Genomic DNA, 288,358 nt, shown 5'->3' with positions numbered 1-288,358 from the left:
ACTAAATCACAGTTGAAAATACACTAAGACATAATTTACTAACACAGTTCTGTCAACTCTTAGCATTGGGATAAGCTTTGTATTTTTATGTTGTGCTGTATGTGAGAAGTATCTCAAACCAACCAATAGAATCATAGAATCATTTAGGTTGAAAAAGACCTTTAAGATCATCTATATCGCTAACATAAGTCTTTTCTTTCTATGACCCCTTAAGTTACATTTTTGTTCTAAACTCATTTAAAACAGTTTTATACATCTTAGTGGAATTAAGAAAGTCTTATCCTTGATGCACCGCGGAAGTTCAGATGTGTTCTTCCACAAATTTCTTCCACGTGTCTGATCCTTGGGAATCCAAGGTGTGTTTCAGGTAGAACCAAATCTCCTTGCTTTTGCTTGTGAAATTAAAACATACCATTCCATATACCAAAATCCAAGTTCACGAACTGCAGTCATGGTTGAAAGGAGAAGTATTTGTCCTTTTTGCTGACTAATTTTGCAAGTTCAAAGAATTAAGTCAATAGTATCATCACAAAAAAAGGTCTCTGTGTAACAGCCAAGCAACAGTTGCACATGTCATTGTTCTGGCAGTGATCCACAGGATTATTCTTTGCTACCGTGTTACCTATAAAAGAAGAGGAAAGAGTTACCTACACAGAACTGATCAAACAAGGATGACAGCATGTGCTTTGTTACTGCAAAGGAACTGTACACATGAATACATCATGAAGGAACTTACCACAGCTATACCTACATACCTTGCACATAAACAGAATCTATATGCAAATGTTAATTACACTGTTATTCAGTAGTATAAGGGAGATTTGCAGATTAAAAAAATGGTCATTTACTACTAGATTTGCTACCCGCATCTCATGGAAATCATCTTCTGCTTTGTTTTGCTTAGCATCATTTTCAACACCAATGCCTGCAGCACAAGTGTACGACTTAGAGCCCAAAGGACCATTCATGCAAGCTGCTACCCATTCCCAGTGGTCCATCCTATGGGAGGGAACTGGGGATCAGGCAGAGCATGGTCTGCAGAGAGGATGAATTGCTCCTGAAGAAGCAGCCACTCCCAGATAGCACTTCATCCAAGGGACTCGGTGGTCTCTTCCTCTCACAACCGTATGCACGCTCAGCCCGGTGCTTCAGGGGATGTATGTGCAAGCCCTAACGCACAGGTACAGTGCACAAACCCAGCGGGTCTGGCTACATGGTGAGGAGGGGTCCTGTCAGATTTCCCATCCTGGAAATGGATGAGAATAGGCAGCCTGCAAGGAGGAAAGCCTTGTCAGCCCTGATCTGTAGTGCCCAGATGTGTTACAAAACTAAACAGACACTCAGCATAAAGAAGTTTTTATTTCCTTCCCTGAGATAACTGATGTAAGATATGAGCTCTTCAGCTTTTCACATTTTAACTGTCCCACTCAGCTACTAACTATTCATCTAAATATAGAGTAGCATCAGGAGTCTCCTGTGCTTCCTACTCTTCAAGTTACTTTAATATTTTCACAATATAGAGGACTTAATATTTATTAAATGGCATTTCCTCTTTCTGTATATAATTAACCTGTGGAAGTCATTGTCCCAACTAGCGCTGATCCCAAGGTCTTAGAAAGCTTTAAAAATTGATTAGAAATTTAAATGGTAATGAGATCATCTTTGCTACATAATATAGAAAAAAAACTGTAATAGGGAATAGATCTCAACTCTCGTACTTCTGACATAAGCTAACTATGAAATTGAAAGAATTTCATGTATGTGTAGATTTTTCTATAATTGTCCACAAGGGTTTTGCTTTGTCTTTCTGATTTAAGCATCCCAGCACTGAGACACACAGGCTGCTCTATGGTTTGGACTACTGGTCTGACAATTCATACAGTCCTCTTTGTGTAAAGTTTTAATAATGCATTTAATATATATTTTGTTGATTGAGTTGAGTTTGAAAAAAATCTTTCCTTCATTTTTAAAATAAAAAAAAAAGTTCTATCATACTTTCCTTTTCCCTATAACAAGGACAATTTTCTTTTCATTCTATTTTTGTTCCAGTTCAATATTGCCCGTGCCACAAGCTTTTATTCAGAATCTAGAGTTACCATTACTCATTATATTTGTGCAACTATATCTTGGTAGACAGAGAAGGCAACCCACAAGACAGGCAAAATACCTACAGCGGAAATATATGTTCCAGACAGATTCTGTAGCACAGCTTTTGCTGTCTAGCAAGCAGACATCTACGTAGAAGCCTGTCATCCAGGGCTTCCTTAAGGTGTGGTAGAAAGAAAGAAGTACTTGTGTGAACACTTTTATGGATGGGCACAGTCATGCTGTGAGTTCACTCATTTCTGTGCACATGACTTTGGAGAATCTTAACTCAGCTTGGATGGACACATGCCTGCAGCTGGGCACTATGAATCTCACCCACAAAACCTTGGACAAATCATGTCCTTTCTTACTCGGACCAATAAAGAAGATAAACTTCATGATTTCAGACTGATTCTCAAAAGGTACAATACTAAAAGCTAACTACAGAAGTACAACAACTTGGTGATAGTATGACAAGTCCTCACCTTCTGGAAATGCCACTACTACTGAGGATATAGTTATGTTAAATCTCAGTCTCCAAAAGTAACTCTCCAGAGTTCACTTACTAACAACACAGGTAAATGCATGGAAAAAGCTTTTATGGGTCAAAACCAAACTCTTTAAAAGCATGAAAGTAATTATTTCCTTGAAGTACCCACACATAAAACACATACAGCAAATAATGGAAGAATTTCTAGCAGAGAGTAATAAAAAAGGGAGAGACTGCAACACCTTTTTAAGGGATCTGCCCTTTGAGAAAGTCTGCCTGTTCCCTTCTCTAACATGGCCAGTCCCTAGTGAAAGGTTAGGACTCTCTCGTGTCATTTCTGTGTAATGTTTAACCACTAACTTTGTGATTCATATCTACATTTATATTGTTGCAGTGCTGCAAGACCCCAATCAGAATCAGCATCTCCCTCATGCTGTTGCTAACCACATGCACAAGAAAACACAGTCCTACCTTAACATGCTCAAACCTAAAACAACACAGGGCAGCAAAAGGAAAACACAACCATGCAAGGAATAGGAACGGTTCTCCTATCACTAATACCGTTGAATGATTCACATCTACGCACAAGTGCCAGTGGTTTGCTTATCTTTTCAATTAAATGCCCCTCAAAGAAATCTCCTATGGTGATAAAAATCAATGCAAAATGCATTACTCCACATCCCAGCAAAGTAGAGGAAGAATTTAATGAAACAACATTTGCACTCATATTTCTACACTCTGCCCTCTGTTAGACCCACACAAACTCACGGGAGTTGACGAATTTGCACAGGTCTAATTGCAAGCAGGATAATTTGTCCCACTCTAGCTGTATAAAAACATCCCTAAACTCATCAGAAGGCATTACCATATTCTGTAGTTTGTTGGTTGCAATATTTGTCATGGATAATAAAACAAACGATCCATGCCAAATTTGACCTTCTATTAGTAAACTCCCACTGACTCGGGCTGCTTCTTTTCCCTGTTCGAGAGCAGGAGTCAGGAACACAGGCTGTATGACTCAGGTGGTCAGTTGACCTCAATGAATAGGAAGGAAGAGACAGATGCATAAATGAGAGTTTGACGCCTCAGGCCTTCAGTGATCAACGCCAACATAAAGTTATTTCTTCTACCCTTCAGCCCTCTAGTACCTATTGAAGACATCAGGGATATTTAACCCTGGTTTACTCTTTGGCAATAAGGTCCTTTTGGTATAAATTGCCAGCTCTTCTGGTATGCCCAGAGACAAAGTTGTCTTATTCAGTATCTAGAACTCCTGCTTCGCCAGTCGCACCCTTCAGTGTGATGCTACAACACTACCTCTTATCTAGATACGAGTAGTTAAAATTCAGTGCCTGTGAAAAAAAATAAAGGCTAACAGTAATCTATATCTTGCAATAACTGACTTACAGTTACTCATACTGATTCTGGCATGTGCAGGTCAACTTTTGGGTGTAGTATTCTTCACAGGAGACCAGCAGGACCTAGGCACACTATAGACTACAACTTTGGCATTTGATAAATAACGTTGATTTGCAACAACTCCTCTGAGCTTAAAAACAAGAATAGAATATTTCAGACTGGTTGGTTCGATCAGATTTTTCCAGCAAATCTGCCACCGTGCAATGTCTGTAGACCACCAGTATCACACCACAGCTACCCAACCATCTACTTTTCTCTCTTTCATCCAGAAATTAATACAGTTTTCACTCCTTAGAACAGTCATTATTAAATAACATTTGGTGTCAGTATTTGCTTAACCTAATCAAAAACATTCGTTCTCAACTAGAAGAGGCTGTAAAGGGAAAAGCTAAGCACATGTCTTTCCTTGTTATTACCTGCTAAAGACTCCTGTTTTATGATATATTGAGATATACAGTTTGCTATAACTTATTGAACTTCAATGCACTGAATTCATTTTTGATTTTTAAGCAGACAGAGGACACGATATTTTCTCTCTGCTGGCCATTAGTTAAGAAATAGGATGGCACAGCAAAGTGGTTCTTTTTCTTTTAAAAAGCAGGCCATCTACAAGATGGCTTGTAATTAGAAATTATCTGAACCAGTCTGTTTCCAGTGGTGCTCAGTGTCCCACAGTTCCCACTGACATCAGTGCATATTCTCAACAACTCCCAAAACAGGCTGGTACTTTCAAAAGCTAAAAGGGCTTTTCCATAGCACAGGAATCTAAATTTAAGTGACACTGGTAAAGACCTTGGGTTCATGTACTCAGTCTGCAAACTGAAGAATTGATCCTGGAACATGATTATCCCTCTAGCACTGGTGACAACTGAATAGTTTCTTTGCTCACTAAAGACAGAAGCAGGGCCTTCTTCGGTTTGACTCGAGCACTCAATAACTTGACTAGGCCAGCAGTGAAGGGGCACTTCTGACCCAACATTTCCCTCTCTGAGAACAATTGCATTAATCACCGCTCTCCAAATCACCGAAGAGTCCTGTACTGGCGCTTACACCTGCAGATGCAGGGCAATAAGCAAGTGCTATCAGCAGACTGCCACCTTTAAATATAGGCGATCTCTGTACTTGCCTTTGTGGTTTTGACTTTATTTCCACTGCTGCAAGACCAACCTGAATAGTCTGGTAGTACTTTACAGTCCTCTCCATCCAAACAGGGGTTCATATGACACCACCACTTCTGTAGGACAATGGAAGCTAGAAAAAGAAATAGGAAAGAGAAACAAAATACAATCTTTTCTTTATTACTGTTGGGTTTATTAGGGAGGTTGTCTGCACAATATTCAATTGTTTGATTTCAAACGGTAGCATCAATAGTTACTGTTCTAATAGTTAATCACACTGATTATGTTTGAGCTAAAAATGTGGCTAAAAAACTTCCCCAGCACACAGAAGGGTGAAAGTCACATGCAAATGGTGAAGACAGGCAAGCACTGCCAGAGACTGACTCCAATGTTTGAACTGACCTCTGGAAGTGCCTTTCCATCTCTGCTGACTGCGAAGATGACTTGCCTCCTTCATTTACATGCTTCAGCCAAATAACTGCTATAAGGCAGAATGAAACTAAGGGTTTTTCTTTAACAAGGATATGCATATGCGAGACTGGACAGAGAAATGCCAGTTTCTCCCTTCACTGGCTGAGAAAATAGAATTGCACAGAGATTTAAGCATGTGAGGTCTGTCAGCAAATACTGCAGATAAGGATGTGGAAACCGTTGGAAAGCATTAGATTATTAACTAAAAATCTACTTGCAGTTACACTGCCAGGTTTGCAGAATGTTTTGGAAGACTGCAGTAGCACACCTTAACTGTGTGAATTTATTAATTTTCTACTCTTAAGGCCATTTTCATTAATAAGACCATGCCTGTTATTTTTACAAATGTAGTCATGACTTTATAATACTGCTGTTAACAGACATACTTTCTCACAAACAGCTGCAAACATCTGCATGCATTTCTCAGTTTTGCACTGTTCATGGGATGCATCAAATCAAGAAATTATTATGAAATATATCAGTTCACAATCTTACATAATCTAAATTGGATTTCAAAATAAAATATGGTTTAAAATGTTAATTTAGCTTGTCTGTATTATGTTACTATGTGCACAACATATTGAATTGCATGCTTTAAAAGATACCACATCCAAGAGATGAACAAAAATAATTTAGCCTACATCTTGTAAAGCACTTTTTTTCTTTTTAATTTCAAGGTAGATTCGTATTTCTGCAGCCTTCAAATTAAGGTGACACACAGGGAAGCTGACATCAGGATATTGCTGAAACGTTCATTCAATTACTTTTGTTTTGCGCTTTCATTCTAAGTCTATGTGAAAAGCACTATCAAAAATATACTTCTAGAACATCAGTTTGGCTTTTATAAACTATTCTTTCAATCTCATAGAATTGTAAAATAAACGTGTGATTCCTTTCAACAGTCATTTGGATCCTAGCTCATTTGCATTAATGCTGATTGATTATTAACAAAACAGATCAGACTTCTTTGCTCTTCCTAGGAGGTGAGGGATCATTTGCACTCCAGATGTATGGTCCAGTCATCTATTTTATATCTCTGCTACTTTCTAAATTTGTTTTGATTTCTATATCACATTCTGTTCAGGTGAACATAAGCAAGTCCAGAAGGCCAGATTTAAGAAGACTGAGGGCATGTGCAGAGGTCCTTAAGCAAGCAGGAGATCCTGGTAGCAAGCTAGCTGTGTCTTCAGAGCAGAGATCTGCTTCAAAGCCAGCGAGTCCTCCTGGGGGGCCTGGCTACTGCATTACACAGCTCTGCACAGTGCTATTGTGAGTGCAGATGTGGTGACATGCTGAGACTTCACCTCCACTCTGATGTGTGAATATGCTTGCATGTACTTAATACTACCCTAAAAACGTAGTTCAGCTTCAGACCTTGAAAATCACCTGTCTCCTGCAGATATCTAGAATCCCTTGTGCCTCAGTTACTCTAACACCTCCTTAGATCCAACCTTTTTTATTTGGTTTGGCTGCAATGTGTTTCGAGACCACAGAAAATGCACCAAACATGGCACTTTTTATTTATCTTTACAACCTGCACCAATCTGCTCCTAACACCTGATTAAAAAAAAAATGCATTAGTTGACGGGCCAAAAGTGCAGCATGGGAGTGGGTTAACGCAGCCTTCTTGACCAACTGTGCCCATGAAACTTCCTGATCCATGTGGACCTGAAGATAGTAAACTGGCCCATTATCTTCAGAAGCACCATCTTCCATTAAAGCAAGCATAGATGTGAACGGGAAACATTGTTGAGTCAACCTGTAACTCAAACAAGATCTACAAGCTCTTCAATAGACTGCATATTTCACCTTCTATTCACCACTTGTTTAGATACTTTCACAGAAAGTGACTCCCACCCTTCTGTTGACTGATTTCTATTCTGTGCAGACACCTCTCCTCCAAGTAATGGCAACACTTTGAAATACTTAATACAGATCTCATTTCATCAGCTTCCAGCAAATCCCCAATTCTTTGCTGCAGCAATCCACTAATTCTTACATCCATTTTATGTCAAATTTCTTTATAGTTGTAATGTCCGCTCTGCTGTTCTATATGTCCTAACTGGCTGCAGCTGCTTGTGTCAAACACACCCTTGAGCTTAGTCCGTTTCAATTCTCCATCAGAGCCTTAGGCTCATCTTCATAGCTAAGAGTTCTTTAACTGGCATCATATTCTTGAAGAGGTTTCAAAAGATGACTTTTCTAAGAAATGAGAGCAGCTATGTCACTGTCATACACAACCACCATCGTGATGGCAAAGACGACTGCTTTAGTTTGACATTAGCCAGCTGATTTGCTGGAAATCAGCCAGAAACCTGTCAGAAACCCTGCCAGAAGTAAATCTTCTGCTGACATTGCTCCCTAGATAACGACTCCGTGGAAACAGTAGGTTCGTAGAGAATAAAGACAAAAGGTGTCAATACATCATTTCGTCTCGCCTCACGCAATTCACTGTGTTGTTCCCCCAGTTGTGTTTGGCTACACAGTGTCTTCTAAGCCAACTTGGAATAAGTGAAGAAAGAAACTTCTCCCATTGTCATTTTTTTCTGACAGTCAATCTCAGCATGAAACACACAGCCTTCGTTTTCTTCCTCTTCCCACTTCCTCCATTTTGCTTTCTTCTCCTACTTTACAGCACCTGTTAGCAATCATCATTTTCTCCCTATGGAGATATTGAACATGCTGTAATTCAGTAACTTTTCAATCTTCTGCCTGATAAACTGAGCTGATTGAACTTCTCCAGTTTTGCACCACAATGCATCTGTCTTTATTAACATCGTTTCTTCAAACAGGTTCAGTTTCCTCTGAGTAAGATTCTGCCATGTGACTGCCTTGGGCTTGTCATTAATTACTCCTTTGCCCCACCGGATGAAACCCATACGTGTTTTTGTCAGGAGATATTCAAACAAAAGATGTTTGCTTTCTGGTCACTGCTGAAAATGTTGCAGAGTGTCACGTGTAAAGCTGAGCACTGTGAAATCCCGGTAGGTATGTGCCATTTGACTACCACTTCCTACTGATGACTCTACGGAGAAATGTGTTTTTGAGGTGTGCTAGGTAACTGACACTGAGCAGTGCACACAATGGCATACGGTACAAAATCAAATAGCTCACAAAAAGTGAGACTTAAATCCTCAAATGTATTTAGTAACCAAATCTTTAGTTGAATAAATTATACATTATCTTCCAAGGTAACTTGGAAAACCTGGACTTACATAGATTAAACCCAGAAACTATCTGTATTAGTTTTGAAAACCCTGGAAATGAAGTTGGTAGTGTCTGGCAAATCTCTTTTCAGAAAGCCACATAAACTCTTGTGATACATACTCCAGGAGTTCCTTGCTAATTGGATATCGTATCAGCTTCTCAGTTATTCAAACAGGATTGAGATCAGTCTCAATTGTCCCTAAGTATCTAGACCATGCTATCTACCCTCTCAAAATTGGCAGAATACTAGTGCTCTTCCAGAATACCCCAAGTATTTTGAAATACATTTTGAACTACAACAGCTGAGTAGAGATATATTAGTCAGTTTGTTAGGACTCTGAACTACCCAGGATCAGAATTAAAAAACAAAACAAACAAAAAAAAGTTTATCCCAGTAGATGTTGGTTAGCACCTTCTGTAGTTAATAGTAAGTTAGAAAGTACGTCCCCACCCTGTCACTTACCAAAAAGAGAACTGCGATACTGATCTCCTCAGCATTAACAATGTCAATATTTCACACATTATGGGCCAAGACTTTTTCTTTTTAAGCATTTCTGTATGTACTATGTGAACAAGCAAATTCATATTGTCTTTAGTCTGGACAAATACAAATGTCTTTCCTACTCCACTGGATGAAGCTTTCTTCCATATAAATTTTCAGTACACTATTCATTCTACTGTATATTTCCTTTTTTTCTTTGAATACTGACACAGCATTAGCATCCTTTTGAATTCTGAAGTATTCTGAAATCCATTCAAAAACAGTGGGAGGAAAATCTTCTCAGCTATTTCTTCTTTTATCTATTTCTTATGTATTGATTTTTTGTTTTCTTGTTTCTGCGTGCTCTCTTCCCTTCAGTCTGGAATCCAGGTGGGCTCTCAGTCAAACTTGTCCTTTTTTTTCATTGCAGCTTTTTGGCCCTACAGAAAATTCTTAAACAATTCTTTTTCCAATCTGAGTGTTTCCTCCTCCTCATAAACTCTAGGACTAATAGAATTGCCTGGATGGAAGATGATTTGGCTAGTGATGATTTACTTAGAGGCATTTAATGCACTTAGCTAAGATCGCTATTTTACAGACAAAAGTTATTAATGTTTTATCTTCTTGGCAGTAGCTGTTAGACGAGCTGGAGGTGCTTACTCAAGAATGTTTATTTCCATAAAGAAAATGGGTATAAACAAAATCTCATGACTACTTTAAATGTAATTTAGTCGTTGACAGAAGAACGAGTTGACCTTTGCTAAGCAAAATTTTCTACAGCTGCAATCAAGTAGTATAGCCACAACTCAAGGCAGGGTATACAAGCTGCGTGGTATGTCCTCTATGAATATTTAAATACTTTCTTTCATATGCTCTGCTGTTTTCTGAGTTTAGTGGCTCGATTATCTACAGCAACATTTCTCAAAGTATCAGACGAGCCTGTGCTAGGAAGTGCAAAGGACCCCAGGAAAATGAGGTGTGCCTGTGCACAGAAGAATGAGGCTCACTTTTTTTGTTTGCCAATGCTTGTCAATAGCTTTTGCAGCTAAGTTCAAACACACAAATGGGAATTTCTTGTTTGATGCATCCAAAATGCAATTATCTAAGTAAGTGTGTTATCACGGGCAAAGGATAAAAAATATCCTGACCCAAAGAGTTCTTGCCCTGTACTCCCATCTGACGACTGATTTTACTGTGCTTGTAAAAATGCTAGGAAGATCTCCGTCTGTAACAAACATAGATTTTTACCTTCATATCCTTCTTTTTAAATGAAGTACTTTGACTTCTCCTCCTACCAATATTTAAAGTTTCAGAGATGCAAAGCACTCTATAAGTGTCAGTTAGGCCCCATCACACAGTATTACTGCACAACATGAAAAAAGACTGATTTGTAGCAATCAAGGCACTTAAGACTCACTTTATATATTTACAAGATTTAACTAACTTTTACTTTTCTTTCTGCACCACTACAACATCTTTTCCTTGGAACTCACCTGGCTATGATTTTTTCTGTAATACAAGTACTTAGTTTCCTCCTTAGCACATATCATGAGAAAAAATGTCCCTTCTATGTGTAGGTGTGTGCCTGAAGGCAATTACGCCAACATCCATTACGACTTGGCTCAAATGGGAGGCCTTCCTGAAACGTTGGCAGCTGTGAGTAACGGTACAAGCATTCGCTATCTCTTTGAGCAGCCCTTAGCCTTAACATGTAGTGCTGCTCCAATAAACTGCTGCTTTGAATCTGACCTTGTGTAAAATTCTTTAGTATCTGTCAACCTATTTCAAAATGTAAATATCCAGCTGGTCTATGACTGTATCCTAAAAAAAAACATGATGATGGGCTTTATAAGCCTGTTTCATGGCCTATACATACAAAAGGGCACAATGCCCAATTACTCATCAACAAAAAGCTCTGTTTCATGAACTAGGCTTTAACCCCACCCAAATTAACAAACAAGCTGTCACTGAAACCCAGTGGGATCTAGGTCAGCAAACTCTTATGCTGCAAGACTGAGAAAACTAAGGAATAACATCAAGCTAAATTAAAAACTTGTAAAATACTAAAACCAGATGTATAAATTTCAAATGAGAAAGGCTTCTTTTAATTTACTTACAATTTACCAGGGAAAAAAAAGATGCGAATGACAGAGCAGAAAGCTGCTCAATGTCAAGTTCAAAACAGAATGGTAAGTATAGTTTGTGTAGACTTTGCTAAAGTCCCAGACCTTTGCAGTCTTCCATATTCTGTGAGAATCTATTTCTTGCAGTAGTCTTAATTTCTCATGGAGCACCTACAATCTATGATCAGTGATAGACTTGCCTGGCCTAAAGGAAAGCTAGAATCAACTCATCATTTCCTGGGTTGTTAACACTAAAAGGGAAATCAGACCTTCACTTAAAAATAGCAAAAAGAAGAAGGCTTCTGTAAAATCACCATGCAGATCTCGACAAAATTAGTTGTAATTATTTAACTATATAACCATCCATTTGTTTGGTCAAGAAAGGAAAACATAATTACATTCCAATAGCTTTATAAAGGTTGCTACGCTGCATAGAACATGAAATACGATCCCATCTACTCTGCTCCAATGGTCTTTTTGGTGCTGCCCAAGAGCAGCTGAGACATGCAAACCCTGAAAAACAGCCAATGTCAACATGAGAGAGACTGATTTCATCCCATTTACTATTGGTTTCCAGTATGACTGGTACAGAGTTATTTTTATTTGAGAGTATATAGAAGAAGCTAAAATCTAAACAGAACATACTTTCTAAATGCAAATAGAATATACTTAACCCTATCTGCTATAAAAAACTACTAAGCACTAAGCTACTGTTACTAAGACTTGCAATAGGTAAAAGCATCACTCTGTGTATGACTAAAAATTGTGTAGTCTGACACAACAGGTGAGTAGTACTTTCTAGACTCACACTCATTAATGGGAACCATGTTGTTTTCTTATTTTGTCCAGACATAGTTTAGCACATAAATAATTTGAGAGTGCTCAGTCACTGGAACAGCCTCCCCAGGGAAGTGGTCAGGGCATGAAGTTCAAGGAACGTCTGGGCAACAGTCGTAGTCAGATGATTTAGTTTTAGGTAGCCCTATGAGGAGCAGGGAGTTGGATTCAATGATCCTTATAGGTCTCTTCCAACTTGAGATATTCCATGACTCAATGATTTGCGACAGGAACTACAGCTACCAACTACCATGTGCATGTTGTGCATGACCAACAAAACAGAGACAATTGCTGACCTAATCTAAATGATAACTACTACTGGATAAGGTCTGAAGTTCAAAAAAAAAATACTTTAAGACTACTTCAAGCCAATTGCTCTATAAAATCTTTTCTTTTGGTTAGAAAAGTAACTGTGTGCTTTGGGCATGTCTTTCCCTTTAAGCTCAGGGCAAAATACAGGCAAATTAAACAGTCCTGCATTCAGTAAAAAAGTACTGGAAAAGAAATTAAATATCTGTATCAGATTAAAATATGCAAATCCAAGACAAACTGTTTCTGGCTTCCACAGTGTTGAAGTCTTCTGAAGGATACATTCAGAGTGGGAGAAAACACATCTAATCCTGAGGCTAAGGAAAGATAGTTATAGTTTCCATGCTACAGCAACTGAATAACACTGACTGTAGTCCCAGATGCTTGTAAAAATAAGTATGTTAAAGTACTGCCCTAAGGGGTGAGGATGAATCAAAGCTTCCACTTTAGAAACCAAAATCTTACATTCATAATATTTTGTTGTATTTAATTTCAACTATACTTGAAGAAAAAACAGCTACCAAATTCTTTCAGCAACTATTTGCACTGACAAACTGAATTAAGCTTCTATAGTATTGTGCATTTATTTATTTCTGTAATGGAAAAACAGTGTCACCTTTACAATCCTTAAGTGAGTTTAAAACAATGTCTGACTCTTATTCTCTGTTGTATGTAAAAGTATTTCTGCTGTTTGATGTACCTAAAAATACAGAAGGTACTTCTGATTTGACAAGAAAACTACTTAACAAATTGCACAGTGTTCCTGAATTACAAGGCATGAAAAGACTAAGCATCTAAATACAAAACAACAACAAAGAAATCTTTCTTAAATAAGAGGTTCTCTAAACACTTAATAGGTTAAAAATACCAGACGTGACATACATTTAGAGTTTTCTGTTTAAAACTAAATATCTCCCAATGTTAGATTAAAAATTGGATTTTGAAGCTTTTGTTTTATATTTAACTTGTAATGGTTGCGATTTTGTGTGAAAATGAAGGAAAACAGAAGGGTCTTGCTTATGAATTAATGAAATGGGGCATCTGGTAACTTCTAGACTTCTTAAAAAAAAAAAAATCTGTTTTAGAGTTAATTGTTTACTCAGTTAACGACTAGAGCACCAGCCTCTCCAGGGAACAGACTCTGCTGGTGGGAAGAGAAAGAAGGGTAATCCACAATTTCTGAACTGCTAGTAAGACAGAGAGGAAAATGGAGGGAGTGAGATGCAGAGTGAACTCCAGGGAGGCAAGTTTTATATAGTTCCCGAATACCTGGTCAACATTACAATCATAATTTTAGCTTTAGTATATATAACAATTTAATTTCAAATGAGTTATATTGCTAAAAGTGTAAGGATGACAATGTTGAGCTCTGTGAGGATTTCAATACCTAGCCTGGAAGGTGATGGATTAAGGTAACTGTACCACATTTTTCCTTCACCAGATAGGTGCCCTAGCTCAGACACTGGGTCCTGTGCAGCAGTATGCTTGCTCTGCTCTCCAAACTCTAACATATTTGGAGTTACAACACACAAAACTGAATAGACATGTGGCATCATTATAGCACTGGTGTCCAGCATAGGAGACCATTAGGCACGTAAAACAGTGAAACATTCATCTAGAGAACAGTTCTCAAAATCAGATGTCCCAGCGCTCTCTGCATGCCCAATCTTAGGGCTGCATTTATTACCCAGTGAATTTTCAGTCAAGCTGTTAAGTCTAAAGACAACTGGAAGGGTTAATATCATAAGCTTGAATTTCTTGGCTTATGCTGTTTTCAGACTAGTTTCAAAGGAGATTTCTTGTATGAAAAAAAAGTTTTATTGGCACAGACATGAAATGGACGAGTACATATATTAAGAGGATTAATTACACCCAGATTTATGCACAGACTCATTATCATCAATGCACAGAGATGTTTCCAAAATTAACAAAAGGAAGGATTATGCTTTTGAGGTAGTAGGAAGTCAAACAATCAAGGAGACTAAACTTCTCAAACAATCTTAATGAACCATGAGAGAGCAGGAGACTGCTTACCTTCCACGCATGAGGGCTGAGCCCTCGTCGTACCAGCCACCTGCCCCGGGAAGCAGGAACACTTGACTGTTTGCGATCGTTCTTCAATACGGTTCTTATTGCAGCAACGATGCACTGCCACGACTTCGCACGTCCCTTGCTTGACTTGGTGCTGGCCTAATAATTGCAGAGATAAGTGATGGAGAGCAAAACGGAACATCAGCGCACAAAGAAAAAGCAAGTTCGTACAGTATTACGAGATACCGAACCTCTCAAACACGAGTTTAAACCCCAGGAAGATGAAACAGCAAAGCACCTTGTAGGATTTCGCTTATTCCCTGAGTTTATCCTATTCTTAATGATAACGACCAGTTCATCATAACAAGTCAACTTTTCTATCTGTCTTCCCTAGCCCTTACAAAGCTGTAAGGAGAAAAGGAAACAGAGCACACTCCTTCTTCCTTTGGCTTCCTGTCTTGCATTAGGTTTTATATTTAATTCTTCTCCTTCATAAATGGACACAAGGGACAGGATAATACTTAATGCAAGAGAGACTTATCTTAAATAGTAGAGAAACTTTCTAACATAACAACATGTAAGCACTGCTTGCTATGCCTATCATTGCAGGTAGGCTAAGAACAAAGTAGTCTGAAAAGCTGTCATAGATAGTCAACTTTTATCAAAAAAAGCAACACAAACCAAAACCAAACACTATATGGATTTCTTGAGTTCACTCTCAGACCATTTTGAAGAAACCTGTGATAAATATTTTATCTTATTGCTTTCTTCTCAAGTGCCTTTCCTCACAATTCACTGTCTCCTATTTCTGAGTATATTTTCCCCTTCCTCTCCTTTCCTTGCTCCTGCCTTCACATCTTAGCTCCACTGCTCCTTGCACCTGACAATTTTCCTCCACTGCCAAACTTATTCTCTGCCCTGCCTAAAACCCTTTCTCAGAAACCCACTTCACAAAAACCCTTCTCCTCTTTGCATAAGTCATTTCCAAGTCCTGGCATTCCTGAACAGCCTTCAAGTGCTTCATCTTGCATTTGTCTCGTCTTATTTATAGTAGAGCCTTGGATGACTCTTATCTATGTTTGTAAAGCACCTTGTAAATTAACAGCACTACAGAACAGGGTGGGTTTTTTAATAAGTGAGCTAGACAGAGACAACACTGAGAATAATAAAAATATTCACCATCAAAGCAGTACAGGCTCCTTACATAAGAAGAGAATACGCAACAGATATTGGTGCAGGTGTGTGCAATAGCAAAGGTACGGCACAATAAAGAAAGGAAGGTGAAGGGGAGAGCACTCTTCAGAAACAGACAGTCCTCTGTGGCAAGCCTGGAGGACTGTCCTGTTTCCTACTCACTACATGCTTGCCTTGGTCTTTTGTTGGGCTTTTTTTACAGTATCTGTTACTAATTAATACCAGACATAGGATTTTGAGATAATGAACACCTTGATCTGATGCAGTTCAGCGAGGCTTACATCCTTATAGATGGAATCTGACTGAGTGACTAAGATCACTGTGCTTTTGGGATAGAAACTTTTATGAGTTGATTTAGGGGGAAATCTTAACCTCCAAAAGAGTTAGCAGTGCAATTTAGGCTTCTAAGAGGGTTTTCCAAAAAAAGAAGAGTATCCAAATATACATATATATACACATATATAACTTTTTAAAAGGTTAGTTGGCATGTTGCTTTGCTGTGTGTGTTTTGGCTTCACAAGGATTTCCAGTACAGCTAAAGTGCTGCCTGACTTTCGTTGCTAAATTTTTATTCATAACAACCTCAACGGACAGGAAACTATGTCTATGCAATCCTGGAAAGGAAATTTAGTCTTCTATTTGCACACTCAACATGTAAAAAGAAATTATATATACAGAGATGGTTTAGGTTTTTTTTCTGAGGAAAAAGCTACACAGTACTTTTAAGCAAAATATGCTACAGCAGAAAAATTCATAATATGTTTTACAGAAAGTTGGAAAATTGTTGAAGACAGCATAAAAGTATCTTACATAGCTACTGTAATATGTTTATTGGCAGACTGTGAATTTTCATGCAGACACCTAATACCCATATCATAATAGACATGAAAAAAATGACACCAGCTACCAGCTTGTAGGATAGTAGCTTCCCTGTAAGTCAATATGGAAAATAAATACACAAATAGAGAAATTAAATTGGATATGTCACTTCATTTCAAAGTATTGTTCTACGAAACACCTCTCATGACAATGTTTGGAGATAATAAGCAGATGGCCAGGGGTTTCGACAGAAAAGATTTTTGTAAAATAAGGTTGTTTATTTAAAAGAGTATATTTTTATTTACTGATTAGATCTACAGCCTGAGTCAAAAACCTTTTGGAGTAAACAGGGAAAATTTCCATTGGTTTCCTACAGTGTTTGCACTGGTGGTCCTGCATTCACTGAAGTCAACAACAAAATTTCTATTGACTTCTGCAGAGCGAGGTCACAGTCTGGATTGTCTCTTAAGATGATTTTATAATGGAGGGGAAAAAAAAGGAAAACTTTGCAACTGCTCAGGCCACATATTTGAGTTTTCCATGTATCTCATCTGAAAGACCAAGCAGCCAGGTCTTCTTTTTAATTAAAGTCATTATTCATCAGACATCAGATGCCAAGATAACAGTAGAAGCCATTTTTTCAGAAAGTACATCATAAGGATGGACTAGATCCAGCTCCAACGATCAATACATAGCTGAAAGAATCTCTATTTTCAAGCCCAAATCCTGCTTCCTTTAGGTGAACAGTCCTGTTAAGTCAATACCAAAATAAATCAAACAGGTTGGCCCTGAGCATGCAGCCCAAAAAACACGAGGCTCACTTTCAATTATCCTGTTTGGATTTTAAAGCAGTGACAGTGCTCCCCTGAAATGCCAGGAGTCAACAGGCACACAGATGTTTGCAGAAGGCAAAATTTAGTTACCTCGTGAATGCATCCTTTGAGTTAGTAGCTGTTTTACTGTACACTTACTCATGCTTCGCATGCTTGCATGCATACCCACTCACGCTGCATGCTTGCAGCTACACAAGTGGGTAAGAGAAGGTGTCCCCTCCTCGACTGCTGGCAGGGGTAGGATGCCGAGGTTTGAAAGTACTCTCCTACCTTGACCCTGGTGCTCAGCTCTTACGGAGTATAATGGTGAAAGCTACTAAAAAGCCAAAGACACCTGCATGCATCATTTGCATTAATTGGATTGCCCTTGTAATAGTCTTTCCCCTCCTACATATTCACATCGATACTTCCTCCTGCTTGTTCACGCACATCTTAGCACTTTTTGTTCTGCTGAACACCATACGCATTTCTTCTTAATGTTCAGACACATCTGTGAACAAATGCTGAGTGTTAACATGCTATCTTTCTGTCCCATCTTTGTCAGTGTTCAGCGATCCAGAGGACAAGCGCTCAGTCTGCAGAGCAGCTGGCAGATTTAAGAAAACTCCCAGAATATCTTAAAAACTAACCATCAACTCAGTCTATTCTCTACCCAGATCTACTGAAACCTGTTGCATCTACATTCAGGTGCCCAAAGGCAGAAAAAAGAAAGAATATAATACTCTCCTGCACATTTTAATCTCTATCTGCGCTAGATAAACCTTCATCTCAGGTTTAAAATACATTTAAGGTACAGCTGAGAGCATAATGACAGAAAAAACTCAAAAACAGCCTTAAAATATTTTATAATCAATGGATTCTCAGGAAGCCAAGGCATTAGAGAAGCAGGGACTGAAGAATTTTTCAAGTGTAAAGATCACAGTAAGTGAATTCTACTTTAGACACACCAGGAAAGCCATTCGGGAGAGCTGCAATGAGAGATAGGGAGAAAGCCAGGCTCTGGAGAGCAAAGCCCCTTTGGGCTCACTTATAAAGAGCCCATAAATTCATAGCTCTTCACCTGTAAACCTATTCAGATCTGCAACCTAAGGGGTGTCAATATTTGCAGTTGAAATTCAGTTACATCTTCACATTTAAATAAGAAAACTCTCCAAAGAAAGATACATTTTATCAGCAACAGTACCAGAGAAAGGTTCCTGCCGTAGAACACCTTCTGCATACCAAAGAGGGGATGTCTGCCAGCCAGGCACTGCGAGGACAGAGGATGAATGTCAAAAACTATGGGGCTCCAGGTTACCTCTGATCAGGAGTCTGGCACATGCATTGGTCTCCATATCCCAATTTCTTTACCACTTAGCTTCCCTAAAAATACAAACGCTACTCAAGTTCACTAAGGACACCTTCCCTATCTCTCCATTTAGGGCACAGACACAACGCGATAGGGCTCACTAATTGAAGCAACCTCCAGGACACTCCCTATGATTGTACCTATCTCATCATAATGAGATACCTACAGATAACAACAGCCTTCAGGTGCCCACATCCAGAATGCCTCCTAACGACCTCATGGACTGGCCACACAACAAAGAAACAGTCACAGCGCCTTTATCTGTGGGCTTTCCAGACCAGAAGATGGCAGACTGTGTAGAGCTGCTAAGCAGCTTTCACAGTTTTCAAAGAAGGTAGTCATCTCTGAAGAACAAGAAAGTGCGAACTAGAAAGTTATTAAGCTTGCACATTACAAGCCAGCACAAATGTTGTGAGTAGAGTTGACTGAATAATCACCATTGAACTATTTATTCTCAGTTTAATACATTTTTTTAACTAACTTACTTGACAAGACCTTATTTTCACGTTCTTCATAGAAGTCAGAGGGCAGATATGCAATTAATGCTTCTAAAACTCTTTGAAATCCTCAAATGAAAAGAGGGAAATACAATTATTGTTAATAAAATATCAAACATCACAGCGATGTACTTCAAACTACAAGGAAAATATCAAAGAAAGAGGAAGGCTTTCAGAAGGTTGCTAGCCGATTCTGTCCACATCCATTTCGTCTTTGTGACTAATTCCAATCACTCCCAAGAAGTACTCTTTCAATGCAATATACATGCAGGCAGCATGCCTTTATCAGAAATCCTGAATAACCTCCTCTTTTTCTAATTTCTTAGCTAAGAAATATATAGAAAAGGCATATTTAAAGCGATTTTGTGTGTCTGTCTCATAAGCTGCCCTCTTTGATGAAGAAAGCATCTAGTACTGTGGAAAGCAACACATGTAGACAGCACGACAACATGACCCTAGCTCAGCACATTCTTCAATAAGCCTCAAAGCCAGCAAGCTTGATCCGCACAAAATCAACTGCATCATTTATTTAAAGAGTAAGAGGATATCTGTCAATAGGGAGATGAATGGCTGTGGAACCTAATATTGCAGGCAACAGTAAGGGAAAGAAGTGAGTTTAGAAGTCAGCACTGATGGTGTTTGGAAGAGGAAAGCACTCTAAAATCCTTGGTGCCAGTTCATCATCTCTTCCACCTTCACCTCACGCTGGCTTTTTCTTACAAATATATGAACACACAGAAGCACACACCAAGAGGCAAATATTCTTAGAAAAACAAATATATTAAAGGAAATAATATTTGCTATTTTTCACATTTTTCTTACCAGACATATTTATGAGAACCTCTCCAGCTCATGGGGTGTTTTGGAGGGGGGGGGGCGGGGGGAGGGAGAAGGGGTGTTTTTAAAGATGATGCCTCTTCTCATGAGAAGAATCCATCACTTGGAATGTAAAGTCATTGGAATGTAAAATTAACACACCATCTTCCAGGCTGTGACTGTCAGCACTGCTTTTTTCTACTGCCATTCCTTCAGCCACTGGATTTTTTCGTAATAATTTCACATTCATGTCAAGGTCCTGACTTAGATGCTCTCCTTCCTCAAGAATATACAATATTTATAGATATACTTTCTCATAAATTGTCTCTGCATATACAATTCAGTCCAGTTTCACTTGTAAAGTTTTACCTTGCACTTGTTGGCACTAAGGGACTGTTCAGATACAGTCCAGAACTGCCACAAAAAGCCAGTTCAATGGCTCTACGGATAAACAGACAAGAAATGTCTTTCCATAATCACCTGCCCATGATAACAGGCAAAGTAAAATGTAGCGCACACACACACACCCAAAAAAAACCATAATGGGGCAAGGAATCCAATTTGTTATCCATTACTCTCACATTCCTCAAATACATAGTGGTAAGTGCAAGCAAGCAAAGATACAGTGATCTCCCAGATGAAGGAATTGAGGCTGATGCTCACACAATGTGCTGGTTTCCAACCAAAGAGTTTCTCACAGCCCATAAAGCTACAGTCTTTGTTCCAGTCAAGACATTTGTGCTTCATCAGTTGTGGAAGCCAGTAAAATGGCGTGTTCAAAATCACAATCAGCATTTCAACTGGATAACCAGGAACCAGCACTGAGCCACTCTAACTTGTTTTGGGCAAGAAGTAACACCCGAGGAAAACAACTCTCAAAACAAGCAACCAATTTGAGAGGAACCCTAAGGGTACTGTAGATCTAGATGTGTATTGGAAAAGAAAAAAAAAAGGTGAGTGACTTCAACCCTGATAATGAGACCCAAAAAGTTAATGAAATCAAAAGCATAACCTTTCAGTGCAGGCGGAGGAACATGCTGACACAGCTGGAGTGAATCATGTAATACAGTGAATTCTTTGGCAAGTGTCAGAGGTCACATCCATATGGAGATTAAAGTCCTCTGGAATAAGTAGCATAGGTGACCTTAGATCAGACACAAGCACTGAGACTTCTCCAAGGAACAAAGCATTACATCTGAGTGGTCGATAAATCAAAACAGCCGAGACCAAGGCAGGTGCTGCAAATTGGGGAGGGAGGAGGAAAAAGCTGCTGCAAATGAACAGAAAGGTGGATGAAGGGTGACCTGGAAGGAAAAACAAATTAAGACGTGAGCCTCTCTACCTGCTGGGGTGCTACACTGAAGTTAGTCAATAACGACTCCCTTTCAGCCAGGCAGTAATACTCGTCCTAGTTCAAGCACACATATCACTTGTACAAATGAAATCTAAAAGCGTAAAACTTCGTGAAGTACCTTGGAGTAACGTGGTGCTAAGTATAGGCCAGGCTTATGGTTATTCACTAGTTTGTATGCAAAATTAAATTTTCTGCCCCAATCATGAGGGCTCATGGCCCTCTTGCCATAGAATCATAGAATGGTTTGGGTTGGAAGGGACCTCAAAGATCATCTAGTTCCAACCCCCCTGCCATGGGCAGGGACACCCTCCACTACACCAGGTTGCCCAAAGCCTCATCCAACCTGGCCTTGAACTTCCAGGGATGGGGCATCTACAGCTTCTCTGGGCAATCTAGGAAAGCAAAAGTAGCATACCTGGGACCACAAACTGGGAAGGACTATCCCATCCACATCCATAACTAGCTCTTCATGGATGGCAGAAGCCATCCTGATCGAGATGTCATTAAGGCAGCCCTAGCAGGCACTGCGACCCAGGTGAGCTCGCTGTCGCCAGCAGCTTGCTGCCATCAGCAGCTGCTCACCAGACCCAAACTCAGTACTATAATTATACAGCTTATTACTTCACATCTATGGCATGCCAGAAGTTCCTTTAATATTATGATAAACTTTAAGAAAGAAAAAAAGAAAAGCCCTTAAGTTTGTCTCATGTATGCAACAAAATAAATTCTGAGGATTAGGCTTTGTGCCATTCCAAGCATTCCTCCATCACCTGAAATATCAAATGATGATTTTAGACTTAGCTGTGTAAAACGAATGTTTGTAATCTACTAAATAGGAGAGATATTTTTAACTCAGTTCAAGGTCATTCATCAGACTAGAATGATATTTGTTTAGAGACTATGAAACAGCGATTGTCATCTAAGTCATTGGGCTCTGCAGATTAAGTATACGGCAGTTGCCAGAAAACAAAGTAGATATTTGGGAAAGAACAATATTCTTCATTTCAAGTGAAACTGAATCTTTATTCTCATGTCCAATTATAGTGGGAAAAACTGAGGAGGCTAAACAGGAAACTTGTATTCTTCGTACTTGAACTTCGTACTTGTTCCATTTCAGTACTCAAATCAGCTCAAATTTACAAGGTACAAAGAACTTCTGCTTTTCTAGTTTTTATTTTTTAAATGCAAAAGTGCATTTCCCTCCTTAAATGAAATTACTTTTATCGGACTGTAAAGTAACAGGGCTGTGACTGAATTGGGCAATTAGAAGTACGCAAGTGAATAATTATTTATTAATTAACCCTCATTTGAGAATCTATTCAAGAAAGATCCAGACATAACTGTTGTCGTTAAATGTTACAGTTTATAAAAGTTTTTCTGATTGTCCTGTTGACAGTTTTCATTTAAAAGACTGACTTTTGGCCGGAATGTCTCTTTTTCAATAATTGTTCTGTGTTTATTAAAATCATACAACAGTATTGTTTGTTACTAGAAGAATTTGCAAAAAACAAGACCCATGGATAATTTGCAAATTTGAATGATACATTTCATTGCTGAAGTGAGATGAAATTTTCATGCAATAGGCAAATCAGGCAAATGGAATTTCGAGGAACATTACAAGCAATCAGATCGGTTAATGCACTGGGCACCAGGCCATCAGCTCCTCAGCTGGTCTTTAATCCCTGGAAAAGCCCCTATGTCTTGATCACCACTGATTAATTATTTTCAGAGTTTGCCTCATTTTATATCAGGTTTTATATAGCTGTAATGGTTATCTTGGGTTTATTCCGATGGAATGGACAAGGAAAGCATCGCAGCAGTCCAAGTACAAGATCCAGCTGCCAGTTAAGCAATAACAGGCCATAAAACTAAATTGCACAAATGCATTTTTAATTCCGAGTGGCATGAGAACTTTTAAATGGTTTCAGCCTGTGTAGACTGTATCCAACCTGGCTGAACAGCTAATTGAACTTAAGCTACTGTAACTATTATATCCATAAGCACAAAGCATAAGTGAGGTTTCCAGAATGCCAATAGACTTTTTTTAGTCAGTATTATTGAATGATTTTTTTTTTATTATTATATGGAAAAAAAATAACCCTGCAGACTGCCCACCCTTTTATGCTACACTGTAACAGTGAGAGAGACAACAATAAACTATAGTCACAATGAAATAAAATGAGAATCAGAACCTGATAACAATCTCCCATAGGCCCACATTATAATTCATGACCCTGACTTATACAGCCAACAATAAAATAGCAATTAAAAAGAAGGTCAGAATTCAGAAGTTGTGAGGGTCTATATATTTCCTATGTCATACTGATGACTCTTTTTCAAAGCTTCATCATTAATACTTTTTTTTCTTTTCAAGGTTCTGCAGATCTCTTGAGCCTCTCAACTTTCACCTTTTAATATTCTTTACCTAAGGATAAAGGTGCAAATCTAAAATTTTGACATGTCAGTTGCAGGCTGTAGCCCAATAAAATCCCAGAGAGGTGCAGTTTGGAAAGCCTGGATCTCTACGTTCAATAACCAGGTGCATGCACAAATGGGTGCTGCCACAACACATCCTACACCGATCTTTCACCTTATTTCCTCCATGTTATTTATATTATTAACGCTATGATCTTATGCAGCAAAAGGCCTTTTTACAGTCAGTATACTTCTTGTTCTAGCCAAATTTGGCTTTTTTCATTTGGCAAGTAGCAACAATAAAGACATTTGACCCACGCTTACAATGTGAGTCGCTATGAAAAAGCTGTATGAATCAGAAGAAACACGGTGTTAATAGACCCTTCTCTAGAAATGGAAAAACTAGAGGTTAAGACATTCTTTTCCTGTTTCACAGATCCTCTTCCAAGCACCTGAGAACCCAACCCTTCTTCCACTCTTATCAAAACGGACGGTCCTTTAAAATGATTAAGTAGATTTTCCGTTTAATTAAACCATTCAGCTTAAAGTTAAAAATTAAAATGCAACTTCAAAATGGCACAGAAGCCACTGTATCTTGTAACTTGTACAACAGGAACAGACTGGAGAATAACTTCAAAAGTCTCCTTCCACACCATGTCTTGGCTTTGACAGAAAGAGACTATAACTCTGGGGAAAAGTCCACCAGTTTAATCCCTGAACCATATTCAAGCCTCACTGTCATCACTCAAAGAACTAAGAAGGCTCTTGACTCTCACAGACTTTTATTTGGAAGCAGTTTTTCTGTCCTGAGATGGAAATTGCTCCCTGATAACTGATAGCATTTATTTTGTGATGTAGCAGCTGCAGTGACAGCACTTTCCTACACCTGTACGTAGCAAAACAGTCACTGGCTTAGTCCTAGGCCACTTGACAAAGCATGTTTGGATCGGAGGCTCAAAGGGACGTAGAGTTGAACGAGAAGTGTCAGATTCCCAAGGGCTTTAGATCTCCAGTTCTTATGTTGGCAAGGAAACCTATTTGAAAACAATGGAAATGAGGTGCTTAAAGAGCAGGAGGACACTCTGATATCTTTCTAGATCTTGGTCAAAAAAATCCCAAGTCAGCCAGAAAGCGGATGTCATTCACCACAGAAGAGAGGGATTGCCCTTTTCAGCCAGAACACTTGTCACAACTGGGCAAGCTGCAGAAACAACTTGGTGAAATTGTCTTTCTAAAGTATCCCAGCCAGCCTGTCAGATTTGACAAACTTTTATTCTTACCAGAAAACAACAGGCTTCCTCACGCGGTGAATTTTCCCTTGGCCCTAATGAGACTATCAGCAAATACAGGGATGAATTAGAACAGTCATTAAGAAGGCAGACCATAAAAAATGAGCCACACGAAAGGTCAGAGCAACAAGGGTGAACGAAGAAGAGCATGTGCCCTGTCAAAACCACTGCAGATGTGAAGGAAACAACCAGGGGAGAGAAGCAGATGTTCCTGTTAAACCTGTGCAAATTTGATGGCTGCTTTCAAGGATAATAGAGCAGCCATAGGTAGCAGGAGAGGACATGCCGCTAACGTATACAATGCTGGTTAGACTCCCCCAAGAGCCATTGACTTTAACAGCAATGCTCCACCATCTCTCCTGCCTGAATAAGATTAAAGGTGACCCGGTACAGTTGTCATTAGATCCACTGTCTTTCCACAAAGACGGTACTCTAATTAAAACAGTTGGGGTTTTCCTCTTGCAGTGTGCACATTACAAAGGGGAAACTTTTAATATGTTTTTTTCAATCATATTCTCAACAACAAAAAATTAAATCAACAGTTACACTGCTTATTTCTCTTACCTTTAAAAACTATATTGACTTTAACCCATTACAAAACAGTTTCTGCTCATGTGGTTGGCTTTTCTTGATCTTAAAAGATGCATTACACATTCATTGGCAAGATAAATTGTCAGAATGGTAACTAACTTGAAAGTCTGTGGACTCATCAGATTATGTATAATGTCCTTCTGGTACTTCCTTTAACTCAGTGTCCCACCAAGGACAGAGTGGGAAGGAACAACTAGCATTGCTCATGATAGCTGTTCTACGTAATGGCTTCAGAAAGGCAGATCCCTCTGCAAGATCCCTCCTTGCTTGAATGTCCTGGGAACCCAAGAAAAGGTGAGTTTAACCTGTGGTGAATCACCACAGCAGAGGTCAGCAACAACTGCGTTAGTGTCACTGTCATTAATGAACTGTGAAACCCTTTGTAGCCTTTACAGCAAGCTTGCACACTGGCTGAATCAGTCATGGAAAAAGACTTCTCTTCTGCTCGCACCTGTTTAACTCCTGTTATTTTCAGAGCTTTCCAGGACACCGTGTGTGGCTGGAGTGCCTCCCTCACACTGTTCTTTGACTAGCCTCCCCCTTTTAACATGAACTACTCTACTACCTCCTTCTGTTGACATCCTCCGGTGCCCACACCAGAGGACTCAAGCCTGACAGCATCATCACTGCTCAGCAGGTAGCTCTCAGCAGCAGTGAAACTGGCCAGAATCGCATTAATATTACCAGTCGACTCAATACACTGAAACAGCAGAAATTCTGTCTCCTATCTAGATAGGGGCGAAGGAGACAGCCAGAAAGAAAACTACAGCCACAGCAATTTTTCTCAGGTGGATATGTACTTTGCTAACAACACTGAGATCTCCAACTAATTCCCCGCTAACCACCTGTCTGATGGCACTTCCAAACACTACCAAGAAGATCTGGATTAGAAACAATGACCTTGAGGCAAAAGGCTCTGTCTCTCATTACTAATCCATTGAGGCTTCCTGTTCTCATGTGATTACATCTGTAATTATTTACAAGTGCCACTTTCAAGCACAAGAAATTGCAAGTTTTTCTTTATAGTGACTATACACCTTTGGAGTATGCAAACCTGACCACTGGGGACTAAGCAACATAATAACATATTTGTTTCTGCACTACCACTTCCATGAAGAGAACTCAACCGTCAGCAAACTGACAGTCCTGGCTAGTCCAGTTTAATTTTACCTTGGCAAACGGAACATTTAAGGAAAATAATTCACACACCTGGAGTGGCTTGCTGTAACTTTTTTAGTGAAATAGTCTGAATTTTGTAATATAAGAATACCCACATTTCTCCAATAATAAAAATATGAGTTTTGCTTTAAAAATATTCCCAAATTTTATTCTTGGGCAACAGGTATGGCATTATTTAGCATAAAAATGCTGACAAAGAAATGGTTTTTCAAAAGTCTTTTTGTCACTTCATATACGATTTGTTGCCCACAAGCTTCCTGTTTAAATACTTCTAACCCAGTCGTTCACATTTTACTCATGTATTAGATAGGAAATGAGGAAATTTTAACTGAGGTCTCGAAGAAGTTGCGCCTGAGAACGTAAAAATGGCAATACAGAAGTTAAGACAAAATTGCCTTTAATTTTTGTGCAAAGGTTAAGGGAGAGGCAAGAGAGGAGAAAGATTTAAAAAATTCTTGTACAAGTATAAAATAGTTATTGGGTTGAAAACAATAAAATACAGTGAAAGATACATTCTGCTGTGAATCACTAGTTGTAATAAGGAAGGATGCATCTAGGATGAATATTTTATTCATTCTGAAATTGGTGGCAGATGGCCTGAGTTTATCATAAATATGTACACTTTGGAAGTGGTCTTAGCCTAGAAGATATCTGTCTTCAGCAACATAACCCCAAAAGAGTTCACCCACAAACAAGAAAGGCAGGTTTTCGACTATCAAGTTCCAAGCATCCTGTGCTCTGAGAAGTAGAAAATAGTGATCCATCTCTAATCACAAACCTCAAAGCTACATGGCAGGCATGACGGTCAACACGATCAAAATTTAGTTTTGTGATGTCTAGCATATCCCTAACTCCAAGTCACACAGTGACTCAGCTTTGCAGATATAGCCTTCACAAACATCTGACACTTCGCATAAAATATCCTATACTTACTGAAGGAAATTTGCCATGCAAGTTCACTAAAAAAGCAAGGAAGCACCAAAACATACATCCATTCCTAGTACTTACAGTTCCTAGACATGAGGTAGCTAAATGATACGTTTCGGGATCACCTTTTCCTCAGGGACTACTTTTAACACATCCTAGGGACAAAGCCTGAACAATCAACCATCATAATGATGTAGACAAACGTGATTCCCCCAAGTACCGTGACAGCTCCAAGGAAGATAACATCCACAAAGAGGAGTCCCTGAACCATGTGTTCTGCATCGGTCAGGGAGGGGACACTCAAAGAAAAGTGTAATAGTTCTCACAAGGACTTCTCTGCTGCCTCTCCACAGAGCCCACTCAAGCCATAGCACTCTGAGTTTTGATGATCCCGGACGGCAGATGATTCCCCAGCAGAAAATCTGGGCAAAGTTTTCAAGTATGGCTTCCAAACTGACTGCAACAGTTAGGCACCTGAAGGACTAAATCACTGTATCTAATTAAATTTCACTCCCTTCCTAAGCTTTAGGTACAAGTACCTTAAATATCAATAGGAAAAATCTCAGACCACCAACGCCCTCGTTGTTAGCTACAAAGGCTGCCCTTTCCCTCCTCCTGAAATCTATTCAGACTGCGAGCTGGGGTGGATTCGTTGCCAAGGTGCCCTGGCTTCACATTCATTCTTTAACACAGGTGAGGCATTGAGAGCACTGAATGGCCACCTGTAGGTATCTTTTACAATAAAAGGAGCAACGGGGTGTGTCAAAAGAAGAACTCAGCTACCCTCCTACTGAGAACTATTCCATTTTTCAGTTTGTACTCATTAAATTTTGCTAACTATTAGACATGAAATCAGACATGTTATTGGGCAACAAACTTGACAGTTACTTTCAATGGACTAGAAAAAACTGCATCATTTATCTCCTGCAGGAATGCATTTTGCACTCTGAAATTAAAAGGTGCAGTCACTCTGAAATTATAACTTGTTTCTTTTTTTTCATTATTTTAAATCATGGATATTTATGAGAAACTTTGATAATACATAGGGGTTTTTAAAAAAAAAAAACCAACACAAACAAAAAAAATCAACACTGAAATTGAGTAAGAGAGAATAGATTTCTATTTCTTTGAATGTTCCTGTAAGTTTAAACCAGAGGGATTTTTTTTTTAAACTAAGTTTTTACACGTACATCAAATTTCAGTAAAAATTTCAGTAGAAATTCCAGTAGAGGAAAAGTCTGTTAATCTAGACCACATAAAGCATGAAAATACCACAGGGAAAAACCAGACATATTTGTGCATGAAGTATCTTGGCAAAATTGGGACTACCATCCTTAAAAGAATTTCTCACACATCCTTCCTAATATTAGCAAGAACAGTGTTCTGACTGATCATGATTCACTGCTTAAAGAACAGGTACGATTCAGATGAGAGGTGGATGGCAATTACTGGGATGAATAGAGCCTAGATTAGAGATTCAACATGCTGCCAGTCCAACACATTTTCCTTTGTCAGCTTTTAAGTAATTTTAAGCATTTGGATAGAGGTGGATTATTAGATAATTTATGTTTCAAGGCACGCAGACAATATATGGAGGCTTACTGTTAGAAGTGGAAAACATCTTTGTTTGCAGCATTCTGTAAATGGCTTGCCCAGATACCTTCACACTAGAAAGTTGGCGCTTTTACTGAAGCTGAACAGACTCTTTCTCTCAGCTGCCACCTCAGACCATGGAACAACACGGAAAGTGCTGAATTAAAATCTTTAAAGAAGAGTCTGTAGCAAGGAGCGACCAGTTTCCAGCTACAGGCAGAGAGAAAACACAGTCTTTTTTAGTAAGCAATCACTCCTTGGGTGTAAAAGTAAATACTATGTGGCTTATGTCTTACCTTCACCAGTACTGAACCAAGACAGGCAATTAGGCAAAATGAGAAGGGACTCAGTGAAAGAATTTGTTATTTGTTTACTATACAGTATCATCTAATAGAGGCCCCACAGAAACAAAATCCCTTCCTGGAGGTCTTTGCTTTGCTCATAATTCATCACCCTAGAGGCAAGAGACATCACTGATGCTATTTTAATCCACTAAGTTGCCTTTGCTTAGCTACATGGCAAGTCTTATAAAACTCTGCTATGTACAAAGCAAAACCTTCTCTCTCCTGGCAAGACGACCTTGAACTTGAAGGTTTGACTCTATAGCAAGTCAGGCTATGGCAAAATGACTAGTCATAATAGAAGTGCAGCATAATGCCTTATATTTTCAAATTTTAGGTTTTGCTGTGCTGTATTAGTGCACCTCCAGCAGCCCTTGTCACCAATAATTACTATTCCACAGCAACTACACAAAAATACTCGCCAATTAACTAATTTCATTTTGACAGTTTTGGAAACAGAAGAGGAGAAATATTGACATCTCCAAACCACAGTCAGCAGCTGACACGTGTCTTCTTTCTACCTGAAGGAGCTGCTGTCAAATGAATTGCTTAAAAAGGTATTTGAGGCGGTTCTAAAGAATACAGCAAGGAAGCATTGCAGAGCCTTCTGCAAGTATTAATTCCTGGGGTACTATTAAACCAGCACAGATTAAAAAATACTCTTCGGTGGCAAGAAATGACAACTTGAGAAAAGTACTATTTATAGATGGCCAGTATTTTAAGGGCTAAAAGAATTTTGAGAATAGCAATTGCCTCTAAAAAATAAAGCAAATCTTGACTTTTTCAGCAATATGCACTAAATATTTAATAAGGGATCCTGGAGCTCAGAAAGGTTTAAGACACTGTGTTAGGATATTGAACTAATAAGCTCCTCCAGTAAGCCTCTAAATACGTATAGTTAACACTACCTAGTTTATTTTAATTATTTAACACAGAGACTGAAGGAGGTTAATGTGACCCAGCGGACTTGTTTATGTTGAAAACTATTGCCTCTCCTTACTCAAAAATCTGCATGCTGAGCTGCATCATAGCACGGAGTTACAAGGGAACAATAAGGAATAGAGGTTTACAGCTGCTTGCTAACGTCCAAATGACAGCATTTATACCAGGGCAGTGACTGCATGAAGGCACAGGTAATAAAATAGTCAGGCCCATTGACTGTGTTGACATCACTGGAAAAAACTAATGCATGTAAGTTAGGCACATAGTCGAGAACACCCTTGATGATGGGGGATTTTGCTAGTTTCCAAAATTTAGTTTTACAAAAATAAAAATCCCCATCATTTACCATTCAGCTCACAAATCATAACTGCTAACTGTCCTTCTGTCTTTTCAGACCATAGATGACATGCCACTGAGCTTCAGCCTTTTTCTCCGTCTAGGATGGTAGAGAAAGCAGCCTTCACTAAACCACTAAAAAGAATGAAAAAACCCAAACCACTTCAAAAAACACAAAGTTACTAAACAACAGGTAGAGAAAAATCACTTTTTCCTCCACAATCTAACCAGATTGGATTGCAATCCTCCACATTCAACCAGAAACAGAAAAATGAAGGAAAGGTAACCATTCGTGGCCCCACCAGGGGAGAGAGGAATAATCCAGTTTTAAGCAATACCATCTAAGGCCCAGTGTTTTCACCTGAGTACGTCTTCCTTAGAAAGACTAAAAGCTAGTGTCGCATAAGTAAAAATGGGCTGGAATTTCATTTTTAACTGAGTATCTGGTTTATCAAAAGAAATCTTGTTCAAAAGCATTTATTTTCATTTGTCCTCAGGAATGCAAGCACAAGACAAGGCTTATGTTCCTTCTCATACATGGAATGCAAAACCATTAAGTCTCATGCGCAGCATGATGAGGTAATGAAAAACCTGGTTTAGTTCTGCAGCATCTGACTCCTTCAGAGCAACATTCAGAGTCATCATGTTGATTCTCCAAACTAGTATTTATACAACTAATGTTAAAGACTAAGCAAAAAGCCACTGAGAGCAGAAGTCGTGGGACTCTTAGCTGGCAAAAGAAAGGCTCTGGAGCTCACTGTGCTGGTGGTGGTAAATGCATTCAGAAGGGAACAAATAATGGAAATTTTGCATATGCGTTTCCTAGAAACAAAGAATCGGCTGTGCTAGAGCAAATCTATCAGCAGATCCATGCACGAACACAGCTTTGCATTGCTCTGTCATTGGAAATCTACTGACCTAAAACTGCAGAATCCTGCTCAAAGGCACAATAAACACTGTTATTCAGCTTCTCGAGAGACCAGCACTGCAGCCTTGACCCTTTGCCATTCAGTCTCTCACCACCACCATCACCTTCTTTACAGTCATAAACAAGGACAACCATGACCGTGCTTTGTTTGTAACTCAGTGCTCGGCCTGACTGAAAGGTGTGGCCTTTTTGAACATTTCCTGAGATCCAGGTACCTAAATTCTACAGCTATAGGATTTCTAAGATTTAAGTAAGTTAGGTTATGTGTTTTGGTGCTTTGCCTTCTAGAAAAACAAAACTTCACAAAAATTACTGATCTCACAGTAAAAACAACCTGATTATCAAAGTTGGAGTAAAACAATTTGAAAACCTCCAAATAAGATCAACATCATCTTCAATCACCTCAAATCAGTGGGGCAGAAACAAAGAGGGAAGCTCATCTGTATGAAAAGAACGTTGAAAAATAATTAGTGATTCAAACGTTTTATCTGAGAATGAACCCAGGAGGTACCAGAGTCTGTTTTACCCCCAGTCCTGAATAAAAATAGCACACTTAAGTCTTAATTTTGTTGGCTTATTTTTCCTTTTCTGCAGGATTTTCATTACTGCTTTTCTTTAAAGCTCTCCCAAGACTCAGTTATGTGCCCGGAGAGCTTTTAGAGGAAAAGAGCTTACTTGCCTGGCATCTCTTCCCAGTTTCTCTTAGCTCTAATTACAAGGTAAAGATTAAAAAGACAAATGAGTTTTATCATTGCATCTTTGGCCTTTTGGAAACAAAAAAAACCCAACACAACAAAACCCAAAACAAAACAAAAATCAGTGGAGCTTCCAACCTCAGGTAAAATGTTGAAGTCAGCAGCTTGTAGTGGGAGGGCGGGAAAGAAAGGATGAAATCCAATTTACAAAAAAAAAAAAAGTCACTACAAAGCTCACATGCCTTGTGGCAGTCTTGCTTGAGTACAAAGTTGTGCAGCATGCAGGTGACATAATTAGGTCACTGGGGGCAAGGCTTCTTAGAACTATCACATAAAGAAATCCATAAAATTTCTCAAATTAGACTTCCTCCAGGTTAGGAGGAGGTTCAAAACAGCAACTCTGCAAGCAACCTGGAGTAAGTCCTTCCTGGCAACACATAGCGTTGCAGTTATATGATCTGGCTAACTAAACAGTTACTTTCCATCATTATTCCATTCTCAGCTTGCAATTATTTACAGGATTTTGCTAACTACATTTTATAACTTCGGCACTGAACGTGAAACAAGATTAAAGAGATGCAATAGGCAAGCTGACATTGATGTTTCCCTGTCATTTGAGAATGAAGAATGACACTGCCCATATAATAAAAGTGGCTAATAAGAGTCAGACTTTGCAAGCAGGATTTTCAGAAGTGCCTAAAAGGTCACCCAGGGCCACTGAAAACAATGATCTTTCCCACTCAGCATTTGTTGCCTCTACTCAAATGTACGATACCTAATAATCAGAATCTACTGGAACAGAAATCGAGTGTGAGTTGGACGCTCATATGTGAGAGTGGCAATGGTTGTGCTGGGAGGGATGGACCTCAGTGTTGGGATCACAGTCCACACTGACACAACAGCTACAGCTCGCAGTCATAAGCAGCTGCCCATGCGTGCATTTACTGGAGTCTTCAAGCTATGCAATACCGGCTCCTGCTCCTCTGTCACTGCAGGACAGATGGAATTGCCCAGAGATAATCTTACATCTGGCCCATTTCACGGTAGCAATGCCATGAAAACCAGCACTCAAACCCTCACCATCTTCTCGAATCAAAAGAAACCAATTTTTCTGACATTAAACAAACCAAATCCCATTTAAGAGGTGACCATCTCTTCTTGAGGTGACTGCAAGAAACAATCCCTCATTGATTGTGTTGTTCCACTAAGTTGCATCCGTGACATGTCTGTTTTCTGTCCCCATCCTACATCACTGCGAGGCTTCCATTTTCATCCACGTCACAGTGCTCAGGCATCTTCTGTGCCCCTTAGCAACAACAAGGCAAGAGCTAGTTCCAGCTTAGGGATGTATTAATCAGCAAGCTGCCAGCACACACAGGACAGGTAACCCTCACAATTACACTACAGCTTTTTCTTACTGGGGGCAATAATGTACCTCACTGTTGGTTTTGTTCAAATTCTGAGAAACCCTACCATGTTTAAGATCGTCATTTGGTTGGATTTGGCCCAGAAACTTCAAAAAAAATTATTGAGGAGTCAGTGACTGTTAGAGGGACTATAAATTATGTATGTCTTGCTCCTTTAGGAACTTTTAGTCCTTCAGGGTTAAGAGGTGTTTGAAATGCAAGATGTACACATGGTTCTCATTTTGGAAAGCACTGTGAATTAAACAGTCTCACTAAACACAGTAAGACTCAGCCATCTCTTGTTCTCTGCAACGGTCTCAGTTCCATTTACTCTGAAGTAATTCCATTTCATAATTAATTCAGAACGTGCTGGACTATTGGACTGACAAGTATCACAATACACAAGAGCAAACTGAAACAGAACAGACTAACTAGAGAGAAGGAAGAAACAACTTGCTCAGGACAAAAACCAAAGCATTGTTCTTGTCACCTGTAGCTTATCCCGATACTTGGAACAAGACACCAACATTGGGATCTACTTAACAGCAGCATTTTTACACAACTATTACCAACTACATAATCATCTCGATTGTACTGTATCATTTCTTAATGACTGTACAGGAGAGAATCCCAGTACACGTCTATGCTGTGCCCTTAAATTCCCAAATTCCCCTTAAACTCCCCAATTTCATATAGATTATTTCATGTGTCTGCCAGCTAGAGCTATTCTGTCCTCTCCGTGGATCTTCCATCATCCGTCACCTGGGGCATACACAGCACCACTCCCAAAAGGTCAACCACAGAACTAGATTAATAATGCTAACCAGTTACTTTCTCTGAATGACACAATGAACCCTAATTAAGAGATCTCTTTATTGCTAAAAAATTCTCCTTCAAGCGATTTTTCCTTTAGGCTTTTAAGCCAACCAGGTAAATCCAATAGCTGGGACAGTCTCATAAGTCAAACCGTCCCAATTTCCATAGTGTAACATCAGATAACACATTCAGCCAGTGCACATGGCTTGTGTTGATAAGTTTCAAACAGGTTTGTGTCATTATATCTGCAAGCAAGTTCAGAAGGAGGTGAACAAGTTGCCAAAATCTTGTTTCATCCCAAGATTAAGGGCCATTACAGAGGTCACGCCTGTACCAGCTCCAAGCTTGAATTTTTCCCCACATCATAATTTTCTGTACTTTATTATCTCCACATTCTTGCCTAGCACCATCACTAGGACCTGTGGCTGGGATTAAGTCTCTTCCACATATCCAGAAGGAACTACTGTTAACCATCTGTGAGTCTGTGTTAACAACTATGGAATTACTGTTAACAATCTAGTCACTGGGTGTCACTGCTATGGCATTTATAGGCTCTGCCACCCCAGGGAAATAGTCTGTGTTTTGATCTCTAATTTCCTGCTTGCAACAAACAGCACTATCTTTATTCTACCCACTTCAGATCATATTCGACCCCTAGTAAATACAAGTATTTCCTCTTAAACTTAGAACCACCTGCAAAGAAAGCAGGTGTGATATTTGCAGAAATACATCTTACTGTCATTTCAGCTACAGTATTTACTAAGTAGTTAAAAAATTTAAAAAAATATATATCAACATTTAGTTGCAAGACATCAGAAGTCAAAAAATAAAAAGCTCTAGTTCTGCAGATTGAGGTTCAGTCTCTACCTGGATACCCAAAAATGCCATCACCATTAGAATTTTAATTTTTGTGGGACTTTCTCATACTGCAGAGATAGCCTTAACTGTACAAATCTCTTTTACTGTACAGACTCAGCACACAAATAGCTAAAAATACAGCACCTACACTGAGGTGAACTGCCCACACTTCCATTCTAACGGATTGCTAGCCTCAGAGGTGAGCTGGATCCCATTTAAATGCTGGCACACAAATAAAGCATTGTAGGTCCAAGCTCTCAGCATAAAATCATGACATTTAGTTAAGAAACATGTTACGTTATAAAGGCACGATGCTACACAAAACGTTACAGACTCTAAGTAACATAATTTACATTTTAAATAGACTCAAAAATTCAGATACTACTCAAGTAACATGAGGAATGTGGGATTGCTCAAGGTCAAATCTAATTACAAAGCCTGCTAAGATGAGGATCATTTTTTAAGCAGTGGGAAATTAAATCATTTGTCCACGCTATCTGGCAGTAAATACCTGCCTGTTTTAATTGCTGTTGATATAGCCTAATAAAAATTGGAAGGGAAACGCTCATGCTCAGTTTCAGTTCCCTTTACAGGTAAAGTTCTAGGTGATGCTCAGCGAGCTGAGCTGGTCATCGCTGCAGTCTGACCCACACCAGGCACATCACCTACTCCCTGCCCGACTGCCGCCCGGCTCTTCAAAGATCTAGTACAGCAATACACATTCTTGGACATTGTGAGAAGAAGCAGCTGAAGACCAAGCTGTGCCTCTCCGGGAGATACAGGCAAACAACAGAAGATTATTAAGTAGGGAGAAAGTCACATGAAAGCTGGGAGGATATGTTCTAACTTGGACAGTCCCACTACTTATTGAGACAAAAAAAAAAAAGGACTGTATGGATGTGTTCTGCTGCTGCCATCCAGTGGGGAGGTTGAGTAGAAAGCGCTTGAGTGAAGATCGATGGCTAACAAGGGCTGAGTCTGAGTCACCGACAGATTGATTGCTTAGTCTGCACCTTGCTGTCAATGCCATCTGAGATAAAAGTTTTCAGAGAAAGTAAAATAAAACAGGTTGCTGAATAAGAAACCTTTGTAACAGTCCACACCTTCTGCGCAAGGACAAAAGAGGCACTCCGCTGCTCCGGCTCATTCCCGGTGCTGCCTGTGAAATCACTCTGTAGACTGGGTCTGCTTTGATTCTGCAGCTGTTAGCTGGTTAAGATGCTGGAGCTGACAGAGGGATGGTTACACAGAGCTGTGTAACATGCAAGATCTCAGCTTATACCATCACAAATTTCAAGTCTTCAAATCTACAAATTGCATTGCATACACACATTGAAAAATCCTACTGGCTGCTAATCCGCAGTGATAGATATCTAAAGATCTCGTTAAATCTGGCTTTAAAAGCCCTATCTGCCTTGTTTCTGTACTTGGGAGCTCAGAATATAGATGTGTAGAGCAAAATGAGACTCTGATACTCTGTTATCTACTTAGCATCCCCTCATAGATAACAGGGGGCCTCAGAATTGGTAAATGATAGCATAACATTTTCATTATCAACATCATTACTTGTGGATGATGAAGCAGAGGCAGTGGCAACAATTTAAAGCCAACTCAAATTGTCAGGGTACAGTCCACACTGCAATTTATGAAGAAGATAAATTTCTGTTGCTAATAGGACTCCACAGCAAGACATCAATAGGCAAGAACTCTTCCTGCAAATCAAGGAGAATGGGAGGGGAGCAGGGGAAGAGGACTGACTTCGAACTAGGAGAGAGGGAAAGACAACCTTTCCTCAGCAGTTCAGGTGCATAATCAGCACTCTGCTTTGTGAGATGCTGCTGAGACTGACTCTTCTTCCTCTATGTCCATATTTTCCATACCTTCATAACATTTCCTGTAAATTACTACAAGCACCATAAAATTATCATTTAATCCACAGCATCAAATCTCACTAGGCAGAACCCTCCCAAACAGCAGTAATGGTGTAGCAGCCAACAAAGAAGGGGATGAAGCTTTCTTTCTAGTGTATGGGGAGGAAGAAGGTGAACCGTGGCCCAATAAACACCATTCACCAGTACTGACATTCAACTACACCATCAGCAGATTGGGAGAATCATAATTCACATTTCACCTACCTATTTTGACTACTGAGGGCTTATCCACAGCAGCCCAACACTTTGATTGTCTTGGGATTTGTATAGCAGTTGGAAAGACTGATACGTGTTGTCCTCCCTGTACAGTTAACCTTCCTGGAAAGCAGCGATACAATCAGAACCCCTCTACCCTCCAGCAAGTACTGAGTGCTATAAATATTACACCAGAGTCACAGGCAAAACTCAGAGCTGCCCTGTGATTACTTACTATGCATTGCACCAAGCACCAAGTCAGCTTTCTACAGAGAATCTGCAACATATCTGCCCTTATTTTCTGCCGTATGTTCAGTTCAGCTCTGTCTGAACAAGGCGTCGAGCCCAGGACCCTCCCAGTGCTTAATTTCAGGAGATTAATTTAAGATAGTTATGTTTTCTCATTGAACAGCTATCCTTGATTCACCTCTATACTAGAAACACAAAATCCCCATTTACCTTTTAAAAAAATTAACTGTAGCATTAAAGCTCTGGTAATTTGCACACTCGTACAAACATTGCATAGACAACAGTTGCATAGCACATAACATGAAGAATAATCTCAGCTTTGCACATTTCTACCAGGTTACTGCTTAACCATGTTTCAAACTTTAATACTTGTTTGGATACAGGACAGCAGAATTAACTGAAAATGCATAATATACTCTTTAATCTCCAATTCTAGTCAAAAGGGTATGTAATCATTAGTGCAGATCTATTTATCTCCCTCTTATTTCATCATCCAGTAATTTAAATGTGATTTTTGAATTTCAATTGGCTTATCAAGCGCTCAACGACATCATGAGATCCTGTCTCCACTGAAAATGATTTCTGCCTTTCTTCTTCTTCAAGACTGTCATGTCCTGTTCACTCTATCAATCAGCCTGACATTATCTTTCTTTCACAGAGCAGATAGCTTAAGTCATCAGATTTATGCAAAAAATAACAAGTAGCTCTCCTTGCCCCAGAGAGCACTTTGCAATTGGATGTTATTCCTTATACACGTTTTTACTGAAGCGCAGTGTTTGTCCTTGTGTATTTCATACTGTCTTTTTATAGTCATCAATTCTTCGCTTAATGGTTTATTACAGTATGTTATAACGTCAATGACCTATTTAAAAAATACTACTTATTGATATTCAAAGAGATACAGAAAGAAGGTACAGAAGAAATGGAAAGACAGGGTATTTAAGAAACACATCAACATGAATGGAATTAAGATCTGAAATACATACTTATATGCTAGTGTAATTCATCTGCTAAAACACACCACAGCATCCAGGTAACTCCAGTGATCAGCATCTTCTTTTCGTTCTTCTTGTCCTGTCTGGTATCTCCAGTATGGATCAAAGTACCTTGCTTCCGTTTAAGCCTGTAATCTCATTCTTCAACTAAGCAGTCACTCCAGTTTTACAGGAAAAGAATGTGTTTCACCAGAAATTATTTACTGTTTTGCAGGAACCAGAATGTTACACAGCTTGATTCTCTCTTAGGACTTGATTGTATTTTTAAGGTTCCTTCCATCCTATTGATATGCAATGACTGTATTATCACCTCATCTGAACCAGAATGACCCCACTTCTCTCCCCCATCTCACAGGCAAGTGGCAAACCAGTTCTTAGCGAACCCACTAATATAAGAGCAGTGGCAATTAGCAATATCCATTGTGTCATTACAAACATCTGCTGAGGCTGCCACAAAAGAGACATCTTTCCATCCCTTGTCCCCTGACTGATCATTTCACAACATGTAGTTTTTCCTTGGTCAAGGAACAGCCTTGCTAATACTGTTTATTATCTAACAGATCTCAGACTGAAAGCCCATGTCATACTCCATGAAAAATATAGTGAGCAAAACTTAATAACAGTAAGAATAAAGTATTTAGCATTCAATGCAAACTGTAATAATTAAAAAATGTCATTTCTTTGCATGGCCTTTTGACCAACTCAGCTAATGGACTCTGGACTACGAAATATTGGGAATAAATTTGGGAAGAAGCTTACCAGTCGCTTGTCAGCTTTGATAGGTGTATACCTTCACCGTAGCTGGCCAGCACAGTGCAATGATGGTATTTAAGTAGTGCTCTGTGTTGTTTGCATAAACAGTAGCCCAGCCGCCAAGTCCCAGGCAAGGCAATCTAAATATAACCTCTGGCACCGTTCTGCAACTGAGTCAAATTTGTACCCAAGACCTGGAAGCATTCACCATGCACACGTGTGCTTCAGCCCCCCATCTGTTAAACAAGAATAATCACACTTCATTTGTAAAGCACGTCGTGTTCTACTGACAAACACCTTGTATTGCTTCGATTTCAGCGAGTCAGGCTGCCAGAGCAGAGTTACTCCAGCATAATCACTGTTTATTTAGGCTGAAGCACTCAGGGCAGAGACCCTTCTCTTTTGTTGAGAGGCAATACAGAGAGAAAATGCTGGATCACCTTTAGCCTTTGGTAAACTGGTCATTCTGCAGCCACAGTTCTTTTTAATGTTGTTTTAACGCAGTTTTTGCTACAGCTGAAAGAAAAATGGAAATTATTTTGCAAAAAAACCTACTCAGGCCTTGGTTCTGATCCAGAATTCAGTTAATCCAAATCCCTTGATACTGGGGAAGGGTCAGGAAAATGCTTCCCATAGTCACTTTTGGATTAGATTTGTTCCCCCAGAAGAGGACATGTTTTCAGAGTAAACTCTCTTTTCTCTCTAGCTTGGCACAAACTACCATGTGATACAGTCTGATAAAAGGATGTTTCTTTACATAGCATAGCAGACTTATTTGTCAGTTGTAGACTAATTATCTTGGCTCCTTGTTTGGGACTGTGGCATCCCTTGCAGTAAATTGCATATTGCTGGGGGCAGCAATTTTACTCCAATTTCTAAAGAATGTCAACACAAAGTTGTAGAGTTTTTATATTTCCAGTAAAAATAGTGTGTGGTGGGGGGAGAAAAATAGCACATCTGCTACAGTATTTCCAAATCAAATGTCAAACTTGTGTTTTTTACTTTGTAGTTCAAACAACAGAAAAAAACTGAGCATAGGTCTGATAGTAAAATCCACTATCTTGTTCCCTCCACATTTCTGAAACTTTGGATGTAGAACAACATCTGAAAATTAACTCAATGCAAGTAAATTATTAAATTCTATATGAGTGGGCACTCCCAAAACCAGACAACTCATTTGGACACACAGTCAAGCAAATGTCAGTCCTAAAAGGCAACTTCCACTGCAGTCAGGCTTCTTCTTTCTTTTAAAGCGAGATGCAATTAGAAACTCTGAAAATAAAAGTATCTGTTACATTATAGTACCTCGGTGACCCAACAGTGCTAAATCCAACAGTGTGCACCTAGAGAGCAGTGGGGTCCTCTTTCTATATTCAAACTGGTTTAGATGAAAAATTTCAGTTGATTTAGTCTGGGTTTTTGTTGGTTTGGTTTGGGGTTTTTTTTTTTTTCAGTTGGAGGAATATCAGCATCTGCTGAAAGAACTCAATAGACAAAAATCATTAGCATATCCACAATTTAGGCCAGACACTCATATTGCTAGGGTGATTTATGCCAACTGATGTAATTTGCACTTTTTTTCAAATTATACTGTGACTTGATTTTCATCCTTTCAGTAAATTATATTTCTAAAGACAATCTAAGAATACTTAGGAGTAGCAGCAAACATCAGGGACGATATACAGTCTAAGATCTTCTTGCTTGATCTCTTCTGAAGAGGGTATCTCCTCAAAATGGTAAGTCATAAGAGGACAGACACCAGCCTTCCGGTGACCAAACATTTATTGTGTCTCGTTTAAAAAGAAGAAAAAGGAGAGGAGGGTGCAGAATGTTTGTACAGTTACTGCCTTTTCATTGAATGCAATAATGTGGTTCCATAACTTCCAGTGCCTCAATATACTTTTTATTATGTCCCAAACTGTGCAAATGACATCACCGGGACAGAGAGAGGGAATGTGTTAGAGAGCCTTGATACTTCCAATTGTATGGCACATAAAATAGTATGAGAGAGATGTAAATATGTATTTATAGGGAAAATAGATATTTCCATGCTCTTTTTCAAAAGATTTTCTCTTTCATTGTGCTGTGCATCAGGTAAGGAAGAGCACTGGATCCAACCTGGCACTTACAAAGTCATAGCTAGGAATGAGGGAATTTCATGCTGTTCTTTCTCCTTTTGCCCTGTTTCCTGCTGAAAGACATGTGCTTAACCAAGTAGGCCAATGCCACCTTAAAGCCCTTGAACTCCATCATCTTCATGTCCTATCCACTGACAATCAGGGGCAGCACGAAGGAGGAAGGTCAGCATGCTGTCTATCAGCTTTTCTTTCCTGCTACATAGAAGGAAATCTCCCCAGATACAAGGGAGCTATAGAAGAAACGATATACAGAGCACAAGAGATACTCAAAGCTTTTTCACCCAACCTGAAACAAGACACACAGGAAGACTACCTTCATACATTTAAATATTTGCTTTACAATTGCTTATCATTTCATTTTTGCTATCAGGCATCAAGAGCCAACATGGAACTAAAATCAGCTGTATGCAACACCCTACAACACCTGTTACCACAATCATGATCTGTTCCACACAGATCCTGCCATTTCCACTTCAGAAGTGTAACACCAAGCACATTTACAACCATTTGTTTCTGTGAAAAAAGGACAGTAAAAGAAGTCTGTTTATTCCAAATATTCACTGCATCTTAGGATGCTACTTTAATGAAACACAGGTGTAAAACTAATGGAAGAACTGGTATCAGGAAGATACAAGCAGTAAATAATGCTAAGACAAATCCTGCTTCATACTTATCTGGTTATTATTTCTTAAAACAACGACATAAATCAAAGAATAGTGACCGTCACTGGACTACAAGGCATATGGATGACGTCAATCAGGGAAACAAAACTGGAAACAAAGACAGGAGCAGAAATAAATAAATAAAGGCAAGTCGAACACTAAGTAATAGAACTGTTGATCCTAGAATTTTCCACTCATACTCCTGTCATTTGCAGGGTGTCGTTAAAGATTGCCACCCTGGAAGATAATGAAAGTCAGGTGTAGCCTCCTCCTGTACTGATGGATAGCATCTCCAGTCTGATGAGGAGAGATTACCCTGGCTGAACCCTACAAGACATCTTTAATCTCCTGATTTAGAATCCATTGTCCTCTACCAGTTGTCACTCCTGAAGGAATGCAAAAATGCTGCCAAACACTGAAAACAGCTGCTGCAGCAAAGAGCTATTGGCAGCAATCTGGAGGTTCTTCACCAACAAAATACTTAAATGTTAATAAAACAAAAAAAAAAAATCCATCTCCAAGTTCTTCCATTATTAATTAAACATTTTCTGTTTTCAAGAAGAAATGCTTGCTCAACACATCCTTGAAACCTGACACATCAACACTGTAAACTTTCAAACTAACATGGAGGGGCAGCTTGTGGCAAGGGAAAATGCCATGCTCGGCCTGAGAGCAGAGCTGAGCACTTCGGCATGCAGTCGGAGTGGGACTAGGCATAGGTGGGGCATGTTCGATGCCACGGCCAGGCACGACAACCGATTTCCTGCTCTTAAACACAGGGTGAATATTTTGCACCCACCTATAGACAAAACCAGGGTAAATGGAAGCAGCATGGAGGGTCAGCATGTCCCAGCCTGCTTCTGAATCACCCTTACCTGGCACCACAGACATAAAGAGACACCGAGTCTAAATCACCAAATCAACAGAAACTGCTATTTCCATGGACTTCTGTTCAAGCCTGTGCAGTCACCCATTCGGGCTGAAACTCTCCAGTAGCACAAGGCCTTAGAATGGACATTAAAATCGGACTTTAAGTTTGGGACAGGCTCTGTGCTGCGATTACAATTAATGGAATTGTAAGGCTGTGGCAATGCAGCCCATGCAGTAAGCACAGACGTGTCGATCAATAGCAGAACAGGCCCTAAAGCAATTTCCATCCCTCAAAATGGCAGTGATTTGCAAAACATTGAGTGATGAATTCTGTAAGAATGGACTGGCTTAAGCGTTAATAAAATCATAACTATGAAGTCTCACTTTTCTGCTGGGACCAAAAACCATGACATATCCGGTAGCAGGCTGGAAACTAAATCACAGAAGATCACAAACTCCCCTTTCAGTGGGGTCAGGACTTCATCTTAGGCAGGTCTTTTAATCATTTCGGAGCAAGGAATTCAATGCAAGTCCTTTACATTTCAATCTATTGCCTCCATCATTCAAGCATCCATTCTCCCAAGGACTCAGCATGTTGACCTCCATGTAAACCCAGAGCAGAGCTCCTGAATAGAACATGTTCCACTTTTCATTGTATCACTTCACTCAAACAAACATTTAGGACAAGATGCTTTCCATCTATTGTGGATTTTCACTTATCCAACCATTTCTCTCTCCCCACATTAGCACAAGCCTACCTATTTGCAATATAATATTTTTTAATAATATAAGTTCTAAGTTTGGGAGAGTAGATTAAAAAAAGACAAAGTGCAAAGAAAGCTTCTTGGTTAGAATTTTAGTCAATGGAATGTAAAGATTATCATTTATTGCAGATTGCAGCCATATAAAAAATGATGGTGTCAATGTAAAATGAAGAAAATAAAGACAGTTTTTTCACAAGCCTTCCCAAATGGTTTTAAAATAAGGTCACTTTGCTGTTGCAGCAAAGAGCTTGGTTTCAGCCTCCTACTATACAGATTGATACACGGGACTTGGCCATTTGGGTGTTAAATGAGACTCCATCTTCTTTTTTCCCTCCCCTTTCAAAACACGATGAAATATGGTACGCAAAACCTACACATTCACCAGTTCATCTGTAATTTTTTCCCCTTGACTCCTGGAATACACAAATCTTTTCATATGCAATCACATTCCATGCAGCTTACGTGCACATTCATGGAAAACTATACAGAAGCTATGTTTTACCTTATAAAAGACTAATAAACACTGAATTGCTCTTTGCTGGTCACACAGCTATGCATCTAACTTGAAGTCATTGTCAAAATCTGTCAGATATATACCAAAAGTTCCCATTGTATTGTCGTAGTTTAACTCAGCTGGCAACCAAGCACCACACAGCTTGCTCACTCGCCCTCCCCAACTCCAGGGAGATGGGGAAGAGAATCGCAAGGGCAAAAAGGGAATGAGACTCACGGGTTAAGGTAAGAACAATTTCATAATTGAAAAAAAATAAAATAAAGTAATAATGAGTAAAATAATAATAAAAATAATAACAGAATATGCAAATGAGTGATGCATAGCACAATAGATCACCACCCATCCAGAAGAGAGAATGAGAACAAGAGCTTCCCGACCAACTCTCATCTATATACTGACCATGACGTTGCATGATGTGGAATATTCCATTGGCCAATTTGGGCCTTGATCCTAAACCTAAACTCAAATCCTAAACTAGGAGTTCTGGGTCTGTTGCTCCAGCTGTGCTCCCTCCCAGCTCATTGTGCACCTGCACACTGGCAAAGCATGGGAAGCTGAAAAGGTCCTTGATGTCTTAGCAACAACTATAAACATCAGGATGTTATCAACATTCTTCTCATACCAAATCCCATAACAACCTCATACTAGCTACTACGGAAGAAAAATAACTCTATCCCAGCCGAAACTAGGACAGTTATTTAAGGGGGGGGGGGGAGGAATAAGAAGTCTCTCTTCTTCTTTTTTTTTTCCCCTCAAAAATAAATACCAGCAAACTTCACACAGCAAACTCTGCTCCTTTTTGTCTTAAAGGGAATCTATTGCTCAACTGAATTGCTTTCCCTGCCTCATTACTTGAAGAGATTACAGCCAGGACTGTATATTGTAGCTACCCTATATTTAGAAGCCGGATAATAAAACACATAAATAACACACTGAATAAAACATTAAGACATAAAAGGAGTTAAATAGAACAAAAGGCTAAAGCTTATTGTGCACTAACCATGTCTGACCTGTCGAATACAAAAGGACTCATAATTCTAATTAGTAAAATGCACAGCTATGGTTTGAATCCCGAGGGAAGCGAGCGAGGTGCCTGGCTGCAGCTGTGCGCTGGGGCCCCTTTCGCAGCCTTGCAGGGCCCTCTGGTGGAACTGGGAACCGTGCCCCCGGCAACCCGACAGCATCGCTAAGAAGAATGACACTCCAACCCAAAAATAACGGAGAACAAGAAGCCTGGCTTTTTCCTTTTTCCCCTGAAAGCAGCAATATTTCTAATAGAAAGCTGTATTTTCAGACACACAGCCTTCACTTAAGTAGATGTAGTCTTGGAGCTGTGTAAGGGAGGAATTTTTCCTCTGACTCCAATGGGATGGGATTCTGTCCACAAAGTCCTTAAAGTTGTGAAATCCTACAATTGATGTGGAACAATCCAGTTTGCTATCAGGCCACCTGAAACAAAAGCATGATCAGGAGGTATTAACAGGTCTGAATTCCGGCTGACATTTCACATTTAGAGTTTAAAAAAGCAGACTTGGAGGGTCCTGCAGACCAAAGCTATGCCTGATACATACCTCAGCACACGAATTGCTATGGTGTGCATCAAGGAACAACCTTCTGCTGAGATGTTCCCACTGTCATTTATGACCACCTGCCACTCAGCTCCCACGAATTGCTATGGTGTGCATCAAGGAACAACCTTCTGCCGAGATGTTCCCACTGTCATTTATGACCACCTGCCACTCAGCTCCCAAGTCCAGCCCAGCAGCATCACTGAATCCCTTATTCATCCTTCAGATGAACTGATTGAACAGATGTTCATTTTGCCTCCACCCAATGCCTGCTTTACTGATACGCACCCCATGGTGACAACTCATCAAGATTTTCCCTATCATAGGCTGCTATCTTCTCTCGCCACCTAACAGAGGGCAATGGAGCATGTACTTTCCCAGTGTGTTAGAGTGGTCACTAGGTTTAGGGGGAATTCTTCCACTCCTCCAGTGTACTGACTTCTCTTTGCCGTTTGGGACACAGAAAAGAATTACGAAACACCTAGCACAACACATGTTGTCTGTACTGCCCTTCAGCTGGTCTTGCTCTCCATCAAGGGTAGGTCTCTGCCTCAGGTCCATGCACACACAATACTTGCCGTTACTAAATGACAGGGGGTCTGCTTCTGTGACAAACAAGTGACTCTGACCATCCCACTGATAGGTTAGACTAGCACCTCTTCAGAGAGAAACCAAAAAAGAGGAAAAAAAAAAAAGGAGACAGACACATTCAGAAAAAGACTGCTTTCCTTGAGCCATAGCAAGGGTAGAACGGGAGCAGCAGCAAGGAGAGCCTTTGTCTTCTGCGTCAAGCACACTGCTGTATGATTGAGTTATATTGCTCCTACATAAGCTGAGCCTTTCCATGCATATCTGTCTCCCTGTTCAAGCACGAATCAGAAGAAAACAAAGAACACTACTCATGGCATCCCAGAAAATTATCTCAGGTCCCAGTTCAGGCCCTGTTCAGCAGAGTCTACAAAAGCAGCTTGTCTTTCACAGGTAATGGAAATCACCAGTCCTCTGAAAAACAGCTAGGACAGCATTATGGTTGCTGGAAATCATATCTAAAATGTCAGGCCGCAAATTACAAATTTTCAGCTGGATTTCACTAAGCAAAGACGTAGAGTTTACAACAGCTCAGGCTGGTGGTAATTCCCTCCTGAATCCACTTCCCAATCTCCACAGTTACACTTATTTGCTTGTCACTGCCGTTTTTAACAAGACTTCATGCATTTAATCTCTGATAATCCCGTAAATCAAACTGTCAGCAGTGCAATGAGGAATAAACTCCATGAAAAGTTGTTGCTACTTATTGCTTCCATTGGCTAAAAGACCAAGCTGTCCCAGTGCACTCACACACAGCGATTTATCCCTGTGATCCTGCAAGTATGGTCAGCAAGCAAACCATTAGGGTTACCACTGAAGTCTTCACTTAAAATCACAAAGAAAAGAGAAAAACATGAATTGTGTAAGACAATTCAGAGACAAATTTAGCCCTGCTTTAAGCTACAGATGTTTATTAAATATATGGATTCTGGGCACGTTAATAATAACGGACTTTCCAAATATCTAGACCCTTTGGCCAGCAGAAGGAGGCTGGAAGCATTTCAGGTGAGCATTATCACATAAAAATAAAACACAGCAGCCTCAAAAAAGCCAAGCTGCACCAGTAATTCATGACAAAAACTGCTCAGCTGGCTATATCAATTAACAGTCTGCAAGTCCAGCCCCCACGTGAGGTGACCTGAAGAAGTGTCTTTTCAATGCTTCATCATTTGTGGATCCTGACTTATAGCAGTGATGTGAAAACAAATCTTATCTCGTGCTAAATGTATGTTGCTTCATTCAGCACAGCATGGAATTGATAGTTATATCGGTATCAGTTGGGTACTCCGGGAGCCTGAAATACTGCTTAATTTTAAATAGCCATAGTAAGGCTGGTGCTTGTGCTTCCCTCAGCTACTGTCAATGCAAAAGATGAACTCTTCAGCAAGGTAATTCAGAGCAACAAAGTCAGATGAATATTCTGAAGTGTCTTCTCTACATAAATGTACAGGGAGCCTGCTGAAATAATCTGCATAAACAGCACCTTTGGTGATCTAATGGTAATGAGACAGAGCATTTCTCCTCTACCTTTTGCCTAGTTAACTCTGCCAGTCAAAGCAATTACAGCGTTCGAATGAAAAACAGGCTGTGGCCTCCAAACTGGGCTCCAGATCCACAACGCTTCAAAGCACTGGCAGGACTAGCTTGCTAGATCGAACAGTCTCTTTCTCCACTAACAGCTATTTGATGGTGGTGAATATTTTGCAGAACAAAAGAAGAACCAGGTCTGTCTTACACTTTATTGCAGTGAAGAGGCCCTTTTTGTCCAAGAGATTGCTCGATGGCATTCTCTTCACTTTTCAGCAACAGGATGGTTATTGGGTCCTTAAAGATCTAGTCTTTGTTACTGTCTGAATATTGCAGACATAGCTGTCCAATGTCATTCTTTCAGGCACCATCTAACATGACCGAAGTCAATAATTGTCTTTTCCCAGATTAGGCTCTTTAAAAATGGCAGTATTTTGAAAAGAAAAAAAGAAAAAAGTCAATCACCACTTTTCACCTTAAATTCTATTGTCTGCTCTTTGTTAATAAACTTCCTCGGCTTTAACGAGTAAGAATTTTTTCAAAAGCAACTAATATGTCAATTAGATAGTGTGAAACACATTGATTTTCAGGAGCAGATACAGTATGTTCTCAAAAAACAGCTCCTCCTAAAGTATCCCAGGCTAGGCACCTCATGCATGTGTTCCCCACCTCAGTAACTACCTGTTAGGTTACAGCTGCTTGACCTGAGGGATGTAGGACAACGGCTTTACCAAACCCAACACTTGAATTCATCCTTCTAATATGCTTCAGGACGTTTTACTTTGAAAAATGTTAACATGGTCTATTGACTGCAAAAATTTTATCTCAATTGCCATCCAAGAACATGCTAATTTTTTATTAAGCAAATGAGGCTAATTATTTGCTTTCCACAAAACGGGCTACACTAAAAGCTCTGAATTACTTGCTTTCCTAATGAATAAGATGTTGTCTTGCTCACATATCAGATTCCATCACAGATCTGATCATTCATTAGAAGGTCGACCTAGGTGTTGTATCAAATAGCAAAGATAATATGAGACTGGGAAATGCAGACCCCTTGAGGATACCCCCCCAAGCCCTCTAAATGCTCTAGCATGCCATACATCAGACACGGGGAGCCAAGGAATCAAAAATGGGGTGATTGCTCCATCTGCTACATGGAATCATAAAGTGGGATGGGGTCACTTCAGAGTACACATAAGAGAAACTCATGCCTGAGGAAGAATATGGCACCATAACCTAAAAAGGTGAATGAAGGCTCCAGCTTCAAGGCCATCTATTTGAAAAAGAGTTTCATAATCTGACCAAACTGTTCATGAAGAGCAGAACCTTTCTTTAGCCTACCAGAGACAGCATGGTACACAAATCTGCTTAACAGTCTGGCAGCTTGATTGTGTTTTAACAGTACCTCTTTGATACAAGGGAAAGAATTCTTGGTGTCAGTTGCAAGTATGCAGTCAAGCGTTCTGAAATGTTATGTTAAAAAGACTCTCACAATTTACATAATACATAATGAGTGTTCATCATACAAGCCCACAACACAGGATCACTACTGCCTTGTTACAGGTATTTCCCTTAGGTACACATGCAAAGTACATCTCTAAAAGACAAGAATAACATTTACTTTTACAAGACTTTTCCCCGTACGACAAAAGCTGCAGAAGGGTGTTCTCCAGGTTTTGCTGCCTAGTCAGCTCTGAAATGCTCTGCTAAGCAGCAGTTGTTTACAGGAAAGGTCAAGAGGGCCTAATCAACTTGTCATTGTGCATAGACCCCCCCTTCTTCAATGAAGTGACTCAACCAGTTTCCATAACAGCTACCTGCGGAACAGTAATACAGATCGTTCTCCAACACTGTATTCACTGGAATCACTTTATGGGCTTTTTCTGTGACATGTCAGTTATTCTCCATAACCTGTGACTGCATTTTATGGCAAACACAGGAGTGGCTCAGAGCACCAGGGAGGACAGAGCTGGTGATGGGGTAAGGCAAAGGGGTGTTTTATGTAGCTCTTAGATATACGTACTGCTGATGTGCCATGAGCATGTAGATTGACACCGCAGGTATATGGAGGACACTGCCAGTCCTGCTTGCCAGGACTGAAAAGATTTTCACAAGCACATGAGGACCCTTCAGCTCCTACCTAGACAATCACCAGAAGCAGTCAGGAAAGAGATCAATAGGTTGTCTCATCTGGAGGATGGAGCCTTTCACAAACGCATCCCCACTTCCTAGTGCTGAGCTGAAGTGGATGCTATCATTAGACCCGGACCCACAAGAGTCTGGCTCAGAGCTAAGAACATCACATATGGATTTAAGGCATAAACCTAATTTAAGAATGAGACTACACCTCAAATAGCAACACTTGCAGAAATCCCCAAGCCAGCATGAAGCTAACTACGGTACCGAGAATGCAGTTATCTCATCACAGTGTTGCAGCCAGGCTTTGGACCTCTCCTAAAAAGCAGAGCTCACAGGCAGTATTTTGTTAACTTACCTCTCCCTCTTCTGAGATCAAAGGTGACACAGAGCTAACTCAGCTAACCAGTTTTAGGACTTGCACTGGTATCTTTGCATTAGCTTTAGTACATCTATATTTCTTTCTGCTTTCAAGCTGATGTGCCTGCACGATCCTAGCACAGAGATGCTAATTCGAAGATCCAGTCTAGTATCTCTTCGTAAGCCAACCCAGCTTGTTCTGAGCTATTTCTGTCATTTATAGTAAGATACTACATTGTGCCTGGTAGATATGCCCTGCTACAATAGTGCATCCTCTTAAATGCAATATCTTTCTGCTTGCCTCACTGTGCAGGTTATGAAAAGAAGGAGCATGCGACAAGCAGAACTAAATCACAGTTGAGTATTTGTGTTACTTAGTGAAAGAACTGGCTAACATAAGTCTGAGTGCTTTGATCTATTGCCCACCAAAGCCAACAATACCTTTGTAAAGTCTCTGATAACAACTGGATTAAGAGGGAGAAGATAAAGATACATTTCAGAGTATCTTTGGATAAGGATAAAACAAAAGGACACAATAAATCCCAAAGTCCTAGCAGTCATGAAGTCACTCCAAAACTGCCTGGTGAGCTTCACTACATTAAATTACTCGGGGGGGGGGGGGGGGGGGGGGAATCAAAATTTACAATAACTTTTTTTTTCTTGTTGTTGCATTTTTAACCCATTGCACTGGTTATAACATTCTGTCAACAGCCTCATCAATTATCCATTGCTAAAAAGTGGGCTCTAACATTCTGCGAGTGGTATTAATTGGTCTCAGTAGCACATAATGAGTTTAAAAGCTCCTACCTGTGTGCCCCCGGGGATGGTGGCTAGAGGCGGACAACAATTTACAGCAGACCATTAACACATAGACCAGAAACAGCCAGTCAGACAGAAGCATTGATTTGGCACAGAATCTCATCCTGGAGGCAGAAAAGGAAGCAGTTGAGTGAAAGAACAATGTGAGTAGGGAATAACATTCAAATGGTACGGGAAAGGAGAAGCTGTAAAGATGCTGAAGAATAACTAATATGGCTTATTACAAGGCAACACTGACAAAACCATATTCATGGTTTAGTTGGGATCGATTCTTTGTTGAGCACGTTTTATAATTAGCAGCAATGCAATGGCTGTCACACATCATTATTACCCACAAACACATATTTATAATAACACATTATAAGTGCAATACATCTCTACAAATCTGAGATACGGGGTTGGTTTGGGTTTTTTTTTTTGATTAAGATCCATCCACTTTCTAATTTAAATATACACATTTAATAAGTCATTGTTAAACTGCACCTGCCTCAAAATCATGGAAACATCACAGAAAAACGTTCTTTTTACTAAACGTTTCTCAGGACATATTTGCTAAAGCTACCAACCCCTATGTTGCCACACACATGAACTGGATAGATCTCCCAAGCACACAACATCTGCTGGCTTTCCTGGGGATCAGTAAGTTTGCAGAGGGTTGAACATTGATGAAAACAGCACCTCAGTCAAATACGCAAGGACTCGCTGCTCTGCCAGTGTGTTAGAAACTGCATTTCAGAAAACAGTTGTTCTAAAGAAGGCAGATGTTGTTAGTCTTACTCCTGTTAGTGTTAGAACTAAGACCACAAATCCTCAGTAATTTTGCTGCAAATATCTACAATTAAATCCCTCAATAGCTCATGTTATGCCATTCATCATATGGAAAGGTAATCTAATCATTTTCTTAAACTCAGTTATGATGATGTATACTTGTGTGATACATAAATGGGCATTATGCAGTTGAACCCTTAGATACAATGTTCCACACTTTCAGCAAATGCTGTAAGCAGGAATACATCAAATTAATTAAAGGCAATTTATAGATTTGCATAAATTGAACTAAATACCACTTCCATGGAAGTGACGTTAGTCTGCAGTTAATCGGCACGCTGGGATTTGGGCAAGCCTATCATAAGTGTGCTGCTTTGTGCCAAAAAGTCCTTCGGGAACTTCTTTCTTCTGCAGATTCCAGTTCTGATTCCTCCAAGTATTTTCTAAATAATTTGTTTATCTGTATATCTTTAGAACACCTGAGATTATTCAGCTAATCCAATATTCAAGTGCTGAATAGACTGATAGCTTAAAAAAAAAAAAATAACACCAAAAATCTCATGCCTTGGACAGCTCTACTGTCAAAGCCAGGTGAAATACTTGGATCCTGTTTCAAATTTGATAATCATCTACAAAGAAAACAAAACAGATGCCATGTTTTCCCATTTAAAAGTGCTTGCATAATTTTCCCTTTCATGCATCACAAAACAATTTTGATCTCTCATTGTGTATGAATGGCAATGTTGATAAAGCCCAAACAAATCACAAATGCACTTATTAATATCAAAAGTTAAGAGACCAAAAGCCTGTTGGATGTAAATACATTTTAGCAACAAACACTATTTTACACTTGAGAAAAAAAATACATTGGTGAAAAACCCAGCACCTTCAGCTGTCCTTGAAGACTTTACTCCAGTCTTACAAACATTTTAAAAAGCTACAGAAACATTGGTATAAAATAAGTCACCATGTCCACAGATTTAAATTAAAAAAAAAAAATTACATGTAAAGAAGCCACACTTTAAGGACTGATTTGGCAAAAAAAAAGGGATCTTTCCTTGCTTTAAGAAGGTGCTCTGTTTTATATATGTTGCTACCCTGAATGCAAATGGACCAGTACGGAAAAAAAAAACACATTAAGGCTCTTTTGCAGCAGCATATAGGAGGCTTCTGCAAGCATGAATCAAGCCCAGAAGATAAAGATGTCACTGGTCCTTTCCTTCCCTACAAGTAACCTCTTATGGAGCACTCCCAGGCTAATTCAGAGCAGCCACACTTCAGCTAATAAGCATGAACCTAATTCACCTCTTGCACCCAGCTGAACCACATAATGCTACTGCAGCTAATGGGATTGAGTCACTGTGAAACCAGCATAAATGTTATTATTGCTGTTGATCCAATATTAGTCTAAGGAAACTGTCCCGTAAGCTCTGAAATCAACCTACCATTTCAGATTTTAGTCACCCAAATCTTCCTCAGGTAACTGAACCTCATTTTCTTGAGGAGAGAGCTGAATTTAACCTTAGTTTTCTTCCTCTCTCTGTGAGAAACACACAGCTTACACCTCATGCACCAGTTACCACTAGATAGGAAATTATCATCTGCTCGTCTTGCAATATCATCACTCTTGCTCCATATGCAAACATAGGAATCTGACCCAAGTATCAGTGGAGACCCCTGCTCTGGTGTCACTCTGTAGTACCATAACGAAGAGAGAGACCTTCCTTCAGGTTTCCTGAGGTGTGACTGAAAGCAGGATTTAACCCTTGAAATTAAATACCACAGATCAGACATTTTGAGCTTGCCCTTTCTGGTGTGAGTTGATAGAAAGGACAGGTAATTAGTCCCAAATCATACACTGCATGCTCTACAGCTGCTATTTCAGCATGTAAGAGAACCCAGGTATTTCCACCATTCCCAGTGCAGGAACAAATCTAGTCTCAGTGGAAATGGTTGTGTGCTGACCTCATTTCAAAACCTTTCCCGGATTATTATGAGTTTGACTTTTTTGAAACCACAGCCCTGGTGTTAGACAGGGAATGCGAAACCAGGTTTCATCAGTTCAACAGGGTCACCTTACCCCTCTGCAAGTATATTCGAGTCCAGGAATAAGTGTATCACTACAAAGCATCAAGTTAGTTATATCCAAACTGAAAGGCTGCTAAAAGCATCCAGTACCATTGAAATGATACAATATTTGCAACATTAGTCTGCCTTGCAGGTAGACAGGACACAAGTCTTCAGCCTGCTAATATAAAGAAATACAAGAGCATCTTTCAAAAGGCAGGGAAAAAAATGAAATTTGGCAGACAGATGCAGCAAGGGGTGCTGAGCCCTTCAGCGTCAGTGGGCTGCCACTTTCAGAAATGTCAAGCCTTCATTCTCTGTTGGATTCAAGTGGATATTGTTGCTAACCAGAACAGCAAATCTTCAGTGTCATTTGAAAGATAAAAAGTGCTCTTACCTTGGGGACTTTGCAAGAATTTTGTTCCAGTCAAACACAATTATTTCAGTGTGTTTTTCATAGTTATTCCAGATTCCCATTTGCGGCAGCAAATAAGCCTTTCTGCATTTCAGAATTTTTCCTTCACTTTGGGGACCTAGAAAGAAAGCCATATTACACTGCAATTAACGTCTGGAATGGTGCTGTGAATAGATCTTTGTTACCAAAATCATTGTTTCACAGTGCCATCTACAGTACAATCCAAGGCAAAAGGCGGCAGCCATACATTGCTCTTTTCACTTGTTTCCAAGAGCACCAAGAATCTATGATAAGACAGCTCTGAAATATCACTATCTAACTAAAGGCAGAGTTAGATACAGTTCCCTACACTAGAAATTAAAAACATAATGTATACAGCTTGCTGTGTCCTATAAGCACGTGCTGCCCTCTCATCGCCCAGCTGCTGTGAAAGCTGCAAGGTCTGAGACACCACCGTAGTGCTAACAGATTTCCACACGCTTTCTTGAAACCTCCAACAATTTGAACCAGAGATTACTAAAGACAGGGGGAAAAAATCTTTTATCGTCTTCATAAAGATTTGACCAAGTCCCTTGGAGACTGGCTGCTTCAGGAGCAGAGGGTCTGTAGGGTCATATAGACATAGAATCGTGTCTGTGTGATCAATGCATTATAGCACCCTCGAACACTTTTGTCTCTACTTGCTTCCAGCATCACATCTCACACCCAGCCTACCTATACCCAGAAGCTACACTTTGAAGTCGGCTATATGGAGACACTTTTGCAGCAGCACTGACACACGTTCCACAGTATAATGAGCTCAAACACTCCATTTCATAGACATTCCAGTCTCTTTGCTTTTATTGTTTATATTTGCTCTCTCACTTCTATCCCTGGGCTCAACTTGACCTTCTGCTATTGAAAACACAACACAGTGCAATTTGTGAGAGTAATAATAATGCGGTCTTCATCCACGGAGCGATCACAATAACCTTTTCTCATCTTCTCCCACCACTCTTTTCATTTCACTCTTCTCTTGATCAATTAGAAATTTGCTTTTAAGAAATACAAAATTACACTACCACATTGGAGGGCAAAGCATCTCTGGGGTCATAAAAGCACATAGGCAGACACCTTTCAGAAGCTTAGGACAGGAAAGCCCCCGGCTCAATACACTCAGCTCCTTTTCTGTTCAGAATGCCATGAGAAAACAGAGTAATTGCTGAAATTAAAGAGGTACCAGGCCAGCAATCTATAATTAATCACATTTTACTCTATTTTTGCTTTCCAACGTAGAGAGTTTCGGAGTGAGCCAAAATCACAATGCAACAGTTATAATCAAAACAAAATGTGGGCAAAGAAAAGTCTTAAGACAAAGCACTACCATCCTGTACTAATCCTTTCTTCCACAAACACACATAAAGCAAAAAAAATCAGTGTGCCTCTAAAAACCTATTGAGAAAAAGCAAACAAAAGGGGTTTTCAATATAGTATTGAAGACTGAAATGGTTTTGCGGTATATTTTTACCCATTTCATAATAGGACAGATAGATAAATATATTCTTACAATGCTCTTGTAGAAATCAATATTGCAATACACTAACTCGGGTTTTAGTGCTTATCTGTTCCATAATTTTTATCAGAGAGGAAAAAAAAAACACAACTCTGTAGATGCATCTACAGGTAAATACTAACTTTAGTGTAACCTGTTTTGTAAACACATGTTAAACACTGGTAAAAGACAAGGAAGTATTGATTATTCTAACTCATTCCAGTTAAATGGATACAGCAAAAGTGCCAAATGATACAGCCACCAGCACATCTTGGGGCTTTCTGATGCCTTCCAGGCAGCAATATTTCTTATGAAAACAGAGTTGTGTGAGAGGGGTGTAAGGCAAACTCGTACAGTGCAATCTTAAGTCTGAGATTCAGCTGGTTTATGTCAATAAAGGAGGCAGATCAGAACAGAAGCAAGAAGCTCACCTGGCTAATAACAGTAACAGGAATTCCAGGCTTCCTGTAGGGAAACCAGGTTTTGTGCATATTTTGTGACCGGTGGTGTTAACGCTGGTGCCTGCCTCGTCTCAGGGCGCAGCGTTACTTCGGAAAGCAGAGCTCCTTATTTGCAGGCTGCACAAACAAGCAAATCACACTCCTGACCTCCTGTGCCAGGAGCGGTGCACGGGCAGCCTGGCCTGCCAAGGCAGCTGCTCGCACCAGCAGGCACCAGCCCTCCCCACTGTCCACCTGCGAGCAACCTGAGCACCGTTTAAACAAAACAAAAATCAGCATCACCTCCCAAGAGGTGCCAATACATCTGACAACAACTGGGATTACGTGGATGAAGTCCTCGACTTCAACGCAGAAGGGCTGATTTACACAAAAGGGATTTGAACAGAAGTTACTCGTTATGAAGAAAGGGGTGATTTTTATACAACAAGCTCTAGGGGAGGCAACTGAACCCCCACCTCCATCTCTAGCAAAGCTATAGTAAAGAAAAGAAGGAATGAGGAGAGGGGAAGGGCCTCGCTCTCAGCATTTACATGGCTGGCCATGGACAACTCCTGCTTTGCACATTAGCCATCCCAGACCCCACTTCAGGCCACACGACTGCCATGTCAGTATTTGGGGCACCCACAAGCTCGAACTGAGACTGTGGGTTCAGGTATCTAAAGGGAATGGCAATGGTCAGATCTGCTGCGCCTCAGTCCCAGCACAGTCTGTCTGTCTCTGTGCCTCTGCAGTTCTGTAAAATGGGTATAACTAGCAGTTCTCTGTGTCAGAAAAGCATTTCAAAAACAGCAACAATAAAGGTCTAAAGTTACTTGAAAATCATATAGGCACTGTATAATTCCTTTGACAGACAGAATAAGATAGCATTTTAAATTAGGTACTTTTCCCACCAATATTTACATGTTGTAAAATAATTCTTACAGCTACTTTCTGTGAAGAATAAATTACTAAACCATTTTATGCCATCTTTTATAATAAGCTGTTAAATAATTTAGAAAAATCTCCACCCATTAAATATTTAAAAGGCCCTAATTTCTCCATTCTCAATAATTCCTCACTTAAAACAAAGACAGTGCATCCCTTAAAAGACTCCTCTTCTGCAAAGCAACTGGTAAGAAGGAAGCGAGTACGGATAACCCCACTGCCGGCCCTTAAACCCCGTATGTCCCGCTGAGTAAAGCGCTGAGAGAACACAGAGCAGCAGGGAAATCGCCTTGTCCGAGCGGAGTAACTCTATTTTTGCCGGTGCCAAACGCGTTTGACGGGATCGGGGCCGCCCCGACGGCGGCGGGAGCGCACCGTGCCGGCCGTGCCGCTGCTGCCCTCTGGCGGCCGCGCCCCGCCATCGCCCCGCGGAGCTGCCGCCGGCCGCGGCCGCTGGCATCGCTCAGCGCCGAGCTGTTAAACGCTGCCGACTTTTGCCATCGCTCGAAAAATCCCATTAAATCGCATCCGTGCACCGCGCACGAACGGCTCTGCCGAACCCCTCGCATCGCTCCCCACTGGAGCCGCCCGGGCCCTCGGGGAGATCCCCTCGGAGGCCCCCGCCTGCTGCAAAGCCTCTAATTTCCAAGCACTCCTTTGTGCCAGGATGAACTGCCAGTGCGAGTTAAGTTTGGGCATTAATCATATTAAGACGCTGCTGTCACAGGACTCCTCCGCTCACACTCCTCTGGCGGAGCCGGACCGGTGCCTTCCCGCGCTGCCGCAGGCTGTGCCACGGCTCCTCAGGGCCCCCGTGAGCCCACAGAAACGGGCCAGCCAGAGGGAAACAATGCTGTTCGGATTCTGAATTTAGTCCCTCGGCTCTCACCCAGAAATCTCTGCATCGGGTCAGGTAACTTTAGCTCCATCCGAAGACTCCAAGTGGCAGTAAATTCCACCCAGCTAAGTTATTCCAACAGTTACGCAACTTCTCTTCAAATACTGCACCTGATTTCTAAACTGAATATGTCCAGCTTCTGCTTCTAGACATTGACCTCATCAGGCCTCTTGCTGGCAGATGAAAGCAACCTCCGCTCGCCGGTACCTCTGCCCACACCCGCTGCTCACAGTCCGCCGTCGAGTCCCTGGCTTTCACCTAAGTGGGATGGAGGGAGCCTCTCCTTGGAGGGCTTTGCACCATTAACTCCACCACAGAGCTCTTCTCTGTGTCACCACCAGCTTCTAAACATCAGGTATCTTAAAGTGAACCTCAGAAGACACGGTAACCAGAGATGATCTTTATCAATACCACAAACAGAGGTGACAAACCTTCCAGCTTGTACTTCGTGTCCCTGCTGATACATCCTGCTTGTCTACCCAGCTGGCGCACCGCACGGGGACAAGTAAGGTGCTTAAAGGTCTCAGTTCTGTTCTCACACTGAGTTACACCAGGTAGGAAGGCACTATGCAAACCAAAGAAGGACATGAAGTTATGCAGGTAGTAACATAAGACTATTCCCACAGTGCATGAAAGCAAAACTTTATTGAGCCCAGTTCCTCTATCCTTTTCTCCCAGGGTAAACATCAATCTTTCTGCTGTGTCTGCTTACCACAGGTATCACTGAGGGACACCTGATAACATCAAGCTCCATAAGGCAACTGAATTGAGAAGGCTCTTCAGACAGCAAGAAAATTAGCTAAATGAGGTGGCAGCAAATTGCAAGCGTGCTTCCTCATTTTAAGAAAGCCAGACATGCAGTAAAGAAATCACCGGGAGCCATGGCAGTTCCCAACACCTCTCAGACTCCAGCAGACTCCCAACACACTTCACCTGCAATTTTTGAAGTGCTTTTTTACGACATTACATCCCATTTGTGACACCAGTCTCTGCTGGTGGCAGCTCAGTCTGTCACCACTAGTCAGCCCTTTCCATAGGAGTATTTCAAAACCTCAGTTAACAGCCACTGGGGGAGGTGGGGAGGAAAAGAAAACAATGCCAATGAGAGCTAAAGGAAATAAAACCCACAACCTCCTAACAAGGGAGTAATGAACTGCTATTATATTCACATAGTATGAGGTATCGACCACACCAGCAGCCAGACCATCCACACACAGACAGACATCCTATGTGCCATGTGTTTTGAGGGAAATGTGTCTGTCTTCACCAGCATTTGGAGTTCTCTGGGGTGTATCTGTCTTCAGTGTCTCCTTTAGAGATGAAAACAAACCTCATCTCATAAATGAAATAGAATCTCATTTAGAAATGGAATTTTTAGGAAAACATTTTAGAACCTGTTCTCTCAACTCAAAGTGAGTCCTCATCCTTCCTCCAGGAAAAAGTTCACTAAGACCAACAGGACTGCTCAGAGAACAAAGTACAGCTATTCTAGCTGTAAAGTAGAGGCAGAACAGACCCTTTTCTCCATACAGCATTATTTATTATTCATCCTCATCTCACAAATAACCCTTCTGCCAAATTAAACTCCTGAAGAAGTAAATATTGCCATCAAGGTTTTACCTTTAAGGGTGCAGAGACTTTCCAACTTGGTCAGCCAACACAGGATATCTCCTCATTACAGCCCAGCGATTCAACTCTTTCAACTACGTTTATCAGAGAGAATTTTTCATTGGGATTATGCAAGTTCTTTCAGTCCTTTACTACAGCTCAAAATCTTCCCCACCCTCCGGTGTATGGGCTGCTGAAGAGATGGGCAGACTTGCAGACACTGTGTTCAAGGAAGCACAGAAATTGCTTCAACCCTGTTCAAAGAGGAGGCAGAGCGGAGACAGTTCCCACACCACTCCCAGCTGACCTCCCCTGAGCAGAGCAGGACTCACTTAAAGCGGGCAGCATACCACAAAAATGTGGAGAGAAACATCTTTGAAGGAAATCTCTTCAGCAGGATGTTTCAGACAAGGCAAATACGTGTTTTCCCCTACTGCAAAATTTGCCTGCAAGGTAGCAAAGCAGTAATGTTGTTGCACAGATTACCTCGAGCAGTAAGACACTGTTTTCCATACCCTGAATTGATGGAAGAATTTCATTTCTCCCGTGCAAGGAAAAGATAACTGACCCAGTAGTTATAGAGCAGGTCACTCACCTTTCTTCCCACTCACCAGGGACCCAGGCTAGCTGGTAGATTATTTTGCAGAGATTGCTTTGGGAAGAGAGGGAGGGAAGGGATGGAGGAGGGGGTCTCATGTCAGTTTGTGCCTCTGGATAATGCACTGGGAGGTCCCAGACCTGTTCTGGGTGCCTGGTGGGCAGGCCAGGGCTGACATGCAGGAAGCACATGACCACTGACTATGGGTGACCATTCAAATTAAGAACAAGAGGCAATACCAAGGAAGTAACATGAAAATTAAGAGTTTCAGCAAGTGTGAGCAGTAAAGAAAGGCTGAAGTCGCTGTGTTTGTTTAGTTGAGAAAAGACAGTTTATTTGAGACATGCTAACTGTCCCCTTGAAGAGGTTTGCTTTAAAGAAGGGCGTGATTTAAAGAAGAGGTTCTCTGTAGCTACTGCAAATAGCATAAAAATAAATAAAGTGTCCTGCAAAGACAATTTGGATGAGAAGAAACTTTCTGTATGTAAATGTGGCAACTAGTGGTACAAGCTGCTCAGAAAAACCTCATGGAGCCTGCTTCGATGGAGTTTTTTTAAAAGTTGGCTGAATCCCTATGGGATGGTCAAGGCTCCCTTTTCCATCCATAGGGTTAGATCACATGTTTGCTCAGGATCTGTAACAGGACTACATCTCCTTTATGCCTCGGACCTAAAAAAGCACTAGAATATAAATGCAAGGTAAATAGCTGCTATTCACAGTGTCATCGTCAGTACCCTGACCACAGACAGTCATCAAGTCAGAGGTTAGTGGAGGAAAATCGCAGCAGAAAGAAATTGAAAATACCTCCTACATATATTGATTTTTTTTCATGCAGACAGTGTCAGCTCATTTTATATTTAGATATCTTTTTAGTGGTTCTGAGGGTCCTTATGCAACCAAATTTGGTTCTTTCTGATTCTACTGCATTAGAATACTATATTATCTTGCTAGTCTCCAAAACATCTCATCCACAGCAGTTACAGCACGTCCAACTCATGCTTTCCTGAGCTGTATTTTGCCCTGACTGCAACAAGGTCTGTCCCTTTCTGAGTCACCAATGTGATCTGGTCTGCACTTTTGTTTCAATTAATGCAACACTCCAAGAGGAAAGCACAGAATAGTTTTGCTTTTAGAACACAAACTTGCTTTACGAGCAGTGAACGCACATTGGCTGATGAAGAATCCCAACTGTCTGGGTATATGGGATAATTGTTCCACTTGGGACTCATTAGCTAATTGTTACAAGATTCTAAGGAAAAGCATTTCATAAATACAGCACTAAATTTCCAGAAGTGTAATTATGGGCTGAACGTACATTTTCAGCACCTGTGTTATCAGCTACATAAGTCAATAGCAAAATGTCTCGTGGTGTGCTATCTCTGTTCTATCAGTATTGGGGTAGCACATAGGACAACTACTAACAAATTGAAAGGTAACATTTTTTATATTCCCATTTTTGTACAAAGATAATACAGTCAGCTTGGGATTGGTTGAAAATTCTGCCCCTAGCATATAGAATCTCTTGTGGCAATAGTGAAGAACAAAACTTGCATGCAAGGGGAGAGGCACAGACCAAAGATCTGTAACTCAGCTTCTTGATCTTGTTTTGTCACTTGACTTTCATGCCATGGGACAAGCTTTTTATCTGGTGTTAGAAAACATTGTTTGCTTATTGGAACCTGCTCGTCAAGTTATTTTAAAAAATCATTGCTCTACTGAATAGGAAAATTCCAGAACTGATTTCCTGACCCACCAATTCAGGAACTGGTACTAAAAAAACAAACATGTAATATCATTCCTCATTTTCTGTCATTGAATGACAAAGGCAAAATATCGCAAATAAGCTAGCAAGGCATTTGTATGGCACAAAGACTTGGAATTGGGTCAATAAACAATTGCACTTTAAAGGAGAACCCAATCTTGTTCCATCTTGATCCTAGTTAAAGGAACAAAAGCATATTCAGAACCAATCTGAGAGTTGCGTTTGCTTTTCTACGGTTTGGCAACATCATGCTGGATGGAAGCACTGACCATCACACGGAGTGCACTCGCACTGTACGCAGCACTGTCTGAGCCAGGGATAACTTCACTCCTATTCCAGCACTGACAGCACCGGTCTTGAGTCCTGAACTCTGGTCTCTTCTCAACATCGTACCATGGAACACGGCAGTCACAACCTGGGCATGGCACAGCTGGGTTTAGCTCTCATGGAGTTTGAGAGACCTGGGTGAGGCCGCAGGCGCACACTGTTTGTGTGTGCTCTTCAGGTGACAGGAGTCATGTAAGGTTTTCTAATTCCTGACAGCAGCCTGCTACTGAGTCAAGAAGAAAAATGAGCAGATAGATATATTTGTTAATTATCTCCTGAGACATTGGTCCTGTGGCCCTGGAATCAATATTACATTGCTAGAAGAAAAAGCAAATCTAAAAAGTGAACAGATCTCAAAAGATGTATCATTTGTGATGTGTAAGCAGCATGTCCTAGCTGGTTTAGCTACCCTGGCAGACCACTCACACGCACATAGAGTGACTCTCTCTCCTGCAGGCCCTCGTCTTTCTCTTTGTAACAAGAAAAATTCCAAATTCCGGTATGAATATGTTAAGGTAACACGCTCTCTCAGGTATTTGATTTCCAGCAGTACCAGTTACTGCATACCCTGATGCAAGAGAATTTCAGAACTCCCATAAATTACATTTTGTCTCCTCACCTCCAGAAAGGATTTCCTTCATCGTTTCATCTTCCAGCCCAATCCTTCAGGTCTCCTTCCCTGTCCCTTCTCAACCTTTTCTGTTTCTTGTTTACACAACATCTCTTCTTGCCTCCTCTGGGAAGCTCACCTACTTGGCAGCAAGCACATGTGTGAGCATCAAGAGGTCTGGTTTGCAGGAAGAGACCTCACCTGAGTTACACAGAGATCACTGGTGAAGAAAGATCTCCCTGTTCAGAGCAGGTCAATCATCTGCTGATGGCTGTTTTCATCCTTTCACAGGCATGAGGAAACCAGATAGACCTCTGGCTTTCTCTGCAATGAAAAAGGAGTAAACCTCAAAAGGTGCTGAGGGGTTAGTAAGAACAATAGTCCTAGAAACCTTCTTTTTGCTGCACTACCAAGACAGGACAGCAGCAGTCACACCAAGCTGGTAACTGCTCTCCAGAAACAGTAAGAGAAGGTGTTAGCATGTTTTTTCCCCCTCAAGCACCTGAATTGTCAGAGGGTCCTTCTTCCAGTAGCTGTCGCAGCTGAAGTACCATGTCTCCATAGCAGAGGCTCAATCAGTTACTCTGACTGAAGTAAGACAACAGCCTTTACATGAGTAACAGCATGTCTTCTTCATGGCTAAAGCTAGAAACTTTCTTCTCTATTTGTTTAAAAAAAAATAAAAAACAGAATTTTCTTTTTCACAAAGCTCAGAGAAGGCTGAACTTCAGGCTTTCGTTTCCCAGTCTGCTAGGATGGATTTTTATTTTTGTGTTGTACCTTCAGTCATGCACAAGCCACTTCATGATCACATAACCGTGTGCATGATTGATGGGAGGAGCTGGGGGGAGGTTAAGTGACATAATTTTGATTATGCTTTGAAATGGTCAGGACTGGAAATGAAGTATGACATCTCCCCACTTTCTCTGCCTCGCTTTAACGCAACTGTGATTGCCTTAAAGATGCAAGATCTGTTGAAAGTAATAAATTGTTGATTGTTTGTTTATTTTCAGGCTAGGCAACAAACAGCTTTTAATCAACTTTTCCTCACCACTAGAGAGCTATTAACTCTCTTAAAAATTATTAGAAAACAGAAAGTAAATGTATTTTTCTACTATTTTCATCCAGGAAACTGGGACTTTTTATGAAAAAAAAAAAAAATCTCAAGATTCACAGAAAAAAGGTTTACTTGGTGGTATATTTAGTCTACTCATTTGACAATGAGATGGTGTTTGCCAGAGAGGTGGGGAAGCAAAACATGAAAAACTGAACAATACTCATATCTTTCCACAAAGCTGAGTGCTGACTGACTCATACACCTCATCACAGCCAGCACGCCCTGCTCTTCCCCTTCCAAATCTCTCTCTGAAGGTTTTCTCTATCTTCTATTTCCTAGAGCGCTGTCCTTTTACCATGGCCTCCAGCTTTAGTCCCATGTTGGCTGTTGTTTCCTCTCACCTCCCCCAAATACAATTTGTCTACAGTTGCACTCGCCATGGCAGAGCTAAAGAAAATAACTGCCCTTTCCTTTTCTGTGGATTGTGCTTCCTGAGCTTAGATGATGTTGTAGATATTGGCATCTGAATAAGAACCAGTATTTTACTGTGTTCAGCTCTGGGGCCCCCAACACAAGAAGGACACAGAGCTGCTGGAGCGGGTCCAGAGGAGGGCCACAAAGATGATCCGAGGGCTGGAGCACCTCTGCTATGGAGACAGACTGAGAGAGTTGGGGTTGTTCAGCCTGGAGAAGAGAAGGCTCCGGGGAGACCTTCGAGCAGCCTTCCAGTACCTAAAGGTGCTACAAGCAAGCTGCAGAGAGACATTTTACAAGGGTCTGTAGCAATAGGACAAGGGGCAATGGCTTTAAACTGAAAGAGGGCAGATTCAGATTAGATCCAAGGAAGAAATTCTTCCCTCTGAGGGTGGTGAGTCACTGAAACAGGTTGACCCAGAGAAGTTGTGGATGCCCCATCCCTGGAAGTGTTCAAGGCCAGGTTAGATGATGCTTTGAGCAACCTGGTTTAGTGGAAGGTGTCCCTGTCCATAGCAGGGGAGTTGGAATTGGAGGAGACCTTAAAGGTCATCTAACTCAAACCATTCTATGATTTTCAGCCACCTTGGGTGGACATTCAGTTATTTCTGCTGAACTTTTTTTTTTTTTTTTTTTTTTAAGGAAACCGATTCCAGGAATCTGCCATTTCTCTGATCTCTGACTGTTCACAGAATCTTGTCTTTCAGATCCCCACAATACACATTTTTTTCCATTTTTGAGTAAATGAACTGTGAATACTGTCCTGGGGGAAAACAGTACTCCTTAACTACAATAAAACTTAACTACAATAAAGAGAGCAACCTCCAAATTTCAATCATGTTAGAATTAGCAACAGTGTGTGAGGGGCTGAGCTAATTAAGTACTCCCCCACCAGGCCCCCAGCGGTTGTATTTTTTTTTGTTATTTTATTTTTTCAGCTGCCCATTGGAGACGAATTGTGATTCGCTTTAAAAAGGGATTCTTCTTGTAAATCGATCAGTGTTAGACCCATTTGACCTACCGGTGTCTCTTTAAAGATTGATGAACTGGAACACAAAAGTGAAAAACTCTCAATTTAACTGTTCCCATCTGAGTTTCCTGCACTGTGAGATACATTTTTAAAGAGGCCTATGGAGCAGTTGCATCATTGATTCTAATTCCAGGGTTATGGCACAAAGCATTTCCATAGCCTGGCAAGAGAGTGACACAAGCTGAAAGAAGGCCATTAGCAAAGACAGTCACAGGACTGCTTTAGATTAAAAACCGTCGTTATTAAAAACGCACTGTATCTCAAGGACCAGAGCAGAAATTTGTTAGGCCTTTTACTTTAATACTGGTCATTAATTAAATGCAAAACAGCAACACTAATTAAAAAAAAAAAAAAAAAGAGGGAGGATATGAAAAAATCACCTACTGGATTTATATTTTCCTCTCTCCAAGTAAAACTCCTTCCGTGCAAACAACAAGCGTTTTGGCCAAGATCAACAAGAGAGGCTGCAGGTAACCGAACCTTCACTCACCAGAGGGTACCACTGATTCAAAAAAGAAAGATACAGACTATTAATTTAGAGCTGTGCCTCGCACTGTCTCAGGCAGACCCTACTTGTTTTCACATAGCTATCTACTGCCAATTTAGTCTAACACTTCGTTTTTCAACCAGGGGTGAAGTCCTGCCCACCTCTATTCTCCCTTAAAATTCAGACAATGGTCAAAATTCCCTTCTCTGCTCACAGATACTGTTTGGTGAGCACCCAAAGGACGTTTTTTGAGAGACTGCAGCCACCCTTATTTTACCCTCTTGGTGTTTTTTCTAAGCTGATGGCTTTGAGCAAATAGGATAAATACTTGGGTATTTATCTGTTCAGCTTCATTAAAATTGTACAATTTAGAGGAGGCATTTGTGAGTATGAAGCGGTTTATAGCATATATATGTCAGAGAGGGCATAACTCTCTTGTTACACCGACACTACTGTGTAAAACAGACTAAATGGCCAGTCAAGGGCATGGTTTATAATTTTAAATTATTTTTGCACTCCAGCCAAAGAGAGCTTGTTTCTTAAAACATGATTTTTGTCCTTTTTAATTTGACTGCTCAATTGTACAAGAATTCCTCACCACTTCTCTGCTTGCAATACCACCATTCAACTCATTACCTGAGAATAGCAGTATTGCATAAATAATCTATTGCCTTTTTAACCTGAAGATCTCAACATCTGGTCTTCAAGAATAGGAAAAATTTCTAATTTAATAATGAAATATTCCTATGACAGTCACCCTAAGTGCAAAGTATTACTTTCTGAAGCTTCTTGTTCTCCACTCAGGATTTAGGGTCAAATAGATCAGTCAATGACAGTGCATCCTCTTCCAGCAGAGACACGGAAGTGTGAGGAGAGATCCAGAGCAGGCTGGCTGCCCCTTGAAGAGCCAAGACCCACATGCTCTTTGTCAGCATTTGGGCTAGAAGCATGAGTGTTGCACTGGGGAGATGGCAGGCTGAGTTTTGGCATTGTCATTGCTGCTCTGTGCTCGGAGCTATGCTAAGATAGCAGGGCTCTCTGAATACCGTGCTCGAGCCTGGCTTAAGCTCCATTGCAACAGTCAGACATAGCTGTAGGTTATCTGAGACCCCTTGGAGCTTTCACCCACCAGAAACCTCTGGCCAGCCCGTCTCCAGACCCTCATATCCCAAAGCGCAGAACCACAGCCATATCCTATCTGTATGTTGTACAGCATTGAACAAAAATCCAGAGGTCGTTCCCCTGGCACAGAAGATCAGTAGCAGTATCTCCCCTGTGACTGGGTAAGTTTCAGCTGAATTCGCACAAGGAGCAGGATTTTTTTTTAAAAAAAAAAAACATCTCTAAGAAAGATCTGCTGAGCACCATGTAATAAAAATAAAGACAGACCAGACTTGACAAGTTTGCAATTAGTTTTCCTTGGCTGTTATTTACATCTTTGATTCTGGCAGTCTTCCTCTTCCAAATGAGAAACACTGGCTCCCATTTTTTACTCTTAACGTAGCAAAATCCATAACGTGGCAGGTGTTTGCTACTCATTTCATTGACACAAGTGTTATGTTTAATCAAAAGCTGAAGCAAGGCAAAATGACTAAAACAAGACAAAACAAAGTAAAGCCTGAAGCACCAGCCTACCCTCAATGCTTCGCAGTTTGGCAGGGTGTTGGTGTGTAGAACCTCAGAGAGTAAAATTTTTCTGCCCAAATCACACCCTGTATTGTCAAACTGACCCATGGAAGCTCTACAGAGACATTCTAACAGACTTCTCAGCACATGTCTTATCTACCAACCTATACCTTACCCAGAGATTTTATAAAGTCTCTCTCCAATCCCTTCCCGTTATAAATATGGCCTACTTACAACATACCCCTCTTTCCCATCACCCTATCGAATTATTTGGAATAGGGCAGCCATGAGTCTGGCATTAGAAGAAGGCAAAATCTGAAAGTCTTTGTGAACAAGCTGTTGTCTTACTCTAGAAAGCTAACAGAGATGTGTAGAAAAGACAGGAATAACTAACCTTCAAAACAACCATTGGACAATACATTTGCAAGAGAAAGGCAGTGACCCAAGGACCTGAAGCAGAAGCTCAGCCATGCTTGTCGAATGATGTATTTGTAGCCACACTGAGATTTCAGAAAACATATTCTGAAAAACAGGATCTTCAATCTTGAAAACCAACATGACTTAGGAGACACTTAGAATTTAAGCATGAGAATTGTGAAAGTCTTATTCAAGGCACAGTACTATACACAATTATTCCCACCAGGGAATCCATCAGTGGAACTTGTGTGGGTGCTTACTCCATTATGCAAGATAAAGAAAAACCAAAAGAGTTTGTGACACAGAGCAGCTCTTCCAGCAGAAGGCCATTTATCCACTCCTTTAGTAAGATCTACTAGCATCTCTTAATAGAGCAGCTCCTCCTCTACAGGGTGTACCCTGACAAGAGCTACACAATATCAAAAGCAACACTGGATGAAAGACAGAGGTCCCGAGATGTCTCTTTTTCATCATGTATAATTTGTAAAGCTAGTCGAAAAATAGCAGGCAATTTAGCCTGGAATCTTGCCAGCTCTGATATTCATAGCACATTTGATCAAAGAACAGAATTTGCCAGTCATTGGAAAAAACAATCAGGCTCATAACCTGACTTCCACCACAGAAGACAAAGCCCATAAACATTCCTATTGACCAGAGTGGAACTCTTTTCATCAGGCTGCATTGCACTGGACATTAAACGTCTGCAGAGCCAAGGCCCACATAAGCTGAAGTTGGGGCACATAGTTCCACGATTTTAACATTCTGAATACATGAGCAATTTTCAAAAGAAAAAGCAACTGAAGACACTATGAAATCACACTGAAAATTAAAGAAAAGGATATCATAAATGGATTTTATGTAATACTCCAGGTTACGTTACAACATATTGACATATACAACAAACTGAAACAACTAATTCATCTTGCTACCTTCCACTGATAATTTTTTAATTAAGTCACTTATCTTTATCTACATATTTAAGAAAGTAGATCTTTGATTTTCTTTAAGAGATGAATAATGAATGTTGTCCTGATTTGCTACAGTTCAAACAAGCAAGCAGTATTAGCTAAGATAAGAGCCTAATAGAAAAATAATTCATTCACTTTATTAACAAGCCCAAAGAAAATGCTATTGAGCACATTGTCATACTACTAGAAGTCTGAATTATGAACTAAAAGCTTAATGGTATTCTGTATGACTAAAATATACATAATGGATTTTTTTTAAAAAAAAAAAGCTTATAAATAGAAAAGGGAGAAAACTATTAAAAAATATTAAAACAGTTCAATGAAATATTTTAGAGAGTTCATCTCTAATACTGAACTATATTATAAAAACCACTACTGAAAAGTTTCGTAGTCTATAATGAATTAAGAGCCTGGAAGCTAATCTGTAGCACTGCTTAGATGCCAGTGTCTAAATGTCTATCCAGTATACAGTTTTAAAATATTTGCACATCAAAATAGACTCTGGTTTTACACTTGGGATTCTAAAGCCTTATAAAAGATACCGTGAAAAGAGTAAACTTTGAATCTCAATTTCTTGAGGAAGCGGACTTTTTCTAGTCATCTTAAGTGTCCTTTTCTTCTCAGGGTGACCTTAACTTTCAATTTGTAAAATGGTTTCCTCTTGTGTTCAACCCTACTGCGTAATAAATTTTAAAAATGACTATTTATCTTCTTTAATATAGTAGTCATATGTAGCAGGAGAGGCCTCTGTGGGAATTTTTGCTATCGAGTTTGCTCAAGCTTCAGTCGATGCTGATTTAGAAAATATAACTTACACTTAGCAGCAAACAATCATGATATATTTATTGGAATAACATCTTTCCATTCTCCTCCAGCAGCATGTTTAGTTTAACAGTTGCAATGCTATATATGGGTGTATATTTACAGTGACCAAGGCAATTTGAAAATAATGCTTTTGTGGTGCCCATCTTATTACACTTTTACAAGCCTGAATCACTGGCATTCGGAAAACAAATAGATCTGGTGGTTCTGAGAAATGTAAATGAGATGCAAATTAACCAGGCAGGTATAAGTTATATTTATTTCTGAAAAGTGAGAATCAGTGCATTGCTCAAAAACTGCCTGTTGCAAAAGTTAACATTTAAGCAAGTTTAAACATTTTTAGATTTTGTCTTACTAATCACGATCTCAGCTGCTTGCACCATGTAATGACAATAATGAATAAACATGCTGTGCTTATGAAGAACAAGAACCTAACAAGCTGATCAATTGTTAATTCTATAAAGTGACTAAAACGTGTCTTTACTATCAATAAGTAAATCAGCTTCTATTTGCAGGACTAATGCACCTTGTACATATCCTCCAGCTATCCTACCCTTCTCTATAATAATGTAATTATCAATTTGGTCATATTTAAGTACATCCTGAATGAGATTTGATATTATTTTTGTCTTGAGGGTGCAGAAATAGAAGGAAAAATTGTTTGGATATTTAAAGAGACACACTACATTTGTTTGGAGGATGCAGATTTTCCATTTGCCCTCCAATTAGTTATACACAATTATTCATTTGAAAACCAATTATTTCACAGTATTATTTTTAAATCTTACAGAGTATTATCAGACAGATATTCCAGAGACGGCAGACTTTTTATTATTAAAGCTCTCTTGCTCTAAGCCTCTGTAACAAAGAATTTAAACAAAAGACACAATGGTCATTAACCGTAACAGAAGATGTTACTGCTGTAGAAAAAGGCATTTAAAACAAGACCAGTTTGACTTTATTCAGTCTTTACTTTTCCTTCTAGACAAGAAAAACACAGAAAATGTATCAAGTTTTCACCCATAACACAACTATGTATATTCTAAGTAGGCTAATTACAAATAGCTACCACTCTCCACTACATTTCTAAACAAGATTTAACAGTAATAGTTTATTCAGTGCTTAAGATTCTGTTCCAGAGATGAATGTGTAACGCATGCAAAAATCAAGAGTTTTGCTGAAAAGATCTGATTTCCTGCTCATTCCTACAACCGTCTGCAAAGATGCTGGGTGAATGCAGCTACCTGTTCATCCACTCAACACAGCTCATCTCAGTCTGGGGTGCAACTAGAGAGCAAGCATAACCTGAAGCATGTGGTGGGTAAATGGTGCACACTGGCAGAATAAGTAACTGTATTTAAAGTTGCTGCACCTTTTTCAGAGTTACAAAGAGTAATTATCCTTAAAGGCTTAGGGCTTCTATGTCTATTCTGTTGTTAAACCTAAACATATATCACAAAAATACATTAGAAACATCTACAGAAAGGAAATGTTCTGGAGGGAAAGGCTATTAAGTATGTGGATAAGCTCAATATCAATTAATTTCTAACACTTAATGAACCAAATGAACCTATTCATTTCTCAGGTGGAAGGTTGTACTCATTCTGCCAGAAATTGTCCGGCTTCACCTCAGTTCCATCCCGCTGTGTCAATTTAAAGAGAATCAGTGCAGGTTTTTAAAAGTAACTAACAAAATTTTGTTCTTTTAATGGTCCCTGAACAGAAACAGATCTGTAATTAAACAAAAACAAAATGAATCATTTTACCAGAAAACCAAAAATATGGGGATAATTTAGTACTAAAATAATTATTTTTTGGTTTTCCCCCCTTCAACTCATGTTAAGCCTATACACCCAGTTAAACTGTTACTCCAGTAACACCTTTCAGCTAAACAAGCCACTGTCAAAATACTCTCTTACATCCTTCCAAATAATGAATATTAACTCCGAGGTTCAGAGACACTGCTTAACTAAGTAATATAACAGGTATACACACACATATGACAATCCTTCTGTATTCCACAAAATTATTAATCCTTTTCTCAGATTCAATGGCCTGTTTTATGTGCAAGTCCACCCACTGCTGTAGACGTGCTTTTGGCAAAAATTTTATAGCACTTGACTTCTTACCACGGTGCTTCACAGTCATTAAACTGCCAGTGCTCAGTACTAGCAGCCACGCAGTTGACACGAGCCCACCAGACAGGCAGGACCAGTCTTTCCCAGCTACCTGTGTTCATGCTGGGCCAATTCCAGCGAAATCCATAAAACATTCACGGAGTGAGGCACAGCTGCATGTATACAAAGAGGAAAAGGTTTAGCCCCACAAGAATGCCAACATTAACCTCACTTGCTGACTGCATCCCCGTTTTCCTTGGGGAGGAAGCAGTGCTGCGGCCCCAGAGCTGGGTTTTGGAGCAGAACAGCCACAACAACCTTCTCTCTACTCAACCGTATGAGCATGGCTGACAAGAATCCCCTTCCCCATGTGCTCAACAAGGCACGATCCAGGGAGTGTGCCCGGGCGGCGCGGGGGAAGGCTTCCTGGCTCCCTCGGGAGCTGGTGTATGTAGCACACAGGTGGCAGAGAAAGAGACTCATGGGGCATCACAAAGATTTCCTTCACACTCTGTTGTATTTTCTAGGAACAGGGCAACCAGATATCCTGAATATCCTGGCATTGCCACAGGCCCTGGCAATGTCCAGAAGAGGAGATAACAGGAAAGGGGAAGAGACGACTCTTCCTTCCTTCTTTCCTAGTAACCTTGTCGGCTGAGCATTTGCCAGGAAATTGGAAGGAAATCAGCAAGGAGCGTGGGCTGCCTGAACGCCCAGCAAAGGGATCATCACCAGCAACTACAGCTTCTCTATTTCCTTTTCAGAGTTACAGGGAACAAAAGAGTCTCAAAGACTCATTAAAGTAGGACGTATTAACCCCACGGCTTGTCTCCAAAAGCATGCTTCCATTAAAGACCTCATCTGTTCTCTAGATTAAACAAAACAAGAAGTTTCATTTAGGAGTCTAAGTTAAATGAATTTTGCTAGGAAATTATAATACGGATGTATTATATTCATTTCTGAAATTAGGCATTTCTCTTCCTGTTTCCAGCGTTATTAGCATGTTACAGTGGCTTAAATTAAAAAAGAAACATTTATTTTATTACTCTGATATCAGCTCACTGCAATGTAACATTTCTGAAACAGGGAAATATCGCAGCTTAGCATCATAAATTCAATACTGCAACAAGATAAATCCTTCCTATTAAAGTAAACTGCTGTACTTCACAATATATCTACACCTGCAATGCAATCCTATTTGCTGATCAAACTATCATAAACACATATAATTCTCATTGAATAATGGCAGCAGCAAAGAAATCTATGGGTAACTGTGTTCTCTAGACTAAAACTGCTACAGCCTGGTCCTTCAAACAGATTCACTCATCCTACTTGCAGACAACAACGTGAAATACCATCGTCCCCATAACTGGAATCTAGATAACACAGCAAATGACATCGAAGTATAGTCACTCCTTAATTACACATGTGCAGAATGTACGCTGGAAGTTTTATTAAACTTGCAGTATGTATAAATAAATATGTATAGATCCCAGAGATGCACATATAAAAGACTGAGTACCCTATAAATTAAGAATTTCCAAATTTCTCACTGAATACCTGAGGTGACACTGAAATGACTCAGAAAAAAAGCAGCTCATTTAATTTTGTTGAAAAGAAAAATCACTAACCATTCAATGCTGCCTACAACAACTAAATTTTCTCCTTTTCCCCTTAACACTGAGATTAACACTCTGAAACTTGCACCAAAAGGGAAATTGACACACAGTTTAGGGAATGCAAACACATGAACTAATAACCTGAATTATACAAATATGAACCTGAGATTTGCAATTGATTTGAAAAAGCTAAAAGAACTCATGTTAACTGGTTTATCCACGTCCAGGCATTACTCAAACGCTTCTGGTTTACTTGACGGTTTCTTTGCAGGCTGGGAAAAAAACCTATGAATGCTTTAAGAGCTAAAACATCAGAGTTCTGCTCTGTCCTTTGAAGGGGTTAGTTGCTTCCAGAAGCAGCAAATTCAGTCCAGTTATACCATGTCCTTCAGCTCAGAGATGAAATGTGTGATCGAGCCACGATTTGCAAGAGGCTGGTTGGAGAAAAGAAAGGGGCAAGAGCTCTGCATCGAGGGTTGGAGACTCCAGTCTTTAACCAGACTTTTACCATCACGTAACACCAAGGCTGAGATCGCTGCCCCTCGATATATTTATCCTTGCCTGTTGTATCTCGCAGCACTTATAACACATCTGTTATTTTAAAGGGAAGAGGGAGAAAATTTGTACTGATGCTGTGCAGAGGGAAATATCCTCCGAGGTGAAAAGCCTGACCCCACCAGAGTTTTTATTCCATAGATGTTCCCTGTAAAGTGTAACTGAAATTGAAACACAACAGAAGGGGCAATAAAAACAACAGGTCACCTTTTGAGTCACTGAGATACCTGATTCTACTTTCCTTCATTTGAGCTTTGCTCTGGCATAGTTGTACCAAGTCCGAGAAAATTAGCCTTTCAGCTCACAGCCTTTCCAAAATAATTGCTGGAAAACACAAAATAAAGTGAAACCAGTGAAATCCACAGTCCTTTCTTCCTCCTTACAAGCCTCTTTAGAACAGCACAGAGGTTTCAGTGACACAGACCAACAGAAATCCCCACAGCTTGCAAGTATTCAGGATGCTTTGCCACTGCAAAGCAGCTCAGATCACGCTGCCTAACCTCAGGTGAAAGTGTGCTGTGATCTTCCGATCTGCAGGTTGGCACTGGCTTCAAAACAACCACTTGCATGATGGTTATCAAATTTTTCAAAGGGAAAAAGAGATGTTGAAGGAGTTCTCCTAGACCTTGAGAAGCGGGGCAAGGAGTCCCAGAGCCATAAACTGTGAGCGTGAGATAAGAAAAATCCAGTAACTTGCATGAAAAGTGTATAGGAGAGCTCTTTATTCTGAATATGCTTCCAAAATCCAGGACAAAACAGTATCCTCAAGACTTTCCTCAGGAGACTGGAACGAGGCTTAGTGCTCCAAGGTATCTTGTTGCTCCGTATTCATATTGACAGTGAATTTAAAAGTATAAAATATTTGGTTTAGAGTCTTATTAAAGATTGATACTCCAAACAAAACAATTTTTTGCACCCACAAATTTAAGTTTAGCTCTAGACTAGGAGCTTAATTTTTTCATTGGCCAACACAGCTAGGTGGCATGGCAAGCACATGGTGATTTCAAGATTTCTTATAAACCTTATTTTATGTGAACCTGAGCATGAACTGCTTTCCATCAAATATTTTACTGTTTAAATCTTAAATGTACATTTTTTTCTAACACTTGAGGAGTACTGGCCAAATTCTGTCCTTTTCATTCAAAGCCCAGTCCTTAACTGGGCAGCTTGCCTGAGAGAGGACAGCAGGTGTTGGCCTTAGATTAATAAAAGGTTGGCATGGGGAGATCAGGAGCTGCTCCAGGTAAGTACCACCAACTGGTTGCCAGTTCAGATCTAATTCAGAGCAGTCACATCTAGAAGGCAATACCAGGTAATGTCTGCACGGTGAGATGCAAGACCAGGACAACTGGTGGATTTAATCTAATTCTTCAGAATTTATATAAAACTCAGTGAAGTTAACAGGAATCTTTTTACACAATTTCAATCATATCCTAGAATTATCAGAGCTGCAGCAGTCTTCTAGACAGCCGAGCAAAGAGTCCATGGAACAAGTGCAAGGACCCAGACTATCTCTGCACCATGGCAAGGCAGAAAGCTCTTCAGTATTGGACTGAAATCTATCACCAAGCCTCTTGTATCATTTTGCCTGTGTTTTTCCTCAATAATTAGGAGCTTTTAGCCATAGAGTACATCAAACCTGCACCTTTCACAAGCACTGAAGTCACTTGGAAAAATAATAGCAAACATCAATATGAAACTAGAAGGCAAAAAAAAAGAAAAAGATATCTGCTACAGCATCATCTAAACATAAGATAGTAAGTAATGCCATTAAAAAAATCTATTTCACACAGATGAAAATTATTGCAGTTCTCTGGAGACCCTCTCTCTCTCTGCAGTAACCCGTGTCATTTCCTAGCTAGTAAAAATGTGCCACAGGATATCAAAAGACGGTAACATTCTTCTAATTTTAATATTCCTCTAATCCAATAATGGCTTGTTTACTGCTTTCTAATTTAAAGGTAATTCATTAGATGGATCCTGTCACGTCTTATTGGCATCGAAGGCGCAAGAATCACGCGCACCTCTGAGGCATGTCAGTTGTGCTGCTAATATTCCGTGTGGTCCCCTCCATGTAAATGGCTATCGGTGTAAGGGTACTGATGAGGGAGCGTGTGCGTGTGTACATACATATAAATTACAAACAAAAATATTAAAAGACTTCAGGGGTGAACCCTAGACCGCAAAAATTTACGTTCAACACTAAGAACTCTAGCAAACAGAAAACAGTGAAGCTAACACAAGTGATTTGCGTGCAAATATTTGTGACAGTGACACAAAGGGTCTCACACAGCCTGCGGGGGAGCCCCCGACTGACCTGGGGGTGATTTGAATGAGTCTGCTGCAAAACGATGAAGGTTAAGGAAACGTTAGACGAGGCAGCCTGAACTCAGAAAGGCACGTTTCAGGAGCCAGACCATGCTTAGCAACATCTGTCGTGATTCTGCAAAAGCTACCCAAGATAGATGAATTTTTAAGTAACCCTACAGCAATGTAACAGGAACAGAAGCCAAGGGCTTCAAACCTGCTAGACCTTGGCAGTGCGGAGTCCGAGGTCCTGGGGTGAAGGCGAGAGCACAGCAGGAGCCATTAGCACATGGGGGGAACACGCACTTTCCTGCCTCACGAGCTCCAGCAGCATCCACCTGGCTGCACGGTTTCCTTCCTCGCTCCCCTGGCACAGAGTCTGTGCTTACCTCCACGTGAGCAGCTCTACTCCAAGCACTAAGGTAAAGGAGGCAATTTACTACAGGTAAATCCACTGTGGGCTCAAAACACATTGTCCAGACAGCCTTCTGGCCACAAAGGCTGAGAACTCTTTGGCTGTTTATATTCTGCCAGCAACCAGCTCAGTCACATCGTCCCTCTCTACAACAGTGAACTAATATGTCCATTTTCAACAACCTCTTCCCAAGAAGTGAAAACTTTGATCAACCAGACTAACCACCCTATTTAACGAGCGATGCCCTATCTCAGCAGGGGGGCACAAGACTGGGAAACACAATGAAACCGTGCTAGGAAACCACTCCGTTTGTCCAAACTTGTGTTATTCCTTAGGAGCACGGCAGGATCATCACACCGGTTTGGAAGACAGTTTGGGTCAGTACGTGTCCAAAACCACCACCTCATTGGCTGTCGATGATGTCATGCCCATGCATTAATCCCCAGTGACTGCAGGTTTAACATCACGCATATCGCCACATCACCTTACGATAATGAATGCGAGTCTTAGAGGGAATTACTGGAGCAGAGAATAAAGCAACTTGTTGAAACCGGGAAAGTAGCATCTCTTCAGGGATTATTTCCAGCTTTTTTTTTTTTTTTTTTTTGTGAAAGTGAAGTTGGAGGGGTCAGGAAATATCACATGCCTCACTGAAAGGGATGGGTGTTCTCATAACTCTATTTTAAAGAAAGTAAATCTTCAAGATTTCCCACTCAAAAGGGTAAAAGTGCCAGTAGTGAGAAATCAGCCGATCTGGGAAATGAAAGTATTTCAGGAGCTATAATATCGATAGGTAAAATTAAAAACATTTTTAAAAAGGGAAAAAAAAAAGTAAGAGTGATAACTACAAAGCAAGCTTGTCCGATTGCGAGTGACATCCCTATGGCTAGAGTAACTGCGGCAGTAAATTAATTACGTACACACGCGCCAGTACATACAGATATTTAACTACAGCACAAATACTTGAAGCGTTACAGACACTCACAGAGTCACATACCCAATGCCAGAGCTTGCCCAGCCCGAAGGGTTCCCTAAGGAGCTACTCAAAAACACGAACACCCCGGACACTTCCCAGCACGGGGGTCTGCCCGTTGCCTCCCGGCTGGGGCAGCCCGCCAGACCCAGACGGCCACTTCGGGAACAGAAATCACTATTATCCGCCTCGCTCCTGGTAACTGCACTCTAAATACAAGTTACATCGCCCATTAAACCCGCTTCTCCCAGGGCAGCTCCCAAACCCCCGGCGCCGATCGCTCCTCCAGCCCGCCCGGGACGCGCAGCGCCGAGCACCAGCCCGGGCAGCCGGAGGGAAGCCCCGGCTCGGCACCCCGACCCCCGCACTTCCCGGCTCCAGCTCCGCTTCCCCGGCTCCCTCTTACCTGGCCGCCGCCTCGTTCGAGGAGATGCTGCGCTGAAGCGCGACGGAGGCAGGAACACGCGTGTCGGGAAGGGGGGAATCACCCACGGGAGAGCGCGGAGCGCAGCCGGCTTTCAAGCTGCGAGGAGGGCGCTCCGCACAGAACGCATCGCCCGAAGTGGCTTTAGAGCTTCCCCTCCCGCTCCTCCTCTTCGGAGCCAGGGGGAGGAAGCAGAGTGTTACGGCTTCGCTTTCTCTCTGCTCCCTCCCTTCGCTGCCCCCCCCCCCAGTACCCGGCTCCACCGCGCACGTGAAGCGCGGAGCTAAAACCGCTGGGGCAGGGTGCCCTCTGCTCCCGCCGCTCCGGGCAGCCAGGATGATGCAGAGGAAGACCGCGCTGCCTTCCAGAGACAGAACCGCACCGGGCTCAGCCCGGGCTTTTAACCGCTTCGCAGAGCCCTGACCTTATTTCGGCATCCGAGTGGGCTCCGCTCCGCCGAGGGAAGAGACAGGAGACGGTTCTTCAGCTCGCAGCCGGGCTGGAGTTCGCAGCATCTTTTGGAGAGGGCTGCAACTTGAGAAGGGTGCAGAGGGTCAGGGACACAACCTGCTCCCCCCTCTTATCTCCTGTCTGATCACTGCTGCCCCGTACACCACGGCCCTACGAGTTATCAATAAATTATCACCTTCAAAAATTTAGTTTAAATGAAAAAGTGAAGGATGATGTTTCACTGACTACAAAAGCCGGGGTCACTTCCACAGGCATTCCAGCAGCCACTGGGAAGCAGATTCTGTTTCTTGCTCTGACACTGACTTGCTGTACAACCTTTACCAACTCACTTTACACCCTCACTTTCTCCTGTAGCTCTGGTGCTTGCTTAAACAGAAATATGCGTTCCAGTGGGAGTCAGGCATTTAAATATCTATAGATATGGGTCTCATTTCTGTGAGAGAGGGCAGTGTCTCACCATAAGTGACCGTAGAGCTCAGTGCAACAGTAGGCTGGATCTTGGCTACATTCCCTAAATGCTATTGTGAGACAAATCATCATCATCATCATCCTGGACAAAAATGCCTTAAATTGGATGAACCACTGAAAATACACCTTGTGGGACAGGGCGGGCTACTTTTATCGAAGGAAGTCACTCCTCAGCTGCTGATTTAGAATTGCATACTGCCTTTCAAGTTGTCCATGGGCAACTTTTCTAGTGCGCATGTGAAAAACAGTAAAAATCTCAGTAGCTTTCACACCACAGTTCACTGTAAATTAATAATACAGTAGCAGACTCTCACATCTTGGATAAATTCATTTAACCTGAAAGTGTCCAAACTCCCAGCCTTAGCTCTGCCTTACATTAGCATAACTTTGCTATACTCTTTTAATCAACAGGAGCCACAGTACAGTCAAAATAGGAGGGAACAAGCCCACAGTATCGGATCACATTTCTCCATCTCATTCCTTACACGTGGAGCTACCGCCTTCTTGCCTGCTGCTCCTGACACTTAACACTCCTCCAGACCTCCATGAAGCCTAGAAAAGGGGACAAAGAAAAGGCAGAAAAGGAAAGGAGCTCCAAGCTTGCACCAAGGATTGAGAGAAGTAGATCTGGAGAAAAAGGAGAGAACTGGATGTACTGGTAGGAAAGGGAAAGATTTAGAGGACAGGAGACACGAACCAGCAGGAAAAAGGTCTGGTCTTGCTGCCTAGGGAACAATTTGTTGAAAGCAGGCTAGCCAGGACATCAGACAGGGATTATGTAGGATCAACACCCCCTGGTACGCGTGGAAGGAGCCGTTCAACTGCCTTGGGTGCTCTTACAGCCGGGCTGCTGAGCTGCAGGACACAGGAGCTCACGACTCTCCCTGACCCTGTTCTGTCCTGCACTCACATCTCCCTCCCCAACCACCTCTGTCTCGGGCTCGTCTCTTAGACTCAGTTTTCCCATCCAGACAATGGAGACAGTCGCATTTCTTGCGCAGGGCTGCTGTCAAAATGAATTAAGTGATGTCCAAAGAGTACTTTGAAATGCAGATATTATGCTCGCTAGTTTTAATGCCTCCAAAGCGGTCTCCAGGTATCTCTAAATCCTCAAGATATCCCTGATCAATTCCTGTTTTACAGATGAGGAAGCCGAGCAGAGGGACAGATGCTTTAGTCCATCTCTTTTATGTCAGGTTTTGCGGGCCCCCCTGACCTTGCCATGGCTCAGGCTCCCGGTTGCTGTCCCACAGTGACCGAGTCACATCCAAAGCCACGCTTTGCTGATGACATACAGCAGGCATCAAACATGCAGTGTATCCACACCTGATTACTAACCCCCTGTAAAGCTATTTCCTTTGCCAAGGTAATGTCTAGGTTTGAGCTCCCATCCCCTCCTGAAACCTGGTGTTACACAGATATTTCTGGCATTCTCTGGGCACTGCAGGACTCCCCCATAAAGTGTGGGCAGTGTGGGGCTGGACTAAATCTCTCCCTGTATTTTCCTTGCCTTTGTAGGTGTGCTGGGAAGGAGCAGGACACAGGAGCTTCTAGTCCCCAGGCCTGTGATCAAATTATCTCTCCCTCTGTCACACATCCTAATCATCACAGCTGGCGGTCATGCCAACGATATTAACGCTGCTGAGTAGCTTTCAGTTTTGCAATTAGCAAGGTTTTCTGCTTCCCTCAAATAAAAAATAGGCTTGTACTACTTAACACTGCATAAATGATACAGATGCATTAAAGGCCCATGTTACTGTCTCGCTGAGCTCAACCGACATTGTAAGTGCTGCAGATATTTTGAATCTTTTGAAGATTACAATGGTTACAAAGCTCATTATTTCTAAACGTGTTTATCCTTCCTCTCTTTTTTTGTTTGCAAAATTAGGCAATGTGCAGTTTAAATAAACAACCATTGTACTATTAAACGTCGATTAAAGAAAAGGGTTCCATTTAAATTATTAAGTGGTAAGATAAAAAGCATCCCTTCTCTTTTGTGTGCTACTTTATTCAGAAGTCAAACTTCTGTAGTCTCACTGAATGCTAATGAATAGCATAATAATGCACAAGGGCAAGAAGGGGCTGAGTAATTAAAAACAGAGATCAGAAATCAAAGGGCTTGAAATATACTTACCAAAATAATTCAATTATACATTAGAAACCTAGGATAATCAAGACACATCCCACAGTTTCATTCATCATTATGCCCCAGTTTAATATCTATACTGGTTTGCTGCACACAGGAAGTAATAACTGGGACTTTCATGTGCAATGCTTCAGCTGAAGAGACAAAGGCAACGTGCACTCAGGTCCCATTCTCATCATGCCACACCTTGGAAAGAGCTTCACTTGACTGAGTATAGTCTCAGTTAAACTCATTTAGGGAACTATTTTTAGCCACAAGCTATTTCTGTATCGGTTGTATATTCCTTTTCTCCTTAGCTTTGCAATTAATTAACACAAATCTCCACACCCACCATTTTAGCTTCCCTATAAATCCTTCTTCCACATCTCTCCTTGGCTTCACCTTTTCTTGTGGCTTCAGGCTCTCCTGGTTATCCACAGAAACCTCTGCCAAGCAAAGCAGCAGGTAGGTTCATTCAGCAAACCACGCGTTTAGCTGGGATATGGCATCATGAGCCTCTGAGGTTCGCACACAACACCAGCTGGGTCAAAAAATTCTGATGTAGCTTTGCAGTGTCACCACTCTTACTGGCCAAGGAGTCCCAGTGCAGCTTCTAGCCTCCAGGATGGCAAAGCCAGGGGTGGGGGGACTGTGCATTTCAAGAATATTCCAGTGCCATATGATAAAACAAGGGAAAAAGCCAGTCTGATCTTGCTCAGTGGTTTTGGAGATGAGCAGAGGATTTACGTGATGTTGCTTTGTGCTTTCTTGATGCAATAAGCAATGATCAAACCCAGTTCCGTTACCACTGATAACAGCTTCACGGTGGAAACTCCAAGCAACGTATCATCAAGAACCATGGAAAAAATAAAAAAAGCAAAAAGAAATTTCCAGCTGACAAAGGATAGCTCTGCTGTTCTAAAAGTTTGCAGATGCACAAGTTGTTCCCTCCCTTCTGGCACATAATTAAGGCAACGACAGTGGAAAACTGTTGGAAACAACCAACTTCAGCAAAAATTCAGGAATTTCGGCAAAACCAATACGCAATTGCATATAAGCTTCCTGAGGAATCAGAGTCTGATTGTCTTATTAGAATTTTTAAAGGTTTTAGCATAGAGACTACTAGTTGTCTCTAATGAATGCAGAAGTCAAACAAAACACTGCTGTGCTTCGCAAGCTGGAAGGAGCCTGTAGGCCAGCGCAGGTGGCAACATTAAACGGTAAAAAAAGGGAAACAAGAATCTCGGGTCAAGTTTTCCAAAACTAAGGGTCTTAATTAAAATGAAGGTTATGACTTGAGCAGATGGGTGACGTTTATAGTCCCAGCTACTACCGAGATTTGCTGCATCTTCCATTTAGAACAAACCAAACCACTGCATGAGAAAGAGCAAGGGAGCTTCAGCCAGTTTATGGGAGCAGCCAATGCGGATGCCTCAAATTTTGCCCAGCCCTATCAGCTACATCTTCCTCAATCAGAAATAAAGCTCCTTTGGAGGTGACGCAGCTTCCCTACAAGAAGATGTACATTCACTTGTTAAAAAGGAGATCATTACGACAAGCAAACCAGCCTGTAACCTGAGCCGGAGCAGTGTTTGCCAGAGGGGGAGAGGGAAATGCACAAGTTAAGACAGATATAATTTCAACATACATTGAAGTAGAGAGCAAAATACCTTTTTTTTCCCCCACTTTTCTAAAGAGAAATTCATTTTTAGAAGAGAAGACGTTAATGTTGCTTGATTTTGCAGAGGGATTGACCGAGAGGGGGAAGCTACACGGGAGCCCCTCCACTCAATATTCATTTCCCAAGTTTGGTGATGAAATACTCTAATAGATATCGTAGTGACATCCTTTTCTGAGAAACAGTCTGGGGCAGTAATTCTAACAGGACAAGTCAGCTGTAATGAATCTCTTTCCTCGGCGCAGATGGGGCCCCACTTTACTCACATGCAGAGCTTCTTCCACTTCCTAAGACTATAAGGAGACAAGAGCAAGTAGCTCTGGCCTCTTATGCTTACCTGCCTTACACAATATAGTAGCAATCAATAAATGAACTTCATTTTTTTTTAAATATGCAATTACACGGAATAGATTATGGAAGTGACAAAACCCAGAACAACTCCACAAACACAGAGCTGGGCTCTGATTTCTATCGGTATGAGATCAAAGTAGTGTAGTTGCTCATTTACAGCTCAAAGCTGCACTATTTTCCCTAACTCAGGCTGTATTGCTAAGTCGACTGAACTCTGTAAAGCAGAAATATCAAGCCATCTTGATATTCCTTCCACAGTAAATAACGATTTACAAAGGAGGGGGGAAAATCTCCCTTCCCCTCCCTCTTTCAATTCATTAAGTTCAACTGTGATAACCAGTGAGGCATACAGGAAAGGGTTAGGTATCTCTGCCTCTGAATATTTAATTCAGGACTAAATGTAATGCACAGCATCCTTATACCCTTGGGAGTTCAACAGCCAATATGCCAATGAATATATCCTGACAATAGTGATATTTTCTGCACTTTGGAGGCATGAGTGACATTTGCTCACCACATATGTTACATCGGATGCTGAGGTCTACACTTGTGAGAAATTAATCAGAATCCATCTGTTTCCTTCTCATCCTGGACAATTTCATTACAACTTAACCAAAGATTATAGGATTCCCATGTCTGCGTCCCCAGCCCCCAGCCCAGTCTTGGTGTTTCCATACCAAATGATTAAAGCTGCTTAGTTTAAGCAAGGTCAGAAACAATCTTCCTTCCTGCAGAGAAAGGCATAATGCTCATGAGCAGGGTCCAAAAATCTGCTCTAAATTATGTGTAGGTAAATCCAGAATATCCCTCTTGAACCAAAGCGGGCTTAGATTTCTCGTGGAGCAGGATCTGGACTTCGATCATTCGATGCACGTTTCTGGTGGCTGGTTTTGCTTGGCATCAGGCTCGAGATGGCACAAAGTCAGTCACTCTGCAGGTCCTCTGCCAGGTCTTCATTTACCTGTCCAGGGGGTGAACAAAGGGATGGCTCAGCCTTCCTGCAGGGCCAGGAGATACTGTGTTACTGGTGGGAAAAGAAAGTGCTCTGTCTTAAAATACTCCCTCTACTTACACGTGCCACTTAACCAAATTCTTTGCTTATTTCTTATTTACTACATTAGTTTGATGTAATAGCAAGGGACAACTGGACATAAAGACTGCTTGGACTCAGATGATTTATAATACTAAATATTGCTGATGATGGATGTATTTGCTTAAAAGTGTTTTTTTCTAAGAATTCTTCAGATGAGGCACAAATGGCACCAAAAAAGACCCCAAAACATAAATACCAGTGGGAATCTGGTGCTCAATTGTTCGTTAACAGTTGCAGCCAAGCCTGCTAACACGAGGTTTCCTGAAAGACAGAGAAGCCAAAGCTATGGACCAAAAAGCGAGGTTTCTATTACAGAACCTATCAACAGAGAGACACCAAACGGGAGGCCTGGGAAAGCCCAGTAATGAGGGAAACGTGCTCCTGCCTTAAGGAGGGGCTGAGAGGCAGCTGTAGCACCCGGGCTGCACATGCCACAGACAGAAGTGGGGGCTGCACTGCTGACCCAGTGCAGGAGATGGCAAGTGACAGACCCTCTGGTAGGTCTCTTCTATTTAGAGGAGCAGGATCTCCTGTACCTGCAACCTAAAGCCTTTCAGTCACCCACGAGAGCTTTTGCTGCTCAGCCTGAGCGAAGGAGGATACTTGGAGACGTGAGATTTTCTACCAGCCTCGTCAGGACCACTCACCTCTTCCAGTCAGGGCTGGAAATGAAGTCTGCAGCTTGAGGTCCAGACCCTGGCCCGTGAGATGGCAGAAAGCAGGCACTGGTCCTGCTGAGCATCAAGCTGCTGGACAGGAGCAGCAGGACCCCGACAGTGTTAGGTTAATGTGGTTGCCCTAAATTAGGCAAACATCCCCGAGAACTGCAGCTACACAAGGACCAGCCCCAAAACCTGAGCATGCCAGCAGTGGAAGAGGAAGGAGACAAACAAGCAAAGTTGTGCAGGAGCAGCTAGAAAGAGCAGTCATAAGCAATAGGTTGTGGCAATGAGATTTGTCTGCAAGCAAAGAAATTCATCCAGCAGTGGGGAGGTGGAAGCTGAAGGCAGATGAGACCTGCAAAGCAAAACGCCAGCCCGAGACGGGAAACTGCACGAAGCTCCCTGACCCCGTTCGGAGCCGCGCTGCCTTCCCGCTTCTCACAGCTATTATTCCATCTGACTTGCAGATACCCGATAGTTATTTTTGAAATGAAGGTGCATTCGGATCAGGCTGTCACAGCCTGTCTTCTCAATCATGAGTTACTTGATCAGATGCTTTTTTGCTGTAACATAATCACATGATACCAGGCCTTTAAAGAGGAGCTATATTCTAGCTCCAGCGCTGGATACTTCCTTGCCAGAAAGATATTGACACATTGGGAGATAGCTATAACAGAAAAGAAAGATCTTGCATAAATTAACTTACGCTATTTATAGACATGGAGAGCAGTCTATCCATGGGACCATCTGCTAATCTATGTCCCGTGGCAATTAAAGTCAACATTTCACCATATCTTCTCCATCAAGGGCTGAGATTATGCGCTGTACTCTTTTTTTCGTATAACTCCGACCTTACATCTGTGCTGTTTAGTTTCTCTTTCCAACTTTCCATAACACTTCCCATATCCAGTCTCTGAGTGCCTGCTACAAGAAAGGAAAAAGTCAAACTGTTTATTTTTATTATCATGAGGTCAGGGGGCTAGTAGGTGACAAAGGCTCTATTTATTTCATTGATTCTGAATAACCTTTCTGTTTTGATAAAAAAGAAAGACATTCTACACTAAATTAATGAATTTATAGATTAGATACAGAGCAGATTTTATACAGTTAAATCTTTTCAGTGCTCCTTGTTATAAACATCCCACATACGTTTTCAGAAGCACTTTATGATTTTGGACACTGTTTTTAAGCGTCTAACCCAAGATGCTTTCCGAAACTATCAAAAACCTGTGAGAAGACCTCTCACCATCTCATTTTTTCAAGGAAAGCTGGAAGTCTAAGAAGTAAGACATCCAAACATTTTGCTTTAGAAAACACATAAAGACAAAACCCCACTGTAATTAATGTATAGCTTGCCCATATCATAGACACTAGGGAATTTTCTGAAGTAGCTTAAAAGCTCAAGTCCTACTGCCTTGTTCTGTATCTTTTTATACACAACACATTTTTATTACTCCATGTAATCTTAATAATTTACATTGGCACCATCATTTTAACAACTGCATTCACTACATTTAGCAACAGGAATTCCTATAAAAGCAAGGAAGAAAATACAGAAGATTCGATTAGCAGGAAGATTTGCCAGAAAGGCAGCCTTACAGCAGGACTGAAGGACTCTCGCTCAGGTGAAAGATATTATTTTACAGAAATGGAACTCAGGAATACAAGCTTCACAGGCATTAATACATTTGGTTAATTAAAAAAAAAAAGTTAAAGGCTTTCTTAGCTAGTTTGTTGATCAATGACATGAATAACATCTCAAGTGCTCCACCTCTGCCACAGCTGATATTCAAAAAAGCTTCCTTTTTCCAGATATGTGGAGTTGTGTGTGTGAGAGAGAGGAAAGAATTTGAAATGTTAAGCAGTGACACAACCAAATATTATCCATTTTGGTCTGAAATATATTACTGTCACAAGACAATTAAAAGTTATGTGAGCACAGAGATACCTGAAATTTTTGCTGCCTCAGCCACTCAGTATGGGAACGATCTGCTCCCAGATTTCCCTTCCCTTTCCAACCTCCCCAAAATTTTTCCCTCTCTGGCTTCCAGTTTCCAACACGGATACAAAAACTCAGAATGAAGGCGCTGAGGATCAGCTTTACAACCATGACTGTCTTTCTAAAGACAAAATTCTCTGCTGAAAACCTAAAGGTTGTTATGCAAAGTCCTAGAGGAGAAAAACTGGTGTAATACCTTCCCTCAGCATCTAAAAAGATGTTACAGACCATTACTGACTACGGATATAACATATACAAAGTATACCAGGGCATAAATGTAAGTATTTGTGGAGAGGTTTCAAAGCCATCGTTGTCCATTTTTGCACATTAAAACCCACAAATAACTTATTTAGAGCACTAGATCATTTCATTTCTCTCTGGCTAGATTTTTAACTATTAAAATATTCATCATGCACTCCAAGAACCTCTATGCCAAGTATTTATTTTATTTTTTATAACCTTTTAAATAGCTTCTTCAAAATACCTTCAGGTGTATGTATTGCTTTTTAAAACAAAACAAACCAAAACAAACAAACACAACACTGAAAATAAGAGCTTATTGTAAAACACCGAAGAGAGAAACAAGACATCAGGCACTGCTGAGACCAGAGATCTGCCCATCAGCAGTGGCTTCTGACTACAATACAACAAAGGAGTGGATTCCGTGAAATTCAGTGCTCAGGGTAAATAGCCCATTTTTTCAAAGTTGAAAGTTTTCAGAGTGAAAGTTTTTGGAGTTTCACATAAGCAGATGTAACTTTCTACTGCCAAGGAGGTTGAGCGCGGGGGGGGGAAAGTAAAGGGAATATTTGTGTCAAAACCTCCCTTTTAGATTTCCCTTCAGACAGACAATATTTTTGTAAGGTGGATGGTCAGCACTGAGAAGAATCACTATTTTCTGTTCAAAAACCTCCTCCTTATCTTGTTACCCTCTTTGACTGCCAGGGTACCGCTGGCCCTAAAACGATGCTCCATAGCCACCAGCCCTCTCGGCTTGCAGGCAGGGTGCTGGACAAAGTGCTGGGGCTGCCGCTCTGCCCCCCTGCACCACCCACCCTAAACCAAATCTGTGCCTCTGACTTCCTCCAGCACGACCAAGCGGAGAGCTGCACATAACTCCTGCTCTAGGTAGCCTAACGTGGTGGGTACCGAAGAGCCCAAGCTGCATTTGTCAGAGACAATTACAGAGCTGCCTCGTCCGAGGTGAGTGTCATATGGCGATGCATAAGGTGCCCTCCCCGCAGCCGGCTTGGTGCAGGGGGAGACACATGCCAGCAAAGGGGGTCTCTTACCCACAGCACCACGGGATGGAAGGCACAGATGCTGGAGTCATCGTGAGCAGTAATAGCTGGGTCTGTAGTTCACAAGCTCATCCCAGCACTGGCTTCCTGGCCAAAAGATCAGGAGCACCACGGAGTCTCAGCCCACCTCGTCCTGTAGCTTTCAAGTACAGAGGCAGATCATCTTCTGCCTGGAAAGACACTTTGGATGGAGCCTCTGACAGGGACCGAGGCCAGGGCTGGCTCGGATGCCTTCATACCCTGGTGACGTGGCTGCTCCTCACCCTGCAGCCTCCTCAGCTGGAGATGCCGAACGTGATCAAATACAATTTGGCAGCTGTAAAGCTTGGTTACAAACTGCCTAGGAAGAGATTACCTTTGGTTTCAAGAACATTTCTTTTAATCTGAAGAGAAGCAGAGACCTCCCCTCTCCTCCCTGCGAAGCCTCTGCTTTATGCTCAGAGCCAACCTCATCCTCAAATACCAGAATTTGAACCATTACGTTCCTCTCTATGTTCCTTCTTGTGATTTAACTTCTTCCACATGGAAAAAAATTATTTTAACTGACCTTCTTCCTGTTTCTTCTCATAGAGGAAGGGGTCAAAGAGTGAGGCACAAAATCGAAATTTTACTGACTGCTTTGGCATCTCCTCCAAGAGCTCTCTGGCCACCATGGCTCCTTGGAGGACAATGATTGGCAACATCTTCAGGCGATTTCATACAGAATTCATGCCATTGCTTCTCTATCCAAAGAGGTTTCATTCTGCATCCATATGAATGTAGAAAGCAGAAGAGGCTGTTTACCATTCACGGTCTCCAAGGAGTAAGAGATGCACTCCTACGTAGTTATCCCACCTTTTTTGTTTTCTCTCCTAGAGAGATTAATGAAAACAGGCAAGACAGACTGCATTTGCAGACACTGACCACATTATTACCGAACACAGAACGTCTGGGTCCTTTAAAAGGTGACATGCATTTGTGAGAAAATGCATTTAGTTTATTTATGGACAACTGAGAGACACACTGGATTCACTATGTCATAGGCTTTCCCGAGTGAAATGCTCCAGTCAAGGTAGAGTAAGTGAAGACATCTCGCAACTGAGGAGGAAGTTTGCTGTTTTTCAACAAATTGCGGGCTTTACGGCATATTAGGTATCATTAATGGACTAAATGACTTTTACTGAAACATGACCTGCTATTTCCACAAGCAAGTCTCTTACCTTTACCACATTTATTTCCTACAAACTCTTGGATTTTCATTTAATGTCTACCTAAAAGGCTAAAGACCCAGGCACTCTACTCAGTCGCACTGACATTATCTTTTAATTAGCAGAGGTCACTTAATGCTTTTAGTACCATCAACAGTTGCTTCCTTTCCGTGATCAACTGCAAGAGCATCACAGTTAATGCAGACCGATTAAAACCTGAAAAACCCTTAACGCAATAGTATCTCAGGACGAATACAATCAAGCCATGGCATGTAGATCGTTTTCCTTGACAGCTTTGATTGCCACTCCATTAGCGTGTGAATGATGATCACCGTGCAGCATTGTTTTCTAGAAAACGCCCTGATTTGCACAGCGCCATCAGGTCGCAGGAAGGACAGGTCAGGATCTGTGGGTAAAGGGCCTCTCTTCTTCTATCACGGGTCTCATAAGACGACTGACAAAGCTGCGGGTGAAATTAATCCCCAAGGCTATTTCTCGCTGCATGTGTTTGGCATCCCTTAAGCGCTTCCAAAACCTTGTCTCAGAAGAAGGAAAACTAAAATTAGGGTTCACACGTGATTGGTAAGTCGTAAGTAAAGCTCACCCTGGAGAGACATACACAACTAGCTGCTCAGCGTTGCCGCTGAATGCCCATATACAAGATGTGACCAACCGTATAACGTCTGGCAAGTATAAAGCACTTCCCCACACATAGACGAAGCTGGGATGCTTGCCTGATTTCAGCAGAGAAAGACCTATAAGTTGTTTGGTGGTGAGAGATTTGTCTAAAGTGAATGAGGTTTTTGGGAGTAGAGACCATGTTCAATTCAAGAGAGTGGCAGGTCTTCTCCCTCCAGTCACCTGCCCTTTTCAAAGATGGATTTTAAAAGCTAAAGGCAAACAGACGGGGCCACCGTCTCCAATTCCTAATAGTTTTGTTAATCCTTATCCTTTTGACCCATGCAAAAAGAAAATTATTCCAGGAAACCAATGGTAAGAACTCCTTTATAATCCCTGTATTATATTATATCTGCGACTGAGTTTGCAAAATCAGTAAAATGAGAAGAGCTCTTACTATGCCTGTTACAAATTAATGAAGGCTTCTTGGTCTTGGTAGCTTTTCATTGCTAGACAAGGAGCATATGTCAGAAAACATATGGCAAACAACAAAACCGGGATGAACCAGACCAAAAAAACCCAGAGCAAGCATTTCTATTTAAAAAACAATTACATAAAGCTCCCTTGGAACGGCCATATACACGCACAAACTAGCCCTTTTCATCCCCTGTGCTGCATTTAGGTTATGGAAGGATTTAGCTTCCCAAGAAAAGAATTTGAGACACAAGGAATGCAGGACAATTTTAAATTAAACAGCATGACTACGGTAACATCTGCAATAGATTGGGCGCCCTAAACACAGTACAAGAGATAACAGTCGTCTTATCTACGGTTTGGTAAATAATTTCTCCTACCTCAAGGGTCATTACATCTTCAGCTCTTTCTGTCATTTGTGATTCCACTGAGGGGCTGAAGAATAAAGTCTCTACAGGTGCTTATGGTGTGAGCGAGCAGCTATAAATAACTTCCTCGTGTTTGGCTGCGCAGGACAAAAAACCTCATTCGCATCCTGACGTCCCTTCATTAGACACCAACGTTCACCCTACAAGATCTCAGCATCTCCCCACATCGAATTTGGCAGGCAGTCACTAAGCAGCAATATGAGGCATTAGGGGAAAGGATTTCTGCTTTCCTACATCCCAAAAGCTCCATAATTCCCTTCTGAGAGAAACAGGGAGTTGGGGGGAAAATCCACCGAGTGACACGATCCCAAACCTGTGAAACAGCAGAAAAATCTTCCTCTCCAGTCCTAAAGTTTGAACCTATTAGGTGGGGGATATCATAACATCACCCGAGAGCAGATCCCCACTGCGGGGGTAACGCTCCCACACCTTCTCCCTCCAGCAAAGCGGAGCACGAGGCTCCCACCAGCCACGAGCCATCGGCCGGTCGCTGCCCTGGGAGCAGCACTACGGCTCTGTTGCAGACCGATGCGTGTCCAAATAAACCTGTCGGTCTGTGGCTGGAGATTGCGTTTCTATTACTGGGAAAAGATTTAAAAGCGGGGCCGGTGCAGTAGTGTTCTCCCCACCAGTCCCCGGACAGACGCGGGCTCGGCGCTGCCTGCACATGGCACTGGCACAAAGAGCAGTTTGAGCACCAGGCCATGGGGGAATAGTTTTGTGTTGGACAGTGCCAAAAAGAAGAGGGTCACCTTAACTAAAGAGAAGGTGGGGGGAAAAAAACCAGCGAGATTTAGTGTACGAAGGTATTAAAACTAAAAGCTGAGGAGAAGGTGAGGGGGCACTTAGATCAGGCAGGCAGGGCCAGACACGTAAGCGATGCACAGAGATCTCATGGGACAAGGTTAGGACAGAAGTGACAGCTGGTCTGAAGAAATAGCATTTTAAGATCCAAAACCCTGTCAGGAAAACCCAACTGTGCGGCCGATGGAGAAATTCAATAAAAATGGGCAGGCAGAAAAAGGACGCGAGGTACATAAATACATGCTTATTCAATAAAGCAAGAAATGGAACGGCAAAATTGAGCAAACAAGGCTGCCCGGTGATGGGAGACAGCCTGATTTATTTGCCTTGCTGAAACACGGTAGCGTGGAAAACACAGCAGGGAAACTGTGTTGTCTTGGTAGGAATTATTCAGCAAAAGAGGGTTAGGTCATGGCTAGAGCACCAGAAAGAGCCTCTGGAAGCCAAGTTTCCAAAGGAAGAAAAATCACACAGACGATGCATAATTGATGCAGATGTACCAGGGGTGTTGTACGGTTGGCTCCAGGGATAGAAAAGAAAATTAAAAAAAAAAAAAAAATCAACAAACAGTTAATAATAAAGCAGTAGTGACTTCTAATTACCTGTGTACAACTGATTACAGCCCATGCCGCAGTGACAAGCTGTTTCTTAGCAACTCAGAGGCGGCTTTTGGAAGGGCTTGTTCCAGGGACTGAAGTTTAGCAGCAAACTCTGCCTGGACCATTAGGTTTTAGGGGCTGCAGTACGTTGTAGTGAAGTAATTTATTCCCCATAATAAGAAGGAATAGATCACACTAAAAAAAAAAAAAAAAAAAAAAAGATTTGGGAACATGGACAGGAATTAAGCAGTCCTGTATATGAGGATATTCGAGACTTGGGTTTGGCATTGGAGGTGCCCAGGTGTTTCTGGCAGAAGAGGGGTACAGCATCACCTGAGCCAGCAGCAGAGGAAAGTGCAGATTATCAGGGCCAGATGGCTTCATCCAAAAGCTCTGCAAGGAGCGAGCAACTGAGCTGCGGGCACAGAGATCCCCTCTCAGTAATCTCAGGTGTCCCTCTCTTTTGGGAAATGCTGAAGACAAATCCATTTCCCAGTCATGATTTTTTTTTCCTTCCTTGCACAAAGTTGATTATTTTGAGAGGTCATTCAAAGTTACAACCACCTTGGTGGGCAATATATTTCTGTAGAGAAAAAAACTGCACCTTTATGCAAGTTAACCTGCAAAATAAGGGAAATAGATATAAATCGTATGATCTTGGGCAAATGCATTGGTAAGGGTCTGTTGATAAGGTGAAGTATCGAGGAGAGAGAGAGCATTGCCATGGCTTGAGAACTGGTTAAGAGACAGGTGTAGCTGGTTAATTTTTAAGAGGATCAAAGACCTGCATCATCACTGATGTTTAATAAATTAATGCGCTAGAAAAGCACATAAAGAATACATGTCAAGTACTAGAGAGAAGCTAGAAAAACTCCAAAGGTTCAGGAAATCTACATGAATAGACATATAGAAAAATAAACACACCCAGAGCACGGTGCGGCCCTGCTCCTTGGTAGACATGAGCCGTAATTCATTGAAAACTCGTTCCAGTAATAATTAATAGTGAAAAAACAAAATGAAACGGAGCTGCCCTGCCAACAGCCCTGCCAAAACTTTTATCTGTGAAGTGCTGGCTGGGGGAGTGGCTGCCAGGAGAACTGTCACCATGTAAAATGGCATCAGCCTCCACCTCTGATGCAATCTTAGTGTTGCTGAAGTCCCAGGAGGGTTCAGTTGTGGAGGGAGGGCAGTGCCAGCCTTCACCCTCTAGCTTGGACCTATGGCAGAAATCCAAATTAACAAAAAAAAAACCACCAGAAGAAGCAGTACGGGTCTCGTTAACTCCAAGAGGAGATGAGTAACAGAATACACTGGAGGTAAATTGACACCTGCCCAAGGAGAGACACTTGGGCATCTCTTCTTAGTAAAGAAGGGGGGAAAAAAAGGGAAAAAAAGAACTTGGATGACAGGAATTTAAAAAAATGATGGAAAAATATGCTCGGGAACAAAAAAGCTGCAAGGAATGCACTGTACTTACTTCACAACATGTCGATGTCCAGCAAGATTTTGCCCACAGCAGGATTTGCACAAGGATCTACGTGGGATCCGTAGTCGCATCCTTTTTATCCTTCTTCATTTAACTGTCCCAAGCACAAAATTTGACAAGCAAGTCGCTGTACCACTGCATTCAGGAGAAACCTTTCTCGTACAGCGGTGCTCTGACACAGCACTGCAATGCATATATTCTTGTTAAAGACGTTTTAATAAACTGCTCTGTTAAAAATAACCGGCCAGTAGAAGAGTATTGACTGTGTAAATGTGCTATTGGAGAGTTGTTGGAAAGTAAACATGAGAACAAGGAAACACTGGTTCATCAAGAGGGAACAAAACCCAGAAAGCCTTAGAACTCAGCAAAATTGTTTAGTATTTACAAAACATAAGGCAAAATGTTGTGAGTACAGAGTCAAGTGGGATCTGGGATGTCCTCAGCCAAGTCCCTTCTGCTGAGATCAAGCTTCTGCCATGCAGACAGTGTTTGTACTTTCTCCTCTGTCTCCAAAGTGACAACAGCATCCTCAATTGATGTCATTGCACGAAGCTAATAGTAAATGCTTTCAAATCTGATCAATAAAATACAATTTACATTAAATGACCAGAGAGCTGTCAATTTTGTTTTTTAATCCTAGACTTTCTCTTGAGTTCCTGACTCGAAAGGAAAACGTTACGGTTATTAGTAAAGATTGATACATATAATTTGGAAATATTTTCTTGGAAGCATGCATTAAAACATCATATATTCTCAACTTCTTCTTTGGATGGAATGTTAAAAACACTGAATAGATAATATCCAGGGCAGTTTTGTAACCGAAGGCATTAGAAGGAGGTTTGGAGTATCTGTGTTCCTCTTAATTTAATTAGCTTCCTTTATTTCAAAATAAAAAAATAAAAAAAAAAGGTTTAACGTTTTGCATTAAACTACCTACCTAGTTTTCTTTTGTTAGGAAAGGACAGTGCTATGAGCAACATGACGCCTTCCAGACTCCCCGTTCCCGGATGCAGACTGGCCGCCCAGACGTTACACAGAAACCAGGGGTGGGTGGGGGGGAGGGAACGGCACGTTTGGCAGCGACTGAAACACCGCACCCAGGGAGCAAACGGATTGCTCCCAAGAGTTCAAATCAAAGCATCGCTCAGGCTTCAAAACATACACATTTTCCAGTGGCTATTGCTCCCACAGACAGTCACCCAACTCGGTAATTAACAGCAAGGCAGGGAATACTTGGTACTCCAAGCGCACCTCCAGCAAAGGAACCCCCTGCATTTCACCAACGCCAACTCAGCTGCTGCTGCAGGACGGGATGTGCCGGGACTCCAGGTCCCAGTGGGAGCAGGGTTCTCATCCAGCTGGGCTGGCTACTGAGAGCCACGGTGCCCCATTGCCCCCACCCTACCCAAAGTGCCACGGAGCCACTTTCCCACTCAGAACAGCTCCCAGGCTTCGAAGCGACACACGTTCGAGCATCACTTGAGCGCATCCTGAAGCGCTCTGCCAGAGCTGTAGCACTGGAGATCTGGCTGCCCAGCTCCCTTGTCTGTGAAGCCCTCTGCTCCGCACCGAGGGGCAGAGCCAATGTGGGCATGGGACGCGAGGGCAGAGGGACCAGGGCACCCCACCCTGCCCCTTGCCCGCTGGAAAGCTGCTGACACAGGTACACAAGTAACCGCGAACGTTAAGCTGCTGGGGAGGAGGGAGTTCTGTAAAGCAGAACGCAGGCTGCTTAAATAATGAATTAAGAAGCGTCAAAGAAGGTATATGTAAAAGGACAGAGAGGGAAGGTCTGATATTTTAGACTATGCTAGACCACAATGAATAAATTATAAGAAAGACTGAATACTGTACTAAGTACAAAGATGTCTAGCAAAAGAAAAAGTTCCTACGCTTCTCATCCCCCAGTGGGTCCCAAACGAAGATCGAGCTGAGGGCTCAGCTGGTCCATAAGTTTTTTTCCATGTACATTTTCATCCGGACTGAGGCGTCTTTATTTAACAGCATCCATTCTGCCTTTGAGCCTTTTACACCAGAGACAAACTTGCTTATTTTTCTGATGCTGCTGAAGTTCTCCCAGTCATAACAAACTAAGAACACCCAGGCAGTTTGACAAAGATGAAGTGATGGGTAGGAGGCATGTTTCATTACGCTATCAAGGCTTTGGCGTGGTAATTGGTGAAGAAACAATTCAGAGCTGTCAGCTCGATACACACGCCTTTTCACTGACTGATGTGCCGAGTCCTTGATGGGGTAATGAATGATGTCCAACGGCGGTCACTGCCGTGCTCACACCCGCTTACCCGGCATCCTCACGAAGCCCTGGCCAGTGCCACCATCCCGTCCCATCACAGACACGGCCCCTTGGCCACCTCCTGCACATCCCAAAGGCCAGGGCAGCCTCCCGCACCTGAGACGTGACCGCAACAAGGATTTTAGTTATCTGCAAGATGCAAAAAAGAATAAATCAAATACAGAACAGGGATAGTCCTTGTTGTGGTCTCCACCAGAGCTGCACACACTGCACCGCACGTTCAGGATCTGCCCACATTCCTCACCTGACACAGACCCATGGACGACAGAGGAGAGATGCCAACTTGTAGCAGTCACTTATTGACCTTCACCATGGCCTTCCTCTTTTCACAGGGTCTGTCCCACCCCTGCACCACTGAAAGGAAAACGATGGTTTCCAGGATTCATCACATCTGCCCACAGAAGGACTCCAAAGGGGCCTAATTCAGCTACCGAAGTTAACGATGGATGTATTGCTCTTGCGTCACGGAAAGGGAGAGCGTCTGCCTTCTTTCAATATTTCCATCATATTACAAAATTCACCTGCTTTCCATCCTTCTTGCACGGTAATTCAGACAGTTATTGCCCTGTATTAACTTTTAAAGCTTATTTTTATTTTGCCTAGCTGCCAAAAGCTGTGGGTCAGATGGCAGGCAGAGAAATCAACTCCACCGGCTTTAAGCATTGAGCAGGGGCAACGCAGGACACCACATCCCTCCCCAGGGCAGCTCAAAGGTTTTTAAAGCTGCAAAAGTCAATCAATTCCATTTTTAATGACCAACTGTGGAATAAATTTGGTAAAGGGGTAATCTCCAAGGCTCAAATCTTTTTCTTTAAAAACAAATGCCCTCACAGTATTTTTTTTAATAGAAAAACAGAAGAACAACTCTACTGTTTTCCAGTATTTTCTTACTATTTTCTGAGTGCCAGTGGTCTACATTTTCAATTACACCAGAGGCATATGCACACACACAACCCCAGTGAACTAAATGGGAGAAGTAATTAGGTAGTGGAAGGTGCATGATATATTGCGAGTCCAGGTAATGCCGTTGCATGAGTGAAAATCAAGACTTTGCAGAAGAACAGGAATTGCATTAGCTGCTAAAAAGTGACAGTTTGCCACAAAATGTTTTTACAAGAAAATGAGGAACAGCATTTTGCTACAAAAGATTACCTGAAAATTATTTTCCAATACTGACTAAGTTGCTTAAAGAAAAACATTCTGATATTATAGCATCTGAATAATCCTACGCTAAAACCTGAAATCTCCCCGGATTAATTTTTTCCAGGCATTTCCTCCTACAAACAGGAAGGGGGAAAACCAAAATCATCATCTGCAGCGGCAGCAGCTTTATTGGACTCCTCTGTGAGCTGACTCTTTGCATTTGAAATGAGATTCCCTTTGAACAGCCAAGGCGAGGTTGGAAAGGGCTCTGGTGCCATCTACTTGCACTCTGCTAAAATAGGTAGTAAATGCTGTTCTGCCTTACCTGGAGATCGGATGTCCACCCCAAAGGAAGAGATATTTCCAGACACGAGCTGGACAAGCAGCAGCCACCTTCACAGGGAATGCCAGCGTGCTCTTCTGGAAAGCTGAGATCAACGAGACCCAACTTAAACACAATGTACAGCTCCACTACTGACCGCAAACACGTGGCCAGGCAAAGCAGAGTTCAAGTTCTGAACTGGTGATATTCAGCAAGTAATAAACAAACCCAAATTCTAAGCAATGGGACAGCTGAGCTCTTGACAATTGAGTTCTCGCCCTCTACTCAAAAGCTTTATACATTTTGTTTACTACGTTGTTTCCAATATTTTTCTAAGGGCCAATACTAGATCTGATTTTTAAAAAATCCAAGTCAACAATGCCATTTTAGAGGTTATACGTATTCAAACCAAATTCAAGTACTTTTATTCTCAGTAATAGTGTCATTTTTCTTTTTCGCTACTTCTCCCCCTTTTTGACTTGCCATAGAAAGATAGGAAGGGGAAGGAAAACCAAGAAAACCTAAATGAAAGAGACACAGTCTGATCTTTATTGTGGAGTTTTATTCTCTTACCCAAAAGACAATGCAAATAACAAAAATAGTTAAAGTTATATTATATTTAATACATATTTATTATACTTTATTTATATACAATATTATTTTTATATTTTATTTGCTGTATTATAAAAATATTTCACTTTTTTATGACAGGACAGCAGCCTACTAAAAAAATACATTTGAGAACGTGCTGCCAGCTCTCTCAGGCTGTGGCAAAGCATCCCTCAGCCAACCTCCGCTGCCCCTTCCAGCTCCTCTCTCCAGCACAACTTCCAAGTCATCATCCAGTTTTTCAGCCCTGGCCCTTCTCCCTGAGAGCCCCACCTGCCCATGGATGCTGCTCCCCTCCTCGTCCAGCTCTCACCCAGGGGAGTTCAGGTCCTTTTGTTTCTTCCTCCTGTATCTCCTTGCAGTTTATGACAACATTCTCGCCACTCTCATTTTTGGCTCTGTCCCAACAGGGTCTCCACACACTTCACTTGATTTATAACTGTTCACAAAGGTCTTTTGACACTCAGGTTTGGGAATGACTCTCTGCCCGTTTTACTCATCTGCAGTCCCTACACTTATTCATCCCCCCTTCCTCCTCACCCCTCTCATTCCCTCTGCACGCCTCCCCCCCCACCTCCACAAAGCGCTTCTACCAGCTGCACTATTTGAGATACCCCTACCGTAAACTGCTCACTTCCACCAACACAGAAGCTACTAAAACATCGAACCTCGGCTCACCAAGACTGCCTCGGTCATTTTCTTCCAGCTCTAGTTTCTTCTAGAAAGGTTATCCCAACCACAGCCAAGACCTGTCCACCTGCTCCAAGGTAGCACCACACCAGGTGAGCGGCTCACACAGCCATCCCTTGCACCACAGCCCTCACCTGCAGCAAAGACAAGTCTATGGCAAACAGTCTGAATGCCAGGATTTTGCTCCGGCAGCTGACCCGGACTGAAACGAGTCAGAGAGCCCTCACACCAGCTGACCAGCGCAGTCTGTAGGATGGAGGAGCAGCTCCCATCCCAGTAGGTCAGAAGCTTCAGTAGCTGCAGGTTTAGCACCCACGCTGTGAGATGAGGAACTGAAACGCCAGAAGGATGATGACAATCCATGACTGGATAATGAAGAGCCAAGCTGCTTGCGCCGTTTCGGGGCCAAAGTCAGAAGAGCGTTTAGTAGCAGTTCTTTTATTTCAGACAAAAAGCCCGAGCCATGAGAAACGTGTGTTCAAAGGAGCAGAAGTAAAAGCTCAACTTTAAGGCAAACACTGCAAATTGAAACAATTATTCAATGTTGAAATCAAAGGAAATTATCCCCTCACGTCTTATCCTTCTGAGCAGAAAAAAAGCTCTCAAGGAGAACGTTTCCTTCAGTTTCTCTCCAGCGTAAAAAAAATAAAATAAAAGATTAAGAGACATTCTAAACCCTGAGTTATCTCATTAATGGTACAACTGGCAAGATTAACAGCAAAATTTAAACAACTTCATTATTATTTAATTGCTTTTAAAAATCTATTGCCTTAATATTTATAATTGTACTCTTTAGATTAATAATCCTGATTTGCCACCTCCCCATCACAAACCATTTCTCATACTTACCCAACTTCCACAGAACTTCACAAAGAAAAAAGGGGAAATACATCTTGAAAACTTCTGAAGTAAAAAGGAAAGACACCATGCGCACCCATAAATTATTTTTTATTTCAAATCCAGCTCTCCATTCACACTGTACATGAAACACAGGCAATCCCAGAAGCATTCAGGATTGGCAACATTCACTAAATCCCAAAACTAAAGTCATCACATGGATGCCAATGTGCCAGATAAATACAGACTCTAAACTTCAGTAAACTGGAGAGACAAATAAAAAAAAAAAAAAATCACAAGTATGAAGGAACAAGATTCCTACAGTCTGTTAGAACGATATAATTCAGAGCTATACCCTGCTGAAAGAACAAGCAGCCCAAAAGTCTCATGGATTCTCTCAAATTCCAATTTCCAGGCAGATCGAGATGGCCCAGACCCTCTTTAAAAAAGCCAGAGCCAGATCTCTGCACTTGTCCAAATTCTCTCTCAGGATTCATTGGCAAAATCCCATTAATCCAACCAAACCTCTTTCTGCTGCCAAGATAATTCTGCGACTTTTTGTAAAGCTAATCAACCAAAATAGTATTTTCATCCCAGTAACATTAAGCCATCAAGGCTGAAGAATACATTGGCCATCAACTGTCAATGCTGCACTCAAATTTGCTGAAAGTGGACAAAGTTGGCAGAATATTTTGCCCTTGGATTAAGACCCCATAGCCAGTCTCCAGGCATTCAGGCATATGCTCAACCACTTGTTTTAGTGAGTCCTAACTCAAAGAGCGAGCAGCTCCTCACTAGCCGATTGTGTACAGACTGACGCACATGTCTGCATTCACACACTGGCTTCAACAGCATCATCTGCAGCACAGAAAGTTAAAACACACACAAATGTTTTCCACAAACCAGTCTTAAAATACCTGGCAGTAAAGCCATCAGTGCAAGGTGACAGTGTTGTCTCTGAATGATGCCCAGATAAACAAATCTGAGTATCAGTTTGGACCTCAGAACGGCAGGTTGCCATGGCAAGAAAAAGCAGAGACACATGACTCTCTGCAATTAACAGTATTTGTTTCTAAAATCTGGCAAACTATGACCAAAAATTTAACAACACTTTTTTTTTTTCATTAAAAAGCTTTTTATTAAAAAAAGTTATCGAATATCTGTGCACAGTTCATAGTTAAACGTCTTCTTTACTCTGAGTTGGTTTTATTTGAATTCAAACATTTTACTGACTTGTTTTATACATTTTTTTCTTTAAAAATCCCATAAGGTAAAAAAACACACACACACATACACAAACATAAATACAGGAAACTGTATTTCTCAAGGGTTTGGTGTTTTTTTTTTTTCTTCCTCTTTGTCAAGAAGTGCAATTTTGCTTCCATGGTGTTTAAAAGTAAAACAGTTTTATCCATCAGTAAAACAATACACTACGCTAAGAATTGCGCCAGACACCTCAATATATCTTGTGTATCAGCTATATCTGGCTTTTCCTATGCACTGCTTCAGGTCATGAGAGATCTATATGAAAATTATGCTTACAGTAACTCATCTTTACCAGTATGGGCAGGTCAGTAAATGTACCTACGCTCTGTGCAATTGGCTCTGACTGTTGGAGAATGGAAGTCAATAATATCTACAATTATACTAGCGAAATGTTTACATCTCCTGTAACTGTCTTGCTTTTTGTATTTTACATACAAATGTATGCTCTGCTTCAAGCCTCTGAGACTGTATGATTATACTGCAAGTCTATCATGGGAATATATTCTCAAAAAAATACATAATTTAACATAGAACTCTGCTTTTTATCTCACTGAACTTGATTATTCCACACATCCTTCTGGCCCCACTTAAGACAACAGAACTACTCCTTTTTTTTTCCCCCCACTAGCACCAACATGTCAACTCCAGGGGGAATTTCATAAAGAACTCAGCTTTAGGTTAAAATTTTCTTTGTTGAAGGCAGTGAGCTGTGCTACTGGCTTTGGAACGATTTTCAAAAGTTTTCTAGATTGATTCTTCAACATTTTGAGAAAAAAAGACTATTAATAGATTAGGCTTTCAATTACTCCAAGAACAAGGTTCCTCATGACCTTTCAGCTGCAGCTGAAAGACACTCTCTACATCTTGTCATTTGTCATAAAAAACTAGAAGTCCATTCCCTTTAGCATCCTCAAAAAGACTCAAGTTTTATTCTGATTTGCTAATTTTTTCCTTAACAGAGTGCTGTTTTATGTGAAAAAGTAGGAAACACCCAGATTACCTGATGTTTTAAGCATTCACTTAGGAAAAAGATTTACCTGCTCTGAGACAGAAGGCTGACTAAACCTACTGAGCAGACCCGTTATATTTTAGCATTTAAAGCTAGAGGGAGAAGAGTCAAAGTTTATATTTAAATGCAAAAACATAAGGCATACTGCTCTCTAACTTGACGTTTCTAAACTTGAAATAGAAGTCTGCAGTATCTGTTGTACCAAACAACAGAATTTAAAGCTTGCTTAACCACTTCATTCTTACAACTGCTACTACACAAAGGAAGATCTTCAAACCTAGAAACAATAGAAGGACAAGCACAGCAATGACGTGGACGGTGATGGAAAGAACTAACCAGCCATCCTGGAACTAATGCGTCACGTAACTCAACTGCAAATGGCATACTGGGCAGTGTCTTACAATAAGAAGGCAATTCCTATTCAGATTTTTACTTACAGGTACAGGACTGTAGCATAAAAGCATCCAGCTTCTTAAAAAGAGGAACTGAGAAGCTCTGACAGGCCTAGTTCACTCCCAGAGAGACTATACTGAGAAATCAAGCTGTAACACTCTACCCTCTAGCACTTCCTCACATAATAGCAGGCACAAATTATTACAAGATTAGTACCTACCCCAGAAAATCTTACATGAAATGGATGGACATATCTTTGTATGAAGACAAGTATTTCAGAGTTTGGAATGCAAAAATACAGCGCAAAAACCAAAAAGAATTCTGAAAAACAGTTTTTACCTATGAAAAACTCTCAGAATTAGAGAAAAGGATTATAAAGACAAGGTATGGTGCTAAGAAGTGGTTTGACAAGTCAATAATGGGTTGTTTCCCTCGTAGAGGTTTACGCGTTTCACACCAGCATTTTGCTTCATGTTGTTACAATATTTTTATGGAGCGTTATTTAAAAATAATATTTCAGTCAGAAGTCTAATTTAGAATTCATCATGTTTTACCCTAAACGGCCACTTGGAATGCTGTGAAACATGATTTGCAGCCAGAAGCACCAAGTACATAAATTCTTCCACATCAAAGGAGTAGTTTGTAAATTTTGGATGTTCTCCCAGTGTTGGGTGGTGTCCCTAGAAAAATCAAATAAGGCCTTTTAGACAGAAAAGAAAAATTCAGTACCTCTTCCATTCAAAAAGCAAGAAAAAAATTGAGCATCTGCCATTTTAATTTATTATTTCTGATTCACTGATCTGCTCCGAAGCAAAAGAGTCTGCAAAGTAACTGCGTAACAGCGATGCTATGGATGGCTTGGATTAATGGCCAATTAATTTCATTTCTCTCCTTCCCTCAGCCATTAATATCAAACGATTTCTTAATCGCAGCAGGGAAGTTAATTTCGTCTAAAGAATGAAAACCATATTTCAAATATCACAACACAGGTAAGTAAAGCAACCTAAGCTTTAAATGCTTCAAGTTATAGCACCCCACCCTTCCACCAGTGGCCATCATTACCCGATCTTGGGGGAAAACTTTATTCCTTTTTCGCCAAGTGATGTAGTGAACGCCTCTCAGTCTTGCCAAATCCAGATAACAACGTTCATCTTCACAATTGTATCTAGAGGCAGGCAGAAAAATCATATTTACCAAAACCACGGACAAACTCTGCTCCGCTGAAAACAACAACAACAAGGGCTACCATCTGTTCTTAAGATGTAGCCTAGAAGGCAGTTTGAGGCACATCTGCATGGCAGACATGTTCCTGTCCAGCTGCAGCAGCTCTTGGACATGGAAAAAAAAACACAAACCTGGGTTTCTGAACTTATTTGGAGATTGGACAAAATACTCTCAAGCCAAGATAATGATGCAAAGCACCAGCTCCACAGCCTTCCCACAGCACGGGCTTTAAGCAGAATTTCCCAGGAATTCAGTGCTCTTCTCAGAAGCGTGCTGCATGGTTTTTTTAGTTCTATAGAACCGGAGTGTCTACTAACAACCATACGTGGCAACAAAATATGTTTAGAAGGAAGCTACTAGAGAAATTTAGGTAAAACAGAATGACACATAGCAAGCTGGTGCTCTTGTCCTAAGCATAGAAAGGAATATATATATATATATAAAAATATATATAACCTTCAGAGGGATCTTTAAGATGCTGGATGTGCATCTTACACAACCAATTCATCTGGATCACCAAAATATGATTAAATCTCAAATTCACTAAGCAGAATTTGATCAGCAAGGCTCTTTTTTTTTTTTTTTTCCCCATTTCCCCAAGCAATTGTTGACCAGGCTGCATTTTATTTATGCCACGGCATCTCAAGAAATCACAGGCTAAACCTGGATGATATAGTTACGGTATATTTTATAATGAAAGCTCCTTCACTTTCGATTCCCAGAAGAAGAGATGGTCAAAAAAGAAGTCTAGATGAGGATGCAAGACAAACATTCATAGTCAAATACTAGCAAGGGAGAGTGCTTCATTAACACACAAGAACAGACACTGGGAGCTGCATGTAAAATGGAGGGGAAAGAGAGAGAAACAGACTTACAGTTCAAAAACAACAGCCCAGTCTGGTAGAAAGAGCAAATGGGTAAGTCCAGCTCCATGCATCCCAATGAATATATCAGAGTTGTGAGTAATTCTCAATTGCTCTGAAAATTCAAGTTCCCTGCAGACAACACAACAAAAACGGTGATCTGGCATGCCTATCCATCTCAACAAGAATTAGTTACATGTAGAAAGCGCAAAATTAACTTAAGGGAATACTGAAAGAGAGAATTGATTTTTCAAGGAACAATACAAAGAACCACAAATGCTGCAGCCAGCAATAACTCAGCATGGAATTAAAAGAAATGCAGACAGGTTTCAAAACTTCATGAAAGTCTCTTCTGAAAATTTGATTTTTTTTTCCCCAAGTTAAAGTTTCTGTTAAGTTTGGGGTTTTCTTTACTTGCCTTTAAAAAAAAAAAAGCATCACCTCCTTCAAAAAAAACAACACCACAACATAAAAGACCTAAACTCTTTCTAAAGTAATGTAGAAGTATATAATTCCTGCCTAAAGATGTGGATATCCAACCTGAACTTATGCACAGAGCATCAAGCAGAAAGGAGACCAGGCTTTTTTTAGCTCCTGGAACTGTCAGTCTCACCCATCCTTTTACTGTAAGCTCCAAATAAAGTATTCTCTTTAAATAGCCAGGTGTTTAATGAGCACATAAGGAAAGAATGGACTAAAGATACTCAATTGTAAGAGAAGACAGACAACTAAAATAAGCAGTTTCATTTGTGTAGGAACAGTTCACTCATTAAAAAAGAAGAGAACAATGCCCTCTCTGATGATTTGGAAGAGAAAAAAAAATGGTTTAAGCTGCACTAAGAAAGTTTAAACTGCTTAAACTGCTATCAGGGCAGACCCCAGGAAAACCCTTCTAACTATGACAGCGATACTGCAGGACAGCTGTAGAAATCTGTAACGCTGAATGGCACTACTAACAGTTTCAAAAGCATGGGAATTGTGGAAGTACCACTTGGTTGTGCTTTCAGTGGGATGGTCTAGATGCCCCCTCAAGGGTATCCACCCTCTTTTCCCTTATTAAACTGCTCAAGTGCTTTCATTGGCACGGGAATCAGAAGCAACTCTTGACTTCCTCACACTGTCTCTGCTTTGGTCAAAACACTGATCTCTCACTGCTGCTCCCGTTTCTCATTCTTCCTGCGTGATCCATGACAGCACCACTGAGTAGATGGGAGCTGCTGCCATTTGGCACGGGCATACGCTACTTAAGAACTTTTTCTTCAAGCTGTTTCTTACTGGGACAGTGCCTACTACATTCGGGCACCACAAACTGACATCATGTGGTGTCTTCAGGGGCCACCAGAGCAGCACATAAGCTGAGCTACTACTCATTACTAAACCAGAGGTCATATAAAATAAGACACTAGCGTCATACAAGAGAAATCTCTGTTGACCCACAGTTACCGCAGAGCATTAGCGAATCCAAAAGGGTGATGGGAACACAGCTGATTTTAGGAGAGGGGAGGAAACAGAAAGAAGAGTGATTTCAAAATTTTCTCATCACATAGTAGTTTTGACCTGAGTCTACTAACTCTAGAGATTCATTCCTCAGTAGTGCATCATAGGATGGGAGCGCTTAACTAGCTCACCCACCACTCCCTCAGCAACATTATTCCTTCCTTACCAGTTCTTGGATTTTGCAAAGGTTAGACACTGGGGCACACACGGCCTTGCCTGCAAACAGCTTACACCAGCCATACACAGCATGAGATCACACTAATTTCTTCTATCAACTTACGTACTTGTATTTGTAGTCTACCACTTTGACCTCCAACGTTGATACTGTTTTCAAAGCATTCACGAGCTAAGGAGAAGAATAAAAAGGCAATCATTTGGGGTTCTCCTTCAATTCGTTCCTTCCCTGCACTCCTGACCATGTTACACACTCCTCCTCCGCACCAGGGAATTACGACGAGTGAGACAGAATATACTGTCAGTGCCATATAAAGGAGCAGTTCTCCTCCTTTTGTGCCTTCCCACCTAAGATACTTATGTTATTCCTGGAAGAGCAACTCCTGGAGAGGAGACGAAGATCTCCTGCACTCTCACAGAGGCTACTGTTGACTTTTACATGCTGCAGAACCCAATCCTAAACCACTCGAAACAGCAGGAGTTTTGCCAGGAACAGTGGGAAGATGTGGTTGGATTTCCAGAACATATTCCAATACCTAAAGAAGCAAATTGGTGCTAGAAGGATTTTCAAAAACACCTTCCTAGGTCAGACTCCTATTGTCATGAGAAGTGAAGCCAGGGTAGAGCCTGAGCCTCTAACCTAAAAGGACTTTTTGTAAGTCTCCAATCTATAGCCACCAGCAGAGGGAGAAAGAGCCAAGTATTTTCTTTTATAAAAGCGTAGTAAAGATAAGATTAACTTCTCCCTTTCTGTCATGTGCTCATTACCAGAAAACACACTACAGGTAGCAGTGTGGGCACGCACTGCAGACAGCCTAGCAGGTAAGGCACAAATCTAGCCATCTGTGCTCTGTCTGTTCTGCCACCGAGCTGTTGCACCAAACAAGCCTCAGTTTCTCCCTACATAAGGCAGCAACGATAATGCCAATCCATGTTTGTCAGGCACTAGCAGCGAAGAGTGAAGACAGGTACGAAAACATTAGATATTATCATTTTACCACAAGAGAAGCTACACTGTAAGTCCACTAACTTGCACAATTCCAAAATGTGAATCAGTATGAAAATTCATCAAGTTTTGAATGCACATACTCAGATACAACAGCTTATGCATTTTAATCTGCAGGCATAACAAAGGTTTTTGTTAGAGTCTTCAACACTGGGGATGGCAGAAATAAAAGAGATAATCTGAAAGCGAAATAATTCAATTTTATGAGAAGCTCTGCAGTGTCTGTTTGTTAAGAGGAAATACTTTTAGTATTACATCTGTAGTCTTCCACTGGGTATTTAAAAAGGGCAGCAAGGGTCAGTGTCTGGTGTACAGAAAAGGAGACTGGCTAGAAGACATATTAGAAGAAATTAATATTGGCAATGAACATATTTGCCCAAGATTTGTCAGCAGATAGATGTCTTGGTTGTACCCGAAAAAAAAAAAAAAATCAATTCAATGAGCAAAATCTAACTTCTGATAAATTTGTTTTAAAAATAAGAAGGACCACACCTCATTCTGGTTTAATATTTTCCGGTAATCTGTACTGCGTGCAAGTATTGTGACTCGAATTTTCCCATCCTAAAAAGAAAGCAGCAGCAGTGTATTAGCTATGAGGCAGACCTCACAAAAAAAAACCAAACAAAAAAACCCCACAAAACACACAGAAAAAAAACTCGACAAACCCCCAAACACTTCCACATTTACTTTTAGCAATTATTTGCGCAACTAAATATGTTCCTTCCCATGTAATGGATGATGTAACCCTTAAAATTCACATTGTATTTTCCAACAGATGAAAAGTGTGTCAAAATCTTTGTGAAAGTCTATTAACAAAGAATAAAACATTTTCTGAAAAATTTATTTTATTCAATACAAAACAGCCTCTGTATTACACATTATATGGCAGTTCTGGAAAGCAGGAAAGCAGCTTTCAGGATGGCTTGTGCACAAGATCCTTGGAAAAAAATATTTTACTTCTGTAACAGTTCCTCCTTTTACCTCTTTAAATTAATTGGACTCACTGGGGTAAATGTTCTAAGTGAAATAAAGAGATTTAACTGCATGACTCCCATTAGTGTCAGCAGGAGAAGCGTAACTAAATGCCTGTGCAGTGCTTTGAACGTGTGCCTCAGCGATAACGTGCAAGCTACTCTCTAGCAAACACTTCCAAGAAGCCCAGGACTGCCATATCCATCAATGCAGCCACTGCAACAACCTGCAAAAACTACCAGCGTGTACGACAGAGAAGCTCAGGGCCAGACAGATAGTACTGGGCAGGGATCAGAAGGACCAGATTCAATCATTTCCTTCTCTGATCTGAGCTCAGCAGCACCTAAGAGGATCAATAAAGAGCAAGCTCGCTGCATTGCTCTGTGGGATCCCCTCTGCTAGACCCAAGGGTAGCTCCTTGTCAGCATGCTCCAGAAGAGACCGTGCACCACGTATCCTGCTTAACTAGGCAGGACACAAAGACCTTGAGCACAGAGAATGGAGATGGGGAACAGATCCTAGGGTCAGGAGGAGGTTGTTCAAAACTGTGTCCTATGGAAATAAGACATGAGGGCAACTTTCTTTCACAAACATACACAAATGTTTGCTGAAGCCTTTATAGAAGAGGCTGACTTACTGGAAAAAAAAAAGTCCCGAGCATCACAGGAAAGGACAAAAAGTGCACAATATGCCCTTATGCCCCACTGGGTCCAGCTTGCTAATGCTGTTTCTCTGGTAAGAGCCATCAGCTCCATATGACAACTTTATTATCCAGTTATCATACCTTTGGTCCTTCTTGTGTGATATTTAATCTGTGTAACACGTGCTGAGAAAATGCTCTAAATAGCCCTGTACTGTGACAGCCAGAGATCTGAAATTAAGAAAGCAATTGTTAATACAAAAAGTTTGTTGCTCAGAAAACCTCTCTTTGTGATCAGTCTCTTGCCATTCTTGTGGAACAAAGGCCAGGTATGATGCACTGCGCTAAACACGTCACTATTCACCACAAGTGGTACTTTCATTTAGAAAGAAATATAACTGTTTCCACAGTGTTACAGCCTTAAAGAATGAGCTAATACTCCCAGGAAAGTCTGTCAGCACACAAGTCCTTGTGCTCTGCAAAAATACCAGTAAGTTCAGAGTGCCCACCCATTAAAGAGGAGTAACATGCATCTCATGAACTGCAACAAAGGAGATTGCACACAAACAGCTAAAGGAACTTCAAAATCTTCATCTTTAGGGAAGATCACTTCATTTGGAGTTGCACAGACTTTCAAGGCAGTACATTTCATGATAACTCAGCTAGATATTTGAGAGATTCAGTAGCTCAGATTTTATATTGTCACAGACACATCTAGGTAACACTGCGGATGGATAAAAAGGACTCACCAACGGTGTGTTATAAAACAAGCCATATCGCATGCGAGGCAGTAACGAGAAGACTGCTTCTTTAAAGCATACCTGCAAAGGAAGATCACAAGAAGTTACACGGCACTGCTACCTTCCGCTGGCACATCCCACGCTCATTCAGTGGGACACTGCTTATAATGAGCTAGCAATTACATGCTCCTGTCAAGAACATCCTGCTTCCTTGACAGTGCAAATGAATAGAACAAAGACAATCCTCATCCCAAAAGAGCTCTCACTTAGGGTGGTACAGATGCAAGTGTGGGAAGAGGTAAATAAACCACCCCCAAAACAGAACAAGCATGAACTAAGTAGAAGAAAACCAGTTAGACAGTGGAGAGTTTAAGACAGGCTTTAAGGGACTGAAGAGACTAAAATAAGCTCTGAATGAATAGGTACATTTTTTGGTGAGAGTAAAAATTTTTTTAATGATAAGCAGCAGGTATACTAACAGCTGCAGGGGAAGATAAACACTTCAGTAGGAATCAGAAGACTTAGAAAGACAGTACCATTTGAAAACCCCTGATTTCAGTAGTGGGTCCTGCAGAAATGAAACCAATACATAAATATCACCTCTCAGAAGACACAAAAGTTAGGTCCATCTATATAAAGCATAGACACACCACAGAATTAAGTTACAGCTTGGTCTCTTGTTTATAAGGTAGAATACTCATATTACGCAAATTAAACATGCATGGGAAGTATTAAAGCTTTCCTCTGAAACACCCATATCCACAAGTGGCTTGAGAAGCTGTCATATTCACTACCTAGCAACTACGAATTAAAACAAAATATAAAATTCCATACCCTTTTAGAGTCAAAGGTTTTCAAGTGTATTATTTCATAGTCAGTAAATGCCTTCCATGTCTCACTGAACAGGTCACCATAGCCATATGAGCTCTGGGAGGAAAGGAAAAAAACACAAGGGCATAACGATTACATAAACGCATATAAAAACTCTCTTCATGATTTACGAGTTCTGTATACGAGTTTTAACATACAGTTTATATGCACATCACCACCACGGGACCTAAGAAAGCCTAGCACAGAGCACAGACATTACAGAATGTCAAACCCTGCGTTTACAATAGCAGCTAACTCAAATTACCTGTCAGGTAGTTAATTTTTAATAAAACAGTTCTATAAATTCGCAATCTAGACAAGTTCTTCAGCAGCAAATGAGAATTTCTGAGTTAGGAGCAAGGAGTACCTACTACTTTCCCCAAAGACAACTGAACAAAAGTTAAATTTGAAGTAACAGAAGCATAGGGATGGTAGAAGGCATGAACCTTGACTCCCGAGACTAAAAAAATCACCTGGGAATTCAAGTGCAGCAGTAATGTTTGCAGTAAAAGGTCCCAACAAGCCTGTTTCACATTTGCCTCTGTTTTGAGATGGGCACTTACACGACAAACCGAAGGCAATGATCTGATTTGATGGAAGGAAGTGCCAGGAAACTATTTTTGCATTACTTTGACAAGCGACCAAGAAGCTTCTCTACAGGGCAGTATAAAACTTCACCCTTTGCAGCAACGCTCTGTGGAACCTTTAAGAACCATCTACTCCCTGCAGCATTGGCCTAGCAGCTGGGGCTCCTGCCTTCAAACTTTTAACATTTCCTACATATCTGAGGGCTAAGAGTCACCATCTCTTGCTCTTTGAACGCAATTAAATATGACCTCAGTAGCCCTGGTACGGATCCTTGCTTAAAGCTTCCCTTCAACTCCGGAGCTGGTTCAGGCTGCTGGGAAAGTTACGTGGAAATAGTCTCAACAAGAAATTTGAGACTAAGACTACAAATGACTGCAGAAGAGAGCAGACATCTAGTGAAATGTAAAAGAATCTAAAGGGCACCAGATTTCCTCCAGCTGAAAAGGTGCTTCCTATTCCTTCTTCTGCCATTAAGTTTTAATGAATTATACAATCTGTACTACTTTCTGGCCATCTGTATTACAAAAACTGCTCTTTCAGATTAGGAGGAGAGAACTGATCTTCAGAGCTGTAAGTACTACTTTCTAACCCTATCTGCTCTCCTTAGAAGTGCTCTATAAACATTGCTTTCCTGCATTTGCAGAGACAGTCTGCAAATCAACACCCAGTGGATTTCCTCCTCATTTTCTGCTTTGTTTAACCTCCATCTAAGGGCATTACTGTTTAATAAGAACAGTGCACTGATTCTACAGTAGCTAGAAAGGATGGCCAAATCTAATCACATCAAGGTGAAAAAAAAAAAAAAAGAGAGAAAATGCATACTAAGTCCATCTTTCGATCAGCACAGACAGTTCAGCAGCAGTGAGCTGGTGCCATCACCTGGTTGTACACAGCGAAGAACTCGAGCAGGTTGAGATGAAGACTCATTTAAAACGATAGTGCTGTGACAGTACTTACTTTGAATGGTACATTTGAAAGAGTTGTTTGATTCAATAATATAAGAAAAAAGAGTTGCTTTTCAAGGTATTTACAGTGCTGTCTGACATATCTGATCTTTTCAGAAAGTCATAACAGGTCCCTGTATAACATCTAGAGAGCTTGCTTATCTGGCAGGCACATTTATTTCAGCTTTCAGAATGTAAGAGAACTAGAAAAAAGGGTCTCCTCCAGCCAAAGAGGTTTCTCATTAAATAGCAAGCAGGGGACATTTACAGTTCTCTGTTGAATATGAGTTGTCCTAGCAGTAAACACTCAGAAAGAAAACCCAGTATTTTATGAGAACAAGGCAGGCACGGGACAATATCATAGTCAAGAACTACGTTATTTCTGGACCTGATTATACATGTTATCTGTTACAAATTGCCTAGTCTTTCGTTGTTTAGTTTAACACTCTCCTACACAACTTAAATACTGGCCAGTAAAACTAATATTACTCTTAAACATAGCCATGGTTGCAACTCAGCAGTACAGCAGAAATAGCTCTACTCAAAAACTTGGTTTATACGTCGTCGTGGCATTCTAGGTGATTGAGAGAAGTAACTGCAAGAAGGCTATTTAAAGGAATTAATTATTAGACCCTGTTTTGATATATAAGGATTTCATTTAGTTGCTTTCTTTATTACAGGCTGCACGTTACTGATTTTGAAAGACACAAGGCTGCATTTCTTTTTAAATATGGAAGAAACGGTTTTGAGTAAATCTACTTCAGTATTCTCAGAGAAAAAACTCTACAGAAACACCATGAAATGTTCAAATGCCACATATTAGAAATACAGATTGTGTTATTTTTGAGGTCACACCAAAGAAAGGCATAATTATGTACTAGCAAAAGATAAGCTATGGAATACTGTTCAAACAGCACATGGTTTATTGTAGAAAATCTGTTATCTAACTATTTCATGCACCTGTATTAACAAGACCCGAAAACTTATCAGTTCCACATGGCTAAGCCCACAACAAAGCTAAGGATTGGCTACTGAGAGCTTCAGAGTCTCTATAAAGCAGAAACACAACCCATTACAAACCGGTTAAAAGCACAGCAGACTTACAGTGTCCCACATGACTATGTTGACATCAGTACTGAAGGAATTATTAATATGCTGGGTAATATAAAGATTGACGAAATCACAGAAGTGATGGTACATATTAACACCTGAGAAAGAAAGAATTGTTAGCAAAATGCTACATTACTTGCTCCACTTTTTACTGGTTCATGCATTTTGTCCTTAGTATCCTGAATTTTATATTACCTTTCCCCTGTTCCTGACTGAATGCTCCCTATACACCTTAAAAAAGCAAAACTTCAAAGGGAAGGAATCAAGGTAAGAAACCTGAAGAAAAAAATGTGTTTTTAAGAAGTTCAGAGAAATTAGAAGAGCGGCCAAAAGACAGCACAAGAAAAAGAAAAGTTTCACGTGCTATTCCTCGTTACGGTTTCTGAAGTACAGCTGCTTTCTGAAGTACATGAAAGCAACTACTGCTTTAACAATAGTTAGTTAGACATAAAGGAAACGTTAAAAACAGGCCTTCGGCACTGATCTTAGTTCTGCTTTGTGAGGGATAAGAGAAGCTCTGTCTGCAGGACTACAAGACAGAACTTGTACTTGCACACGAGCCAAAGCCCGAGTAATTCCTCAGCTTTTTTCTCAGTGTGTTCTTGTTCATTCTTGGTTTCTTAAGCGAATACCTTGAGACTATGGAGCATGAAAAACTACCATGAAACAAAGGAGGTAACATAGTCCAGTTTTCCTGCTAGTGAAGACCAGATCTGGTTTGGAACTATGTGCACACAACCCCTGACCAAAGAACACTGCCATGATAGGAACGAGCTGCTGGGCTTCCTGTACGGCTCAAACTGCAATTTTCTCCCATCTCCCCCAAAACAAAGGAGCCGGACAAAATCACCTCCTGAGCCACAGCTAGATCACCCTACTCAAAGGTACAAATTTACCATGGAAGAATCGCTATGCTGTCACTGTTCAGGGGCCTGCAACAAGTTTGCTTAAAATACAGGATACTGGCCTGCAGGGGAAGAGGGGCAACCCAGTTTACAGTTGCAGTATGTCACAGCGTCAGAACGCAGAAGACAGCTATCCAGTTTAAACCACAGCTTACTCCACAGCAGCTTGTTTGTATGTCTACAACCTGAACACTCCCTTTCATTAGCATTTATTTGTCTGCAAGATATGCTGCATGAACAAAAAATGTTGGTGAACTTCAAAAAATGTTAAAGAGACCACTGGCTGATTCTCAAAGATGCTCAGGTGCTGCCTTTCTCCTGAATTTTGGTATAGTGTTGCACAGCATTCACCACAGCTCTCTAATGAGAGAGCTAGTTTCTTCCTGTAGTGGCTTCTCACCTAAATTTGAAACTTTTAAGATTAAAACAGGGTTGTGTTTAGTTTTATGTGTTTTGGCTTTTCTGAGGTGGGTGACAAGAAGTATTTTAATCAACTAAACAAACTTATTCCCTTGAACTTTGTCTTTGAATACTGCTTCCTCCTCCATATAACTCAATACACATAGAATCCTCAATTACTGTGAGAATCCTTACATTCTGTGAGACACTTATACCCATACCTTGTGTTTCCTGGTATGAAAACTGTCATCCAGAAACACAGTCAAAAATCAAAAACTCTGTACAGAAGAGTCTTTGGCACAAAGTCAGACTTCGTCAAAACACAGTCAAGAGTCAATGACTGTGCAAAACAAGCAGCAGGAAATTTTTTCTGATTTGTTCATTTATTTATTATCTGTGGCAAAATGTATGGATTTAAATCTAAGTTTCCAAGTTCATCAGTGGAACTACTGAAAAAAGGAATTCAAAAGTCACATCGTTTTTCAAAACCTAAAATACATTACAAGCGAACTTGACCATCAATAAGGCATAATGTAGTCTTGGATATTGGGTCTTTTTACTGCAGTACTGTAGGATAAAAAAACTAAACTGAACACAACAATTACCTGCATCTAATTTCATGAAGTATGTTGGCTTTTCGATAACAACATCACACTTCTCATCTTCTAGAGGCCTGAAGTTTAAAGCTGTAAATGTCTGGAGTTCTGCAAACCTACAGAGAATCAAACACACAGAACACGCTTTAGCATTAACACACTTAAACAAATGTACCTCATACATCTAAGATTTAATAACTGTTCACCCAGTCCAATTGATTTAACAGGACTGCTGAAAGCTGATAGAGTCTGACAATTAAAATAATGTGAAATTGTAATGGAAAGTTCTTTAGGTTGTGAGCTTCAAGAGGTTAAACACCGCCTTTGATCTCAGGAGCCAACAGCATCTTTGATCTACAAATGAAGGCAGCAGAGAGGTAACAAAGAGCCTGGATCTGTGGGTCTATCTAACTTGATCTGCATTGCCAAAGACACTTCAGCAAGACCTTCATGCTTTGGCCAGAATAACAAATGTAGATGCAATATTTATTACTCCTGGATCTAAACAAGTATGAGCAGTTGAGACGACAATAGCAGGCGGAGAAGAAAAGTCTTGTCCTCCTCTGCAGCTATTCTTAACTGAAATTGACCACCAATGCAAAATGAGAAAAAAATGAAAACATGAGAAAAGCATAAAAATTAATTCTTACATGGACTTTAATGGCTCATATTCCTTCATGTTTCATCAATGCAGCTTTGACGTGCTAACACGCAAGCCATGATACCTAACCAGCCACCACAAAGCACCCTCTACTCGTCCTGTAGACTGTTGCCCATTTCACATTCCAAACACAGGGTTCCTGAGAACACTGTACGAATGTATATCCAGATCAGAGTCACTGCATTAGCCCCAACACTACCAAGGACTGTGTGAACTAAGACACAAGTGCAAACTTGGAGGCATTTCTCAATATTTGTCCCCTTCTATAGGCAGATCAGGCGTCCAACCAGCATCTTGTCCAGAAAACACCTGAAGGTTACAACTTCAAATTACAAGACATTTTCAGATCTTTTGATGCTGTAAATTAGGCAGGACACAACTACACATAGCATAGTTCAGAACATTCTGCATAGATGTAATTACCATAGGTATCTTATATGAACTCTCAAACTGACCTTTGAAAGGAGCAACTGTTTCCTCAGTATGAAATCCGCCCCCCCAGCTGCCAGTGCCAATGAACAAAATTAAAAAGTAAACCTGGAAGCAGCCTTGACAAGTGGTTCTTACCAAGACTGCAGAGGGCTCTTGCGTTGACCTTCAGCCAAAAATGCTTGAACGTCGAGGGTGCAATGACCTCCAATTTCTCCCTTCTGCAAAAAGTCTTCTTTGAATCTAATGCAAATGAGTAAAAGTCTGTCAGCTTTTGTGCAACAGTGCTACAAGTGCTCTGCAATCTCAGTCTCAAGCCAGTGCTAATCTCAATTCAGCAAGGTACTTCATACATATTTAAAACCTGAGTATTTTCTTTAGCATAAATCAAGCATTTCCCACAATTCCCAAATATAGTGGTGTCCTTGGAGCTCTACGTATCAATTTAGAATACAGCAGTATTGTTATTAGGAATAATTTTCACAGACCCAAATGAGAAATTTAATCAGATTTTGCTACATGATTACTTACAGGAGCATCATTAGTTGGGGTTTTTGTTTGGTTTTTTGGTTTGGTTTGTTTTTTTAGTAACAATTTCTCACTGAAATTCACCTCAGACTTCACAACTCAGTTAGCAACCTAAGAATTTCATACAACATACAAGAAGTGAGGTGCAAGAACAGATTTCATAAAAACAAACTGCCAGCTAAAAGCACTGTCTAAACTAGCTTTTAGGACAGGCTGCGAAGATGACAAAACTCATTCTGAAGGGTATGAGCGTCACAGTCATGAACCAGCTCTTTTCAAGTCACATGCCCAAGGCACTGACTTCAAAGACAAGGCAGAAGGAAAAATGAGTGATGTCAGCATCAGTGGTACAGTTTTTTTGGCTAGTTTTCCAATACGTAGCATTTTAATTTGGGATGTGGGAGATCCAGATTCAGATCTCTCTTCAGTTTCAGAATCTAAAAATGCAATTCCTGGCACCTAGCAAAGGAAAGGTCCTCTTGGTGCCTCGTAAAAAAAGCAATTCTACTTTGCACATCACCTGATCAAGAAAGGATGTGACTCAAGACACAGAAAAGTCTTCCTCTCTTCTACCAGAAGAAAAAAAAAAAAATTAGAGCTTAGGTTTTTAAACAACCCGTACTGCTGACAGCAGCAGCAGACAGCAATCAAGAGGTGTAGTTCTCAACAGGACTTCAGTAACAAGTCGCTGATCAGCAGGAAAGCCCACGGCAACAAGCACACCAGCTTTGTTAAACAAATTCTGCAGTCCTTTTCCCTGCCATCCCTTGGTTTTACCATAGCATAAGTAAATCAGAGACCTGTCGTGGTTTCTTTTCACAGTTCGTAAATCAATGTACAAGTTTGTTGCTCTGCAATGCTGAAGGTACTGAGAACAGGTCAGAGACGAATCTCCCTGTTGAGAAAAGAACAAGCAGAATTTTATCAATAACAAAAATTATGTTTTAAAAGTAATTTAAAAAGTATAATATGTATCAGAAACACCTACTATTGCTGCAGGCTTACAATGGGTTTTCATTTCATTGAGCCTCTCCCGAACATAACCGAAGTCAGCTTGTTTCCAGAATATCTGCTGGGCTGTCTCAATGTCACTTGCCCTGATGTATGAAGGAGAGAGGAGGGGGGGGGGGGGGGGGGGGGGGGGGGGGGGCGGGAATAAAAAATCTGTTGTTTTGAAACAAAAACAGATTTTTGTTTTTGTTTGAAAACAAGTCTGTTGTTCAGTTCTAGTAATAACTTTCACAGATAAAATTTTTTCCACTGAAAGTGGACCAGAAGAGCCAGCCAGCTACTTTATTGACATTTAAGATGCAAAACAGGAAGCAACTTATCAGCTGCATGTAAGTTGAAAACATCAATGACAATTTAAAGCTATTCTCCCGTAAAAGGGTATATGTTTTTTCAGAAACATTTTTCCTCTGTTTTTAAAGCTAAGAAAGCTAAGAAAGGAAATCCAGAGTTATTTTAGGAATCTGAATTCAAGGCTAAATCAGAATAATGAAAACATTGCAGCAGGAAGCATTTCAAACAGTATTTTCTTTCTTAAAAAGTTCAATTCTTAAAATCATGTTGAAAGACGTATGTTATCTATAAATACACACACATAAATACACGTATCTCCACAAAGAATCATCCTTTAACCTCTAAATATCACAGTAATTTTAACTTCACAGCTAATATGAAGGTGAGCACTATACTCTTTTTTAACATGCTGTGCTTTATACATTTAAAATTAAACTCACCACCCAGTCTCAACATAATCGCACACCGGGTAGCTGAAACTGTGATCCGATTTGCAAGATTTCTCATAACCCCAGCAGGATCTTAGTTTCTTCAAGTATTTCTGTAACACAGAATAACCGAATCGGGATTCCAAAATTTTAACATCACTGACAGATACAGGTAGCAAAGCCAAGCTCCCACAAAGCACAGTGCTCCAGGCTGAGTGCACCACCGCTTGCCAGGCAAACCTAGAAACACGGGCTTCTGCAGCACTGCAGAAAGCCAGAGAAGGGGGAGCACAGCTCGCACCCCCAGCTCGATGCAGCAGCTCCAGCCTGAGAGCACTAGAACTGCTCTTGAGCCACACGCAGCCTGGATCCCCAGGTTCACTGTGCCTGCTTCAGGTGAATGCATTACATGCAACCACAGGGGAAGGTGAAATCAGCATTTCATTGATTTGCCTGTACTCTTGACACTTCCGCCAAAGTGCTACAGCACTGCTAAAAATCACAGGCCTAGAAATTACTAACTGTACTTCAAACGTCTTTCACATGCACAAGAGTCATCCAGATACAGAGCTGAAACGATGATCTGAAACAATCAAAAGAGGGGGGAATAGAAGTCTTGCAAAACAAAACGTTAAAAATCCAGTCTCGCGACAGCATCGGATTCAGGAAGAGCCCCGTACAACTACTTCAAAAGCAACAATTCCAATTCCGAGTGGAATCGACTAATTGGCAAGGAGACCAATTCACCACCACCTTTAGCTGCCATGACTCCAAGAACAAACCACCCCATCGTTACATTTGAACAAACAAAAAGCAAACCTACTTTATACGGGCAATGGGAATCCTGCTTACAGATGCCAGCAATATGCTGATTATTGTGCAGAAAGTATGGAATATGTTCATCTGGCAAGTTGATAGCTTTGTAGCTGTATAATGGCTCTTCTGGAATGTTTCTGAATTCAGTAAGATTCTCAGCTTGGGAATTAGCTAGAATTTCTTGCAGTAACAATCCAAACACAACCAACATGAACATGGCAACCTGTAAGTTCTGTACTTATTAAAAAAAACAAACAAACAACAAAAACACACTTAACATATCTGCAGCATAGCACATCTCAAGCATACAAGACAATATTCAGCCAAAGTCAGATACATACTCAAAGAATTTCTACTTGTACTTCTGGGGTGGTTTCTTTTTCCTAGGAAAAGTAAACTTTCACTAAGAGACTAGACTGCACAACTTCAGGATTATCTTTGACTCATTAGTCATCGAGGGCTATTGCGCACTACCGACTCCCAGTCAAACTAAAATGGGTGTGTTTACTTTAGCTAAATCCCAAGGGATCCTGAGAGTTCAAATGTGGAAACTAAGTATAGAGCATATAATATCCAGTCAGTGGGAAGAAAATGTAGAAGTATGGGGGGGGAGGGGGGAGAAGAAGAGGAATTTTAGTTTAAAAATAAGTATAAAAATAATACATTGTCCGCCTCGGAAAAAATTAATCATTAGCTGAAGGAAAACTACGCAGTCACAAACAAATGGTCAAACTTAAGTCTGTTTCAGGATGCTTGTTTATAGTAGCTAATATCATGTTAAAGAAACTTTGGATACTGAGTTATACACGTAAAATTAACTACAGGTCCACAACTATCAATATATTCTAGGGCGGTCTAGATACCTTTCTGGTAACACAACCTTCTCATCAAGCATCCCTGCTCTGAACCATTAAACTTCCTGAGAAAAAAAAAAAAAAAAAAGAAGCATGGCCTGCATCTAAAAATCCTTTTTTGGCATTATAATTTGCCAAAATTTGCATGCCTGCTTGCAACTGAAGCCTTTAGCAATATTCCTACAACACAAGTAGTTTTACCTGTTTGGTTTGAGGAGAACTGCTTCAGATTTCCCGAGCACACAAACCTGTGGGGGGGGGGAAAGAAAGCAGAGTTGAAAACGCCCCGCAAAAGAAGGTCTCCCCAGAACACAGTCCTGCTTCTCGAGAAGCATTCACAGCACTGACAGCGACCTTCCAGCAGCCCGGGAGCGCTTCCGACCCGACTGCGCACCGGGATTCTCGCAGGAAAACCCTTCCCTTCCCCTGCGGCACCGCCCGGGGCGTCGGGGGGTTCTCGGAGGGTCGCACCGCACCCCATCCCCAGCCCAAGCCCAGCAGTGCGCAGCGCTGCCCGGCTCCCCAACAAGCCGTTGCCCCTTGCCCGTCCCCCCGGGCCCTTTCTGAGGATCGGTCACCACGGGAAGGCGCCCAGCACCCGGTGCCGGGCCCGCGGCGAGCCCCGTGCGGCGCCGCTGCCCCGTCCCGCCTCCCCCGGCGGGCACCTCACCTCACCGCAGCTCAGCCCCGTCTGCCCCGCGGAGCCCCGCGGCACCGGCCGTACCTCCCGTTACGCGCTCGCCGACGGCCTTAATCCTCATGCCGCCGCCGCGGCAGCTGGCGGCCGTCTTAGGCGGGGGAGCGCGGACGGCGCGGCCTCCCCCGGCTCGGCGGGGGAAAGGCGGCCGCCGGGGGAGGGCTGCTCTCTGCCGCCGCGCCCCTCCTTCGCACCCGCCGGGAGCGGAGCGGGGCGGGCAGCACCGCCACACCCCGTCCCGTCCACCACAGCGGGGAGCGACCGCGGCCTGAGGGCTGCCGCCGCCGGGGCCCGCCCCACCTGGAGGCGGCGGGAGCGCCGAGCCGCCGGGGGCGGGCGGGGAAGGAGGGAGGAGCCCGGCCGGGCCGGGCCGGGCCGGCGGCGCCGCTCGCCGGAAACCGGGCGGGGGGCGCGGGTCGGCCTCCGCCGCCGCTTCTCAGCGCCCCGGCCCAGCGGCCGTCAGGTGGAGCCGTCACGGTGCCCGCCGGCGTCGCCTGGGCCGTGGCGCAGGGCGCCGCGGCCGCCCGGGGCTGGGCCGTGCGGCACCTGCCCGGGAGCGGCACCCCCGCCCTAGCACGGCCCGCGGCCCCTGCAGGGAAAGCGGTGCGGCAGCGGCGGGTCTTCCTTCTGCCGCCGGAAATAAAGCGCTGCCGCCGTATCGCACCGGGAACGGCGTTCTCAGGATGCGGAGGAAAAAGGCCTTTTCCTGCCGCCGCTCAGCAGGAAGCGCAGCGTCCCGGCACCCCATTGTCTGAGGCGTCTCCCTGCCCAGCTCCCCCCGGGAGCCCCGGCCGGCCCGGCCTTCGCACGGTGAATCAACCCCCTGCTTCGCCCGAGACGCCGGCCAGGCGCACGGCACCGCTCCGGCGCTGTCGTTAATGGCAGCCCGCAGCGCCGCTCACGGCTTTGCGCGATTCCCGCTTGCACCAGCGCCGCGGGAGCGGTAGGCGCCGACACTCCAGTCCTTTGAATTCTTCCATCGCAGGAAAGGCTTTTTCTCCCCTCGTTTGCGGGTGGCAAACGAGGTCCCGACGCCGGTGACCGGCGCCCAGCCTGAGACAGGAAACCCGCGGGAGAACAAGGGACCGACGGCCCCGGGGTCCGCGGCGGATGTGCGCGCCCCCATCCCGGACACCAGTAGATCAGAGAGCCGGTTTACTGGGATAATGTGAAGTTTAGACTGATTTCCGTTATCTTTAATCCCATTATTGCAGTGCATTTATAAATAAACCCACTGCTTGTACCTAAATATCCGCGACCCCACAGGATTAACTGGCATTTTTAATTCCAAATTCACGCTACTTTTGGTATCTTCTAACTTGAGCAATATTTTCCTTTCGTATCACCACAAAACTATCTTTAAGTCTTTTCTCAAAGAGAACCAGCGCACAATCTTAGCACAAAATTTTATTTTACCCTGACCCGTGCTTTTCACAGTTTATTCACATTTATACACACAACCAGAAACCAAGGGTTCCAGTTTCACCATGATAAGCCATTTCGTTTCATATTCAGGATCGTAATAGCCCTTAGTGAAACACACACACACAAATTCCAACCAAATTGTAGCAGAACAACAACAAAAAAACAATAGACCTGACCCTCTCTGGTGTGTGGATGTGTAGGATTCGGAACGTCATTCTCTGTGTTCATTATGGACGCAACACATTGCCCAGTGTCCACCACACCTCATCCAAACCCACCCGCAGTAACGGGGGCCTCTCCGTTTCCTTCCCTGGACTAGGAAATAAGCCCCCTCCAAACAATGTACTTGGAGTAACCTTTAAACAGCGTTTCTTCATGCTTGCACACGCAGTGAAAATGAGGTATAAATTAGTTGCTTTCAGAAGGAATACTCTAAAACAATGAATTTCAACAGAAGTGGACATTCGTGTTCCGACTCAAGTCCTTCCATTTTGCATGTTACTTTTCCAGGCGATCTCAGTAACGGCAATGAATTCGGATGTCCAAGCAGACATCTTGCTGTTCCTTCAAGACAAGCATACAAGATTGGTATCAAAGATGACCAAAACAGAGCACTCCAGAGTCTACGTTACCTTCCAACAGCCACTCTGTTTCCTAAGGCTTTGATGACTAAGACACAGTAGGCCACCTGATTCTCGTGTAATTGTAAAGGTTGCACTAAATGGGAATAAAGAATCCAAAAATAGTCAATACAAATATTTACATCTACTTCTGTAAAATTTAAAAATCTAATACTCTGACAAATGCTTTTATATCTAAAACAGCTAATGCTGTCTGCATGTTAAAATTTCCCATTTACCTAAGCTCCTCCTGAAAACCCACGATAGTCTGAGACATACCCAAAATGGCACCCGTGTCAGCCCCTACAGAGGATCTACTCACACATTACACAGGAAATGTCACCTTCAAAAGCACTGGCAGCAATAGGTCCAAACAAAAGTTCAAAGGATTCTTTATTACTTTTTTTTTTTTTTAGTGCAGCATTTGGCTAGCAAGACTGTAAAAAAATGGTGAAAATCAGTAATTTATTGATTCACTGTGGTAGATAAAAGTTGAATAGGATTTCTAATCTTTGACCATCATAAAAAGTTTTCTATTTTTAAGAAAAGGCTGAGCTTCTAATATTTGCACACCATAGTTCTAACACATAGCAAATCAGTAAGTTCCAGTAACACCTTTTATATGGAGTGTGTTTTTTGTGTGGGTTGGCTTCTTTTTTTGAAACTTAAGAGCAACCAACCATGCTTCAATAGGAAGAAAAAGTGTTACATTCTGAGTTCTTAGAAGGAAAATGGTTTCACCTTGGTTTCCAAAACTGAAACTAAGACAGTAAGAGGGTAGTTCCTTCCCACCTCCCCATGACAAAAAAAAAAAAAATCTTTTATTTTATTAAAGCAGTTAAAGTTTCTATTACAGATGGGGAGTTAAGACAAATTTTAGCGTTCTTGCTCTATGGCTTTATTGAAATCCTCACAAAAACTGCCTGAATCTCCAACTGAACTAGGCTTTTCCACCAACACATCCTCGCCTGTGTAACTTCAGTGACTAACCGTTCTCCCACTGAGGAACGAATCCCTAACACCATAGAGAAGCTGCATTACTGAGAGGCTTTTCTCCAGAAGCAATTTCTTATCGTTCACATCCTTGGTCTCTCTCAGGCCACTGAGCGCACAAGCAGGAACGGAGTTCTCCAACACAATTAAAACATGCACAGATGTGAGAAACCTCTCACAACAGAGGCAGTGGTACGATAAGCAAAGAATTCCAATTGCCAAGTATTTCACAGGAGTGCCTGTCACAGCTACAGTTCCGAGATGTAGCAAAATAGTTGCTGTCTGGAATGCTGAGAGGAAGGCCGAAGCTTCTTTCCCCGATTCTCAGCATTCCCAAGGGTCCAATTCAAACATTTCCTCTGACATCACCAAAAATGCAGCTGAACGTCGAGCCGCGTGGATGCTATTTGACCAACACCTTGCTTAAGGAATGGCATGAGAAATACTCTGCAGCCACTGGAGACTTGCTTGAAAACTACATTAAGTCACAGTACAATTTTGCAAAAAGTTTAAACCTTGCTGGTTCTATACAAGGAACCATGAGAGCAGCAGCAATTAATTAAAAAAAAAATCATTTTTCTGCCTTCTTCTGAAGTGTTTTAGCTACTGTTAAAAATCAGCATCCAAATATCGAACAAATATTCAGTATTTCAGATTTCTGGTGTTAGAAGTTCAACGCATTTAGAATTACAAGCAGAGCTGCTGTCTCCAGACAGCTCTTGAGACAACACAAGTGACACACGAGATGAAGCTGTAATTTATAAAGTCTCATCTGAGTCTCACACTCCGCTTGGAGGACTCTGTGTGAAACAGTCAGACTAATCCAATTTGTCCAGGCATCCGGAATTACCATCCTAACGTGTTCAGATGTTGTGAGTACAAATATGAGATTTTCTGGTCCTAAAAACACTCACCAATTATGCTTCATATAGCAAGCTGCTGCTATTTTGTTACTAAAAATTTACTGATGAGAATTTAGAAAAGCTCCTATTAAGAACACTTGAAAAAATACTTCTAATGTCATTTTCACAGATATACAGAGTTTATGAATCCAGGGCTGCTTCAGCAAAACTCGTGCCTTCCAGTGCTGGTCTCACAAGGTAACAATCACTATTTCTGCTACTGTTTACAACTAAAATGGTCCACTGTTTAGCAAAAATTTAAATAAAGGGATGACTGAGAAAAAAAATTAAATATTGCACAAATAATTTAACTGCAGACAGTACAAGACACTTAAAGCATTGATTTTTTGTCAACATAAGAACTCTATTATTATAGTCACACTTTCTAAAATACAGTTATTTTTTTACAAGGCATTTAAATTCAGCATTTACATAAACAATTATCTTTACAATCTGTTATCATATAACGTTAAGAGTTCCAGCAGGAATTAATTTTGTCTTTGTTTTAAAAGTTCATCTATCTGAGTCTTGTACATGTTTTTCACATCTTCGAGATCCAATCGGAGTTCTTCAGCTTCCTCTGCTTTCTCTCCGTACATCTGAAGAATTGTGTTGTATCTTTGATCCAAATCCTGCAAGGACACGTAGTTTGTTATCTGACTGTTTTTCAACTTAAAAAACGGTGCTGCTAGGATAGTCTTTTACACTACTAGGGAAAATCAGCATAGCATTATTTTATCAAAGTGTAACTACTTTACTATGAAGCACATAGTAAACTCTTCAAAAACACTTTATGCTTTGACTCTCTTAGATTTAGAATCCAGATACAAAAGGCAGACATTCCAAAGGCAAAGATCCTTGACTACAAACAATTAGTGCTGGCTGCGGAGGCCGTACTGAAGCACCTTGAAGTTCAACTGCTACAAGCACTAAAAAGCCGTTGGCAAACTGCACTCAGTTTTACTACAGGAATGACAACAGTTTGTGAAATGTTTCATCGGGAAGTTCAACATTCTGCATTTAAAGAACCATGATCATTTCCAAACTTATTCCAAAACTATTTCCAATATTTCAATTTAAATTCTTAAATATGCAGAGGGTTAAAGTACTTGTCCTATTGCCTGAGCATCAGTACTGCACACTCATTCAGCTTCTGCATCAAACTCTCATAAATCCCTGCTATTTATCACAACACTCCCTCCTCTAAAAAGACTACTTCCAGACAAGTGTCTTAAGTGAGAGGAAAAGTGGTCTCTCCCTGATCCAGCATGTAATCTTATGCACAGTGCACATCCCTAGAGACTGCGTTTTGAAGTGACCACCTAAGCATGGAGTAGGCATCTTCAGATTTTAGTATAAAAAAAAAGCACAAACCAAAACAGGCTCTTCAGTCACTTATGATTAGGGACAGATTTGAATATAATCCTAAATTCATAGGGATATTTCTAAAAAAAATCCCAAGTATGCCAATTTTACACCAGATTTATACCAAAAGTACACTTACCTTCAACTGTGCACGTAATTTTGGTATTTCCTTCACTTTTTCTTCAAGTTCATCATTTTGATTTGTTAATTTAACCAGTTCTTCTGCCATTATTGACCGAGTTTTCTCAAGGTTTCCAATTTCCAGCTAAGGTAAACACTTGCAACAATTAGGAGGAGGAAAGAATTTACCATATTTATAAAACACTGTATCAAAATATTTTGATATAGTAATTAAGGCTTTTTCTTAAGCCAGACTACAAAAAAGCACACCCTGGAAGCACTCTCACTTTCTTCTCAAATCTGATCAGTGGTTTGTGGGTTTTTTTTTTCCTTTTCCTTTTTCAGATAGACAAGTTCAGTTTTCTGGATAGCTCCTTGCCAAAACTAACAAGGAAGTAACAAATCCTTCTCTTGCTCTTCCCTACACAAACCTCCACTGGCTATCCTGGTTAATAGAATTGTCCTGAAAGGAGCAGAGTGAATGCACCCTGCGCTGTGCGGAGAGGGACCAAGCTCCCTGAATATAAAAGGGATTGCATGTATTTTAAATTGAATATAAAATTTGAATATAATATTGATTGCATTATTACTTACGCTTATAAAGGCTGTATTTGGTTATATAAGATAAACTACAGTACCTGTAGATGTGAAATCTCTCCTTCTCTTAGTTTTAGCTGTGATTGAAGGTTTTCAATTATACTTGAACCTGCTCCCATCCTTATAGCATCATAAAGATTGCTCCCACTAGTAGCTACTGGCCCAAATGAGTGATCATGAGGATCATCCTACAAACAAAAAGTTAGGGAAGCTTAAAATTAGACACAAGTGTGCAGCCTTTGGAATCTTCCCTCTTGCAAAGTATTGTTTCATTTAAGACTTAAAATTATACTGTTACTAGGACAGGCATCTCAATGCTTAAAGGTTGTTTTTAAAACAGAAGCTTAAGGTGAATAGGCACAATCCAAGATAGCTCCTCACTGGTGAGTTCTCATGTCACTTCTACAACTGCCATTTAACTTGGACATAGATAACCATATCCACAAGAAAGCAGCAGTAGACTTCACAAAGACCACAACAGTTAACGATACTATCTAAGGAGCAGGGTTGTCCCTTAAACCAGGATTGCCAGTAAAAATATATTTGTTGATTCGACTCCTACTAGTGTTATCCAATTCTTCTAGATGAGATTAGACATGTAGAACTCAGCACCAACACATGTATGTAGAACTCAGCACCAACTGTGGTTTCACACTGTCTTTCACAGATGCTTTACAGTCGGACATCTTGCTTACAAGTTTTAGAAGTTTCTACATAGGAATTACCTTGTCTAAGGTCAGTATACTCTTCTTGAAGAGTCATTCTCTACATTAATAAAACTTCTTGAAGAGGAAAAAAAAGCAGTCTGTCAAAAAAAAAGCCAATATAAGTGATAAATGATACCTGTGAGAGGAGAGATGTCTGAAGACCTGCCATTTCAACTCCACTTATGGAACTAGAGCGTGACATAGTTGGAGTACTTGAAACAGTTTCAACAGTAAACGACTTCCGATCCTAAAAACACAACAGAAACCCCCAAAACACACCCACACAACACATCCAGTTAGATAAAAACGTTTACAAGACGGTGAAAGACAGATTCTGTAAAGAACAGATGGCCCTTTATCCACGAACAACTATAGAACACAATGTGACAGACAACGTTTCCCCTTCTGCCATCCCTAAAACACATGGAAGTTCAACAATGAAGAATTACTGTGCTACTAACACTTCCAGCCTATGTTCAAGTCCTCAGACTTTTCAGGAAACAGAGACAGAAGTTGCAAATTACACCAAAAGAATTTGTTTTTCCAGTTGCCCAGGGAGATTCAGAGGCAGTTTTGTATGCTCAAATGTATCACAGGAAGAATATCCTAAACCCAGAAGTATGCCTCTCTTTAGAATGCATGTTAATAGGTTTGGGGTTTTTTTAAAGTAAGGTGTACTGATTAAATTCTGAGGTTTCTCACACGTTAATACCTTCCTGACATACCTTCCAAACAGACTCTCCTCTTTTTACAGGCAGCATCTGAAAGCATGCCAGCCTCTGAAAGATACAGCACTGAGATTTTAGAACTGGAGGTGGTTAAGAAACCAGTAGTAGAAACAGGTTTACTTGCATATCAACTGCTAATTAGCAGGAACAAAGTTAGGGACTATTGAGGATTGTTCTGTGACTTGTGCTGGAAAGCATGTGGTACATTCCACACAGTCACGTGGAACACAAAACAGGAATTCAGTGGCAGCAATGCTCGCAGTGCAAGCAAAGAAAACAGCTTCAGAAGAAAAACAATCCAAGAGTATTGAAAAAAATCAGCAGATTAAACCAATCATTATCCATATTTTATCTCTTCTCAGGTTAAATAGACCACTACTCAAGACTCATTTCGGTGAGTATCTCACAAGCACTTATTTCACTAGAAATAAAAGGCAATCACAATTATAAAAAGCCAAGTCCCTGACACCTGGGCTGACAGTATTTACCACACTGCTCTAACTCCACTTTGGTGCTTGGGACACTTTCAGGTTCCAGGTATCTGCTAAAACAACAGCAGTATCAATAAGACTGAACAGAAACATGAGCTTTTGGTACCTTCTCCTTTGCTGCTTCTTGCACAAAAATTGCCTTCTTTCTTTCTTGTTCAACTTTCATCTTCTCCATCTCTAACTGAGTAGCTAGCAGTGTCTACAAAACCAAACACAGGCTGTTAGCCTCCTGCTAACTGAGACTTCGACGAGAACACAGCTAAAAGCTGAAGTAGGCAGTACCTTTTCCTTCTTTGCATCTTCCAAGGTTTTGGCGTACTCATCTTTGAGTCCTTCTAGTTCAACCTCATACCTACATTGAGGAAAGAAAGAGGTAGAGCAAGTCAGTAAGTATTCTGTGTTAACCTGAGATTCACATACTTCTAGAACAAACGTACCTTCAAGGCTTTAAAACGTTATGAAAGTAACATATTTCAGACAATCTTTATCATGAAACAAAGCATCCTTAACAAGCTGGGCAACTTTATCAACAGCTGTCATCATTTTGCGCAGTCATATCAACACTCTAGACCACCAAGTCTTCCAGCCTGCAGAGATCTGCTGCAGATAGCTTACGCTGTTTCACTACAATTTTAAAGAGATGCCTTTAGCCAAAAATGCGACTCACCTACTGTTTTCACTTTCCATTTTCTTCAACCTGTTTCTCTCCACTTCTAGCTGAGCTTGAAGGCGTGTATTTTCTTGCCTTAAAAGAGTATTCTGAGATTCAGTAGAAGACATCTGAATTTTATTAGAAAGAAGTTCCTCTGTGGCAGCCCGTTCTCTTTCAGCAGCTGCTGCTAGAAGAGTTTGAGACTCACCTAATATTAAGTAAAGAAAAACATAGAATTCAGCTTTTTTGATCAGACATCTATAATACAGGCCAATTACTTAAGCATCAAAATGGAATTTCAGATTTTTTTAGATTAAACTATTTTTGCTTTTTCAAAACAAAACCAAAACCAAACCCAAAAAAGAACTGTTTTCTGTTGCAAAGGAAATTCAGCATTTTCCACCACACAGCGGAATACTGTGTTCAGCTCTGGAGTCTCCAGCACAAGAAGGACATGGAGCTACTGGAGCGGGTCCAGAGGAGGCCATGAAACTGATTCGAGGGCTGGAGCACCTCTGCTATGAAGACAGGCTGAGAGAGTTGGGGCTGTTCAGCCTGGAGAAGAGAAGGCTCCGGGGTGATCTTATTGCAGCCTTCCAGCACTTAAAGGGGGCCTACAGGAAAGCTGGAGAGGGACTTTTTACAAGGTCGTGTAGTGATAAAACAAGGGGCAATGGCTTTAAACTGAAAGAGGGGAGATTGAGATTAGATCTAAGGAAGAAATTTTTCACTCCAAGGGTGGTGAGGCAGTGGAACAGGTTGCCCAGAGAAGTTGTAGATGCCCCATCCCTAGAAGTGTTCAAGGCCAGGTTGGATGAGGCTTTGGGCAACCTGCTGTAGTGGAGGGTTTCCCTGCCCATGGCAGGGGGGTTGGAACTAGATGATCTTTGAGGTCCCTTCCAACCCAAACCATTCTGTGATTCTATAAATTACCTGTCCAAGAACCTTGGCAGAATACCCATATACTGTTTTCTTACAGAAAAGCATTTGGTGTTCATGTCCCCTGACACACCATCTACCCTTTTGGTAAGTGTCAAGCCCTTTTCATTCACCTTCAGTCATCTCACATCATCATCAAGAGCCTCACTGTTCAGTAAAAGCTAAAAACATCTTACCAAGTCTGTCAGAAAGGTTCTTTTCCAATTTTTCCCATGCGGAAGTCTGTGCACCCAGTGTGGCTTGCAGATTTTCTATTTGCCGGAGAAGTGGCCGTGTAGCAGACGTAACACTTTGACTGAGTTCTTGGTTCCGGCTCTCTGCTTCTTGGAGTCTCTGAAATCACAAATTAAACATAATTAAGCTTTAAAATCGTATGATGGATTAAAAGATTAATACAGAATTCAGCTAAACATGTAGCAGTTGCTTTACATTCTAAAATTCATATGTTTAGACTCAGTGAAGTATGACATTTCAATGTAAAAGCCTAATGTTTTTAGATACACAATAGAGCAACAGCCCAGAAATTTACATTTCAAGAGCCCTCTGGACATCATTTGAAACAAGATTCTGACAACAGTCTATTTATCTTCTCAATCTTAAGAACAAGAAAAATATTCTTAAGCAGCTAAAGAGTAATTTAAAACATATTTGGTAGCAATTTTCGAGGACTATTACAAACTTAATGGCTGTACTTCGTCTTATACTAAAAGGATAACATTACATTTAAAAGGTATGATAAAAAAACATTATTTTGTTTTCAATACGTGATTAAAAAACATTTCCTATAATATTTTTATTGCTGTTCTACACAGGACAAATACTGCAGGTAACCAGGAAAAAAATGCCTCTTTTTCAGGCTATGAATATCAGGCTAACATTTCATTTTTCAGTTTTTGGAAGTCACATTCACGTTGCCATCATCTACTTGCTATAGCACCTGTTGTAGTTCACCGATTTCCTGGCGTAAATAGTCTTCTTTTCTTGCTGCCTGCTGTTCTGCCCGCTGCAGCGCCAGCCTCAGGTCTGCCACCTAAATAAACGGGACACCATCACCAGTCTGTCACCCAAAGTAGCACCTCTCCACTGCTGCAGTCCTGCACCACTTCTGAACACTGTTAGACAGCCGACATTTGTTTCCAAGTCACGGGCACAAATAGTTCCACTCGTTTATCTATCACTAAAAATTTTGTCCGACTGCATTCCTTGATCTTTGCATTGTGGTAAGAGCACTACAAACCTAACATAAGAGCCTGTCAAAGTCCCTTTATTTAGACAAGTAAAATTTAAAGTACTTTTTTAATAAAATTAAAATTTGAAAGCTTAGCACAACTGCCACTAAGGACTGAACAGGTTCACAGGAAAGAAATCCACTGGGTGTTTGCTCAGTACACAAAAAACAGTTCCCCCTTATATTGATCTGGTTCATTGTGCCAGATGCACGCACCACCTGAGCACATTCATTTGTTTGACAAAAAGGTTTTATTCACGACGTTTAAGACCCACCTGAATTGCCAAAGCTTCTTGTTGCTGTCGTGCCTCGTCCTGTGCCTTCTCCAGAGCTAACCCAAGCTCTTCCTTTGCCTTCATTTCCCGACTTAGGGCTGCTTCCTGTGCTTCACTGTCCTTTGTAGCATTGGCTTTATGAAGGTCTGCAAGTTCCCTGGGGAGGGGAAAAACCAAACATAAAATAATGCTTTTTACAGTTTATATAATGCAACAGTGACTCTGCAAATCACTTTATTATTTATTAAGCATTTCACAAGCATTGCACGAGAAACAGACACACAAGTTGAATGTGTGGTTGAAGACAGGCACACAAACATCTGCTTACTTGTATGCACTGTCAAGTGCTGCCTGGACACTTCTGTTCCGTTCTTCAAGGTCTTCTACTTCCGACTGAAGTTTAGCAAGATCCTTCTCTTGTCGCTCTACAACACTGTTCAGTTGTTTAATGCTGTCTCGATGTTGCTTCTCAAGGTCTTCCTTGCCATCAAGCACCTATCAGAGTGCAAACAAGAAGCACGAAACTAATCCCAGTACGTGAGGTAGACAATGCCATCTGAGGACAGTGGCAACTGGTTCAGGACGGAGCTACACAAAACGACTAAACCAATCCAACACTTCACCAAGAGAAAGGTTTTGCTTCCCAGTCTTCCCCAGAGGAGAGGGCTCTTCTCCAAGTTTCACATACTTCCTCATACAGGGGCTGCTGCCTGTAAGGTCTTGATTCAATCACTAACTGAGCAAGAAAACTGCCCAAATTTTGCTGGTACATGTTTTCCAACTCCAATTTAGTATACTGAATTTGGTCAGCCCACCTGATAACCAGCAGTGCAAGTGCAAACAAGCAGCTGGAAAGACACCTGACTGCAGTTTTAAACTGCTCTCACAGAAAACACATCTCAGTGTCCCAATAATAGCAAATAGAGAAGTCTTCCAGAAAAGAAAAAAATATCAGAGCCTCCCCAAAAGGCTATTCTGCAGCTAATATAAAAAGCTTTTAAAAAAACTCAAAAACTTAAATATTTATCTCACCTGTTTTAAATGCTGCAACTCCTCTTCTAATTCCTTAATCTTTTTGTTCTGTTTTGTGTTAATAGTTTCTCTCTCTTTCTCTTTGGCTCTTAATTTCTTAATAATGTTGGAATTGTGCAGCTGCTGTTTGGAAAGCTTTTCTCCTGTGAAGAAAAAGAACGTAAAGCCGGTGCATATTGCTGTTATCCTATGAACTCTCTCTATTCACACCTCCCCCTGCTCTTCAGCCCCGTGAAAATAATAATCAATTAGGTATGGACATACTTACTATCAAGTTTTTTCATGCAACTTCTTGAATTTTAAATCTACTTTAACCTGAGACAACCTTTCTACACTAAACTATAGTGAGATAGGATAGGCAGTGAAAGGCTTTGAAAGTAAAGCAAATGAACTCATATCACAAAAAAAAACCAAAATGGCCTGTTAATTTAGTAACTATATTTTACTTCCAAAATTTAAAAGTAGTAAGGGAGACATTGTAGAAATGCCTTGAACAATGCCCTGGTTAGGTTTCTGCTGAATGGAACATGGAGCATTGTACTGCATGCTGGTTTCATCTCACAGCACCTTTTAAGGTGCAGAAATCACCCCTCTAGTCATCTGTTTGACTGATCCCTCCTGCTGCTCTCTGCTATCAGCTCAACAGTTCAAACCTTCAGAAACGTCTGACATGCATGGTATTTTCTTCTACATAAAGAAGGGTCATATGTGAGGGCAGTACACTTCAAATTATCCTACAAATTTTTACTAGTAAAAAAAATTTAATTCTCACCTTCCTCCATTAATCCTTTGATTTGCTCTTCTTTTTCTTTCAGTAATTCAGCAGTTTCATTGGTATTCAGTCTAGTAGCCAATTCTTCTTTAACAGTCTTAACTTCCTAAATAATAGGATAAAATACTTAGGACCATTTATTAAAATATATTCAGGGAAAAACGCACAGTAAGTTACACTCATCACCTTTTTCTTCTCCCCTTCTTCTCAAAAGGCTTTTCTTTTAAAAGAATTTAGGTTGGAAGGGAACTATGGAGATTATCTAATCAAATCAGATAGCTCAGAGCCTTATTCCACCAAATTTTAAAAATCTCCAAGGCTTAAGACTCCATAAATTCTCTGTACAGTTTGTTCCAACTCCTCCTTCCATTTCATATTCTATACTTTACACTTCTGCAATATAGTAAAAACAAACTGTTATATTCACACACAGATAGCTTTTCCATTTCAACTCACTACTGTGCCAACAGTGACAAAACAACTGTGAAAAATATTTTTTTTTCCTGTTACAGATTTGAGTTTACTTTTTGCAGATTAGCCATAAGCTAGAGAAATGCAAGGCTGTGATACCTGGTTAAGAACATTTAAACTCCATAAACTTTGTTGCTGCAGACTTATTTGCTCATTCCACACCAATCCATCATCAGTTCTTAATTCTCCTACCAGTTAATCCTCCAAAGAAGCCACTCCCATTCTTGGCCACTTCCCCACATCCCCAGGCCATTCTTCTCCCTCACATCAATGCAAACACACATACAAGGGAAACCAGAGCAGATGTTAAACCCTGTTTTTCCAAAACTAGACTGACTTTAACTTAAATAAGTTCCCTAACTTCATTCACAACACAGCTGCAAGAATACACAGGTCAACACAAGGAAACAACAGCAGCCTAGAATCAGCTGATGCTAGTAACTAACACCATGAGACAGCACCTGTCAGTCCCACGCTTCTCCCCAGCTTAATTTTTATGAATTGAGGTTACCTCAAGAAATTTAATGGTGTTCTAAAATACATGAATTTCACTAAAAATTACCTTTTTAGCTGCATCTCTTTCTTTGCAGGCTAGCTGGAGCTTCTTTTCAGCATCTGCAATTCGCTGAGCAAACTCCTCTTTAAGAGATGAAAGGCTACTGCTCTCTTCTTTCATTCTAAACATTTCGCTACATTTAAAATTAACATTTCAGAACAGTTGCATGGTTATGTGACATTCAAGCAGTTTGAAACAGGTTGTCTTAAATGCTTTTAAAATGTGGGTTTGGGTTTTTATTTTTTTTATGTCACACAGAAGTCAAAACAACACATCCTTATTAGAAGTACTAATCAAAGACCTTTATTAATCCAGTAATTTACCCATGAAAATGATTAAATACGTGATTTACCTTAATGTTTTGCCCCTTAATCGAGTTCTTTCTGATTAACCATAGTCTGTATCACATACAGGGCAAACGATTAAATGTATTTTAAAGTTAAGATCAATTTAGTCACTAAATCATACCTTCACATATTATCAGTAAATTTTTAAACTTGATATTTGATCAGTAAACTGGTAAATCTAACTTTTCTTTTTTCTTCTTTCTATTTTAACTGAATTAAATAACGAATTCAGGTTTTTCCCTACAACCAGCCCTTCTACCACGCTTTTGCTATCTACATTTCAGTTAGCAAATTACTTAGTAAATCAGGTTCATCCATCTGCACCAGTAGAGTCAGTCTCCCTTAACAGCTGAATCCAGTCTTATAACAAAGATCTTTTTAATGTAACCAAGTCTGAGTCTGTACATCTGTTTGTCATTCCTACTGCTTACTTACTGAAAAAATCTTTCACTAGCCTCTTCCCAAAAGAGATTTTGGCCTCAAGAAACAATGTGTCTTTAACAACAATGCCACGACAGCACATGCGATCATTATTTCCGCCTTTCCCAAACAGTGTACATCCCTTTCAATATTTGTTCTAGTTATGAAGCTCCTTGTTTCACGATATTGTCTACTGATTGTGTTAACAGTAAAGTCACAGTTCCACCCACTGCTGTGGGTATTTTCATACTTACTCTTTCAGGTTATCGTAAGCTTCTTCCAGGCGCGCCTTTTCTTTACTAGTACTTAATAACTGTATTTCCCTCTTCTCCAGTTTCTCAGTTAATGAATCAATCATCTGGACAATGTTTTTATAGATAAAGATCAGATGAATGGGACAATTAAAACACAGGAGGGGCAGGTTTCCCCTTTCCTCCCACCATTCCCTCCCAACACTATTTAAAGCCGAACTTGTTAATGTTTATAGGAATTCGAGGTAAAAGGCAGTGAAGATTACCACATTTCTGCCACATTAATTTAGAACTAAGCAATACCTAAACACAAGACACCTGTTTTCTACAGGTGTAGAAATCCTACTAAGCAAGCACATGTGGCTCCGCTAAGTTCCTCAACAAAATCATCAATAGTTACATTAATTATAAATGAAGCTTTTAAACAGAGCTGATAGCCTATAAAACCATAGCTAACATTAACCATTAAGACTCCCAGTGCTTCTTAGACCACTCTTTACAGGATCACAGAATAATTTAACGTTAGCACAAAGCAGCAAAACAGCATCAGATGAGGGAAGAAAACTGTCAGGCAGGGTCAAGAGCTCTCAGCTCACATCATCAATTCCTAATACCAGATTTTAGAAAGCTAAATAAGGAGAAATAACAGAAACATACATGCAATTATACAAATATAAACAAATGAAACAGATTCTGTATCTGTTCAATATGGCAAATGAAAGACAATTTGCTGTGGTCCATTATTTCCCACAATGTAGAATCATTTAAATTAGAAAAACTTACGGTAACAGTCCATGGCTTTGGAGTTCCCTAAGGAATTTATACTGACATTCTGTACGATTTACACAAAAAAATGGTTTCCTTAAGGCACAGATTACAGTGGGGTTTATGAACTCCCATAAGCAATTGCTTCTCCCTTATTACGATCAGAAACAGCATCAGTATTGCAAACATGCCCACACGGCAAGGCCATCTATGCCACATACTAGGCACACCACGAGCAAAGCAAAATCCAAAGAAATAGAGTAAAATGCACATCAAAGGAGCTCAGAAATTAAAAACAAGAATAGAGAGACAGGAAGGTGACAAAGGAAATGGGACAAAAAAGATAGTGCATACAATACACTCACAGAACTGGACAAAACACACTGCTTCAAAGCTCTAGTTTAGCCTTCCACACACTCAAATATCCTACTTCCTCACATTTCTAGTCATTCCATGGATCTAAACTAGCCATACAAGTTTTTTTTAATCTATTCACTACCCATAACTATGCTCGTCCTCTTCGTTAAAAGGCCTAGTGTACCTTTTTTTTAAAAGTAAAGATGATTTCTGCTAAAAACAAATGTTAATTTATCTAGTAAAAAATAAATAAATTTACACTAACTGCTGCTATCCTCAAAGAACATGCTTAATGTTCCTGGAATGTAATCGAATTTTGACAGTTTGTAAGTCTGTGAAAAAAATGCTTGCAAAAATATTATCTTGATCATTGCTGAAATACTAAAGGCTTAAGGTTTCATAATTCAAATCAAAATACTTCAAGGAATCTCTTCCACCTTTCACAGAAAAAAAATCACATCTAATAATTAAAACACCACATCTGACCTATCAAGGCTTCCTGTTTGCTAGCACTGCTCACGACTCGCAACAACAACTAGGTGGATCAGGTGAAACCCGAAACTAGACTGGGAATTACTCCACCAGTAATTTCACCAGTATTGCTCCACTGCAGAATATCAAGGACAGTTTTCTACAAGGTGAGGTAGTTCAGCATCAATTAATTAATTCAAATAAGGTGAAGCTAATACCTACATAAGGAGATGACAGGAGTTTCATTTGTAATTAAAGGGCAGGTTTGCAAAAGTTACCTTTTTAAACTCTTGCTTTCCAGTGTCCTCTTCTAACAATTTTTCAACAGCATCCTGCTGTGGCTCAGTCTCCTCTTCCACAATCTGTTCCTCAACAGTTTGCACAGCAGCAACCAGAACATCTGGCTGCTCAGAATTAACGGGAGTCACACTTCTCCCGCTCTCTTCCATCTCGGCTTCCTCAGCATGTGAAACAGAAGTTTCATTCAAGATTTCAGACTTATTTTTCAGGGCATCAACCGTTTCTGCCTTCGGTGCCGAAGGACTGACAGCGACAGACGCTGAAGCAGAAGCCCTGCCTGGCAGCTCATCATCTGAATTGATTTCACTCACACTTCTACTATCTAAAGACTGTACACTAAACGAATCGATTCTTTCGAAAGCATCAGAGGAGCAGCAGCTCTCAGTCATTTTTTGAAAGTCATCTAAACGATTATAATCTGCACAGGCAGAAGCAGATAAAAGCTGAAATGATGTCTGCATTAGATGAAGACTGGATTTTGAATCTGCAGCTTCTTGTCTTGAACTTACTGAGCTCTCACTTATTACACTCTCATGGTCCAGAACTTCAATATCACTGGTAGTGGACGTCCCTGAAGAGAAAGTGCTGACTGGAGGGGATGGTGTATTGCTTTGCCTGTCCTCAGTCTTTCGCTCCTTAGTTTCCAAAGCCCTGTCTTTGGGATCTGCATTAAGAGGCTGTGAAGTGCTATCTGGTACACTTCTCGTTCCATCCTCTCCTACGCTGGATTTTTCTTTAAGAGCATCTTCAGGTACTTCTGAATTCAGAGCAGATACCTTTTTGTCAGTAACTTCACCTGTGCTTTCTTCAGGCTTGGCATTAGATTTAAGCACAGAATTCTCTTCTGATTCCTCCTTGGGAATATCGAGGTTTTGCAGGTCCACTGGGAGAGCTACAGAGGAATCTTTCACTTCTGTCTCTGTTGTCACTGGTACTTCCAGCTGACTGGAGTGTTCAGACTCCTTTGAAGTGCTTTTCACCTCCTCTTTGGGTCGCTGTGATTTGGCTGGTGGTTTGGACACCACTGAATTTTTCTGTATACTCTGAACGTCTGTCGGAGAGAGAAAGGCACTGAAGAAGTTTTCAGATTCATCTACTACCGTCCTCCTCACTGGCTTAGTGATTGCTGTTGGTGATGTTGGCTGATTCTGTGGTTCTGTATTTGAACTTAAGCCCCAGGAAGATGTATCCCATCCTCCACTTATGAGAGAATTTGTTCCTAAAACAATAAAAAAGAGAGAGGCCAAGAACACTTAAAACGTATTATTTTTCAGTATTTGTCTTTTTAGATGCAACAGTTCAGAAAAAGTCTTCAATATCATGTAACTTAAAGTGAATATTATACATGATCACAAACAGCATCATTTGTGTTACTACTTCCTTACAAAGCTTGGAACAGATTTTTAGACAAAGCAAAAGAAGCTTAAAGGACACACAAAGTAACTCTAAGAACTGTCTGGACACAGACAACTCTAGAAAGTAGGAGTACCTGAATGGAACCAACTTGCTCTCTCCCTATCAAACAGTAACTTGAGCAAAGGCAGAAAGAAACAATACACAGATCATTCCAGTAAAGTCAAGAGTGAGAATTTCAGAAAGAAGGTGGAGAGAAGTGTCTGGGAAGGGGACATGAGCCCATGCAGCATTTTGAAAGCTGTAAGGGCAAGTCTGGAGCCTATGGGGGCACAAAAAGCCAGCATTTCTTTTGTGAAGGGAACAGGGGAGCAGGAACATGGCCTCTGTTTCCACTAGTGAGGGGGCTAGGCAAAACAATCTGAAAAAATGTAGTTTAAAGGTGGAGAATTATGTAGATTACAAAAGGAGGAAGCAATTACTAGGTCTTAAAAGTTATCTGCCAGTAGCACACAGAGAAACACTTCACACACCATTACAGAAAACAGGGGAAAAAGCTTAAAATATTTGCAGAATTTACACTATAAGAAGCGTTCTTGCCCTTTCAGTTTGTGGCAGGCTTCATGTTTTTCCTCACACACCAAGCAACAGCCTGAAGCTGACAACACACATTGTCAGCAGCCCGGCTAAGATGATAAGTTTTCTTCTCCTGTGGAGAAACACTGACTTGATTAGTTCTGAAGCTGCCCTACAACAAAGTTAACAGTTAGTTACTACTATCCAATTTCTTGCAGGTTTTCCAGGACTTGTCAACAGCAAGGACAGTAAGAATTCCATCACTGATTTTCAGTAGCATCCCAAGAAATAAAGACAAATACAAAAATAATATCCAATTTGATTTTGGACGTGCAAACATAATGTGGATAACATAACTATTTCAGGCTACCTTACTTTATACAACAGTATCTATTAAAAACATTGAGTTACAATATTTAAAGTAGAATACTATTTTCAGAAACTGTTCATAGCTACTGGCCTGAAGATCTGAAATTCAGATAATTACTGCTCTCCTTCCAAAAATATCACAAACAGCTGATTTATTACTACTTGTCCGTGATTCAATAGCTTCAGAAAAAGCCCTGCGAATGAACTATAACATTCATAAAGTATTTTGACTTCTTTAAAAACAAGCATGTTTTCCCTGAAAAACAAGGATACGAGCTGGTCTTTACTGTTTTTCTTATGAACTACAGAACTACTATAAATACCAAGATATAAATTAAATTAAAAACCAGTTTGGACAAATTTGAAGTCTTAACAAACTAAGTATAACAGAGTCTTCCATAAAAAATTCCCATAATTTAAGATGACACTGGACTAAGCAAGTGATTGCTGAGCCCTCGCTCCCACAGAGGGACAAAGACACACAAAACTGACCCCACCCTTTGCGGAGCTATCAACCTAGAAAACACTTTCAATTGTTAGAGCTTTCAGGTTTTGGAAGTCTAACTTTGCTGTGGGTATACCTGGAAATAACCTCCCACTACAAATACATACAGTTCTTCCAGATGTAGCTGCAGTAAGGACACTGATTCCAGATGACTCAGTATCTCAGCCTTTTCTTTATTCGTTCTTATCCTTAAGGTACTATTTACGGGAAAAGGGCTCCTTTTGCTCTTCTTTTCCAAACAGCGATGTAGGACTGACCGTTCATTCATGTTCTATGTTAGCACACATACAACGCAGACACCTCCTCATAACCAAGCCGTGACAATTTTCCCACCAACACATTCCTTTCAACAGATGTTGGAGGGTTATGAACTCAACACCACAAAGAGCAGAAACTTCACTTGGCTTACACAGACGCGACCTTCAGCTTCTACTCTGCTCTTCCTGCCACAAAAACCCACAGATGCCTCTGAAAGAACATAACGTCCCCCCTTTTTATTAACTGAGGGGTTTTTATCACCTATTGGTCCCTCGACAAAAAACAAACACGCGACAAAAGCACGACACTGGTGACAACCACCAGGTATTGCGTGTGCTGCTGAGGCTTCCTCAGCTTTCTGTCGGTGTTCTCCCTCCCTCACCTGTCGGGGGAACGAGAAGTACCACAGGCGATACGGGACGGGCTCTGGACAGAGAGGGACGGTTAAACCTCCTCGAGTGTAACCCCCCGCCTCGGGTCAAGGGGAGCGGGGCGGGGGAGGGGGAGGCGCCGTCGGGCCAAGCCCGCTGCCGGGGCCGGGCGAGAGGCCGTGAGGCGCGGCGGCTCGGCGCGCCCCAGGCGAGGGCCGGGGGCTCGGCGAGGGCCGCCCGCGCTTACCGTCACCGTAGTCGGGGATGACGGCGTCGGGCCAGGGGCTCTCCTCGGCCTGGATGTCCAGCACCCGGTCGATGGATTTCTGGGCCTGCGACAGCGCCTGCTTGGCGAAGCTGGACAGCTGCGAGGCGTTGAACCAGCTCATCCTCCGCGCTGCCCGGCCCCGCGCCCAGGCGGCGGCACAGGGCCACGAGCACCGAGGCGAGCGGGGAGCGACCCGCCCTCAGAGCGGGCGGCGGGGCCGGCAGCCCCGGCTCGGCTCGGCGCTGAGGTGACGGGAGCTGCGCGGACGGACCCCGCGCCTGCGCGCCGCCGCCTTCCACGTCGCAAACAGGCCCGCGCGCAGCCGCGCCCCGGCCCCTCGCACGTCACGAGGGGCGGAGCCACGCCCCCCGCCGCGGGAGGTGTCATGGTGGGGGCGCGGCCGCGGCAGCTCTGCCAGCTCAGATGCTCAAAAGACAACTTCACGTTTCTTAAAGCAACTAACGAGCCAAGCCTATACTCTGGTAAACCTCCGCGCCTCAACTCGCTGCTTTACGTCCCACAGCTTCCGTGGCACCTTTCAACACTCCCAAAGGCTGCAGAGCTGTTAAAAATCGTGTTTAAAAATTGCAGTAAAGCGTCTCCCTGAGTTCAAGTGCAAGGCGGGAAGGTGGAAAGTTTAAAGACAGTTGACACGCGTTAAGTAAAATCAGAGAATTCACATCGAGGTACCCGCTGCTGCTTAAAACTTTGGTCTCTTGACTAAAGCGGCCAAACGATGCCCTAGATTTTTTAAATCGAGGTTATAAACGCTCCTGAACGTCCACTGATAAGCCACAAACTAAGGTGTCTTTATGATTTTTTTATTAATAAATACCTTAACAGCACCAGTGACAGCTGAACATAATCCTGCGGGAAGCGGCTGCTCGGGGACCATGAGGGGGCACGTCTGTGTTCCCATGCACAGCTGTTCGTTTTGTCTTCTTGTGTTTGCTGGCAAACAAAGTAATCCTCCAAACTTAACGACCTTTCACAAAATAGATCAAATCAAGATCAAGTAAAAGGAAAACGCTCATTTTAATAATCTTCTGCTTTCTTTTGGTTTTAAGGTGACTCAGCAAGCGTACAGGAGTGCTACGATTTAAAACCAGATGGCTGTGATTCCTTTCCAAGGGTCTTCTCTGCACATACGTGTACACACCTCTGTTAAAAACAAGACTTTTGGCCACCTTAAACTTTCCATGTGTTTGAAAGTATATTAGCATTAACATTTTGACAACAAAAACTGGGAAAAGAAGTGTATTCCTCTACATCAGAATTCTGTACATTAATAAGCATTTATACAAATATAATCCACCAAATATTGGTTTCTACGTACAGTTCTGGAATATGGCGATTCATTTGTGTTACCTAACCTTCAACAACGCTAGTACTAACATGAACATTTCAGGTTGCTTTAACACCCGCAGAGCACGTTTGTTTTACAAGGTGGGCACTGGTTTCTCTCACTGTATACACCAGTTTACTTATGAACAAATTAAGTGGTAAAGTGAAGCTTGAACATCATAGTCTGTGGTGTAGTAACATCAGCAACTGCAAGCTCCTGGCCATCCACAAGCCCCAATTCTGAAACAGAAAGAACAGTTTACATACAGCAAACCCATGTGATTTGTCTTTTTTAAATTCAAAAAAGTTATAAATGTAATTCCCACAAACCTTAAACATGATGAAATAAGGCAGCAAACAGCTCACTAGCTAAACTAATATTCATCCAATTACACCAGGAAACCAACAGACCTTGTCAAGAAATATATAAACCACTACTGAAGTATGTTTAATTGACATCAGTTACCAGCTTGCTTTGTTGCAATGTTTTTCTCTGCACCTGCCCACACTTCGTATTTAAGCAATTCAAAGCTCATCCCTGAGCAACCTGGGAAAGGTATACTGCACGGAAAAGCACAATGCAGCACACTGTACTGCACTGTGCAAAATAAAGTTAAACATGCCATAAAGAGGGGTGAAACAGACTGACTCCCTGTTTAGAGCAATATCCTGAAAATCTACATGTGACAGCTGCATGATACCTTTTAGTGTTTTGGAAAGATTTGGCCTTGTTCGTTCTTCAATTGAAGCTACTGTCTGTGGAAAAAAAAAGAAAAAAAGCCATAACATTTCCTTTCAAATTCAGGCAAGTAAATTTAAACAAATGATGATTATTAAAGACAATTAAATACGTTCAGATTACCTGTAAATAAAGTGTTTTATTTCCTCCATACATAGTCGCTGTGATTGCGGGGGATTTCATTTGCCTATATATAAAACATTTTAAAAAATAAACCAGGCAATCAGGTAAAAATACATTTAGACATTACCTTTTTGAAACACAATTACCAAAAATTATCAAATAAGACAGAATAGTTGCACACTTACAATGAAGCATTATTTGTCAAGTAATCCAAGATCTCCTGCAATTTAGCTGATGGAGAAATTTCTATGTTTTGGGGAAGCTGGCTGCAGGCCGGACAGTTCTCCTACAGCAAAGTAGCACAAGAATGCAGGTTATGTTAAACATAACCTCTGCTAAGAAGGTCTCAAAATTATTAAAAAAAAAATAGCTCTAGAAACATTAATACTGTTGCAAATATTAATGACAAACCCCAATTCCTCGTGAAGTCTGTCATTGTTTGACTGACCCCCAACAGCAGCTAAGTATTTATGAACTACAGATTTAATATGACATAAAATACTACAAACTTTCAAATCAATTGTTGTCCTAACCTCTTTTTGAGAAGATTTGCTTACAAGTCTTCTTACGATTGCGTATCTTATTTTGTAAGCCACGTTTCCTGTATTACAGGGGAAATCTTCAGGATTCACTTTCAAAAAAAGGCAAGTACTGTTTTCCTCTGCAGGCAGCACGGCAGAAACAGTTGAGATACCAATGCTGCACCAGCAGTCACCACAGAAACTGCTGTCTGAAGAACCTCCCTATACCAGAAGCTGCTTTTCCAAATATTAAGAAACTTTGGTTAAACAGGCAAAAATTAAATATGCCATTACATATACTATGAAATAGTTTTTGGTAAACCGATGGGTAGAAGAAAAGGTTTCATTATCAGGACATCAAATAAAACACCCGTTGACCTGGAGGTAAACAGTCCTGGTACTCTACATGGACAGACCACCACTATTAGACTCCAAAATAACAGTTTTTTTTAAAAAAAACAAAGTCCTACATGCTGAAAACAATAGTTTGAAGAAGTAGCAGACTAGTAACATTGTAGTTTCTCCTTTTAAAACTTCAGAAATATTATTGTTTGGTGCTAGGGACCAAGAGATTCAATATTGGATTTCAGAAATACAGACAAACTGAGTAAATTCAATAAAAACCAAGGAAATAACCCCGCAAGCCTTTAATGGCACTGACCTTTCTTTCAGCTTCAAACGTGTATGTGTATAATCCATCCACATCATTAAACACCAAGTAGTTGTTAAGAGGAATGTATGCACTATAATGACAAACATGTTAGTGTTAATACATGTCATTCTGTTAGAAAGCATGTATGTTATTAATAAGAAATGAAATACCTTGTGGCTATTTTAAAAACTTCACTGGCACAAACAGCTGGAATGAGAAAAAAACAATTTCTTCACTTTCTAGCTCTATTTTAGAACACGCAGACATTAGTGCACAGAGTTATACCAAAGAACTGACAAAAAAAAAATCAATTATAACATTTTGTAAAGAGAAAAATAAATATCTCAAGGTATGCATTAACACCATAATTAGGCACTAATGTGAAACTACGTTAAGCTTACATACTGTGTTTTCCAATTATTTTTTTTCCCCCAGTCTCAACTACTTTTGCTCACTCCCACAGGCATACATGAGCTTAAAATTTACACAGTCACATGCAGTTTCTCTATGGAAAAGAGAAGCGAAAATGAATAAATCAGACCCATTTAAAAATGACTACTATCCTCCTTGAGTTCGCTGTTCTAAACTGTTGCCTTACAAAACTCTGAAGTGTGTAACGCAGAAGTGACACGAGTTCTTTCAGCATACCTGCAATTACTGCATTTGTAGAAGCTACTGCTGGAATAATTCGTTTAACCACCCCTGTGAAAACAAAACATATAGCTTTTGTCTTTTGCAGGAAACTACACTGAGAGAGAACCTTTAGCCAGAATAACTACAGAAAGGTGTACCCAAAGGTACTTTAAACTTTCCAGGAATTTCCGTAACAATAAGGTATAATGGCATGCTGCTCTAGTAATTCAGCATTTTTTTATTTTAGGAATGAATTAAGCATGTTGAGAAAAAGAAGGTATCACGCAAAGAGAACTAGTGGACAAATTCTAAAAACAAGAATTCTGTATTTAGCACTGAAAATTAATTTAAAACTCAGTTCTATTCCTGTTTAACTGGAGAAACGCATAAAGGAAAGCTATTTGGTTTTGGTATTCCTTCTGCAAGAACAGGCTTGCCAAACTGTATTGGCATTTTCATCCAACTCTTCTTACTGGGCACATCCAGTCAAACAGCACAGGACATACACCAATATAAAACAAGATTTCCTGTGCATGCAAGTTTGTACATCGGGAACAAGGAGGATATCTGTTTTTCCAGGCCTGCCAAAAAGACGGAAAATTCCTAAGTAGTCTGAAGTTCCTCTAACTTCTCATTATGGACTTGTATCCTTTCATACCTGAGAAAACATGCACACAACTTTTATCTTTTACTTCTTTCTATGTACTCTGTAACGAAGCCATCTGCAAATGGTGAACACTGGGCAGCCATTTGCATGTACATAATTATATTTCATAACTGAAGTTTGTATTTATCTGTACCAGAAAAATACTACTAGAGAAGCCAGTATAAACTGCTGCAAAGAAAAAAAGTATCTGCAACACAGTAGGTGGAATCCGAGCAAGATGCACAAGGAATCAGTTTGCTCTTTTTTGATAGAAAGGCACACACTGAGGTTCAAGTGTGACATTTCAAGCCCAGCATTTCAAATGCATTCTCCATACTGAGTCATCAAATGGACTGAAGTTACCACAAATTCTGAGATTCTGTACGAGATTCTCCACTTCTTTTCTATTTGGTTAGCGTTTAAAACGTTGACTACATGAGTGGCAGCATTCTGCACTTGCATATGAAACAGAGGCATACATAGCAGTGAAGAACAGATGTCTTAAGCAGCCTAAACTGGCATAAAGTGTTGCTGTTGCTGAAAGAGGCAATCACATTCTATTGTTCCTTCTCTTTGACCCAGCAAAAATGGTCACAGTGTAATGTAAACAGTGGAGCTGCTCCAGGTTAAAAATAAAACGGCAAAAAGAATTTTCAATTTTGTCCCAGATAAGTTCCTCTGATTCACCATGAATGCCTGAACATCCTGATTCATCATAAAAATATTTGTGCTGGCACAGGAAACAAGTTGCTTGTTTCTCTTTTAAGACGTTAAGGGAGAAAAGAACTATTTCCTTTTCAGCAGAGCTGCCATTTTAGTCATAACAAGTACAAAGAATGCCAATTCAGCCTAACTCCAAATGCCGCAAACTTAGTGAAATGCCATACCCTTACCTTGGGTGAGTCTGTACGTAACACCTTTAATATTAAATTGTGATGCTCTTTCTAAAGACTTCTGGTAAATCCACTGTATATGTTCAGGGTCATCTCCATCCAACGCAACACCTTCTACAGCAAAGTTAAGAATTTACAGATAAGCTTCAGTTATAAGAGGTCTTCAGAAATACAGCATTATTTTTGTCTAAAACAAAATATCCCTTTGTTTTAATTTGGGTTAAAATGAATACCCCATTAAGCTATTAAAACCTGACACCTTAAATAATCAAAATAACATTTCTACAAATATCCTAAGTTCTAACACAGTCTATACACAATCTTAACTTGACAGATTTATAGAGCTGTTACAGGTTACATATTGAGTCACGAAAGACATTGTGCCATATGAAAGAGAAACTCATGAACAAATACGGAACTGGAGAGCAGTCCGAGAAGAGAAAATCCATCACCAGCTCAGAGGAGCCTTAGATTCAATACAACAACAAGCCACATAGAGTTAAAAGGCAGGATTGTTTTATTAAAGGTAGCTGTGTATATCTAACTCAAAACAAATTAGTCAAAAGGAGAAACGCCAGTTTAGCACCAGTGCAATACACTAATTACCTCCAAATGGTTGTTCCTTTGGCCACTGCAATATTCTGACATACTCAATACAATGCTCTGGTAGTCTGGGCATAGATGCAATAGTACACATGGGAAAATTGACCTGGTGTGGGCAGGGGAAGAAAACCAGAAGAACACATGTAATACATTGTGTATAGTATTAAGAAAAGAAATCGGCAAATCAGAGGAATACAAAAAAGGGAAATATCACTGGTTGCAATTACCTGTGGTGGATAAAGCTCAAGCGTGCATTCAACACATGCTGTCATACCAGGAATAATCACACGAACATTTCCTTTAAAACCTTCTGTCCCTCCATCTATTAAAGGTATGATGGAACTTGGATCCAGTACACCATCTTCATAATGTAAAAATGACATCTAACAAACAAAAGTTGGGGGGGTTGTTGGGTTTTGTTTGGTTTGGGCTTGTTTCTTTTTAAACAAGTTGCACGAAGAAAAGAAAATCCTGAAGATTTTATTCTTAATGGTACCTCACAAGTTTGAGCGCTTAATATACACTTTATTTGAAGGGTACACAGTGTATAAAACATTACTTACTTGTCAGTGCACAGGACTTCATCTACCACATTCACCTTCCACGTCCTCCTCCCCTCAGCCCCCTGATAAATCCTTTATTTCTTTATAGTATAACAGAACAGATGGTTGGTTGGTTCGTTTGAAGGATTTAGGATTTTGATTCTTGGTTTGTTGGTTGTTGTTTTTTTTCCTAAATATTGGCTAATACTCAAGATCATTATTTTATAAGCAAAGTCACAATGACAAAACTACCTAGTTCAATGACCAGCTTTCTATGACTTTGTAGCAGCAGGGCTCCAAAAGATGACATTTACAAGTTGCAGCACAATAAGTACTGTTTGGCTAATGAAAAAAAACGTTCACAATGGGAGCATCCCGAGAGGCTGTGGAACTTCCCTTCTTAGAATTTTCAAAAGCTGACTGCACAAGGCCACAAACAATGTACTCTAACTTTGAAATTACCCCTGCAGGGCACTGCACAAATGCTGGCTAACACTCCTCAAGAAAAAGGCAGGTAAGAGAGCATGCATTTTATCCTGTTCACAAAAAGAAAAAAGAAAAGAGAAATAGATACGGAAAGCTGAGAATTTCAGCAGCTCTCATTTCATTTTAATGACACATTCTACACAAATCTGTTCAATTTTAGTTATCTATACTCAAAGAATAACCAGGCTTTAAAAAGATTGAAGACTTTACCAGCATGCCGTTTATCCATCTTCTTGCAATTATAGAGTCCAGCCCACAAACAATAATATGAAACTCTAGGGAAAAAAAATCACATTTAAATAAATTTATAAATTTTATAAAGTCTATACTAATGCATAGGTCTTAAGACAAGCAAAGTATTCCGTCCATAACAGTCTAGAGGAACTGACTGTAGTTTAGATTATTTAAATGACAGACACATTTAAGTTTTGTCTATTTGTTACTTCTACTTCCAGTATACCGTAGAATACTAAAATAATTAGCAATCTAACTACCAGGAAAAGCAGGGAGCAGCTACAATAGCAATGTTCCCCTAAAGCACCAGTGGGTGTTTGGCAGGCAAACAAATACCACTTACGTCGATAGAAGCTTTCATCCATGTCTTGAATCTTTTTAAAGTATCTGAATGTAAGCCCAGTAAAGGAATACATTTATAAAGTAGTTAAGTTTACTGTTTTCTATTTGCTAACCTAAAGCAAAAACATTATCTATTACTATAATTTTATATGATGCTTTTTAAAAAAAATAAATGATTCTCTGATCCAAAATTCCCACAGCTGAAGCTGTAGCATCTGACAAAACAAGTAAGGGACACAATGTAATGGTCCTACACAGGAGAAAGCTCAGCAGGCAAGCTATTTAGGAAGCTCAAAACATGTGCTCTCACGAGTCCTGTATCAGTAAGTGCTGCTCTGTGTTCATAAACTAACATCTTCTACCAGTACGTATGCAAAACACTCTGGTGAATAAATCTGTAATTCTAGTATCTCAGGGAAAATTAGAATATTGCATTTGAATAAAAAGATTCAGTGGAAACATACAAAATAGCTTCTTAAAGCTTAGCCTTCTTTCCCCACACGTATTTCCCGTATGCTAATGCCACCGAGAAAGAATTCTCAATCACCAGCTGAATGAATCTGTTCTTTATTGTATGAAAAAGAGAGGAAGGCAGCAAAATACTTGAGATAGTCTTACCACCTACAGAGTTTTCTAGGTTTTTGCAAGCTTTCAGGGCTACTACTTCTCTAGAAAAGGATACGCTACGACAGCACAGTTGGGAATGCGGCTGTTTAGGAATTCTGCTGCAACTTCTGCTTTTGGTCGTCCAACATCCTTCGGTCTGGGAAAAAATCCAAGCAATTTCAAATGCATTATCATAGCAGATCCAATCTTTCCAGACTCTATGCATTACAATACTGAATTAAGTGACTAATTGTTACCATAGGACAATTTATTGATATAGATAATATTAAGGCATCCCTGTAAAGCATCAGATATGAGAGCCCCAGAGTTATCTAAATATGTCCACGGAACTACAGTTATCAGCACCAAAATAAATCCAACAATTTTACATTTTGCTTGGAAGGGTACTAGAAAAATTGATATCTCAATCTACGTGCACTATTCCTTGGTGTCATCTTTTCCATTAGTCATTAGCTGTATCTGAATGGTAAGGAACGTATGTTCATTTTCTTCACACTTAAACTATGACACCTCCGATCTCAAAACAGGAAGAAATCACATGCAACATTTAGTTAATTATGACTACCATTGCGATACGAAAGTTCAGTAATCTTTAATGGTATCTTGTTCAACCAAAATAATGATCGTATTCAGACCATTTGTTTAGGTACCTTTGAAAAAACAGAAGCCAAATGGTGAAAATATCACTTACCGAAAGAGAAACTGTCGGTTAAGATTAGAAACATCTATAGTATCCATGTCAATAACATGGATCTGTCTAAAGCCAGACAGTGCCTGTGAAAAGAGACAGTCAACTTCATTAATAGGAAATTAAACGCATACAGTGCTCCAGAATTCATTCTACATGCCAAAAAGGCAAACTTTGGAGGAACAAACATATTTGCTCTTCATTCTCTGTACAAACGGGTGTGCGGTTGTTCTTTGTTGCGTTGCTCATGCTGATATTTAGACAGATGGAATTAGTAACATTTCAATGGTCAAAGCTGGTTCAAATGTTCTACTGAACGCAATATTGCTTCAGCTTGCCGAACCATAACACTGGGAAGTCAATGGCAAGCTGATCCATAAGGGGAATTTGCAGTATTCCCTCACAAATGAAGTGAATCAAAATTGTTCACTGGGGGAAAAAACACAGAATTTGAAGAAATACCATAAGCATTTCCTTGCTTGGCAGGAACAGAAAAATAAAGTTTAATTCCTCTAAAATTTTACATTTTTGAACGTTCACCATTTGCACAGTTGGCATAAATGAGTCTGGTATGTCCACCCTCAAATCACAGTTCAAAATAAGCCAGCATCCCCCACCGCATTCCATGCTGGAACAGAAGGCAAACACAGAAAGTCACCTCGCTATCTAAGCACACGTCAAACATCTGACAGAAGTTCTGTGTGGTCTGTCTGCATGCGGCCCATCACTAGATTTGGCAAATAACTTGGAAGTAAAATTATCTTAAAACTGTATTGTGGGTCTGATCTGATAAAGTAATAACATCTGTCACGCACAAAGAAACAATGTGAATTGTGGTTAAAGGGAAATAAATGCTGTAAAACACTGGTTTTAGACAAAGGAAACGTGTTGTGATGAATGACCCAAAAAAATTTTGAGTTCCGTCCTCTACCTTTTCTCCTTCCAAACTTTTCATTGGAGAGGGACTTTTTACAAGGGTATGTAGTGATAGGACAAGGGGAAATGGCTTTAAATTGAAAGAGGGGAGATTAAGATTAGATCTAAGGAAGAAATTTTTCACTCTGAGGGTGGTGAGACACTGGATCAGGTTGCCCAGAGAAGTTGTGAATGCCCCATCCCTGGAATTGTTCAAGGCCAGGTTGGATGAGGCTTTGGGCAACCTGGTGTAGTGGAAAGAGTCCCTGCCCATGGCAGGGGGTTGGAACTAGATGATCTTTGAGGTCCCTTCCAACCCAAACCATTCTGTGATTCTATGATTGTATATTTTCTGAATAAACAGAGCCATCCCATGCATAATAAGTATTTAAAATGTTGTACCAGGAAACTAATGAAACAAATGAACAAGACTAAAGTTTTCCAGCATAGAAATTAATTTCTCTAAGAAAAGCAGCAAGAACATCTGCATTTCATACTGGATACCCCTGGTGCTGAACAATCATCTTGTTTCATTGATATATGTTCAGTTTTCATTTGTTTGTTATCAAAGCAAACTGGAAAAGCCTGCTAAAGAGAAGAGCAAGCCTGGAACATCATGAACATACAGATTTGAGTCTATTGAATTTATATTCATTGTCCCAAACACATGAATACATGTGAACAGAATCTAGATTTACTGATGAGCTTATTGTTCTGAAAATGATAAAAATACATGACAATAATTTAAAACCTTTTTGAAGAGGCAGGAACTGACTGCATACAGCAGACTTACGAAGTCCCTCATGCCATACAAATCCTCCCCCTCAAGGAGCTATCAACAGATTGAACTTGTTATGTCCCCATAAACCCATAAAACAGTAGCTCTGGGCAAAGGTTAAATTCACCAGCACTAAATTCCCAAAGAACAAAACTGCCTTGGAGCTGTCATAGTCTCTTCAAGTAAAATCCTGTTCAAGCATTGAAGGAACAAACCAGCAATGGGAACAAGTGTATACACAAGTGCTGGAACTGTAAAACCCCCGAGTTAATAGATCTGGAATGTCTGGCTTTAAATGAGGCTACTGATTTATCAAGCATCTCAAGCTTGGAGCTAATCTGTGGAAATACTGAAATTGTACATAAATTCTATAGTAAAGTACAGTAATGCATAAGTGTTGGTATAAATTAAGGAAAAAAGTTATTTCATAATAAGTTATTGTATCAATCCACATATTACTCACAGAACCTGTAAAGTTCTTATCAAAATTCTTATTAAAGCATTTCTTATTAAAGAAATTCTTTAAATTAATTCTTATTAAATAGAAGCATGGAAAAATACATTAGTCTAAATTACCAAACTCAAACAAGATGGTAATAGTGATATACTATGATAAATACGAGTGTCTGTGAAGATAAAAAACACATTAATAGGATAATTAAATTCCTACCCATTTATTGGGTACATGTCTGACAGCACGTGAGCCTGCGAGTGCATTTTAAACACTTAAAAACTGCTTTTCAGAACACATAGCGAGAGATGACGTTATAAACTAACACCATATGAAGAAAACCACAGAACACCTTTTGGTGATCTGTACTCCAGGGAAGTGCTGTGATATTCCTTCCCTGTTCTTACACTATTGCCTGTATCTCCTTAGTCATTCCCATACAGGATAGTGCACGTTGGCCTGACCCAACAAAGCTGCTATTACACAGGCTGAACTCGGCAATACAGATGCAGCTCTGAGGGTGTGTTCAGGCTCTGCAGCCAACCTCTGGTTTACTGGTCTCAAGGAACTGGAAAACCTGAGAGCCATGACTCAGGCAGGCCAAGCAGATTGCACGGACATGAAGGTCACCATAGACCAGTAAGTCTGGCTCTACTGATTTCACTATGGAAGAGCATGAATAATTCCAGCAATTCTAACCTCACTGTGAATTAATCCAAAGATGTAAAAGAAACTGAAATTAAATTCAACTTTGACTGATAGTACTAAACTTTGTACTAGCTACTTATGGCAGTTTGAAGTATTGCTTTTTGTCTGAAAATATATATTTTAGCCATTGTATTCCACACAACCCTTCCTTGTACCATTATGAGCATGACTTGTTCTTTACTTCATTTCCCTAGATCTGGTAATTAAGGAAAATTACCCACATTAGACTCTATCTAAGGCTGCAATGAACTTCTGCCTACAATTCATAAACGGCACCATGTTGTCCCTCAGGATAAGCTTTGAGATAACTAAATAAGTAACATGCCACATACTAGACTACCACGTTCCAAGCTTAGTAACAGAGTGCACTCTTCAAGTTTATTGTCTGTGTTGTCATATATTCTATACGTTCGACTAGAACTTCTATTGAGTAGCCATATAAAATGAAAATTCCAAATTAGCAAAGCAGAAAAGATAATTTCCTCAAGGGACAAAAAGAACATTCTAAGCAGCAAAGAGTGAAAACTGAGTAATTACCAGGTTTTTCAGGAGTTCGCATCCTAATCCTCCTGCTCCAATAACTAGTACTTTACATGTGCTTAACAAAAACTCAAGAGCCTGCGGAAAACATAAAACAAAAAAATTAAAACACTAAATAGGAAAAGTATAATCTGTCCCGCACTTAGTAACATTTAGAAATACAAATGTGTTACTGTAAATGTTCAGTGCCTAGTAAGTTTCACGTGAAACAACTCAGATCAATAAAACAGTTTGTGCTTGCAGGAGTAATTACATATCGGACTTTAATCGATTGTTGCAGTTCCTACACCCCAGCCTACAGTAAAGCAAGACTTTTGCTGGCATCAGCATTCTTTTTATATTAATTTTGACCATGAATAAAGCAAAGTTCACTTCTATTATTATTCAGTTTAAAGATATATTGTTTTCTTCCTCCAAATGTTTTACTGATATATAATATGAAATAAATCTAAGCAGACAGACAACATTGCTGGTCAAAAAGAACTGAAATTTTTAACTACATAACTCCTTTCTGTGAACTGTTCTACTATACCTCAGCCTCAGACTAGTAAACAATGGAACAGTACATTAAAAAGGTAACAGTAAAATACATCCAACTATAAGCTCTGAAACAAAATACACCAAAAAAGGAAAGCAGAAGAAATAATTAAAACAGTCTAAATTTTACTTTTCCCTACTAAACATCTTTCCTGATTCTGTAAGCATTCATTTTAACCTTAATTCCTTTTTGAAGTACAAGAAATTCCTTACTGTATCTAATTACTTAAAACCAGTGATAAATGCTGCTACTTTTCATGTGGAACTCGGTGACCCAGCATAACTCACATGTTGCTATACATTAATGTATATGATGACAGCAAGCTCACAGCTGACAGTGTACAAAGTAGAAAAACAAGCTTATAAAAAGAATACAACATGTTCTTCTAGAATCGTAACATTCAATTGATTAAAACATAAGCTTTTCATGCAGCTTTAGAATTCATATGCTGCTGGTGGTCAGTTAATGAAACTATTTACATTATTTTGCAACGCACACTAATAATTTATTATTTAAAGTGTTTCTCACTTGGGTGCCTGGCTCGAAATCGGGATGTGTGAACGGTCCAGATCGCTCGAGGAACTTCTTTACATGGTTCCAGCGACCTTCCCAGTCTCCAGTGTCCCCACACCCACCATCAACAGCCATTCTGCACAGAACACAGTAAATTCAGCTGCAAAACCATATGTGAAAAAGCCACACCTCTAAAATATTTTCTTTATAGATCTTAAAAATACCTAAATTATTTATACAAATGTATTTGCACATTATTTATGTATGTAAGTTATGTGCATGAATATTTGCAGGAGTGGGTGTGATTTGTGGAACTAGAAGGCAATAATACAAATACACAGAGGGGAAAGACCCCAGGCGTTTCAATAAATCCCACTGATTTAGCTGTTACCAGTAAAAGTTGACCTGAAGTGAAAAAAGGGTCTAGTCTTTTTGCCTTTATTTTCCTCATACTTAAAGAGGACACAGAAAAAAGAGTTTGTCCCCTTAGATTTTGAGGGTGTTTTTTTCATCAGTCAAGTCTTGTATTCTTTTTTTGACAGACTTTTTAAGTTCATAAATCAGATTTAGAATTATCAGTACGTAACTGCAATTGTGAGGCACTGAATAAATAACAGGAGCACACGCCAACACTGTCTCCTCTGAAACTTCACAGCAGTTTATTTAACCAAGTGTTAAAAAAAAATACAAATCTTGAATGCTCTTCACCCTCAATTAGTTCTTTGTAATTTAGAACATCCCCATTTTTCAGCCATCTCCTGAGCCTGTCAATGGAAGCAATGTGACTTGAAAAAAGGAAGATTTGCAGTTATTTTCTTTTAAATTTTTGAGACAGAATTTTACATCAAATACTCCAGCACCCTTTTTTGCTCTTCTGCAGGTCACTTTTAGGAGTACCTAACAATAAATTTAAGTTCTTAAGAGACTTACTGAAACGGTTCAAAACCATTTGGCTCACTTTTCTAACATAAGCGCTTCCCTTTTCACATAGGAGCTCCACTCAATATGTATGGATGATTATATTCTACATTAATACAAAACTGAGCTTCTAATAAAAGAGCTTTGCCATCCTGAGCATAAAAGGTTGTGGCACCATTGGTAAGAAGTGTTATTTGCATCCTCCTATGAAGTAATATGAAGAACGTTTGTATCAATAACTGTTGTTAGGTAATGTTTAGAATTTATTATTCCTGGTAACTCATCTCAAAATAAAATGTAGTGGAAACATCTAGACAGCGAAATGCCTTTATCCTCACGGAATTCAGAAGATGGACACCACAGTACGTCCACAGTAATTTTAACTTACAGGCAATAATTTTGCAGAAGATTTTTCAATAACAGGGAAAAACTTTGCTAAAGTGCAGGAATAAATACATCATAATTTGCCTGTATTTTGATTGCAGACTGAACACATTCCTGGTTGACTGTTGACTTTAGGTAAACTAACTAACTGTAATAGCAGTTAAATAAGATCTAAAAAAATTATTTGAATTCATAAGGGTCTTCTGATCTCTGATGTGCAGTTTTGTACCTCCCCCAGTTTTCACATTAATGTGAAAATACACATATTTCACATAATTTGAAGTAGTGTGAATATAACACTCCCACTGCTGAGCCCTGGGTTCATCTGCTGTACACCAGTTTTCAGGTTGTGCATTAAGCACTAACTGAAGCAAATAAAACGGTTCAATATACATCACAATAACTGGTTCTATGGGTTATTTTTAACTTCTTTGGAAACAAGTGCAGAAGCTGTGCTTGGTGACATTATGAACAATTTTTTTAATCCTTTTATACAGTCTATATAAACAGCCACTAAGCAGCAGTGCTCCTCTTCTGTTTAGATGTGTATTTTCCTTTATAAGTGATAAAATGGTAAGATCTAGTTTCACTTTTGCGATTATACTACAGGGTTGGACATTGTGGAGATCTGAAAAACTTCAATAACTCAACCTGAGATTTTACGTTTAGGTTCAGAGACAGGTTTTTTCAAGTGTTAATTTTTGTGTTGTTACAGCACTACCAAGTGTCTGTACTACTAGAGTTTAATCCTTACTTATTTCACCGAATCACTCTAATGTTAAATCTTGTTTAAAACATCAGAGCACCACAGTCCTTAAGCTGCATTAGGCCCAGACTTTTCCCTACCACCTCCACAACTCCAGAGCTCCATGCTTTTGAGGGACTTGGCATGCACTCCCCCAACCCAACATGCCCAAGGATTTTTGTGACCCTCACCCCAACACACACATGCGCTGCCTGTGAGTCCACCGCTCAGGCAGGCAGGTCTGCTTTGTGACCTTTGGGAAGAGGGCCACAAGCAGATGGAAGGGAATAGCGAGGGGATGGAAGCAGATGAGATGAGGTTAAAGATTTCTGAGCATTAGTTTTCAAGGCTGTTAAGACGGATGCATGGAATTTAGGGTTTTAATAAGCAGAGACAACTGTTCTGTAGTCTGAATTTTTAATTTTCAGCCAAAATTTAGTCACCTGCTTCTAGCCTAGAGGCCGTTCCCAGGTCCCCGACCAGCAATGCAGCTTTTCCCACTCCTCTCACAAAGCTCTCCAGCACACCAGCCTTTACTCATGCCAAGCTCCAAGCCCCGCAATTCCCACCCCAGCTCCGGGTGAGCCCCTTGGTCCTCTCCCCAGCAGATTCCTCTTCCCCAGTCCTTGCTGTCCAAGCGCCCTTTCGCGTTCCCCCTCCTCGCCCTGACCCACCTAACGCCTTTCCTCCGGGGCTGCTCACGCACGGCGGCCCCGCCAAGGCCTCCAGCGGGCCTCGCAGCCCCCAGCTAACCCGCGACCTCCTCCCAGCCCGCACCTCTCCTGCGGGGCTGCGGCTCGCCCTCACCTACCAGCCGCCCCTCAGCAAGCGCTGCCTGCCCCTGCCCCTGCCCCGGGCCGGCAGCCCGCTCGCCCGCAGCCCCGCACTAACCCATCCGCCAGCAGCTCCTCTAGCCTCCTTCTTTTCTTCTCCCTAAAAGAGAGAGAATAAAAGAAGGGTCAGTATCGCGCTACAGAGACCGGGGAGGAGGGAGAGGGGACCCCGGGGCCCACCCGTCCCCAGGAAGCGAGGGAAGGGGCGGCGGAACACACACATACAGGGCACTTACGGTTCCTCACCATCCGCCATATTTCTCTCTGCTTCCCACAGTGCCCCGCGCCGCCACGGCCTACGGAGGTCGCCAGGCGGGGATAGAGCGCCCGCCAGGTGGGGCGGCGGTCGCTATGGCGGAAGGGCGGGGAGCTGCTCCCCGTCAAGCCCTCGAGTAGAGACCGGGACTCCCTCCGCGCTGCGGAGCGCCTTCATGGAGCCCCAAGGGGAGAGCCGGCCCGCGGAGGGGCCCCGCGCAGCCGAGGGCTCTCCCTGTGCCCCCTTCCCTGGTGCTTCCCGGGAGCCTCGGTTGTCATCCTCGGGGACAAAGCGTGTGGGATCGCGGCGCTTTAACGCGGACAGGGTGAACAGACGAAACGCGGAGGTTACACTAGCCCCGGGCTAGTCACTGCCCGCCGGCCGCGTGGCTCCGCCGCCGGAGCTGTGTTCTCCAGAGTTTTTTGTCGCTCCGGCCGTGCCCGCGGGCTGTCCCGGGAGCACACGGAAAGCAGCGCCTGCACACAGGAGCTTCGCTCCAAAGCTGAGCCAGGAGCAGTGTCCGAGCGCAGGGGGGTAGGCAGATGAGCAGGGCTGCGAGGGTTGTGCCTCGGGCTTCCCTAAACCTCAGGGATCTAAATCCTGCGCAGACGGAGCTGTGAGAAGCCGCTGCCGACCCGCGGCCTCACCAGCCGCGGAGTGTTGCGCGGTACACGCGCGGACAGCGCGCTGAAGCCGCGGGGGATGGAGCGTGAAAGGATGGACCGATCCCCCAGGGACTGCCGGCCGGCTCCAGCCTGCCCCTGCGGAGCCGGAGGGCTCGGGGTGCAATGGCCTGGCAGCGGGGCCTCCTCTGGCGGCTCGGCACGCCCGAGGTGCCCCTGGGTCGAGGCAGCTGCTCCGGAACCCCGAGTCTCTGTTTCACGGGCGATGTGGACTGGATTCGCCGTGCGATTATTAAACGTGCGTCATCTCTCCACACCGAACACGCAGCGACCGCCGGCAGCAGCAGCGAGACGCCCCTGCCGGGCTGCCTCTGCTGGGCGTGCGGAGCGCGGCTGCTCAGCTCTGCGCTGCTCCGGCAGCCGCCGCTCCCCGCGCCGAGAAGCGGCCGGGGCCGGGACTGAGACCGGGAGCCGCCCCGGGGCGGTGCCGCGGCGCTCTTAGGCCTGCGCGGCGGCGGGGCGCGGGTGGCGGCGGCGGCAGCAGCAGCCATGGAGGTGCAGGTGGCGCCGCTGCGGGCCTGGGACGACTTCTTCCCCGGTTCGGATCGCTTCGCCCGGCCCGACTTCAAGGATATCTCGAAATGGAACAACCGGGTGGTCAGCAACCTGCTCTACTACCAGACCAACTACCTGATGGTGGCCGCCGCTGTCGTCTCCATCGTGGGGTCAGTGCGTGGGCCTCGGCAGCGGCGGCCGAGGAGGGGCCGGGGAGCGCGGGGGGGCGGTGGGCCGCAGGGTGGTCCCTTCCCCCGGGTGGGCAGCGCTGCTCCTCGGCCCGGTGCCATGGGAAAGGGTCCAGCCTGGTCCCGGGCGCTGCAGGGCCGGCGGGATGTCGGGGCAGGAAAACTGCCTTTCTCTTCTTCTCCCCCTCCTTAAGCCTCTGATCTGCCCGCTGTCGCTGATGATGAGGATGGTATTTAAAAAATTAAGGCCTGGTTGCAGCTGCACTTGTGGAGGGGGAGCTTGTTAGGTTGGGAATGCTGAGTAGGGTTTGGGATTTGCGTATTTATTGGTGGGGGTCTAACAGATCCGAGGACTCCCTCTGCTCGTCCCCCTCCGTGGCTGCTCGCCAAGGGCAGGGCTGCGGGCACCCGGCCGGGCGCAGGGCACCGGGCGGAAAGCAGCGGTGGGCTCGTGTTCGGATGGCGCTGCGCCCCGAAAAACCGAGCCGCATCCTGCGCGGGGATCTGCATTTCCTCGCTACATCTGCCCGCTGTGGCTGCTCGATAAGCTTCGCTTTCAATTAAAAAAAATAATAATCAGATGAACTCTGCTCTCTGCTGCAGTTTTAAGCTTACGTGCAGGGGACAGAGCCGGCCTTTCGTATTTCTGAGCTAGCTCATACTGCAAAACCTTTAATATATAGTAAGTAAGGTACTCGTTCATTTCATTTTGGGGGCAGGATTGATACCTTCAAGGCAAGACCATATTCTGCTGTGGCGTTCTGTAAGACTCAGCTTTCCTAAAGAGAATCGGGAAATCACCTTCTAGTCATCTTTTGAATCAAAGCCTATGTGACTCTTCCTCAAGTATGGCTCTAGGGTCTTTGATCGGAAAGCTCTCGAGCAAGACATGCAGCAGAGGCTGGTGATTAAGCTTTTAACATGGAAACTGGAATGCTCCGCTCCTCACAACAAACAACGTGCAAATGCTCAAATTGGAGAATTGCCCAGCTGCTAGGCCAGAGTGGTTTTGGCTGAAGTGTATCTTATCTTGTATGTTGCAGAGGCTTGAAATTCTTCCCCTAAATCTTTTGTTGTTGTTGTTGTTAAGCAGTCTGCATGTTGTTAGGACCTGTAGAGCTGTTGACCTAGCATCTAAGTTGGTGAAGATTCTCTGGGTTGCAGGGAGTTTTGGCCTATGTTCTGTGAAACGGGGGGCTGAGAACCCTGCTGCTGTTTCTTCTTGATGCATATGATGGTTAAAGGTTTTGCATTGTAGGGTAGGCTTTCTTCTTCTTAATTTTAGTGAGCGTATGTTGCAGTCAGTTCAGTAGACTGCTGGACTGGTGAAATGGGACTTCATGGTCTTGCTGTTCTTGTACTACCTTAGTCTAAACTTCTGTGTTCATCTACCCTTGTTTAGCTGTAGCCAGCTCTCAATGAGTAAATCACAGGGGCCCTGGAAAGCAGTGGGACTGCTCTTTTCCCCAGGAAAGTGGAGGGGGAAAAAAGGGACAGTTTTGATATCTCAGGTTGGAAAACTGGAATGGCAGCAGTTCTTACTCAGTCTCTTAAATTCCTTCCTGCTTTCGAACTCTGATTTCTTCAGACCAAGGGTGATATATCTCCCACTTATTTCCCACTATTTGCTGGAGTGGGAAGTGGAGGAGGAAGATGGCTACAGGAAACAGACTAATATCAGAATTGCAATTCTAATATCTTAATATTGAGTGGTAACCCTCCAAGTCGAAAACTTATGGATGAGGAACACCTGGAATGGGAACTTGATCTCGAATATTTTATTTTTTTTTTTAGTTGCATGTCTGAAAGCCTTTGGTATGCGATGAATCTGATTCTTCTAACACTGAAGTAAAAGAGGATGGGATAAGAACTCTGAAGAGAAAAGGATAACACTTCAGTAGAGAAAAAAATATCCAGTTCTTTCATTAAAAAGATTTTTCAATTGGCCAGACTGTGGCTTTGGGAGAAAGGTAAAGAAAGTTCTCCTGATAAATTTAAATTGATGACTAAGTTGTTGCCTTGCACTTTGTTCTGTAATGGGCAGGAGTCCCTGAGTGATAAGTGATGAATCATGGCATTTTAGAAACTCCAGAGCTATATACAGGCCTAAGGGCAGGATTATTGAAACAACTAATGCAGTGGTCTTCCTGTGATCAAAACTAAACTTAGCCCATGACCAACTCTACCTGTTCTTAAACCATCTAATGGTACAGACAGACTGGTAACGAAGAGGTGATATTTTCAGCTATTACAGTACTTGGTAGCTGTGGTGGTGCTAGGCTGACAAGGAAATTGTAGCCTAGAGCTTTCTTGATCCTGGAAGTACAGTGCTTATTGCCACAGCTTCAATTTACTGCCTCTCGTACAATAAAGTTGACCTTTCCAGCCTTTTACCATCTCTCTGCAAGGTATGGAATAACCTTACTGCGAATGTAGTGGAACTGTAATGGTCTCTACTGCATGGTTTCCCTGCCTTTCCCATTTGCCTTCTCTGATAGCTACTGTTACATGTAAATAATGTTCTGTGCTTTGCAACAAATGTAAATTTTACTTTCAGCCTACAGGATTAGATAGACTATGATAGATCACTGAACAAGAAACTAAAACTACTGAATTAGGGCCACTTTACTAATACAGGCTGGTGTTAGCAGCCTTGTCTCTTCCACCCTCCCCTCCCTACAAATTCCTTTAAGAATGAAGCTGGACTAATGTGCGTTTATTTTTCCCCCTATACAACTCTGTTGCATTAGACCGCTGATAAAAAAAACCCCAGATCTTTACTAAATCAAATTGTGCCCCTTCTCCCAGTTGTGTGAAAGCTGGACTGCCTCTTCTTACCCTGAGCCAGGGCCCTGTCTTTTCGTGCTGGACAGACATTTATTAAAATTAGTGCCTCCCACAACGGCTTGTAACTCTCCCTCAGACAATCAGCTTGGATAATAAGTAGCATTTGTCTGTGCTTTCACCTACTCTGACAAGGCTTCTCTGTCTGGTAGTTCAAACTTAACTACTTAGATTGATGTAGTTTCTTCTAGGCTTTTGTTGCCATGTACTTGCCAAAAATTAGTTTCTAAGTCTGACGGTATTAAAGTGTACTGGATTTCAGAGTGCTGCATCTAAGGGAGTCTTCATTCTCCTCTGGCATAATGTCTTCCCTGTGACCTGAAGGTCAATGTCTTTTTCCATTGCCACTTCTTCTCTAAAACATCTACTGTCCATCTGCACAAGCCCTAGCATTCAACGACTGTGTGTGGCTTTTTTCTTTTTTTTTTTCCTCCCACAGACCAGTACCTTAGCTGACATGCTTATACCAATTCCCCTGCTGAAACAAAGACTCGAGAGCAGCAAGATGCTTAGTTTCTCTAATGCCTAATGAAAGATTGAGGGAGCAAAACACATCACTCTAAAACATATGTTGTGTAATAATATTACTACATAACTTCATAAAGGTCTGGCAATTCTGCAGAGAGGAATCTGTCTCCTGTTCTCAAAGAAAAGAAGCATTGCTAGACCTGTGGATGCTAAGGGCTATCACCTGGGACAACGTGCTATATATATTTTTACATGCTACCTCTAGTTACAGGTATAAAACCTCATTGAAGCCAGAAGTATGGGGAGAGAGGAGGCAGAACTTTATCTTTAATGTTGTTTGAATTAATACAAATGAGGAAGGAACCATTTAACCGCTCTCACCTGCGCACTGCTTGGAACGTGGAGCAAAAGGTCTTCTAAAAGGGAATTTTCATCCTTCTTTGATGTAATGACCTAACTGAGCTACTCTAAGTAAAAAGATGTTGTTCTCAATAACTGGAAGTCTCCTACTCAGTGCCTTTGTTCAAACTTGCCTGGTCACACGCAAAAGAAACAGATGTGACAGCAACTGCTGAATAATCACTCTGAGAGTCATCTAAAATGGAGATGATTTAAAGATGGAGCTAGTGTGCTTTTGCTTTTTATGTGGCCTGTCTTATTTCTGGGGTCATGCTGCTGGAGGCTTCTTGTCTTGCCTAGCTCTTTTTTCCCTATGCTATAGCCATCCATTTTCCAAGTAGCTGCTCACCTGTCTTGCTGTAAGACTGTGCACAAGTGTGCAGATGTGAAATACCCTGTCAAGTGATGTAGTAAGTCACTGAAAGCAGAGCTCTGTGGGCTTTCCTGCACCTGTGGGGGAAATCGAACCTGTCTTGCAATACATGTAGGGCAGAGTCTTGAACTGTGGATCTAGTTAAAAAAGTATCTCATCTTCATCTGGTTTTGCTGGCCAGAGGCAGCTGCTTTGCTATCAGTGCTTCTTCCTGCACAACTGCACCCGCAGCTGCTAGCTAGTGGTTTTTTTTTTATTATTATTTTTAATTTTATTTTATTTTTCCCATCTCTTTACTTTGTATCAAATCAGATGCTGAAGGAAACCTGGTCTTTGAAGGGCAGCAGGAGTGTAACTGGCAAGTCGCCCTACAGCACTGCAGGAACTGAATCTAGGTGATAGCTTTTCCTTGCCAGTTTGTCCAGTTGTACTGGAAGTCACAGCATCTTATCAGAGTTGTACCTTGTCTACCACAGAGGGCAATGCAGAAGATCATCCAGCTAGGGTGCTCTGAGCTCTGGGCTGTTAGCATCCCCAAATGCTATTTAGTCCTGCTATACTGAGACTTCTTTCAGGGTGATGAAAGTTAGTGGTTTTCTTCTCCAACTCCAAAAGAGTTTTTCTTCCCCTAAGTCATCTGAGCAGTGTAAACTCAAATTACCATACCATTGCCATGCTAATAGTTCCATGCATTACATTTTTAGGTATTTGAGAGGCCTTATAAATCCCTGCTAAAGGGAATTACACATAGAAAGTATCTCGTGACATACTTAATGGCTGGTCACTTACCTTGTCTCTGCAGCCTTGAAAGACTTCTAGTCTTCTTGCCTGAGTATGAATTTGGCATACTGTGTTTGGATCTGTATATAAATAAGGCCAATATCAATGCTGATGATTCAACTATAAGGTGACTTCTAGGGCTATTATACAGCTCTCTTTTCCCCAGACACTGATGTTCTAAAATCACACGTCCATGTTTTTGCCTTTTTAGTCTTTACCTATTGTGTTATTAAGAGCAGTGTGCCAACAGATCTGAGCAAAACTGAATAATAAAGGTCTGCCTTCCCCAAAAATGCCATTGCTGGAGAAATTGTTTCTTTATATGAGTTTCTAGGAGAATCTTAAATAGTGCTGTGAATTACACTGTAGGGGAGTTGAGCAATAAAGAGGAGCTTGGCATATGATACCCTGTCCAGTACTGTAATCAACAGTATTGCAGTCTGTGGACACATGGCTGATAACTTGAATACCAGTTTTTAGTGGCAACTGCTATTCCCATCTGTTTTCATGTGGCTCTGAATAACTTCATTTGATACTTATGTTCACTGTTTCTTTGTACGTGTTGGAATGCAGCCTACTGCAGAAAACATGTAATTCAAATAACTTTCCCTAGGGAAATGGGATCTTTTGAATGCATTCTCTTTTGTTTTTTTTTTCCCCCCACATCCCTCACGGCCAGTTAGTTACAGAACCTGTCTAATACCAGAAAGAAATGTAGAGCAGAGAAGTCTTTGGTCCCTTCCTTATAAATATGGAGGGATTGCTGTTCACCACCAGTTTTTGAAGTTGTAATGAGAGTAGAGGGAAGGGTAGGGAAGATAAAGGTTTGAGAGTATTTACCAGACATACGGAAAATGTAGAGTGCAGCCCTGCCTACCCCTTTGCTGTTTCCAGGATTATCTTGTCTCTATTTTTTTGGGAACAAAAAATTGGTTGCTATGAGTTGTCTCAGTAAATTTGGCCATTCCTGCTCCAAGCTAGCTGTGACATAGAGGTGACTTCTGCTTTAAGAATCTTGTATGTCCAGTAGTACCTATATAAACCAGGCACTAGTGTGGTCCAGTCATGAGTCACCCTTCTACTCCTGCTGCAAAGAAGCACAAATAAAACTGATTTCTTTCCAGAGCAATGCTGTTCACTTTTTCCAGCCTGGAAACTTAAGATTGACAATTCAGAGCTAAAAATAATCTGGCTGGCTACAGGGAGTGACTCAGATGCAACAAGCAAGTCTGCCCTATCACCACTTCCAAAAAGCCCTGTTGGCTTTTCAGCATGAGTAGCAGAAGCAGGTGGGAAACTAGTCTAAATTTTAATCTCTTGCCATCCAGTCATCCTGTCTCCTATTGGCACAGCTGACTTAGAGAGAGACTGGCTCTTGATTCTTTGAAATAATTCTTGGGGGTTCTTCCTTCTCTAGGAAAATGCTCTCTGGCGCTGCAGGTAGAGCGTTGGCATACCAGTAGTCCAGCAACAGATTTCTTCTGCCTGTGCCGGATATGAAGCGCAGACCACAAACCATAGCATCCTCCTCAGCAGTGGGGTGGGGTGGTGAGTCAGTGTGTCTGTTAGCTTTGGAACAGTACAAGCAAAGCCTACAAGAGGAAATCTTGACTGCATCTGGCTTTATCGGGGCAGTGTTATGCTGCTGTCATAGTTGTAATGGCTCAGAGCCCTCAGCTGCTGTGTGATAAGGTCAGTGCACATACAAGCAAGTAAGTCAGAATGCACATGGAATCACATAACTTCTTACTATATAAGTGAAGTATAATAGAGCCTGGTCTTTGTGTGAGTACAGAAACAAGCTAAGCAAAGTCACTGATGAAAGCTTGGCTCCAAACAAGCTCTAAATACTTGGGAAAGTGGTTGGAGCAGGTGATGTTCTTGCCCTGGTCAAAAAAAGGGACTTGCTCTTTATACTCGATGGCTTGGTTTGCTTGGCAACTCTGATAACAATAATAGAACACAAACCTCAACCGTGACCCTCTTGCCGTGCCTGGGTCGTCTTCTTGCAAGACCTTTGTCCCATTCTCCAGTTCCTTCTGACTCTCAGGCATGCTTGGGACTGGGCTTACATCTGTTGTGCTGATGGAAGTAAGCTCCTTGTGCAGGTTCATGCAGTTATTTTGTTTGGATGTAAACCAATAAGAAGACTTATTCAGAAATAAGAAATAGTGAAGTAACTTCCTCTACTCGACTTCCTTTACTCAACTTTACCCTCCCTGCCTTTCCCATTTTGCAAACCTAGACAGGATAATATGAAAAGCTAGTTCATCTGAAGGCCTAGACTGAGCCTAGTTTTGGTCATGTGTAGGGAAAAGATCAACCCCTTGGGCAACTTATTGTTGGCTCCATCTGGTCTCGCATTGATTGCACAGGTAGGCGGTAAGTGCTGCTATTGATGAGGTGCTGCAGAAATTCTCATTATCCTGAGCTATGCTCAAGAAGAGGACACAAAGACAAGATTGTCTAAATTCACTGCTAAAGGTTGTTTGTTCAGTTGCACTTGTTGCTTTATTTAGCTTCTGCCTAAAAATCAGAGGTTGATAAAGGTCTTGACAGCAACAACTGACTTTTTAGTGCCTTACCCTCCCTAGTAACAGATTATCAGTGAGACAGATGTTTGCTATATGGACACAAGTCATGAAGACTCTGAAATGGAACACTTTATTCTTTTTTCTTCCCTCTTCTCTGCAGATTTCTGAGTCCCCTGAATATGCTTATTGGTGGTACTGTGGTGGTGCTGGTGTTCATGGGCTTTGTCTGGGTATCACACAACAAGGATATACTCCGCAGGCTGAAGAAGCAGTACCCAACCACATTCGTAGTGGTCATCATGCTGTCTAGCTACTTCTTGATCTCCTATCTGGGAGATGTCATGGTCTTCATGTTTGGGATCACGCTTCCTCTCCTCTGTAAGTATTTTTCCTCTTCCCTGGGGGGCTAGGAGTGTGTGACTTGAGCTTTCTCAAACAGATCTGCAGACTATAAATTGGCTGTTGCCTTTACTGTCTCTATTTAAATAATCCCAAAACAAAACTGGAGGGGAAGGGGAGACACAAAACAGCAAAAGCCATCTTTAATGTTGTTATTAAATGAATACCTGCAGTTACTTAAGCGGTCATAGAGACTTCTTCATCTTATAGTCATGCATTAGAGTGTCTTAAAATGAGTGCTGCAAGAGCTATGCATGCCTTGTGCATTAACAATTAATAAGTGTGTTTCTATCATGCAGTGATGTTTGTCCATGCTTCTCTGAGGCTCCGAAACCTAAAGAACAAGATGGAGAACAAGATGGAAGGAATAGGCTTGAAGAAGACTCCGATGGGCATCATATTGGATGCTCTAGAACAGCAAGAGGATAGTATCAACAAACTGGCTGACTACATATCTAAAGTGAAGGAGTAAGAAGCTGCAATGTGGCGTTTTTACCTGTTGCAGGAGTGTAGTTGCTATTTACTATTGTTCAAGCTTGCTTTCAGTTTGTGTACAAAACAAGAAATGCACGTGGTACAGATTAATAATTGCAGGGTACAGGTATTCCAAGATTTTCAGGGCTCCTCTAAGAACATAAGAGCAGCAACTTTTTTCTATTGTATAGCAAAATGTTCTGGTGTTTACACAAATGCATACTAACTTAAACATGTTTGCTTGTCTCTTCTTCTGGAGGGTAGAGGAGGAAGACATAGAAACCTAGGGAATGCAGTCTGTCCAACTGTCTTGTAGCAAATTTGTCTATTAAAAGTAACAGCCCTTTCATCTCAGTTCTACAAGATGGCAGTTTAGCTGGTTTATGCTGGGTAGCACCTTCAGGCTGGCATGTTCAAGGTGAGCTGGAATGTATGAAAAGTAGGTCTCTTACATCCTCCAAAGCCCTCACCTTGAGTAGTCTGCATCAAGACCATGTTGCTAGCTTAACTGGCAAGTGGTAAAACTGTGCACTACTTGTGACAAAGATGGGTTCCTGTCCTCACCTTACATTCCTCCTTTAGCAGCAGGGAAACAATCTAAATAGATCTAAGCATGAAGAATCTATACAGTTCCAGTAAAATGCACCTTTTGTTCTCTCTGAAATCTTTATCTGTAGAAACTGCTCCTCTTGGCAGGACAGCCAAACTTCCTTGCATACCAGCTAAACTATGGCTAAGTATGAGAGGAGGAGAAGTTTTCAGGTATGTTGGATGAGCTAGGTTTCCACCCTATTGATGTTTTAAAATACTGCTACTTTAGGACTTGTTCTGCTTTAGTCTGTATAGGCTGTTTTGTAGATGGAGGTACATGTGTGTTCTAAAGCATGGGTCATCTTTTTCTTTCTTCTTAACCAGAATGCAAAGATATAAGTAAAACATGCATCTCACCGACTCTGTACTTTTGACACTCTTCAAAGGAATAAACTGGATTTCAGGTTTACAAGTAAAGCAATAAATATCAAGATACAGTTTTTTGAAACCCATTCCAAATTCATGAAGATATTTGCCTGTAACAACTCCTGAAAGTGGTGTGTGGGATTCTTTTATATACAATATATTTTAACTGCCAGCTCTGATGGAATTACCTTGATAACAGGAGTTTACCAACAATGGGAGAGAAGAATTGTACAGGTGATACTCCATTTCAAATATTCTTGCATTTCTCTTTTCTAACAAAGTAATCAATTTAACAAAAAGGCAAGGATCCTTAAAGTTGAAGCTTTTATGTAACTTACCATGCTGTTTTCATAGTGGACTGTGTAGAAATCTGAACATGTCATTCCATTTAAGTGTTAAAGTGATCAGTATTTATTGCAAGTGTCTGTATATTCCAGCTGAAGAGTCAATGGCCTGTTCTTCACTCGTAGTGCATGGTCTTTGTTTTTCAAAAACTGTTTCCACACTTAAAGAACGTAGTAGCCTATGAGTTCATCATTACTGTAGAATTTTAAAAACTGCACAGTTATGAAGAAAAATAAACTCTAATGGTGATTACTGAAGGCGTTTATTTCAGGTTGGGAAAAGAGGCTGGAAATTTGAGCTTGTCTGTTACTGTGGCTGGTGGAACTCCCTAGAGTGATGGTGGGAGATCAGCTGTCACGCTGCAGCTTGTGCCACAAGCCCGTACTTGTAATGAGCTGCTGCCTTTGAATGCTCTGTACTTGCAGTAATTTTGTTGAGGCACGAGGGACCTCTGGGCTGCAGGAACGTTACATCCTTGCTCTTGCATCCTTACAAAGGCTTTTCTACAGAGGTGGAGTACTTAAGCATTTGTTCATGCTGTTTCAGTCTCTTATATAACTCTACTTAACAGGGATTTTACATTTCTTTTAATTACCTGAGAGGGATTTCTGCTTCTAGGATTACTGGGAGCTGTGATGGGAAGCCAAATCTGCTGCGGTCAAAGTAATGGTGCGATCTCGATATGTGGCTGCCTCCCTCCTCCTGTGATCACACAAGAGGCTGCTTGGTGGGAGAATATGGATCAGAGCAGGGCTTCCCAGGCCCTGCTGTGTATACCCCGGTGATACGTGTCAGCTGCTGCAGCACTGCTGCTTTAGCCACTTCTAGGTGCAGCAGTAATTTCTGCCTGGCAGCTTGATGGCGATTGTAAAAGGCTGTATTTTATTTTCCTCTGTACTTCCCTGTCTGAGCTGCAGTAGCCTGACCTTGAACTCAGTATAGCTTTCTGGGGGAGCTGCTGTTTGCGCTTGTCACTTGCTGCTGTGCTCTATGTGAGGGCTTGGTTAAAAGTACCAAGTTCCTTCCCTTTCCTGCTTACTACCCTTTACAAAAAGAGAGGGCTGTATGAAACCTGCAATGAAAACGTGACTTCCTTTTTTATGTCTCTGCCACGCAGCAATGGCTCTCCCCTGTCCCTTACAGATACTTAAAAACTACTTGCTATGTCTTGGGGAACCTGCTTGCTGTATTGCCTAAGTTGCAATTACAGTTGCAGACTGGAACAGAGCTGAGAAGGAGCTTTACAAGTTTGGAAGGTGGAGATTTGAAAGAGACCGGGTGACAGAGGGAAAAAGGACAAGGATAAAGGAAAACTTGAACCAGTGCTAGTGGAGACTACTTTGGATTCAAAGAGGTCCTGGATGTTGCTGATAGTACAGGACTATTATAATAAATGCGGGAAGGGGGGAGCAGGGTGGGACTGGGATTTAGCTGCCAGGGGAAGATTGCTAAGAGTTATAGACAGGAGCAAAGAGAGACTCACCTGAAGGAAATCCTGCCAGGATCCTGCAAAACTGCCTTCTGAGCAAGTGTATCAGCCACGGGAAGGCAGGGGAGCTGCACATTAGCAAAGGGAAAGGCTTTGTTCTTTCCCTATGGCCTACAGCTTTGCATGGCTTGCTTTAAAAAAACAACAACAACAACAAAAAAAACGTAAAAAACCCCACCAAACAAACAAATCACTAAAAACAACTGGTCTCTTGTGGATGGCTTCCACAAGAGCGTGACTTACCCATACCTGCTTTACAAAAAAGACTTGCAGCAAAAACATCTAATGTGATTAAAAAAGGGGAGAAGAAAAGGTTTCACAAAAATGTTAAGGAAAACATACTGTATATATGCAGGTTTAACCCCATCATAGGTGGTCCTGCCAGGGGGAAGACGTGCTATTCACACCCCGTACTAGGAGGAATGACGAGTTTATTAAACCCCTGGCAAAGAGGAGGGTGAGAGTCATCCTCCTGCTGCTGAAGAGTATTGTGGAGAGAAACCTGAAATGGCATTTCAGTGCACTCCAAGGTGGCTGTAATTAAGGATTACATCATGGATAGAGATGAATTGTAGGGAATTAAGACTATAGCTCTCAAAGCAGAGCGTGGCATCATCTTTTATGTGCTAATCAGGTACAATACCAACTAGACCATGTTCTGAAACAGAGATAGCTTGAAACCATCAAGCTGAGGTGTTTGATCTACCAGAGCAGCCGTTCTGTTCTGAGTGTCTTGTTAGCCATGGAAGTGCTGCACGCGTCTTATGGAGAGTGCTTTATTTCATTTCTGTTTCCTTAGCCTAAAAAATGAAGCTGTATACACAGAAACTAAGTACATTTCTCATGGACAAGAAAATATAATAAAGGAGCATGTGTGTGGAAAAAAAAGATAAGATAAAGCACAGCATGTTCCTGCAGAATCTGGCAGCAGAAGGACAACGTGAAAGCAAAAGAGTTTGCTGACAAACGGGAAAGACAAGGTTATTGATGCCTCTGAGAAAATACTCCCACAACAAACTGGAGCCTCAAATCCACTTGGCAGACAGATGGCACTGGGATTGTTTGATACCTGATGGAAATGCTTAGCACTGACTTTTCCCATGCCAGCAGTTTTCACCACACTTACAGAAGTGTGTATCACAAGCTTTGTTCCCAAAGAGTCGTATATACCACCTGGATTCTGCAGAAAACATCTGCTGAAACAGTCGTAGGCAAAACTTGAATAGTCTTTATTCCAAGTTGTTTTCTTTGGGTCAGTCTGGTCTCTCACTCCAGCTGCTTTGGCAATGGCACCTGGATAAGGACAGTGAGTATTAGGAGGAGGAAGTTTCTCAGTCTTGTTTCCCAAACCAGTTTAGTTTAATACAAACCTTCAGAAGCTATAAAAAGATCAAAAACATAATAACTGGGAGCTCCAAGGAGCTCAAGTTGGGAATTTCTTTTGTTTGTAATTCCCCACTTGCTGCTTGCGATTCTTAATGCCCAGGAAATCAATTTGCAAGCAATGAGTCCCACCACAGAGCGAACGAACTCGCAGCTCAGCTCAAGCAGTAAAACCTGATTTTAGAGACGAAGCTAAAGATGTCGAGGCAAATAGGGAGTTACCAAGATCACACAGACGTGTGAGAGTAAAGCCCTAATGCCCCAAATCCAAGCCCTTTTGGCTCAATGACAGAGCCCCAAAAAACCACGAAACAACAACTCCAAAACTCCAACATGTGTCCATTGCTTCACCTTTCCATGGGCTGTGATAGCAATTGCTACCTGGTCTGTTTAAGATAGACCATGAATTGACCCCTCCACCCCAAACCCCACAGCCCTCATTTATAAAAACCTCCCAAGGCTTTTTGGGGGAATGGCTGGGGTTCACTGTTGCTCCCTGGCACCCAGCAGCACCCGGATTTCTTAATCATCACTATGCAAAGTGAGGGCTGTGCCGCCACCATGGTCCTCCATCTTCCTGAGCAGGAGGGGAGGCAGCAGATCCAGCAGCAGTGATGGACCAACCTGCTGTCACAAGCACCATCTTAGCGTGAAAAGATAAACTGTGACCTTTACAAGAGCAGGTCTTGTCATCTTAGACATGGCACCGACATGCAAAACCTAAGCCGAGATCTAGAAAGGCCAGAAATGCCTTGAGGAGAGGCCCTGGCTGCAGCCAAGTTGGACTGGCCAGCAGAAACCACAGCCCCAGACCAAGTTCTGGGGCAGAACAGCCATATTAAACTTGGACCAGAGTCAGTGATCACTGCAGGACCTGCCCCTGCCAAAATTTCAGGACAAATCTCTAGAATTACTCTGGAAAGAATTGTTCTGTGTAGGTATAAATGAAAGCAAAATGTGACCCACTATATAAGAATGTCAATATCAAACAAAACATGAATTACAAAATACTACTTGACCGTTTTCAGTTGCAAAGGATTTTCTGTCCTCTTCCTCTAGCCTTAGCAACACAAACAGATGCATCAACATCACTAGCTACAAATAGATCAGCCAAGCTTTTAGTATTTCTTGAATAACAGTACAATGCAAAGAAATATAACATTTCAGGAAAGCAAAAGGTTAAATCTAGTTGCCAGCATTTTGAGAAGTGGCCCGTGAATCTGGTACCCAGGTAAGAGCATCACCACGAGGCAGTTATCACAGTTACTGCAGTTTGGGACTTCCCCTTCACACTAAAGCTTTGAATTCCATTTAAACCAGACCAACCGAAGGCAGTCCCAGACCACGACTGTACCGCAGACCCTTCTTGCTTCCCACAGCCTTGGGCCGGCGGGTTTGGAGCAGCGCCGAAGGAGCATGGCTACTCCCCCCGGGGGCCTGGGAACCCACAGCGGGTTCAGGTGGAGGTGGGGGAGTGTGGCCAGCGCATGGAAATCCAGTTCCTGCCTCTGTGCAGTTTCTTCAGTGACCTTGGGTAAGTTATTTTGCTGCCTGTGTTTCAGTTTACCCTTGACCAACGGGCCAAGTGACGGTGCTTTCTTGTGTAAAGTGAGGGCTAAGGAAAAACACGGCTGCTGGAGAGAAACGTGGTCTTTACAGGGGGCTGAGGGCAGACTAACATGAAAAATAATTCCTCGTGCTCTCCCGAAGCAAACATCTTAGGATAGCATTTGTCTGTTGTAACTAATACGCTACTACTAGTATGCTGGCATTGAGTTTCTGTGGCTTTGTTTACCTCCTGAGTGCTTTTCCTTTCTTTTACCTCTATGGATGCAGACAGGGATGCGCGAGGCTGCAGCCTCGGCGCTTGCTGTCATTCCTCTGTGCAAGCCCTACCATAGTGCTGCCGGGGGAAACAGCCACCGGCATCCCAGGAACGGCAGCCTGATGCAGAAAAAGGATGAGGCACAGTGTGCGGGTGTGTTTGCAATTCCCACCGAACAGCCAACGTTTCAAAGGATGGCTCTGGAGCGCCGGTGAGCCCGGTTCCCTCCCCTCGGCACCATGGCCGAGCACTTACCGGCTTAAGATAAGCGACGTTACTCTGACGAATGTCGTTTAGTAGCTGATCCCTCGGGGTTATTTCGACGAGGGGAGGTGGCCTTCTCCTGGGAATCGGTTTGAGCGTTTTGATGACATCTTTGAGGTTGGTTTTCTCGGCTGGTTCCACGTACTCCGGCACAGGAGGTTTGCGCTGGATCTTCTTCAGCTTGATCGTTCTGAAGCCGACGGTCTTCTCCCTGTGCGGCTGCTCGGGGGCCGGCTGCCTCGCGCTCTCCTGCCTTTTGCTCAGAGACACAGCCGCTGGGACGGGCGGTTTCGGGGCTTGCGGGGGTTCATGCGTCCTTGGCTGGGGCAGCGGTCCCCCAAGCATTTCCCACATCCCAGGAGGCAACCCAAGTCCATTTTCCAGCATCGCTATCAACTCCCTCTGCTCTTTCATTTGCTGCTGCCTTTGCTCCTCTTGCCTCTTTTGCCTCTGCTTGTCCAGGTTTCTGCTGAGCAGGTTGGTCACCACCATCCTGGGGCCCGGCAGTTCGAAGTGATACCCCATTTTGAGGAGGGTGGCGTTGGCTTTCAGCAGCCTGGCGATCTCTGTTTCTGCCTGGTGGCCCAGCATGCTCCGCTGGTTGTGAAAGCGGAGCTCCGTCAGCGTCTCGTTGTACTGCAGGCATCTCATGATAGCAACCACCCCTTTGCCAGAGATGAAATTGGAATCGATGTTCAACGTGGTGATGCTCCTGTTCTCCCGCAGCATGTTGGCCAGCGCGAACGCCACGTTGTCGTCGGCCCCCACGTTGGCGAGGCTGAACGTTTTTATGTTCTTATTCTTTTTCATGGCATTGACAAAGTCTATCAGCATTTCTTTGGGGATGTTTTCTATGTTGTTCAGGTTGAGCTCTTTCATGTCCGGGTTGTTTTTTCGGACTTTCTCCAAACTCTCTTCTAAATTGGTTTGATTTCCCGAAGGCCTGGCACTTAGCTTCATAAAGCTGGTATCCAGTGCTAACTTCTTGGGGATGTTTAATTTTGATATTTTCTTCTCATTTTCGTTTGTTTTTTCTGTGATTTCTCCTGATTCTGTACCTGGTTTCTCACTTATCTGATCACTCTGACAGTTCTCATTGGTGTAAGTCTCCTTCGTTTCCAATTCAGTCTCATCTTCCTCTCCATCCCCCTCTTCATCATCTTCCTCCTCTGCTTCTTCCTCCTCCTCCTCCTTCTCCTCTGTCCCTTTTTCACTTCTGCCTTTGTTTGTCTCCCCAAATTGTGTTCCTGAGTTGGACAAGTGCTCGTTTTGGTAGTGTCTCTCTTTCCCCTCTGCTCCTGGCATCCTCCCGCCGGGCACCTCGCCGCCGCCACCGGCCTTTCCTTCTGTCTCCTCCGCAGCGCTTCTCTGAGGAAGACAAAACCTCACAGCTGAAGTAATTGAAGGCAGCTTTGTTACATGAACTTTCTGCTCAAATAAACATGTAGCAGCTGGATTTAGACACCTCTGTGTCCATAAATTATAGAATAAGCCTTAAAAGCGTCATTACCTGTAAGTCAGGGCTGTGCTGGCTTGCTTGGGAACACAGGAACGATTGCTCTTAAAGTGGCTGCAAACCAGTTTCTCATCTCTGCCTATTAAATTAAATCCTGACAATTAAATCCTGTATGTATTTAATGCTATATTAAGGTGGTCCTTGAACCCTCCTGGGGATTAACTGCGTCTGATTCAAAGTTTGTGTCTGGATTTTGTGTAATTTTTATCGTTTCCTTGATGAGGGAGAAAGTTTATTTCGTATGCCACAAAACATTGGAAATCAGTGTTGACCACTGACTGTTTGCTCAGCCCAAGGAGGAGAGAAGGGCGCACATCGTAACAGCAGTGTCACCCAGCACATGAGACAATGAGGCTAGGCCTGCTCTGCTACCTGCCAGAGCATCACAGCTAAGGAAGCACATCACTGAAGATAAAGCAAAATATTAGCTTTGCTTTATTTTCAGTCCAGAGATAGGAAACTGGATTTTGCACACAGCTGCTGCAAGGCAGTGGGGCTTAAAGCATCCAAATAAAATTAGCTGCAAACTTCCACCGTCTCCAGAGACCCTCCTAGATGAGATTTTTTTTTTTTCCAAGCATCTTTTTGCAGTGGATCCTCCATCACTGAGAAATTCTAATAAAGCCCTGATAAAGATGGAGGTATTTTCTTAAAAGATTTGCACTAGTTCAGGCAGGGCGGTGTCATGGCTTGTGCTTCACCAAAAGCCAGACAAAAGGGTTGCAAAGTCAATTCTGTCCCTGGGGCTGTGGTTCCTGTTTGCTGTGGTGGTGGATGGGTTTAGCACCGGTATCACTTGACCAGTTGTGAATGCAGCAGGCGGCTCTACACTCAAATTCCAGATTTAACCTCCAAAGCTTTAAAAAAATTTTGTTTCTTTGAGGGTAAGAGTGTTACAGAAGGTAAAAACCCACAGATTTTGCCCCCTTTTCCAGAGGCAGCACAGGAAACCTGCCATGTCCGTGACGTACTGTGCTGCTCTGTATTAGCAGAACCATTAGCGTTTAAAAAAAATAAAAATCAGTTACTTCAAATTCACTTTGGTTCGGATATGGATGTGTTTCATCTAGCCAAGTTTCCATTCTATTAACCTATTTTTAAGTGTGGCCTTCATCCTAAAAAATATCTAAGTATGACCTTAACTTTATTTCAAAGTCATAGAGATAGTAAAATAAATTTCAGTACTGTATTGAAAAGGGCTGGACTAGTTTGCATGCTTGGTTGTTAATGAATGTTTTACATTGTTAAAATACAGCGGTTTGGGTTTTTGTCCAGTGTGACATTCATTTCTGTCAATTATTTAGTTTAATACATACGATTAATGTCATCTTCTATGGAAAAGCAATACAGTGTTGCTCTGTACGCAAAGTCACACAAATTTGAGTTACATCCTCCAAACTGATTTTATGACGATTTCTCCGTGATTTGCTTTACTGAAACAGAATTAGGATTTTCTTATATTAAAAAACTTCAAGTAAATTTTTAGGAAAAGCAATTAAAAAATTACTAAGCCTGACATCAGTTCAAGCTGGATCCTGACATTACTGAGGCTTTTAAGGAGAATTTAAAATTGTTTGTACCATGGCTTACGTAAGGGACGGGAGCAGAGGCAGTTTAAGGTATTAAAGCTATAAACCAGATCCCACAGCAGATGCACAATAAATATTTGTGATTTTTCGCTTGTTACCTCAGAGGGCAAGAGCGTGACGGGAACTCTCTCATCCTCGAGCATGCGTCTCGATGCCTTCTGCCAGTACAGGTAGTCAACCAGGGACCTGTGGTCGAAGCTCCCCGTGGGGGGTTTCTCCGTCTGATCCCTCTGTATCATCCCAGTTGGGACTTCGGGGTCTGGGGCCATGACTTCCATCTCACACTGCAGCTCCTTTAGCTCCTCAGGGGACAGGTTTGCCAGGATTTCATCTTCATCAATGTCCTCAGGACACACTTCTTCATCAGAGTTTTGGCTGAGTTCAGACATATTCTTTCTTCTCTTCTTCCTCTACTACTTTTTAAACCTAAAGATAAATCTTAAAGGATTTTTTTTTTTTTTCCTTTACTAGCAGTAGTTCATTTGGCTAAATCGACAACTTCATGTTTTGGTCATGAGCTGTGGCAGCTCTCGGTCTCAGTGTGGGAGACAGACTGTGCAGCTAAGTCTATATTAAGCTGCACTTGGCTGGATAAAGAGAATTTATGGCGATGCTGCCATGGTCCATTTTCAGCAACCTGTCAGCTGTGCAAACCCTTCTGACATTTCAGTGCAGCTGGTGCGTCCCCCATTGAGGAAAGGCAGGAGAAGGCCCTTTTCTAGAGGATTCCCAGAGCACTGCGCCTTTCAGCACTGCCCCTCGTGTGTGGAGGGACTGACCATAATGGTACCTGCGGGGTGTGCAGGTGAAATTCTGCACCACGGGAAGAAGCAGCGAGGTCTCTGTATCCGTAATATCTCGGATACCTCAGCAGGGCTGGGGACTGCAGGTTTTTGCTGCCTTTAGCCAGGTCTAAAGCCTGACTGAATATTGCAGGAGGTTCTGGTGGGAGTGCAGCCATCGTGCGACCGATGAGCGCTCCGAACACCAGATCCTGGCTAAGGTGAAATCCTCCAAGATGGAAAAAGGCAGGTGAACAGTCAATACAACACACACCTTGTGCTTGGGGACAGAGGCTGGGGCAGGGACAGACACCAGCCCTTTGAATCAGCCCGAGCAGCCCCATAGGGAGCGTTTCCCACAGCACGTCCATGTCCTGCTCCCATCCAGTGTGCCCAGGGGCAATGCCAACGCCCTGTTTCTTGACTGGCCTGTCTCTATCAAGGATGTTATTTGCACTTTCAACAGAACTTGGCTGACAGTTCTTCTCAGGTTCATCCTTTTCCTAGTTTTTTTTTTTTTTTTAAATTTTTATTTTATTTAAACACAATTAATAAGCAACTACAAAGATTTACTTCGCTGATATTCATAGAACTGATGTAACTGTAGATTGCCTGAAATTCTTATTTTCATTGCATGTCTATTCCAGCTAGGAAGTACCTCCTTCTTTGTTCAGAGTATTTTATAGGCTCCTAAATTTACATGGCAAACCAGAAAGCCATATCTCTGACACCACCATGCTCATGGCTGCTGCGTTAAAGCAGAGTAACACGGATGGGCAATTTTTCGACTATAATTTCCAACTACCAATTTCAGTACAGTGCAGTTTGGACTGCTCATTTGGTTAGGAAGATTCCCTCTCACAATTTCATATAATCTTTGCAGGGGATATTAAATCAAATCCTTGTCTTGCAACTGCGAATGCATCTTTCATGGGGAAGAAACCACAGAGGAAAGGCTGTAAAGCCAAGCCCCACCAATTTTTAAGCCATATTTCTTGTTACAGTCTCAACCACGCTCTGCTGGAGTCTGCCAGTAGCAAAATAGTCTCTACATGATGATGGTCTCTCTTTGCTGTGTTTTGTAACAAGAAACATGGTGTTCAAAGCCCTGTTAGCCTCTATTAAAAAGCCATTATCCAAAGGTCCTCGTTAAATTAATGCTGTTACACAGTGGGGAAGAGGGCAAAAACTGAAGAACGAAATAAGTGGTAAAGGAAAAAATAACAAAAACTTGAGCCAAGAATGTAATGACTCCGTTTACCCCTTTGGTATTTCAGGGGACATCCTTATTTTATATTATGCAGTAGCAAGCACAACAGCAGACCCACACATCAATCTATCTGGTCTAACAGTTTTAACCCCCAGCAATTGCTGTCCATAATAGAGTCCATAAATGGTTTCCTGATGTTATCAAATAAATCAATGCTCTTCGGTAGCTGGTATGTTATTCTCCCAAACGATGCTGTTTGGGTCACAGAAGATGTCTATTCAGTGGTTACTTATCGCTTGCTAATTTCTTGACTGTAAATAAAGCCCCTGGCTACCTTCTTATATTTCCATGATCTTCAGCCAGGCCATCTTGGGCCATGGTCTTGTCAGATCTGCTAAGCTAAGTAGGGTCAGACCCATGAAGTCCTCTCAAGCAGGAAAACATGGATACTGAGAACACTCTCGGGTATTTGAAAGGCCAGTTTTCTTCTAAGGAGAAATGTATCACTTGTCGATACCATGATTAGGAAACACTACACTTCTGGGAGCGATGCCTTCTCAGTCACCGAAGGGCTGCCCGGTGACACCTCTCCTGGTGACACGGGTGCTAATCCCACAGATTTCCAAGGTGGGTATCACATTTTGCCTACTTTAGGTCTCCTCCATAAATTACCTTGAGTACAGGATTCACTTCCTTTTCTAACACGTTGCTTAGTGTTTTAATGTGCTGGAAACGGCACGTTAAGGCAACAAATGACACCCTCCAGGCTAGGGACATACTCAGGGCCAAATCTAGAAGTCCTTTCCAAGACAAAACTCCCATCTTCTTCTCAATTAAGTTTGTGGGCATTCCCCTTGGAGCCTTCCAAAATAATCACTCATTCCACAACCTTCATTACAGCAGGAAAGCCACTTCCATCGGTAGCACTTGCTATTTTCATGCCAATTTGACACTTGCTCAGGAATCCCCGGACTAATGAGCTGCTGCATGAGGTGCTTCGTTACCAAATGGCAGAGCTGTGCCAGCAGCTATGTTCAAAGCAGGAGCAGAAGACACGAGGTACCTGCAGCATTCACCAAGCTATCCCTATGGGTAGCAGCTCAAAATTCATGCTAGGTAGATACCTAACAAGTGTTAAATAAAAGCACTTATCTGCAAACTGATAGAAGAAAAGGTCTGCCCTGGGTAATGAACAACTCATACTTACTGCTGACTCTTTCTAAGGCAGGTACTCACGTATGGATGAACTCTTTCATGAAACCCAGCAGGCTCTTGTGCAGGATTGTTTCACTTCATTGATTTTTCTCATTTTCGCATTTTCTTCAAAAATTCCAATCTATCTCTCTGGAAAGCAAAGGGTTGACAAGTTTTCAACTCAAATATCAAGAGAGGCAGACCCCTGTGTCACCATTTGACGTGAAGCAGGCCATCAAACCACACTTCAAATGTGTTCTATTTTTAAGGTAATTGATGGGACACATGCTGATGCCAAATGCTTGAGAGAAATTTCTGTAACGTTGGCTTTCATTTTTTTTGCTTATAAACCCAATGCATTTGTTTCCTTTTATTACCAATCATAGCATTTCCAAGTACCAAGGCATTAACTGGAACGAGTCGGAGTGTAACATAACCTTGCATCACTTTTAAGAAACTCGTAGGCTTGATGGGGCAGTCTAAAATTGACAAACAGTAGCATATACCAAGTATGTCCAGCAACGCAGTGTAATGCAATATGGGGATTATAAAGGGTCAGATGATGGGATCTTAACAATAACAACCACTAAGTAACGACAGCAATCGTAGAGAGACACCCTGTGGGAAAAACACCAGGGATCATCTTGGGAAAAAACCCAACCCACCACATCTCCAAACCGTTACAGATATAAATATATCAGATTAAGTTTGTTGCTTAAATAGAGTAAGGACATCTGACTTTTGAGGTATTTGCCCAAGCTGCTCAACAGGGAGCTGCAAAGTCAAGCCCCTGTGCCAACGGGCAGGCACGGCGGTGGCTGGCATGGGGACGGGGCGGCACAGCGGAGACGGGGGCATAAGCACGTCCAATGCAGCAATTATTTACTATTAAGTCTACCTTTGTTCTTAGGATTTACCTATGCTCCAGGTTTGCATGGCAGAGCCTCAGGAGCAACAAAAGCCTCACACAAAAACCAGTAGTTAGAATGAAATCTTAAAACGTCCTCTCCTTTTTGCGGTCACATTTATAATTTCCCTGGAATGGTGCATCCCAGTATTATCAAATCAGAACTGTAATAACACAACACCAAGGACTCTTGGAGGAGCGACAGCCATCATCATAACCTTTTAAACACGAAGTCGCCTCCACGTCTCTATGAAAGGCCGAATTCAGCCCTAGCCAGATCAGACATGATGAGAAACGGAGTCGTTCTGGGAAACAATGTCACCCTTCACAATAAAAACATGGTATATTTTTCTTTTATAGAGTTCAAACCTATCACAGCCCCATACCTCGTATTATCCTGCCCCTAAAACGTGCCTGTGGGCAACGATGCTGGCAAGGCCACGTGGCCATTTCATTATGCACGTATGGGGCACGTCCTTCCTTAACCTCAGCCCAGGAACAGGTGGAAGGGTTTCTTCTAGAGTTACTCCAGCTGAGCCCCGGCTGGCTGCAAACTCTTCTCCATCTGCAGCTCTTCGATGACACTCCAACGATTAAATATAAATTGAGATTCATGCCTGCTGCTCTTGAGACAGGCAGGAGATGCCCTGGGAGATGGAGTACATCCCTCTGAAGTCAAGGACTTGCTGACGGATTTATGGTGATTCCCTTCACGAGGGACAGACCCGGATAACAAAGTTGGATGGATGGCAAGGAGCTTCTACTTGATTAAAGGTCCTGCTGCTCTTTCACAAAAGCTCTAACATCTGCGTCCTGTGTCCTCCTGGGCTACCAGCATCGATCACTACTCACACCATTGCTACTTTCAAGGAGGAAACATCAAATCAGGTTTGACTTGCTGCATCAGAGGGTGGGGTAATTGTATTTGATGATAAATCCTGTCCTCGGAGATGATCCATGTGGTTCTGAATATGTGTCTAACAGCTACGAGGGGAAGGGGACAAGGCAGGGTGTTGTGCACTAGAAAGGTGTCACCACCTTTACCCGCTGGTAGCATGGGCGTCACTGCGATGCTGAGAACGGGTGGAAGTGTCATCTTTGGAAAGCTCAGCCAGATATGACGGACATGCTGTTCTGGCACGCAAGGGCACTTGGCCAATTTGTGACAGGGCAGGGCAGGTGGAGGAGAGAGTTAAAACAGGAGGGGAAGAGGGTAGATGACTATACAGCAAACACACAATTGCCTCTTCTTCCTCTGTCCAGGCCTAGAGTGGGACCAACCCTGAGGTTACACCCTGGAGGACCCAACATTTGTTCACTGTGTCAGTGAGTTCATACAAAAAAGCACAAGACACCAAACGCAAACCTTTCCCTTTGAAAATGAAGCCTGGTTTTGAAGTAATTTCAACATCTACACATCTCCGCAGCTATCTTAGAGTCACCATGACTTGCTCCAGTATCCTCGAATTCTCCGAGACCAAAAAAAATTTTGCCATCATACGGTGACGTCGTACAGGTGAACATTGGCTGTGGATCTTCAATCCACTCATACATAAAAAATAAATTATTTAGATAACTCTCCTCTATTCTGACTGTGACTCACCTGTAATTAATGTCAATAATATCAACAAGAAAGGATTATCCTACTGAAAATACAACGCATGTTTTTTTAGGCTTAGAGAGTAACCAGAGTTTTCAAAGTTCCAACTACGTGTTGGTGTAGGCAAGGACCATTTCTGGAACCTCCAGCCACCACAAAATCCATTGTACAAAGTTTATACCTGTAAACACGAATGGACGCCACGTGCAGCCCCATCCCTTCGCCCAACGCCACCATCTATGCCAGGATGAAGGTCCATTGCTTGGTGAAACAGCAAACATCTGTATATGCAGTTACACAAGTTACATACAATCTGATATGAATCGATTCTATTGAAGGCTGCATGAAGTAGGAAAGTGTGGGCTGCACCCAAATTAGAGCTGTAGGTCCCCTTCTGCTGCTCTACACAAATACCGTGTTCATTGTTTCACTTGATTGGAAAGCTGGATCAACCCCGGACCTGAGGAACGATGTGGGGCTCTCCAGGCAGTCGGTGCCAGCAGCCTGGTGCCTTCGGCAGGAGGAGAACTAGGGCAAGAGAAGGGGATGTGGCAGGGAGAGGTGTGCTGCCCAGTGCAGGACGATGAGAAAAAGCGCACAGAAGTCTTTGCATCTTCACAAATTTTCAAAATAAAACAAGATTATCTTTTTTCCCCTACTACGTTTATCTTAGAGTTGCAAAAAGCGCCAGAAGTAATTTGAAAGCCACTCCAGGAAGCTTCTGTTACCAACAAGATAAAACATTCTGAAGGACACAGAGTTTTTCCCCTGGCACAAGATCCCTATGAAAAAAAAAAAATCCGTGGAAAACATAATTTTACTTAGATTAATAACAATTGAATAAAACACAATTAAAAGTTTGCTCCTATTTGCTTTAACTTGATAGATTTTGATATTTAAGGTCCTCCTATAGCTGAAGCTCTCAGCTTTCTAACTTAGAAATTTATTAAATACGATAGAAAAGCACAAAGGAGATCAAAAAATAGCATAGAAAGCAGAAATCTTCCTAGGAGAAGTGTTAACTTATCCAGAAAGTGCCGGGCAAGCGCAGGGCTGGGGAGCTTCCTTCTCCCCAGGCTCAGAAGCTCCTTGCAGAAGCAGTTCTCCTGCATTAATGCCCAGAGCCCAGGAGATGGAGCAAACCTTCAGTCTTTATAGGATTTCCTGCAAACTTCTCAGGACTAGTTGGGCCGCAGTGGAGTCTTCTCACCCACTCAGAAGCCACGCAGCCTTGCTGCATACAAAACATCTCTGCAACGTTGCTCACGTTTAAGCTGAACAACTCCAAGGTCATAAATGAAAAGTCAGCAGAAACCTGCAGGAGTCACATCGCTTACTAAGTCAACTTGGCCAACAAGTTTCGCCCAAGTGTACTTGGGTGAATTTTAAAGATTTGTGAGCTTTAAAGATTTGCCTGTGCTCAGGGAGGGGGTTCCTGGTCCCTCCCTGGCCCCTGTGCTGGAGGAATGTCAGACACCAGCCTCCCCGAAAGGCTCACGGCAGCTCCCACGGGAGTTTATCCTCCTCCATCTCAGAGTATTTCTGTTCAAAACAACAGAGAAAAAGCAGATAGCAATTAAAAACATCAGGCACAGCTTATTTTAGCACACTGCCCTAATGCCTTTTTAAGGATTCCTGGCAAGGACTGGTTTTTCCTCTTCATCCATCAACTAAAAAGCACTCAGAAATGCTCCATTACGTACAGTTTTATGTGGGTTTTTATTTCCCCTCCACACTCTCATCTCACCAGCAGCCTCTTCTGCTTTCTAGAGAGAGATGTTCGTGACACTGTCAAGTTGAACCCTGTGGGTCTGTGGGTGTTTTACGTTGGCGTTTCACATTGTTCACCTCTTGGCTTTGTTCTGGATCATACTAAATATTAATTTCTAGATATTTCTTCAAACTGGAAGGGGCAGGAATGATTTCAGAGGAGTGTGAGAGGTGGGAAGGCTCTTCTCAATTCTGCTGATCAGTCCCTAGATGGCCCCAGTAATCCTGGTGAGGAAGGGCTGTGGTTACACAGCAGAACGCACAGATGAGGTAGCAATTCAAACAAAGCCCAGGTAATTTGTATTTCAGCTGTGAACAAATACCATAATAACTACAAATATGTCTTCATTACCTCTTCAGCTGCATTATACAGACCTGGTCTCCATGCACAGTGCATCAAAACATCGCTCCTGAAACACAACGCAACCAAGTAAGAAGCTGGAAGTCTACAAAAGGGAAACTTGAGGGTCCTGGGGAACAACTGGTAAAAAATCAGGTGTTACACAAGCTGGTAGCAGCATTGTCAGCTCCCTTGTTGGTGATGGCCAGGAGGTGCCACAAGAACCTTGTGCCCTCCCTCTCCTTCCCTGAGCCACCCAAGCTCCACCCCAGCCCTTTGCTACCTGCCCCAGGCAACATCTGAGAAAGAGAAGTTGGATCTTCTTACTCTCTCCTCTTCTGGGCCTCCTTCTTCACCCCGTACTTCCACCCTTCACAAAAGTTTCTAAGAGCAGAACTCTTGCAAGACCAGGCATGCAGAGAACAAGAGGTGTTACACATGCTGCGCCTGCCGTGCTACAGCTCCTTGATTTCCAGCTCTCTGCACCTCAGCTCTTGCTCACTGGAAGCTGCAGCCAGGCTCTGAACTCTGGCCCTAGAGGTTTTATGCCCAATATTCCCAAATATAGCAAACCGTCCTCAACCCAAACCCACTTCAAATCCCCATCTTCTCAATACCATCATCCAAAACCGTCTTTGTCCTGTCCAAGCAAGCTGGGAGGCCGGGCCAAGTGCCAGCATTGTGCCAACACAGATGTGTTAAGACTGAGCTAAATCCTGAATGCCAACAGAAAAGCCAATACCAAACTCAATGGCTACAGCATTAAAATAAAGGAATGCAAACACCACTTTAAATGGGGCATAGACTTTGTCTCACACCTCATTTCCTTTTCTAAATGAAAAGCTTTGAGAGTGCTGATAAATAACTGCCAGCCTCCACTGATACCATTAGTTCTGGGTAAAGTACTGGACTTTGTACCACTCAGCTTCCTGCTCAAAACACCAATGTTTTGTAGCAGCAGCAAGCACGAATCAATGAATGAAGAACTTGTGAACAGACAATCCTCAAAAACTACTTTGAGAAATGGAAAAACATGGTGACATGGGGGTATTTTTAGTGGGCACGTCTGCCAGTTCTTGTTAACACCTATTTCCACCAGCAACCTGAAAATATGCATAAAATTCAGTGGTGGTGAAGCTTATGGATGCCACACATAGTAAGAAAGGACAAGTAACTCTGAAGACTGTAGAGTAAGACTGAATAACCTCAACTGCTTGGTGACCAGGGTACAAAACCAGTTATACTTCTAGAAGCCAAGTCACTCTTCCAGGAAGGTGAGTGTCTCAGAGGGCACAAACTCAGAAGAGGACCCAGCAGATGAGCAACACGAAGTCCCAGAGCCATGCTCCAGATGGGAAATGCTGCCGCAATTTTTAGGTGCAAGGATAGATGAGCAAGAAGTGTTTCCAGAAACACGAGGCCACCTCTGCCTGTGTATCAGGTCCAGGGACAGTGACCCTCCCGCAGAGATGCTTCATGAGCCCAGCTCCTCTCCCGCGGGGCAGCTGTGCCGGAGAGGCCCCTGCAAAGGCACCGAGCAGTGCTGCTCCCTCCCCTTGCTTCATCAGAAACTCAGACTTACAGATGTCTTTTGGGACAGTCTGAACTGCCTTGGGCCAAGCTTCCCCCAGCTGAGGCCACTCACCCTCTGCAACCAACTGACCACCACAGGCCAAAAGAAATCAGACCATGGTGATTTACCCTCTCTTACTTCAAAGCCCTGAAATAACACACGCTGCACTTTTCCAAGCACTCGAGTAGAAACAGGAGGAATGCTGAAGTAGTTTTGGTAGCACACTTTTTAGTTTATTGACCTATACAAAATAATAGGTCTAAAAAATTCAGAAGTAGTAAAAGAATAGTCAAAAAGAGCTTTCGCATTTCTAGAAGGCTATACAAATATGCAAAACCAAGGAAATAAGTTATTTTTTATTTCGGTTTTGTTCGTTTAATTCCAAATCGCGACTCTAATAATACAAACGACTAAGTACCAGCTTAACAAGTGTGTCCTTCTGTATATATTACATGCTCTGGGATATTGGTAAAAAACGTCAAAAAAGTTTATCAGAAACATTTCTATTCACAATATGAACAAGGAGTAACTAATCCTTTGTATAAAAGAAAAAAAGAGCACCATTTATGGAATCCTGAAGCACAGTACAGCTGAGAAACGAGAGATTTTACCGTTAAGCAAACGGGTTGTCGGAAATCACGCAAGGTAACCCATGCCAATTTGTTCCTGCAGATGGATGATGTGAGGTAGGTTTATCCCTCTTGGATCGAGACTGCAGTCGCACTTTTTTCCTACACAAACGGTTTCGTGAAAACGCTGTTGTGTCACTCAGTGACTTTGCAACGCACCTGGCAGCTCAGATGACTCGCGGCACAATCCGAATGCCCCTCACTTTAAGGCACCCACTTGGCTGTTTGTGTTTGCATCCACCTTAAAATACTGGCCCTCACAACCCAACTGTTCGCCACAGCGATCGCTGGAGCGGTTCCCCGCCGCGGATCCTCGATGGACTGCGGCAGAGCAAAACGGAAACGTCACCCCATGAACGGGGGGTCACTGGGCAGCCACCGCGAGAACCTGCCTACTCCTCCGCACAGTGGAGTTGTACCATGGGAAGGTCATTAAGCGGGAGGTTGTTAATTACACTTTATCATGGAAAAGAGAGTTCAAGGTTTACTGCTTCTGTTTCCAAAATCCACAACTGCCTATAGTTTTTACACGACATACTGTGTCAGCAAATTCTTTTCTTTCCAGAACTTGCTTCTGGTGCTAACAAACACTCTTAACCACACCCCCAGAATTGGATAAACTCATTCAAACCTCCATAATAATAATAAAAAAAATAATCCAGCCTTCCTTCAAGTAATGTTCCAATACTGATTAAGTCACCCTTTGCCTCACTCACACACACAGTATCTATCCTTCATAAGCTTATGAAAGTCCTTCCAGGTCATCATAAGCCATGGCAGAATAAATTTTCATTTCTTCTTTCAGACATCACAATTGTGCTCCTAGAATTCCTGGTTTTTCTGTAAGAGTCTCCTTTTCACATTTTTGTTTTCTCCTCTGAGGTTTGCCTTCGACACCTTCCAATCTTCCAAAAAAAGTGCTTGCTAAATATAAATACTTCAACCAAGTGCTGCATCTAGTCATAGATTAAACTGTGGCTTGCCCTTGCTCGTGTAGGCTATCTGGATTCAGAAAGAACCGCCATTCGTGGTAAGACTTTGTCATTTCACTACAGTCCCTCTTAACACTGAATGTGATCTTTCCCAGCAAAACAGCATGCTTCCTTTTCTTCCTTGGTTTGAAAGTTCCACCCGAGATCTGCCTCGGAGTCACAGCGTTTTGTGCAAGGCACGCAGGGGTACGAACGCGGGGCTGCAGGCGATCTACACGAGCGTCCCGGGCTTTGAATCCTCGTGCCAGAACAACCTCTGCTCGCTGCTGTGCAAGTCTTCTTCCAACCGGCTCTCATCGTCGTCACCCAGCTGGCTCGTCTCTGCATACGCTCTGTAAGAAAGACACGGCATCAGGGATCAGCAAGAGCCAAGAGTCTTTTCCAGACCCCCAAGCGCTGCACAAACTCACGCGACTCCCTTGGGCTTTGAGCTGGTTATTGTGAATTCACCCCAGCAAAATTCAGATCCAAACGCAAACCCAGTTTTCGTGCTGGAATTAGTCAAATTGTGCGCAACAGGATCTCAGCTGCTCAAAATTGTCAAGACTGTAGGGGCGTACTGATTGCTCGTTTGCCATAATTGCATTAAAATAGAAAATAAAACAGATGAACAATCAGACAAGTGATTCATGATATGGAAAATTAATAGCTAATAAACCTCATTTAGACAAAGCTGCCAAAATAAGCAGAGTTTTCAAAGCCCAATTATAGGAAGTTAAGAATTTAGTAGACACTGTATTTTTAAACACTGTTGCTGTAGATCTTTTAAATCACTACAATAAAAAAAAGCCCATGGCATTTAGCTTAGAAACTAGGATCTAGCAGAAGCTTTTATATCTTTTCTTATGCTTTCATTTACTTTAAAAGAAAGAAAATTAAAAATTCAGTAGTTTCGCGCCAGTCAGCCTGGCAGCAAGCACAAACTGCAACCCACAAAGCAGCAGGCACAAACGAGGAGTATTTACTACAGCTGGCTACGCTTAGCATAAGCATAAACAACACAAGGGCATTTGTGGGGGCAGAGCCCTTCCCCTGGGCAGGAGGTCTCTGCTCTCACGGATTACAGCCAGCAGGGAAGAGATCGAAAACACAACATAGAAGCAGCGAGACAGCTGCAGGAATTTCTGCAAGGACTGAGCAGACCCTGGGCTCCTGCAGTCCTCAGGAGAGCCCCCACGAGCAGGACGGCTCCGCAAGCAGCACCGCATCCCGCCTGGCTCCTGGGTCAAGCTCTACCAAGCCAGATGTGCTTGGCAGGTGCAGTATCGCCTTCGAAAGCCAGCACTCAGATGTGAGCTTGAAGAAAGGTGTTTCCTTTCCTTGTTTTTCCAAAAGTTTATTGGCACAGGTGCTACAGCTTCAGAAAAACAACAGGACTGTGTCCTGCCGGGCTGCTGATGGGGTACAGGAGAGATCCCCTGTCACAGGGGGTGACAGGGACTGGGCTCAGTGGGAGTTCTGTCCGCAACACTGCTCCAAACATCACAGCTACCAGGGAGAGCAAGATCTTCAGTGGTCCAGCATCAGCCCGAGGGAAGGGCTGTGCCACAAACAAGATCGAGATCGTCCTGCACTACGACTGCTTCCCCTTCCCTTGAACATCCGTGGTCCAGCTGATTTACTCCGCACAGAGAAGACTTGCTCTCACAGAATCAATTTCATAATTACTCTTCATCTTTGCCCTTTGAAATCAGACTTATTTTCTCAGGAAATTTAACAGCCTGTGAAACGCAGGAGGAAGGGCAGAAAATCTTGATGTACTCTTAAGACTCACCTGCTCTGCAAAGGAAGGTTGCCATAAACATTCCCGTAACAGCTGGAGTAAGAGGAATGAGACAATGTATCATAGTCCGAAAGCCCCAGTGCAAGCGGGTTTCGCCAGTTCCCAGCTGTGTTTGCAGAAGATGCTGGAATGAAAAAAAAAAAATTACAGCAAATTAGATCTTTCTGCAGCTAAATCAGCTGAGACAAATGAGACAGTTCTCATTGTCTCTATGCGTTTCCACAGGACGCACAAGCAGACAACACAAACACAAAATACAATTTACAAGCCCTGCAGGGAGGAAAGCACCGTGCAGGCGGTGTTTTGGAGCTAGGGAATCTCTTTAAACATCTTCCTGACCCATTCAGTGACGCTCATTGTTCTGTATTTTGGAAGCCACCACGGCAATTGCGTTTACATGGCATGAAGTTTCACATATTGCATCTAGTTGGTAACCACGCCTGTTTGAAACCCAATGGCTCTTTGCTCTTCTTTGGACTCCCGTGCTTAAAAAGAGCGAAAGGCAGGTCAACTCACAGGAGAAGGCAACAGGCAAGTCTTTCCACCCAAGCATGGAACAAGAAGATCCTACTCAGTTCCTCATCTACCTTTCAGGACAGAGGTCTAGCCTTGCTTCTAACTCTGTTGACTTCACCGAGGCCGCAGAGGGGACCAGAATGTGATGCACAGCAGAGACTTAACAAAAGCACTTGGCACAGAAGAAATCAGACGTTACCTGAAGAGAAAGATGACACTCGACTGCTAGGAGAACATGGCACCTGCAGACCAGCAAAGCCCAAACTCCTCTGAGATCCTCTGTCAGACTCAAAGCCTGCCTGCAGGCTATGACCCTGCTCCTTTTGACTGGAGGCACGCTGGTACCAATCACGGAGATGCTCTGCTACTAAGGCCTTGTGAATGTTTTTGGTTATATGATGCTCCGTTTTAGCAACTTGCTTCCTTGGAAGCCTTAGGGTTGCATATGGGTTGTGCGGTACCCGGTCCACTTCATCCTCATGGTAAGACCTGAATTCCCTGTAACGGTCATATCCGTAATGTGCCGATGAGCGATAGGAAGGATTGACACTGTACTGTCCCTCCGTATCACTCTCATAAACATATCCTCCATTGTAATAAACGTCAGATTCGGTGTATGGGGAATATCCAGAAATATAGTAACTAGAGGAATGCTGCTCCTGATTTTTGTGGTAGACACCATTGCGGACGTCCTTCTGGGCAAGATTTGGCATGCTTCCTGAATTTGCAGCAGAGATGTTTTGTTTCTTTGACCGTCTTCGACCTCTGGTCCTGTTGTCAAGTGTCTGAGTAGTATAATACGGATTGGGAGTAGGTGTCACGCAGTAATACTCTGCGCTTGACTGGCTAGTGTGGGATGATCCATCATCGAGGATCTCTGTGCTACTGCTTCGCTGGGACTTTGAGAGGGTGAAGGCTGCCTTTTCCGCAGGAGTCTCGGAGAGCAGGTGGGTTTGGGATTCCAGGCTTCCGCTGCGCTGCCGGCAATGGTGTGGGGAAACATCTGGCCTGAAGCAACACAGATGTAGGTTGGTTAAAGGCAGTCACAGGCAAACACGCACAGAGACGGAGAGAGAATGCATGGGCAGGTCAGGCATGCTGCCTCCCCAGTCAAAGCACAACACAAACGCAGTCTTATCTTTCCACACAGAATATCTGCGTTGCAAGAAATTCAGCTTGGCTGAATTTTCGGTTTGCTGCAACAGTAGATCTCTCTCATAAAAATCTAACATGGTAAGCAAGGTTAACCTGTGACAGGGGTACACGCAGCAAAGCTCACGTTTTCTAATGATTTACAGGAGGCCACTCTCAGCTTTTAAGTAGGAAAAGTCTACACAAGTAACTGTGCTAGGAGCAGAACATAGGAACATGGGTTTCCTGTGGCTCCATTTCTCAAGGCTGCATTACCCCAGCCAAATAAACCATGAGGTTTTGATAACACTAAGATTCATAGCATCTCTCCTTCCCCAGTATGGATTCTCAGCTGTCTAATAACACAGGTGAGCTCACGTTGCAGCTCTTTTCCCATAGTAAGGGTACTAACTGAGATCTCTCCCCTCTCTCTGGCCACCTACTTTTTCAGGAGGCTTGTAGAAATGTAATCCATAGTAGACATCTGTCAGCTCATGAATAAGTTTTTGTGAGGAAACCACTAGCTGATGTACAATACAATTTCATAAGCCTCACTTTGTTAGAAAATGAGGCTACAAAGGAATAAAATAAATTCTGGCTACAAGTATTTTACAGAAACTTTTTGAACAAGCATTACTTATTAAAACTTTCTATAGGTGCCTATCTGGAAATGACCCTTCTCCTATAGTCTTCCAGGATCAGATAGACAATGCTTGTGTGCCAGCTTCCATCTCACTCCTAATTTTGCAGACACCCATTTGTGCATGCTGCTATCTGCCCAGGCAGGGTTTGTGCTCACATAAACACCCTCACTTGCATGTCACAAAGCTGATGCAGGATTGCGACAGAAGGTGGTGGCTGATGTCAACCTTGTGCCTCCAGTATCCAGAAAAGACATTTTGAGAACCTGACCCTGCTGCAGAGAAAGTCACACGGCAAAGGGCCCTTTACCCTCTTAACACCATTTATTCTTCTTCTGCCCAAGATGGACATCAAGGTTAAAACAAAGCCTCCTTACTGTAAGTGGCTGCTACTGTAGGCGTTGCGTGTGAGCACGGGGGTTGTAGGCATGCTTCTCCCTCCGTGGGGCTGGGGCGGCCGGTCCAGGGTTCGGTAAGGACTGCTGTGAGTCGAAAGTGGATCCCTGTAATGAAGGAGACAATCCCAGCTAGGTTAAACACCATGCAAGTCACAGCACACAGAATACGTGCACCCTAAGTCTTGAAGAAACAAAACAACGGGTGGAAAAAACAGGTAAGGGCATATCTGGATGTGCTTCCCTGTATAAAGAAAATAATTTTTAAACAGGCATTAAAATTCAACCCCTCATTGTCGTTCAAGGGAGGTCCTCACAAGACGACCAGTAGGAAAAGCTGCTGCCAAAGGACAGAAGTATGAAGCAGAAGAGAGAGCGGGTAACGGAGAAGTAAAGGAATCGAGTTTTAAAATGAAGCACATCACAGCTAAATGGTTACATATGGCTGTAATTCAGCTTCTGAACTTCATGTGGAGGAGCTTTCTGCTTACCTTGGAGGACAGATTAGAAAAACGCAAAGACATGACCTTGCCCAAAACTTCGAAACATTTTTAAGCGTGCCTTCAACAGCCTGCTCACACAAGAGACAGCCCAAGAAATATCAATATCAGTGGGAATCTTTACACCGAGAACAACTTGCACCAGATCAGACCCATATAACATGATCACACAACCATCAGCAGAGCTACTGCTATTGATGCACTCCATGGAACTGTTGTAGCTCAGAAAGTGCCCAAATCCCATGGATATATACAGGAACCTCAGCCAGTCACTGCAGCCGGCACTAACAATGGTAGGTGGCTGAATCCCAGTAACTGCTCTTACACGGAGAATTGCCCATCAGGACCTAGGCAAACTCTGTAGGCTTTGACAACGTACCTGCTGAAATACCGATACCATCAGGAGGGCTGGGTATGGTTTGGTGTTACCCGAAGCTGTTAAGCACAGTCATCAGGAAAACTACAATTTGTTTAACTAATACTGAAAACAAACCACAGAAACGGAGACAAAAGGATGACAGTACTGGTGGGCATGAGCAAGTCCTTAAATCCAGCCCTTGCTATTAAATTTCTCACCTGTGTTGAGCCTCTTCACAAAGACTACGCTACCCTACAATTTCAGAGACCATGACAACTACTTATACACTTATCGACGCTTTTGTTACCAAACAGGAAATTTATCTCCCGTCACCAAATCCTGTAATGGCAGAGGGGCACGGAGGCAGCAGGCTCCGCTGCAGTGCCCACAGTAACAGAAGCCTTGGCAGGGGCAGGACGGAGCTCACGCCAGCAAGGCGGAGAGCACGGCAGCAGCGAGACGTGCCGTACCTGGAGTGTCTGGTTTCCAAGAGCTGCTCGTTTATGGATGACTTCCTGAGATGAATTCTCTCCACCCCGAGGGACTTTGGTGGAGGAAGCCTTGGAGAAAGCTGCGCAGAGCTGGGTCTCTGTGCTGGCACAGGAAGCGATTCACTGACTGTTGGGAAGGAACATGTATTTTGTTAGCAAAATCCTCGGTAGTTGCCCTACACGCAAATCTGTGGCCCCTGAGCAAAAACAGTTCGCACTCGAGACAAGGACAGAAGCTGTGACTCTAGAAAGGCTCTCTTGCCTGCACCGAGCTCTCCTCCACGCAGACGGGACATCGCGGAGGCTTGCACAGATCTCGGCAGCATCAACTCCTACGGAGATTACACACAGCTTGGCGCTGTGCCAGATCGTAAAGTGGAACTTCCTTGGGAACACACCTGTTTGCAGCACGATCCTTCCCAGAGCCGAGCAGACAAGCTCAGCCTCTGCAAAGGACAGCTCCTCTCCCTCACCTTCCAGCTCTTCACTTGAAAGTGACGTTTTAAGAATTAGTTTTGAAATACAACCTAACAGGGACTGACTTCAAAACCGACTGAACAAGCAAAGACGACTGACAGACAAATTTGGCTGAAGGCAATTGGGAAGACACTGGTTTGATCCTTGTTCTCACTTTGCTTAGGGCACAAGCCAGGTCCCAACAGAGCCAACAGGAAACAACTAATACATGTAAATACAGGACGAGCATCACAGGGAACACATTCACAAGCCAAAGCCCTGGCTCTACTTCTACTTGTACAAGCAGGAATCAGGTGTAACTCCACTTTAAAGCACCAGATGGGTTGTACAAGTCTAAAACTGGGACAAAGTGAGATCAGAGTCAGGCCCTAACTGAAAAGCGAGTAATAATTTAGATAATGTTTGTCCCCAAATGACGATTATCCAGTTTAAGGGAGAGGCAAGCCAAGTCCCTTCCACCTTGTGGAACAGGGCGTGAATGTGTGTGCCTGTGGGTGTGTGAGCAAAATGAGTAAGCTGAGCAAACACCATACCCATGCAAGATGCAAGCTCACCAGGCAACAGGTAAACGTAAACAGATCGTTAGTATCTGTGCCTATTCCACTTTTTTTATAAGTTTAATAGTAGCTGTGAGGACAGAAGGGCTGGGCAAATCCTCCCAGCTCATAACTCCTCCAGCCGCTCATCCACCTCTGGCCAGGTCCTAGGGATGGAGGGTTTGTTTGAAATTCAAAGCCTTCAGCTCGCAGGTTGCTCATGTGAAAACCGATCGCCTTCTCTAACGACCACTCAGATCCACTCATAGAGCAGACACTTTCAATAACTAACCCATTACGAAGATAGACATTCCTGATTAAGCTTTTTTCCTCTGCTATAAAGTAATTTGTCATCAAAAGACACTAAAGTAGTAGGTTAAAGGAACGTCTCTGAACAGGCACACTTCACAGGAAGGAAAGAATAAGCAACATACCATCATCATAGGTTGTTGTGTCAGACAAAGAGCTGCTCTCAGATGGAATTATATCATCTGTAAATGAAAACAAACACTTTAAGGACAGGGGACTCAAAATTAATTTTCAAATATCACAGAGAATTTATTTTCTGCAGCTTCAGAGCAAGCTGCTATCTGTAACTCTCCAATCTGTACGCTTTAGCCCTCAACAGCCTGAAGACAGTCCTGCTTTGGAGCATATCATGACCTAGTTGTGTTCACTGCACTTCAGCAAGCTACCTATGTAATTATCAAAGGAGATTTTTTTCAAGTGCAGCGGGAATCAGGCCAAGATTTACAAAGGTGTTTTCCACTCAGCTTCCAACAGATCTCACAGGGTGTTTTGGTGCTTTAATAGGAGTCAGGAGCCTATAGAGACACGTAGATCTTGGCTGCCAGCATCTAACCTCCTGTAGGTACACCTGAAATCCCACCAGGTAGGTACGAAACGCCTTTTGAAATTTGGCATTCAGTCTTGAATATTTCATCAGCATACAAATTCTGTTTCAATTAAATTGGTATCAATCCAGAATAATTCCACTGATTTCAGTGAAGTTATTGCAAATTCCAACAACACAGAGAGCAGGAACTGTTGCACGGACATTGCAATTTTTTTTCTGTTTCTTTTATGTTTTGTTATTTATGCAAAGTTCTTTACTGCATCTGCCTGTCCTCTCACCTTGATATTACACACTACCACTCACTCAGAAACAGCCTGTCCTTGCAAAGGTTTAGAACAGACCAACAGTGGCAGAGAAATTAGGCTGCTGATAAAAACCAACACAATTAACCCACAGAAAAATCTGTTCCTAGGCCATTTCTGGCAAGACAAAGGGCGGGTGGGGTAAAAAGTCTACATGAACTTCCACGCAAGAGAGAGAGGAAGCAACAGAAGACGATGGTGGCCCACTTTATGTATGACACCTGCCTTCTCCATCACTCATCATGAGCATATGCAACGTATTTTGCTCTCTCGCTGTTGTACTTTGCTACGAGGAAAGGTCTGGTTACAAGAATTTGGTAAATAGAGCAGCTTTTCAAGAACAGAAAAATATCACGGCTGGCCCCTGCCCTGAGGGGACTTGTCAGACCACTGAGGATGGGTTGCAGCTCTGCTTGCAACCCGACACTGGAAAAAAGTTTCAGGGGAGCTTATTATTCACATGAATTTGACCACATGGTGGTGAAATATGGAACTGGGCCCAGTGCAAGGAGGAAAAAAACCTACCTAGGGTAAAAAAAAACCAAAAAAGCCAGTCTAAAGCTACGCTGCTGAATTCACGTGGGGTCTGCAATGTTGACATATAGCTTATGAATTTAAATCCTAAATCTGTGCAATTCCCTGAAAAAGTGGAAGAAACTCTGGGCTACAGAGGAAGAAAAGGAAAGGGAGAGTGGAACACGGGGAGCAGGAGACAGTCCAGTGTGTCCTTCACCTCCCAGCCCTCAGGGGCTGGGATGAATACAGCTATGTTTTGATCCAATAAATCAATGTTATTATTTAACACATTATTTCCAACGAGTCATTCTTCAAATTCACAGACGCAAGTGACTCATCACTTCCTTGGCCTTCTGAAACCCTGCACCTTGAACCTGAGAGTACCATCAGCGATGGTGAAATGGCTACACAAAATCAATTATTGAAGCAGATGCCAGTTCTGCTTCAGATAGATAAACAAATAAACGCTGCGGTGTAAGAGTCAGGAACTGGAAGGGAAAGCAGCTAACTTATTGCTAGCTATTTGCTGCCTTGCGGTCCCTACCTGCAGGGGGACCCTCTGAAAGACGGAGTCTAGTCCCTTCTGGCTGTGTCCACCTTCCCAGAGAGCAAACAAGGATGTCACGTATCAAATGTTGCAAGACGATGGGCTAAACATATAAGGACCCAACTCCTAAGTTGCTTTATTTGCCCAACAGGACAAAAAACCAGCCTGCACCAAGCAGTAGCGACTGTGTGCGGATGCTGCCTCACGGGGCTCTCACTGCTCGTGGGCCTTCAGTAGGTCCCTGGTTGTTACAACACATCACATGTCCCAGGTAATACAGGACCTCTCACAATTAGCATCCAGAAAAACGAGCAAGAGATTGGAAAAACAGATGTTTTCCTCATCTCTGTCAACCAGGAACTAGCTGGGCCCCATTAAACAGCAATCATCAACCTTTCAAAATAAGCACTTTGAGATGATGGTTAGCCCAGTGCTCCCACGGTTTGTGCTGGATAAGGATCCAAACCAAGCTCTGAACAGGATCGGGGCATGGCGAAGGTTTCCTCATGAGAAACCTGGCAGCGCACAGGAGGAGGGTCTCCTCCAGGTAAAATACACGTTGGCAAGAGGTCTTATCTCAAGGGTCAGCAAGAAGGTATCAATATAAACAGGAAATCTTGCGTTTTCTTTTCCACCTTGCAATTCCCAGGAAAAATCTCGCACAACAGAATTTCCTCTGGGACAAAGGGGAAAAAGAAATCAATTAAACATTAACAATTATCCGTATACTTTTTCCACAGATGGGAGAAGTAAAACATGTCCTAAAACTGTTAATCACTGTGGAAACTAGAAAAGCCTGCAATACCTATGATCTTTTACTATTCCCAAACTCCTTCAATTGGCTTGGATACTAGCAAGATTCCATGCTTTATCCTATGAAGCAGCAAGAATCTCCTCTCTCTCAGGAAAACCATTTTCAGAATGGAGGGGCCAAGGGTATCTGCGTTCGCTGTGCTGATCAATGGGAAATGCATTTAGCCAAAAATCTGTTTGCCACTATTTGCGTTCATAAACTCCTGAACTTTGCTGATGTCTTCCTGGAAATCAGTAATTTTTAATCAAGAAACAAAGTCTTTGATCCTTATTTCCTCCATCTTGTAGAAAAACTTACATATTTTGTCTTTGCTAGAACTGCAGCGCTGCGGAAGGGAAGGGAGAGAGATCTCGCACGTGGCAGCTTAGACACACAACTGCACTCAACACACGAAGAATTCAGACACCACACCAGCTTTGGCTGCGATGCTCCTGCCAGCCTAAGTACAGCACCTTCGCCCTGTACCTGGTGCTGGAACGTGTCTCCGCTTGTTCCTAAAACTGCAGCTTATTCTGCCCTCAGCCTATAAGCAGCGCACTTATATCAGATGCAGCAATTGCATCTCTACTTTTCTTACTTAACTGCTCAGGAGAAGATAAATATCATATAGAGAAGATGTAAACAAACCGTGTAAGCGAGCCAAGTTACTTTTTTTTTGGGGGGGGTCTATTTTCATCAGAACACCGGGAATTCTCTTGCCTACCTGGTAGAGTAAGAGTTGATTTCTGGGTTGGTTTTTTGCCGCACTTGATTCTATACTCATTTATGGAATTTTCTATCTCTTGCAGCTTTTTTACAGCATCAGCATACTCTTGCTTTCTTTTCTTCTTCACGTTTTTGCAGAGGTCTGGCTCACTGGCAAGTTTCTTTGCAGCTTCCACCAGCTTTTGCTGTATGATAAAATTGCTCTCCAAGTCCTGCAAAGCGGGATCCTGAAAATTCGTGAGATGAGTTATTTCCTTCTACTCTGAGTAGAACTTATCAACAAAGGTAATTAGATAGAAGATCTATTTTTGTGGTAACAAATTTAAATCCTGAGCACAAAACACGTAAATACCAAAGTTTATACACAAGACAATCTAAGCATATTAAATCCTTGCATCTTATTTCTCTGACAAGTGTAAGATTATGAAATCTCTTCAGAAAGGTCCGAAGTTCTCAAGCCTGGGTGATATAAAATAGACACCTAAATTCAGGTTTAGACCCTTCTGTTACAGAAGCCAACCTGCAGGCTGTTAAACCTCCTGCTCCAAGTCCAAGCCTGAAAATCTCTGTTCAAAAAATCTCTCTCCGCTTTAGAGAAAACAAAAATGGAAATTCAAATCACCATAGCTATGTAACAGGGAGTTGAAGGCTTTAATTAATTGTTTGTAAACAACTTTGAGAGGCTCAGATGAAAGGCGCTGTGGAGATGTTACGCAACACGTTATTAAATCTGGTCAGCAGGATTTTTTTCCCCAATAGCATTTAAGCAGTCCACATAAAATCAGTTTGCTGCAGACACGGACTACACCAGTCTGGTAAACCAGGGCAGTGAGTTTCTGATGACAGGCAGTAAAGTGCCCAACACTGGGCATATATTATGTGGATGATACAGCTTGTTAACAAATCTCACAAGGAATAAGAGGGAATTCAGTATGTGTCCAGAAACTGCATATATCTGAATTACTGTATCTCCTGAGTCAGCCTCTGCCAGCAAAGTTCATATTAGCTTCTTGAGTAATACAGACAGCTTTTACTGAAGTGGAACTTGCATTAAATCAGAGATAAATGTCCTCCTGCTGTCACCTGTCACACAACTATGCTTGTGAACGGATGATTTTGCAAGGGCACAGCGCACACTCCTGCCACGTTCTGGGTTCAAACACAATCTCAACCTGACACAAATCAACACTCAAGAGAAGCTCACAGCTGTGGTTTGCTGAACAGCCTTATGAACCTGCTCTTCTCTAATTAGCAGCAAGATGTCCATTAAAATTCAAGCAGCATGGCCAAATCAGGGGATTTTAACACCTTTTGGAACAGCCAATTTCCTGGTCATTTCAGAGGCAGCATGGCTGAAACAAGGGTGGTACCATCTAAATTTCCCAGCCTATGCAAGCAACAGTCCCAGCTGCCTTCTTTTAAACTATCAGCCAAGAGCTGGATTATTTCCAAGTGGCTTCGGCCACCCCACCTCTGCTGCAAAAACAAAGCGCAGCGCTCACCTCTTCGCTCGGGAGCAGGTTGTCATCCAGCTTGAACGCCGTGCCAACACGTCTTCTGACCTGGGGAGGTTCCTCTCCAGCGCTCAGAGGATACTCCTTGGGCATCTTGCCCGTCAGCTCCTGGGGAACAGAGATGGCTCCACGTGAAGGTCTGGAGGGAGAGAAGGGCTCTCGCCCGCCCCGACCCCAGCGTAAGGTGCAGTTCTCACCGCCTCTCGCAGGCAGATTTTCTTCAGCTCCTCAACTTTCTGAAGCAGTTTTTCCTGAAGGAGCTTCTCTTTTTTCTTTAGTTCCATAATTTTCTCCTTCTTTTGTTCTTCACTGACCTCTGAATCCTGAGAGCCTGAAAAACACACTCTGTATCAGAGGATTTGCAGATAAAAGCCTCTTTTTTTCCTGGTCAGGTAAGCTGAGATCTCCCCAAAGCAGTCCTGTCCAGCACAACAAATTATTCAAAATGCCATGTCCAGCACTTGTGTCATCCAGCAAGCAGGCTTTTGGGAAATTCACACTTTTCAAAGCCCCAATGTATATGATAAACCCCCCAATGTATATGATTTGCATGGTAAGTCCCAAGCGTACAACACCCTGAAAACCCACCACCCAGAATATAAATCACTGCATTAGGGATATCGACCATGTACTTGATATTTCAGCTTTGGCTTTGCATTCAAGACAGACTGAGGCTCCTCACTTGGGCTTCACCTCGAGGCACCTACGTGTGGCAGCCAGGCTTTTACCTCCCCCTGCTTTTCCTCTCCTCCACAATCAAGGGAGAGATCTAAAGTCTGCTCCAGGGCTGAGCTTTATTTGGAAGCATTTATCTTCTCTCCTGTTTTTTTGAGGAAGCTTGAGGCAATTCAACTCCCAGTACAGGTGCTTAAAGTTAGCCTGGATGAAATTTCCCTCGGACTTTGATGACACAGTCATTCAAGGACTGAGTGACAAACTGTATTGAATCATTCATGGACTAACAGTACATGGATGTTTATCCTTCTAGCATATTTTTATTTCCTTATTTAGTTGGGGATGGGGGGGAAATCAGCAGATTATACCATGTTACTGTTTCAGATACATAACTAATACATGCCTTCACATATGTCACTATTTATGGCCAGCTAGCCTCGTTTTCACTTTTATCATACAAGTCCCACCGTACTCCACTACCTTGCATTCACATGAAGCATTACCTGATGAGATCAAACTGCCATTGCTGGCCATAATAAGCTGGTTCTTTGCCTCCAAAGTCACTAGCTTTGAAATTTTTGGTGTTCCCATCTCTGTCAGATCCATGGCGATATCATCCAAACTTCTGGCTGAAGGAATTTTTGCCTGAAGGAGTTAAAAAAAAAAAAATCCAGCCTTATCGAGTTACCTCTAATTAACATTGGAACACGAGGTCACAGAAGATGACGTTTCACACCTCATCTCCCACAAAATTAAGGGCTAAAGCAAGAGCATCACGCTGGAGCTCGTGGTGCAGAGGGCTGTGCTGGCATTCCTCCCCACCTCCGCCCCCAAAGCCTGAACCATCTCCCAGTTCAAACTCTCTTTGCTGTTTGCACTGTGTTCTAAATGAACACAAGAAGGAGACAAAAGAAAAAGCAGATTAAAAACTGAGACGTGGAAATTCCCTCTTCTGTGATTACACTTCCATAGCCCTTAATTGCAGGCAGGCTAAAATGGATCGAATTACAATCCTGTCGCTATTAGACTGCTCAAAAAGCTGACAAAACCAATTTGTATTTTTTCTCTGGAGAGTAGTTAATCTGTGGAAAAACATACACTGAAGGATATACAGAAAAGGTGATGAAACTCATGCCCACAGTAAAACACCTTATAACTTACTTTGCTTTGCTTTCTGTCCAAGTAAAACTGGTGTTGACTGATTGCCATCACCCAGATGGACTTGATCAGGGAAGTGTTTGCATACCAGGTTTGCACTACCAGTCCGCTCTGGCCAAAGGTCCTTCTCGAGACTGAAATTCTGAGGGGAAAAGAAACGCAATTTCAAGCCGGATCTTTGAGGTTTAAAGTCTCAAATGCCTCTCTCCTAACCGGGCAAGGCTCAGCCTTTATTTTAGAGATCTGAAAATACGATTTCCTTCTCCCCACCACCCGGTGCTGTTATCATTCCTCTCTCCTAACCTTGATTTTACAAAGTTAAAGTTGAAGCTCCTCCTAGTTGAGCTTTGCAACATGGAGCAGTAGCAACTGCTGTGCCTTTATTTCAGCAGCACAATTGTGCTGCCGAGACCAACAGTTGAGTACGGTCTAAAGCGAGAAAAGGTGAGCAGACTGCCATGGGACCCTGAAAGGAGCAATTGGGCAGGATGGGGGATCAGTAGGACATCTTGTTGTTCCTTCTGGCCCAGCTGAGAGGCACAGCGTTCCTGTGCCAGAGGTAGAAAGGATAGCAGCAGCAGAAAGGCAGGCAGTTAGAAATTCACTCTGGGCAAAGGCTCATTCTTCTTGGAAGGGATCTTGAGGGGAAGGCACAGGAAAGCTCCCACCAGCAGTGCTTGGGCACCTGAAGGTTCAAGCTCAGAGGAGGGAGCATCGCTGGGAGTGGGCAGAAGGTGAACAAGAAAGTCATGTCTGGGTCCTGCTGGCTGTGTTCCCGGGTCTCCTGCTGCACAGGCACATTGCAGCAGCCTCTTGGGGAAGGGTTTTGTAAAGTGAGCAAGTTTGGCCATGACAAATAGTCCTCCCTCTGCTCCAAGAACTCCCTCAGTGGACATCACAGGCAATTTGAGGACATCCAGAGCTGTAACACATCAACGGTTGCTCCAGGTTGCTCACTCTGGCTGTGACCTTCCCTCTGCAACATCACAGCACTACTCATCCATCACTCGTAGCCCCGATCCAGGCCCAGAGTCACAAAGTCCAGAGTAAACTCATGTCTGAGTTGAACTCAGACACCTCCCATCCCCATCTGCTAACACGAGATGACAAATTTCCAGTCTGGGTAAGTATTCATCCTGCTGCTACAACTGGCTTCTCCAGCCTTACCTGCGGGGATCGTGTACTTCCACAGCAAATTTCTTTTCACGGAAATAGAGATTTTCCAGCTGTTTCCATTGAAATAGCTAGGAGAATTGGTAGAGAGAAGCAGAACACTGTCACTACAAGACTCACTAATCTTCTTTCTCCCCCCAAGGTTATACAATTTCAGCAAATTACAAGTCTTGTGTATCTTCAGCTATGGCATGGACTCAGCAATAACAACATTCATAACATCAATTAAAATAAGCACATAAATACAAACATATAGTATGCACCTCAAATAATTTCACACTCTTATAGACAATGCATTGCAGATTGAGGATTTTGCCTGTGACAACATCTGTTTCCATCAATAGCACGTTTAATTTCACTGCTAGAAGTTCACAGAGATCTTGGGAGGGCAACTAAACTCTGATTAAATGCAAAAATCTCTGTACAAAGTAATTGCATAGACACCTACAGTCTCTTCCCTCAGTCAGAATATCCCCAGGGAATGGCAGCAGCTTGGGGAAAATCAAGACCTTTCTCTTCTGAAGACACCGAGTGAGAGATTCAGCAAGACATTTTGGAGCAGGAGTACAACACGTACAGAGAAAGAACAGCTACAGGAGGAAGCCACCCCACAACGCATACTTTTGTAAGGAAACCACAGATTTCCTGCAAAGTGCCAGCTGGGAGAAGAGATCAAAGTCAGCCGGGGCTTGGCAGCTGCACCCGTGGGATCAGAATTTCGCACGAATCCGCTTTCCCTTTGCCACCAGCGTTAGCCACCCTCAGCGGATGACCCATCAGGGGCTGCATCTTCTCAGCCCAGCTTTGGCTGAGCTGTTCCCCAGCTCGTCGGCGCAGGTTTCTGCACCACCACCACCTCCTGCCCTCTCTCCCACAGTGCCAGGGCGTGCGGGTGCACACAGATGCCAGTACAGGAGTCCCCAGGGACGTCACCTGAAGACGATGGGTGCAGAGGTGCAGCAGCACACGCTGTAGTTTACAGCCAGCTACATCCCGGAGCCAGAGCCCGTGCAGAGCTACCTGAGGTCCTTCCACCCAGGCGGGCAGCTGAGAAGTGGGAGACATGAGCTTGCGACACCAGTGATCAGGCTGAGACACCCGGGCAGTTACAGTGATCTCCTCCCTCCCCACAGGAGTGTTTTCAAAAGCCTTCAAGGCTGCAGCCACCACACCAAAGTCCCCAGGACAGGTGACATTCCCGCTGACCTCCGCCAAAACCCAACATACCACACTCCAGCTACAGAGAAACTTCAAGTTTTGTAAAAAATTACATATTACACCAAGCTGCGTTTCAAACGTTCTTAACATGGCCAGTAACTGAAACATAACCCAGTGCACGTGTTTGTGGGGAAATTCTGGCTCTTTCAGTGACCCATCCCTCTGTTTAGTTAAAACTTTCCTTTCTAGTACTACTATTTATTATTAGATCCTGCTATATGAAAAATGCAGCAAAGGGAAATGTCATTTACTTGAACTAATAAGGTGTCTCCTGAAAAATCGTGGAAGTTTTACTCTGCTGCTTAAGTAAGTTTATCTTTGTACTAAAGCCACCCTGTCCCGTCACGCGGCTTTTGGAAGTGCCCTCTTTATAACTTGGTATTGAACTTCGAAATAAACGCATTAAAAAAAAAAAAAAAAAAAAAATTGAAAAGAAAACAGCTCATGCAGTATGTCAGGACGTTGAGCAATAGTGCCCACGGGTGCTCCAGCACTCAGGGATCCCCAGCGCGACCCACCGCCTCCCTCCCGACCCAGCCCATCCCGCACTCACCTCCCCGCATCACCGGCCCCTTCTCCCCGGCACCGCCGGCCGCTCCGGGAAGCGTCAAGGGCGACATGAGAGCAGCGGAGCAAGCGGCGGCCGCCGTGCCAGCCCTCCCGGTCACCGGCAGCCGGTGCCTTCCCCTCCCACTGCTGACACACGCCTGACATCACCGCCCCTCCCCGCAGCGACTCCTCCCCGACCCGCCCTTCCCCTCGGGTAAAGGGAAAACCCAACCCAGGAGAGAACGGGAGAGGGTTCCCACCGAGGGGCTGCCCCCAGCGGCCCGGAGGGGGGGCTGCGGCGGGAGCGAGCCTGGCGCGGGGGCTGCGGCGCGGCCCCGGCCCGGCCCCGCCGCCCATCACGCCCGAGAGGCAACAGGTTGGACCAGAAGCATCGCGCCGCGTTCCCGGGCGTCCCGCTCCCACGCTCGTAAAACACGATGGGCGTGCTTCAAACGTGACCTCTGGAAAAAGAAAAAAAAAACCACCCAACTGCCTCGCTGCCTCTTATCGGGTGCGGGCGGTGACTCCTCGTCCCCTTTATCACTTCCCGTGGGTTCTTCCCCTCCGGATGCGCTCGGCATTCCCGAGGGCTGCGGGAGATGCGGTCACCTGTGCCAGGGGCAGTGAGGGTGAATAGGGTCGCGTTTGGCAGGGGGACAAAACGCAGCTGCCCCACCACCTCGAGCAGCCTCCTGCCCAGGCAGAGGGACCCACCAGCACTCCAAGGGTCTGGGTGGACCCTTCCATGAGGAGTTGCCTGTGCAAATCCACCTCCAGCCCCTGGTGAAATGCGTCCCTGATCATCTGTGGTGCCAAGAACGTAAAAAAAAAAAAACAAAAACACACACAACACACCAAAAAGCAACACACCTTTGCATTTGTAAGGAAACCCTGCATGGAATTGCCTCAGGATGTGGGTAGAGCTTTGCCCCATTTCCTCCCCACCCTGTGAGATCCATCCCAGCCCAAAAAGGAGCTGACAGGCGCCCGAAGCATTTGCAGCCGGGTACATTCAGCACAAAGACATTTGCCTCCTTGCGCAAAGACACACCGGACTGGGACAACTCCAGCTCCCCACTCTGCTACTCGGCGGCAGGAGCCATGGAGAAGGGGTCTTTGAAATTCTGCAAGCAGCACATATTTTTGCTCTTATGGACTGAAAAGCGTCCTGTCCTTAAGCTATCTCACTTAAGAACAATATAAGCTCCTTAGCAATCAACCCCTCTGACAAACTGTCCTGCAGTCAGGTCCTTAAAAAAAAAAAAAGACCAATAATTATCTGAATAGCTTCAGAGTAAGTTGTGGACTATTTATATTGGTGCACTTTAAAATAATCATGAATGATTTTATTAACAAGTTTCTGCCTAACATGTCTGGATTCATGAAGACAAGAGGAAAAAAAAGGCCTCAATACAAAAAGGGAAAAAAGTAATAAATAATAAACCAGAGTAAACCAAATGAAATTCTAAAACATTCCTTCAAATAATTTTTTCCTAAATTCTAGTCAAAAGGCAATACTTGCAAAACTGTCACTGCACTACAGTTTTCCTGGTCCCTTCAAATACTCCCTAACTCTGTACAGACATGTTTCTAAATCATTCTGAATTTCATTCTTACCTAAACTACATGCATATTAAAAGATGAGAGTTGTAAAAAAAAAAATAATCTGGAAATCTGAAACTGGTTTTTGAGGGCTGGAAGAACAATTAGGAATAATTAAAATGTTTTTGTGGACATTTTGCAATGTTTGTTCCCTTTAACCAGATTATTAGGTCCATCTGAGCTAATGAATGTTTCCTTAATAGCCTTCCCATCCATTTAGATTGCCAGATCCTTAAAGGCTCCTGAAAACTCCCACTGAGCATAGCAGGGGCTGCCTGACCCACTCTACAGGCAGAATTTGGCCTGGTCAAGGTTTGTTTTCTGGGTCTTTTTGGAGAAGGCAGAAGTGCAAATCTCTGATCATATCTCATTACTCAAGCATCCCTGTGCATCAGCCAGACTTCTACCACCCAGCTGCTGCTTTTGCCAGCCCAGGAGTCTAAGCTTCCTGCACTTCTACTGTGATCCTCTTCAAGATACTACAGAACAAAAAAAAAAATAATATCGCCCTCCTAACCTTGTTTCCCATACAAAAAGAGATGTAATTGTAGTCTAACAAGACACAAAGCAGACACAGAATGCTTAAGCAGTGAGACACTTTAATAAAAGAAGCAGCTGGTTTTTCACCTGGCCTATCTTGCATCCAGTTTTGAATAAAATGCAAGTTTGTCTGGGCCTGACAGCAGCAGCTCACCCGTTCGGAAAAACGGCCCCATCAGGATCACAGGCAGGAGCTGGCAGAGCCCTTGCCTTGAGGATCGTGCAGGAGAGCTTCTCAGGGGCACTTTGCTTAATATTCATATCAGCTTGATGCATTTTGTTTAAAAAGATTTGAAAATTCTTTTTTTTTTTTCCTTTTCCCCCTAAGAGGGTGAAAATCTGCAGAGAAGCTGTCTGCAGGGGTTGTACAGCCAAGCACTGCTGCACCAGTCCTGGACACAGCGTGTGCCAGGGTTGCACCCAGGATGTTTCCAAGGTTGATTACAAATTACCAAGAGCTAAACTACGCAGATCTCTGATTTTTCACCCAAGGGATCACTAGGCAAGGCAAGCCAAGCCATGGTGCAGTGTTTGCAGCAGCTTTTCCCTCAGGAAGCACTTTGAAAGCACCTTGTGGTACATGCAGTGCCTGTAAGGAGGTTCAGCAACCAGCATCCCAGGAATTGGCTGGGAAGGGCAACCTCCCAACAAATCTGGCAATTCAGTGCAAGGAAACATAAAAGATTTCTGCCCACAGGAATGCACCCCACTCCAACACAGAAAATTACCACCCTGCTGGTAACGTTGGAAGAAAGGCTGCGTTTCAGCCTCTCTGCTGCAGTTTGCTGTCTAGCATGCTACCTACAACTGAAATATTTTTGTTTTAAATTGCTGTGCCTGGCCGCAGAGGGAGGCATTTGAGGAGATGGCAGGAGAGCCAAACTGCCCCACCTGCAGCAGCTTCTGAGAGGAGGTGTCAGACAGCTCCCACCCGCGCCAGCATACATTGGCAGAGCTCACCTGGAGGCATCCTTCACCTCTTACTTTTTAAGAAATTCCTCTAGAAACCTCTTTTCACAAAGAAAAAAAAAATCACATTTTTTTCTAATGCATTAGGATCCATCCTTGCTCAGTTCTCACTAGCCTTAGCATTAACAAGAATCAGAGATGTCTTGGCACCAAAGTGTCCCAAAGCGCATGTTTTGCGTGGGCAGGTGATGCTCAAGCTACTTCCTGCACATCTGGAAGGAACTGAATTTCAGAGCAGTCTTGTAACAGCTCTGTGTTTATTTTAAATAATTATGTGAGCTTAGAATCTTATGTCTAAATCGATGGCTTCTACTTGGTGAGAAATAAACACCATAAAAGAAAACTCTGCCTAATTAGATCTGCCTGCTGAGAAGCCCATATGAACGCCGTTGCGTTCTGAACCATTCGGCAAAGCAGGACAGCAAATTTACATTGAGTTAATGTTCCGCAAGGGAAAACTTTCAGCATCAGCTCTTAGTATGTGTTGACTCAAAAGAAAAATATCATAAATATTACCCATTTCAAGAGTAGTGTATTCTAACAAAAACACTCCTGAGAACATAATGTATTCAAGACAACCAGCATTAGGATAAAAATTCTTGTAGATTTGAAACAATACCATAGCAAGATTAGTTCTTCTCTTCAGACATTACAGTTCATTTATCACCAGGGAGTTGCCCACAGAAACACAATGAAGTAGGAGAAGAAGTCAAAAAGCCAGCAAGCTGCCTTCTCAAATTCCCATCCCTCGGAGAATCACCACGCATTGGCTGAACGCAGAATAAACTCAACTCACACCGTAATACATGCTCCATAAACAAGACAACACATTGTTTATCTCACCAGTGAGAAGAATAGGGGTAGAGATAAAAGGGAGATCTATTCTGCTTTGAAACAGCACACAAAATCCTGGGAATATATTTTACGCTTTTCCTAATCTATTCAGAGGAGACTGGGGACAGGATCTTGGCATGCCCCCCCCATAGCAAGCAGGAGGCACTTCTCCAAGCAGGAGGCATCTCTGGGCATTAACTGCAGCTGAAGATTGAATACATTCGCAGAGCCACAGGACTGCAGAGTTAATCCCAGGTCTGAGCTGAAACCTGAATGAGGGTTGCCAAACCCAGTCTTTTTACGCCCCATGAGACCTTCAGCATTACAATCAACTGAGCCCAGTGTAACCTCCAGCCAGTGTGGAGCCACCGCTTTTATCTAAAAAGACAATTTTTCTAAGTGACACACAAAAAATAATTCTCCATTTTCAGCCTATTACAGTGCTGGAGCACAGTGCTCCCCTTGGCTCCCATCAGCTCGCAGTCCCAAGTGAGGGGGAGGACACGGGCTCGCTTCACTAGAAACCTCTTCCAAAGCAATACAGGCTTTCAGGAGTGACTTAGAGCAACAAAACTCCTTTCCCCAAACCATCGCAGGTCAACCAGCAAAATGCTAATAGCTGGACTCAAACCTCCCCAGCCAGCTTTACACAGACAGACACGGCAGGTTCTCCTGGTCCAGCCCTGCATTACACACCGTCCTCTCCAACACACATTCCCCTCACGGATGATTGATGTTACGTGCACAAGCCTTGGCAAGGCCGGGCAATACGGATCTGGAGATTGCTTCATCCAGGTCTGCCGTGCAAGTTGTTTCCTGTGAAGAGCTCTCAACCTTGGGCTTCGCGCGACAGTGTTGATCCAACAACAAAATCTTGGGATAACCACTGTGGCTCCAAGGCTCATATTTAGCTGTCTTTGGCTAAAGACCTACTTGGATAAAGCCAAAAGATTTCACTTTTTGAGGAGGCTGGTTATATTTTATTGGGATTTAATTGACATTGCATTAATGGGTGCAGTCAATTTTCTATTTTATTATTACTTTAAAAATTTTATTCTGAATATAGATTTGGCTCTTACCAGATGCCTATGATGAACACATCAAACAAACGCAGCTATGTCTGTCAGCAGCCATTAGCATTGCAGAAAAGACACAGGGAGCAGAATAAAACCCACTGATGGGAATTCAGCTGGAGCACAGGCACCAGCTCCTGTTCAAACCCTCCCACCTGAAACTCAACAGCTTTCCCATCACAGCCAGTACCAGAGGTCTGCACACCCAGAGATCACTTGTATCTTCAAAATTAGGAAGGGCCAGCTTGGTCTTCAGACTTGGACTTGGCTTTTCCCTTTTATTGAGTTAATCAGCTGCATGTATATTTAAACACCACTAACTGGAAAAGCAAAGCACAATAAGGATGCTCTTTCCCAGATGGCTGGGGATAAACACAACAGCACTTTTCATCCACAGTACAAACAGCAGGACAACACCAGCACATGGCAGTTGTGAGTTTGGCTCCATCCCGAAAAGCAAAGCAAGAAAATCCTGCTAAATCCAGCAAAACTAGCACCTCTGCTCCAAAGGCAGGCATAGTTTACATGCCCACTCCTCTCTTGCCTGCCGCTTTGGAAAGTACTATGCCTGGGGACTCCTCGGACGTTCAGGCAAGCTATACAGACTTTTCTCTCTCAAATATATTCCAATACATTCATAAATATGAACAAACAACAATACTGGTCAAAAGGAAACTTCTGCCTGCCGCATCACAGGCAGCAAGGCTATAGCTACACTGGAATAAACAGCACTATCTCAATATTTTAACTCCAAAACAAGTCTGGACGTGGGTGCCTCTTTAGATCCAGTATCTGCTTTACCTCCCCAGAAGCAATCTGATTCCGATTACTTCCATGGATCACATCAGAAGTACACTTTGTATTCCAAACCCTGAAACACCATTTTTATAAAGAAACTGTTTGCATATTTAGCCACATGTTAAAAGTAGTCATGACTCAGGACAAGCTGTGGCTTAAGTCATTTTTGTCCTCTCCTATTAGCACCAGACACAAACCCATCAGGATACTACAGCCACATCCACCCTCAGTTTTTCAAGCAGCTTATGGGCATTAAACCCTCCCTCTGCATTTCAGCTCCTCTCTCCCACCTTCCCTTTTCATCTCTATCCTCTGTTGCACAATTATAATCACAGTAAAGCAGACGACTTATCATTTCCATTGTAATACTTCCACTGCAGAGGTGACCTTTGGTTTTTATTTTATTTTATTTTTCTTAAACAAAAGTCCTGCTGTGTTCAAAGGCAACGCCTCGTAATGAACTGTAGCAGGGTGTGACTATCTGGGCCCTGCTGACCTTAAAAAATTTTCTTAATCTGCCTGGGTGATGTTGTAAACTGAAATCCCACAAGCATAAAAAGTGCTTGGCGAAGCAATGCTTCCAGTCAGGCAGGCTGCATTTTCTTGGAGAGCATTGCTGGTCACAGCTGGACATCTCAGAGGATGATCCGTGGTTGACCTGACCGGAAAAATCTTATAGATATTGCCTAAAACCAGGGAAGTGCTCAGGAGCAAGAGGAGCTCCTTGATGCTCTCCTTTGATGACCAACGGCTGCATTAACATTGACTTGATTTTCTAGGGCTCCTCTCGTGTCACTGTCGTTTAGAACAGGCATGGTAAGAGAGAAGCGGGGCTAAGCTAAGCGCTTTACTAAACAAAGCAAAGGAAGGACTTGAGTTCAACCTTGGACACACAGGTATATAAATATACCAAAAGAAATCAAGTCATAGCCTGCTCTGGAAAAAGAGAAGATCAAGTTGGAAGCTTGAAGGGGAATTACTCTTAAAAGAAAGTTTTGTTAAGCTGCGTTTTTTTGGCACAAATACACTAAACAATATCATTTTGCAAACGTAAAATTCCCTGGCAGAAAGCACACACTTCATGTGAACTCCTGCCCAGATCATTCCCAGGGAGGGAGAACAACAAAAGCCCCAGGTCTCCATCTCCTTATGGCTTAGATGTTCCAACAAAGACATGACCAGAAAGAAACCACACACCCCCAGTCCAACAGTGGGCCTCCTGCATGTGTAGTCCTGGCTCTTTCCCCCAGCCAAGTGGGTTAAAAAACTCTTTAAACACCATCAGGGCTCAGTCCTGTCCCAAGGAAACGTATGTGGCCACAAGACTGGGAGAGCTCCCAGTGCACCGTGAACTTGGACTGCATGATGGGTTTCCAAGGCTGCACCAACAGAAGAGTCTGCTAGGGGTCTCTCATGGGGGGGGCTTTGAGGGGTCCAGCAGTGCCGTACAGGACTCTCTGCCCTGTTTAAACAACAAGGGAGGTCGTTGGCAAAGTTCACTGTGCAGGAGACATGCTGGGGAGCAGGAGGGTGGAAAAAGAGAACGACCTCCAGTATTCGGCATTTCCTCTCAACTCCCCCTTACAACTCATTGCATCATGGAAACATACAGTTGCCTGAGGAGGCCTGCAGCTTCACGCAGTTCCCCTCGTATTTCAGATATCAGTGGATCCTTTTATCACTTCGCACACACAAAAATCCACCTATGAAAGCCAACTGAAAACGCTGCTTGAGTACAAGACCTTCAGTTTGGGACTTGCAGAAACCCAATGGCTTTATACTTGTGTAGTTGACCCTGGAGGCTGTCAAAATTCCTGTCCAGACTGTCCTGAGATCACCGAACTCAAGACAACATACGAGCCAAAGCTCCCAAAGGGAGTTTCCCCACCTATGTGAGAGGGAGAGCTTTACTGCCTCAGTGCCAGCAGAATTCTTCTTTTTCCTCCAACCCTTGGTCTTTTGCATAATAGTTTAATAAGCAATAGCTTAATAAAGTATATTCTGACATACAACATCACCCCACCTCCCTCCAGAAAAAAATTCAGATGCAAAAAACTTACTTTTCTGGGCTTAACTTTGTCTTGTAAGTCGTACTGGCCTATTCCTTTGTAACTTATTCCAAGCCACCATGGGATTCCTTGTTTATCCTGAAAAATGGACGTCCACATGAACCGAGAGCTACTTAAAAATTAAGCAATTCCAAGATTAGAGCCTGTTTTGTTCTGTGACAAGTACGAGTATGTAGAAAACAAGGACATTTTTGGCAAGCGAATCGCTGTGAAGTGGATTGCTGGGGTGAATGTCAGAACTTTCTCCGCCTCCCTGCCCAGGCAGAGGCAAGAAACTATGTGGTGGTTGTGCAAAGTGGACAAAAAAGCGACAGTGCTGCTGAAACAAGGGGGTGTCATTTGTTGCTGGAGTGGCTGTGAGGGGGGGAAGGATATGGGACAGAAAAAACTGTGGCAACTAACTGCATCTACTAAACTCAGGCATGGACAGCCACAGGAGGAGAGCACAGCACGTAACATCAGCTTCTCAGGTACCACAGTCATGGCCATGACTCAAAGTAAGGAGACATCATCTCTGCCGAGCTCTTCTGCACAAAACACTTTGGCCCAAGGCTCTGCTCTACAAACAGGAAGAAACGGTGTATTTCCATCACTCTCCAAAAATGCTTCTCGGCATTTCCCTACTCCAAGTATGCACCCACTGATCACCTGCCACTTAGGAGTAATCTTTTCTACACTGTATTTTTTTTTCTTGATTAGGATCGTCTCTGGGGAAACTATTCACTGCTTTGGATCTAGAAGTGATATCCAGTTTAAGCTGATATGAATTTAGCTCCTGATAGGAACTTACAGGACGTTTTACAAAGTCCTTTCGGTTTTCTGTAGCACATAATGCTTTTCTGCTCTCTGGAAACTATTTTTAAAGAATATAAAAGAGGGAAAAACTATAGAAGTTGAAAAACAAGGGGTTTAATTCTGACAGAAGAGTACTGAATCATCAAACTACTCCTACAAGAATGCAATCACACGTAATAAGCAATCACAGCATCCATGGGCATTTACTAACCTTTACTCCATAGTAATGAACTCCATATGTTGGCAAAGCTTCTACCACTTTCATGTACCTGCAGACAGATTTATAGCATATCAGATGATTTTCTCTGGAGGGAATAATATCTATTAACATACTTTTTTTTTCACACGTACATTCAAGACGTCATTTATCACTTGCATAGTTTGAAGGTCTTAAGTGAAGGTCCATGTTTTCAGAAAAAAACTTAGCATCCTGGCTAGGTGAAAGATGTGCTATTTTGGCCTAGCTAAAGGGAATGGAAAATCTATCATACAACGAAACATTCAATCTCTTATCAGAAGGTCAGAGAACTGAAAGCAAGAATTCTGAACTGAACATGTGAGTCTTTTGGGAAATGTTGGCGGTAAGGACCTGCCTATAATTATTCCATTATGGTGCTCTGGTTACAACGGATAGGCTCCAAATGAAAGTGTTTATGCGGTTGAATGATTGTTTCATGAGGCAACTGGGACAATCACTGAACAGACAACTTTTTCCCCTGTTCCTATGGAAAGAAGCCCCTGAATTATTGAGACAAAGTTACAGGCATCAAGGTACAGGAGAAAAACCTACAAGTTGTCTACAATGTGTAACCATGGCAATCATCTCAATCTTCTCGGTTCGTAATGCATCCCATTGCAATTGCCTGTAGGAAGTACAGCAATATAAATGCTATATTAGAAATAGAATGCTACAGGTTCTGTATGCATCGTGGAATACCTTGTTCTTTTGAAAGCCAAATTCTGAACATTTCAACAAACAGAGTCTTTCAACAAAGTAAGGTCCAGATAACTTTTTATATTTGAGGTATCTGAATGAGGACATACAACCTGAACTGGAAGCCTCTGAAATCTGAAACTTAAATTATTTGAACTTTGAAATATAACTCAACTAAAAAAAAATCTGACAGATACAAATGGTAAAGTGTGCAAGCAATAATGACCAAACCAGCCTGCACTGCCACTTCTCAACAAAAAAGAAGAAAAAAGTAAAAATAGTCTTCACAAATTAACAAGTGTCATACTCACTGAACAATGGCTTGTCCTCTGGTCAGACCTTTAATTTGTGTATAATGCTCAATTACTCTGTCCTCACTGCAAAACAAGCACGAAACTCAATTTAGAGGCTCAGTGACTTTCTTCATGTGTGATGGCATCTGTCGAAATCCAGACGCCTGCTCAGCATGCAGAAAAGTGTCCCCTCTGTACGTTTCTCGCTCTGGTTTACATTCTGTTCCTTACTGATTTCTTTCCCACCCTTCATTAAGCAGTGTGGAGCTGCCTGGCTGATCCTCACCATCTCATGTCGCTTTCCAGACTAATTAAGGAATGGTTTCGGATCAGCCTGCTCTGCTGCAGATGCTGCTGCAGAATAATGGTACTAATTGTATAAATTCATTTTCACGTTCTAAAGGACCAAAACTTCAAAGGATGATTAACGGTCCATACGTAAGACAGAAGAGGTTAAACCAGAAACTTTTCCATTCCAGTGTATTTTTTCCTCTGACATTTCGTAGGCGAAAAAAAATACAGGTTTGTCAGCAATGGCCTTTTTGCATTTTTCTTGTTGTATATTGCAACATTTTCTTTTAGTGGAATGTGAAATAGAATATGCATTTAAGCATCAGACACTTGAAAGCAAATAAAAACACAGCAGTATTCATCCTGAAAAAAACAAATCATAAGCAAGTACTGATATACTCGAAAAATCCATCGGGTACACACAAAAACCCAAAACAAATGAGGGAGTCAAAATTACACAAAAAGCATCAATTCCAAGGAAACGATATCGTTGATTCCTCTCAAACGCTGTGTTCCTTTACAGCAGATTCAAGCGATAAAATCAGACCTGTCTTTTTGTTTCCAGCTTATTTTCTCCCCATGTCCTGCCGAGGAGAGCAGCTGGGTGGGCACCTGGCAGCCAGCCAAGGTCAACCCACCACAGAGGCTCTACTGTGTGACAGTTGAAGAGCGAGGTGCTCTTTGCAAACCCAGGCTTGGCTGGAGTTCAAGTTTCAGCTCTTTCTCATGCATGATCCCGACATATTCTGATCCAGCAATTTAATTTGAGCGAACTATCAATGAGGGATTTGCATTGGATCTCGCGTAACTTACAACCTTCTAAAAACTGGAAATGCTTGAACACGAGCAATTAACTCCAAGTCCTGTATCATACAGGCTGAAAACTTTTAGAAGAGCTTGCAAAACTGTTTAAAAGTGATCTTACCATTACTGTTCATAGCAATAATTTAAATTTTAAATTAAACAGCTCACCAGTAAGCAAGTGATGGATGCTCCTGCAGTGTCTTGGTAGGAAAGACCGGCAGCGTCTTCAAGTCTTTTCTAGTGTTTTCATCACTGAAACACAAAAACAGCACAGAGTCATTGCTGGTGAATCAGAAACGCAGTCATTGGTTTCAGCAGAAGGAAAGGGCTGTATTTGCTACCCAAGAACATGATGCATTGCCCCATATCGGGCTCTCACAGCAACGTAACTCTAGAGGCCCTCTCACATGGCAGTGGTGTATACGGTGTCATGCAGGCTCATGTTGTAACTCATTATACAGACACGTGATTCTCGGGCCACTGTGGCGGGAGCACCGTATCAATATTTATTTTGCACACACTCACCCTGTTTCCTGAGTGCAGAACGAGCCCCGAAACAGCTGCCCAAGGAACGCCTTTGCCCAAAAGTAAGGCTTGTAGGGCTAATTTTTGCTCTGCCTTTAGCTAAACCCCTACCTCTAGAAGAGGTACCTCATGAAGCAGCATGGTGTTCATCAAATCTCAGAGTTTAACACTGATCTGATTCAAAACAAAGGGTTTCAGTTCATATACTTTAAAATATTTCCTCTTAAAAAGAGTTTTCCTGGACTGCTCATTCTACAGAAAGTTCAAATATTTTGACTCCAGGCCCAGTCTGGAACAAAATAAAGGGGGATAAAGTATGTGAATGCGCTTTGTCACAAAAAAACCACTGCAGAATATTTAAAAGTTTCTTTACAGGCATCAGTAAAACGGTTAATGTTTTCTCCTTATATACTCCATTAATTAATCAGCTGGAACTTGCACGCCTCATTTCTGCAGGATTTCTGCGTGCCTTCGCAGCAGCGCCAACAAGCACAAACATGACTTTTCTATGTAAGGAATGCATCAGTCACGTCCATCAGCATCCGCCTCAACTTCTGCATCCAAGCTTTTTCCTTGAAGGTGTTTTCCTGCTCCCAACCTCTGTTTTCATCAGATTCCACTATCAGAGGTTTCATCTGAGCTACCTTCTCCCTCGTCCCCCAAAACAAGCACCCCATGCATCAGGAGAGTGGTCCAGAGCACAGAAATCTGCTCTGTGGGCACCACGGATCAACCTCCGCGGATGGAGAAGGCAGCAAACCATGTTTCCATCTCACACGGCAGATGTCACATGGAAGGTGCAGAGAATTAAAGCTTTTTGTTCCTCGGTGAACACGGGCTAATCGCTCTGCAAGCTTCTTCCCCAGCCCTGACAACGTGCCTCAACCCTGACTAAGAGGGACCACCTCTGGGGACGAGGAAACAGTTCAATCAACAGCCTATTTATTCTTCAGCGTCTTTGATGAAGTTGCCAAGAAGGGGGTCAATTAGCATCGAGGAGCTGTTGTTGCTGAGCTTTGCCGGGCCACACTCTTCTGCCAGGAACATGCACTTTTCTTTGCAAGCTGGCCAGCACCCAAGTGCCACAAACGGGGACATCTGGGTAGAAAATTGGGATCTCTCCTCTCAACACTCGAATACGGCCAATGCCTACAAAAGCTGATTGGGTTTTATTCACCCCTTAAAAGCTCTTTTTGATGGTATCAAAAGGCTGCAGGACATCTCAGCTTGCAGTGAGAAAGGTAGATTAGCAGGGGTTTCCGGGGACACATGAAAATGCAGACAGAGCACACCCTCCTGAGGCCTCAGAAACCTAAGCAAAAAATAAAAAAGAAACCCAAACCAAAGAATCAAGCCCTGAGCAACCCGACCTGATCTCACAGCTGACTTCTCCCAGAGCAGGAGGTTTGGCCAGACAACCTCCTGAGGTCCCTTCCAACTTCAAACATAGGCTCACAGGATAATTGACTATTAAAATATAAATTTCCTCCCATTTTTAAGCCTGACTCATGACTGCAATGGCTGCTGTAGCAGTCAGGGTTGGCAGGGAAATGCAGTGAAGGAGAGGCTTTGGAAGGAAGCAGTAACAAAATAGCTCATTTTTGCCAAACAAAAGGGCTGTTCCTCTAAATATAGATTTTCAACCCACAATATTCATAATCAGAGGTTTAATCGTTGGTCTCTAAACCCCTATTTAGAAACCTTCTTGCCAGTGAAAAACAAAACGCCCAAGAGAGAGCTGAAGCACTAATGAAGCTGATACTGGGAGGCAAGAGCTGAGCTCCAGCAGAAGCAGTCAGGCAGGGGGGACAGGTGACACTCGCAGCTGTCACCACTACAGCCAGGTGGAGAGGTCCCAAGCTCTCCTTCGGCAACAGTTACAGTGCCAGTAGCCTCCCCATCACTGAGACTCTGCAGAAGTGCCACGAATCCTGGCAGCTGTGTCCTACCATGCTCTGAAACATCACCTTTTGCACAACTCGTGGTCTCCAGTGGGGCTACTCGCCTTCCCGTTTGGTCGCTGGGCCCCTCACCTCTGGATCTGATTGAGTAGCTGCTTACTTTATCCCCATCAAATGCCAAAAGGGTGCTAGTTAAGCTTGAGTGATGAGTAGCAGCTCATCAATAAGGAAACATCTACCACTGAATTCAAACCAAGCGCCGGCCAGCACACCCACCTCCCCGACAAGGCTTGTGGCGCTTGAGACTTGACTTCCTGAAGGGACCCAACCTCACACCATAAGGTTCAGACACACCATCCTGTCCATCTGCAGCTGGAGGGAGTCCATCAAAATGAACTTTTAAGGTCTGAAAGTCTCCGAGAAGCCACACAAGGATTTTATTTTTTCCTGCATAATTTTAAGATAAAAGCATGAAACAATCCAAGAAAAAATACAAAAGACCTGGGAGAAACAGGGGCACAGCTCCTTGCATGCTGAATGCCTTCAGACAGTGCAGGCTGGCACGCAGCAGCCCAGGTCTGCTGACTGCATGCCCAAGGATTAACGTTTGGGATGATTCATGGCTTCAGGAATAAAAAAAAGCCTCAAATGGTCCCCCCCCTCCTTCCACAGAGTTCATTATCACTACATCTGCACCGAGGAGCCCAAGCACGTCTCCCCTTGACCTTCAGGATCACTTTCCCAAGCCCTCCGAGACACAGCCGTTCCCCAGAGGTGACAACTCCAGATAGCAGGAGCTACGGTTTGAATTATTACCTGTTCCTGTTTGGTTTCACAACGACCACAAGACGATACAGAAATCACAAGGCAGACAGCCCCAGCTCCAGATGTCCAACCATGTACACTATCTACCAACCAAACACACCAGTGCTGTATCTGGCATGTCCACGGTTGGTTCTCATCAGGGCAGGAGAAGGACTCAGCTGTGGGGATGGAGAGGCCCACTTGCATCTAATCTGACCTCCGCTACGGAGGGGGCTTCTTGACTGATGGTTCTTGGCAAAATTTCAATACATAAACTTAAACTGCCCTGAGTCAATAGGATGGAACATTTTTGGCAAAAGATTTGTTTATTCCCCAGGAGGAAAATATAGGAAGTATATTCATCTGAAGTATTTTTCCACTATGGAGAAGAATTGAAGAAAACCAGCAGACTGACTCGCTCGCCTCTCCATTCCACCCTCTAACTGGGAGTTTCCTCTCTGGTAGAGCAGAACTTGAGCTGATCTGGGCAATGCGAATGAAAATCTACATCAGACCCTCCTCACGCTGAATCTCAGCTTGCATTCTTGGTACTGTCCAGACTTTTCTGTCCTGGTAGGAACAAGTTTTGAGCAAGATGCTGTCCCCATCAGCACGCCCCGCTCATCGGCTCCAGCTCTATGGAGATGGAAGGGCAGCATGTCTCCAAAATAACCGACTGCAATATTTAACTATGTACCATACTATGAATAGAAGTTCCCACATTCACACTACTATCTCTAGCAGCAAACCAGGACCAAACCCACGCGATTCCTACAACCTGCTGATGGTTCAGTGAAATTTTAGGCATCTTGCTAAAAACCCCACCAGAAATCTTGGAAGGAACCAAACCAGACTATCCTGGCACACTATCTAAAGTACATTACTGAAAATTAAAGACGGCTTACATATTTATGCTCCCAGAAACTGCATCTTCACAGCTTGTCGTGGAGTGATAAACACTCCCTGCTAGACAAAGATTTAGACAACTGTGCTAATTAGGACCGTTTGTCAATGGCTGCCCAGGCTTCTCCCTGTGCCTACTGTCAAAAACAGTTCATGCCTGTTGCTAAGGCAGGTAAGAGCTCAGATGTAGTAAGATGTGGCTAATGAGATTAGCATAAAAAGTGAAGAGCAATAGACACACCCAGAGCAGCGAAAGCAATATACCGAACTGCAACACAAAAGCTTATTGGCCCACATCATCTTTGCAAATATTAACAACTTGATAAGGACAGGACTTCAGACAACTTTCAACTGACTGAAAAGTGATGGCAGGTGTGTCTGCCTCTGCTGAATCGTGCTGATAACACTTTGTAAGGCAGGACATTTATCACTGGGGAAAGTTCATTGTATAGTGATTTTCATCTATTCTCGAAGCCTCTTGACCTCACATAAATACGTACTCTTGTATGATCTAGTGTGATCACTAGAATAAGTCACTGCTGGGTCTTTCTGAACGTCACTATTTTATACACGGTTAATTCTTGAAACAAATATTAGGCACACTGCAGGTAGAATTTACAATGGCCTTGTTTTTAGAAAAAAAGAATCTCTGAAAGGTATGTCAGAAACACCTAAAAATCAGCATGCATTTCTGAGACTCGCATGTGAGATACAAGGAAAGGCAGAGCTTCACAGCTAAAGGACCATATAGTATTACCCTGCATGTGAAAATGCTTTAAAAACTTTCAATTAGGATTCTTCTGCTTATACTGTTCAAGACATTTAGAATTAGAAAAATAAATACATAGGAACAGCACACAATTAGATTAGATTAGATACTTGAAAGCCAACAACCCAATTTTTCAGAGGTCAGGTTACTCAGATGATGTTAGTAATGGTCCTATTCTTGAGGACAACCACTGAATTCCTCTGCTATGTGATTACGAGCAATGCTATAACAGTACAAGAACATCTCGTTGCTGCCCACACCTCAGTCTGATCCTAAGGTGACTTTCCAAAGTGACCAGACTTAGGGTAGCATCACCAAGGTCTCCAAGGTGCCCCTACTCCTCACGTTCACAGATGAGAGCCACCAACACAGACCATCATGCTGCAGCTGGACTGCTTCAGCAACAGGTGCCTTTTCTGTAGGTTTTTGTTTTGTTTTAAAATAAACAGAAGGGCAGAGCGTGGCAACCTCGTGCTCCCATGGAGGTTGGCCTGCCTTTCAAGGTACCACAAGAAACAGGTGTGAGGAAGCGGAAAGGCAATGGAGAAGAAAAAAAACCAAAACGAGTGAGGTTAAAAGTGCAAGAAGAAAAAGGGAGGGAAGGACAACAGAGCGGGGAAGGTATGAGAAGAGCCGATGGATTTAGCAGCTTTCAAGTATGTCAGAGCAGCAGGATCTTGGCAGCAGGATTTTGAAACGCGCTCTCTGACAAATCCTCTTTTGTGACAAACGCCAGACGTTTCCCATCATTTCCCAACCTTACAGTTTATGGTCTGCTGGCACACTCAAGAAAGTTATTCTTCTACTGAAGGAAGACCAGGATCCGGAAAGGCCACGAACAAGGGGCTCCCCTTGGCACAGGACAGGCAGAGCCGACCCTTCAGCCCTCAGCCGGTGGGGAGCTTCACCCCGGGCAGGGCTGCAGTCTGCCACTTGAACACCAGATAGGCACCGCCTGCTCAGAAAGGTATTTGAAGAAGGTTTCTAAGAGCCTTCCAAACCCCGTACATGAAAAGGAACGTGATAAACAGTGCAGATGGCTTTTTCAGTGCCAGGCTTGTTGTACACCTACACCGCAGCCGTGCTGTGGGTACCCATGCCATGCTGCAATGACTTTAGTTTCACAGCTCAAGAGGGGCCCGCATCAAACAAAGCGTGGCTGGGGCTGGGCAACCCTTCCCCACTCTTAGCACAGGCAGGACCACAGCCTTGGACCTTCAGGCCTGACCTCTGGCTCCAGCTCTGCTCTGTTAGGCTAATTTCTCTGCTGTCTGAACCCTACCTGATGCTCTGGAAGAGCTGCAGCAGTGCCCACTGATCTCACGGGGGTTTGGTGACCTGACTCATTGGCTTTTGGAAGGTGGACCAAGAGCACGACAGAAAAAGCACCGTTTCTCTTCTCAGCATGCACCTCTCTATCCAAGGACATGGAGATCAGACAAATGAAGGCATGAGCTGCTCCTTGGCGGGTGAGGCATCATTTCTATTTCCACCTCACAGACAAGGAACAGGGTGCTGAGGAAGCAGTTCTCCATGGCTGGAGAAAATCTGCAACCTGAACCTGCCCTAAATTCTCAGTTGTTCTTTTACAGCTCTCAATGTGAAAAACATGAATGTTCTGAAGATAAAACCCTGCGACCCTTGAAGAACGCACCTACCACTGGTGATGGCTCCCAGCCCCATGGATCCCACACAGCACATCCCCGACCACAGAGCTGCTCTGCTGAATCAAAAGCAGGCATGAGCAGAGCTTCTCCGTCAGACCAGACGGGAAGCAGAATGGCTCTGCTATACCTGGGGATTTACTGCAGACCAAAGGATGACTGTTCACAGTTTGTACAACTGCTCGAAGGATCCCAAACCCTTCCTCCAAACAACAGACTGTTATTTCTAACATTCACGCTCTCTTCCTGCGCACACAAAAGTCAGCTTAGCCATATTAGTTGTGGGGTTTTAGCGTGTCTGAGTACAGCAGCAAAGTTGAAAGGTTGTTATCACAGCCCTGCGTGCTGATACAGAGATACATGGAACCACAAGAAAAATAAAGTATCCAAATAACGATAAAGACCTGACAAATCTGCAAAAGTGAAAAAGCTGAGGCTGAAAAGCTGTCGTTTCATTTCCTCAGAGCACAAAATACACCCCATGTGACACATCCCAGCCACCACGGGGAGGAAAAGCATAAGAGATATATATTTTTTTTTCTGTTTCAAAGTGAAGGTGATGTTCTGAGTCAGATCAGAGCCCCAACTCCTGCTCGCAGCTGATGGTGCAAGACTGGAGAAACTTTCTGCAGGCCTGATGAAGTTTTCCAGATATGTAACAGAAGGCAGTTGGATATGTTACAGTGCAAAAGCCATGAAATCCAATTTTACAATGGGAAAAGGCAGTGTCCTTTAACACTGAACCTCTACTTGAGGGAATTTTTAGGGACAAGGAGGAGGGCATCTTTTAGCTAAGGCTATGGAGCTTTGCCACGATGCTACTCTCCAAGCCTAATACCTACGACAGCAACACATCTGACTTCCTTGTGGGGGACAACTTCAGGGATGATGGATTTTTTTTCTGGCACCACGCTTGCCTTCTCTCATCTGCTTTGGATGCAGAGCACACACAAAAACCCTCCCTAGGTGGCTGGGCTGTACCCACTATAGCACTCCTCTGGGTTAAAAGTGCATTAATGGAAAAGAAAAAAAAGAAAAGAAAGGACTGTGGAGGGACACTTAAAGAGGACAAAACACAATCACCCCTTTGCTACCCCTTTGTATGAACTGTATAAACATCATGCACATGAAATCCAAAAATGCTTCTTCCTTACCAAACTGCCATAATTATATGTAAATATTAAAGTTGCACTGCCATATGCAAGTAGTAAACCCCATGAGATCAGATTATTAAATTACTCAAAACATCCTTTTTTTTTCTCTCCCCATCTAATTCTTTGTTCATTTCACCCACAAGTGCTTCCACCTAATTTAGCCTAATTCATCTGCTGCATAACGAGCATATTATACAAATTCCCTTCCTTCTGTAAGGGAGCCCTTACAGAACTGCTTTCCTTTTACAATAGGAAATTGTAAAAAAACATTAAAATTACATCACTGCAGAGACAATATATGCTTTGGTCTGCTCTGAACCATATGAATCTACAAGTAGCACTACTAGAAAAAAAACATCTTGCTGTTAAAAGGCTAGCAGAAAACTAGGGTCTTAGCTACATATTTTTTTGTCATTGCACCTGGTTTATACAATGAATTTCCATTTTTTATTAAAAAATAAAACACCAGGAGAGAACAACTTTTTTGTCCCAGAACTGCTGCGTCTGTGCTCAGGGAGACGGAGTTCAGCAGCTCCCTGCCTGCTGCCTTCCCTCAGCTACCCGTTCCTCATGGTACACTGGGGTGTAGGATCCCAACACCCAACTGCAGGGACTCAGCAAGAAAAGCAAGACTTGTGCACTGCTAGAGAAAAATCATTGGTTTTCAACCAGCTTTTCTTTGAAGAGGGTATAAAATTCCATTTAGCAGAGAGCACTGTTTGGGAAAGCGAGTGTCTGATACCTGTCAAAGAGGGGGATCAGGGGAATTGTATGAAACATCAGACATGATTTTCCCTAAACTTGCTTATTTACTACCTCGGATCATTAGATGATCCCAAATAAAGGGAAATAAATAATCAACCCCCTCAGCAAACAGAGTCTAAGTCAACAAATCTTTGCTCATCTCGTCTCAAATTAGTGATCGTCAAAGAGCAAGCGCAGGAAAGCACATGGCTGAGAGTTAATGGTTCCCGAGCAAGTGCCTAGCGAGGTATTTAAAGAACAAGGGTGCAGAGTGCAGCTGAAAGGCAAAACACACAATGACTCACTGGGCAAACAAGCAGCGGTGGAGCACAAGGAGCACAACCTCAGCGCCAGTGCTGAGCACTGATTTCCAGCAAGGCAGACCCATCCCATGGGGAGCAGTGGGTCACGCTGGAGAAAGCCTCTGCAAACATCAGCGCACGGGCATTCAAAAAGTTCATTTGCACGGAAAAGGAAATCAAAAACTAAACCACAGTGCTGCCTATGTCAGGCACCAGATGGATGCCTTGGGAGTGAATCCTATGGTGATCCACCAGCTCTTTTGTGTCATCCACTGATAGACGTGGAAGGAAAACTCAGGGGCTCAAAGAGGCACCCAGACGGTGCTCAGGTCTTTGGTCTCCACATGGGATCAGTGTGGATGTCCCTGTGTAACCCATCCACAATCCCAATGGCCCTGAAAAAGAGCTTTTAGTGAACAGTTCACAACAGATCTCCTTTCCCAACAGCGCAGCCCAAGAGGAGCCGGTCTGTGGAGGAAAAAGGTTTGTGCTGGGGACCTGACACCCACGCCGTACCCATTTCAGGGCTTTCTTTAGGCCAGCTCTAGCCTGGCCCTGCAGCCTGAGTGCTCACCACACAAAGTGGGCTCCAGTCCTGCCACACAGACCCCTCCTGAGCCCTCTGAGATGTCTCCAGAATGCAAACCTGATAGAGGGAAGTAGGAACAACCAGGTGATTTTGTCCAAATTTGTGTTTCCGCTCTGACTCCAGGCCTGGACATGACCATACCTGGAGTTTTGGTCATACGAACCTGGTGAGATTTCCAGAAACAGGCTGGACAAGCTGCCTCCAATAAATCTCAGGTGTGTCCTGGTTCTGAAGCTACCTTAATCTCAGGGTAAGAGGTACAGTGAACAGGCGCTTCACTATCAGACAATTATTAACTTCTCTCAAGCGGCTATTTTCTAGCACTGCCCACATTACCATTTCTACGTTCTTTTCTACCAAGAAATTTTTCAGTTTGTCTGGCAAAACAGTCATCTTCCCATGCAAACGCTACCCAAAAATGTAATAGCGAGCACTCGCTCTTAATTAGCAGCAAATTGTTCATACCAGTTTTCTGCACCTAGACCAAGCACTTCATTTCTCCCTCAGTAAAGCTTTCAAATTCGTGAGTTTCTGAACCAATTACTCCGTAGCTGCAGTTTGCAGGGGTATCTTTCACACAAACCTTTTCCTTTTACAAACTGCGTTTATCACCCATGTAATGATAAACCCCGGTGCCTCGCACATGTCAGCTATCAGGAATTCATTATTCTGTCTGTGTTATGTTATACCAGTCGGGAGTTATCTTTGCAGCCCACAGGCCAGAATCAAAATCGAATGCGTCAGCTATTTAAAGAAAATGGAAGCCCTCCTCCAGCAATTTAATTAACTTTCAGGGAGCATGGCTGGGTTTCAGCCCTGGAAACGTTACTGGGGAAAATATGATCCAAGATTATCAGTTAGGAAATAAACTTTTTTTTAAAAGTTACTTTCCTTATGTAGTCCTTGCAGTTAGTCTGATTTTAATAAATCTTTTTCCAATGCTAGAAGGACAGCACTTAGACTGTCAGTCTTCATCTCAGTTGTAAACTGTCTCCTTCATCAAGCAACAAAGAAAAATAATACTATATGCTATTGTACAGCATTTTAGAGGGCAGATGCTTACTCTGTAAACTAAAACCAGCTAAATCATTTATTTCCCACGGAGGCAAGACTTTATACGTTGCATATTTACATGATGAATAATTACCAGACTGATCTATAATTTTGCTTGCCTGCCAAGACATTAGCTTTCTTTAAAATTTCAATAAAATTTCTAAGATAAATAGAACACGGACATTTTTCCCCAAAATTGAGCCATGCCAGAAGCTGCAACTTGAATCAAAATCTCTTTTTAAAACCCTTGCACAGAGTTTAAAACCCAAGATTTTGTAAGACCAGGCTTGCAGCTTTCTCTATTTCATTTGCAAATACAAGAGCGGAGGAGTGCAATTAACTAATGCTGAGTTTCAAAACTGCTATTAATGACTAATACTTTGCTTTGTGTTCTTATTACAGGAGCAGGAGAAAAACTGATAGGAATTGAGTTTAAACACAGCAGCAGTCAACTGGAAGCCATAGACGAGTCACAAAAAGGGAACATGAGCAAAGTGGCACAACCCTCCTCTCGCACAAAACATGCCCAGGAAGCCAGAGAGCCACAGACTTGCAGCATCCCAGACTTGCTGGGAACATCACAGCTGCAGGGCTCTCAGGAGGAGCTGCTCTGCCCGTGACAGCCCTGACACTGTCCTGTGTAAGAGGCTGAGAAACAGCTCACCGAGCATCCCTGCAGAATGCTCTTCATCACACATGGGGGCGATTATCATGGCTGGGATCACCAGTTCGCAAAACAGGAAAAGGAACTGTGTATGCAGTGAGCTACACCAATCATGTAGTTCTCTGTTAATCACTCCTTCTGTGGCCCGCAGTCATTTTTAGACTGCCTTTGAGAAACCAGAGCTGTCCAAAACAGGTACATACACAACGGACACACTGCGGGTGCAATTTTGAAGCACGTACTTAAGTTTTATCAAGATGTCTTAAAAGCCAGGGCCCTCTCAAAGCAGGACTTGGGTAGTTTATCTTACACAAAGCCTCTCTTGGAACGATAAGGCACATACCCTTGACGTGACAGCCCAGCCCAGGACCCTGAGGTCCTACTGCAAACCACCTGCAAGGGCTGAACTCCAAAGACCCTGATATTTTCATGCTGTCAGTGCTACCAGAGTGCAAAGTCCATCTGGAGCAACCTTTGTGGTGTAGAAATCGAAAGTTTTCACTTTCTCCAAGCACTCACGTGTCAGGTTTGCTCAGTGAAAATCAACAGATTTGAAAAGAATGCGCTCGCCCACTCAGCACGGGGTAAGGGAGACTGTTTCTCGGGAGGTTACTGCTCTTGGCCATCAAGACATTATCTGAGAATTTGAGCAGTGGATTGGGAAAGGGGTTACTGCAAAGCCACAGGAGTCTGAAGTGTTTGGACCCTGGTACTGATGTGCCTGTTTCCAGCTGAAGTCAGCGGGAATGCCGCACAGTGACCCCACCGCAGGACGTGTCTTCATGGAAAAGCTCCCTACAGGATGTGTGAAAAAGCAGCCAGGCAGAGATCACCAGCGTTGTCTGGACTGGCCCATTTTTCACTTCCAGAAAGCTAATCTGTAGGACTTCAGGCAATTCCTGTATTTACCAGGACTTCATGCAGCACTAATCCCATATAAAAAAAGAAAAAAATTTAACCTGCGTGTTCTCACGTAAGCAGAAATGGTGCAAGAGCCACATTCCAGAAGTGATTCAAAGTGGAATCGCCAAACGACAGCGAAAAACGAACACACCGAACCCAAGACACCGCAAACGGAGACAACTGCACCGCTGCAAGGACGTGCTCTTTGTATCACAGGCGAGTTGAGCAGGGGAGACCAGTCCCACAGTATCTTCCTAAGATATGCTGCTAATTAAGCTAGTGCTTTATCAGCAGTGGTCCAAATGACCACTTGTGATACGTAACATCGCATTCCTTCACTTCTGGTGTGCTCACAGGCCCTGGGACAGCTGGCCATGCTCATCTGCCATGGTGGCATAACATATGGGGTTTTAACAGAGGAAACAATTGCTGCAACTACATGCTTCTGCAAAAGGCAACTGTTAGGGGAAGAGCTGCACTTGCAAAGGATATCAGTCTTGTAGCACACTATTCTTCCCCCGAATTTTCTTTAAATACTTTGGAAGGTAACCACGGGCAATCCACTCCTTGAGACATGTCTGCAGAGGCATGGAAAATAACCACGGACACAGTTCGTGGGCATGTGAAGCAATACTTACAAGCCTATTTATGGCAAATGATAAGGAGTTGGTGTTAAGTTTGAACTACAGAGAGGAGGTTTTCACCACAAAGGTAGTTTTTAACCTTAACTCCTTCTCTTGAGAATTGAGAGCACGTGCCACCAGTTGCTACAGCTTAACAAGTTACTTCTTGTCAAGCGAATGGCAGTTCTCTGGTTATCTGTGCCTAAACTGAGTTAAGCTTAGGGTGTTTTAGGGTGCCCCTGTGAAATCAGGCAAGATGAGTGGTCTTTCCAGAGAAAAACACAGCACATTGTAGCTATAAGCAATATACTGTGGGTCACAAAGCAGGTCTACAGCATGAACAGGAGGAGAAATTGTCTGTACAGCCAACCCATCCAGTTGGTCTCAGCTGCAAGGGCATCTCTTCCTCCCTGCAGGCGTGATAGCTCGCCAGCAAAGAGGAGGAGGAGGTTGTGATGGACTTCGCAGAATGTGTCCTTCAGTGGAGAAGGGACTGGCATTTGGAGAAGAAGGTTCTTGGGCAGCAGCACTGGCACTCATTTGACAACTGTGCACTGAAGGAGAAGCCGAGAGTGTCCCTGCTGCGGGCTCTGGCAATCAGACGTGACTCGCTCCTTGCGTTTGAGCAGGTAGCTCTTCACCGAGTATTTTCAAAGCACAATTTTTGAAAGCTGTTGTAGCTGAAGTGTAAACACACCTCTCTTCCTATTGGGAAACTCAGCAAGTAGTAAAATATTAACATGACCACAGCCAACCTTCTGAATTTCTATTTGCTTAGTGAGCTGTTTCTAATTGAAGGTCTTTTCCCCCAGCTCTAACAGGCCCGAGTGTGACCCCACCTCCTCTCCCCAGCCAGTTATTGTAACCAGTGCATGGTAAAAAGCAATTTCCAAGGGCAAGCACAGTCTGACGATGCATTTTCAGACAGTTACAGCCCAGCAACCGGGTCGCACACCAGCTACAACACAACTGTCAGGTCAAGTGCGGGAAGAGGGAGACTCCATGGAGCAGCTGCAGAAGAAAAGTGGCTCATTGATCTCCAGTGCAGGCAGCTGATGGGCTCCATGTCCCCCCACACACGTGGCCACTGTACAGGCAGGGTTGCCCTGATGGACCCGAGCTGCAGTGCAAAGCACAGGCTTTCTGACAGGAAAGCACAGAAGCTTTCTCCTCATCCCACTTCGGCACCGGCATTCGGGGAGGGGAACAAAGCGGGATGGTCTGAAAAAAATGTTTTGACTCAGAGCCTGCTCACAAAAGGCATTACTCACCCTGCAGACTCAGATTTTATCCAGCCCAGCAGCGCATTTCACTTTCTTCAGCCACTGCTCTCGGCTGGACTTCACCCCCATTTTTGATTGTTTGCAATACAATGCCAACACAGAAAAACACATCCATCAAGCACACTAGTATCAGAAAGGAAAAATGTTATTACCTGGAATAGTCTCCTTTAGCTTCCTACAATTGAAAAACAGTGACAGAATTAAAACATGATCTCTTCAAAGGTCCTCGATTTTCCCACCATTGTTCACTTCCCCACTCCCACAGCTCTGTAGCCATATCCTGACCCTCGTTACACTCAAGGCAAAGCCTAGAGGCTGCCTGCACATGCTCAAGAACAGAATTTGGTACTTTACGGTTCCAGCTGTAGATAATCTACCTATACCATAAATAAAACCGCTTCCAAAACAGGCATGAATTTCACCTTGCAAATCAAATGTCACTTTTACTGCATGAGAAGTGAAATACAATTCTCTCTCTGGCTGACTGCATCCAGCTAAAGGTTGGCTTTACCAGCACGTCAGCAGTTGAGAGGAGCTGTGCTTGAGATGAAAACAGTTCGGGCAGACCAAGCCACTGCAGCTTTGCTGTAACATTTTGCTACTGAGAATGCAGTGGGGGAAAAAAAAAAACCCAAATGTTTTAAAGGCAGAGTTTTATTTCATAGAAAGTGGTAAACAACCCGAGTTTAAATCTGAAGACAACAAAACTTGATTAAAGAGAGGAAAAACTGACATAATGTATTTCAACATAACAGAGGTATCAAAAACATATGCTTGAAAGATTTACAGGCATAATATAGCAAATTTAGCTACAGTACTATACTCTTTCCTTCCTAGTCCACCAGAACGCATTTAAATTCAAATAAGTGATAAATTGGATGGAAACCTGCCCAAATTAATTACTTCCCTTGATGAGTTTTTCCTCTTTCCTTCCCTCTCTCCATTTAAAATTCCTCAAACAAATATTTCTCTCACTTGTCTATATGAGGAAAAACAACTCCCAGCTTTCTAAGCTTTTCTTCCCTTGCAACTACAGAGACTATAAACAACGCTGCGTGGTTTTGCCTTCACGGGGGGGGGACGGGACGACACCAAACCAGAAAGACTAAAACAAGTCCAAGTTACCGGTACCCCAAATCCGACCAAACCCAGGAGGAATTGCCGCTTACCTGCAAAACCAGGGCTGCCAACTTGAAGACGGTCTCGCTTTCCACTTCGATCTGCCCCTGTGCAGGGAAGGAGCAGAACATGAACCGTGCCCGCCCCGCCTCGCCGCCGGGACCCTCCCCGCTCCGCACCGCTCCGCGGCGGCTCCCGCTGCCAGCGCGGCGCTCCAGGAAAGCCGGTTCCGCCCGCGGGAGACGGCGGGGCCGGAGTCCCTTCCCCTCCTCCTGCGTCCCTTTGGCTGCGACCCCCTTTTGTGAGCGCGCACACACACCGGGGCCGCGCCTCTCCTCCTCCTCCCGCCCCCCTTTTTCTCGCCCTCGCGTGTTTTAATCAGAAATCTTTCTTTTATTGCATTTTATTTTATTTGCATCTGGCTGTGCACGCCCCGGCTGGGCCCCGATCCTGCACGCTGCAAAACACAACGGCAGAACTTCCCACGAAGCAGTGAGGAAGGGCTGGAGAGGAATTTTTATGGCTTGAAGCGCACCACCCCCCCAGGGCAGGGACCGCGGTTCTTGGTGATGGTGGAGACGCACACCCCTGATGCGAGATAAGCGACACTTATTAATCACAAGGATAATACAACTCGGCTTCCTTCGCCCCACACAGTCTGGATCTCGCAGCCTCTTCAAGTACAGGGTAGTTGTAGTGCAATGTTCAGAAAAACTGCATGGAACTCCCACTCCAAAACCAGTCCTGTCCCAGCAGCACTCTGCACCCAGTGATTTCAGAGGTATGCAGCTGATAAATGCCAAATCCTCAAAACTCCACAGGGATCCTTTTATTCTTACTTGCAAGCTTAAGTGTGATCTTTCAAAGTCAGTTTCTTCCAAGCAAAAAGTCTTGGTCTTGATTCTATACTGGGACCAGCCAGCAGTGACACCAGGAGAGTACAGGAGAAGCACTTACACTGTTCGACTCCCGGGTTACCCTTTACACCCACTGCATCCTGCAAACCGTGCATAAAGGACAAAACTTGAGCCCAGAAACCACCCCATGAACAGAGATTTATTTTTTTTTTCCCTTATTGACCTTCTGCAAGTGAAGGTAGCAGACACGATGCCTGTCTCCTGCCACCGAGATCCCAACACATCCTCTTTCCCCAGGATCTGAACAAGGGGCAAAAGCAGACCGAAAGCTGAAATAGTGCCAAAACAAGGGTAGCAGGAAGATCTACAGAGTTACATACAGATACAGGGAAATGACATCTCAAAATATATAGGGCACATCTGGAGCTGAGCTAATTTACCACAGCTGCAGGTCTGGCCCACAGAGACCAAATTCAAAAGCGAACAAACAAATAATTCAATTTTCATGGAAAGGAAGGTTTTTTTGCCAGCTTTGTCAATAAAACATTCCAGCAGCAGCACTCCCCCGGGCAGCTCCGCAGCAGCAGACCAAGAGGAATTTCCCCTTCCCAACAGGTGTGGCAACAGCTATGCAAAAGTAGCCTCCAAAGCATTCCCAGATGTATTTCATTAGAAGACAAGGAGGGGCACATCACAAATTAGGAGGGGAAGAAGAAAAAAAGCTTTAAGTTCATCCTTCCTTTGGATTTCTTTCATGTTCATGAGAGATCTCTTAAGAGAAAAGGCAAGATTTGCAGCCCAGAAACTTTTCACATAGGTGAAATTTTAAGGTACTTTGTTACTTCCAGGTCTGTATCAGGTTAGTCTTTGTCATGCACATCAAAGCTGCCTTTTTCTAAGCTGCGGCAGTAGGAGTTCATCCCAGCACCACACTCTCCCTCTCCTGCCCCGGCACACAGGGAACCAGACACAAGAAAATGCTGTCACAGGGAACCTCTGCTCAGCAGGAAAGACAAGCTCTAGCTCAGCGAAGCTGTCCCTGGACCACAAAAATCAGGGAAAACAGAGCCGGAAGGGACCTTAAAAGCTCATCAAGACCAACTCCCTATCATAAGATGGAATCAGCTACATGGGGCTCATCACCTTTTAAGCATACAAGAAAGTCATCGAGATTTAGCTATCCAAATGCAATTCTCACATCAAAGGCCCTCTTTGTTGCCAGCTCCAAGAAAAACTCTGGAGCTCTCGGTGAGCTACTGCAGCACAAAGTCTCTGCTGACCCACAGCAGAAGCTTCTGCTGGCATCATAGGGCTATTTGGCACTTAATAACCAAGCACTCCTTCACTGTTCATCTTCAAAGCACCTCACAACCATTAACTAATTAGCAATAGTAATTATGAGGCTGGTCTTCCATATTCATTTACTTGGTTCTAAATACAAGCGTTAAGAAACTCCAGTCACTTTGCTAGGCTGCTATGGCATTGCCACAAATATTAGAAGTGATCCCACAAACCACTTCATTTGGGGTTTTAGGAGACCAAACAGGCTGAAGGGGAACTGCCTTCTTCAGGTGATGAAGTTTCCATCTTTGCTTCCATGGTGAGGGTTTTGCTGTGCTGATGTCCTCAGTTTTGGACACATTTGCTTAGGAGCTGTATTGAGAAACGAACAGGTAAGAAGATCCTGCCCTAACTTGACCTCTCTCAAACAAGACGCTGAAGGTGTCTTGACCAAAGCAAAGAGGACAAACGGGAAACCCCAGGCACAGGGCTGGCACCATGGCTTTCCAGCTGTTGCAAACCTCAGAACAGGGTGGACCAGCCCTAATTATTGTCCTGTATCACTGCACAGTAACAGTGGCAGGAGACTGGGGCCATTCTGAGGGAGGCTTTGCACCAAAAAAAACCCAAAGAGCAAACAGGAGAAGCCCTACCCTTTAAAGGGGCTAAAAATCAAAGGAAACAAGAGACACAGGAAAGGAACGGGACTGCCCTGAGGTCACACAGCAGCTAAGTAGCAGAGCAAGGATTTGAAGCAAGGAATCCCAAAGCCCAGCTCAGCCTTCAGCTAACAAAGTAACGCTGTCCAAGAGACTGTCACTTGTATAATTCCCTCAGCCTGGAATCATTTGCCATCATAACATAACATTATTTGCCATCTGGTTTCCCAGTTGGCCATTGCTATAACATCATCCAGCCCTGGGCTGTCAAGGAGTTTGGACAGCCCTTGGCTTGACACAAATCCATACAGCGATATGTGTCACTCAGGACTCTTCCCACTCACTCAGGCAACACTTTGATTTTATAACCAAACCATCCTTCTGCCTCCGAGGCTGGCAGACAAGGTTCTCTGTTTTAGCACCGTTTTAACAGCAAGGTCAGATTTCAAAAATAGATGGGGAAAAATATCTGTAAGAAGATTCATTTGCAGTGCCTGCAATTGCCAGGGTAATTCAGAGGCTTCAGTGAGCAGGCAGGGAGCCCCGGGAGCCAGGACAGCAACTGCTTTCATGGCCATGCGTTGGAGACGAAGATGGAAGGTTTTCCTAGATTTATCCCAAGTGAGAACAAGGTCACTAGCATGAGGTTAAGTACATGGATGTAATTCAAATAATGGAATCTGAGTCTTTTACATTTTAGATGTAAATAAGTTTAAACAGACTATCGGGTGCAGCTCCAGGGAGGGGATGAAACTGATATTTTTCAATTAGAGTTTGCACAGGGACCAATCATTTTAACCAGTGAGACAGACTCAGCCCCTTGTGTAGCTCTCCAGAAGGCCACTGGCTTATCCAAATGCTGTGCTTGGTCCGGCAGATTCAGATGGTGGCTTTTGTCATGCTGACAAACACCATATTAATAAAAGGTTGTAGCAGATGCCCAAACCAGGTGGCAATTACTGTAGAGCAGGAACAGGTCACTGTCTCAGCAGCTAGTAAAGACCAACTCCTGCCTTCAGTGCCCATGGGCAGAATTTAGCCCCTGATTCAGATGGGAGCTCAAGACTTTTGCTGCACAGACATAGACTTACAGATGTGATAAAAATCACAAGCTCGGTCATGAATAGAGCAGTGAACCCTCATTAGGCACAGCAACAACACTAGAATTTACTGTCATAGAGATACGAGTCTGAAATCCTGATGAAAACACAGATCAAGAATGATAGTCAGCTGAGCGTTAACTGTGCTAAGCAAATCTTTAGACTGTAAACTCAGATTAAAGCAGCTTTTAAAAGTACACAACACACAGGAACTGTCATCTTTAACTCTTTACAGCCAGAGCAAGAAATGAAAACTGATAACAGTTTCTTCAAAGCACATGTAACCTCCAGAGGTTAAAGACTGACAGCAAAAACATTTCAGGTGGAGATTTGAGAACTGAGATACTAACACACATCTTCCCTCAAACCAACCCTTGAAAATTTTATATTAACCAAAGATGCCCCCAAATAAATACACACTATGATCAAATAGCCTCGAGACAGCCACAATATTGAATATAAATTACCTCTGATTACTGAAAGGTGATTAAAAAAAGCTGAGAGAAAGAAGGGTGCAATTAGACAGAGGGAAAGGAGGGACCCAAATGTCTACAAGATGTTCAAACCGAGGGAGACAATTAGCTGGGTGTGGATGCAGCACAAGTGAAGAAAGCGATGCCAGCACCTGTGCCCTCACCCAGCACCACCATGACTTCCCACAAGGGATCCAGTGTCCCCACGATGTGTCCTGACAGCCAGAGGATGCAAAGGCAGGTCCCTGCAGTGCAGAAATCTCAGCAGCTTTGCAGTGTTGAAGGCTTCTTTGAGAGCAGAGGCTGCACGGGGCAGCCTGAGCTCCTGGGACAGGCTGGGGAGGGGAGGGGTTGTTGGCCACAACCTGCTACACGACACAAGTTGAGCAGCAGAGGAGGAACTAGGTCAGGCAAATTCAACAACTCGCTCTGTCGGTGTGGCTGTGCTGGGTAATTATACCCAAGAGACAAACAATGGCAGCAAACAAATAATCTTCCAACTTTAAAGCACCTGTCCTGATTACCAGCATTCACACCTACGTCTCAATCCCAGTGGTGTCACCTGCTGTTCACACTGCAGCACCTGTGATGCACCAGATGCCCCATCCTATTCCCCTCTGCATCGGAAGCTCCAAACTTTGCCAAGCATCTCAACTAGGACCGACTTTCCAAAGACAGATGCTGGGGTGAGAAAAAGCACAGCAAAGCAAGGTTCCACCTCCAGCACGTGAGGGAGGGAAAGCAAAGCACTAAACCAGCAGGAGATGCAGAATTAGAGCCCTTACAGGAGCAGATTAAAGGCTGGTCCTTCTGACCCTCCTCAAAAAGGCACTTGAGATTTGCACTCATGCTGTATTTATCCCATGGGATAGCTCAGGAGGCCTCACAGCATTTAGATGGTCCATGACATCTTTCATTTCATCACTAAGCCCCACAGCCCTTCCATGAAAGCACAACCTGAGACCGAACACAGCTCAGTGCATGTGCAGTGGCCACCATGGCTCTGTCCTGGCAGGACCTGCTGCTTCCCACCTCAGCAGCTTAGGCCAATCCAGACAATAAAAAAAAAGCTGGTAGTCTCTCGTGGAGAGCAAAAGCTGGAAGTTTTTTGTTACATGCTTTATTTTGCTGTCCCTGCCAGCCACCCTCATCCACCTCCCTCACTTGCATTTTGCACTTCAGCCAGCACTTAGATGAAGCTCCAAGGACAGCAGGAGCTACTCTGAGACTCGTCTGCACAGTTCAGTGCAACAGGAGCACATTTAGTGCTGCTTTTTTTGTATTAATGTAAGAGTAAAAGCAGAGAATGGGGGAAGGACATAAAGACTTCCCTGTTTGCAAGCCAGGTATATGACAAGCGTCATTAGACTTAATGTATAATCACAGCCTTTCGCTTTCCTACCCCAGCACCGCAGTGAGATACCCAACACACACCAACAACAGAACAGGCTGAGCTGTCGCAGCATCTTTGTCCTGTGGCCAGAAGATCAAAGGTGCAAAACTCTCCATTGCAATTAACACCAGTAGTTAGACCCAGGAGGAGGTGACTGCATCAAGAGATGCGAGGTATGAAACTCTGGCTGCAAACCAACTAAGCCTTCCTATGCAATGGGCCAGCCCAGCTGGGACAACCTACACCTCCCCTTGGCAAGAGCCTCAACAGGTCCCTGGGGCACCATCACCCTTTACAGCAGGCAGCCTTGGACCAACCTCAACCAACCACTCTCAGAAGCACCACGTGGAGTCCTTTGACTATACCCACACCATGGCCAAGTCCCTCCCCAAGCCACCAGCGCAGCCCCATGGGAGGTCTCATGGGGTAACAAGCAGGGGGGCTCCATGGAAATGTGCCAGTTTACATCAGCATGGAGGTCTTGCCTCCTCCTCCTGTCACATTTTGTTCACAGCCATAACCATGCTCTATCCTTCTTATCTGCTGACATGTTCCTTGGGGGGCAGTTTGGGCCATGGAGGTGGCTACCAGCACCCATGGAAGACAACATCCCTGAAGGCACAGAAAGCCAACGACTGGTCCTGCTGATCCTCATCCTGAGCTTTACATGAGCCATCTTCAGGAGCAGAACAGCAAATAGAGGCAACGGACACAGCATGTTTTAATAGCCTTGGCTAGAATCAGGCTACTCAGTGTTACAAGGCTGCATGGGAATGCTCCCCTCTCCCTTGAGAAGGGGGAGAATTAGGAAATATCTGTTATAAAACTTTTGAGAGCTCTCTAATATATGACTGCTTCGCTCTCCACGAGCTGGAAGCCAGCCAGGCTTTACGCTCACACCAGGGGTCTGTTTCAACAGCTCTTCTTGGTAAGCACTGGTCTTCAGGCTGCCAAGTGCTCACAAGCATTGCCGTTCACGAAGCCATCACTGTTACAGACTCCTCCAAAAACTTCCATCTCCTTTAACTTTTTTAAAATTTTTTTAAAGTAGTTCTTGCAAGTTCTTGAAAAAATGGGAAATTAAGTACCGCCCCCCCCCCCCCCCCCCCGACACCCAAATATAGAGAGGAAAAGGGGAACACAGCCAACTTGACCAAGATCTTAGTTTACAGAACGTATTTTAAGGACTGGCAGAGAATCAACTGTATGGCTGCAGAGCTATATGGAGGTTAGCTCTAATGCATAATAAACTTGACAGGGATTTGCTAGCCAAGTAGGGTGTTATTTTTCCAAACTTGACTGTTTTGAAAGAAGAAAAGACTAATTTATCTTTCCAAATTTATCATCAACATGTGCATGACCAGTTCTGACCCACCTCCTTAAAAGTATCCCAGCTATGGTCACGGGCTGTGCAATAACACACTGAACACGTTACAAAGCTCTCCTACCCCTGTGCAAACACATCAATTCCGAGATGCCCGTTTCACCTGAAACCAAGCACTAGGCTTCCACTGCTCTAAGTTCCAGCTGTACAGTAGACTTCAGAGATAGCTATAAATCTAAATCCAGCTTCTTACATTCAGTGATGGGAAGGAAAGGTTTTAAACTGAAGTTGTCACCACTGAAGGTTTTTCAGGCAGCAGCCCTCAAAGCCTTGAAAAAGAGAGGCACATGAGAAAACAGAGCCCAGACATACACAAAGCATCCTTCCAGCTGTTGCATTCTCCCAAAATACACATAGATGAACAAGCTTATAACTAAGTCACTGGGAGGCCCTTCCATAGACCTGGAGATCTAAGTTTTACCTGTTCCCACCTCCTGCTTGGAGGCCCAAGCTGTTTCTGGCAACAGATGTGGCTCCTTCAAGCTCCAACCCAAAGAGTGGGGATGCTGGAGAGCAGGAGCCAGGCAGCTGGCTGGACCACACAGGACCGAGAGGGCAGCATCAGACCGGGGGAAAGAAAACGGGCAGCTTAACACGAGATGAGTGTAGGATGTGAGCACTGGCAGCATTTGTTATATTGTCTGGAGGCCAAGGTTTATGCGTGCTGGAGTGGTGAGGAAACACCGGGTGCTCTCACAAGTCCAACAGCAAACGTTGCATTTGGCTCATACGCAAGGAGCTGCGGGGAAGGCAAGGCCAGCAAACGCTGAGCAGGTCATGTTGGCAAATGCAACAGGGGAAGTTTATTCTCCAGGCGTGTAAAGCAGCGTTATGTTACACTGTGCGGAAGGAAGATGCCGGTGCTGATGCGGTGGTGGGTTGAGATGGGGATGCAGTGGAAAGGAGCAGCCTCGTGCTCAGCGCACAGCGATTCTTTGCTCTGGGTGCAGAACTAAGATGCTGCTAAAACATGATTTGCATAAGTAAAAACAAGCTCCCAGCCCTCTTGTGCTTTGGGCGAAGGGGTCTCCCCCAGCTCCCCAGCAGCTCGCAGGGGATGAAAGCAACGCAGAGGGACACTGCGCAGAGAACAACGCAGGTCGTAGAGGATGCACAAACCTGGCATGTGGCAGAAAAGGTCCCAGAGGCACAAAGGAGCTTTGACTGTACAGAAAAACACAGAGCTGGGGGAGTGGGTGGGTAGTAGAAAGAAACATTTTTGGCAGCAGAGAGTTTATTGTCTGTCTTGTCCCTTCCTTGCCAAAACATCTACAGAAATTGCAAAATGCGCAAGCCCCAGATTCCTCCAGCCCTTGGCAGGGGAAAGCGGTACCCGATTTGCAGAAAGGAGAGGAGAGATTTGCAGGAAGGAACGTGGAGTTGCGAAGTGAAGAAGAGCAGCACGGCTGTGCACTACAGAGCACCAAGCCAGCCTTTGCCCTTTCCAGAACAGTTACATAGGTTTTTATTCCATTATTTATTATCCAGAATCCACATTTTGCAATATATTACATAATATATTTAATATGCTATATTTTTTTCATTCTGAATTTTTATTCAGCTGGCAGCAATACCTCTCTGGAGTTCACTGGGGAAAGACGGCCGACACACAGTGCCCAGCAGCTCCAGCCTGAACCCAGAGATGCCGGACTTCCTTAGGAAGATACCATTCTCCTTGATTAGATACAGCCACTTACAGGATTTCACACACAGGATTGCCTGCAGATCTCTCAAAGAATATTGTAAATACATTTCTGATGCATTCTCTGAGCCTCATAAGCCACGGATAAATCTGCTCCAGAAGAGAGACTGGCAGGAAGCTTTGCCAACGCTCCGGCTGTGTTTGCCTACGCCGTTGCTGGCTCCCATGGTGTGTCCTATGTGCCGGCGGAGCCCCGACACACACCGTCTCGTACACAGGGCAATGTCACCCGCTCACCCTCTGCTCAGGAAAGCATCATTTTCCTTTAAAGCACACAAGCCATGGAAGCACGGGTGTGCTGTCAACACATGCCTGCACTCAGGAATGTGTAAAAGACAAACAAAGACTCCTTCAAGCATCAGGCCTCTGCATCACCCTGGATTTGGGCTCTTCCACCCACTATGTGCCCTGTTAGGAGCAAGCTACCGTGAAAACTTTGGAAACAGCTTTGCGAAAGCAAAAAACACGACTGGCTTTTAAGTAATCTTATCCACGCAGGTCTTCTCACACCCCGGTGTTGCAGCATTTATCCTCCAAGCCACATTCCTGGCCCGCACAGAGCAGAAGCTTCATGCAAAGATCCAGGTTAGGATATGGCCCTGGCAGAGCATCCTCCAGCACGCCCTGGGCATTGAGCAGCACCCCAGTGCTGGGGTGCACGTGGGCTGCTGCTTTTTGAGACTCTGGGGTTTCTTGCTGTGTGAGTGATTAAAAGGGGGGGGGGGGGCGGGGAGAGGAGAAGCTAAACTGAGGCAGGTCTAACCTCCTGGAGCTGGATTAACGACTGAGAAATACCAGGGAACATTCCTCGCTGTCATCAGCCAGTATCAGCCACTTGGTTCACGGGAGCTGGGGATCTGCTCCTATTCCAGAGCCGATACCACCCGCCCCGCATCCTTCACCTCCTTCCCTGTAGCACCAGCAGAGCCTGGCAGCACCGCGGCAGCACACGCGCTGTGCGAGCACATCCCAGGTGCCTTTGTGCATCCTCTCATCCACGTCCCGTGGGCTTAAATATGAGAATCAGTCCCACGTGCACTTCATGCACTACCTGAAACCTGAAGACTGACCACAAGTTTACCGAGTGGGATAAAATTTTTTTCAAAGATCTAATTTGAAGGTTAAAAGCCACTGGATTGAATGTATCTTGGAAATAAAAGAACTGGCTTCTACTGACGCCAGGTTGCAAAGCTGCCCAGCATAAAGTGCTGCTGGCAAGAGCAGAGGCTCTTGGCTACCAAATCACTGGGCACTGCCTGCAGAGACCCATCTCTCAGGAGGAAGCGATGCTCCTCATCCCTCCGCTGCCTACAGAAACTGAGCACCCCAGAAAACCCTCTCTGCTTCAGGCAGTTCTGCCAGCAGGAAAAGGGAAGCTGGCACTTTGGGTTGCTATGAATTAGAGCACACAGCTCACAAGCCATGAGGGGAAACATGAACCAGCCTTCACTGAAATCTCTCCCAGTTCCCAAAGCCCTGAACGCAGCCAGATGATGCACAGCGTGCATATTGTGGCACTCATGCATCACCACCGCTTCACGACCTATCAGCGCTGCGTTTCAGTAATATGAAGTTATGCTGCTTGAATAATAATACTTATTCAGGCCAGAAGTGACTCTTTCTTGGTTTGATGACATGTGCATCTGATCAGGGAGGGCAATTTTTTTATGCTCCTCTTCTCCTTTCTCTTACACTTTATGCATACACAAACACATACACAATATTTTCATGTTGACTAGCACTTGTTCCAGTAGCATTTTTCACATTCTATCCTAAAACCAGACCCTTTTTCCAATTCTAAAATTTTGTGTTGTCTATTTAAACTGCTGCAGTTTTCCCTGAAAGAATGACTACAAGTTGCCAAGATCCTTCATTTAAAATGGCAGATATGGGAAACAGAGATTTGCTTTCTATTAATCTTAACCAGTGAGGCTCCAAGTTCTTCAAGCATCTTTAAAACTTCAGCATGTTGCAAAAAGGCACCAATTTCCTCCACTCTTCCAGAAAGCAATTCCTGTACAAAGCTCTCTTAATTTTGCCATAAACCACTGCCATGTCAGGTTTCTGATTCCACCATAAAATAATGAATACTGGATCCTGAATAAGAATCTTCTAAATTATGAAGCATATTAAGGGTGAAAACTTTGGCCAGCTACACTGAGCTCCACCATCAGTTAATAATACAGGATTGTTTTCCAAGAAAAGTGTTGTAAGAACCGAGTGACCCTCTTAGACTGATTGAACTGTGAGTAAAGGGAAAAAAGCACCAAGTGCTGAGTTTGACATTAACTGGAAAAATCTCAGAAACATCAGGCATTGCTAGAGTAAAGTTCACTGAACTGCAGCTGCTATCACGCTGCTGGTTATCATTGCAAAGGTGGCAGCCACGCCACTCTTTTTTCAGACCTTTTTTCTTTTGTATCTGCAGCAGATCAACTTTTTGGTTTTTTAAAGTTTTTGGCTAGCATATCATGAAGTTAAAAACATATATTTTACCAATCTAAACATTTTAAGAAAACAGCGGAAGCTTCTTAACCAGAGAGTAAATACAGAAAGTATTTTAGTAACTGGCTTTTATTGCTACTTTATAGGATTTATTACTTTACTACTTCACTGAATTAAAGCAGGAAATCAGGGAACTAGGAACCAAGTTCACAGAGGAGGACGTTCCTCGCAGATCTTTTCTTCTTGAGAAAAGTTTGACTTGAGACCAGTAAAGAGATGCTTGCCATGCAGCGTATGGAAGGATACGCCACTGAGACAGAGCCTACCTGCAAAGTTACAACCCAAACTTCAAACAACTTTTGAGTACTTAAGACTTCTTCTAGTGCAGTGAACACAGAGTGAGGCTGCAACAACAGGACCAGGAAACCATCGTCATCCTTACCCATTTGCTTGAAGCATCAGCATTTCAGTGAAGGAGGAGAGTAAACACACTGAGATCTTAATACTTCGATAAGGTCTAGAAACCAGGTGCAGCTCCTAGCAAGTTTGCAGAACCGTGTAGGTGGCACAGGAGCAATAAAAGGGGGAAGCGCGACAAAGAGCTCCGAAGGACGCTGAGCCTTACCTGGTGTACACAGGACTTGGCATTCAGAAAGAACAGCTCTACTGTCGTTTTGTCCTTGAGAAAGGAAATGCTTTCAATGTAGAACCTGAAAATTAAGAAAAAAAAGAACAGTTACTTTTTTGAATAGGTTTCATCTTCCTCCCAAATCATTTTATTTCCTCAATGTTTTGTTCTCTAGCAACAAAATGGCACGGAGGAACTATGAGCTACTGCATTTAATTTCCTGCCTGTTAGGAGGGAACAAGCAGAAAATCATGGGCCAACAGCACACAGGGAACGACTAACTCCTTGTTCAATAGACCGTAGATACTTGATGACTTTTCATCTCATTTGAAAACCCTGTTGAATGCTAAAGGAGCAAAGCCCGTCTCTTCTACAGCCAAAGCCACAGAAGTGGAAAAGGTAACTCCAAATGGCACGTTGCAGGTTGGGAAGCTGGCCTGGCACTGTGCTGGAGGAGAGGGGCTGGCAACAGCCCCGCAGGACCATCTTTCTTCTAGGAGGAGAGAGCAGCCATGGGCTGAGAGCCATTAACTTTGCTACAAGCAAAAAAATCACAAGGAATGCTTTAGGTTCAGCTCCATCCCATCCCAATGACCCAAAAGCAAGGGTTTACATGGAATGGCTGCAACTGGCTCATCCTTACAGGCACCACTCTGCACAGCGCTCACTGCCTTCCTCCCTGCTCCATCCCTGGCTTCCTCTTCCCAAGGCCACGGGTGCATCACAGAGGCACGCACCAACTAAAGCAATCCCACGACTGGTTACTCTCGCCCAGCCAAGGTTAGCAGCTGGGTTCCAATTTGTTCCAGAGCTACACCAAACATCAACTATGCCACTGGGGCTCTGCAAAATGGCACACAACCTGTCTGCGCACTCCTCTGACTCACTCAGGGCATCAAACCAAACAGCGCTGAGATGCGTTAAGTGGCATGGAGAAAACACATCTATAATTTGAGAAGCACGGAACTGCCAAGTCAGTTTAAAGAGAGACAAATTTGTGTGAAAGTGGTCCTGTCAATCCTTCTTCAGCTGGAGCTGAAAGCAGGATACCTGTGCTTCAGGTCCTTACGGAGGATGGATGTGTTGGGTTCAGACTCTCCCATCTGATGCTAGGCAGAAAGTATGCTTTTTTCCCCCCAGCCAAGCAAAGACTTGGGCCACCACCACTGCCCCAGCAGTGCAGACCACACTAGGGCTTCTCAATGTCTTGTCTTTGAGAGCAGGAGGGTTGGATGGCCAACACAGGGCACACAGCCCACTATGTGTATCAGAACCAGGCCAGTCCCTCCCGCAGCCCCATGGTGTTCCTAAGAGTCCTCACTGCCTCAAGCTCCAGCCGCTGATCTCTTGGTGTAGATGATTTGCAAGACCTTGGAAGAAGTCCACAGCCGCAGCACGGAGCACATGGTAGGAAGCAGTACAGCTAGCACCTGCTGCACTTGTTGGGAACATATACAGTATTTATGCTGTGACTTGAGACAAGCAATATATTAAACAGTAATTGTTCTAATATTTTGCATTCCTACAGCATGTTTCATCAAATTAATTCTAAAGCACTCCCCAGAACGCCTCTGCAGGACAAGGAGATAATTTACCCATTTTACAGGCATGTAGCCTGTCCAAGGGACAGACTCAAGCCCAGCAGCCTGCGCCAGACATTGGAGAGGCTATTTTACATTTCCATCACTCACTTTTCACCAAGAACTGTACGAGCCACAGGTATTTCCACTCTCTCTTGATTGCACCTGACAATTTTTTTTTCAATAGCTTTGCTAAACATCACTTTAAATACACTTGAGCATTTCTCTCCAGAAATGCTGAGCATCAGAGGGCAGGAGCCTCACTCTTCATCTTTTCTCAAACTGTTCTTCACAGTGTGGACCCTCCTTAGCTTGCTAAAGCCCTCCTCCCTCCACTGCACCAAACTGGTGATTTTTCCTCAACTAATGACCTCATTTGCACTTGTAGCTTCTTTCAGCTAAGAGTCAGACATGACTGACTAATCCTGAGAAACAAGATAGTACCCCTGGCTCTCCCAGTCATTGCTGGGACAGAGCAGGAGCCTGTAGGATCTATGGATTTAGGGAGAGGGCACCACGAAGGGGCTGCCCCCTGCCCCAGCCAGGTCCACATGCTGTATTTCTTCCATGGTACAAGCTGTATGCTCTTATCAGCACAGTACAGATGAGGAACACTGGATCACAGAGTTCAGGATGTTCAAGGAATGACAGGCAGGCTGGGGAACACCATAAAGTGTATGTTCTGCTTTTATTTCCGATGCTGTCAGCATCCTTGAAACTCGAATGACACTTTTATAAGTCCTAAATCTGCACTGTAGAGCCCTTCATCAGCTGCATGTACCGTACGAAAACTTATGTGACTGGATTTATGCCAGCTGAAGAAAAATAATTAAAATCTGAAAGGATTATCACGTGTTTCATTACTGAACAGCAAAAGCTCAGGGCCAAGGAGTTATGAACAAATGCAGATCCATAACCAGGTATCTGGGGATTCCCCCCCCCATTTCCAGTATTGCTACTGGAAACCATCCAAGACAGTGCTGAAAGACACTGAGAACTGATGCTGCTGCACATTTGCTACTCATTATGAGAAAAGCAGCTCCTCATAAGTAACAAGCCCTGCCTCATTACACTTGCATCTCAGACAAAAGCAGCATCCAAGCAGTATGTATCCTCTTCATGTCTGAACCTAATTTCAAACATGCAGAAGGCACAGCCCACGCAGGGGGGCTGGCCCAGCCCAAGGGACACCCTGTCCCTGCAGCAGCACCCGCTGTCGTCAAGTCATGCACAGCTGGAGACCATCCAGCCCAGGGGAGCAAGGGCCAAGCACTGGGGCTCTGCCCATCCCATCCATGCCACTTGCCCCACGCCCAACTACTCTTTTCCATTCAAGTCATGGGCACACACAGCTGCAACTGCGTATTTTGGCCACTCCCGTGGGAGTTTAATTAAGGAATAGGCTACCACAAGGCAAATGTGTTCACTGGAGATAAGTGTTTGAGCTAACCACCCAAGGCATATGTCATGGAGCAAAGGCCTGGAGTCAATTACTTATCCAAAAAGTCGTAACAAAGTAGGGCTGCAGGTTTTGAAGTGGCTTTTCTGCTGGAATATCTATTTTCTACAGATCAGACAGTTCCTATATTGCTAATTATGTCTATATACCGCTCCTCCTGCTCTGCTTCTCATTCATTGCTCACCTCCTTGGCTACTAATTGCTTGGCTTGGGTCTCACAATCTTGGAGTAATCAAATTGGCTTCTAGAAGTTGATATTTCCAAGCCCACTCCTCACACATTAACTCTTGCCCAGTTATCCACACACCCTGTCCTACAGAAGGCCATCATCAACAGAGAGGGCCAAAATGAACATTACAACCCAACAGCATTAATTCCAACACAAGCTATTCTCAAGTCATACAATTGCTTCACAGCTTTCGGGGGCAGTTGTAGATTTTAGCCTCCCAGATGTCCATAAAACACAGGTAATATATTGAAGAGTCCATCACCTTTTTTAAAATAGATTTTTTTTCTCTCTGTTAAAAGTGGGGAAGGGAAGAGAAGCTCTGAACTCCATCTCAAATGAGCACATATTCAGCAAAACCGAAGTGCTGCCTGTTTGAACTGTTCCTTCAATGACCAGGGTTTGGAGGACATGGTGAGGCGACGGTGTCAACCAACCCAACTACACACAAGAGGCTCTGCCTTGGAAGTGCTTCAAATAATTAAGCACACAAGGCATAAACTTACTGAAATATGAAAAGTGAATGAGGTCAGTCTGCTCTCCTTTTCCTCACAGGCTGTAAGGAAAACAAAAACTCCAGCAATATTAAGAATACGATGCTTGGTCTTCTCTGCCAGTAGAGCTCTGTCTCGTAGGATGTGTTTTTTTTTTCAGGCCCTTAACCAGCAGAGCTTTGCCAGCAAAAACCCTCAAGTAATGCAATTACATTGGCCAAAATCATCACTTTGCCAGGGATTTTATTCTCTCCTGGGGATTAGCTTAAGCTGTGTGAGCAAAGAAGCCATCAGCAATCCCTTTCAAGTACAGACAACCCTTAAGTAAACATAAGAAGAAAAAAGTAAGTATGATTGTTTAAATAAACTGTATTAAAATTTAGCACTATTAAAGACAAGTCAGGCAAAGATGGTATTTAAAATACAGTGTTTTAAACAAAAAAACCCCTAGGAACAGCGTCTTAGTAACAGTTTAAAGCAGGTTTCAAACTACTTTATTTCATAGTTAAATACAGAAGAGAGCAGCACTTATCCAGGACCTAATCTCCTTCTAAAAATAACACATTGCTTTGACATTTATTTCCTTAATCAAATCTGTAATCAGTTCTTTTAAACAAAAACCCCTGGTGATAAATAAACCCCCGTGGTAATGTTTTCTTTGTGGAAACAGTTACTCACCTAACGGCAAAGTACAAAGTTGCCGGGCCTGGTTTCTTGGGCAAGTCATGGTCCAGGACTCGGTGATCCAGCTGCAGCCAGACGCTCTGACCTCTGCAGAAACAGGTTGGGGAGGTGGTTAAAAACTGGGATGGGAAATTCAGAAATGGGGTCTTCTCAGTGCTCCTGTTTACTCCAAGTGTCGCTTCAAAAAGTGCAAGATTCAGCTCTGAGGCAGGTGAACATCTCAAGTTATTTCCTTTTTTTTTCCTAACTTTCAGATTTTGATGTAATTCACTTTTGGATAGTAGAAAACGCTTTTTGCAGTCGTTTTCAGCCGCAGCATGAAAGTCATAGCATAGCACCCAGAAAAACTAAACATTATGGAAATACCCTCCTTCACTATAGATGGGGACGCTTCCATTGACTTCTCATGTCTGGTGGAGGGATCTGATCTGTAGCAGGGGCTGGACATTTGCCTACAGCAGAAATGGGTCTGATCTCTTCTGCCGCACGGGAACCACACAGCTCAGCTGCCACATCCCCCATTACTTCTGTTCTGCACCATCCCCAGTCCCACCATGACACAAAATCCCACTTCAGAGCAGAGGGCTCTACCGCAGTCACACTCATTTAATGAGGCAGCTGTATAAAACACGGTTCTTTCCGCAGCAGCTGCCCTGATTGAAATTGGAAGGAAGCCAGAAGGAATACAAAAACACCCCCCCAAACCCCAATAACCTCCCTGAGAACCCTGGGGCTGACAGGCAGCAGAAGCCCGTGGCTGCCCCAAAAGGCTGGGGCATGGGTGCCCTCCAGAGGCCACATGCTCCCTCCAAGCACCCAGCCCAGCACCCTACACCCAGGGCAGGCTCTGGAGTCCCACTGGTGTTTCTGGGGAAGCCAACAGTTTTTAGGTATTCGCCTGGCAACACTTTAAAGCTCACCGTGAGGGAGCGCCAGCAACCAAAAACCTCCAAAAGAATTTCATGGCAGCTCTTCTGGGGGGAAAAAATAAGCCAAGTAGAAACAGCATCCTCAAGGGATTTACAGAAGAGCTGGAAGAAAGTGTTTTCCAACACTTGAAAGGACAAGGATGTGTAAATATATTTGAGGGAGAGCCCAAGATGAGAGTGGCTGGTAAAAATAACAGCGGTGCGGTCAGGGCCCCAGAGCAAGCGGCTCCTACCAGCTCCGTAAACACTAGCCCCTTGCCCAGGACCAGTCCTGCACCTGCAGATGAGAACTGCCTCCGAGGGTGGCCCCAAACACGGCTCCAACACCATTTGTAGGTGAAGGCTTCCATCCAGGACACCATAAAAAGCTGCTACAGAGAGCGGCAGGGACTAATATTATTCCCATTAGACAAAAAGAGGTTTATTTAGGGGCTGTATTAGTGCACAACTCTGCCCTAAGCAGCTCTGCTCCAGCTTTTTTGGGGGGCTGAAGGTAACTTTTAAGGAGACGCTGGCCCTGGAGAAGCATTTCAGTGCAATGCTGTCAGCCCAGTCTAAAACACCAGCTGAGATTACAATTAACCCAGCCGACTCCAGGTTAATGCCATGCTTCCCCCGGCACTCTGGAGCCTGGCCTGTCCAGCAGCAGAGGGTGGCAGGGGATGGGCATTGGCAGCTACACATTGCATCCAACACCACCACGCACTTGCAATAGTCCTGTTGCCAGGAAGGGAGGGTTGTGCATTTCGAGCATATTCTGCTTCTGCAGCTCTCTAGCAGTCTGCTGAATAGCTCGGATACCTAAAAGTAATAGGGAAGTTAGAGGAGAGTTGTTTATGAGAGGGACTAACTTCATATTTCACTGCTGTTAGGGAAATTTGGGTTTGAAAGACTCAATAATACATTTGAGATTAAAGTGCAAAGCAATAGGAGCAATTCGTTTTGAAAATAAATGCAAAAACTTTTTGTTGTTACTAAAAGCGCGGAGTAAGAAAGCTGAGGGTGTTCACATGGGAAGTTATTGCTGAATCAATTTTTTCACCTTGTGAGACAAACATGAAAAGTTAAAGCACCAGGAAGGTGTTTTAGAAGTATTTTCTGGCTTGTGCCCAGAAGATATTTTCCAAATATTTTCTAATTTGTGCCTTCCCCTTTCCTCAGCAGAGAACCACAAGCACAAGGTAGAAAAATCTCTCTTCTTCAAAAGAAAAAGTCATTTTTCCATCACGCTGAGCTGCCATGGTGTCAGGGAGAGGTTTCACACTGCAATAATCACACAGCTGTTTAAAACAAATGAACATACTTACGTATCATCTATAAATGTTATTCCAAAATACTCCTTTTCTTTCAGGTTGAAGTGTGAAGCCACCAGATCCAGTAACTCCCGAGACAAGAGTTTAGGCTATTGAAAGAACAAAAATAATCATATATGAGAAGCCTGGACTGAAATGAATCAAAAGTTTCCTTTGCAAATACTGACATTTAAGTACACATGGCCAAGTTAAAACCCTGTTGTACAACTCAATACAGAAGTGGCTCCTTCAGACTCAGGGCAGTTGGATTTGGTGGCTCTGTGGAGCCACGGGACATGCGGAGCAAGGAGAAGTATTATGTACCTAAGCTGAAGTGCACAGACCAACTGCTGCTTTCCTCTTCCCAGGGAGAAAGGTGGCAGCTCGGGCTTGCCTGCACTTAAAGCAGGAGGGATTTTTCAATTAAGAAAATATTGCATACTAGAGCATCTCGTGCTTTGGGTTCTGTTATGGGAATAGAACACATCCCCAAAACCCACAAACTTTTCTTCCTTTCTGAATCACAAAAAAATCACCACCACGAGGGGAGTGTTTAATACACTTTATGAATTTTGGTGAAAGCAGATGAAAAGCTGAATGTGGAACTGCTGGCAGGTATTCCCACCATGCACCAATGCCCAAGGGAAACCCTCTTGTTAACTCAAGTCTGAGGAAGGGCACGTGTGCCTGAAAGCACACTTGTCTATTCCACTTCTATGAGTTGCTCTAGTGAGAGATGAAACTTTTCTTCAAAAGAAGAAGAAAGAACAAGCAGAGAAACCTGGTCACCATGTCACCGGTGCCCAAGAGCAAGGGGTCTGTACCTGAACCAGCAGCTCCAAGTTCCTGTCATCGAGGAGGTGCACCTGGCAGTGCCGGCCCTCTGTCATCTGCAAAGACAGCAAGACAGCCCCATGAGGAAGGGCAGACCCATGCCTCCCCTGGCTTGCACAGGCCCACGTGCGGCTCAGCGGCGAGGACGGCGTGTGGTGAGCGTTTAATCCGCACTCATGAGGGAGTCGACTCCATACCCGAGCCAAGCGTCCTTCTCCAAGGACTCGGTCTAGGGAGCTGCCTCAGCACTCTCAGCTCCCATCAACTTCAAATCAGCATTAAGGGTGCTTAGCAGCGCTCAGGATCAGATAAAAGTGACATAAATGCTGTGAGAATTTAATTTAAGGATGAACCAGCCTGGCTAGTGCCATAGCTACAAGTGGCAGCAACGGCCTTTTGTTCCGGTGAGGAGCAGAGATGACCAGAGACCCAAGAAACCCTCATCGATACAACCCTCCCTGCAGATGGGTCAGCCTGGATTGGGTCTGTTGACAGAGGACTTGGTCTCTAGTCTAGTTGGAGTCTACTGGCACATCAACGCTCTCCCTCAGATAACTTTTCACAAGCATTAGATGGCATTGCCTCCATAGGATTCTCATACAGGTGGTTGCACATGCCAAGACAGGTGCTTGAACTGAATACGATTAAGAACAGGACGAGCTTTGCAGCCTCTGATGTTGTATCTGGTCCCCTTATTTCATATCACATTTATCTCTTGCAAACAATGTGTCTTTCTCTCTTTAAGAGGAGAGCAATTCAGAAATAGCTGCACATTATGCCCTTTTAATATCTGCCCTTTGAAATCTAATACACTTCCACGAAAGCTTTTGCATCATTTAAAATCTGTTCTAATTCTGGACTGCTCGCCAGCTTTGGTGAGGACTGGCTTCACAGCACGCTCCGGGCGAGAGCTGGGGAAGGAAACCTGGCTTTTATATTTATTCTCCCAGCCTCAGAGTAACTCATTTTCCTGACAGCACAAGCTTCTCAGGGACTATAAATTCTGAGCTGTGAGCAGAGGCCGAGGGTGGTTTGCTTAGATAGGGGCTCCCGGAGGGATTAAACCGCAACACACAGCGGTTTCTGCTTTCACATCCCTCTGGCTCCGCAGGGATGGGGACAAGGACAGGGCTGAGCTCTACTCCCACCAGCACACCCTCACCACCTCCTGCCCCGTGATACTGCACATCCAAACCTTATAAAGACTTAAAAAATAAATATAATGTATACACAATGGCTGCATAGAACCGAAGAGCCCTCCTGCCTCCCCCAGTGCTGCCCCTGTTTCAGTGCACGGCTGTTGGCACAGCAAGGGCTGCAGAGACATGGCCTCTTCTGTCACCAGTCGGCCCCTTCAAGCCACAAGCAGCCAAATTAACAAAGCTTTATTGTTTCAACTAATTGAGCTCATTTTGACCGAAGCCCAGGCGGGAGCCCCCTCCTGAAGAGCTCTGCAAACGAGTCAGAGATGAGCATCTGCGGGTGCAATGCTGTCCAGTGTCTGGGAAAACGGGGCTGCAGTGTCTGTGGCACCAGCACTGGCAGTTTATGGCACAGCTAAACATGTATCATCACATCGCTCACCAAAACAGCAGTACTGGTAAAAGGACCATTTGCAGAGCAAGTTTAACTGAAAGAAATCCCTTCCTTTTCATTTCTCCTACTGCTGTGAACATGCATTTGTATAGAAATCATAGAATCGTTTAGGTTGGAAGAGACCTTGAAGATCATGGATTTCAACCATTAACCTAACACTGCCAAGTCCACCACTAAATCATGTCCCTAAGCACCAGATCTAAACTTCTTTTAAACACCTCCAGGGATGGTGACTCAACTGCTTCCCTGGGCAGCCTGTTCCAATGCTTGACAACCCTTTCAGTGAAGAAATTTTTCCTAATACCCAATCTAAACCTCCCCTGGCACAACTTGAGGCCAGATGAAGAGTGACTTGCTGTGCACACAGGGCTGCAGAGCAGAGACTGCACCACCATGGAGACAGCAGCGATGCTGCCCATGCAAACCATGGCCTCACCCCACAGCACTGCACCCCAAGGAGGCATCAGCCCAAAGCTGCACTAGCTCCAGGCCCCTGCTCCCAGCTGGGTACCACTTCCAGCGCTTTATCCTTCAGGTTTCAGAAGCAAAGCTGCAGCATCCCAATTCCAGCTTCCGGCATGCTCCCTACGATTTATCTGCTCACCAAACATGCCGCCTGGAACCCTTAAACCCATTACAATCTGATCAGGGGTCCATTTGTTCCCAAGAGCTGAAGGTCTGCCATCGCACACTCATAAATAAGTCGCATGTTACCATCAACTAATCATTTCATCAGCGCACTCTTCAAGGTGGTGCATTATTTCTGGCTCTGACATACTGTTACCAATCTGCCCCTGTTGTGAAGTGTCTGATCCAATAGTGTTTTTAAATCATTCCCCATCTGTTGCTCTGAGATAGCACAAGGGTTGCCATTATTTAATTGCTAGCTGCTTTAGCTTTCACCCAGTGAAATCACATTAATCACTTCTGACTGTTTTAATTGCCTCAGTTGTCTATTGTTAAGTAAAAAAGGTTTCTATTATAGCAAACACATCTGCAAAGCCTTGTGCTGGGGAGAAAGGAAGGTTGCTGGGAAGATTAAAACATAAAAGAAATACCAATCATAACCTGTGTGTCTCTTCAGCTAACCAAGGTAGCTGTAAAGCACCTTAAAAGTAAAGTAACTAAACCTCATGACACCCCTGAAGATAAGCAAAATATAATTATCCCCAATTTTATTAATGAGAAAAACATAAGGACACATTTTTGAAGTCTGATTTACAGCTATAGATACAGATAACATTTAGTACCTGAGTCTGCAGAAATCTCATCTGAGAAGAAATCATACAGCTGCTTCCCGGAGTACTAGAAAGCCCAGTCAAGAAGTTGCAGAAGATGCCAGGTTGTTGGGCAGCAAAGCACAGTGAAATGCCATTCCTGTGACAAACCTCTCAGCTCCTGCACATGTCCCCAGAGCTCTATGTAACGATGGGCTCGTGTCACCCCAGGAATGCTGTCGCATGGTGGGATGCAACAGCAACGTCCAGGGCCATGAAGCGTCTGCTGCTGGCTGTAGCTAAAGGAGGAGAAGGGCTCTGGAGCCCTCTCTATTTACTGTTTGCACTCCTCTGCCCCCCTAGCCTATGCACACATCCCTGCTAAGATGCCTTCTCCACCTGGGCTGAGGCACAACATGGATACTCACTGTGTGGCACCACAGCCCGGTCGAGGAACGCAAACCTGCCGGGGTGACTACCAGCTTGGCATCTGAAGGTTTCAATCCCTAAACAAAGCAGTGTTAACTCGGGCACAGTCCAAACATCAGCCCTTACCCTCCTCTTGCAGACCCAAGGCTTCAGCAACCAGCACTCTGGTTTCTGCAGCTGTGCAAGAGCTCACTCTTGCAGTATCCCCACCCCATTCCTGATGGGGCAGAGAGCACTTCGCTTGGCGTACTCTGTACTTACAAACACAATCAGAAGCAAATCGCTCCCAGCTACTATCTCAGAGCAATAGAAGCCCATCCTGCATCAGGAATGTCGCCCACCAGAGAGGTCATCTCCAGGAGACAACTCTCTCCTCAAATGGACCTGCCCCCCTGTGCAGGCTGGGCTCCTATACACAAGACAGCACTCATATTTTGCAACCCTCATTTGCATAATGCCACACGTTCCAGCACAGTCACAGGTATCAATGGTCTAGTCCTCTCCTCTTGCCTGAGGAAACACTGCAGAGCTTCATAAAGAGGACTTCACCACCATAGTATCACTGGATACATAAAGGATTTTGGCCATGGAAGAGTGCCACCAGATTAGCGACTGAAGACACTGAACTATTGGAGCAGAAGCAGCAAAGGACTCGGTTTTAACTCCCCCAATGACACCGGTGTGATTTATTTCTCTGCAGCACATCCACTCACAGTCCTGTTTCCTTGGGTTCTGGGAAGGGACACACGTTTGACTCCCCAGCTCTCATGGGACTGGCGGGAACCCAGGAACCCCTTGCAGATACATTTCCATCTTTAATTCAGTACATCTTGCTAATCTGAACAATATAATTGATTTTCTATGTCATTGGGCAAATCCATCGTGAGATGAGCACAGCTGTCTGGCTCAGTTACGAGGTGGCATGAGCAGTCTTGAGATATATACACACCCATCTATGCTTTCAGCTTATTCTCACTGATTTTGCATTGTCTGTACAAATGAATAATTTTGTTATATTTTTGCAACATGCCCCCAAGTTGGTCTTTTTAGCAGTTATTTTTAAAAGCCTGCTAAGCCATTATCCAGTAAAAGAAGTAGCTGCATAAAATTCATGAAGTGTCCTCGTATCTCATCTCATTCCCAATAGGAAATCAGCGGAGCAAAGTTAACGCACAGCCCCATTTTTGGCAAAATCCTACTGAGACACTGGGATGCTGGATTCTTGCTGCTTCCCAAAGTCACTCGTGTGCTCTGCACACAAGTAAGTGATAAAAACTCAAAAATGGAGAGGAATGAAAGGAGACAAACACTGTCCAATGCAGAAATGTGGTCATATCAAAATATTGCAGCCCTCCTCACAGGCAGGTACTGGTAGTGGACTTTCGGCAAGAACCTGATTTATTCAGATCTTCAGTAGAAAAGACTAAAGGAGGAGAAATCATGAAGGAAGAGAAACACACAATTCTTAGAATCTCCTTGTGTGGAAATTAAAGCATAGGGTGAAATTGTGATTCTATATAGCAGGCCAGCAGGCTCAGAAGGTTTCATATAGTTGGGAAAACAAACCCATTTTTTCCTCCATCTCACTTGTAACACAAAAATTAAGACATTCTCCACCTAAAGTCATCGAGGCATATTATCTAAAGCATCAGTCCTCTAAAAAGGAAAAAAAAAAAAACAAGGCAGAGAGAAAAAAAACTACTTCTTGGCTACTTAAGTCAATTCCCTGTGATATCCTGAGCCTGAATGTTTATTTGGGAAAAAAATCCCACCAAACATATACAGGATATTTATGCTATTTCTCTTCAGCAGAAACATCCTCCCTATTCGAAGCTGGTTGTTACATGCAATATTTTTAGACATCCATGTGTGTCATCCAGTTAGGAAAAAAATAAGAAAGAAAAAAGTAATTAGAGAGGGTGTAAACAGGAAACCTCAAAAAAACTTAAGCCAAAAAAAAGCTGCCAGAATAACATCTCCTGAAGCATAGCTTAGGAACGGAATCAGGAAGGGTTCATGTCAGGAGCAAACCTGAATGTGTTGCACTTCCCTCCAGACCAGATTTCACCTTCCAGAACTGGGCAAATTACAGAGACATCACTCAGCGTAACTGGCAGTATATGTCTCTGACTCCTCCTTAAAACAAAAAAGGCTTAAAAATAGGTCTGGAATCTTCGCTACTAGAGAAAGCCGAAAAAACTCTGTGGCCAGAGAGGATTATACATAAGCTGCACTTCATTTTGAGACAAAATTGGGAACTGTTTCTACCACTGAAATGCCCGGAGATCTGTGCATGAATCCCAGCTGCTCTCGTTCGGGATGCACCCTGATTTGGGCTTCAGCAGCCCACGTGCACAGGCTTCTGGCACAACCATGTTGCACCGATGGTTAACAGTGACCTGCCCAGGGACTGGACAGCTGTGCCAGCATCCTGCATCCACGTAAATATGCATTGCTGGAAGTTTTAAAACCACTCCTCCATTCAGTAAGGCTTCACATCTTTAATACCCCAAACTCCACAAGAAATCTTTTGGAAGCAGCAAACTTCTTCCCTTTCTCTCAAGATAAACCCTTTTGCTCAGGCATGGGTGGTCCTGAGCACCCGTGGGGGCTCTGCCTGGAAAACACTGGAGTGACACCATGGATTCAGTCCCAGCTGCAAAGAACTGCCCATGTGATTTCCATGAGCTCCTTGCAAAGTAACCACGTGAAATCAAACTTCACCGCAGGTGACTAAGCTCCAGAAGATACTTTACAGGGAGAAAAAAAATGCACTGATGTATCCAGTGATGAGAGAAAAAGAGGAATCATTTTCACTAAAAAAACAGCCAGCACACAAAGCCTTAAACCTGCCGTTTTAGAAGCAAGAAAATGGGCTGTGGTGCGTCATTAGAACATGGATCGTAAAAACTGGATCCTTTATTCCTGAAACAGGCACAGCGACTACTTGAGCCGCTGTGGAGCACTGAAGAAAATTATATGGATAATAAAAAGCAAGAGCACAATATTCCCACTCGCTTACAAGATGCACATGGTCAGTTCGGACACGCTTTCCCTTTGCCACACTGACCCAACCTTCACAAAGCCTGTGGCATGGGGGGGCTCCCAAAATCCTGCTGTCCTGCTTTTGACCGGTGACTCAGAGGCAGCAGTGCTGCTTTGCAGGTGTAGGAGCCCAGAGAACCAGCCCTGCACTTAAAAGAGAATTTAATCTCAAAATCCCTACCTGAGCTGCAGTTAACCAGCTATAAGGTATCACCAGTAATTTCCTGTAAGGGTATTTTTTTTTTCCCCCCCAACCCCTCTTCTGCAACTCATAAGCCTGTAAGAGATTTCAAAGCTTAATATTGAAGCCTCTACACAGACTTCAGATTTTCATTGGTATTTAGGTGGGTTTTTTTCTCCCCCTTCAGTCCTGAAGGCATTTAGGATGAGATCCTCAGCTGCCTTAGATCAGCCTGGCTTCATTGACTTTGATACAACTGGCCAGCTTATGTCTGGCCCATAAATGTGTACAGCCTGACAAAAATATGAAATAAGATGCAAGAATGTATTGCAATATAGAGCTGCCCTAACTAGGCACATCTCTGGAAAATAAAAGTCTTTGCCTGTCCTTCTTCTGGAAGGAAGGGGCCTGCATGCAGCTGGGGGGGAAGAGGAAAAAAGTTATAATACTTGGAATGACCTCAGAGTTTCCTGATGTGTCTGTTGGGAGAGCAAAGCCTCGTCGTGTTCCAGCACCCAGAGCTGCTCAAAGCTTTAAGGAATAAGCAGAAAAATAACAGGCAGGAGTTTGGTTTTATTACCAGCATTTCAATGGAAACTTTTTAAAGGATCCCCATAGGTCTCCAAAAACGTCTTGATGCACACTTCTTGTCAACCTGTTTGCAGCCCACGGGTCCTCCCTGACCCAGTGTAGGTGCCCATCACTGAGTGCCCTGCTGTGGGTGGCACTTGGGGACACACAGATGGATAGTGGAGGTTGGAAGCAACCCTGTCCCACTGCTGCACCCCATCCCACTGCGCGTCTCCATCACCTCTTCTGCCAGCAAAGGGCACAGTGCAAGAGCAGCCTCCAAGTGATGCCTCTCCTGCCTGGCCACCTTCCCCTCCACAAAGTCTCCCGGGCTCACCGATACCTCCTGCTAAGCACAAAGGTTGGCTCCGAGGCTGAAAACTCAGCTTTGCCCCCGGTCTCCGCACACACCAGCCCAGGCAGCCGGTGGTTTTCCTGCCGCAGCACTGCAGCCTGGCTCAGGCAGACGTGATAAACTTGATGTGATCCCTCTGAAGGAGACAGCAGAGCTACCACCAGCTTTATGGGGGGCAGACCATGTCTCCAGACATACTGCCTCTCTTTCCTAATCTTCAAGTCATAAAGAAACCTTTGGCTGAAGTCCTGGCTCCAATGTAGTCAATGAGTTTTGCCATTAACTTTAATAGGGCCAGGATTTTGCCTTAAATCATTTGTTATCTGGCTATTAACCTTAACAGAAGCCAGTATCTGCTTAATGTTAAATAGCCAGTGATGCACTGAAGTGGCTGGCTACGTCTCTCACCCTTCGTGCTATGGCAAACCACCTCGTAGGACCCATCTTGCCTTGCCAGGGTGACTCCAAGTGCCACTCGTGTCCTTCCCAAGGGCTGCACAGCCCACCATGGCTCTGCACACTCCTGTTCCACTCATGGGGTATTTACCCACAGCAATTGCAGGGACTGTACTGAGCCATTCCTGATCTCAGGGTGTCCCTTGTTCTTGTCTCAGGAGCAGCCAAGCAGGGACAGACACTTAAAGACCAGACTGAATACGACACACAGAAATAATGTTTTAAGATGAGACAGGCTGAAGAAAACTTACTTAAGCGTGAGCTGGTACAAATGTCCCTTTGATGATGCTTTTCCATGGAAAAGTTGGCTGTGCTGAAGTTTGGCAAAGAGTTAGAGATGAAACACACTGCCTGGAACTGGGGGCCGAGTGGCTTTCTGGGTTGCATGGCACCTTCCTAAAATAGCCACATGAACTGAAGATATGATGAAAAAAACTGGCTCCTGCAGAGCATCAACTGACTTTCATGTAAGCCCCACCAGCTGAGCCAGTACAAAAATCTGGCAAAGCAACAGCCCAAGCGCTCTCCCTCACCGCAGGCACTGTGGCTTGTCAGGGCCAAGTGCCAACACACTTTCCATGCGATTCTCCTTTTCCCCATTTATTCTACTATTTCTCATTGCAGGGGATGGCAAATCTAAGGGACTCTTTCCCTTTGCTGATGGTTTGCTGATTCATACAGGACAACAGGAACAGCCTTTTGTGGTCATTAGAAAGATCCCACTCACTGGAAGTGGTCATGGGGCTCAATCTCATCCCCCTCTCCCCGAAGGCTCAAACACAATGTCCAAATAACCATGAGCACACTGCAATAAAAAAAAATGAAACTGAAGAACAGCAATAAATGAAAATCCCAGGAACAAATTAATTCAGTCTTCCTCAAAATGATGAATACAGTATCCCAGCCAGGAGATAAAGCCCTTTGCCAAGAGCAAAAAAAACAGGAGAGTTGCTGCTGCTTGGTCTGTACTGGGAATGTACAATATAAAGAAACTAACCCCTCTCCTCCCCACAAACAGATGCCGAGTCCCTCTGATGGAGGGGAAGAGGTTAGCCTTCTTCTTGAAGGAACAGCCCTCGTGTTGCACCAGTATTCTCCTTATATTAAATAAAGGTGTCTCATACTCAAAATGTTTCTCAAACAGGTCACGTCATTCCACGGGTGCTGATGTTACCAGTCCGACCGCTTTGCAACGTATTTAAAAAAACAGCAAGAAAAGAACAGACAGGCAACTCTACAGCTAATCCTAAAAATCAGGAAAATTAATAGGAAACTATCAGCGCAAATCTGCCACAAATATCAAGTCAATGAAATACTTCATCCAACAGCTGCTTTCCTTGGCTGAGCACAGCTAATAAATCAGCGTCTGGTGGAGACATACTTATCACCAACAGCACTGAGGCACTGCAGGCGGGTCATTACCGCGTGCAAGCCCGTGGTGATGTTTTGTTCCAGTGCGATCTCCTGGGAACTGAGGGGAAAAAAAAGATCCTGTGGGATCAGAGAGCTTTCCTGACTCTACCGAATGGAGAAAAGGCAGTGTTGGCCCCGGAAAGAGCACTGCGTGGAGACAGCAGCATCTTCTGCCCTTGAAGGAGCAGTACCCACCATGGGGCAGGACTGGACACCTGCCCTCCGGCAGCCTGCTCGGACCTTCGCTCCTCAACCAGCAGGTTGGAGGCAAATCAGTTAAACTCTTACTTCTTTGCTGAAGTCTCTACAACATGAATCTCAGTAAATATCTCTCAGGAATACTCCTACAGAGCTTCTGGTAATTTTTCTTGTTTTACCCCACACCAGAAGCCATCCCTGACCCGCATGAAACAAACTCACCTTTCCCTGTTACGGGAATAGATACAGAAGACTAAAAAATATCCCCTTAGTGGGGGGTTTCCCATCTCCATAGACCCACACCATGCCCTTGATGCCTCTTTGCCTCTCCCCAGCCGTGAAGCTCTCCCCGTCCCTTTGACAGCTTCTCCTCCATCTTCTCCACCACCACCCTGCTCACCCCTGGGTTGGGTTTTTGGGGGAAGGCACCTGAGGCAGGTGACAGAGCAAGCCTTGACCAAACATCTGCCATCCTCTCCAGGCAGCACCACATCCTCCAAGGGCATCTTGCATCTCTTCCCCTCCCACCCCATCGGGGTCCTTGCACCCAGCTCATCCCCCATCCTCCCCCTGGACTTTTCCAGCTGCTCTCATGCTTGGCAGCAGCCCCTCGGGAAACACAGACGCCAGCCTTGAACAGACATTAGGTAAGCAGGCAATGAAAAATAATTTAAAAAAAAGGGCTATATCAGATGTTCATCTGAATTGCCTTTAACTTCTGTAACTCTTATAAAAAATGCAAAGAGTGAGCAAATAAACCAAGGAAATCCTGAGCTCTTGGGAAGGCAAAATAGTGAGCATCGGCTGCAGCGAGCACTGAGCAGCATTTCTGCAGCGAGGAGCCAGCCTACCCAGCCACCAGCACCTTGCCAGGCACTCGGGGATGGGAGAAGGGGGGTTGACAGACTTGGATTGCTCCACACTCCACTTTTAAAGCAAAACAAGCACTTCAGATCAAAGGCTCTTTCTCAACAGCCGTTAACGAGCTCCATGTGCACTGCTGCATCTCCAGTGCCAACCTCTTCATGGCGGTTATTTTTTTGGGCAAGAGGGGTGGGGGCCTTTACTGATGAGACATTTAATAGTTCCATGCTGAAAGGAGCTACTGTACCAGGCACTGACCGCCTTTTCTCAGGACTTATGAATCTGTGCTTTGTCTGGCTTAAATCATATCTCTGAGCAGCCTATAAGGGTAATCTCTGAAAAAGTGTTTTCTTTGTAATCAGAAGTTACAGACCTGCTCTCCAGCAAAGTTACCACAGTCAAGCCTGGATTCAGCACTTTCCTAAAGCAGCACTTACAACAAAGGCAGGAAAAAGCAGCTGTAAATGCTGGCAGTAAACAAACAGCCCCTTATCTCCATAACGGAGTGCAAAAAGATGCAGAAAAACTTTTAGGGGCTGATCTTTCAGGACAAAGAAAAGAGCAAAGCAAAAAGGTTTCAGCCTGCACTTCCAAAGTATCCCAAAGCAAATGCACTTTGCTCCGTGCTGCTTTCTGGCTGCCCGCTCTCCTGCGCTCACAGCTCCCAGGTCTGCATGGTGTTTGAGTCGGGGACGCAACGTAACAGCACTAAAAACCATCATCTGTCGCTGTTAAGCACCAGAAATTCAAATATAGCCTCTTACCTCCAAGTCACACGCCTTGCTCGTCTAAAAGGACTGGAGCAACCCACGAAGGACTCAACAACGTGCATGTACTAAGCCTTCACGTTTTCTGTACATTCGAGCTGGGGGAAGAAGGGAGACACGGTCCCGGACTTCTTCCGTTGCCATATAATCTCGAGGAAGTGACCTTCGCATTTGTTGCTCTGATTACAGATTCAGAAACAAAAGCCTTTCCAGCGTGAGTCAGGGGACACGAGAGGTTGAAACGTGATTGTTAAAAATGGAGGCAAGCTGGGAAAGCACTACAATTATTTTTTTTTTCCCCCTTTGTAATATTAACCCCTTTATTATGAAACAAAATCAAGTCAAAACTCAGCAGTTACCAACCGAAGGCACAGCACGAGGTGCCAGCCCCGGGGCAGTGGGACACCTCGCCGTGGGACCACAGGTCCCTGCCAGCCCCCCTGCACTGCGGCAGCTGGCTGAGGACCCCCATGCCAACAGCTCTGTGCTTGCTGGGAGCTGCCATCGTCCCCTCCGGCTCTTCCTCCCCACCCAGGGGACAGAAGGGGCCTTTATGCTAAAACTTGGCACAGCGCTAAAACTTTGAGTCTCCTCCTAAAACTTCAAATCTCCACTTTTGACTCCTGGGAGCAGGGGCTTAGCCCCCACCGGCAGCAGGGAGGCTCGTCTGCCCATCGGAAGGCGTATGGGTGAATGACGATAACCAGAGCTTGTCCTCTCATCACACCTGCCCTCATCTCACATGCTCACATCTCGTGGTCCCCTGCTGTGACAGGTTGCCTGGGGACAGCGTTTCACTGGATTTCCCCAGCTCCTTTCCAAAGGAAAGCCTCCGATGTGGGCTACAGCACATCGGGGAGGGAACTGGGACACCCTTGGCTGTCAATCTGAATTTGTTCTGGGGTCAGGGGTGGTCTCCAGGAATGCAATTTGCTGCTCATAGAGGTGCAGGAGTAAATCGTCTACCTGCTGCTTCCTTCGCAGGATTGACCTCCAGGCAAGTACACGAGAGGCACAAGATCTCAAATCTACACATGCAGTTACTTCAACATCTAAAATGTAATCCTGTTCCTCCTTCACAAACACAGCTCAGCATTATTAATCTCCTTTTATGTGAGGTGAGTGTGGGTACTCCAGCTTTTAAATCACACCACTGACTCACATCCTCTGGCTGCATAACTTACAGTAGGAAGGGATGCCAGGGGAACAACACAGCTCAGGACCACAGCATCCAACATGGGCTGGAGAATACAGGCCAGGGGGAACATCTCAAAATTCTACCAGAGCAGGGAGGAGCTCTAGACAGACACCAAGGGAACCTCACCTGGGAGCAAGAACGATCTTTCCCTTCAGCTGGATGCTCTCCTTTGGTTATTTATGCTCCCAACTAAGCGGCCACTGTGCACAAAGAGGACAAACCACAAAAACTCTTCCACCCTAGTTTTTATAATCCATGGATCTATTTTAATAAAAAAGTTCAGTTCAACACCTGGAACCAACTAACTTGCTTTTATCAGAATAGGAAGCAAAAACCTCAGGGTCAAACTTTTGAAAGCAACACCCGATCAGAGAAGCACAGTTCCCACTTCTTAAAGGTACCAAGTCCTCTTGGTCCAGATAAACGCCCTCACAGAAGCTCCATGTAACAACCATTTGAGGACAACAACGGGCTCCATTAAGCTGTTGAGTACCATGTAAAGCCAGAGCCTTATTGACACTGCTGGGAAGAGAGGCAGGGTTGCCTGGTCCACAGGATCAATCAGTGTGAGGCAGCCCTGCTCCCCTCGCCCAGGGCTACCTCTGTCAATTACCATCAATCCAGACACCTCCAGAGGGCAACCCACCCCAGCTACCACAGACACCTGGGATGTGTCGAGGTGCCAGAGGTGTCTCACCCTCCTTGTTTAATGCAGAGGAACTAGCTTTGATCAAATATCCACCTTTTAAATAGCTGCAGACAAAGAGTGGTTGTTTTTTTCCCAAAGTTACTTCATAAAAGCCAACATTCTCATAGTTACGAGACTACAAAAGCTCTCCACACAATGCTCAATATAAGAGGTTTCATGAAACCATCATAAGCTGGCTCCACGTAGGGCAGGAGGATGCCAGGTCAGGCCCAGCTGGCTGGTCCAGGCTGCACCAGCAACCTAAGGGGTGGCAGCTGAGACAGTTTGGGGAAAGTATTTCAGAGCAATGAACTTGCATTTGTCTCCAAAACACAGACTCCAAAGCCCCAAAATAAGATGGAAAATAGACAGTGAGTCATTTTTCCTTAGAGAAATGACGTGAAGGTTACCTGGGTGGTGCCAGTTTCTGCCCTGCTGGGATAACCACAGGGACAGGAATAGCTGGAGGAGGGGAAGAGCTCAGCTCCTTGGAGGATCCGGGGCTTCCAAACACACACAGATTTGAGCTGTGTAATTCAGCTGTACTCTGGGCCACAGATGATTTTTCTAAACAAGAAAAATCAGAGTTTAAAAGAAATACAGTGTATCTGAAGAGGTTCCAGCAGTGGGAAGCTGTTGGAGCAGCAAGAGTTGAGCAGGCAGAAGCCTCTGTAGCTCAGAGGCCACCAGAAGAGCTCCGAGCTGGGGTTTGGGGATGGCAGTGCTGTGGCTCCTCGCCAAAGGGCACGTAACCCTACGGCAATCGCAGCACACCCCAGCCTCTCTGAACAAGGTGAACAGATGCAACGTGCTTCACATTAGAGAGGAATTACTCACTCCCACTTTCGCTACGGCTTAGCAAACACCACCTTGCACGCCTGCTAAGTGCACCTGCCCGGCCAGATTCCCCATGGGCTTCATCTACATGAACATACTCGCGCTCCCAAAACAACTGTGGCAGCCAGACGTGTCCAGTCCAGTGCCAGCCAAACACCTCTGCATTCACCATGATGGGGACCTCTCTGCCTAGGGCACTCACCTTTCCAGAGAGATTGTTCTTCTCTTTTTTTTTTTTTTTCCCCTATCTACAACCTCAATTTTCCTCTATTGCACTTCTGCTGCCTTTTTTTCCCCCCTACATGTTTGTTTCCCCACACTTTCTTGCAAGTTCATGCTCAGTTTGGAGTACTGGGGGCTTTGACATACACCTGGATGGGGTGAGAATAATTTTTTTTTTTATTCCCTGGTCTCTCCTCTTTTTTCTTGCTTACATAGCCTGTGCTTTTTGTGCTACATAATTCTTGCGCTGCCCTCTCCTGCTCTTCCAGCTTCTTCACTCTCATCCTCCAGTCCTTCACCTTCCTCACCCATGCACAAGCCAGTAACCTGCCTGCACAAGAGACCAACAAGCATGGTCTTCTCCACACCATACACCCTCTGCCCAGCCCACATCGCCCTACCTAGAAACCACCGAACCAACAAAAGGTAAAACCAGGGTGCTCAGAAAACAGCCCATAATTAGCAGTGGCCACATGGTATTAGTGCTGTCTGCAGTAACTTCTCCACCACCACTCCCAGCTCTGCTGGCACTGCACATTTGCACCCGATGGTGAGCAGGAAGATGAACACCGGGGGCACCCAGCACCGGGACACCCATCACCAGGACACAACATATTCTATGGCAGTTGGAAAAAACAACCATGGAAACATCACAGTCTTAAACCTAACGTTGCTTGGCTTGTCAGTGATGGCTTTTAATGGCTTAACCAACAGCACATTCAGGCTATTCTCAGCATTTTGATGACCCTTATTCTCCTCATCTCTCCTTTCCCAACACCCAGAGTTGATACATGTTTAAATGAATGACAGACCAATGAGCAAGGAAAAGCATATATGTGTATTTGTGTGTGGGAGGGTATTTAAGCTAATATATTCCAGCACTGATAGCTTTATCCTCTTTGCAGTGTCTGAGAATGAACTGGCCTCCATCTGTACAGATTAGTAGAATTACTAACCACTAATTATGACTCAGAGGTTTTAAGAGCAACGCAGACTGTACAAGGGTGGCCTGATTGTTAGAAAATGCAGAGACAAAGATAGCACAGTGTTATTTTAAGTACACCAACAGTCCATCCGAGATTGCAAAGAACTGCAGTGACAGTGCTAGCAAAAGGAGTGACAGAAAGCTAAACACTCAGAAGAACAAAAAAAAATGAAGTACGGAAAAACCAGCATGTGCCTGAAACACTTTTAATTTGCCTTTTCATAAGTGTCTTGTCCAGTCAGAGCAAGCTGGCCAGCCTCTCTGCACAGGACCAAGATGGAGATTTATCCAGGCAAGTTCACGCAGCGACACCTTTGTTCAGGAGCCTGGTTCTGAAAAGCGGCGCCAGCGACATTCGAAATCTAACGTATTTTGTGAACTGCGTCAGATCGAAGAAAAAAAAAAATATTTATACAGGCCAAAGCGGGCAGTGAATAGAAGGCACTGTTTGAAGCTGGCACCGCAACACCCTGAAGGAAATGAGATGAAGTTCACAGTCTGGTTGTGAAGTTTGTCTGCTAGGGAAGAGGGAGGAGCCGTTCAAAAATCGTATTTTTGTTTGAATAAACTCTCTCAAACAGAAAACGCTATATCATGAGCTCAAATGGAAATATGTCTGGCAGAGAACTTTGGAAAGCTGCTGTTGGAAGCACATAAAGCCAAGTTTAACTCTAAGCTGTCGGGAGGCAGTGCCCAGAGCCAGTCCTGTTCACAGCTCTCCAAGGGGCTCCCCCAAAGCCCCAACCAGGGGGAAAGCCTCCGTGTGCTGTTTGGACGTGACAGGGGTTTCAAGCAGAGCCAAAGCTCTGTACATGATGTACGAGCAGTGTCACAGCATTAGATCAGATCCCTTCAAAAAGAAAAACAGCTGGATAAAAGCAGTCAGAGCAAAGCTTTTTCAGAGCAACCAGTAATCCCCAAGTTTAAATCTTTGAAGGGGCACGTATTCAGTGTCCTTGAAAAATGTCTTCAAGCTCCCTTTGGAAATCCTTGACCCATAAGGACATGTGAGATGCTTCCTCCAAACATCGCTCCTGGGGTCTGTCTGGACAGCACTCCCCCTTTGTGCTCACCCTCATTGCTTCAGCACCACTTATCATTGTGATAAGTTAAGGGGGGGAAAAAAAAAAGCATCTCCAGTTTGTTGTCAGCATTTTTTATACTGAAAAGTTAAGGTGTGGTAGCAGAGGAAACATGGTCCTCACTATCCAAACCAACTACGTTAGCACCATAGGAAACAGAAGTCAACCGCTTCCTCTCTCGCTCCTCCACCCCAGGTACGTATGGGACAGACACATGTACAAAGCTTATTTATTGTGCTTCATCAGCAACATTCTTTTTCACTTCACACAAAGGAAATGACCTTTCAGAGGTTAAAAAGCACTTTGTCCAAAAAGTCACATGAATTCCATTTACACTTCTACACCAGAGATTGTCAGCCAATTACCGGCGTAACTGGGTAACTTAATCGCAGAGATGCTCCCATACCCAGTTTCACATCCAGTAGATATTAATTCAGAATGTGTTGTCATATCCTGCAAGGAGTTTGGGGACAGTTTGCCTGGTTTCTCTTTTCCAGCTTGCCTTGAGCAGATGCACTGACATGCCTTTTAACCCTGACACTCAGCATTCACTTGACCAGTTTGTAATTTACAAAATTGGTTGCATTATCAAATAGACTTTGGCACAACATTTCTTTCATGCTTAAAGCATAAGGGCCAATGAGGAATGACTGTGCCGTGGGATTTATAGGGAAAAATTGGTATTCATACCTCAGAGCAAGACATGCACCAGAATACAGTAGTGCTGAAGTCCCAGTGAAAGTCAGGCTGGTGGTAACACAAGTAACTAAACCCAGGACAGATGTTGATCCTGAAAGCTTTTGGCTTTGCTGCTGCTTATTAACCTCACTTATCTAAAAAAGTTTCGCTTTCTGTTTTACTGCTCTATAATTAAATCTAGGACAGGTGGCCTATAAAACCAGCATGTGGACAGCCCCATCAAAAGCTTTATTTTGGAAGAAGTGTCAAGACACTCAGAAGTGCCACGCTGTCCCGTTGTGGGCATCGGTGAGGGGGCTCTGGGAAGATCCCCAAAGCCCAGCTGACAGGCCAGGGCTCTACATGCCAGATCTCCACAACAAAATACAGCCCTCGCTCCCTTCCCTTGTTAGGAAACGGGTAACCCCTGCATGAAGGCATCTATTCCGAATTCTCACCTAGGATTTTTTCCAAGCCTTAATAGCCTCAATAGCTTGTATTGACTTGCTGCAGTTTGGAAGAAGATCTGCGCCAGCTCTTCCATCAGCTTTCTCTGTGAGTCTCTGGTTTTTCTAGGACAGGCTTTCAGATGTGCTTTGCCATGGACAAGACAATGTTCCCTGGCATACAACCCAAGTGCTCACAGCAAGGATAAATTCCCATACTGTACAACCCTCCTCCCCTCACATGGGTGCAGAAGTTATTTCAGAGTGAAAGGGACACCTTGCCAGCACTTCAGCTCACAAACTCCTCCAGATGAATAGGCTATGGGCAATCAGGACATCTCTTCTCCTTTGGCAGATGAGACAGATGATGGCAAGAACCCTGGAGCAGAGACCAGCTTAGAGAAGCACCTGAGCTTGGCTTGCTGGGCTGGGTGAAACAACAGCCAGTAAGACCTTGGAAGGTGTTTTGTGCACACACATGATAGAAACAAGGAGGCTTAAGAGAAGGTGACTGACAAAGGCTGGTTTCTTGTTTTTTGTTTTGGTGCTTTTTCTTTTCCCTACTTAAAGCTGCTACGGCAGGTAAAGGCTTTACAGTGGCAGAGAGGATTTCAGCCTTCCCTGGCCAGCCAGCTCTGCCCGCGTGACAATCCCTGCGCCTGCTGACCTCAAAAGACAGAGGTGACAGCCCTGTGTGGCAGCATGAGGGTGTTAGTGGCTTCTCTGTGCTGGGACTCAAGCTCAAGTCACCCATGCCGCTAGCAACCATTTTATATTTAAAAAAAGAAAGACCAACCAGAAAACTCCACCACCACAATAACAAACTTAGCAGCCCAAAGTTAAGCTTTCCTTCCACCACAATAACGTACTGATGATTAAAAAGAGACCTACTAGCATTGTCCAACTCACCCAAAACCCGATTCACAAAACAATGTGAACACCAAATATGGATCAAAGTGAATTGAAGCCTCCAGGGCTGACCAGCAGCCCAAGTGCCTGTCACCTCACCCTTCCCTCCTTGTCCCATGCATGTAGCTCAGTGACAAAGTTCTGACTTGTTTCCTGATTTCTTACACCATGAACAGCCCATGAGTCCTCAGAGAGGGCAAAAGTGTAAGTTATGACTAAAGAGCCTTTATATACAACCCGTGGTATTTTTTCATACCTGGAACATGAATGTGAAGGAGCTACAGAAATATCAATGTTCTTGATGAAGCCAAGGTGGGAAAGGACTTTGTTAAGCACCTCTCCAGGTGTCGATATTAGTAAGAACACAAGGCAAAAATATGCTTTCATGTGGCTGCACTAATTAGAGGACTTCTAGCAAAAATTTGAGAAGATAAATAGCATCCCTGGCAGACAGAAGAGTGTCATTATAGCCATTTTACAAAGAACAAGGGCACAGAGAAGGAAGACAATTTGCCCAAGATAATGCAGGATCTATGGTAATGATGGGACACAGAATCTCATGTCCAAGATTAGAGCCCAGTCCCACAGACACTGCAACATCCACCTCCTCAGAGGAACAAGCCCCTGGAGGCATCTGCACTGCGTGTTTTGCTCCTGTACTGCTCCACTCAGCCCGAGGTGAACAAGTATTAACATGGCATGGCTCAGAGTACATCTCTGTATGCAGGGGCCATTCAGCTACTGTCTCTAGATGTTCCCATAGTTTTAAAAAAATGGAAAAGAGAAATAATATTTGATTCAACCTCTTACATGTCTCCAATATCCAAACAGACCAGAGACATTTAATGCTGTGTGCTTAGTCCGGCACCCACCAGACTCAGCCAGGACACTGCCAGTGGTTTTAACAGCAAAGAGCCAAGACTTCAGCACAAAGAGCAATGTGTTATGCAACTCAACAAGGAAGAGCTGCAGGGCGTTCTTTCAGCCATCTCCCTTTCATATACTCCAAATCACCACTAGGAAGTTCCTGATATTAAAACAGGAGAATCACCTTGTTCCCGCCTGGTTTCACCTCCTGGGGATGACTCTCAGAGCAGTGACCATGGAGCAACAGGTCATTGTGTGTCTCCAGCAGTCCAGCTGTGCTCTCCTGGCTGTGACAAGAGGGGAGTGGGGAAGGGGCACTCCTTGTCCACCCCCTGCCTCAAGTGCTGTCTGGAAGAATGACAGAAAGACCACTCTCCTCTTTTTACCCATTTTCACATTCTCATTCTAGGACATAGGCACAAGTCAGCGATGCTTCTCAAAGAAGACAAGACAGATTAATTCACCAGTCACCAGGACACAGTAAGTCTGGACAGAGATACAGTCACGCTTTGTTTTGGGGGGAAAAAAAAAGTAAAAATCTCTTTTCACTTCGAGCCAACCCTCAGAGAATTGCAGCTGAACAGACTGAATACAGCTGCTGTCAGAGCAGGTCCTTACTGAGCCATTATTCCAGCCCTGGTGGGATGGGGTTTGTCTCCATGGGGATGCAGCAGGGAGCGAAGGCAGTCCAGGGGGACACCCATACAGTACAGGTGTAGTTGGATTTTATTTATAGAGAAAGAAGGGAGCCAGGGCTGCATCTCACATTATTTCAGGTCAGTAAAGGTGGGCAAATGGGGAGCAACGATGCCTGTACTCCTGCACTCCCCAACTACACATAATCCATATTCCTCGAGTGACACAGGTGTCATATCACAAAGTTTTACATCCATCATCTGTACAAGACGCCAAGACGCATTCGAGCAGTTGGAAGCACTTCTATCACCATAAAGCTGTTCTCCTGCTCCTGGGCATACCTTAAAGCTAAATAGCAACAGATCCATTTGGGATTAAATAGGCACAGATGTCCTTTTACCATGACTTTCCCATGGAAGTTACACCCTGATGGTTCTGGAGAGCTGTTTGCTGCGAGTTGTGTCATTCTCTGTATTGCAACACACTTGGGAAAGGGGAGAAGCAGCTTTGAAATATTCGACATAATCTAGCAAACACGCACAGTGACACTGTGACCAGGCACACATCACAAGTTTACACGTCAGGCAAAAAAATAAATGCAGACACACAAAAATAAATAACTGCCAGCAAAAACAGACTCCAAAAAAGAGTGACACCACCCTAACTGACACTGGATACCACAGTAACTGCGAGTATTTTTTGCCTGCAGGAAGGCAAGCCTCCCAATTGTTGTCTCAGGACTCATTGCAGCCCCCCCAAACAGCAACCCCTCCGCAAAGCAAAGCACTATCACGTTACAGTCTGCCACTATTCAGCGACACGAACACAAACAGCAGAAAAAGCTGCAGCCAGTCTCTCCCCTGGCAGCATCGTGCTCCGAGTGCCGGATGGCAGCGCAGGCTGAGAGCTGAGCTCCGGGATCTCCCAGATCCCAAGAATAAGGCTGGTGACAGCAGCAAAAGAGGGTCCCAGGGGCTGCCGGAACGCTTTTATCTAAACTGGCTGATAAAACGTGTAACATAGAAAATATCTCCCCCAAACCCTGAACTCAAGACAGATGCGCAGCGCTGGCTGTTCGCAAGCAGCACTGGGCACCAGCTGAGGCTCGGGCGAGCCCCTCCATGGCAGGGCTCCGCGCTCGGAGGAATCCGACAGGTGAGTGAGCACGTGTCCGCCAGGCACCACGACGCTTTTTCAAACAAAAACCTGATGCCATTATGGAAGAGGATGGTGTTTTTTTACCTGGTAGACCTCCCGGAGGCCGCACCACGCTCGCAGGGCTTGCCGGCATGCCCGCAACCGGGCAGCGTACCACCTCCTCAGCGCGGCCACCGTCACCGTCCAGACGAAGCGGCTGCCGCTGAAGAGCAGATCCTCCACCCCGCACATGAACACCGAAGCCATCAGCGAAACCAAACCCGCGTCCCGGCGGGCTCCCGCTGCCCGTCTCGCTCCCTGGCTCAGACGCCTGGCATGCCGGCAGCGCGGCTTTATAGGGCGGGCGGGCGGCGGGCAGAGGTGTTGCGCAGAGCCAGGCTCGAGCCTTAAAACAAACTCCCCTTTCACGGCGCTTCCTGGGCAGGTTCCCAGCCGTGCCCCGGCCGCCGGCGCCTGAAGCCGAGCCAGCGGCTGCCGCAGCTCAGCCCCACCGGCAGCTCCGTTCGCCTTTAGCGGCTTAGAGAAATCTCTGTTAAGCTCCAGGAGCCACCACGATGTTTTCCAATTCAAGTTTAACCCTTTCGCCACGCGCCCTGACAGCCATCCCCCCCACGCACGCCCCCGCGGGAGAAGGAAACCGCCCGCCCCGTTAAACCGCCGCCGCGCTCGGGCTGTGCCCGCGGCACGGCACGACCTGCCTCCGGCACCTCCTTATCTGCCCTGCTGGGAACTGAGCTGTCATCGTTTTCTCCCGGCTGATCCCGTGCTCAATCCTACTTTTTTTTTTTAAAGCACCTTCAGGAGTCAGAGAGTTCAGCAATAAAAAGGATCAGAATAGGTCCTGTAGAAATAGATGCACAAACTTCTCTTCCAGCTCAGACCGCAGCAGATCCCGAGGGCACGGAGCCACCTCTCTGCTCCATACCACCCCCTTGGTTGTTGCGTTAAACGCTCAACACCTGCTAAAGAGATGGTTTTGCTCTACTCTTAAACCAACTCCATTTCTCCACTGCGTGAGAAAAGCAAAGCTGCTCTTCGCAAACAGCCCACAACAAATAAACACTGAAGTAATAGCCCAGAAGAGACTCCAGCCTTGCCTCGATAGTATAAAATTAAGCAGCGTCCTGCCCTTCTGCCTCAAACTGTTAATGCTGGCAAAGCTGCACCTTTCATTTGTGAGCTCTTTCCTGTTAAAAGCTAAGGGATGGTAGAAGTCAAAGGGAAATTAATCTTTAAGACCCCTCAGAGGATTTGACATTTCCTAAGCTTTTTAGGACAGAAGGTTCAGAGAGGCCCCACATGCCACCATCAGCACCTTGCTGAAGGAACTACTCAAGGAGCAGATTTTTGGCTAAAACAATCAGCAAGACCAGCCTCTCTGCAAAAGTAAGCCCTCTTGTGCAATAAAACGAATAAAAAGGGGGCAGGAACAGCTTGCATAAAGGCTGCACAGAAGAGCCAAATCCCAGTGTTGCTGGTGCTGCTTCCCCAAGGGCATTGTCTGTCAACAACCTCTACACCAGAGTTACAGCAGTGCTGTCCCAAGTGCTCTTCATGGGAGGAAGACACCCTGCCTGCTCATAGCACAGCACAACTATTCACAAAACCCATTTCGTTCCATATTCACCAGCCTTCTTCATATTGCAAGAAGCTATGCTCACGCAGTCAGCTCCTGTGTCGGAGTTGGGGTGAAGTAACTCTGTAGATAGATGACTGCTTGTTTCAGACAGGCTTTGGACCTGTGTGTCTCCAAGCATCACACTTTTTCCTCTTACACATAACGAAAAAGAGCAGCTCTGCTCCTCTTGGTGCTATCTACTGGCTATGCTCCCACCAGGGAGTTTAAATCTCTCCAAGACTTGCTTTCTTTCACGTGGGGAAAACAATGACAACAATATTTCAAAACATTATTAGACACTGTTAGGAAGTGAGCCGGTGCAGAGAGAGATACAGCTTGTTATACCAAGAGGCAAGTAAAGATTCAGGCTCTCTAATTGAAATCCAGCATCCAGATACCTACCCCAAGAGTTTTAACTCTCCTTTCAATGAGATAAAATGTGGCCTTAGAGCCTGTGGTCACAAGGAAGTCTTCATCCTCCTCAAACGTAGCCCATCATCACTGTTCTGTGTTTAGAGGACTTTAACATCAACATGAATGTTCAAACTGGAAAAAGATTCCATTTTTCACTGGGAGTGTGTGGTGACAAGTATAAAGAAAGTTATTCCAATAACCTAAGCCAGTATCAGTGCCCGGCTCAGCAGCAGGTAATTGCCATTCCCTCAGATAACACTGCCTTGGAGAGAAACCAGCCACGGAAATCTCCAATGGCATCTGTGCATTATAGTCAAGTCATATCCAAATTTAAACACAGAGATAAAAAGAAAATCCAATTTTCAATTTCCATTTCTAGAAGAAAAGGAGCTTTGTAGTTAAAGAAACAGCACAGGGAACGGCCTCGTCCTGCGCCAGGAAAATCCAACCAACTCACTATGAAAAGTTTAAATTCTTCTGCTGTGCCTGCTGCCTTCAAGTGCCTTTCTGTTTTCCTTATTACCTAATAGAATGGAAAAATTAAGGATGAGGATTTTATCGTTTAAACACAGCACAAGAGAATTTTTTTTTTTAAGTTGGTCTACAATCCTCAGTATCTTTACATAAGAACTTGCACGTTTTGCAGTTACTCTTTATGCTTTGCAAGTTACAGTGTGCCCGAGCGATGGCCTCGGGTGGCTCCATTTCAGAACCCAGAGCCATGAGTTCAGGCCCTCCTTCCTCAGCACTCCCAACCGCTTTATCCATCAATATTTCCATTACCTTGTGCAGGCTTTATGTTGTTATAGTAAAGTCATAGCTCCACATGCAGGCTAGAGCAAGGCAAGAACCTTCTCCCCACTCTTACTACATGGTAAGGTATACGGACTTCAAGCCCAGTCTCATAACTGAAAGCTTCACACATCTTGCCTTCCCTTCTGCAGATGAAGTAAGTGATAAAAGAAATAAGAAGCAAGTGCCATCTGGACTTCACCTTCCCAGCTGACCCAAGTACGAGGCAGTAATTACACCATAGTGCAGCGTTCCCCTTGAACCTAGGACATAGCATTGAACACCCATAGAACAAAAAAGAGCAAAGAAAGTTTATGATGCAAAGAGCAGCAAAATGCAATTTAGAATAATTTTGGTGGTTTAACATGCAGCTGATGAATTACCCATTCAAATCAATCTCAGTCTTTCATTGACTTCTACTTTCATAATCTGATTGCAAGTGGGTTAATTTGAAATACCTAAATAATATCCAGGCTCCTTAGAGTCAGAACAGAGATCACAAAATTCAGCAAGAGAAAGTCAGTAGGATACTCAGATGGTTTCCAAAGGTTGTAGTATCCAGATCTCTACTCTGTGAGGAAGCAGGGGAAGACACACATCTCAGAAAAAGTCTTTGTAAATGTATGTACCACTTTCAAAGTACCACAAATCTATTTGATATACAGTCATATGAACAACACAACATTCATTTCTGGTAAGGAACAAGCCTACACAACAGGAATCTGAGGTGAACATCACTTAAAAAGAAGGCAGAAAACTTGATGTGTGGCAGATTCATGCTTTTCCTTACATTATCGATCATAGTTCCAGAATCACGAATATTAAAAAGAGAACAAAGGTTTGCTACCAACATAATAGGAAAAGATGATCCCAAGTGGATTCTCAGGCTTCCTTGCATGTTATCTTCTGTGCCAAAATGAACGCAACAAGGCTTAGCTGAATTGCTGCTTTTCTTTTCAAAGTAGCTCATATGAAGTTCACATGAATAGAGAATTTCTCTACCTGTGAGACCACACAAGAGCATCAATCTTCCCTTATATCTACAAAGCAGTATACAACATTTTATTAGACATAGAAGAAAAAAGGCAGACACAAAAAGTCCCTAGTGACAGGTAAAGAAATTGAAGCTTTGATAATTTTTGGTCTCTGAACCTTCAACAGTAAAAGGTGAGTTATTGTGCAGATACACAAAATGCCTAATTATATGGGCTCACAGATGTCTGTCCTAACTGGTGCTGTAACACACACTTAAATTCATAATTTGTCCTCATATTGACTACACATGATTGCAATCAAAATTCATAATATTCTGTAGAGCAAGCAGAGAAGTTCAGCAAAGACCGAAAAACCACAGACAGCTCTCAGGAGGTGATGAGAAACAGTTCTGCTTCATGGTGATGTTTCACATCACTATTTTGAAACCTGCTGTTACCTCAACTCCCCGGGTTCAAACCCTCAAGCCCTGATAGCCTGGGATGGCCTCAGGGCAATGATAAGCATCGTTGAGATCCATGCTAGGGCTCAAAGGGCTATGGCATCACATTGACTACTGAATTCCCACCAGAAACCAGCTGCAGTCCTGCTTCATCCTGCTACATCCAGACACATTTCTCCTTTCTGCACAAATCCCTATGTTTAATTTTCAAAGTTTTCTCCGTTTTGCTCCAGTTACAAGCCATAAGCACATGATTACACTGCTTTTAAAAATACATTTTAAAACACCCAAAGGTGCTGATTTATAGGAGTTTTCATGAGCATGAACAGGATTACTTGAGAATTAGGACTTTCTCAGACAATGGTGAAGCTGCATATCCCTCTGACTTTTTTTTTAAATTCCTCTCATGAAACAAGCCTGTCAAGCTGTGAGCATTAATGCAATTAACCCCAAATAAAGATGAAGTGACTTTTCAAAAAATCATTTTTGCTACACTCTGTCCCTTAATTATCAACTTAATAAAGATAAAGTGAAATACAGTCATTGGGCATCCTCTCTTTCATGTTGTAACCTCTCAGTACATAAGATGCTTAAAAAGCAGCACCAGTGCATAGAGAAAGTCTGGAATCCAACCTGACCTGATCTTTCAAAGCAAGATTCGACTTCTAGTAAAAGGTGTTTGCAAACAAATTTTTTTCTTTGAGATTGTTAAAAAAATAATCACAAGATATTCCTAACTAACCTACTTTAATCTTTTATATTAGCCCAAATTTTAGAGACCTCTCAGAATTACGTCTACAGTTCCACGAAGATTTATCTACCACCATTCACGTTATCAAACCTTAGTTTAGAAAGCAAATGAAACCTGCACGAAGAGTCCATACTACCCTCCTTTAAGGCTAACATCATCATCCGATATAGGTATTTGGACCCCTCCCCAGCAATTTTGATTCCCAGCTTTTGTCCACTGAACACACTAAGTCAAGTGACTGATGTAGCTGAAAGCCACAACTACACCCAAAACAATCCTCAGGTGCAGAGGGAGGCTTTGGTACCTCGTGCTCTCCTCTCTGGGTGAGGCACAGCCTCTAAGAAGCTCCTTTAACAGCAGCTTTACATATTTCTACATGAGGTACCACCTTCTTAGTTCCTCTCCAAGAGCTCAGGCTATACATATATTGCACTAATGATATAAACGTAATGCTGTGACAAATAAACACATTTTTAAAGATGAACAGCTACTGTGCTAGAAACATGAATTTCCTGCAGTCCGTATCCCATAGTAAACTAATTAGCACTTCACATCAGAAACGAAGTGTCATTGCCTTTTAACTTGATAAATGATTAAACAGCTTGCAGTCTGATCCCTCGAACAGTGAACCTTCCTCCCCACTATGCCTAGAACTACAAAATCAGGTCAGGTTCAAAACAAGTAGCATATGCTCCAGTTTCACAAGTCAGGGTTTATCATCTTACCACGCTATCGCCGTCGGAACAAGTCACCCAGTTTTTACAACACAGATCCAGCTCCTCCAGTACCTTACAGCCGGTGCATCCAGGGTGTAATTTGGGCACAGCTCTACCGGCTTCAGTGAAACCTCCTATGTCCATATGCATATAATCAGGTGAGGATGTAGTTCAAGAAGTCTACGTGCAGTTTGGCAGCAGGGAGCATGACTTCTAACGCGTGTCACTGTAACATATACCTATATGCTAATTGTATTTAAATTTTTATACGAACACATTTCTAAGTCAGTAGAAGTCTACAGCCTCGTAAAGTCAGTCTGCACAGAAAAGATGTAATAAGGGGAAACACCTCACCAGGCTTCTGGGGAAAGAAGGATGAAAAAACATGAGAAAAAAATTGATCTCCAGCTGAAAGAGGATTTGTTTCTATCACACACACAGTCTGTGAATGCTTTCAGACAAACTGCATCTTTATGCATCTTTCTCAGCAGCACGGGCGATGGCAAGCTGAGCGGGCTGGGGATCTGCAAGAAGGTTGTTGTCTACCCAGTCACCAGCACCACTGTCTGCAGCTCTCCAGGCATGGAGACCTGCCCCAGGGACGCTACAGCGGGTCAGGATGTCTGCGGGATTAATGCAACACTGTCCTCTGCTCCAGGATGGGGAAGGAGCCTGGAGAGCCATCCTCCTCTTCTCTGCTTTGCGGGAAGCGCTTCCTTCTCCAGGAAAGCTTCATCAGGAGGCAAGAGTCACCACCGGTGACGTGGGAAATCATCCTGTGCTCAGTGCTACTCCCAAGTCACATCTGGAGGAAACGAGAGAGCAGACAAGCACAGGGTGGAAGCCTGGGACATCCTCAGAGCTACTGAGAAAGCCCAGCGAGGGCTTGGCCCAGAGCCGTGCTGTGACCGGGCAGTGACAGTGCTGCTGGAAGAAGTGATGGACACTGTGCCAGCCCACTTCCAGGTCCTGGTGAAAGGGAGGCACCCCCCTACCTCCGCATTTGTTGGGAGGACTTGTGGGAAGCGATGGGGTAGAGGAGAGGCCATGGCTGCCTATGGAAATTGTGGCAGGAGGAGCCATTTCTCCCCAAGCTGCCCATTTGCCTTCCTAATCCCCATCCCTGCAGCAGGTCGCTCTTGCTCACGTGCAAATTGTGCACATGCCTCCTCTCCTGATAATCAGCCCATGGAGATGGTCCCCAAGCCCAAAAAGAGACAAGGAGCCTCTGCAGAAGACGGATTGAGACCCCGCAGAGCAAAGGGACAGATAGCTGACATATGCCACAAAAATAAGTGATAGGAAGGGACAAAACTGTATATTTTCCCCTCTACCCCCGCAGTCCCAGTGGTCGCATACCTCTACCTCCCCCAAACTGGTAGGGGAGCAACAAAATGCACAAAATACCTTTAGCATCCTTGTTTTGGAGGCAAAATTATAATAGCTTCTGTGCACTGACACGCCATTCTGACAAAGTTTCCACCTCATGCCCAAATGTTCAGGTGGGTCAGCACAGCTCCCTCCACCTCCCACCTAGACCTGTTGCAGCAGCTTCCCAGCAGCTTGGAGCAACACACCACACACCTCTGTGGTTTGCATTTACTAATGGATATCACTCTTCCTGTCCATCACCTTACCGAAGCCATGAGATGCTTCGGGGTCTTATCAGAGAAGTGGCAGGTTCAAAGCTTGGAGAACCGAGGGGCTGGCAGGGCAACACGTCTAGTGCCACCAGTTTGTCCAGTGCTTCCCACAGCCTCATCAGCAGAAGAGTTTCTTTCCCAGCTCTGCCAACCGTTCACTTGGATGGGCACCGCACTCCCCGACAGCTACCAAACCTGCTTGGCTTCCCTTAGGCACCAGTTCATGATGGATACTGGCATCACTCTGCTGTTGTCCTGGCCAAAAACAAGGCAGTGTCTCCTGCATTTTGAGTCTGCAAGGAGTATTAAAGTGAGCCTGAAGAAATCAGGTAATTACTTTTGGATGAAGTATTTCATGGTAGATATAAATACGTGAGGAGCGTGAAAATCCAGGGCTGCCCCAGCTTTATGATTATTTTATAGCCTCGTTAATCTATGGCAAATGGGGCAGAATTACTGTGTAACCTAAATACTGGGCAGAGATCTACAACACTGTAAGAGGCAGCATAAATGAGATAGTAAAGTTGCAGCATTTTGCATGATATATATGGCCACGAAGTCAAAGATAACAACCCAAACCTATCCGTCTCCTGACAAGAATCTTTTAAAGAGTGAGAATAAATGATGTCTAACTATTATAATTATATCCTCAGTGCATTCATTCTCTCAGGATGAGTAACCCAGGGATGCTGTAGCCTCCAGAAAAATCATGACTCAGAGCAATGCTCTGCCCTTGATTAGACTTTATGGGTCATGCCTAGCCCAGGAAAGGTGCACACCCAGGAGAGGACTTGTCCTTCCCCGTGCACATGCTCAAATGACAGTTTAGATTATTACATCCTATTAAACATGAACAAAGAGACCATCTTGGACGCCTTTATGCTTTTTCTCCCTGCCTTCGTGTTTCAGACCATAAACCCAGCAGAGCAGGATTCATTTCCATGTCTGTTCAGTATTTGGCACACCAAAGCACCAATACCAATATAAGCTTTTCATCAAAATCTGTTTGATTTTAATTTTCTGTTTGATTTAAAGATGACATTTAAGGTAACCGAGCCTCAACCCCATTGTCGCTGGCTAGCAGAGGGCAGCAGCAAGGTCACAGGCAGCTGATGGTTTCCCAGGACCACAGCACTTGCCTCATCTCCCCCAGGCCAGACCACCAGCATCCAGCCCCAAGCTCTGGCATGCTCAAGTTAAGAGAACAGTCTTCCTGTCATTTTTATTTTGGTCTTGATCCAGCTCAACCTGAAGTCAACAGGTCTTGTACCACCTGCCGTGGGTGCATTGGGTTCAGAGCCCTTCAAGCCAGAGCAGTGCATCTTCCCAGGCAACTTTTGCAGAGGGAGAATCACAAAGCAGTGGAAAGACAGCACCAGTAAATCGAAGAAGCAGAAAGAAATCAGTGCTGTAAATCTATATGATAAGTTGCCAGCACTCTCAGTGCTACAGTGATGTCTTCTGAGAACGCAGGCCTGCTGCAACTGTGCTTCTCAAGCTAGCAAGCAAAAATCACGGTAATTTCACAATGTATCATCTCTTGCTACAGCAATTAGTGCCTCATTTTACTAACCAAGTACCTGTACAGTGCACCTTTGCCAGCTCTGGACAAATAAATGAGGAATAACCATCTAGAATTCGAAAGGAGGCAGATCAGTATGTTTCACTGTTAGAGCAGAGGAGTTCTGGTGCAAGCATTTCTTGAAGGTGAGCCTTGTTGCTGAGCATTTGACCACAGAAAAGGAAACAAGTCAAGCAGCTCGTGGTGTTTTCCTGCAGAGGGATCACATCGCTTATACGGGGCACTGAACGTTGCTACGAGCAGGACTAAAGCAAGCTTTCCAAAGCACACGAGCTGCAGGCTGTTCAGAGAATAGGTGCACATCCAACAGCACGAGGCCACGGTGCACAAGGAGCAACTGAACCACAGGAGACGGAAAAAGAGCAGCCCTGAAAGGGCGCTTATATCCTCAAAAGGCCTCCAAAATAAACAAGCAGCATGCCATGGGCTTGATCCAAAGCCCATTGAAATCAATGGAAAGACTCCAGAGGCCCTCAATAGGCTGGCAGCGAGGCCAGGCATGCCGCGAGAGCTCCACGCGCTGCCCCACCAACACACCGACCTCCAACGGCGACTCTTCACCACCACGTCCCGCAGCTCCTCCTGCCATCGCTCAGTTCTCTCCTTGCCTCAGCAGGCATTTTGCAATCCATCCAATTTGCAAGTCATCCTAAGTTATTTATTTTATATCAAAATGAAAAAAATTATTTTGAAAGAATTTATTTTCAACCCAGTCCTGGGAATACAGGAACATGGTCGGGTCAGGAATCAATCACCCACGTAGCTGGGGCCCACAAGATATATATCAGCATAGAAAACCTGAAACATAACTCTCTCTCATACTTCATGATGTGCCTTCTGGAGCCACCACACAGGTCAGTCCTCCCCAGTCACCACCTTCATTTACCCTGAAGCTTTCAGTATTTGGAGAAGAAATCTGCACTGATGCTACAGAAATTCAAAGTTCCTCTCGCCAAGAAAGATGGGCTGAGTAAAGACAACACATTTTCCATGTTCAAGCTGGGCAGAGCCCCTCCAAGAACAAAGGCAAGGAGTTTCAGTCTGATTTTCCCTCCCTTTTTAAGAAAGCACCAAGATAAAGGCCTGACGCTTTATCAGATGCCCCCAGGGTGGGAGCAGGGACATCAGGAAACTCAAAGGCAAACAATGAGAAAGGAAACTGGGAAGGAAAGGCGGAGGGGATGGAGGAGTGGCTGAAGCATCTGTGGTCCCAGCTGCTGAGTCAGCCTGTTCAAGGCAGGAGGAAAGCAGGACCTCACCCCTCCAGAAAGCAGGGTGCAGGTGCTGGACACAGAGCCTTGTCCCTGCCAGGCAAGGTTTCCCCATGTTTCACTCCTTTCTCATGGTCCCCCACCAGACATGGGTGGCACAGTCCCAGCAGTCCCATCGCATCTGCCACCACAGCTGTGGCTGGATCCATCAGGTAAAGCTGTGCAGCCCCTCACCCTGGGATATAAAAAAATCACAGAAAGGTTTGGGTTGGAAGGGACCTCAAAGATCATGTAGTTCTAACCCCCCTGCCATGGGCAGGGAAACCCTCCCCTACACCAGGTTGCCCAAAGCCTCATCCAACCTGGCCTTGAACAATTCCAGGGATGGGGCATCCACAACTTCTGTGGGCAACCTCTTCCAGTGCCTCATCACCTTCAGAGGGAAGAATTTCTTCCTTATATCTAATCTAAATCTCCCTTCTTTTAGTTTAAATCCATTGCCCCTTGTCCTATCACTACACGCCCTTGTAAAAAGCCCCTCTCCAGCTTTCCTGTAGCTCCCTTTAGGTACTAGAAGGCTGCAATAAGATCACCCTGGAGCCTTCTCTTCTCCAGGCTGAACAGCCCCAACTCTCTCAGCCTGTCTTCATAGGAGAGGGGCTCCAGCCTTCAGATTGTCTTCGTGGCCTCCTCTGGACTCGCTCCAGCAGCTCCGTGTCCTTCTTGGGTTGGGGAGGATGTACATAGAAGGTGATAAGGGTGCACGGGGGTGGTTTACCCCAGCCCACTATGACACCAAGCAGAGTCACTTGGTTTGTAGCTTACTGGGGAGAATAAGAGGGGAGGGGTGATGGCAGAAAGGGACAGTGGACTTTACCACAGGGCTGTTGAGAGCATGAGCTATTAAAACTCATCTTCAGCAAAATAGAAAAGGCTTTTAAATACAGTTTGTATCCAGAGTTTTGTTCTGTTTAACTCCCTTCCGTGGTCACCGTGGCAGAGAGAGAAGCGGAGCAGACACGCTGAGAGCGGGGCTTCACCCCAGCCAGGCTCCCCAGTTTCCTCATCTCTCTTCTGGCTGTACTGCAACAACATAAACTCCCCAAGGAGGGGGTTAATCCGAGACCATCCATAAGCTTAAAAGAGTTATTCCTGCTATAACGGGCACAAATTAAAATTCAGCATTTGTTAACAATTATCCTAGGCAATAACTTCAGTCTCCCCCACATACTTCAAATGAAAACACCACAGTAACTGAGTAGTACCTGCTGGCAGAGAAATTTTTAAATAGATGGATAGAAGTGGCTGAAATGGTTTCCTAAAAAAAATTCTCATTGCTTTTTGTGGTTCCACCCCTCCTCGGGATATAAAGCAGACTCGCACACTGCCCTTGCCATTATCAGAGCAGTGATTCAATCAGCATTTCATGGTCCTAATTAACGGGTATTTGTTTTCATGGGTGTGATTCCTCATTTGCCAAGACTGCAAAATTATAATGCGTATTCCCATCCTCCTTGGAGAGGACATGATGAGAGCTTAGCCAGGGAAAGGAAGCCATTTGGAGCAGGAAGAGGATGCTTGGAAACAGAGCTGGAGTGCTCATACTAGGCCTTTTCTGAGGTCAGAAGATCAAATTGACATTTAAAAAAAGTAGCTGCTATTCTCATTCGAGTTAATGGGCAAAACCACAGCACAAAAAGCCCTTTGCCCGTCTGTTTCAGCAGGTCATGCTGTCCTGCCCGGGTGCTCCTGGAGGATGCTTCCCAGGAGCCCTGCTCCCATCCTGCACACGTGGTTGGAAGGGAAGGGGACAGGGGACATCAAGCCCAGAGAAACTAGAGCACCTGGTCCTCCTCTTCCTCCAGTCCTACATCAGCTGCTGCTGACTGAGCCCTGCTATACCTAGCTTCATTACCTCTTGTCCCATATACCTGTTTCTCAAGTCCTGAAAAGCCACAGGAGGAACAAAGGGGCCAAACTTCCTTCTCCTTACATACACCTGTCCCTCTCAGTACAAGACACTGTGGACTATGGAATATCAGGTGGCCCACCAGTTCCTGCCCCATCTCCAGCATCCACCAAAAGCTGAGGTTGCTGTGTACCTCTTGCCCTCTACATCCTAAAGATATTTCTCATCCTTCAGAGAGGCAAACAAGGATATTTGGGCCACAGTGAGGAAAAAGGATTGGAGGAACTGTCAGGAGACAGGCAGTAGCTTCAGAGGGGGGAAACTCCAGGACTGGGGCCTTGGAGGGCAGAGAAAGCACAGCTGTAGGCTGAAAAGGAGTTCCAGTGTACCATGGTCTGCCTCTAGACAGTAACATCTGATTCTGTGATTCTATTAGGAGCACAGAGAGGGGACTGTCCCTCCCCATCCACTAACTGGCCTTGGCAGGACATGGGGCATCTGCCCCATCTGCACAGACAGCGAGCTCCTTTAGCAGACATCACGGCACACAACCATTCCTAGGAAAACAGCAAGGGGAAAATAAATTCAGGGATTCAAAAACAAATCTAGTGGATGCTGCATTTCCAAATCCTCTGAGAGTGAAAAAAAAAAGAAAAGAGAATTACATATAATAGTCTTTACCTCTTTCTCCTGCTGACTGTTAAATCAAATAAAAAAATCCCACAAGAACACAGTAGCCACTGGAATACAATTCATGTTTCTGTATTGCCAAATTATGTGTTGGTCTTACAGCAGGTAAAAATTGTAGCACAGCACCATCTGTTTCTCAATATGCTCGCTGCCAGCTACCGGAGCAGGGATTTACCTGCATATCCCTTTCGGGGTATGGCTGAGCTGATGAGCAGAACGTCTGTCATCAGAGAAAGGGATCCGTCACCTGCCCTCTGCACATTTGGGATACACCCTACTGAAAAGTGGGGACAGATCATTTGTTTTCTGGCACACAGGACAAGCTCACAGTGCCAGCTCTACTGAATAGCCCTTGATGATGCTCCACATCCTTAAAATACTGCAGGAGATAGCACATTTTCCAGCTGTTTGTGCCTTATGCCAGAGCACGTTTATATCAGCAATTTCCTTTCTAAATATTCCAAGGATTGCTATGAGCTTTTCCATAATCATAGAGAAAGGGGAAGGAGAAAAGCAGCCAACATTTCCACATCTTTAGGTTGAAATTAAAGGGAATTGTACACAAATTCGCACACTTACACACACATGAGTCTCAGCCATTAACCAGGCAGTTTCCAGCTCCTTGTGTCTGTGTTTCAAGCAGATCTCAAACAGTAACCAAAGCACCAGGGAGCTCAGTACAGAGCGGACCCCGAAGGTGACCATCCCCCCGGGGGGTTCTGGTGGGTGCCCAGGCCCACTGATAGGGGTGCAGAGCCCTGCAAGCACTCAGCTGAGGATGGGCTGCCCCATCCTGCCGCTTCCGGGCACAGAGCTGTTGCCAAAGGACAGACCTGGCAGGCAACGCAGCAAAACCCACACCCCTGACTCGCCCCAAATTCCTGCTCTTCTGCCTGCAGAGCAGCTGTTGAGGCTTTGTGCTCAGCAAGGACCCACCGCAGCCCAGAGTGGTGCTGGCTGCTGCTGCAGTAGCCAATACTTTCAGCCTGGAAGGTTCTCGACACAGGCTCCAGTGCCTGGGCCAAGGCAGGGAAGCATCCCCGTGACACCCATGGTAGACATCACATCCAAATGAACGCCTGACCCATAAGCCAGCCCAGCACCAGCAGCAGGTCTGCCACTGGCAAAGTAACACAGAGAAGCTTCTGAATACTTTTCATGGTCAGTCACTTCTGATCTGAGCTCCCGGGAGCACCTCCACCAACCGCTGGAACACGCACCCCCAACTCTACAGGCAGTAACAGTCTACCAGGCTCAAGCAACTCAACTTGTCAACTCAAACAACTCACCTGAGACTCAGCAGAAAGGTACCTTCTGGAGGTGAAAGCTGCTTGCACACCTCACCCTCTGCCACACGCCATAAAAACCTCTCCTTAACTCTGTATCCAGATGCTCCGCTCAGTCCCTCAACCTCAGCTGGGGTCTTCTGCAAAGCCTCTGTGAGGCTGCCACCGGCCAAAGGCTGCTGGCCACACACCGCGGCACCCGAGCTGGTGGCTGGAGGCAGGGTAATTCCTGCAGCACTGGGAGAAGAGGCCAAGCACCTCCCAGGGCTCCCGGGACAAGAGAACGCCTGTGAGGAGACGAAAGCAATGAGCAAACTGGTTCAGCCTGTTGCTGCCTATGCTGAAGGCCAGCTCGGCACAGGAGGTGTTTAAATCATGTGTTTGCTCCTGCCCTGGCTTGGAAAGAAAAAAGAAAAGAAAGTGGTTTCGTAGGATTTGAGACTTTCACCTAAAGATTTTCAAAGGGGATATTTGATGACCAAAATAAGAACAAAACAGAAGTTGGAACTTCAATGCCAAAGTTGTAACACAAAACAAGCTCTTCCTCCTCCTCCCAGATTTTTTTTTTTTTTACATATATGCACCTCCTCTTCCACAGCCCTAGTTTTACTGTTCAAAGTCAGGCATGGGGAGTCTTGTTTCTACTCCTCTCCAGCCTCATCTATCACACAGGGTCTAAGGAATCAAGACAACCAGCATTGCTCTATAAAAGACCAGCCTCCACCTCTTGACTTCCCATGGAAAGAACAGAGAGAATCCATGAATGTTTCAACAAAGTTTCACCTCATCTAGAAGTACAACCCGTGATGCCCATCTTATGCCTTAAATATCTCAATTCTCCTGGATGCAGGTTTCAGTAGGTGTTTTGTTGCACATGGGATGCACCATACAAATGTACTAAAACACACAGCAACTGGCTACTGCGGCTCTGAGCCAGCGCCATGCCAAGGGAAAGGCTGATCCCAGGCTGAGCCGGCCCGGCTGCACTGGGTGGCAGCAAGCACCGGAGCCGCTAGCCCTTGAGTCACTTTTTCTCATTTCCCCCAGTTAAATGACTTCCTAGAGAGAAATCGAGCTCTCTGATGTCTATCACTGCAGCCCTGTTAGTGTCTGTGCTTTGCTGCATTTCAGCTCCCACTGCCTCCTGGTAGGGAAGTGCTGCTATCTGGGGAGAGATTCACCTACCTCACTGTACATCCCTAGAGAATGAGCGTAAAATCAGCACCCCCAAGGAGCTGCTAACTTGCCTACAGCATCCAGAACACTCGACTTGGAAATTTTGAGTTCAGGATTTAGAACAACTTCAAGCATCTGTGTGAACACATCTCTGACATGTATGGGACAGCTTTGCTAGGAGAAGCCTTATCAATTCACACCTGTAGTTCTCCTGCCATTGTTTACCCTCACTTTTCCACACCACATATAGATTTCATCCTTCTCATTCTTTCACTCTTCCTTTTATCCAGTCTCTTCATGGGACACTACAGAGAGTATCTATTTTCCCCTTATAAAAATCTCATGCATCCTAAACAGGTACATTTTTTAAAACTTTTGAAATTTGCAAATTTTTGGTTGTACAGAACAACCTCCCTGTCCAAGCCTGCTAGCAGCAGACGTGATCTACAGATGAAACCAGGTACATGGCCAAGACACTGGCACACAGATTGAACTGCAGCACGGCTCCCTGATAATGTTCCTGGTGCCCCCCTTGCCAGCAGCTACAACTGCTGCATGCCTTGGTTCATTCCAGATGCAAACTCAACCTTACTTAACATCTTTTAAGTTCATCTCTGCATAACCCTTCCCTCCATTAGGTTAACGAATGAAGTGTTTCCAAGGAACAGAAATATACATGTTACCTAATTACAGAAGTCAGGCTGAAGCAGATCCTTTAAACAAAACACATCCTGACTAAGCTCTTCTAACCCCACTTACCCAGTCCTTCCCCCTGCACCCCCTGGGTATCCCCTACAAGCAGCTCCTCAAAGCAGCAGCACTTTGCTGCTGCAGGACCGGTCTTTCAACAGCCCAGGGCACTGGTGCCTGTTCCAAGCCTGCTTTTATCCAGGGAATCCATCCAATTCACCTCCCAGGTGAGTTTTGCTATGGTGCCCCTCCTGCATCTGCACACCTGCTCTTCAGAGAGGGCAGCTCTAGCACTAAACCATCCAATGCTGCCGAGATCATCTGCTGTCTCTGGCTTTTCTCTTCAGCAGCTGCAGCACACACTGCACACAGTTTTGGGGACCCTCACATGTAAAACTTGTGTGGAGGAACTGCCCAACACACCACTTGGGCAACCTCTGGCCCCCAGGGATTTTATGTTGCAAACCTCATCTCAAAATTGTATTTTGGATCCTAGTGACCACAATGATGATGATGGCAGCTGTCAGACAGGACTTGCAGCAGTTTCAACCGTCCCCAAACATGCACACAACACAACATATCA

The 288,358-nt window shown here is 43.3% G+C and overlaps 7 protein-coding genes across 17 annotated transcripts; 1 reads left to right on the top strand and 6 right to left on the bottom strand.

Moving 5' to 3' along the window:
* Positions 1-509: 509 nt before the first annotated feature.
* On the bottom strand, positions 510-63,820 carry TAFA4 (TAFA chemokine like family member 4). The gene is made up of 6 exons (XM_086619055.1): positions 63,799-63,820; positions 55,053-55,188; positions 51,809-51,924; positions 14,575-14,730; positions 5,162-5,245; positions 510-622 (listed from the first exon to the last, which is right to left on the bottom strand). Exons 1-6 carry the CDS (start codon positions 63,818-63,820, stop codon positions 510-512), a joined length of 627 nt encoding a protein of 208 aa, XP_086475181.1.
* A 39,942-nt stretch (positions 63,821-103,762) lies between these two features.
* On the bottom strand, positions 103,763-120,316 carry EOGT (EGF domain specific O-linked N-acetylglucosamine transferase). Its single transcript, XM_009977656.2, has 15 exons — positions 120,107-120,316; positions 119,296-119,396; positions 118,542-118,650; positions 118,354-118,448; positions 117,164-117,268; positions 115,945-116,051; positions 114,030-114,133; positions 111,358-111,450; positions 110,533-110,604; positions 109,928-110,014; positions 108,664-108,732; positions 107,276-107,337; positions 105,507-105,626; positions 104,470-104,572; positions 103,763-104,087 (listed from the first exon to the last, which is right to left on the bottom strand). The coding sequence occupies exons 1-15, from the start codon at positions 120,314-120,316 to the stop codon at positions 103,941-103,943; spliced, it is 1,584 nt and encodes a 527-aa protein (XP_009975958.2). The 3' UTR covers positions 103,763-103,940.
* Positions 120,317-124,146: 3,830 nt separating this feature from the next.
* Positions 124,147-142,285, bottom strand: TMF1 (TATA element modulatory factor 1). Of its 5 annotated transcripts, none has more exons than XM_086619366.1 (17): positions 142,114-142,285; positions 138,404-139,653; positions 136,545-136,648; positions 135,530-135,656; positions 134,497-134,602; positions 133,725-133,867; positions 133,021-133,187; positions 132,693-132,849; positions 132,127-132,219; positions 131,366-131,522; positions 130,266-130,458; positions 129,881-129,950; positions 129,705-129,797; positions 128,516-128,626; positions 127,714-127,860; positions 127,095-127,220; positions 124,147-126,222 (listed from the first exon to the last, which is right to left on the bottom strand). In XM_086619366.1, the coding sequence occupies exons 1-17, from the start codon at positions 142,253-142,255 to the stop codon at positions 126,079-126,081; spliced, it is 3,330 nt and encodes a 1,109-aa protein (XP_086475492.1). In that variant the 5' UTR covers positions 142,256-142,285; the 3' UTR covers positions 124,147-126,078. The 5 variants fall into 5 exon arrangements, with proteins under 5 accessions (XP_086475492.1, XP_086475491.1, XP_086475493.1 ...); XM_086619365.1 differs by having other exon boundaries at positions 138,413-139,653; XM_086619367.1 differs by lacking the exon at positions 124,147-126,222 and having other exon boundaries at positions 127,178-127,232; positions 138,413-139,653.
* A 653-nt stretch (positions 142,286-142,938) lies between these two features.
* Positions 142,939-158,797, bottom strand: UBA3 (ubiquitin like modifier activating enzyme 3). Of its 6 annotated transcripts, none has more exons than XM_009991427.2 (18): positions 158,767-158,797; positions 158,589-158,630; positions 155,666-155,786; positions 154,597-154,677; positions 151,211-151,293; positions 150,575-150,655; positions 149,894-149,937; positions 149,527-149,591; positions 148,516-148,671; positions 148,292-148,394; positions 147,686-147,799; positions 146,162-146,215; positions 145,684-145,720; positions 145,523-145,604; positions 144,526-144,626; positions 144,341-144,404; positions 144,180-144,234; positions 142,939-143,718 (listed from the first exon to the last, which is right to left on the bottom strand). In XM_009991427.2, exons 1-18 carry the CDS (start codon positions 158,784-158,786, stop codon positions 143,630-143,632), a joined length of 1,392 nt encoding a protein of 463 aa, XP_009989729.2. In that variant the 5' UTR covers positions 158,787-158,797; the 3' UTR covers positions 142,939-143,629. The 6 variants fall into 6 exon arrangements, with proteins under 6 accessions (XP_009989729.2, XP_086474965.1, XP_009989727.2 ...); XM_086618839.1 differs by having other exon boundaries at positions 158,756-158,791; XM_009991425.2 differs by lacking the exon at positions 158,589-158,630 and having other exon boundaries at positions 158,767-158,786.
* A 1,156-nt stretch (positions 158,798-159,953) lies between these two features.
* ARL6IP5 (ARF like GTPase 6 interacting protein 5) lies at positions 159,954-169,978 on the top strand. The gene is made up of 3 exons (XM_086619163.1): positions 159,954-160,134; positions 167,711-167,928; positions 168,249-169,978. The coding sequence occupies exons 1-3, from the start codon at positions 159,959-159,961 to the stop codon at positions 168,419-168,421; spliced, it is 567 nt and encodes a 188-aa protein (XP_086475289.1). The 5' UTR covers positions 159,954-159,958; the 3' UTR covers positions 168,422-169,978.
* A 2,502-nt stretch (positions 169,979-172,480) lies between these two features.
* On the bottom strand, positions 172,481-178,180 carry LMOD3 (leiomodin 3). Its single transcript, XM_009977447.1, has 3 exons — positions 177,890-178,180; positions 174,678-176,054; positions 172,481-172,507 (listed from the first exon to the last, which is right to left on the bottom strand). The coding sequence occupies exons 1-3, from the start codon at positions 178,178-178,180 to the stop codon at positions 172,481-172,483; spliced, it is 1,695 nt and encodes a 564-aa protein (XP_009975749.1).
* Positions 178,181-188,999: 10,819 nt separating this feature from the next.
* FRMD4B (FERM domain containing 4B) lies at positions 189,000-272,108 on the bottom strand. 2 transcript variants are annotated; one of them, XM_086618975.1, is made up of 23 exons: positions 271,947-272,108; positions 251,056-251,121; positions 250,247-250,341; positions 248,005-248,097; positions 243,565-243,649; positions 231,696-231,752; positions 230,679-230,701; positions 216,814-216,897; positions 215,569-215,634; positions 214,535-214,592; positions 213,520-213,606; positions 203,871-203,947; positions 202,707-202,845; positions 202,049-202,190; positions 201,068-201,201; positions 200,859-200,978; positions 199,355-199,583; positions 196,047-196,107; positions 194,583-194,726; positions 193,237-193,362; positions 191,287-192,095; positions 190,563-190,695; positions 189,000-189,120 (listed from the first exon to the last, which is right to left on the bottom strand). In XM_086618975.1, the coding sequence occupies exons 1-23, from the start codon at positions 272,106-272,108 to the stop codon at positions 189,000-189,002; spliced, it is 3,111 nt and encodes a 1,036-aa protein (XP_086475101.1). The 2 variants fall into 2 exon arrangements, with proteins under 2 accessions (XP_086475101.1, XP_086475100.1); XM_086618974.1 differs by having other exon boundaries at positions 194,583-194,730; positions 196,051-196,107.
* Positions 272,109-288,358: the final 16,250 nt, after the last annotated feature.

Source organism: Tauraco erythrolophus, chromosome 12 (assembly GCF_009769465.1).
Source record: "Tauraco erythrolophus isolate bTauEry1 chromosome 12, bTauEry1.pri, whole genome shotgun sequence".
Taxonomy (NCBI): Eukaryota; Metazoa; Chordata; class Aves; order Musophagiformes; family Musophagidae; genus Tauraco; species Tauraco erythrolophus.
The sequence above is the reverse complement of the archived record's forward strand: the minus strand, read 5'-3'. Positions and strand labels throughout refer to the sequence as shown.

Bases quoted from the DNA above. Each gene is read 5' to 3' on its own strand.
- ARL6IP5 (XM_086619163.1), top strand. From the start codon at position 159,959: ATGGAGGTGCAGGTGGCGCCGCTGCGGGCCTGGGACGACTTCTTCCCC. The intron at 160,135-167,710 runs GTCAGTGCGTGG...TCTTCTCTGCAG, and splicing joins GCTGTCGTCTCCATCGTGGG to ATTTCTGAGTCCCCTGAATA. The intron at 167,929-168,248 runs GTAAGTATTTTT...TCTATCATGCAG, and splicing joins GATCACGCTTCCTCTCCTCT to TGATGTTTGTCCATGCTTCT.
- TAFA4 (XM_086619055.1), bottom strand. From the start codon at position 63,820: ATGAAGGAAATCCTTTCTGGAG. The intron at 55,189-63,798 runs GTGAGGAGACAA...CTTTCTTTCTAG, and splicing joins GAAGGAAATCCTTTCTGGAG to GTCCCCAAAGTGAAGGAAAA. The intron at 51,925-55,052 runs GTAAGAGCACTT...TTCTGCCTCCAG, and splicing joins ATTCTTGCAAAGTCCCCAAG to GATGAGATTCTGTGCCAAAT.
- TMF1 (XM_086619366.1), bottom strand. From the start codon at position 142,255: ATGAGCTGGTTCAACGCCTCGCAGCTGTCCAGCTTCGCCAAGCAGGCG. The intron at 135,657-136,544 runs GTAAGTATGAAA...TTTTAAATGTAG, and splicing joins GCTTACGATAACCTGAAAGA to CGAAATGTTTAGAATGAAAG. The intron at 126,223-127,094 runs GTAAGTGTACTT...GTGTCCTTGCAG, and splicing joins AATTACGTGCACAGTTGAAG to GATTTGGATCAAAGATACAA.
- UBA3 (XM_009991427.2), bottom strand. From the start codon at position 158,786: ATGGCGGATGGTGAGGAACC. The intron at 149,938-150,574 runs GTATCCTTTTCT...GCTTACATTCAG, and splicing joins CCCAACTGTGCTGTCGTAGC to ATACTTTAAAAAGATTCAAG. The intron at 143,719-144,179 runs GTATCATGCAGC...TTTCTGTTTCAG, and splicing joins TCTTTCCAAAACACTAAAAG to AATTGGGGCTTGTGGATGGC.
- EOGT (XM_009977656.2), bottom strand. From the start codon at position 120,316: ATGTTCATGTTGGTTGTGTTTGGATTGTTACTGCAAGAAATTCTAGCT. The intron at 111,451-114,029 runs GTAAGTCTGCTG...CTTTCCTCCCAG, and splicing joins ACATAGTCATGTGGGACACT to AGCTCATATGGCTATGGTGA. The intron at 108,733-109,927 runs GTATGATAACTG...CTTTCTTTTTAG, and splicing joins TCACACAAGAAGGACCAAAG to GATGGGAAAATTCGAGTCAC.
- FRMD4B (XM_086618975.1), bottom strand. From the start codon at position 272,108: ATGGCTTCGGTGTTCATGTGCGGGGTGGAGGATCTGCTCTTCAGCGGC. The intron at 248,098-250,246 runs GTAAGTATGTTC...CTGTTTCTGCAG, and splicing joins ATAACATTTATAGATGATAC to AGGTCAGAGCGTCTGGCTGC. The intron at 202,846-203,870 runs GTAAGGCTGGAG...TTTTCCCCTCAG, and splicing joins GAAGTACACGATCCCCGCAG to AATTTCAGTCTCGAGAAGGA.
- LMOD3 (XM_009977447.1), bottom strand. From the start codon at position 178,180: ATGTCTGAACTCAGCCAAAACTCTGATGAAGAAGTGTGTCCTGAGGAC. The intron at 176,055-177,889 runs GTAACAAGCGAA...TGTCTTCCTCAG, and splicing joins TCACGCTCTTGCCCTCTGAG to AGAAGCGCTGCGGAGGAGAC. The intron at 172,508-174,677 runs GTAAGTGCTCGG...GTCCTTATCCAG, and splicing joins ACGTCGCTTATCTTAAGCCG to GTGCCATTGCCAAAGCAGCT.